The sequence below is a fragment of the Solanum verrucosum genome, unplaced genomic scaffold, assembly GCF_900185275.1.
Source record: "Solanum verrucosum unplaced genomic scaffold, falcon-dt-bn FXZP01000009.1, whole genome shotgun sequence".
Lineage (NCBI taxonomy): Eukaryota > Viridiplantae > Streptophyta > Magnoliopsida > Solanales > Solanaceae > Solanum > Solanum verrucosum.
In genome coordinates, this window is record NW_026020231.1 from 4,151,624 (window position 1) to 4,368,911 (window position 217,288).

General features: G+C 33.2%; 23 protein-coding genes across 30 annotated transcripts; 14 read left to right on the top strand and 9 right to left on the bottom strand.

The window, feature by feature from the left end:
• The first annotated feature begins 7,286 nt into the window (after window positions 1-7,286).
• On the top strand, window positions 7,287-30,116 carry LOC125832041 (uncharacterized). The gene is made up of 42 exons (XM_049511168.1): window positions 7,287-7,414; window positions 8,329-8,404; window positions 9,363-9,443; window positions 9,549-9,629; window positions 10,218-10,294; window positions 10,413-10,467; window positions 10,623-10,671; window positions 10,871-11,008; window positions 13,853-13,934; window positions 14,624-14,702; window positions 14,792-14,841; window positions 14,925-15,119; window positions 16,016-16,091; window positions 16,589-16,669; window positions 16,735-16,815; window positions 17,726-17,802; window positions 17,930-17,984; window positions 18,099-18,147; window positions 18,325-18,462; window positions 20,154-20,235; window positions 20,328-20,406; window positions 21,441-21,487; window positions 21,693-21,904; window positions 22,565-22,652; window positions 22,790-22,909; window positions 23,039-23,157; window positions 23,232-23,304; window positions 23,405-23,524; window positions 24,341-24,409; window positions 24,500-24,670; window positions 24,745-24,792; window positions 24,869-25,010; window positions 25,111-25,208; window positions 25,961-26,105; window positions 26,185-26,270; window positions 26,342-26,452; window positions 27,156-27,230; window positions 27,961-28,026; window positions 28,157-28,345; window positions 28,446-28,556; window positions 29,109-29,189; window positions 29,632-30,116. Exons 1-42 carry the CDS (start codon window positions 7,313-7,315, stop codon window positions 29,815-29,817), a joined length of 4,140 nt encoding a protein of 1,379 aa, XP_049367125.1. The 5' UTR covers window positions 7,287-7,312; the 3' UTR covers window positions 29,818-30,116.
• Window positions 30,117-30,633: 517 nt separating this feature from the next.
• On the top strand, window positions 30,634-32,895 carry LOC125832470 (uncharacterized). Its single transcript, XM_049511621.1, has 5 exons — window positions 30,634-30,790; window positions 30,914-30,963; window positions 31,080-31,206; window positions 31,891-31,995; window positions 32,075-32,895. The coding sequence occupies exons 1-5, from the start codon at window positions 30,688-30,690 to the stop codon at window positions 32,695-32,697; spliced, it is 1,008 nt and encodes a 335-aa protein (XP_049367578.1). The 5' UTR covers window positions 30,634-30,687; the 3' UTR covers window positions 32,698-32,895.
• Window positions 32,896-33,212: 317 nt separating this feature from the next.
• Window positions 33,213-38,415, bottom strand: LOC125832572 (uncharacterized). 3 transcript variants are annotated; one of them, XM_049511755.1, is made up of 12 exons: window positions 38,235-38,415; window positions 38,025-38,117; window positions 37,848-37,912; window positions 37,344-37,398; window positions 36,370-36,459; window positions 36,196-36,280; window positions 35,997-36,092; window positions 34,963-35,147; window positions 34,753-34,841; window positions 34,104-34,203; window positions 33,975-34,033; window positions 33,213-33,855 (listed from the first exon to the last, which is right to left on the bottom strand). In XM_049511755.1, exons 1-11 carry the CDS (start codon window positions 38,283-38,285, stop codon window positions 33,989-33,991), a joined length of 954 nt encoding a protein of 317 aa, XP_049367712.1. In that variant the 5' UTR covers window positions 38,286-38,415; the 3' UTR covers window positions 33,213-33,855; window positions 33,975-33,988. The 3 variants fall into 3 exon arrangements, 2 of the variants coding, with proteins under 2 accessions (XP_049367712.1, XP_049367710.1); XM_049511753.1 differs by having other exon boundaries at window positions 33,665-33,855; window positions 36,190-36,280; XR_007443231.1 differs by lacking the exon at window positions 34,753-34,841 and having other exon boundaries at window positions 33,844-33,855; window positions 36,190-36,280.
• Window positions 38,416-39,672: 1,257 nt separating this feature from the next.
• Window positions 39,673-46,545, top strand: LOC125832158 (ERAD-associated E3 ubiquitin-protein ligase component HRD3A). The gene is made up of 6 exons (XM_049511306.1): window positions 39,673-40,335; window positions 40,814-41,302; window positions 41,643-41,858; window positions 43,910-44,233; window positions 44,443-44,685; window positions 46,162-46,545. Exons 1-6 carry the CDS (start codon window positions 39,796-39,798, stop codon window positions 46,381-46,383), a joined length of 2,034 nt encoding a protein of 677 aa, XP_049367263.1. The 5' UTR covers window positions 39,673-39,795; the 3' UTR covers window positions 46,384-46,545.
• Window positions 46,546-47,207: 662 nt separating this feature from the next.
• On the bottom strand, window positions 47,208-51,600 carry LOC125832561 (zinc finger protein VAR3, chloroplastic). The gene is made up of 7 exons (XM_049511742.1): window positions 51,144-51,600; window positions 50,470-50,587; window positions 49,982-50,325; window positions 49,188-49,244; window positions 48,334-48,450; window positions 47,711-47,809; window positions 47,208-47,635 (listed from the first exon to the last, which is right to left on the bottom strand). The coding sequence occupies exons 1-7, from the start codon at window positions 51,512-51,514 to the stop codon at window positions 47,518-47,520; spliced, it is 1,224 nt and encodes a 407-aa protein (XP_049367699.1). The 5' UTR covers window positions 51,515-51,600; the 3' UTR covers window positions 47,208-47,517.
• Window positions 51,601-53,073: 1,473 nt separating this feature from the next.
• On the top strand, window positions 53,074-61,631 carry LOC125832063 (outer envelope protein 64, chloroplastic). Its single transcript, XM_049511195.1, has 13 exons — window positions 53,074-53,469; window positions 54,048-54,200; window positions 54,381-54,505; window positions 55,091-55,216; window positions 56,545-56,727; window positions 56,801-56,945; window positions 57,329-57,497; window positions 58,459-58,593; window positions 58,716-58,916; window positions 59,729-59,856; window positions 59,940-59,991; window positions 60,715-60,784; window positions 61,100-61,631. Exons 1-13 carry the CDS (start codon window positions 53,267-53,269, stop codon window positions 61,180-61,182), a joined length of 1,773 nt encoding a protein of 590 aa, XP_049367152.1. The 5' UTR covers window positions 53,074-53,266; the 3' UTR covers window positions 61,183-61,631.
• A 293-nt stretch (window positions 61,632-61,924) lies between these two features.
• Window positions 61,925-64,972, bottom strand: LOC125832065 (uncharacterized). Its single transcript, XM_049511200.1, has 7 exons — window positions 64,525-64,972; window positions 64,352-64,428; window positions 64,110-64,172; window positions 63,926-64,027; window positions 63,591-63,656; window positions 62,653-62,731; window positions 61,925-62,509 (listed from the first exon to the last, which is right to left on the bottom strand). The coding sequence occupies exons 1-7, from the start codon at window positions 64,925-64,927 to the stop codon at window positions 62,016-62,018; spliced, it is 1,284 nt and encodes a 427-aa protein (XP_049367157.1). The 5' UTR covers window positions 64,928-64,972; the 3' UTR covers window positions 61,925-62,015.
• Window positions 64,973-67,750: 2,778 nt separating this feature from the next.
• Window positions 67,751-78,527, top strand: LOC125832064 (protein C2-DOMAIN ABA-RELATED 4-like). 4 transcript variants are annotated; one of them, XM_049511197.1, is made up of 4 exons: window positions 67,751-67,883; window positions 69,270-69,365; window positions 69,549-69,740; window positions 78,176-78,281. In XM_049511197.1, the coding sequence occupies exons 1-4, from the start codon at window positions 67,773-67,775 to the stop codon at window positions 78,272-78,274; spliced, it is 498 nt and encodes a 165-aa protein (XP_049367154.1). In that variant the 5' UTR covers window positions 67,751-67,772; the 3' UTR covers window positions 78,275-78,281. The 4 variants fall into 4 exon arrangements, with proteins under 4 accessions (XP_049367154.1, XP_049367156.1, XP_049367153.1 ...); XM_049511199.1 differs by having other exon boundaries at window positions 69,549-69,626; window positions 78,062-78,281; XM_049511196.1 differs by lacking the exon at window positions 78,176-78,281 and having other exon boundaries at window positions 69,549-70,097.
• A 2,989-nt stretch (window positions 78,528-81,516) lies between these two features.
• On the top strand, window positions 81,517-85,553 carry LOC125832446 (probable auxin efflux carrier component 1c). Its single transcript, XM_049511599.1, has 6 exons — window positions 81,517-83,123; window positions 83,232-83,481; window positions 83,582-83,667; window positions 84,452-84,609; window positions 85,002-85,078; window positions 85,175-85,553. Exons 1-6 carry the CDS (start codon window positions 81,911-81,913, stop codon window positions 85,239-85,241), a joined length of 1,851 nt encoding a protein of 616 aa, XP_049367556.1. The 5' UTR covers window positions 81,517-81,910; the 3' UTR covers window positions 85,242-85,553.
• A 10,209-nt stretch (window positions 85,554-95,762) lies between these two features.
• On the top strand, window positions 95,763-101,566 carry LOC125832492 (phosphoethanolamine N-methyltransferase-like). The gene is made up of 12 exons (XM_049511644.1): window positions 95,763-96,110; window positions 96,195-96,310; window positions 97,218-97,355; window positions 97,563-97,700; window positions 98,476-98,619; window positions 99,190-99,300; window positions 99,392-99,533; window positions 100,059-100,339; window positions 100,705-100,866; window positions 100,964-101,017; window positions 101,105-101,179; window positions 101,283-101,566. Exons 1-12 carry the CDS (start codon window positions 96,095-96,097, stop codon window positions 101,379-101,381), a joined length of 1,476 nt encoding a protein of 491 aa, XP_049367601.1. The 5' UTR covers window positions 95,763-96,094; the 3' UTR covers window positions 101,382-101,566.
• A 562-nt stretch (window positions 101,567-102,128) lies between these two features.
• LOC125832614 (tubulin beta chain-like) lies at window positions 102,129-104,035 on the bottom strand. Its single transcript, XM_049511807.1, has 3 exons — window positions 103,627-104,035; window positions 103,154-103,423; window positions 102,129-102,859 (listed from the first exon to the last, which is right to left on the bottom strand). The coding sequence occupies exons 1-3, from the start codon at window positions 104,018-104,020 to the stop codon at window positions 102,192-102,194; spliced, it is 1,332 nt and encodes a 443-aa protein (XP_049367764.1). The 5' UTR covers window positions 104,021-104,035; the 3' UTR covers window positions 102,129-102,191.
• Window positions 104,036-111,520: 7,485 nt separating this feature from the next.
• Window positions 111,521-114,146, bottom strand: LOC125832423 (WUSCHEL-related homeobox 1). Its single transcript, XM_049511570.1, has 4 exons — window positions 113,689-114,146; window positions 113,155-113,496; window positions 112,580-112,656; window positions 111,521-112,075 (listed from the first exon to the last, which is right to left on the bottom strand). The coding sequence occupies exons 1-4, from the start codon at window positions 113,870-113,872 to the stop codon at window positions 111,521-111,523; spliced, it is 1,158 nt and encodes a 385-aa protein (XP_049367527.1). The 5' UTR covers window positions 113,873-114,146.
• An 11,791-nt stretch (window positions 114,147-125,937) lies between these two features.
• LOC125832297 (thaumatin-like protein) lies at window positions 125,938-127,450 on the top strand. Of its 2 annotated transcripts, none has more exons than XM_049511434.1 (3): window positions 125,938-126,093; window positions 126,171-126,542; window positions 126,961-127,450. In XM_049511434.1, exons 1-3 carry the CDS (start codon window positions 126,024-126,026, stop codon window positions 127,260-127,262), a joined length of 744 nt encoding a protein of 247 aa, XP_049367391.1. In that variant the 5' UTR covers window positions 125,938-126,023; the 3' UTR covers window positions 127,263-127,450. The 2 variants fall into 2 exon arrangements, with proteins under 2 accessions (XP_049367391.1, XP_049367392.1); XM_049511435.1 differs by having other exon boundaries at window positions 126,010-126,093; window positions 126,177-126,542.
• Window positions 127,451-129,688: 2,238 nt separating this feature from the next.
• On the top strand, window positions 129,689-131,826 carry LOC125832682 (pentatricopeptide repeat-containing protein At3g18020). Its single transcript, XM_049511884.1, has one exon. It carries the CDS (start codon window positions 129,751-129,753, stop codon window positions 131,791-131,793), a length of 2,043 nt encoding a protein of 680 aa, XP_049367841.1. The 5' UTR covers window positions 129,689-129,750; the 3' UTR covers window positions 131,794-131,826.
• A 1,139-nt stretch (window positions 131,827-132,965) lies between these two features.
• Window positions 132,966-137,228, top strand: LOC125832352 (uncharacterized). The gene is made up of 9 exons (XM_049511497.1): window positions 132,966-133,115; window positions 133,585-133,633; window positions 133,828-133,916; window positions 134,047-134,103; window positions 134,188-134,250; window positions 134,417-134,482; window positions 135,188-135,274; window positions 136,102-136,195; window positions 136,546-137,228. The coding sequence occupies exons 1-9, from the start codon at window positions 133,011-133,013 to the stop codon at window positions 137,028-137,030; spliced, it is 1,095 nt and encodes a 364-aa protein (XP_049367454.1). The 5' UTR covers window positions 132,966-133,010; the 3' UTR covers window positions 137,031-137,228.
• A 2,160-nt stretch (window positions 137,229-139,388) lies between these two features.
• On the top strand, window positions 139,389-140,179 carry LOC125832556 (calcium-binding allergen Ole e 8). Its single transcript, XM_049511737.1, has one exon. It carries the CDS (start codon window positions 139,445-139,447, stop codon window positions 139,937-139,939), a length of 495 nt encoding a protein of 164 aa, XP_049367694.1. The 5' UTR covers window positions 139,389-139,444; the 3' UTR covers window positions 139,940-140,179.
• A 6,355-nt stretch (window positions 140,180-146,534) lies between these two features.
• LOC125832283 (ras-related protein RABA6a-like) lies at window positions 146,535-148,894 on the top strand. Its single transcript, XM_049511422.1, has 2 exons — window positions 146,535-146,968; window positions 148,412-148,894. Exons 1-2 carry the CDS (start codon window positions 146,745-146,747, stop codon window positions 148,863-148,865), a joined length of 678 nt encoding a protein of 225 aa, XP_049367379.1. The 5' UTR covers window positions 146,535-146,744; the 3' UTR covers window positions 148,866-148,894.
• Window positions 148,895-151,735: 2,841 nt separating this feature from the next.
• On the top strand, window positions 151,736-158,075 carry LOC125832684 (golgin candidate 2). The gene is made up of 10 exons (XM_049511887.1): window positions 151,736-151,963; window positions 152,124-153,251; window positions 154,455-154,565; window positions 154,712-154,771; window positions 155,389-155,446; window positions 155,928-155,971; window positions 156,086-156,178; window positions 156,899-157,024; window positions 157,334-157,381; window positions 157,477-158,075. The coding sequence occupies exons 1-10, from the start codon at window positions 151,910-151,912 to the stop codon at window positions 157,837-157,839; spliced, it is 2,085 nt and encodes a 694-aa protein (XP_049367844.1). The 5' UTR covers window positions 151,736-151,909; the 3' UTR covers window positions 157,840-158,075.
• A 410-nt stretch (window positions 158,076-158,485) lies between these two features.
• LOC125832236 (uncharacterized) lies at window positions 158,486-163,495 on the bottom strand. Its single transcript, XM_049511383.1, has 10 exons — window positions 163,421-163,495; window positions 163,248-163,317; window positions 162,202-162,269; window positions 161,696-161,757; window positions 161,387-161,468; window positions 160,981-161,214; window positions 159,498-159,626; window positions 159,363-159,424; window positions 159,170-159,286; window positions 158,486-158,774 (listed from the first exon to the last, which is right to left on the bottom strand). The coding sequence occupies exons 1-10, from the start codon at window positions 163,457-163,459 to the stop codon at window positions 158,723-158,725; spliced, it is 915 nt and encodes a 304-aa protein (XP_049367340.1). The 5' UTR covers window positions 163,460-163,495; the 3' UTR covers window positions 158,486-158,722.
• Window positions 163,496-168,811: 5,316 nt separating this feature from the next.
• Window positions 168,812-172,228, top strand: LOC125832421 (uncharacterized). Its single transcript, XM_049511569.1, is given in 6 exon segments — window positions 168,812-169,623; window positions 170,333-170,488; window positions 171,389-171,484; window positions 171,567-171,656; window positions 171,659-171,718; window positions 171,815-172,228. Coding segments are annotated over 6 exon segments (1,155 nt in total). The 5' UTR covers window positions 168,812-169,005; the 3' UTR covers window positions 171,950-172,228.
• Window positions 172,229-173,032: 804 nt separating this feature from the next.
• On the bottom strand, window positions 173,033-178,444 carry LOC125832675 (uncharacterized). 2 transcript variants are annotated; one of them, XR_007443240.1, is made up of 11 exons: window positions 178,170-178,444; window positions 177,973-178,050; window positions 176,908-177,013; window positions 176,752-176,799; window positions 176,400-176,623; window positions 176,156-176,258; window positions 175,586-175,686; window positions 175,298-175,472; window positions 173,854-174,019; window positions 173,636-173,736; window positions 173,033-173,549 (listed from the first exon to the last, which is right to left on the bottom strand). XR_007443240.1 is itself a non-coding variant. In XM_049511876.1 (11 exons), the coding sequence occupies exons 1-11, from the start codon at window positions 178,407-178,409 to the stop codon at window positions 173,490-173,492; spliced, it is 1,407 nt and encodes a 468-aa protein (XP_049367833.1). In that variant the 5' UTR covers window positions 178,410-178,444; the 3' UTR covers window positions 173,033-173,489. The 2 variants fall into 2 exon arrangements, 1 of the variants encoding a protein (XP_049367833.1); XM_049511876.1 differs by having other exon boundaries at window positions 173,849-174,019.
• A 453-nt stretch (window positions 178,445-178,897) lies between these two features.
• Window positions 178,898-182,658, bottom strand: LOC125832676 (uncharacterized). The gene is made up of 5 exons (XM_049511877.1): window positions 182,329-182,658; window positions 181,400-182,257; window positions 181,100-181,208; window positions 180,417-180,552; window positions 178,898-179,229 (listed from the first exon to the last, which is right to left on the bottom strand). The coding sequence occupies exons 1-5, from the start codon at window positions 182,436-182,438 to the stop codon at window positions 179,111-179,113; spliced, it is 1,332 nt and encodes a 443-aa protein (XP_049367834.1). The 5' UTR covers window positions 182,439-182,658; the 3' UTR covers window positions 178,898-179,110.
• Window positions 182,659-184,299: 1,641 nt separating this feature from the next.
• LOC125832673 (transcriptional regulator DEF1-like) lies at window positions 184,300-187,183 on the bottom strand. Its single transcript, XM_049511873.1, has 2 exons — window positions 185,857-187,183; window positions 184,300-185,512 (listed from the first exon to the last, which is right to left on the bottom strand). The coding sequence occupies exons 1-2, from the start codon at window positions 187,074-187,076 to the stop codon at window positions 184,675-184,677; spliced, it is 2,058 nt and encodes a 685-aa protein (XP_049367830.1). The 5' UTR covers window positions 187,077-187,183; the 3' UTR covers window positions 184,300-184,674.
• Window positions 187,184-217,288: the final 30,105 nt, after the last annotated feature.

Genomic DNA, 217,288 nt, shown 5'->3' on the forward strand with positions numbered 1-217,288 from the left:
ATGATATGACAATGGTTTGAACAATATTGAAGTTTGTTTGACATTTTTTAAAATTGTGTTAATTTGAATCCTTCCATCATAAAAGAAAAAAGATGTATAATTTGATGCTATCTTGACAAGTAAATAACTTGAATTTTATTTGTCATTAAATAAAATATTTTATTTTTCTTGACAAATTTTGTGAATATTCTATTTTAATAAGTGCTTTTCATTTTATTTTTTTACGAGAAATGATTTGTGTTTGACTAATTTTGAGATAATTAATCTTTGATCAAGGCTTTTAATTATGTATTTACTTAAAATACATTTCATTCTTGGGAAAAAAATTATTTCTTATTTTGAATATAGCTAATTAATTTATATTCTTATACTATTGTTTAAAGATGATAATTGATATAATTAATCTAAAAGTTGAGTTTATTGACTTGGAGAAAATAAAACATGTCGCGTTATTTAATTGAATATTTTTCATCTTTTTAATGTTTGTCACACACGCTGAATATTTATATTGAATTAAATTGTTTATGTTTAATTGGTACATGAAAAATAGAGTAAAGAGTTAATTAAAACGAAATAAGACTAAGTTGAAATGTCATGATAAAATTCATTGATAAGTTAAAGAGATTGTGTATGTGTTTGACCATACAATAATATATGTAAAAGTAAAATCAGGTTTTGGACGATATGTGTTTGATTGTGTGCTGTAAATATGTTGCATTTTATATCTTTATGAATGTACTTTTTTATTGTTACCATTTACCAATCATTATTTTAAATGCTAAATGTTGCATCTTTCTTATGGGGCCCATCCCTTAATGTTGCTAACAGCTTTACGTATACAAATTTTGTTAGATTTTCCCATTTTTATACACGTTACATAAATTGAAGCAAAATAATAATAATTGTACACGTCACATAAATTGAAACAAAAAAATAATATATATCAGGTCCGTGCTGATACAAGATCCTATATCTAGTAATAATATTGAAATGTAATACATCCCTTCTTTTTTTATAACCATGGATAGAGAAATTTAAAGTCACCAGGTGAAGGATTAGAACCAAGAGCTAAGTAAATACCAGAATCCTTCATCAACCATGTGCAATAACCATTCTCGAAAGGCTTAACACTGCTACAAAAGCTATGCCATGGCTTAAAGACATCAAAATTATTATGCTTTAAACCCCATAAAAAGCTACAATGATAAAGAGTACTTCCAACAAAATTCATATGGAATGAGAACTCAAATTGGTCACCCGGGTTTAATATACGGTTTCCAATATCATCATCTTTTGATTGACAATGAACTTGGACTAAATGTGTATACTGAGGAAGGTCACTCACAAAACGAAGGGTATATTTTGGATTTAAAGTGATAGCATTTGTTATTTGCATAACATTGACGAGTGATAAAATAAATAATGAAAGTAGAATTTTTGAGTAAGAGTTATAAGCCATTTTGAGAGACATAATGTTTCGTGAATGCAAATGAAAAATGGGTTGCTCTATTTATAAGATGATATCATAATGATTTGAACAATATTGAAGTTTGTTTGACTTTGAATTTTGATATTTTTGGAAATTGAGTTAATTAATTTGGATCTTTCCAATTATTATTTTTAAAAGTGTAATTAAGCTACCTTGACTAGTTAAATTATTTGAATTTGACTTTATCATCAACGAAGGAATATTTTTCTTGATAAATTTCTGTGGAAATTTTATTTTAATACCAACTTCTTTTATTTTCATTTTTTAAAAAATTTATGAGAAATAATCTATGTTTCACTGGTCATTTTAAAAAGTACTATCGAAGAAGGAATATTTTTCTTGATAAATTTTTAAAAAGTGCTTTTGATTTTCATTTTTATTTTTTTATGAGAAATAATTTATAATTGACTAATCATTTTAAAAATTACTTATGAGATGATTAGACCAAAGCTTTTAATAAATGCTGTATTTGCTCAAAAATAGTTTCTATTTTAGGAAAAAATAAATTTTTAGCTTCAGACAAATAGCTTTCCCTACTTTTCAAAAACACATATTTTCTTCTAAAAATTAGTCAAACATCTCACTTTTTTAAATATAAACATCTTTAAAAATTTACAAAATGAAAAGAAAAAATGTCTTTGATCTCACAAAAGATTGAACAAATATACTATAATAATAAATTACTTTTTACTTATTTGACCAAATATGCTATCTTTAAATAAATGAATTTTGAAATAGATTAAGACCTCTCAACATAGTCATTTTTGAAATTGATAAAGTATTTTGTATTCGCTTTTATTTATTCATTTTATATTTGAAAAGACTTTAAAAAATTATTAACTAATATAAATATGTTATCACAATAATCATATTAATTGATATGTAATATTACGTCTATAGTAAAATACAATTTTTTAATATATTAAAAATAAAATAAAGAATTAAAATAATAAACGAGTAAAAATAAATTAGGACTATTCACATGCAAGTAGTACTCTATACATTTTTAAAAACTGAAATAATTTAAATAAGTTTGTAATCCTTTACTTTTGAAAAATATTTTTCTTTTCATTTATAACAGCTAAACAAAAAAAATCATGAAAAATGATTTGTGTTTAACTAATTTTGAGATAATTAATCTTTGACCAAAGCTTTTAATAAGTACAATGTATTTGCATAAAATACTTTTCATTTTTGGGGAAAATATTATTTCTTATATTGAATATAGCTAATTAATTTATATTCTTATATTGCTTAAGGATGATAATTGATATCATTAATGTAAACGTTGAGTTCATGTATCTGAAAACAAAATATGTGGTGTTGTTTAGTTGAATATTTTTCATCTTTTTAATGTTTATCTAACATATGTTGAATAATTCTAATGAGCCAAATTTTTCGTATTTAAATGGTATATGAAAAATAGAGTAAAAGAGTTAAAATGGAATAAGATTAAAAACAAGATTGAGTTGAATGATTTAATTGATAAAACATGTAAGTTGTGTGATTTTTATTGATATAAAAATAAGTTCAATGACTTTGCTAGATAAATTCTCAAAGTTGAGTGATCTTCTGAGATATTAGCCGACATGCCTGCTTTTCGACTAAGGGCAATATAGTCTTTCATGTTTGATTGTGTGCTTTAAATATGTTGCATTTTTTAATTGTTGGACTAAAATACCAATCATTATTTTAATGCTAAATGTTGCTAATAGCTTTCCTGTGCCCTCATTTACTGTTCAATCTTTATTTATTTTTAATTAGTAGCAGTGTACATTTTATTTATATTATACTTCCACTCTTCCCTTTTAAAGATTATTTATACAAGTGATTTTCTAATTCAGATGAGTTTGGTAATTCATTTTGCCTATGAAAATTACATAAAAAAATACTATAAACTACATTAACTAATAGCTTAATATTTTTATTATCTATCTAATAAGAGGCAACAAGCACAGAACTCTTAAAAGTACCTTTTGCATTTGAAAATTCCATAAAAGCAACTTAAAATATTTAAAGTATATAAAGACCACATGAAAATAAACAAATGGAATACCATATTTACTTGAAAATTACGTAAAATGTACTATAAATCACAATAATTAACAATTGAAAATATTTTAAAAGCATGTAAGAAATTTGGTTGATTCCTCTAATTCCATCTGAGCCGCATAAATTAAAACAAAATGAGTAACATATATTATTTGAAAATAAAGTAAAAGTACTATTAAATGTATACAAATCTTGTTGATTCTCCAATTTTCGTACACATCACATAAATTAAAAGAGAAAAAGTAATATATATTAGGCTTGTGCCGACACAAGATCCTATATTTAGTAATTATATAGAAATGTAATACATCCCTTTCTTTTTTATAACCAAGGATAGAGAAGTTTGAAGTCACCAGGTGAAGGATTAGAACCAAGAGCAAAGTAAATACCAGAATCTGCCATTAACCATATGCAATAGCCATTCTGGAAAAGCTTTTCACTTCCACAAAAGCTATCATTTGGTCTAAAGACATCAAAATTTTGATGCTTTAAACCCCATAAAAAGCTACAATGATAAAGAGTAGTTCCAAAGAAATTCATATGAAATGAAAACTCAAATTTGTCACCCTATTCTAGTATCCGATCTCCAAGATCATCGTCTTTTGATTGACAATGAATTTTGACTGAATTTGTATTTGGAGGGAGACCACTCACAAAACGAAGGGTATATTCTGGATTTAAAGTGAAAGCCTTTGTTATTTGCATAACGTTGATGAGTGATAAAATAAATAATGAAAGTAAAATTTTTGAGTAAGAGTTATAAGCCATTTTGATAGACATAATGTTTCATGAATGCAAACGAAAATTGGTTTGCTCTATTTATAAGATGATATCATAATGATTCGAACAATATTGAAGTTTGTTTGATTTTGAGTTTCGATATTTTTGGAAATTGAGTTAATTTGGATCTTTCTAATTATTTTTTTAAAAAGCAGTGTAAGCTTCCTTGACTAGTAAAATCATTTGAATTTGAATTTGACATCAAATAATGAATATTTTTCTTGATAAATTATGTGGAGACTCTAGTCTCTACTATAATATTAAGTGCTTTTTTATTCTTTTTTTTTTTTTTAATATAATCATTTTAAAAAAATTATAAAAGGAAAAGAACAATGTCTTTGATATCACAAAAAATTGACCAAATATGCTATAATAATAAATTATTCTTTCTTTATTTGAGATTGTATTTAGGGTACTTATATATATAGAGGGAGTGTCTATAAGACTTCAAAACTACCTTCAAATAAATAAATTATGAAATAGATGAAGACTTCACAACGTAATCATTTTGAAATTGATAAAGTGTTTTTTATTCACTTTTATTTATTCATTTTATATTTTGAACCAGTCTTTTAAAAAATAATAATTAATATAAATATTTTATCACAATATTCATATTAATTAATGTTTAATATTACATCTTTAACAAAATTTAATTTTTAATATGTTAAAATAATAAATAAAAATATTTTTAAAATAATAAATAAGTAAAAATAAATCAGGACTATTCACATGCAGGTAATACTCTAATATACATTTAAGCTTATCATATTCAACAATTAATTATGGAATAGCACTTTCCACGTCATTGCCACCTTACCATGATTCAGCACACCTATAAATGAGTTAGATAAATATGAATTTAATACATTTCTCATTTTATCGTTATTTTTAAATGCATCCTTATAATACACTCCCTCTGTCCCTTTTTGTTTATTACTTTTTATATGTTCCGTTTTTCTTGTTATTTTTGACAAATTAAGAAAAAAATAATATTGTTTTACTTATTACATCTTCAATTTAATTGGAGAGTTAATATTTTTGAAAAAGATAGAAACAAGTAAATTAATTTTGAAATTTTATCATTAATCGGAATAAAATGATAAATTCATCATATCAATTATTATTTTCTTAACTGGTGTGCTAAACAAAAAATAAATAAGTAAATAGGAACACAGGCGTTAATTAATGAAGTATGTTTTAGGGATAGCTGCATAAACAAAGCTTCTCCATATATAATTAAATTATTGGGTTCTTACAATAATATTCCCTTCGTTTCATTTATTTATTTGATCTTGTATTGATATTAAATTTCAAAGTCTTAAAACAAAGATGGATAAAATATTTTTTTTAATCTTATGATCTTAAATATGTCAAATGAAAAAGTAAAATTAAAGAATTTTCAAAAAAATAAATATATTTTTAAAGAACAAACTAAAGAAGAGTAAGATAAATATGTTTAAACATAATAATAATAATAATAATAATAATAATAATAATAATAATAAGTACTAAATTATTTCTATAACTAGACAACGAATTATTTTAGAAATCTATAAGAAGTAACATAGTAATATCCAACAGCATGGATATCTTTTAAAAATGAGTTAAATGATTAAAAATATATTTAAATTATCTCATTTTATTGAGATTATATTTGAAATTATTAAGAGCTCGTTTGGTTTGAAGAAAAGTTATGATATAATATGTTGGAGTAAGTTATGATGAGATTAGTTAAGTTGAGATTATTTTTTATTGGTTGTTTGGTTTGTTATATTTAAATAATATGCATAACATAATTTCTAAGAATAAGTTATTTATTTACAAAAATACACTTTAAGAATTAGTTGTTTGTTTATAAAGGAGGGTTTAAGTGTTACTTTTGTTATTTTACATATTTATCTCGAGATAAATTATCTCGGATTAGTGTTCCATCCACAAATAGAGATAACGTATCCTAGTTATAATTATTAATTATGGGATAAGTTATCCCACACTTTGTAACCAAACAATTAATTGAGAGGTACTAGAAACTTATCCTGTGATTATTTTTTCTTATCCATCACACCATACGATCCCTAAGAGTATTACTTTTCTTATTTGGTCTATCACCCAATAGTAAAAACACCAACATGTTGAATAAACCAAATATTTGTCTAGAAATACTTCTAGACGTGTTTGTCTATAATATATTCATTCATCTGACATATATAACAACTCTATTTGCTAACACATTATTTTAAAAAAATATATTTTTGATTAACTTTCTTAAAATTCTAAACTCTTCCTTTCAAATCGGAGATACCGATGACACAACATATGTGATCACTGATAAGAAAAATGAATATCACGATTAAAATAAATTAATTTATACGATGATAGTTTGAATCTTTAATCTTATATTTATTTATTTAAATTTGCCATAAAAAGAAATTTTACTCATGGAGTGCCTCGTGACAGAATCTTGAGAGTAATTAATCTTTGACCAAAACATTTAACAAATATTATGTATTTACTTAAAAATACTTTTCATTTTTGGGAAAAAAGTTATTTCTTATCTTGAATATAGCTAATTTAATTAAAATTTACCATGAAAAGATAATTTTAATCATGAAGTGCCACATGAAAGAATAAAAAAGAAAGTACATACATCATTATATTGTAATTCAAATAAAAAACATACACTCTAAATAATATAGGTATAAAATTTAAAAAACTGAAATAATTTAAATATTTTTTGAAATTCAATTTTTTTAAAAATATTATTTTATAATTTTTTTATTTATAACAACTAAATAAAATTTAAACGTTGAACTGTTTCTACTTTCTATAATGGACAGGGACATATGAAATAAAAAATAAAGAAGCGGGTCAACTTAAAGACGTTCTTTATATAAGTTACCAACCCAAACACATTCGAGGCTTGCTCTTTTCTTCTTTTTTTTTTCCAATAAACAAACGCCATTGGTTCTGTTTCTCTCTGCTTCACTGATGGCTACTGGCAGTGTAGTTGGGTTCGTCGGTTTGGATGATATCAGCTTGGAATTGGCTACTTCGCTTCTTCGTTCGGGTTATTCTCTTCAGGCATTCGAGGTTGTTGATAAATTCATGTTATGTTTCTGATCATATGATTCTAATTTCTTGATTTTCGATCAGTCTTGTACTTATCAGTTGTTTTTCTTCTGATTTTTCATCAAGATTGATGAAGATCAGTGGTTTTTAATCAAGATTATTATCAAGATTGATGAAGATTTTAAATTTAATTTAAAGAAAATTAAAAATTTAGTCTAATGCTTTATAGATCACTTCACCCTTTTTTTTTGGGTGTTGGTGTGGGTAGGCGGGGGATGACATGTACATTATGCAGTGCCTTGAGGTTTCTAATAATCAAAATGATTATCAAGATTTAGTCAATGATTGATGAAGATCTTGAATTAAAATTTCAAGAAACTTAAAAGATTTAGTTGAATGCTTTAGTTTTGTCAATTTTTTTGGGTGGGTACATTATGCAGTGCCTTGAGGTTTCTAATAGTAAGTTCTCATGGGTGGGAAAAGATTTGATTTGAATGGGCTTACTATTTATGACTATGTTCCATCAAGAAAGTAGGTTTCAAGAAAAACACTTCAAGTTTTCAATGCCTGATATTGGTCAGTGTCAGTGAAGAGTTGCTTTGAAATTTTTCCATTTACTATTAGCTTATATGAACATTTGCTTCGGTCTGTTTCAGAATTGTTGATAATTTTGTTTACATAATTATAGAATATCAAAGATGTTAAATCTTCTTTCTACTGATAAAAAAATACGTGAAGTTATATTTCTTTGATCTCTAGCATTGGGGCTAGAATGCTTTTCTTGGTTCATCACCTGACATAAAGTTTCTATGTGGTTGAAAGAAAGTGGACATCTATGTTCTGTCTTCACTCGTCTGCTTCTTTTTCTCAATGTCATCTGTTTAAGATTGGTAATGCCCTTTGTGGTTGGTGGTTTTGATATGTGGTGTCAACAGGCAGGAAGTCCTTTGGTTGATAAGTTCTTAAAGCTAGGTGGTAAAGTATGTGCCAACCCTACTGAGGCAAGGAAAGGTGAGATCTGGGTTCACTTTCTTTATGTTTCCTATCCCACAGCCTTCTCTTACAGATTTTCCTTGTAATGTTTGGCTATATGTCCCAGTTTAAACTATGTACAGACAATTGATGAGCACCTCAAAACCTAGTGTAAATCAAACCTTGTTCTTACATTTGAAGAATACCCCTCCTCTTGTTTCATTCTTCCTTCACAGTTTACTTTCCCACTGTTTAACTGCCATCATCACCATGTGCTTAAGTCTCACCTTTTTGCTGACCTTATATATTGAATTTTATTTTTTTCTCAATCATACTTAAATTTGAATAGATTTTTTTATCATGATTCAGTTCCATCTTAAGATACTGAAAATTGGACAGAAAATCCCATTTTCAGCTCCCTCGTGCGGGAAATGATCTCGACATTTCAAACTTTTAGCTTTTGTCTCTCTGTATTGAGTTTGGCCGTTCTTGTCTGTTTTGTCTTTATGCGGCAGGTCTTTATTTCCTTTTTTCTGATCGAAAGATATTTTTGGACGTCCTATTGCTAATTTACTAGAACACTATGATTTTGAAGGTGCAAAAAAGATGTTGGGATGTATAATGGAATAGTATATTGTGGTGATCTGGAACATTAGATGTAATCTATTAGTAGCCCAAAAGAAGATTTTCGGCCAATATAATCTAGAATATTTTTTCGTGATTACCGGAAGACTTAAAAGAAGGTGATTTCTGCAAGGTTCTTGCTCTCTGATTTATACAGAAAATAGATCTATCCTTCTGTCTGATATTGCCTTTAGAAGTGGATGGCTTGAGGTCATCATTTAACCATTCTGCTGTCTCCAGTAAATACGATGGAGAGAAGCAACAATCTTTATAGCCTACCTTGCTTGACATTGTATGGTGAAAGTTCTTCACAGTTTCTCCAGGTGTCTTGTTACGTACCAAAATAGTTTCTGATCCACTTCACCATTTTCAGGTGTAGCTGCATTGGTCATATTGTTATCTCATGCTGATCAAATAAATGATTTAATTCTGGGCGACAAGGGTGTTTTAAACGGTAAATGTCTATACATATTCTAGGTTTCTGTCTGATCAGTTTGATGAAGGCGCAATGCCATTGCCTTTTCTTTCCTTTCTATTGATGTTTTTTCTTGCTTTACAGGATTAAGCAAAGATACGGTCATCATTTTCCATTCAAATGTATTACCTTCACAGATTCAGAAGCTGGAGTTGGCTCTAAGAGGCAACATCTTGATCTGGCTAATTTTCATATTTTATTGCCATATTTAGAAGTAATAAATGTTGCATATTTGTGAGAGTAAATTTGTCTCTTTCTTATCGTGCCCCTTGTATAATTGAGTTTTCTTGTGATGTTTGAAGTCTAATTGATGAATGACTACGGAAAATATCTATCTTGTGGGTTTTAAGCTTCTTGCACTATACTGCCATTTTACTGCTGAATCTTAGCAAGTTTGATGATTTGTTAAGACATATGAGATAAAACTGAGTAGGCCTTAGTATTTTTTTGTTGTTGAATGTAACTCTATAAGATGAGCTAGCATTTGTGATAAGAATTTAATTTGGATATCATAGTCCACTAGAGCATAAGCTAAGACTTGTAGGGCATTAGCGTTCGTGATTTTTTATCATTTATTCTTTGTGGCGGGTGAATTATCAAGGTGAACTGGGCATATGCCTGGGATGGACATTTTCACTATGAAGATAAAATAGAGGAAGATGGAAATATAAGGATTTACACTTGTGTAACTGCCATTGAAAATTTAACAGACATCTGCTAATCTTCAAACTGTTCTTCTTTTGACTAATGCAGATTGTTATGGCACAAACTTCATTGTTGATATATATGTCTCAAAAGCAGTATCAGAGGTTCTGAATGATAAAACTATGGTAAGACATAAAATTCCCCATGAGAACCATTTCTGAGGAGTTAGCTAGAAATGTATCTTCTACTTTTTGTCCTTTGCTGATGCCAGGAATATTTGTTCTTTCTTTTCAATGATGACAGATTATTTCCTCTGGAAGTTCGGAGTCCATTGCTAGAGCACAGCCCATTCTTTCTGGTGCAGTAACTTGTCTTGCTATTCTGGATTTATTTTTGCAGAAATTCACTATTGAAATCATTGTTCTTAAAATTTTTACCGACTGTTAGAGCCAGAGAAAATTGGTTACTCTCATGTTTCTTTGCTTTTCTGAGTCGGCTTTTTCCTGTGGACAGCCATGTGCGCAAAGCTATACACCTTTGAGGGTGAACTTGGTGCTGGAAGGTACATTATGTATATCTGTCATGTCTACCAATTTTTGCTGTTTTTCATGTCATTATTGAGAAAAATCGAGCAATTATGATTTGCTCAGTTTAGATTATAGTGGTATCTTTAGTTTGACTATCACAAATTTAATCTGCGTAGTTATGTTAGTATAATGATTTTGTGACAATCTATTTATCTGTTACAATTATGCTTGCAGCAAAGCTAAAATGGTGATTGAGCTCCTTGAAGGAATTCATTCTGTTGCTTCGGTGGAGGCCATTGGTCTTGGTGCTCAAGCTGGAATTCATCCATGGATACTTTATGACATAATATCCAATGCTGCTGGAAATTCTTGGTGACTGCATTTACATTTTCATTTCATTTTAGGCTCATTTGATAGATAGCCACCTCAAGGTTTTTATGAAGATGTTTAGTGTAATATCTTAAATTAGATAGTTTATTGTTCCGAAAAGAGTATGGTATTAGTGCATCACTGTTATTTCTCAATCTTCTATTCAGTTGCTAAAGTTTATCTTGCACTTGATCACTTAGTTTCCTAGTACTATTACTGCTGGAAAATGTCAGCTAAAAAATGTCCTATCCTACCTTCTTCATGAGTGCAAGAATTAGTTCTGAAAGAAAAAGATGCTTGAAAGCAAAGGGGGTTGAGGCAGGGAGATCCGCTTTCACCTTTCTTGTTCATTCTAGCAATGGAGGGGATGAGTAGCCTGATTAACACAACAAAAGCCAAAGACTGGATCAGAGGGTTCCAAGTGCAAAACAGGGCAAGTAACAACCTAGAAATCACTCACCTACAGTATGCAGATGATACCTTAGTTTTTTGTGAAGCAGTGAGGAACCATTTTCTGATTTTGAGGACCATTTTCATTATTTTTGAAGCTGTGTCAGGCCTTCATATAAACTGGGGGAAAAGCTACATCTATCCAATTAATGAAGTGGTGCAAATTGAGGAGCTAGCCAATACGCTAGGGGGGCAAATAGGGGAGCTACCCACCATCTACTTGGGCATGCCATTAGGTGCAAAAAGTAAGTCAATAAGCATTTGGAGTGGAGTGATAGAGAAGTGTGAGAGAAAATTAGCAAACTGGAAAAGTCAATACTTATCCCGAGGGGGAAGACTTACTATGATCAACAGTGTGCTGGATGCCTTACCAACTTACATGATGTCTTTTTTCCCAGCACCAGCTGGTGTAATCGACAGAATAAAGGTACTCAGAAGAACTTTCTTTTGGCAAGGAAATGAAGATAAAAGGAAGTATCATCTTGTCAAATGGGAAGAAATGAGCATAAGCAAGAAGATAGGGGGTGTGGGCATCAGAAACATGAAGTTTCAGAACCAAAGCCTTATGATGAAGTGGTTATGGAAGTTTGCATCTGCTGAGAACTCATTGTGGAAGGAAGTGATTGCTGCAAAATATGGAATGAGGGATAAGTGGATGACAACAAAGGTGACCTCTCCCTATGGGTCTACTGTATGGAGATCTATCAGTGATCTATGGGATTTGGTGCTAGAAAGATCATATTGTAAGGTGGGAAATGGCAGAAAGGTGGCGTTCTGGATGGACAAATGGTGTGGTCAGGTCCCATTAAGCCAAAGGTTCCCTGACCTCTACGACCTATGTCAAATGCAACAAGCAACTGTAGCCGAATTATGGAATGATCAGGGGTGGAATTTGCACTTCAGGAGGAATTTAAATGATTGGGAGATGTGCAGAATAACTGAGTTTTTGGTTACCCTAGCACAATTTAGTAACCTGTCTGAGGAAGAGGATTCACTGGTGTGGAATGTGGGGAGCAAAGGGTGTTTCACAGTAAATTCAGCATATGAAGATCTCAACACAGTTGGCTTTGAGGAAGTAGATTGGTTGGCCTTGGAAGATGATATGGAAAACCAAGATACCCTAGAAAGTAAATTGTTTTACTTGGTTGTTAGCTAAGGAGACAGTTTTGACACATGAGAACCTGAACAAAACAGGCGTTCACCTGTGTTCCAGGTGCTTTTTGTGTGAAGAGCAAGGAGAGACAGTCAACCATCTCTTCTTACACTGCAAGTGGACAACCCAGCTGTGGCAAATGTTCACCAATATGAGAGAGATTAAATGGGTGAAACCAGGAAGGATCAAAGAGGTTTTGAAGTGCTGGAATAGAGATGGAAATGCAGGAAGAAAGGAGGAGAGATGGAAGATGGTCCCATCATGTATATGGTGGACAGTATGGCTAGAGAGGAACCAGAGATGTCATGAAGGAAAGCAGAGCAACATATAAAGATTTAAGCTTAAATGTTTAGCTCTGTATTATTTTTGGTGTAAACAAGTAGTCTTAGATAGCTCAGAAGTAATCAGCACAACTATAGACTGGCTGTAACTTGGTAGGTATAGGATCCTATGTAACTTACAACACTTTTGGAGGGGAACTACACTTTTGAGGTAGTATACCTGTGGATAAATATAGACTAACTGTTACTTTTATCAAAAAAAAAAAGCAGCTGTGCTGATTTAAAGGGATAGTTAGTTAAGAAGTCTTAGATTCCAAGTTTTATGTTCAAGTTCAAAATCATTGCTGAATACTCGTGTATGATTCTGATCTTAAGTACATAGTTGGGTGCTTGATTAGGTATCGTTGATTCGACCAGTTCAATGTGTTATCTTATGCCGAAAGCTATATAAACTAGGTGTGCACATGGGCATGTCTTTGGGGTCAGTTTATGTTGTCATTGAGCCACGAGAAGTTAATTTTTTTTTAAAGATGTATTACTCCTCTGTTTCAAAAAGAATGATCTACTTTCCTTTTTAGTTTGTTTAAAAAAAATGACTTCTTTCCTTTTTTGGTAACATTTTAATTTCAGCTTTCCACGTGGCATGTTTAAGGCCACAAGATTAAAGGGCAATTTTGTACATTTGACATAACTTTAATTTAGGACCACAAGATTCAAAAGTCTTCTTTATTTTCTTGAATTCCGTGCCAAGTCAAACTAGGCCACTCTTTTTGAAACGAAGGGAGTATTAATCATTTGTAGAAGTCTTCATATGTTATTATGTATAGTTGTAAGTTGAATTAGCTCTGATACCATGTTCTTCCTTTCTGTCTTCTGTTTGCTTTGCATTACTTCTCTATGTAATGATTAATTATTTTTGCATGCTGTCATTCTCAATTTTTTCTTAATATTTAAATTTTGCAGGGTTTTCAAGAATTCTCTTCCCCAGCTTTTGAGGGGTAATCAGACAAAACATCTCTTTCTCAACCTTTTCATTCAAAATTTGGTAAGACTCTCGTGTTAAGTTTCCATAGTTCTTTTCTTTTGAGAGCTAACATTACTATTTAGATTCTTTTGTAAGATGAAATGCTCTTTCTTAATCCTCTGTCCATAATATGTTTATTGCTTATAACAGGTTAGAGCATATAATGCCTTCTTCAGAAAGAGAAACCATAAGTTTAAAATGCACATTCTTTCTGAAAGGCACCTTTCAGTGTTTCTTTTCTATTTTTAATCCTGGGTTTTCCCTTAATTATATATTACCTTTGAGATAGACTCATTTTGAGCTGGTGTGAATTTCAAGAATAGGATGTTTGAAAAGATTTTACATTAATTTGATAACAAATGCTTAAAATGATATTGGAATGTTAGAAAAGCAAAATGGATAGTTAAAAGGATGTCACGCCAAGTTTGAAATATTATGAAGTGATTAATTGATTATAATTCATATTAGTTTGAAGAGTTTAGAGGGGATAAAACTTTCCCTCAAAGGAAATGGGTCAAGTTTTTCAAAATCAGCCCAAAAGTAAACATCTAATTTATTGGGGCACAGGGAAGAACTTGAAAAATTCTTCATGGTTTTTCGCTTTCATGGTGTTGCGTCTGGCTACCGCTAGAAAATTCTTATAATAATTTCTGTCGTCTCTTTACTACTGTAGAGTTCCTATTTCCTGATTCTTTTTTGGTGCACTTCAGGGTAATGTACTAGACATGGCGAAATCACATAAATTCCCCGTTCCACTTCTAACGGTTGCTCATCAGCAACTCATAGCAGGCATAGTACCCATTCCTTCTTATTTTGTTTTGCGGAAGACAAAAGTAACATTTGGACGTGATCTCAGTTGCTTTGCATTTCATCTACAGGATCTTCACATCCCCAACAACAGAAAGATGACGATTCTACATTGCTCAAGGTCAGGTTTGAGTACACAAGGTTTTCCTACAGTAATGTAGCTTGAGCTTCTTTATCTGCTACTAACAGCAGGATGCGCTACAGGTTTGGGAAAGTTTACTTGGGGTAAATTTAGCTGATGCGGTCAATTCTAAAAGTTACAACCCTGAGGAACTGGCCAGTCAAATTACTTCCCAATCTGATACTGTGAAGCGAATTGGTTTCATTGGCCTTGGTGCAATGGGATTTGGCATGGCAACTCATCTGCTGAAATCAAATTTCTGCGTCCTTGGTTATGATGTAATGCCTTACATCTTTTTTATATTTGGTGCTGGACTAGTTCCATTTCAATATGTAGTTTTGGATGACTAGGTAATAGATATCCTACCTAAGTCAATGATAACTGTTTTCCCAATGACTCAAGGAAAATAATACATTTTCCATTTTCTAGAAATTTTTAAATGTTTTAAAAGAGTGGTGGGAAATTTAAAATTTTAATTTGAAATGCACACTACTCAGTCTAAGGCTGAATATCAGGAAGTGCATCAGAATCACTGTAGATTTAAATTTGGGGTAAAAATAAAGTATCTGCACATAAAGCAATGTCAAAGTATAGGATAATGTCTTTCGAGCAACATCTTTTTTCCCTTTGAAAAAGTAGAGAAGGTGATTCACTTTTAGGGTGTGTTTTGATCATTCAAAGTTAGGAAGTGGTGGGAAAAACTTGGTCATCTTTTCGTCCACCTACTGAAAAGGGAAAATCTTATCTTTTGATATTCTTTCCTTCCCTTGTCTGCCGTTACACCAAAGAGATACTTTGAAAAATTAAACTGCAAGTAACTGTAGGAACAAATCCTTCTATTTCGTACATTATCTGAGATTATGTCTGCACTTGTGGCTTTTGTCTTTGATTCGTCAAAGAAATTTCTACAAGAAAAAGAAGCTGGAAATGACTTGCAAGACTGATTTTTGTTGACCTAATGAAAATTGGGTTCCTTAATTTATTCCGATCACTAACATCATTTTGTGCATATCTACATCGATAAACATCTCTCCTTACAAGGTACCTTGAAGTGTATCCACATGCTTTATGTTGTGTATTGTCCTCTATTTACTGAATTCAGATGTTTGTTGTGATTTATTTAAAGCTAATAACTAAGTGAAAGTAATGGCTGCCTTTTCTTATGAAATTGTAGGTATATCCACCGTCACTATCTCGATTTGCAGATGCAGGTGGCTTGACTGGGAGTACTCCTGCAGAAGTATCTCAGGGTAAATTAAGATGCTTTTTGATGTGTGCATCATATATTAAGAAACTGATGACAATCTTCAGGTCTTGTGTTGTCTGAAAATCTTGTCTGTTTGGCAAAGAGCTTTAAGTTCTAGGGGTCTGCTATTCTGTTTATTTCTTAATTGTATGATTTACTTTCTGGACGAGACTAAGCTAGAACAAGGTTGACTAACAAACTTATAGAAGTCAAGTTCATCCGTCTCCCTACAGTCAAGAAGAAAATGAGAAGGATCTTGAGCTTCCGCTTCCATCATTCTTGGATCTGGACAGCATAACTTAGAATAAGTATCTGTCAGATAATACTTTGTTTTCTGCTCAACAAGTCCAATGTAAAGTAGTTTAGCTATAAGATCAATTCCCTAATCTGTAATTAAAAGTTGCTTCTTTACTTTTTGATGAGCACTATGGCAAAAGTTTGACGCTACTTGCCATTTGCTGATCCTTTTAAATGTTTGTTTTGCCACCTTAATTGTTTCAGATGTAGACGTACTTGTAGTAATGGTCACAAACGAACTGCAAGCTGAAAGTGTTCTTTATGGTGATCAAGGCGCTGTGTCAGGTAAATACTGTGCTCTCACTTTTACATCTTTGGGCAGGACTAACCATCTCTCCTGGTTTTTATAGCCCTTCCATCTGGAGCATCTATTATCCTCTCATCAACAGTTTCTCCATCATTTGTTAGCCAGCTTGAGAAGCGCTTGCAGAGTAAGTCTTTCCTCTCAAATTCCGTTGAAGTTTGCTCTCCTTCTTGTAATACATTTCCTGGCATTTTCTTGTTCATTCTTTTCGAGGCAAGTCCATTCCTGAATATACCAGTTCAAGGAGTAGATATATACAACAATGATTAAACCTCAATTCCAACCAAGTTTATAAAATGAAGTTGAAGTTTTGTATATTCTCTACTGGTAGAAATCTCTGACAAGACTAAAAGACTACCAGAAAGCAGGATCTGAAGTAATCATACTAACATGACTAACACGTATTCTTAACTAATTGTTATCGCCTTTTAAAATATTTTTCTGAATTGTGCCCTATTTTTCACTAAGTCTACATGGATTCAATGAGTTTATAAACCTTTCCAAAAATCTTTCTTTCCTGTGATTTTAGGTATGCATCGCCCCTTTTTAACACCTTACCATGGTTTCACACCTGTAAACTGGTGTATCTGGAGGTCGACGTAGGGCATGACCAAACCATGTCAAGGATATGAACTACTTGCACCTTCAAGCAAAAATGACGTACTTGTGTGCTTGCGTGTGCAAGACTGCAAGCACATTGTTTTGTTTTTAAATTTATATTGGGGGATGATATCCTTGTCCGATGATATGATACAGCTTCCTGATTTAGATAGATGAAGTATTGGCCCTATGATTGAATATACTGCCTCTTCCAACATGTGACAGTTCCAATCTCAAGAGAACTAAATGGAGTTTAATGATCTCTTGACGCTTCATCACTTTCCAAACTGTGATCAGAGATAATGAAATCTTGAGTTTTCTCCAATTTTATGATAGTAATGGCTCTTTCTTTTCCAAAAATTAAGGACATAATTCTCATATCATCCACCTTTTATCATTCTTTGACTCACATATGCTTCACCTTTATCATCTGATAGGTGACCCGAAGAAATTAAAATTAGTGGATGCTCCTGTTTCTGGTGGGGTCAAGAAGGCTGCTAATGGAACCCTTACGGTGCGAATATGAAAAAATTAGCTTTCAAATCCTTGATTTTGGTGATTGCTTTTCATATTTCAAAAATGTTTTTTGTTTGGATGAACCTTGTCTGGTGACTTACTGGAAGTTATAACACCAATGCTAGATAATGGCATCAGGTACAGATGAGGCTCTCAAACACAGTGGTTCAGTTCTTGCTGGTAAGAAGTGGACTCTTTTATTTTGTCTCAAAATATCCTTTAGATATCTCTGTGTGATTTTCCCTTTCAAATGTTACTATTAAGGTACTGATCATTGTGTGCTTGCCTAAACAGCATTAAGTGAGAAGCTTTATATAATAAGAGGAAGTTGTGGAGCTGGCAGGTACCTTTAGTCTGAGTATTATCTTCTCTGACCTCACTGGATCACTTGATTTCATAGTACTTAGCTTATTTGGGCATGCAAATACTTCTCCAATCACTTCACCTTGCTGTTTCTTCAATGAGTTTGTCCTGGAAATAGTACATCGGTTTTTGACTTCTGTATATGTGGATCTACCAGTGCTGTTAAGATGGTCAATCAACTTCTTGCTGGAGTTCATATTGCATCAGCTGCTGAGGCAATGGCATTTGGTGCTCGATTGGGTCTTAATACAAGACTTTTGTTTGATGTCATCACAAATAGTGGGGGAACATCTTGGTAGGTAACCCATACCGTTATTGAAGAAAATAATTTCCTTCTTTTCATTCAAATATAGGTAAAAGAAGCTGTGCAGTGCTCAGTTTTTAATTTTGTTTGCAACAGTGCATGGCATGATATTAGTTTTTAGATGTTACCCTGAGCCTGATATTTCCGATATGTAGTCATGAATATTATAATGCTTTAGTGCTGAATGCAGAATGTGGTCCTATAATTAGTGAGACAGGAATCATAGAATCATCTATGATTGAGAGTGCGTCCAAGCTATATATATATTTTGAATTTGTGTTTGGAAGAAAAGTCAGTTTTTTTTTTATTAGTTAGATATTTCTGTGTAATGTGGTCTTTATGATTGTGAGTATTATTTTTCGAGAAGCTCACTCATGATTGACTTTAAGCAGGAAACCTTCAAAAACTTTTATTCTTTAAGGAATCATCTCACTGTGTTGTGCATGAGTTTTCGGTTGGTTCTTTGGTCATCGTAGAAATAGTTGTTGAATTGTATGTACTGCCTCATCTGAAAGTATAAATTAGTAAAAAAAGGATACTTATATTTATTTAGTTGTATCTTCAACCGTTGCAAGACTCAAATTAAGATTTCCTTGTATTATACTGTTTTGAATTGTGTATATATAAAAAATATTGCTAGAGAGTGGATGTTTTTATTTGTTTAATTATTTGTTCATCAATATTGATTGATGCCTTCAACAATAGTCATTTTCAGAGATATGCTTGGAAAAACTTTGCCTTTTTCATCTTATTGTAACCTATTTTACAAGCAAAGTCGTAATTTCATAAGACATGGTAAAAACATGTCTTGGCATTTCTTTCTCTTTCCGGGGTGAGGTTGGTGTCTTCTGTGCATGAGTTGTCAGAGAGTTTACAGATGTATTTGTTTGTCTCGTGGTAAGCAGGAAATCATGTTGTTTAATTCATCGGTTGGTGGAACTGAGACGATGTTTTTTTTGATAAAAGTAACAGTTAGTCTATATTTATCCACAGGTATACTACCTCAAAAGTGTAGTTCCCCTCCAAAAGTGTTGTAGTTACATAGGATCCTATACCTACCAAGTTACAGCCAGTCTATAGTTGTGTTGATTACTTCTGAGCTATCTAAGACTACTTGTTTACACCAAAAATAATACAGAGCTAAACATTTAAGCTTAAATCTTTGTATGTTGCTCTGCTTTCCTTCATGACATCTCTGGTTCCTCTCTAGCCATACTGTCCACCATATACATGATGGGACCATCTTCCATCTCTCCTCCTTTCTTCCTGCATTTCCATCTCTATTCCAGCACTTCAAAACCTCTTTGATCCTTCCTGGTTTCACCCATTTAATCTCTCTCATATTGGTGAACATTTGCCACAGCTGGGTTGTCCACTTGCAGTGTAAGAAGAGATGGTTGACGATGTTAGAATGATTAACCTTGGCTTATTTGGTCCAATACCAGCATAGTAGCTTAACTTTTATGGTGTCTTCTAATTATCACCCTGTAGGAAAATGAGGCTCTGAGCTCCTCACAACTCTAAGATGTTAACTGATGCCTGAGAATTTCTGGTTCTCCACCTGCTTTGCCTGCTTTCATTATGGAGCTATTTACTTCTTTCTAGAAATTGTGCTTATCTGTGGCATGAGATTTGTGTTAATGTGTGAACAGTAGGATTTATTTGGATTTGTATTTTTGCAGGATGTTTGAGAATCGTGGGCCGCACATGATAGAAAATGATTATACGCCGCTGTCGGCACTTGATATCTTCGTGAAGGATCTGGTGAGGCTGATAAACATTGAACACATTTCATATTGCAGCTGTGTTAACTTTGATTTTTAATTTCGTTAAGGCTATTCTTATGGTTTTAACAGGGCATTGTTTCTCGTGAAGGCTCATCGCGCAGAGTGCCGCTTCATATTGCAAACATTGCACACCAATTATTCCTGTCAGGTGCGGTTAAGAGATCTGTTACTTTCTATTTTAATTCTGTGTATCCTTTACTGCAAGCACTCTAGCAAATGAGATTTTCCATTTTCATCCCCCACTTTTCTCAATGATATCCAAATGCGGTTTCATTTATTACAGCAAAATTGACAGTTTCTAAGTTTTGTTTGACCTAAAAGTATTACAACGATAAGATACTGGTACTGTCTAGGATTGCTCATTACTATTTTAACTAACATTTGGTTTCTTTGTCGAGTCACTCTTCTGGAAAGAAGAAAACTCTTGATGCATATTATTGTCATATAGTGCAACTTCAATAATTTATATTCAAAAGACTGTGCAAGTCTACTGTTGCTAACTAATTAAAAAGAAGAAACTTTTAAGTACAACAAGTTGGGTTTCCCATTGTTTGCTTTTGGTCTATGGACATTTGATTTCAGCTTATTCACCATTTTATTGCCCAAATATATTTGGAAATTGTCCCTGAATATCATGCTGTAAAGATATTTTTATCGATGTTCCTTTTTTCTTTGTTTGAAAAATTGGATGAAATAGACATTCTCCCAAAGCATATTTTCCTCTTTTCTTTTCAATCATGAGATGTAGAAGATTGTGAGGCCTAATGTTTGTATGAATTCGCGATCAAGAAAATGTGGTTAAACTGGGGAGGGGTGGGTAAAGTGGTGACTGGAAGAGAGATATTTTTCTCTTAGTAGGAGGAATTGCTGACAAACAGCTGAATAGGTGGTCCCCTTATGCAAGCCAGTATTAACTATGGCTTCCAATAAAGTATTAACTAGCGCTAAATGTCTTAGATTTGTCAGTTCTGTGCCGTCTCAGCCATGGGTTTAACCAGATAAAATTGTGGTCTGTCCTCCTCATAACCCTTTTTTAACCAGCACAGATTACTCTTTTTTCTAATTAACCTTTGTTTAACTTAATGGTGTTTGAGCATGTAAATTGAACTGCTGTACTGCAAAAGCGCTCTCTTTCATGTTGTGTAACCTGTCTTCATACTGTTTATATGTCTCATGGATTAGGTTCTGCTGCTGGATGGGGCAGATTGGATGATGCTGCTGTAGTAAAGGTATGACCAGCTGTATGTAATAAGAGATGCCATGTTAATTAATGTTTGAATTTATGAAAATATGCTCAATTATCATTCAGTTTATTCCAAAGACAATGTAGTTTTCCTCTGTTAATTATACTGCAGCATGAATTTGATAGGCATAAATTGTAATGAGAATGGTTCAGCTAATTGTTACCATCTACTCTATCTCAAACTTCTGCAGGTTTATGAGACGCTGAGTGGAGTCAAAGTTGAAGGCAAACTTCCTGTTCTCAATAAAGAATCTGCATTGCAGTCCCTTCCTCCTGAGTGGCCAGTGGATCCGATCAATGAAATACGTACACTAACAGAGAATAGTTTGAGGACTTTAATTGTTCTGGATGATGATCCAACTGGGACTCAAACTGTTCACGATATTGAGGTCCTGACAGAATGGTAAAATGCTTCTATAAATTTCAAGAGACAGTTTAGTTACATTTTCCAAAAAATTGTCTTCTGGATTCACAAACAGAGACTCTAGCTAGTGTTACCAATTCAAAATGGTATGGCAGGAAGACTGAGTTTCAGAGTGTAATTTCTTCATTTCTTTATATGTGTTGCGTATTATGCATGTTATTTGAGGTGCGGAAGTGGGAAAACTGGAAATAATTAACCAAAATCCCCATTCGTTAAGTGTAGTCTATAGGCCAAGCACTTGTATGACAGGTGTGAGCGACCAAACAAAAGAAATTAGTGTCCAGCTATTTGTGGAACTAGATACTTGTAATGTTTAACTTAAATAAACTAGCAATAGATACATGTTGCTCAGTTCTTTATCTATTTCCTTCATTCTCTTCTTCGTACGAGGAAAGAGAGTTGAGATCTATTTTGTTTAATACATTTATCATGTAGAAGATGATAACAATATAATTTCCCTTCTTTGTTAGCTTCAATCTCCATTACTCTCTCCTCTCCATCTAACTTTATAAGTGCTCTTGGTTAACATACTTCTTATCTCCAACATAGGTGAAACTTTGTTATTTGATCCTTTTAGAGATAAAAACTTCAAAATACTTTTGTTACTTTTACCAGTCATGAACTTGCTAATTTTTGCAGGAGCATTGAGTCACTCATTGAAGAGTTCAAAAAGAGGCCTAAATGTTTTTTCATTTTGACTAATTCCAGAGCATTGACTTCTGAGAAGGTAAAAAGACTTACATTGAAGAAAAGTTTCTATATCGAACCCCTTCAAAGAATTTTTGTATTTGAAGTCTAACAGCTGCTGGCTAAGTTACTTATCTCATTGATTGTGACATCATTAACTGACGCTTCTCACTGCAGGCTAGTGCATTGATAGCAGATATCTGCAGGAACATTGATTCTGCTGCCAAGTCAGTGGAAAAAGCAGACTACACAGTGGTTCTGAGGGGTGATTCAACCTTACGAGGTCATTTCCCTGAGGTGAGGATAGAGATAAGCTGACAGAAATCAAACCTCGTGTGGCCTTTCTTTCCCCAACTTGTTTGGGATTGTGTTGTGGTTGTCGTCCTTTCTTGACACACTATTAAGATATCGTTTTATGCTACCTAGGAAGCAGATGCAGCTGTTTCTGTACTGGGTGAGATGGACGCATGGATTATCTGCCCCTTTTTCTTACAAGGAGGCCGTTATACCATTGGAGATACACATTATGTTGCAGATTCTGATAGGTACCTCTCTAATCTAACTTATATTAGTTGTTTGGACTTGCCGGAAAAAACTAATTATGTCTTCTTGTCTTTAGGCTTGTTCCCGCAGGTGAAACAGAATTTGCTAAAGATGCTGCATTTGGATACAAATCTTCCAACCTCCGAGAGGTCAAGCCTCGTCTGTTTCTGAGGAAAACATGTTTTCTGCTTCACACTAAACTGATGTAGTTGTTATTCTTTTTTTTTTTTTCTCCATTTGATATTTTAGTGGGTAGAAGAAAAAACAAAGGGCCAGAGACCTGCTAGCAGTGTTTCATCAATCTCCATCCAGCTTTTAAGAAATGGTGGACCAGATGCTGTTTGTGAACATCTCTGTAATTTGCAGAAGGTACATAAGCGTCATCGCCATCTTACTCTTACTCTTACATAATTGCTCTTTCTTTATTACCTCCATTGACTCATTAGTATCCATCATCTGACTGTGTTTGTCAACATGGCTAGCTTATGCTTGGCACCTATTTTCTTTTTTGGCGATGTACTTTTTTTTCGTACAGCTCTTATCATGATCTCAAAGTTCCTTAGAGAATGGACTTCATGTTAGAAGTTTGCTGTTTGTGTGTCTTTTGGGTGATGGTATTCTACATATGGAGATTTGTGTGTGAGCTTTGGTTCATACACATAAAACTTGGATTTGACTTAAAGTGCAAATATGAGATTACAAAGTCATAGATGCTTACCTTCTCAAACCCCTCATTACAGCCGAAAGCTTTGCTCTTTTAGAATCCTGCATACTGAACCCTTAAACTCCTCTTAGTTTTCTTCCATAACATTACTGTCATGTGCAGAGAGTCTAATAGAGAAGTTTACTGATAGTTGCTGATGTTTAGGGAAACCATAAGACCCTTGAGGCCGTAAATGTTTTAAAATTGCAAGTGAATGCCAGAGTTGTAGATGGTAGTGAGCAATCTATGTTCACAACTTCCAGCTTAGTGCTACACAATTTACTGCATAAGCAAACTTACCAGATTTCCTTCTGAAGAGCTTCACAGAAGCTTTTGATGCCAGTCCCTGAACTACTGGATAGTGAAAAGGAACCTTCCACTCTGCTGTGGGCTTGGAAAATTTCTTGCTGGGTTGATTTTCCCTTCCTTACAAAAATTCAACCTTAATTATTTGTTGCTCCTGATCGCATTTCCTGTAACAGGGTTCAACATGTATAGTCAATGCAGCTAGTGAAAGAGACATGACTGTATTTGCCGCTGGAATGATAAAGGTTTTATAGAATTCCCATTACATTTGATATTAGTTCTTTTTCATGTGGTGAGATGTAAGTTGATCTTCATTTTCTTTGCTCTATATGCAGGCAGAACTAAAAGGAAAACACTTTTTGTGCCGTACTGCTGCCAGTTTTGTTTCTACTCGAGTTGGAATCATCCAAAAATCTCCAATTTTGCCAAATGATATTGGAATAAGTAGAGAAAGAAATGGTGGACTTATTGTTGTGGGTTCATATGTTCCAAAAACAACAAAGCAGGTCAAATATAACAAGTTTCGTATGCTTAATTTCTATTGGCATTCCGTCACACTTATATTTCAAGTTCACTGCAGGTTGAAGAACTAAAACTACAATATGGTCATGTTTTGAAGACTATAGAGGTAAAACTGAATACTGTATGTTATACTTTTGCTGAAAATATGGAGCTAAGTTTTAATTTCCTTTCCTGAAAAGTAGATTTCAGTAAATAAAGTTGCCATGGAGTCATCAGAAACGAGGGAGGAAGAAATCAATCGAGCTGCTGAAATGGCAGACGTTTACCTTAGAAATCATAAAGATACTTTCATAATGACCAGTAGGGAGCTGATCACAGGCAAAAGTGAGTCTTCATATTATCTAATGACGAATACTAATTCCTTGCCATCCTGATTTTGTTTTATTCACTTTTTTGTGCTTTTAACATACTGTACTATACCCAGCTCCTTCTGAAAGTTTAGAGATCAATTTCAAGGTAAGCTCAGCACTGGTGGAGATAGTTAGGAGGATAACCACAAGGCCTCGTTATATTCTTGCAAAGGTACTTCTTTTATCTCTGCATGCTTGTATCACTTTCTTCTATATTATGTGCATGTGTAGTGGAAGGGACATTCATCATGCTCATTACTTTTTTACAGTTCTTTCTTTCCTCACATAGCTTTCTGTTGAAAGGTGTCAATTTAAGGGGACAGAGTTCGAAGGATTTGTTAGTTTAATGATTGACTGACTAAAGTCAAAACCTGGGTCTAGGTTGCAATTGTAAATTAATATTATCCTTCTTATTTAAGAGTCTTAAAACACGTGTATGCTTGCTTAAATCAAAAAGGGGGGCAGGGGATTATTCATGCTCATCGATTTATGTGGATGGAAGCAAAAAGCAGGATGAATATGACGAATCAGTGTGAATCTCAAGACACAAAAAGCAACAGCTCTAGAACTTGAAATTTACTCCAGTATGTAACTCTTTTGAAGACTTGAGAACTAAGGAAGCCTTTGGGGTAAATATCTGAAGATAATGAAGTAACATATGAAAACTAAGGACACTGTTTTATGCCCGACTTTTCTGATCTGGGTTTTTGTTCTCCCTGTTTTCCTAGTTGCACTTGTTTAAGGGGAACCTAAACTTCTTGTACAAAGTCTTTTCCCTCACAGCATGTGCCGTCAATCTTTTAGGTTTCACAACAGCTATATGTTACTTCATTATCTTGGTATATTCTCTGAACATGTCTGGAGAACTTAATAAACAGAAATTATTGAAGTGTTGGACCAATTGCTTGAGTTCTTCTTTCATAGGGAGGAATTACCTCATCAGATCTTGCCACAAAAGCTTTAGAAGCAAAACGTGCTAAAGTAGTGGGACAAGCTCTTGCTGGTATTCCAGTGTGGCAGCTAGGTCCTGAAAGCAGACATCCAAAGGTTCCTTATATCGTCTTCCCAGGTAATTTTTGGCAATTTCTTATTGCCGTTGAATACCTGTACTTTGGTCCCTAATATTTAGCTATCAATGTGAATATCAGGTAATGTTGGTGACAGTAATGCTCTGGCAGAGGTGGTGAAACGTTGGGCTCATCCTGGCAGATTATCAACTAAGGAACTCCTACTGGTAGAATGGCTTTGCTTTAATGATTTCCCTTCTTTTTACATATGGATTTACACTATCTGTTCTGTTAATAGGAAGCTGAGAGGGGAAGCTATGCTGTTGGTGCTTTTAACGTCTACAATTTGGAAGGAGTTGAGGCAGTTGTTGCTGCAGCAGAGGAGGAAAATAGTCCTGCTATCTTACAGGTTTAAGCAGATCATTGTTAGCTCTAATTGCCCTGATAAGTTTACTTCAGAAAAGCTGACATATTTGCAACACTTCTGCGTGCACTGTTAAAAGATAACGTTTTTTTCTTAAATTTGTGGTAATGCTAAAAAAATCACGAAAGAATCGTGTTCTTTTTTGTTTTGATTTGTTATTTTCTTATTACTAATATGTTTGAATTTTCAGTTCTTATATTTTACTTCAGAGACCTATATTTTACTTCAGAAGAACTGATGTCATTACTCATTAGTACTATTTAAGGGTTATTTGGTATGGGGCATTGGTGACAAAGTTATCCCATTCGATAGTTGTCCCACTTTATATATGGGATAACTTATCCCATCATTACAGTAAAATGGTGGGATAAATAATCCTGGGACTAACTAACAACCCCTAACCAAATGTAAGATAAAATAATCCTACATTTTATGCCGGGACTATTATACCTTATCCCTCGTACCACATTCTTTTTGTGGTCCTTTTATTGAGAGCTCTATCCTAGTATTAATTTATTATCTTTTAATTTGAAGTTCTTGACTTTCCCATCTCGTTTTCCATCTTCATATATGTTCTTCTGAATGCTTAATCTGTTGATGGGGGAAAAGAAGGGAAGTCATTTCTATTTGAACATAATGTCTGTTTCATTTGCTACAATAAGAATCTATGCCACTTCTTATTCTCCAGATCCATCCTAGTGCACTAAAGGAAGGAGGAGTTCCACTCATTGCATGTTGCATATCAGCTGCAGAACAAGCATCTGTAAGTGATATTCTAGATAATGAGTCAACTTGTAGCAACTCTGGAATAATGAAAAATAGATGGATAAAAATTGAACTATATTTAATCATGCATACTGCTGCAGTGCTGCTCCTACCAGACAATAAACATGGATTTGCACTACAGTGACTAAGGGAACCTGTTTTCTGCTGCAATTTGTGGATAAGTGAAAAAATCAATATAGGCAGTGATCAACAACTGCAACAACATACCCAGTGTAGTCCCACAATATAAGTTGTGATCCATCAAAAGGAAATATGTTTCTTTGCTAATTATAGGGATTCTTTAAATCTTTCAATAAGATAGAAGAGCATAAAAAAAGAAGAATTATTTACTTAGTAATGATCCAATAGCTCCAGATTTTTTTGGCATACTTGCACAGGCTTTTGAAGCGGTAAAACATCTAATGTCTGATATATTATGGATTGGATCGGGTGTCAAATCTGTGATCCAGAAAAGGTTTTCCTCTCTTAATATCTATGCTCTTTGATTAAAAATTGAGTGTTGGAAATTATGACCAGATGTAGGGTTTTGGGAGTAATTAGTTTCTGTTATGTCATAATCTGAAGTTCTATCATAAGTATGTATAAACAGCTTCCTTTTGATGAATGAGAAATTAACTTGGAAAATCTGAGTAGTGATCATTGTGCCTCTGTACGTTCTTTATCTTTCTTGATCTCCGTAAAAGCATTAACCATATTCATAATGACAGGTTCCTATAACAGTTCACTTTGACCATGGAAATTCCAAGCAAGAGTTGTTGGAAGTTCTTGAGATGGTTAGTTTCATTTGTTAGTAGTGATCATATTTATTATGCTCTCCACGTCAATTAAACTTTTTTCCCAACCAAATAGAGCTCAAAGATTCTTATGTCAGTGTGCTAACTCATAACTTCAACCACACCACAGGGATTTGACTCACTCATGGTAGATGGCTCACACCTTCCTTTCAAGGATAATGTTTCCTATACGAAGTACATTTCTTCCTTGGCGCACTCGAAAAAGATGTTGGTAGAAGCTGAATTGGGAAGATTGTCAGGTACTGAAGATGATTTGACTGTAGCAGACTATGAAGCAAAGCTGACTGATATTAATCAGGTCCCTTTCCCTCACTCTCTCTCTCTCTCCCGAGCCCTCCACCCCCAGGTTAATATCAACTTTTTTCAATTTCTGAACTTGCTTTCATATGACGTTTCAGGCACATGAATTCATTGATGCGACGGCCATAGATGCTTTGGCAGTGTGCATCGGAAATGTTCATGGAAAATATCCTCCAAGCGGTCCAAATCTTAGACTTGATTTGCTGAAGGTCTAATGCATATATTCTTGCCCTCTTTTTGTTTCCTTTTCATCCTTTTGATTTAGGATCAGAGTTTACTGACCTGGGAATTTTTAATATGGCAATCAATATAAACCATGAGGGAGGTCAATTACACTTCATATATCAGACTCCTGCTTTTTCTATGAAAAACCACTTGCGACGATTTGTGATGCTAAACATTTTGTAACCTATTCATGTCACATTATATACTTGAAACTAAGAGTAGCAATTCTCCAACTTGTAGTACATTGATATTGATTTATAAAATTAGTCTGCTTTACTGATGCATGCTCTGAAGAAAATCAAACATTCCTTTTTTAAAGGTAGATATCTGTTGTACGTGTTGATTCCAAAATCACTCTAATTGTGATTATTTTTTTAATCACGCATCAGTTGGAAACAAAACAATATCGATGAGTTCCTTGTGAATTAGCATCTCTCGAAAAATTGTTTTGGATCTGTATTTATGTGCCAAGTAAAGCTGCATCTGCTCCTAATTTAACTTGAACTCACTCGTTTCTCCTCTTTTTATGAGTACAGGACCTCTATGGCTTGTGTTCAAAGAAAGGAGTTCATGTTGTTCTTCATGGAGCTTCTGGGCTGTCAAAGGAAATAATAGAGGTATACTGAATTCTAACAATCTTTGTATTGATTCATTTTAGTGAAATAGATAAAGGGCAAGAGGGAAGTTGAACATGCTGAGTACAATATAAGAATGGAGTTTAAAAGGGGTAATGGTGGAAAATCTCTCGGTGTTGAAGGTCCTATCTCTATCATTAATGTCTTTATAGAAGTACAGTCTTAGGTGGAAATTAGGGGTCGTGATGGACCTTTGATGATTTGAGAACAACTACGCTTCAGTCACAAACTAGTTTAGATGGACATATAAATCCTAAAACATCCACCTATGCTCTTTCATTTCAAGATTTAATTCAGTTAATCAATTCTTTTGAAGATTTCTCTTTGGTAGACAACTTGTCAAAATGTTTTCCTTTTTACTGCTAGGATTAGATGATAGATAATCCGAGATTAATGTTCAGTTTACTCTCACTGTAATGAACAGGAATGCATAAAGCTTGGTGTCAGAAAGTTCAATGTTAATACTGAAGTGCGCAAGGCATATATGGATGCACTGAGTCGCCCCAATAAGAAGGATCTCATCAATGTCATGGCTTTTGCAAAAGAAGCCATGAAAACAGTGATTGCTGAAAAGATGCGTCTGTTTGGCTCAGCAGGGAAAGCTTGCTAACATTCTAGTCCATGAAAATGCCCGGTAGATTATTATCTGATATATCCGCCCTCGTTATCTCAAATTAAATATCTTGTTGATGCATCAGCCCTAGCCCGTAAGAATAATAAAGGTGCAAGTTGTAACACTTGATGGCTATGTTTACTTTTTTTTTTTTTTTTTTTTTGGTTTTCCTGTGTCTGATACCTGTATTGGGGTCAGCTTAAATTCGAATTTGCACTGGGACATCCCTGTCTTTGATTGATTCAATGTAATGACACTAATTATCTTGTACTATAATGAAGGAGATAATAATCTTTCGTGTTGATTTCTTGCTAGACAAACAATTTTTTGACTTCTTAGGCATGGTTCTCTCAAGTGGCTGTATAAAGTATAAACCATGACTAATTGATGCATAATTTTACTACTTTAAATTGCTTAACTAAAGTAAATTGAGTTGATTTGATGTAAAATATCCTAAACGAATACATTATTCTAACCCTTAACCTTGTGAAATCTTTCTTAAATAAAAAGTATGACATATCCAGTTAAAATGTTGTCTTAAATATTACTCCTAGTATTTCTTTTCAAAAGGATTAATGTAGTTGACTCTGCAAAAGGTAACAAAAATAGAGAAATTGTGTATTACACGTTATTGTTATTTAGAGTAAATTACGGAGAACTCCGCCATAATCCATGAAACATTATTATAAATAATTAATCTACTTGATTTAAATGGATAAATACTGACGTATTAATATTCACTGAAATTACCAGTTTGTCCTCGTGTCACTTCTGTTTCTCTTTATCTTGTCATCACTTATTTATACACACCATTCTGTCAGTGTTTTTAGTGGTCAGCAAAACTGAAAATCCTTAATTTTTACAGTAATGGCGGAACCCAAAATTATCGAGCTCAACAATGGAAGCATGCAAGTCAAAGTTTCCAATTTGGGTTGCACTATTCTCTCCTTATCTGTCCCAGATAAAGATGGTACCTTTTTCTTTAGAAAAATCCCCTTCTTGATATATACTACATCATAAAAATTGGATCTTTCTTGTTTTCAATATTTTTATACTGATGTTTGATTATCTATTTGATTGAATTTTATTGAAGGGAATTTGGGTGATGTGGTTCTTGGATTTGATACCCTCGAGCCATACCAGGCGAGTAAAATTTTATGTCAATTTTTATTTTTTCATCGAAACCCATTTGTTTTACGGCTTGATCTTTGAACTGAATTTGCTGATCTTTTGATTTTTTTTTTCTTTTAATTGATCAGAAAGGTTTAGCCCCATACTTTGGCAGCATTGTGGGTCGTGTGGCAAATAGGATTAAAGATGGAAAGTTTTCTCTGAATGGAGTTGATTACACTCTACCCATCAATAAGCCCCCAAACAGCCTCCATGGTAAGATATTGTATACTTTTCTCATCTCTGTGAGCAAATTTTATCCATTGGTAAGTCAATTGTGTTTAAATTACTGCAATTGTGTATCCAAAATTTGATCTTTATATGCTAGATCATCACTGATGATTACCCATAACAAGGGTTGGGATGGAGGTTTTACTATATCTCTGACCATTGTATAGAATTTACTTGTTTCACTCGATTTTTGGCTGTATGATCTGCTTATGGGAAATCATACCCCATTGAGAAAAAATATTTTCTGTCAGAATTTTATAGTTCATTATTAGTGATTGACCTGAAAATTGACTTACATTGCGTTCCATAATAAGAACATTTTTTAGTTGTTGATGAATATTTGTGAGCTTTACCAATTTCAGGAAGTTGAATACCTTCATGAATAATGAACTTTTGTGAGCTTCTAAATGTCTGGTGATTCTGGCAAGAATCTTTATCATTGAGTATGATGTTTCGGAATAGTGAATTGCTTTTATATTGCACTGGTAATTTCAGTAAGTAATGCACTAATAAGAAAGGGAATTTTCTGTGTACTGGAGACTTCTTGCTAAACAAAAAGCTATGCTATTTCCCAGTTATTATTGTCGTTGGATGGAAGTCTTTTGTAATTCAATGGCTTTTATTCTCTTTTGTCTGTACTCTTAATGCTACTATTTCTTCTCTTCAAAGGAGGGCATAAGGGTTTTGACAAGGCAGTGTGGGAGGTTGCTGAACATAAGGAAGGTGAACATCCATCAGTTTCCTTTAAGTATCATAGTCGTGATGGCGAGGAAGGTATTTTTCTCTCTTCTCTCTTGCCATTCATCCTCGACTAATGTAACGGGACTTACTTTCTGATTTGCCTTGTATACAGGTTACCCGGGAGATCTTTCTGTTACTGCAACGTACACGCTTACCTCTAAGACGACACTCAGACTTGACATGGAAGCTGTGCCTGCAAATAAGGCTACTCCTGTTAGTTTAGCCCAGCACACTTATTGGAACCTTGGTGGCCATAATTCAGGAGATATTCTCAACAACACAGCCCAAATATGGGCAAATCATATCACTCCTGTTGATCAGTACACGGTCCCAACTGGAGAAATAATGCCTGTTAAAGGCACTCCATTTGATTTCACCTCTGAAAAGCAGATTGGCCGTGATATCCAGCAGGTTGGCTTAGGGTATGATCATAATTATGTGCTTGACTGTGGAGACGAGAAAGATGGCTTGAAGCATGCTGCAAAAATCAAGGATCCTAAGAGTTCCAGAGTACTCGATTTATGGACCAATGCTCCTGGCATGCAGTTTTACACTGCAAACTATGTCAATGGAGTTGTTGGCAAAGGTGGAGCTGTTTATAACAAGCATGCTGGAGTCTGTTTAGAGACTCAAGGATTTCCAAATGCTATCAACACACCAAATTTCCCCTCTGTTGTCGTTCAGCCTGGTGACAAGTACATACACAATATGGTGTATGAATTTTCAGTTGAATAGATTGTTTTAGGATTTCTTCAAGAGCAAATGAACTAATAACGGTACTTCTTTTTAGCTTGTTAGTTCTGTGTCTTATTTGCAACCAATAAAGGTACACTTCTTCAAGATGAAAAACCTTAGTAGTATGAGTTGTGAGTATCAGTAGATTGTTTTAGGCTTTGTTTTAGTGAGTGACTTGTCAGTTCATTTGCTTCTTTCGACTTTTTTTTTTCTTTTTTTTGCAAGCAATTGTTTGGTTACATGGTAGACAATTTCTACTCCAACTTGAAGTTGAGTTTTTCTATTACCCTTTAAACTTAACTTCAAATACCTTTTTAGTTCAAAATCAAGAATCAACTCATGTTCAAATATTTGACTTAATGGTCGGCACCTCTCAAGCTTCTAAGTTTTTAATTAAGCAGTGGCTGAAGTTGAATCTTGTCTAAATGGCGTAGTATGTGTTTCCCCATTTAGCTGTAGCATCAAAACTTGTAAGTGGGATGGGAAGGATTTTGATGTAGAAAACCATAAGTATAGAGATTTTAAGATGTAAACAGGTCTTTGCCACGAGATTTTCTGGCCATTCGCTAACAAAATGCCCATCTTCATTTGTTTAAGTACACTATTGCTCACGCAATTTCAGTATGTTTATATTGATCAATATCTTGTATAATCGAATTAGCTCGAAGAGGAAACAGTAACCGATTATCTTATGATTATCATACCTTAGATGAAGATCCACAGTTATTTTTATACTAACATGGAAGACACATAACAGATAGTTTTTTGACATGTAAGACAGATTTTCCGCCTCTTGCATGAGACCAGTTTGGCAAACTTGCGCTTGAATGTACTATCTTTTCTACAGTGTAAGAGTCAAAACAGCTAGTCGCTAGAGTTCTTACTGAAAAACAAACTCATCTTCACACTCCATAATCTACACCTCCGCACCTTACTTGTCCATCTAGATGTGCAATTCTCCTTTGCATGATCACATGGAAAATTTCCACATGTAGAACAAGAATATTGTTTCACGGCCATAAGGTCAAACAAATGAACTTGATGATACTCATCTTTCAGGTGAAAGATTCACATAAGAAGTCTATCCTCAAGGTGCCAAATCCAGTATCAGTAAGTGGGTCTTCACCCCTTGACATATGCAATGACACTTCAGTATCCCTAAAAAAATATTTCACAACACATATTATGAACAAAAGAGCAACATAACACTAAAATGTACAGGACTAACGCAAGTTGCATTAAGAAATCCAGTTTCTTATTCAATCTTAGACAATTACCTGACTTAAGCATCTCACTTCGTCCGAATTAGTTCAAGGGGAATACTTTCCGCTGCATGCTACAGAAGAGGATGACAACTTTAGACACAGTACTTTTGTGCAACTATTGACACAGATGGAGATGCTCACCCATGATTTAAGAGTTTTGAAATTGGATTTTGAATGCACCTTCGATTGCTCTGACTGAAAGGTTATTACGAGAGTGACTTTGAACTCTATGGAAAAGGGACTACACAGATGATTATATCAGTCACTATGCTACTAGTATAATAGCAAAAGAAGAAAAAAGGATTCAAATGTAAACATAAGGCAAGCACGTTAAAACAAATCAAACAGACTAATTACTACCCCTGGGTCATGATTCTATTGGAAGTTTCACCAATATCTCAGAAAAATAAAGGAGCAACTTCTATGGATTGAAATACATTGGTTAACTCTCTTTTAGTTGATATCTAATTATCAGAAAGTTTCCAGTAGATCTGCTTTGGGAACCCATGAGATAGAGGCCTGAACTCAGAAATACGAGCTGGGAAACTATCCAACTCATCCGCGGTGCATAAACATATAAATGCACTCTTTCCTATGTATGGTCTAGCAGAGCAATTATAGATCTGGATTGACTCAATTGCAAGCATAATTTGGAATCCACAATTCTCTCTGCATTACATTTATGTACAACGTACAAACGAGATGAAACTCTTGAGAGGCCACAACGGCGCTAGCAGATAAAATCTTGGGAATTTGCAAAGAACAAACATTAATTGGATCAAGCGCATACCCAGCAAAAATTGACGGACAAGTCAAAAGACGGGGAAGAATAATGTAGATTGGGAGAGTCATGCCTCGACATACATCTCCATCTGCTATCTAATAAACAGATAAGTTTTGCACAATATCAGTAAGAGGCGTATGGTATAAAAGTTTTGCACAATATCAGTAAGAGGAGTATGGTATAAAACTTTTCATGGTTACACGTGCAGTTACAAACCTGAGTTGTCTGTATCAGAGAGGATTCAGTTGCTATCTTTTCTCCAACCAAAATTGACTCCAGTCGGAGCAAGTGAATCTCAATGGATTGGATAGGAACAGCAGATGATTCAATAGTGAGCTCACCTTCAATAGGATCCGACAAAGAACATAGCGTGCACACTTTACCGCTTACCCTAAATCCCCCTATTCAGGATAAAAGTTGCAACCATCCAACTGTTATATTCTCGTCCAAGACATAATTCTGGATGCAAAGCATAAAATTAAAAACACAGCTTCTTCCAGGGTTGATTTTAAAGTATCTTGGGATTTGAATATTACCCGTGTACTAAGAGTAAGAATGAACAGAAATTCCTAATGCTGCTTATAATTCTTATTCTTGAAAATCCACATTTTTCAAATTTCAAAAAGCACACAGTTTTCAAGGATTTTTTACTGCAAATACTTTTTGATGCATCATTTATCCTCCTCCTATGTATTGACTTATACAATTGGTAGAAAATGGAGAATAACCTGGACAGTGCGGCCATCCCATTTGGAATCAAATTCCCAACATTTTCTTGTCCAGCAACAGACACTCATTAAATATGATTTTAAATGGGAAATAAAACATCTTGATATGTGTTTATCTCTATCATAATCCACCACGTTCCTTATTGGTTTGGGAACTACGACAACCTTACATAGAAGAGGTCTTCTTTCCTGATGTTTCTACCTACTTGTGGTAGGAACACAATCTCTGTGTCTACTCATTACTATCACTCCTCTCCTCCTGTTTTATTTCTCTCCCATTCCCCCTCTTTACTCTTCTTTGCCCTTCTTTCAACTCACAATACAAAAAGAAGAAGCTGGTACTCAATAATAAGGGTTACAAACCTTCTCTCCTAATTGTATCTAAGTTTAGATACAAACACAAAATCTGATTTCCTATTGATAGATGATTTTTTTTAAAAACTCCTATTGATAGATGAATTTTCTAATCTATAACAAGTGAGCCTGATTATTTACCAGGAAAAAGAAAAAACAAGTATGAACCTGATTTTAGCTCTGGAAGTAGTGAATGCCTCTGTGTGTCGTGGGTCATATAAAAGATGACCATTTCAGGAGAAATGGGTTTCTCTGGAAGATTCTCTGAATTAGGCATTTATGGAAGGCAGATTTAGAGCTCTTCATGTACTGATACATTAGATGACCCATAAAAAAGAGAAGGAAGAAAGAGAGATTAGGCCCAGACCCTTTTCGCTTTCAATTATGAACTCCACTGTGGCAGATAGAGACTTGTGTAAGTATCCTCTTGAAATGTCTACAGATGCCAGATACTACATTGAAATGGAATAGACATCAAAAACAAGAAAACTGAAACAGATTGATAACATATAGGACACAGCAAATTCTTGTCGGAATGTACCTGAATGCTAATATCCCCACCATGATATGTTTCGTAAAAATTTTCCAAAGGTTTTTCTCCTGGATCTTTCAACCAGAAGGAAAACGGGATCTAGGCAACAAGAAGAAGAATCAAGAACTGACAATGAATAAACAAAATAAAAAACAGCCACTCTGAGTGGCGCAAGAAAAGTAGTTTATAAGTAAACTAGAGCCATGTAGAATATAGGAGAATGAAAGAGTTGCATTCCACTCTTCAAGTGTAATATTCTGAAGAGTCCTTCCCTTTCACAGATTCCTTTGAAGCAATATTTCACTCTCAGAACCCAAATCTCCCCAAGATAGTAAGCTGATACAATCAACAATGATATAAAATACTATTGCCCTGCATAGCTGGTAGGGGAGGAGTTGATATGATTTCTCCTGATTCCAGGAACATTTTTGTTTTCTGCGACTGTTTATAAGAACTTCTCCTAATAATTTAACATAACTAAGGATGATACAATTTCTTTGAGTAAAAGGTTTAACATGAAATCCCAACAACTGAACTCTAAATATTCAACTACAGGAACAAGTAAAGGGGTTCTATTTTCTTTTTTTTGGATGGGATGCTGGGGCAAAGGAACGGATGGAGGGATCTTTCATTTGTCATCCAGCTCACCCAAATATCAGTAGTCTATTCTTAAAAAGTGTAGAACATGAGAAAAGAAAAGCCATGATAGATTGGATCATATCATAACCAAGTACCACAATAATTTTCATACACTCTTGTACCAATACTGACTTCTCTTTTCTCTTTGTCATAATTCCTCTCCTCCACTGGTTCTCATATAAGCAATTTGCAGGAAGTCAAGGAAGATTTTACTTTGAGGGGGAAACTCAAACCTTGGCATGTGCTACCAAATAGGAAGTCTTTTAGCAAAAAAGTAAATAAATCATGAATTGAAGAAGCATAAAACAACAAAATTTCACCATAACTTAATTCTAAGAACATACCTCTGTAGTACCTGAGCTGATCCTACCAGATTTTAGGACCTCAACAGTCTTATTCCTACATCGCCCCAGAAAAATCAGGTGAGTATCAACAAATTACAAAAATCAAAATGCTTTTACAACAAAATGTTAACAACAGAATCATTTAAAGTGAACAAAAACATGTCTCCTAGAAAATTGTCCACGATTGCATTCTTGTACAACAAACAATACGGACAAGATGAAGTAAAGAGAAAAGTTTTGATTTTTTGAGTGGCATATATAAGTAGACTAAAAATAATGCATGAATTGTTGAAGCATCTTTTTTTCCTAGTCACGACGGATAAAAAGAGAGAGGGTTCAAAATTTACATAATTAACTTATTTGAGTATGTTGTATAGGTCCAGTGCAAATTGAATGTTCTTCCTAAGCCAAAATTGCTTGACAACCTCCCACAAATATACAGGCGATCCGGAGCATGGATTAAACAAGCAGTTAAAACTTAAAGTGAATTTGAAGCATGCTTACAGAATTTTTATAGGCTTGATAACACCATAAAAAGATTCAATAACACCAGCTGATCCTCCTCGAACCTGAATGCCGACTTTAAACATACGCGTAAGCTAAAGCATAGGACTGGACTACTTCAAATTTTACACCTATTTTAAATGGAAAGATCAAACTAAAAATATGAGAAATAAGTACCTGCAAGTTGACTGAAGCGTTGACATTGAGTCGAATGCCTTCATGGGAAATGGAAGAAGAGAGCTTCGTTACGATTTTCCCTTCCACTAGTTCCTACAATTGCAGTTTATTCATTACGAATACGTGAGTAACAGTAGAATACTTCCTCTTTATGATAATTTGCATAATATGAACGAACATAGAGATACAATCAGTTCAGATTTCAAGTACATTAGGCCGATAAATGCGGTTGGATCGCGAAAGTTTGATCTCTACTGACATGACGATGAAGACGACAACAAGGAACAAAGCTGCTAAGAGCTATAACCCCGGGAGTCTTCGCCGGATTTCTCGACGGAATTTATTTGCAGCGGACGGTTCAGCCGAAACCCGATACCCCCACGAATATTACTCTCAGCTAGGAAGAGTATCAAACTTGAAATTTCTTTTTCTTTTTCTTTTTCTTTTTCTTTTTATTCAAGTCAATATCAAAGCTTGAGTTACAATTCAAATTGAAATTGATAATTAAAAAATGGGATAAGATTGAATTTGTTGTTGCGATACTAAACTTTCATGAGAACCTATTACCTCCCTAAACTATTTAATACCGTATTTTAAACATATATATTTGCCCATATGGACATAAAAAATTATAAATAGTAATGTGTTCACGTGGACATATATATACCTTTAAAATACACTATTAAATAGTTCAGGGGTAAAAAATACGGTATTAAATAGTCTAGGGAGGTAATAGGTCCTCATGAAAGTTTAGTATCACAACATCAAATTCGACCAAAGTTAGGATATTTTTCAAACCCTTATCCCTTAAAAAATTGATTCGAGGTAAATCAACAACTAAACATGTTAATTTGTGAATTAATAGGTTAAAAGTTTATTTAATCAGGAAATATATATCAATATATTTTAGTAATAAACTAATACAGTAATAGTTACTTCGTGTAATTCATTTCCACTTATTAATTTGTTAAAAGTTAATCGAGTTATTTGTAAATGTGAAATTGTATACCATTAGTTCATACATCGGCTACACACATTTACTTGACAGATTTTTACATTAACTAATATTATATTAGCGTTCTGTCAATAGAGGCCTGAGATTCGTAAGTAAAATGTTAATCGAAGTCAGTGAAATTTTAAAATTTCTAACTTAACCAACGTTGCACCTGCGGAAAATGCGAGACAACAACAATGGTTAATCGGCAATGCTTCACAATGACCTTATTAATTTATAGTAATAGTTATATTCCTTGCAATTCATTTGTACTTACAAATTTGAATAATACTGTTGTTTTCAATGTCGCTAACATTAGTACTTCAATGATGTTACTATAATTATATCCAAATTAACTATTCTCGAGCCTCGAATATTATAACTCAAACAACTCTATTTCCACATCAATAGCATGATTTAAAACAATTTTTAAATATATAAAAATTAGCTCCAAAAATCATATGCAATAATATTTGTGACCAAAATAAAATTATGTAATCATATTCAAACACTATAATTTTCAAATAAATAAAAGCTTCGAAAAAGTGAACAATGTTATAGTATTTGGTTGAAGACTTTGTTTTCTCTTTATTTTTTCAAGATCATAATGACGTGGCATGTTCTTAATGGTTCAGGTGATGACCACTGACGTGGCAATTGAAACACACGATAAGAGCTCTACATTCCCGTCTTCTTCGACTCCTACACCAGAATTTACCTAACGACCGCTGACGAACATCTCCGACCTCCATTAAAGGATCAAAATTCAGTAAGGAGATGAGAAATCGAAACTCCCGAAGGATAACATTTGTTCTCCTATGCCTCGCTCTTCTTCCAATTTCTACACTCGGCCGCCAATTGGTGCTTGTCCTCTCTCAGGAAGACCTCAAAGAAGCAGCCGCTGATTCTACAAACCTCGTCGATGACCCGTCGGATACTGGATTCGATGATTTTATTGACTCCGAAGCCAAGCCGGATTATGTGCTTGATCCGGGTTCATGGAGCCCGATTTTCGAGCCCGCTACTGCGCCGCAAGTTCACCTTGAACATGAAGGCGCATACTACTCTTCGGTTAGTAAGATAGTTAAGGCATATAGTAGAGGAGATGAAAGGGCGATGGAGGAGGCGGCGTCTGAGATCGAGGCGGCTGCCTCGGCTGGCCACCCCCACGCGCAGTCTATTTTGGGCTTTCTGTATGGAATGGGGATTGGAAGAGAGAGGAGCAAAGCTAAGTCTTTTCTGTACCACCATTTTGCTGCTGAAGGCGGTAATATGCAATCCAAAATGGCACTTGCTTATACTTATTCTCGCCAAGAGGTGAGTTTTTGTTCCTCAATTTTTATCAATCTGAGAATGGGAAGCGTTTAGGAATGCTCACATTGTCTGTAATATGCAAAAACCCTGCTTTTGCGTTCGTGAAACATTTTATGTTACTGGTTCATAGTGAGCTATGGAGCTCTAATTAGTTTTTGGTTCTTGGTTATCAATATAAAAAAAAACGTGGTATTTTCCTCAGGGGGATTGTGAATTTTGTGTTGAGGGATCTTAAATTGGATTTGGTTTCTCGTTTATAAGGTGATGTGTAAAAAAGAAAGAAAAAGAGATGTTAGCAGAGCACAAGCAAGTTTTTTAGGTGGTAGTTCTGGTGAGTTTGGAGCTCTACTGTTGGAGACATGAAATTGCATTTATATACTAACATTCTTATGATTTGAGTCTGGGTTGTTCTATTTTTTTTGTTGCAGTTAATAGAAAAGATTATATTTTCTCATCTATGCGATTGTTTGTTTGATCGCAGATGCATGATAAAGCTGTGAAATTGTATGCCGAATTGGCAGAGGTAGCCATTAACAGTTTCCTGATATCAAAGGACTCACCTGTGATTGAACCAGTGAGGATACACAGCGGAGCAGAGGAAAATAAGGAAGCCTTGAGGAAGTCGCGAGGTGAGGAGGATGAGGACTTCCAGATTTTGGAATACCAGGCACAAAAAGGGAATGCTGGTGCAATGTATAAAATTGGGATATTCTACTACTTTGGATTAAGGGGAGTACGACGTGATCACACCAAGGCGTTAACATGGTTTCTGAAGGCAGTGGAGAAGGGTGAGGCGAGATCTATGGAACTTCTTGGGGAAATATATGCAAGAGGAGCTGGAGTTGAAAGGAACTTTACTAAGGCATTGGAGTGGCTTACTCTTGCATCCAAGCAGCAACTTTTTTCTGCTTACAATGGTTTGGGCTATCTCTATGTCAAAGGATATGGAGTGGAAAAGAACTACACTAAGGTAAAATTCTGTTCTTTCATTGCTGTTTCTGGACAAGGTAAATGCACAGAGATTTTTTCATCTTTTATTCCCCAATAAATAATAGCGCAAACTTGGATCTCCTTTTCTCTATCCATGTGCTTACCTTTAGCTTTTAACACTATATTGTTCTTAGTTCACTAGTTTGTTCATTTTCATGTGCTTGCTGCGTGCATCAAATCACCTTTTTAGATCACTGACTTTTCTCATAAAAAGAGGATTATTCTTTTAGTTTAAGCTTTAGTAGTTAGATTCTTGGTATAGACTCTATTGAAAAAGTTATCTAGGATTCAATTGACATACTGGTTGCTCTCTGTTGCAGGCAAAAGAGTATTTTGAGAAGGCTGCAGACAATGGAGAGGCTGGTGGATTCTACAACCTCGGAGTAATGTATCTTAAAGGAATTGGGGTGAAGAGGGATGTGAAAATAGCGTCCAAAAACTTCATAACAGCTTTTGATGCTGGTCAACCAAAAGCATTTTATCAACTGGCAAAAATGTTCCATACTGGTGTAGGTCTTAAGAAGAATGTTCCACTGGTGAGTCAAATGTAGTTGGTCATCTACTCGTACATTTACTGGGATTATTGACCTTATATTAGTTTCTTATATTTTACTTTCTCATGAATGAACATGGTTGTTGGTTGATCTTTCCTATATGCTGCCTGAGTTGCAACACCATACAAGACTTGTTTGCTTTATGGCACTTGTCCAAAAGAAACAACAACACGGGTGTGCCTTACGTTTGGTGACTAATTGTACTAAATGACCTTATTTAGAAACTGGCTTCAAATCCCGAAGTAGAATCTCTTAGCCCATGTATTTATCATGGCCATTTTGACGAGAATTGCTTGATAGAGTGGAGTGGAAATATATCGTCTCCAATCCAATTTATATGTTACTTCTCATTTTTAGACCTTCCAAAATTGTTGATATCAGTATATTAATAATGTTTTGGTACAACTATGACAACTTCCTAGAATCTTATTTCATTCAACTCTCAATTATCTAAAACTTTGATGTGAGGCTTTCTATATGAAACTAAGGGGTCGTTTGGTAGAGTGTATTAGAAAAAATAACACATGCAAGGTGTATTAGTAGTACCTTATTTGGTACACTTTTTCAGCCTATGTATAACTAATGCTTACATTAGTTATACACTCAATTGTGTATTAAAGCATGTATTACTAATACTAATACATGGATTTCCACGGTATTAGTAATGCAAGGTTTTTAATGCACGCATTAGCATGGTTAAAGACACAATTGTCCCTCAAAACCCTTTCTATATCTTTTCCACCATATTTGTGGAGGGTATTTTTGTAAATAAATGTCTTTTTAGAAATTATGCAATGCATGTTATTTTTAATACACCAAATCAAACAATGCATAAGAAATAATCTAAGTATTTTTTTTGAAATAATCTATGTATGACCAAGCAAGCATAACTAATACCAACATTACTAATACACTCTATTCAATATTATTCTTATACACCCTATCAAACGACACCTAACTATTTATCATTTATGTTAATATTTTCTTCTACTACTAATAATAATGATAATAATATAATGAACAATTAAAGTAAATTCTTAAAATCTATGTCCTATCAAAACAGTCATATAAAATGGAAGGTACTGAGTAATTGTACTCTACTGGGATATATCCCGTCATATCTTTTCTACCTTTTTTTTGTAAAGAGGAGAATGGAGATAGCCTTGTATAGAGTCGTCGATAGATTTTGTAAAGGTGCAAACTCATATAACTTTCAAGGCTATTCTCCTTCATCTAATATTAATTAAAATGTATGGAGGTTCTTTAGAAATGTTGATTGAACTTTTTGCGCTTTATTAAAAATTCTACATAGATAAAATTGTCATTTACTATTTTCCTCAAATAATTGTCATTAAATTATTATCCTAATATTTAGGACTTTGAAATTAATTAAAGGTATAGCTATTAATCTTTACTTATTTGTAATAGGTAAGAACTCTTTATATTTAGTACTTTAAAGTTGACTAAAATTTTGCTTCTTATTTGAACTATATCAAAAATCCTAACATTTAAGACTTTTTCTTTTTTTTTTAAAATTGGGGTAGGGGAAGGGAAAATGAGGAGGGGATTACCATGTGGGGAATTGAACCCTCACCAACAAGGTGGGAGTTTAGGTAACCAACCAACTGTGCTAAGATTCTCCCCAACATTTACGATATCAAAATCAATATGTTTACCATATATAAATCTTAATTAAATTTTGGTAAACAAAATGAATAAATAATTAAAGGAATTACAAATATTAAAAAAGAGGTTCGCGTCAATGTCTATTTTTTAATAATTTCATACTTCTTGTTTATAGTTTTATTGTTTGACGCGAGATACTCATGCAAAGCGCACACACTAACTAAACTGAGAAATAGGAGAGAAGCATGATATAATAATTGCTGAAGCTTTTATGTTCACAGTGATAAATTCTAAGTGCTTTTATCTTCAAGTTGCATAAAATTATCTTGAAGGATGATGTATTTTTATTTTTTCCCTTTTGTGGTCCTTCCTCCTTTTCACATGCCGTCCGTTATTTCAATTTTCAGGCATCTTCCTTGTACAAACTAGTTGCAGAACGTGGACCATGGAGTTCTTTGTCTAGATGGGCACTAGAGTCGTATTTGAGAGGAGATGTGGGCAGGGCTTTCCTTCTATATTCGAGAATGGCAGAGTTAGGCTATGAGATTGCGCAAAGTAATGCTGCATGGATCCTTGACAAATATGGAGAAAGGAGCATGTGTTTGGGAGAATCTGGAATTTGCAGTGATGAAGAGAGGCATCAACGCTCGCATGCCTTGTGGTGGCAAGCTTCAGAGCAGGGTAATGAACATGCTGCGTTGCTTATTGGAGATGCATATTACTATGGTCGGGTATGTTATTTTACATTCAGTAGAAGTAGCCTCAAGTTGTTTATCTTATTCTAATAATAATTTCTTCACATATTAGTATGGGGTATGTTAGTTTGCATCCAGTAGTAGTAGTAGCCTTAAGTTTGTTTATCTTTATTGTGATATCTTCTTTCCTTGGCTTGAATTGCATATTAATGAAGTGATGGAATACTATTCATCTGCTTTTGTAGGGTACTGAGCGGGACTATGACCGTGCAGCTGAGGCATATATGCATGCAAAATCACAATCTAATGCCCAAGCTATGTTTAATCTGGGTTACATGCATGAGCATGGCCAGGGACTACCATTTGATCTTCATCTTGCTAAGCGTTATTACGATCAAGCATTAGAAGTTGATCATGCTGCAAAGTTGCCTGTAACATTGGCCCTTGGAAGCTTGTGGATAAGGAAAAACTACGCCAATGGTATCCTGGTAAATGTTTACTCCATTTCTCTCACTGCATACAAATACATGCACACACATACTTGATTGTTCATTTTGTGTTTCAGTACCTCTAGCCACTTCGCACTCATAAATTCGTTGGATTATCCCTTATTTCCCCAAAACTGTGACAAAGAGAAGACTAATCAGTTAATGTCCTAAAAGGAAACTGGGGGTCTTTTGAAGGGATAGAAATGAGTTTTGGACAGTTGAGGAGTAGTAGTCTTCAATCCCCTGTCATAAAAAAAAGGAGTAGTCTTCAATCCCTTATTTATTTTTGGTACACCTATGTAGTTCCGGGTTGTATAGAGGATTGGATGTCTTTCATAGAGAGCCATATATGGTTGTAGGTTCTTTGCTTTTTGGTATACTTGTATACAGCCGATTTTGGCCTTGTGATAAGTGAAACCATTTACCTGATAAAAACAGAAGTCTTAAAGGGGTCATCAGTACTTGGGCATTGAAATATGAGGCCTCTCTGATTGTCAGAGGGACCTTGCTTTTGGCATTTGTAGAATGTGATTGGATTCCCTAGGCGTATAAAAGAACCTTGAGTCGTATTGTACCAGAGTTTGTTACCTTCCTCAAAAAAAAGAAATTGAACCAGAGTTTGCAGGAGCTATCAGATGCAGTCCATTTACCATATTAGCTTACTGGGGAATGGTGGTCCTAATAATCTTCCTAAATGGGCTCTGCATGTCTATGAGTGTGGATGAACTGCATGTAATACAGTAGACGATTTAGAGTGGAAAGAAGACAAAACACAATCCAAATCCTAAACAACTGTAGGGTAAGAAGAACTCATACTTATATTGAAGTTTAGAAGCACATGAGTTCGAGGAGTGATAGTGTTAGCTTTGTGAAAACATGGTTCAATACTCTGGTTTGATGTATTTGAGGCTGCCATGGGACTCTTAAGATTCTTCAAACAGAGTGTTGTTGCCATGTCAAAGATCCAAAGTTATCATAATTGGCAGCAAGGGTAAAATCTAGATCGTGGAAGTTGTGGGAGATTGTGAGCAGAGGAATAACAATGTGGAAAGAAATCCTCAAGGTCATGGTGTTACAAAGAGCCATGATGTGCAACTGGACAGGTTTGTAAATTTGGCTAGGATTAGGGACTTGGGATATTTAGAAGACTCATAGAAACCCCCGAGAGTACAAAGACATTGCCGAAAGAAGTAGTTGAGATCAGATGAATCAGACGAGCTGAATATAGTCCAACATCAGCGGAGCCTGACTTCTGTGCTCTACTAGTATATGTAATAAGAGTCTGTCAAAAGAGTACTATTTGAACTATTTTCATTGCAAACACCCTTTTATTGCCCCCTTACTTGCATAATGGAGGGGCTGTAGTAACTGGTCCTCAAGTGGACAGAAAAAAATAGTAGAAATATTATATTTTCTCTTTTTAAATTGATATTTTGATTGATATGGGCCCTTTTTTGGTTATTTTCTTTTTTATAGGTTAACGTAATTGATTCCTTACCAGAAGTTTACCCCAAAGTGGAAGCATGGGTGGAGGATGTCCTAATGGAAGAAGGAAATGCAACAATTCTCACCCTCTTTGTATGCCTTCTAACGGTACTTTACCTACGCGAGCGGCAGCGTAGACATGTTGCTGCTGCTGCTGGAGAGGTCGCCTTCCCTCATCAACTTGGGGAGCAAGGTGTGCCTGTAATCCATTAATATGTTTCCAGATAGCGGAAGAGTAAGATTCTTTTGCAGAAAAAAATATGTAGAAATTTTTTCTTGTTTTGGTCATAGAGAGATGCCCTTTTGTTTTGGGCAATGTTATATATTTGTCATACACACTGACTAAATAGAATGGAGTGGAGTATTGTCACAACATGATTTCGCTTTCACTCATTTTTAGTATAGATTTCGATACTTCTACTATATCCTTGTTGTAGCTTATTCAAGTATTGCTCCTTCAAACTTACAGTACCAAAAAAATAAAATAAATTTGACTCACTCCCAATTTAATTAAGAGCATGATTGGCCAAACGGTTGGGAATTTCCTTCATTGTTCTTATTTTGTCATGGGAAATTATTTTCAGAATAGTAATTATGGTGACAAATTTGAATAATCCGCTCTGCCAATTTTCGAGCTATCTAACGCAACAGACAGTGAAATAATCGAGTTTCACGCAAGTTTGATCCAGGCATCTTTCTTACTTCTGAATGAAATCATTAGGTGATAGATTGTGTACAACACTTGAGGCAGTTAAATTTCCTAATTAAAGTTCATAAGTTCTGGTTCATGTATAGCATGTTTAAGCCTTGTCCGTTTTCTTTTTAGATTGTCCCTGAGATGTTGCTCAGTTCTATTCAATCAAAAGCTTTAAGACGTTTTGGATGACACAGTATTTGTATGATTCTCTTTTTATTACTATTATCAATTGTATCTGCCTCTGTTCTTAATTCATCACGCGGAAGACAAAGTGAACAAACTGAAACAGAGGAAAGTAAAAAGTTAAAAACTCTAGGAAACTCTGGATATGCTCCCACATACAACAAATTTCCAGAAGAACAGATTAACCCATAAATCAATATATTCTTACACTTAAAAAAAACAAAAAAGTGGCCATGAAACACTGTTTATTAGATTCTACAGTATGTTATAATTACAAACTATTTTCACGAAAAAATAAATTAAAACTTCACAAACATCTCTTAATTGCTAAAGTAACATCGAGAGGAAGAAATATGTTATTCCCATTGCCATATCCACTCACCTGAAGCACCAAAAAGCTGTGTCTAACTATTTTTTGTTGTGATGATATCCTCAACCGACTGTATGAGCTGTGATCTTTAGCTACATTAGTAAGGCTTTGTCCAAAGTTGCTGCTCATATTTTGACTGTGTCTTTGCATCTTTGGGACGTTCACAAGTGCACTTCTTGCAGGCCATGTTGCTTCTGAAGTTCAAGAAGTCACATCTGTACAAGAATCCAGAAGTATGATGAGTAGAATCCACAAAACAGAGACATGCAGAATCAACAAAAGTTACTCACGAGGGGCACTCCCATTCTCCAGGATTCAGCTGTCTCTTGGGACGCTGCTCTTGGCAGCGTAAACACTTGGTATTGCTAGCAAAATTCATGAAGGTACATCTACAGAGACCAAAAAAAAAATGACGAGAACTGAGAACTAACACCACTGAAAAGGAGAAGGGAAAACAAGTTGGAAGGCCATAAAGACAACGTGTGCAGGACAATAAGATCTTTTATTGTTCTCAGATTATAAAAGAGTAAGTTTTTCCTAATCATAAGCGTACAATGTGATATTGCAGTAGGTATACGTGCATGTATAAAGCAAACTAACATTAGTTTATCAAGAGAAAAGATGAGTATATTTATTTATTTTTGAGAATTCAAAAAAAAGATAAGTATATTTCAAAGTCACTTTTTAAGCTGTTAGTGCTCGGTTATATTTATAGTAGGCCAGTGAATTCAATAGCTCAGACTAGAGTTATAAAAGGAAGAAGGCACTCTTGATATCCATAGTGGAGTCATCATCTTTGAAACTATATAATCTGACAAGTGGGGTTTTAATGCTTCATAACTGTAGGATTTATTTTTTTTTGGATAAACTGAGATTTTTATAAACAGCTAGTAAATCATATGATGCAACATACTGTGGGCAATTCCAATCTCCCTTTTTCATTTCTTTAACCACAGGAGCATCTCGACTAGGTCCTTTTGATTTGCATCTCAGGCACTGTGCATTGCGTGCGAAGTTCATGAAAGTGCACCTGCAGCAAGTCAATATCAGTACATGCCAGGAACATGAGCACAAGGAAGTAACACTAGAGAAAGGAAGAAAAAAAGAGGACGAGGGAGAGTTGCTCTAATGGTAGAGCTCCTCAACTTTAGCCATTAGGTAGGGCGTTCAAGTCACCAATGGGGGTGGGAAGGTGGAAAACCCACTGTTGCCCAGAGAATGGCAGTGGCTGGAGGTTTTGGTGGTGGGCCTAAAAGAAGGTTACCAAATCAAATTAAAAAGGGAAACGGAAAATGGGGACTATGATAATTCAATCAGTGAAAAGACTTAACACAATTTGTTTGTTATAAGCACAGTTAGCAAATCAAAAATGCCTTTTCTATTTCCAAATCCATTTACTAGCATCAGAAAAGTCCACAGGATAAGAAAAAAACAAACACGTAGAGAAGTCAACTCAGTGAGCCCTTTCTGATATATCAACTGAAATTTTTGTCATTCACAAAAGGAAAGAGAATTTAGTTGCCTGAAGCTCTAAGAAGATATATAGATATATTTGGTGGGAAAACAGCAAAAAGGTGGAGAGCTTACTAAATGCCCCCAAAAATTAAAAGTGGGGGTCCTTTAGACCATTCATTCAATGGAAAGCTTGATTTTGAAGTCCCTAATAATACTTGATAGAATTATAGAGTACATATCAAATATACAGGTAAAACACAAATAAACATGCAGACAATGTATCAAGAATCCCAAAGGTAAATGAGAACTTACTGCGGACAGACCCAATCTCCTTGCTTCATTTCAACATTTCTTTTAGACATTTCACCCCTACAGAGAAGCATGGTGCATTTCCAGTGAGCATCAAAATATTCATCTTAGAATATAACAATGTATCCCATCCCAATGCATTTTTTAGCTTATAAGCAACAAGAAAAATCATAAAATAGGAAACATGAAATCTTCAAATCAAAACTCAAAACATCTTACAGGTGCATTTTTTTATGAGGTAGAAGTGTGATTATTCACTTGAATAAATCAGTATGAGCAGCCACTGAACACAATAGTAGCAGTAACCACCATATCTGCACTCCACACCAGTATGGTACTAATTTTCTAAACTTACAACACCTTATCCTTGGCCGCTTAAAGTTTAAGCTGAATTGCGCAATTTGCATGTATTAGTTAACAGTTATACAACAAACGTTCGAATTTGATATAGTAGAACATAAAAGCCCACACATCTTTAAATAGCTGGATGAAATTGGAGCTTCTGGATGAAGGGAAAAATTACAGGAAAAGCATAAAATCCCACACATTTTTAACAATGGGTGTGTCCTATGGTTAATCAAGTTAGATAAAATTAATGCTGTCCTGCCTACATCTTTGTAGTCCAGAATAAGAGACGTACAAGTTATATTATATCAAAAGGACTCTTAAAATATTGATATAAAGGCATATAAGTTACACTATTAAAATCAATGTGTATAAGTTCCATTATACCTTGCAAGAAGTCCAGTATTTTCTTTTTAAGAAAAAGAATCATTATAAACTCCAAGAAAACTTACTCAAGACCAGTTAAATCTCTTCGTTTCATTTCAACATCTTCCAGACCATCTGTCCTTGAGTCAACAGACTGTTTCTTTCTTGGAGAAGCCTTGGGGGCAGGTGTTGGATGATCAGGATCAATAGGTGTCTCACTTAATTCAACCAACTCTGAGAGCAATTGTCTTGCAGATACCTCGATAAGCTCGCTACCAGGAGGCATTGCTCCACCTGATATAACCGCAGAATCGAATGCATAAACAAGCAAGACTCGCACAATATCTACAGTACGTGCGACACCCTCAGACTCCTTTAATATCAAGTAAGCCCTATCACATGATCCACGGAAATTGCAAGCACCACATACCTGCAAGTAAGCTCCTTACATAAAACCTCAAAGAATACATTCACAGAGAGAAGTCAAATGACCCTTGAACTGCAATCAATCTAACTTGACCATGAAAAAGAAATTCAAAAGCAAGGACATCTAATAATTTAAAAGGCAACTCACCTCTCCTTCATCGAGGTTTAGATGAATCCTTAACCTTTTCGCAGAGTTAACAACCTTCCTGAATAGATTAGGACAGCCCTTTTCCACAACTTTCTGCATATCTTGGGTGGACAGCTTTCTGCAAAGTATAACAAATCCCTTCATAATCTCAGGCAAGGTGGGAATTGTAAAACATAGTCTCAACAGATATTAAGGTCTATGATTTTCCTCGAGAAGCTAACACTTAGAAAAGTTTCTGACAACCAATATAGACAACTTCCCAGCAAAATGGGTTATTTCATGGGCCTTTATTATCATCATTATCCACTTTTTTCCTTTTTTGTTCTAGCCTCTTCAAATTTAGAAAACTAAGCTAGCATTTGGCTCTGAAACTTAACTTCCACTCACAACACTTCAAATTTTCTTCAATTAAAATGTATGTCCTAACACAACTTCAAAAACTCAAAATTTCATGTTTCTACCAGCAAACTTAGCCAAATGGGAGACAACAAATATATTAGTACCATTTAATCGTTCAAAGGAAGTTCCATTTTTTGGAGCCTATAAGTTTCTTAATTTGCATCTTTCAAAACTGTAACACATTTATTCCTTACCCTTTTACTTAATTTCATTGACGAACAAGGTATACTATAACTGCTACAATGTTTTTTTTAAAAAAGCAGTAGCTTTCTCACTTGAAAATGTCTGAACGGTCGCGAGAGAAGTTAAGGCATGCATCTTTCAACAAATTCATATCCGTATAAATACTCCCGTCACCGTCTTCACCCGTGCTCGAACTTTTTTCTGTAATGTATCCTTTGCTTTTCAAACGGTCCACGAAAGCAACCCATTCTGGCCATGGATGATTTTTAGGACTGACCAATGGTTCGATTGTATTGGTCTCGATTGTAGCTGAGATACAATTGTAACTGCGGAACCGTACAACAGGGGATAGCAATGGCTTTGTGAAGCGAAATGGAGAGAATGGAGAGGAGATATTCGCAGGCTTGTTACAGTTACGAACAGTAGAGGCTCCAAGGAGAAAGAACAATCTAGAAGCTGACATTTTAAGCTTTTTTTTTCAGAAAACCATGGCAGCTGAGGTTGAAGAAAGTAGAGGGTTTTTGATAGGGTTTTGGAGTTCAAATGAGATCAGCAATTGAAAAAATATAAGGGGGTGAAAAGAAAAAACAGAAAAGAAAAGGTATTTGCACCTTCGTCCCTCTTGAAAAAATTCTGTATGAGCTTCATTATTTTTACAAGTAATAATGTCTTGATATTGATGGAAATAAATAGTATGGTATTAAAAGTTAACATAGTCATAAAAAACTTAGTTTATATATTCATCTAATATAACATAAATTACAAAAAAAAGTTACGTGCAACATAAATATTGTAATATTATAAAGTCTAGCTAAATCAAAATTTAAAAATATACCAGAAATTGGCCTAACACAATTATTAGTAGTAGTACATGCTATAGTAGAAGCCAAGTGGGCAGCAGGAGCATGTGTTCCAAAATGTGATTTCATTAGTATCTCTCGGAAAATTAGGAAATCATTAAAAATAAATCTGCTAATGAAGGTTACAGATTAAATTATGACATTATTGATTGTTTCTTATGTGGCTTGTATACTTGTTTAAGCTATTTATTTTTTGAAATAGTTAAAGAAAGAAGATTCTAAAAATCTGTATTATATTTGATGTTAATATTTTTACGTAGTCATATATGCTAGTTTATCTATCAAGATTATTTTGCTCTATATAAATATAGAACAATGACAGATCACCCAACAATTAAATAAGATACTTACAATCATTAAGAACAGTCGGAGGTGGTTTGGGCTTGGGACTTCCATGTTGGAGGTCTCAAGTTTGAAACCCCTTGCCAGCGAAAGCAAGGGGTTTGCCTTCTGGGTCGAGCTCGTCGCATCGAGCTTGCCTAGTGCGGGTTACCTCTTCTATGTGGTTTGCGAGCTATTGCATAGGAGCGGAGGTTTTACCCTGTGCGCACCCAAAGGGTAGCGGCTGCGGGTTTCCCTTGTCATAAAAAAAAAAGGACAGTCGCATATAAATTAGTAGAATCATAAAGCAATGTAATTATCTTTTTAGCATTTTGATATTAATATGCAAAGGTGTAATTGTGAACCCATACATTACCTCTTCATCATAAAAAGAAAATAGAAAGTTATTTTTCATTTTTTTGATGAAAAATATCTTCATAAAATATTTTCTTTATATACATTATTCGTGTGTATTCAAATAGCTTTAATATTGATTAAAATATTGATCGAGTAGCGAAATAATGATTGAAAAATAAAAAAATAATTAATTAGTCAATTATCCATTTCTCTTGCTATTTTTGTAATGCACAAAGATCGAAATAATTAATATAAAATATAATTACTTACTATATGTTCTGTCATAAATAAAAGGTGGTAGTTGATTTCAGTTGAACCAAGATTACACAGTCTACCTATTAATAATTTACAAATATTTTCCAAAGAAACGGGGCTTATCTAAATATAGGCGAAACTTAGTGGGTCATCCTGTAACATTTGCGAAAATTTCATACCTTTTATGCTAATATACATAAAAGATAAAAGATTCACAATTCCCTTCAACTTCTTGAATCCCATTCCCAGCTGAATGTTACCTTCTTTTTAGGTTTCCACTGCTCTATCCTCACCCCCACTCCCCTGTACGAAAGAACAATCCAAGAAAGTATTATAAACAAACCCCCAAACTGAGCGTCGCTACAAAAAATTCAATCTTTGAGCAAATACAGTAATCCAATAGAGAGTTCATTGGTGAAAAAATGGCGTCACAGTCAGCAAATTTATGGGTTTTGTTGGGATTAGGATTGGCTGGAATACTCATAATGACCAGAAAGCTAAAAAAAGCTGTTAAAGCTGACTTTGGAGCCTTTGTTGAACGTCTAAAGCTTCTGCCACCGCCTCAGCCTCCTCCACCTAAAGCTCCTCATCCTCTGACTGGTCTTTCTTTTGCCATATCCGATGTGTAAGCTTCTTATTTCCAGAGAATTGGGAGCTCTAGTTTTTGTTCTTGTTATTGTTTCTTTTGTAGTACGTAAATTTTTCTTCTAACTATTAGACTTATTGTAAAACTCGACCCACCAACCAAAAAAGATTTAATTTTTATACTCAAATACAGAAAAATCAAATAAAGAGGATTTGATATGAAAATAGAGGATTTTGATTACCAAAGTCCACTGTTTAATAATTTGAGATTGAGGTGCAGTTGATGTTTGGTTTTGTAAGTTGTAACTGTATAACCAGTCTTCCTTGAGTGTGAGGTTTGGATTCTGCCCTTGATGGCTGAAATGAATAGTCTTGTTTCAACTAGATTCTGGAAATTACATAGTTCTGTATGCTGACAATTTTGTCTTCATCATTTTTGAGTTACTATTGCTGATTTATACGCTAGGATGGAGAGTATAATATAGGCCTTCTCAATTTTGTCTTTTATCATTTTTGAGTTACTATTTCTCATGTTTCATTTACTTGTCTCGTTCTCTACTCGAAATTCATTTACTTATTTTAGAACTACTGAAGTCATATCGAATTTTGATTGTCCAGATTCGATGTCAATGGATTTGTGACAGGGTTTGGGAACCCAGACTGGTCAAGGACTCACGAACCTGCTAGTCAGACGTCCACCGTGGTCACCACACTTGTTGAAGGAGGAGCCACATGTACTGGAAGAACTGTTGTAGATGACATGGCATTTGGGTTTGTTTCTGAACTTTCCACTGGTTAAAATTAGAACTCTTTTCTAAAATTGGTAGGATCCTGGATTTCTTGATCCTTTGGCAACGGATGATTTCCATTTGTGTCATGTTACACATATTTATGCTGCAATTTAGAATCCTTCTCGTGATGTTGATCATTCTTGTCATCTTCACTTTGCAGTATTAGTGGTGAACAGATACATTTTGATACTCCAACAAATCCAGCCGCTCCTGCACAGATTCCTGGAGGGTCATCTAGTGGGGCTGCTGTTGCTGTGGCTGCAAATTTTGTTGATTTTTCTTTGGGTGAGTTCTTTTGCGTCTCAAAATCACTTTGTCCATCGGTTATCATTTTGTGGTTTGAGTATGCATTGCCATTTAGGTAAATTTTGAGTCACAATATAAAGAACGAGCCCCTTGGACTTTGGCTGGTGTACATCCTCCTGAACATTTGAAATCTGCAACATCTTTTAGTTGTTGTTAGAAACTTAGAAGTATCACTTTCTATGTAAGTGGACAGGCTATCTAATGAAGCTTCTAACTCGATCTCGATTCAGATGGTCTAACTTCTATTTTGACCAAGTATAGCAGCAACTGATTGATTTAGGTAATAAAGTGATTAAGACAAGTTACCATGAGTTTGGACTTCAATGATGGTAAGGTAACGTTCAAGAGAAGCACAAACTTCCTTGACCTCATTTAATATTTATTTTTTTTGCCGCAAAATTTAAAAGAAACAATCAAGAAGAAAAGCATGCTTGTTGAATATAGATATATTATGCTGGTTTTATTGACAGGTTCTTTTTTCACTTTAGCTCATCAGGTTTATACGAAATGAATACAGGGTAATAACTGATAAGCTCTTCTAAGACAGTACCATCTGTGATCCAGGTACTGATGCTGTTGGAGGTGTGAGAGTACCTGCCGCATACTGTGGAGTTTTAGGGTTTCGGCCATCTCATGGGACAGTTTCTCACACCGGCATAATTCCTGTTTCAGCTAGTCTTGACACAGTTGGTATGTATGTCCATGCCATCTTCAGTTCAACTTAACATCTTTCACCTTCACTTAATCCTTTTTTTTTGCGGAGTCTTTTTGAGCCTGACATGTTGGTATTATGTCACTGTACTAAGAGTCATATCCTTTTGATATGAAAAAAAGTTGTCTTTTTGTTTGGGGTTTGAATTATCTGCTCGTCTTTTGGTTTTATATATTCCTCTTGGTTCTTCTAGTGCTACTTGCTGAGTAAATATTATATATAAGCTACCAGTGAATGACATGAAAGCAGTGTTATCAAAGGCGCGCTTAAGCCCTGAAGCGAGGCTCAAATCATGTTGAGCGCTTCGCCTTGCTTTATGTGCGCTTTAGTGTTGTCATCAAGGTTCTAAGGCAAACATTTCCTTGCCAATGAGCCTCCTAGGAAGAAGTGACATTAAATAATTGATATTTCACTTTATCATAAAAAAAGTTCAATTTCTTTGGTCGTATATTTGTCATTCATATTTATAATTATTAGTCTTGGACTAAACATATATATATATATATATATATATATTTGTGGTCTTTTCTCCGTTTGCGCCTTTTTTCATTAAAGCCCATACTCTATTTGCGCTTTGCGCTTAAAGCCCTCTCAGACCTTAAGAGTTTTTTGCGCTTTTCGCCTTCGATAACACTGCATGAAAGTTATGAGTTCTCGAGTCATTTTGGTTGAAACAATGAGATTGACTGTTAATGGTTTAATTTAAATGTTCACTTCATTTTAAAAAAGAATCGAGAACGCGATGGGGATGGGGATGACTTAAACTAAAAGTCCATTAGGTTTTATATCTTGTCTTTTTGTGGCCTTTGGATGTGTTGGTAACTCGGTATCTATGTTAATTGGATCCTTCATCCCCGGAATACTGGTGTCAGCAATCTGACATGATACTGGTCAGTACAGGATTTGTATTGGATATCCTCGAGTAAAAGTCACTCTCCACCTCCAACCCAAGGGAGCAGTATGGGAAGGACCATTGACTTCTGGGGATAGGGTTGAAGGTGGGAGAGATGTAGGTCACCATGTCGGAATCTCTTGATGAACATTTTATATTGCTATTGTTAAGTCTGGAATATAATCTAGGTATATATGGATTTTATAAAATAATTAAGTTGAATGCCATATGTTGTTTTATCCTAAGTTGCGCGGACTCTTCACTTTCGATGCCGCACCCGTGTCAATTTTTCCAAAAATACACTACTTTTGGAGAATCGGACACGCACCCGTTGACATTTTTGAAGAGTCCGAGCAACATAAGTTTTATCTGGTGTTCTATGTTTAGCTTTTAGTGAATTTGGACCAACTGCAGGATGGTTTGCAAGAGATCCCAGCATATTGCGCCGTGTCGGGCATGTGCTGCTGCAGGTTCCATTTGCTGCTCAACGTAATCCAAGGAATGTTGTGATAGCTGATGATTGCTTTCAGTTACTAAAGTCTCCTGGTGATCGCGTCAGTCAAGCAGTGACCAAAGCTGTCGAAAAGCTGTTTGGAAGTATGTGTTTGTAGTCTGTGCATCTGATGAGATTTTTCTTTTTTACACCCCTTCTGAAAATCACCTCTTGCAGGACAAATCCTAAGACATGAGAATCTGGAAGCCTATTTAAACTCAAAAGTTCCAAGCTTAAAACTGTTTGCTGACAAAAAGTTCAATGGTGAAAGAAAATCTTCATCAACAAATTTGCTAGCATATGCTATGCATATGCTTAGGAGGTGAGATGTAGGTTGATGCCACAGAGATCACTAGGCACAATTATTACTGGTTTGAAGCTTGGAGTACGTTCTCTGATGGAAGCTTGCAAAAGTAGTCATGACATTATCTTGTTTGTGTTCGTTTTGGCCACATTTTAAATTATATATATTTGGTCACCTACTTGCTTGAGAGGGTTGGGGTTCTATACATGTTATGAGCTTTTGACCAAGAAAATTCTATTGTATTTCTATCTTACTCTGTCTCATCTATTTTTGGTGCTTCTAATGTACACATAAGTGATCTTCCTGGTATCTCTGTTAAGTGGTAATTTACCTTCTAAATTTAATTTTTTTGAGTGTGGTAATTCACATATCTAAATTTAGTTTTTATTGTTTGTTCACAGACACGAGTTCAAACAAAATCATCTGGAGTGGATCAATGCTGCAAAGCCCAATCTGGACCCTGTTATTTCTTCCCAAATGCAAGGTGCGCTTGAAATCACAGATACAAATATTGATAGCTGCCATGCAATTAGGAACGAAATGCGCTCAGCTCTAAATGATCTTTTGAAAGTAAGTAGTACTGGGTTCATTTAGTTGGTGTTGTTTTTTTATAATGGGTTGCTTGATTTCTTTCCAACCTATCCCTTGAATAAGTATTACTCCCTCCGTTTCAAAAAGAATGACCTCCTTTCTTTTTTAGTCTGTTTAAAAAAGAATGACCTCTTTCTTTTTTTGGTAACGTTTTAATTTCAGTTTACCACGTGGCATGTTTAAGGCCACAAGATTAAAGGGCAATTTTGTACATTTGACATAACTTTAATTTAGGACCACAAGATTCAAAGTCTTCTTTATTTTTTGAAACTTCGTACCAAGTCAAACTAGATCATTCTTTGTGAAACGGAGGGAGTAGTAGTATATGTTAAGTTGATGTTCTTATGATGGGACTGCCCGTTTTCTTTCCAACCTACCCCTTGATTTGGTGGAAAACCCTTCACAGAAATGCTTGTCTATAAGGATTTATGACTTTCAGTTAGTACTTCATCATATCATACTGTAAAGGTTAGTTGGTAACATTTAAGACCCCTTTTGACCATTAATTGGCAAACATTTCTTTGTTATTTACAATATCAAATGGAGTATATTAATGAGGCTGAATATCTGTTAAACACGATAGGATCACTACATTAATAGGTGACATTTATAGCAAACCTACCAGAATGATGCTTTTCTTGCCTTTTGATGCTGAACCTGATGTAAATTTCATAACCCTCTTAGGGAAAAAACTGTTTCATGTTTAACGAAATGTTATCTGAGAATATAACATTGAGCCATGCATGATCTATATACATATTTTTAATGGCAGAGCCTAGTATCTACCTGACTAAATATCTCAATCTCAGCTAATTTAATGAAGTTGCTGCTGTTGTTTCCCTGCTATTATTATGTTAAAGTAATCATACTGGAGTAGTATCTTGATATCTTCTGTCTTATGCTGTCATCTTAATCTTTCTAAAATTAACTATTTCAATAGGATGATGGAATTTTGGTCATCCCCACAGTTGCTGAGCCTCCTCCAAAGACTGGTGCAAAGGAGATTCAATCTGAGGACTATCAGATTAGGTCATGCTCATTTTCAAGCATAGCTAGCATGTCAGGTGGCTGTCAGGTGAATGACTCTCTCTGGTGCTTCTGGACCCCAAGCACACAGAAATTTAAATTGGCCTCAAGTAGTTGATCAACCCAGCATTGAATCAGACTTCTCTAATCCTATATGCTTCCCTACTGTAGGTCTGCGTGCCAGTGGGATTTCATGATAAATGCCCAATTTCTGTGTCCTTTGTAGCAAGGCAGGGAGGTGACAGATTTTTGCTCGACACCATACAGACCATGTATGCAGATCTCCAGGAACAGGCAGAATTAGCCACAAAATCATCAGCATCTGGTAATGCCTTGAGCAAGGAAACATCTGCCGAAATGGCTAAAGAAAAGGTACACAAAGGATAATCTGCTGTGGATTTTTTTGCGTGACATTGCTGTCTATTTCTTGAATGTTGAGATCGCCATATTCATCAGTCAACTTTATCTGCTATAGTCTATGCATACTAAATGTACCTGGGATCAAGTTTCTGTGCTTGTTTGCTTGATGTTTTTTTCTTGAGCCTGTCACTGCTCACTTGTATTCCTAAACTACCTCACTTTTCGGCATCAAGCCTTTCTCTTTTGATGCACAGTACCCTGGTGCTTACACAAGAGATTAGCATTTGCATGATGCCCATTATTTTATTTTTTCCAGTGCTGAAAGCCTGAAACTGTTTGTCAGGGCAAGGATTTGTAGATGAATCCTTAGCATACCAAAATAAAAGAATTTAGGCAGACTGAAGATCCCCTTAGCACACTATATCAGTTATGTGGGTTCATCCTCAATTAGGGAACATTAGCAAATAAGTGTTGTATATCCTATCTGACAGAATTCTGGAAAGGAATAAGTTGATGTGACCAGGTTTCTTCAGTCATTTAGCTGGGTGTGAAAGAATTATAGTATGGAGTCATAAGCCTAAGGGCAGGAACTCAGTGATGTTAAGCTTGGAGCAATGCCGAGCCCAGTAGTCAGCTTGATTGACAAATTTGAAATAACATTAGAGCTCAGGAGTTAGAAACTTATAATTATCTAGTGAAAGTGACAAGCTGGCTATTCTGCTAATGCACCTTCACTATTGCTTTGTTCTGTCATTTTTTTGGTTTATTTTGGAGCTCCTTTAATATTCACAGCTTTGGTTCTTATACGATATGATTTTTCACAGGGTAATCAAGCCTTTAAAGAGAAACAGTGGCAGAAAGCCATTGGCTTCTACACAGAGGCTATCAAACTCAATGGTAACAGTGCAACATACTTTAGCAACAGGGCTGCAGCTCATTTGGAGATGGCAAAGTAATTTGTTTCTCCATTTTCCCCCATTTCTGTTACCGTGTTTGTGAAATTCGTATATTCTAATTTTTAGTTTTCTTTTCCAGTTTCCTCCAAGCCGAAGCTGATAGCAGTAAAGCCATTGATCTTGATAAGAAGGTGGGCCCTCCTAGCTATCTTAGTTTGTTCTTTTTCGTTTGGTGTAGATGGAATGTGTGTGTGGTGGGGGGAAGGAGGGAATAGGAGACCTGGTAGGTGTATTAGGCAATGTATAAGATTGAAGGTTTTTGGAAAAAGATGGATATACTCTTTTGGGATTTGTAAAGTTCTGTTCTTAATACCTTTACTGGTGGTAAGTTTTTCTTTTAATACAACTGTTTCCTTACTCAAAAAAATTAATGGTGTGGTCTCCTACCTCACCAGCTCCCGTGTGTTTTGCTAGTTTATGTTTCAGTGTCATTCATTGTGACCTGTTCACATTACAGAAAATAGCTCAAATTGTTTTCTTATTCCCCGGCGTTTATTAGTGTGTCGTGTGATTGAGTTTCTAGTCTCTTCAGAAATTCTATTGCTTTGGTGATCCTGGAAAAGGTTTATGTGAGATAGAAACAGAGTTAATTATTGGTCGACTTTATCTTTTGGGGGTTTGGGAGATCTGGGAAGAAGGTTTTGGGTACTGTGCTTGACTTTGAGGAATGAGGTTTATTTGTGGACTTGAGTATTCTGCATTTCATGGTAAAAAGTGATGACTGGTAGAAGCTAGTAATGCTATACAAATGTCTCCTTTTTGAAGCTTGTGATTCTCAATTGCTAGTATCTTGGTCTTGCTACGATTCATATGCTTTTCTGAGGTGAAACATTCTTGCTGTTTCTTCTCCACAGAATGTCAAGGCTTACTTAAGAAGGGGCACGGCACGAGAAATGCTGGGCTACTACAAAGAGGCAATTGAAGGTGAGTCTCAACAACTTCAGCTGTTAATTCCTATTTCCTTAATGAGCAAACTTTACGGCTGAATCACATCACCTGAGGGACATTTGTGGAAAAAAGTAGTCTAGGATGGTCTGTGAAGGTCTAATTCAACTAGGACTACTTTAGTTGGATTCTTAATAAGAAAACATGTGCGAAAGGTTTGGTTGTGCTCGAAGAAAATTGTACCTAGTCATTGGAACAAACGTGTTCTAGGGAACTCATAGATGACCTGTCCATCCTAAAACTACTGTTTGCAGTGTTCTTTAACACTCTAGTTTTCCTTATTATCTTTTGCAGATTTCAGATACGCACTAGTTCTTGAGCCAACAAACAAAAGAGCATCTCTGTCTGCTGACAGGCTGAAGAAGTGGTTTCCATAGTTCCTTTAGAAGGTAAACATGTTTAGAATGATTGCTGTTGCTGGACCCTTTCTGTGTCGAAGCAGGTCATCTCAGCAGAAATATGATAAATGGAAGATTGAAAATACGAGGAATGAAGGCAAGCGTCAAAATTCTTTCTTTCACGTGGTACTTTGAAGATGAAGAGCGACCCCTTAGATATCGGCTACAGCTTAAAAATATACTAGAGCTTTGATGTCTAGTGCAATTTTGTTAGTAGATATTGCATTCAAATTGTAACTTTTCGAGCTATTACTTCATCGTTCTACATAACCAATTTAATTATTTTTGGAACAAACATTATTTGGAGTACTGAAACCTAAACGTTACAAGGCTTTTGATGTCAGCACTACTCCCTCTGTACCAATTTTGGCGTAGTATTTGACAGGACGTGGTGTTTGAATAAAAATGGTTTACTGGCCAAGTTAATAGATATTTGTGCTGAAGGGTAAAACAAAAGGTTTAACATGTGAAATTATTTTTAAAATGGGTGATATTTTCCGGGATAAATTTAAAAGTGTGTACTTATGATACATGAATAGGCACATCTGGTGTATTATATAGGATACTGCACAATTCTTGAAACCAAAATTGACTCTGCGACTTTAGCTGGTTATCATTGCAGTCTCACCACTCACCCAGCAATCAGTACATCAAAATATAGTATAAAGCTCTTCATTATACTTTCCATCTGATGATAATGTCGAAACGGAAGGGACTAGATCACACTTTACAGGAATCTTGAGTACTACTGTTAGAGTTAATTGGAAGTAACATCAACCTAAACAAAAAGCGACCAAACTTTTTTGTATAGTTCATTCATCATCATCCTCACAAGCAAACAGTTCATCAAGTTGATCATCTGTCCATTGAGGCAGTGCCACTTTCGGAGCAATTGGCTGTCTATGATTGTTGATTTCATCAGTAATTGGAATTACTGGATCAATGTGGTTCTTTGTTGGACTCTCTCTTTTGTTCCTCGGAGTGAGAATTCCCTGAGGATTCTCTCCCATTTGCTGATTATTATCTTTATTAAAAGTGCCTCTGTTTCTGACTGTTCCTTCAAATCCTTTGACACTACTCTGTATCTGCTGGAGACATTCTTTTTCATCAACTGAGGTCTTCTTAAGGCCACTGCTGTTGTTGCATATGTAGCTATCTGGAACTTGATTTTCCTTCTCCATTTGAATCTCACTACGGAAATTTCCACCTGCAGAACACTCTATGGTCCTATCATCTAGGATATCTTCAATTGAAACGTTGTCCGTGATCTGCAGTGCACTAGATTTTCCAGCAGAGGCAAATGCTGCTAAATTTTATGAATAGTTAGCCAGAATACTAGAAACCTTTCTTATAAAATATAAACCAATGATAGTGCAACTGTCTAAGGAAAATCCTCCTAGTATAATGACTTTCCATAGTACATGATAGAAAAGAAAAATCAACCCTCACCACTTTCAGGATCACTGTAGTTGACTTCATATGCTGTTAGGCTGTTCACTAATGGAGGTCCACTTTCCTTGCAGAAAACCTGCAGGTAAGGCACTTAAAGATCTTAGGAGGATATTCAACGCTTTATCAATTATGATACACGATTGACAAGTTTTTATAGCATTCTTATAGAATTTTGAAGCTTATGTGGTACCTAGTGGAAGTGCATATGACGCTAAGTGCTCACTGTAGAACATCAAATTAGAGGGAACAAGACAAAGAACACCAACTTCCAGTAGTTTTCATCTAATAGCCTTATGGGTAAGTGAAGATCTAAAACTCTTGCATATAATTCCTTTGCCAATTGCAGATATTTTATATTGAGCTATTGTAGTATCCAAGAGGAAAGAAGAGAGAGGGAGAGAGTACTAGAGAATGGTAACTCAGGATGAAGGAAGATATACCCATACATATTGTCAGAACCATGTCTCAGGCAACTATAAATCCATTACATGGACAAAGTAGCATAACCACATAAGCAGAGAATTCAGGCACACAGATGTATGGAGATTAGAAACAAATATATGGTGATAATATCATTGATCTGATAGTCCTCAGAACAGACTTCCGCCAAATCCATTTCTATATCTACTGTCTCCAATTATGCGAGTTGCACTAAGAAGAAATGAGGTTAATTGACATTGATGACATACAGTTTTTCAGTGTTTGTTTAATTGGTGCTTCTAATTGAAGCTTCATGATCAAATGCAAAAGCATTCCTAATGGAATCATGTTTTTCATCTGTAGAACACAACTTTTGACTTAGAACTAAAGTAATCTCAGTTTTGCAGTTAGCACAAAATTACGTAAAGGGGAAGAAGTGTATGGTGTAATGATTTCTGTTCCATATAGTAAGCTAAGCATGTGACTTATCAAAAATAATAGGCTAGCATCCGCACCTTTGTCAGGTTCGCGAGTGTTATGTTAAGATAATATGCTGAGCTTGAAGGGCAAAACACTGCAACCTGGATTCCAAAATTAGGTCAGCTGTTTTTAAGTAATGTGAAAATATTACACATCAATTATGTTTCGGAGATCTCTGAAGATATAACAGGGAGAAGACAAGTGAGATATCATAATGTGGGAAGGACCCTCCACCTTCAACCAAGAGATTGAGGCTTCGTTCCAAAGGGATCCAAGTAGGAAAAGGGCCACTGTTGACTCCTGGGAAGAGGAGTTGAGAGGATGGTTTGAACTTATCAAAGAAAGAAAGAAAAATTGTAACAGGAAGAACCTTTTGCAGTATCAAAACGGCGCCAATGCAAATGTCCTTTCCATGCTGACTTTCACCAAGTACTTTGTGATGAATGCTAGCACCAATTGAGCCTGTAGGATCCTAAATTAGGAACTAATCAAATCAGTTGCAACTTGCAAACTTGTTTTCACTGATATCAACATTATACTCAAAAGAACTATACCTTCAAAGTCACCATCAGACCACCAAGACCATTCTGTGTGCAAGACTTAACAACTGCCACAACCTATGAAAACAATAATTGCCAGGAGTAAGGCTATTGCAGAAATTTTCGTAGTGATACAGTCCAGGCCTCTAGGGCCTACTAATTCAACTATTGTCCTATTTCTTTCTGGAAAATAGCATTGCTGTATTCACTTTTCCAATCCTTGTTCCATAAACCCAGTAGGAAAAATGTGAAAATACCTGATCGACCCTAGCAGCTTCTAGGCATTTATTGACAGAGCTCAATGGCGTACATGGAATTTTCCCCTTCTCCACACCTGAATAAACATACATGTATACCTAATCCATAAATAACAATAATACGAAATGATAGTACTACCTCCAAGTAAAGACTAAAACCCTAAATTACATACCAACAAACTCAAGAGCGCAAAGCCATGGATTGGATTGGAAATCGTAGTCGAACTCCGTAGAGTTTTCGACGGCTCTCCTAATATACTCTTGCGTAGGTATCGGATTGTCTCTTTGAGATGAAATGGAACTATGAAATTGACGATCGTGAGTTCGTTGGAGCATGGCAGCTTGTACGGCACCTGCCGGCCCGGGAATGAGGCGTTGAGGCGGCGATTGTAACTGATTATGAGAACTTTCTAGTTGTGAGGATTCTGGAGTTCGAGAAGGCGGCGTGAGAAGCGCCGGAGAAGATGAAGTGGAAGTAGATGTGGAGGGATTAGGGTTTTGGTGGAGCCGCTTACAAGGGCGAAGAAGAGAGTGGAGATCGGAATCGTCTACATCCAGTGCTTCCCATTGCTCCATCTTTGCAGCGTGATCTTTTTGGAGGGAAAATCTGTAGAGGCCTGCGGGATGGGTTTTCTTGAATTTGGATTTGGACTTGGGCCCATTGAACTGAAATAATCTAATAGGCTATAGCTGTTGCAAGTCAATCCATGAAAAACTTTATTTTACGAAATGATCAAAGATGCCCTTAGATTATATAAAATGAATAAAAATATCCTTTGTTTGTAGTTTGGTCTATAAATGCCCTTGACGTTAATATTTTGATTCAAAAATGCTCTTGCTATTAATAGTTTGGTCCAGAAATATCGTTATTCTTCCTAAATGGGTCCAAAATGCCATTTTTCTAATAAATATATTATTTCTTTTCTTTTGAAACACATCTTGTTCGTGATAAAATATTGCTTTTAAAGAACCATATTATTGTTTTCATTCTTTTAAAATCACTTTAACTAATAAAAATGTAGGATATAGTTTTTTCTTCTTCTTAATCTCATTTTATCAATTAAAATAGAATAACTTCATGTACAATTTAACGGATAATATATGTCATATATAGATGAGATTATAGTAAATTTATCATTAATTTTTATATTGATGACGATAAAACACAATCTTAATAAAATAAGAAATATTTGTTTTTTTAAAATTTCTTTTCAAATTCAAGTAGGAAAAACATTTGCTAACAAAAAATTATTAGGTAAAGAATGTGTTCAGAAAAAAAAATGTAATTGGAAAAATTACATTTTGAACCATTAAGTAACAACAAAGGTATTTTTGGATCAAAATATTGACGACAGGGGCATTTTTGGACCTATCTATAAATGGAGAAATTTTGTATTCATTTCACATAGTTTAAGAGCATTTTTTGTCCTTTTACGTTATGTGTCTCACACGACTAACACCTAAGTAAGATGTGGGTTCACTTTTTGCGAGATAAAAAAGACGTATCATATAAATAATGTTAGTTATGTGTGACACATAAATCGTAGGAGTAATTATATTGATAAAGAAAACTAGATAATAATATTGTCCGACTGTTTGCCAATCATCTACCTTAATCTTCGATATTCATCCTCATATCTAGTGTCACGTCCTTACAATTGTGCCATATCTTGTGTAATCACCTTCCCCAAATATTATTTTGGTCTACTTCTCCTTAGACCCATCATTGTTTGTACAAAACAGTTTGAAGCACTCGGGGTGGAGAAAGAATTAGATTTGGTTGATTCTAATCCTACGAAAGAGTAAACTTTGGTCCGAGTCGATGTTGATACTAATATGCAATCTCTTAGCATGCCAATCGAAAGATGTAGCATGTGGACCGGAAAAATGGTAATGTTATGACTCCAACATTATATATCTCTAATCCTGAAGTAGCTCAAATTATTCAAGAAAGCAGGCTGCCATGTTGCTTAAATCTAATTTAGCGCATTGAACACCTATGCTCATGAGGTCTCTTCTCAAAATTTGGATTCATTTGATAAAACATCAAGGTACATTTGGGCAACTCTTATCCTCCACATGGAATGATAAAGTTTTGGTGAAAGTATGTGACCACTCTCCCAAGCTAATTTCACAAGTGATTTGATTATTTCAAAAGAAAAAATAGAGGGAGATGAGCACTCCTAGGTAGGCTTTATTTGATTGATAAAGAAGAGCATGTTTCACATGTTAGTTTAAATAGAAAATTAAGTCCACAAGCTCTGAAAGTTGTACCTAAAAGTACAATTACAAAAAGAAAATGAACAAGAGGCCTCAGCATTAGGACTTAGTCCAATTAAGGCTTATGTTATTGATTTGCGATATCTCTTCCAGTTAAAGTCAAGCTCCGAGTTTTGCTCTAGTCAAAGTTCTACTAAGGCATCAAAGAAGTGGAAGGAACAAAAGGAAGACACATGGAAGGAAGCACAGTTGGAATGATAAAGTGACAATAGTTTATCCAAGGCACCTACCGATGCGACTAATAAAGCAGAATCATATAACAATGTCAATAGCTTTAAAAAAAACCAATAAATCCAAGAAAAATGATGAACTATGTTGGACAGGTTTGAAGAAGAAGACAAGAGGAAAATATTTTATGTTTATCATTTTTATTTCACACATTTATAAAAGTAAGTTTGAGGTTGAAACTCAATTTTCTTCTTGGATTTTATATTTGTGCATTATTTAAGCATTTTCATATGTAATATCATCATAGAGTGTATAACAAACTATGTGATTATTATAGAATACCTAGTCCTCTCTAGTTTATGATAATTAGTAGAGGTTCGTTACCTCATTAGGATTGACAAAGTAAGACCTAATCCCCCTTGCTTGTACATAATTCTATTGAGGTTTTTTATTTTAATAAAAAACTACAGGACGCTCTGTCTAATGATATAAATTCACAAATAAAAGAAAAAAAAAAAAAAAAGATCAATTTCTCACACCTCCTCACTGGGCATCTACGCATCTTCTCTTTACATGCTTGATCATCTCAATCTTATCTTTCTTATTTTATCTACCATGAAGATTGTTTTCACCTTATCATAGTTTTCTTTATTTTTAATCTTAAGCTCTCCTAATATGTCCGTAATCCAAGAACACCCGTGACTAGATTTATGAAAATGATTGGCATGTTTTTAATTAAAGAGAATTCCACGTGGTTCGCCATTCAAAATACCAAATTGAAACACCAAACACATTCAAAATATTGTGCAAAGTAGTGGTGGCCAAACAACAGAATAAATACTCGTGGGTCCTATGTGGAAAAGTAAAAAACATTGCGTACTCGTTATGACACGTAGTTATCAAAGAAAAAATCAACTTTAGCAATAATAATTTCGTTTTTTAATCGCATCTTACTGAACATCGGCAAGCAGCAATGGAGAATCTCTTGGGTCTTCTGAGAATTCGAGTCAAGAAAGGTGTAAATCTCGCCGTTCGTGATGTTCGCAGCAGCGATACATATGTTGTTGTCCAGATGGCTAAACAGGTCCCAATTCCACTAATTTTTTAACTGTTCCATACTCTCTTTTTTTATCGGATTTTTGGTCTATTACTTTGATTTTAATGTTTGATCATTTATGGAAGAATTTTCAAATTTCATGTCAAGAAAGTTACATTTAAGTCTATGAGCATTTATTACCCACTGCCTGTAATTTTATTTTCTAGAATTTATGCATCTGGGTTTATAATCAGTTTGCTTGACATCTTGAAGGATGATATATGTGGAAATTATACCAAAAAGCTATCATCTTTTCGTGGAAATTCTGGTTACGATCGTTTTTTTTGGGAAGTATTCTAAGTCAAAATGATTATCTCCTGTAGTTAGTATTTTTTTTCAGATGTCTTTTTAAGTTTGGACTTTCAAAATGGGGATGCGGAAGGAGTGTTGAAGTTTCTTTATTTTAAACAGTTCTATCATATTATTGTGGAAAAAGGAATATCCTTTTAGTAGTATACTAAGGAGGCATTGTAAGGTGTGCTGTGGTAATTCTTGTCTTGCCAAGGTTCCTGAATTTCGGTGTTCTATGTGTTGAGTCTGGAGCTACAAACCTTTTTGGCTGATGCAGATTTGTGAAGTTTACGCCATGATAAGTACTAGCTTCTTGGAGCTTGACCTTCCAGGTTCTGAAAAGTATATTAATAGGGTAGAATGGGTTGTGTGTGTGTGTGTGTTTGAGGCAGGGGCGGAGCCAGGTAGGTCCAACTTCCGAGGGGTTCATCTTTGACAGAAAATAACACTATTTATGCAAAGTTAAAGTTAATTTTAGTTATATATTGTAAATGTTAAGCCCTATTTGGTGAAAATCATTAGCGATAAATATTTAAGATATCTTCTTGTACTCCTCAAAGTTTACAAAAAGAGCAGCATTTTTGTTACCTGTTTCATGTACTAAATTAAGTTAAGTATAAGATAACAATGTTTTTATTACTCTCTTACTTGTAATATCAGTTTTTTTTGCCGTAATGCATGACTCAATTGGTAATTTGAGCCTTAGTTGCGTGGACTCTTCACTTTTGATGCCGCATTCGTCTCGGATTCTCCAAAAATACATTATTTTTGGCGAAACTGACACGCACCCGTTGGCATTTTTGAAGAGTCAAAGCAACATAGCTGAGTTTGAGCTTCCCAAGCCAGGGAGTGAAATGACAATTACTATCTTACTAGCAGAAGAAATAACATAAGGACTCAAATACTTGGCTTTTCTTTACGTTCAATGCTCTGACTACTGTGTTATTTTGTTATTAACTGCATGGAGGATGGGAAGCCACAGATTTGAAATGTGTTGTAAATTCTGAGTTCTTCGTATATCAGTACATTATTAATTGCTCTCAGACAGTTTTTTGACTTGGCTGTTTTTCAACTTGAATGCAGAAATTGAAGACTCGAGTTGTAAAAAAGGATGTTAATCCTGAGTGGAATGAAGATTTAACTCTTTCTGTTGCAGATCCCAATCTTCCTGTTATGCTGGTAAAGTTTCTTGTTTGCTGGTTATCATATAAAGATAAGACCCTATCTGTTTTGCAGAAAACATAACCGTTTCTCGCTAATGATCACTTGCTGGGTGCTTTGATCAAATGTTCCTACATAAAACTATACACTTTCCAGTGTTTGTATTTCTTGTTTATGTTTTCTTCTTTCTGCCTGTTTCAGACTGTCTATGATCACGATTCGTTCAGCAAAGATGACAAAATGGGAGATGCAGAATTTGACATCAAACCATTAATAGAGGTTCTGAAGATGAACTTAAGTGGCCTCCCAGATGGCACCATTATAACAAGAATACAACCTAGCCGATCTAACTGCCTGTCTGAAGAGTCTAATGTTGTATGGAAAGATGGTCAGGTTGTGCAAAATATGTGCCTAAGATTGAGAAATGTGGAATGTGGAGAAGTCGAACTTCAACTTCAGTGGATCAACATTCCTGGTTCGAAGGGTTTATAGAATACAGCGTGTGTGTATATATATCTGGTTGCAGTTAGCTGGCTAGCTGCAGTGTATGAACTGGTTTGTGCTCTCACAACTGATCTCTGGTTGTAATAAATGGAGTTTGTAATATAGAAGTTTAATCAAGAACTACCTATGCACACTGTACCAATCTGTTGGGCAAGGTTTCTAGCTTACCGAATATTTGGTTTGAATAACAGTGTAACTCAAGTGCACACTTTTGTGTGCATATTATGGTACTACTCCTCCGTCTCATTTTATGTGGCAATCATTTGTTTGTATTTCGTCCAAAAAAAATGTCATCCTACTATGATTAGAAATAAATTTACTTTAAAATACTCTTTTTACTCTTAATAAAATGATTTTCAACCACACAAATATTTAATAATTGTTTTAGATCACAAATTTCAAAAGGTTTTCTTTTTTTCTTAAATATCGTGTCAAATTAAATGGTGCTAACTAAAATAAAATAAGACAGGGGGAGAATTCAATATTGGGAAAATTGTATGAAATAACAAATTATTAATTCAAATTAAATGTTATAGTTATAGTTTATTTTATTTGTAATTCGCAGCAAGCATCCCTTTTTTGGCCATCTGATTTGGTATACAATTAGCCATTTTTGGTATACAATTAGTCATTTTATACATTTTAGTATAAAATATATATAATGAGTTTGCGTTTGTATAAAGCGAGAGAAAATTGTATATACAAATAAAAATACATATATTTTTGTCCTATACACTTATAATTATACAAATATGGATCTTATTATACAAATTACAATGTATAAATGAATTTATACAAAACTGAACAATTTGTATAAAATTGGATATATCTAGCGAATTATACAAATTAAAAGCTCCATAGGAAACATAAAATTTGCTATGGAGTGCAATTATGCAAACTATAGCTATAACATACAAATATGATTTTTATGTTTGCTAGATGTGAAAGTTGCTCTCTAGTATTTGCATGTTAACTCACATGCCTATAAATCACTTTTAAGAAAAATTCAATTGTACCATTTTTCGGGTAAACACTTTCCTTACATTTCTTCTATTTATATTGCTTTCAGATTTGAAGTACCATTGATCAGAATTGGATGCTTAATTTGACTTCATTAAAGATAAAGTAATCACTGATAGAGATGTTCAAAATTAAATCGGAATCAATAATTGAAAAATAGTTATTGGCGTATTAGTTTAGCGGATCTGTAATGGTTCTAATTTTTTTGTTTATTAGGTGATTGATTTTTTAACGATTTGAGGCTTTTTTTCTGAATAGATTAATCGATAATTTGATTGTAACTTAATAAATTATATTTATATCATTCGATATATAAAGTTCTCGACTTATGACTTAGTTTATATTTTTATTTCTAATTTTCTCAAAACTCTTGATTATTCTACCAGATGTTAATGTATGTTTTTGAACAAAATACAATCTGTCAACTAATATGCAAGGTTTATTTGGTTTGTCACATTATTTCTAAGTGATTTTCAGTGATTTTTTTTGTATATTAAAATTTTAATGGCTAAAACAATAATCGAACTCAATAATTGACAATCATAACCAATATCAAATCTTAATAATTCTATAACGTATCAATATAAATCGAACCGATATTGGTATGGTTGGCCATTGGTGACAAGCCTCACATTAACCAAATTGAAACACTATACACATCCAACAATGTGCAAAGTAGTGGTATCCATGTGCATTACTAGAATCAATTGGCAAATCCCTTACAATACACTCGAATCTCGATTATTATACCCAACAATAATTTCATTTTAAATTGCATCTTTCTGAAATTGTCTCTTTCATACTTTTGATTAATATTGTAATTATTGGGATTCTTTTTTTATTGATTATCAAACATTTTTGTATTTTTCTCCAATAAATTGACTTGTTATATGATAATTTGTTTTCTTCTTCTCTGATTTTATTTTTTTTGAAAAGATGTTGCCTTTGTAGATTTTGACAAGAAAGAGTTTATTTGACTTGGTGTACGTGGGGAGGTTGTAAGGGAAAATTCAACTGAGTCAGCGTTGCTACCAAAATATATGTCACAACTAAGTGTTGTTATAATATGAACTCTCACCTATCATATTACTTTATTTAAGCTAATCGAAAATTAATACTCCATTATATGAAAAATAAAGAAAGCATAAAATTACAAGTATTGATAAGATTAAAAAATAACTATATTTATCAGAGGCAAGTAGCATATTTTAAGAATAAAATGAGAGAAGTTATTTGATATAATTTGATTATATCTTCCAACAATATATAGACCGTATCAATTTGTGAACGTAAAACTATACCAAGGACTACATTAAAGATAATAAAATAGATATACTTGTAATTACTTTTAATTAATACGGATTTATCTAAAGATAGGTTACAACTCATTTCACAGATTTGATAGGAGTCAAACTTCATTTTGATTCAAAATATACATTACATTACATCAAAAACAGAAACTCAACTTCAAGTGAGAACTCCGTTAAAATAAAATATTTATAATTTTTATTTAACATCATAATAATCAAATGAGTTGAGCTTAAATGAATGTGTGAATTTATATAGTAGGTCTCATCTTGTTATAGATTGAGAAGTAGAGTCGTTTGGTAGCTATTTACAAAGGTAATTGTATTAATTTATGACACAAGTTTATAATGTTTGGTAACTAGTTAGGAAATAAGTTATCCGTATATAAAATCTATAAGCTTGATTAATAATTTTAAAATTCACATAATCTAATACCCACATAATTCTAAATAGTTATCAAACGATCCTAATTTTTTGTGTAGAATTAAAAAGTATCAATAATTATGTATTGAAAGACATTACGATACATTTGATATATGTTTAATTTAACATCGCGAGATTCAAATTTTATTTTTAAAAATTTCGTATTATTAGATTAAAATACAACAAATAAATTAAAACAGATGGAGTAATGTTTTTATTTTTAGTTAAAGGGAGTCAAAAGAAAAATTAGGAGAAATAATGTTGAAAGAGTAGAAGCTTTAATTGCCAACAACTTCAGCAAGCAGCCACCGAAAGTTTCGAATGGAAAATCTTTTGGGTCTTCTCAGAGTACGAGTCAAAAGAGGCATCAATCTCGCTGTTCGTGATGTTCGCAGCAGCGATCCCTACGTTGTCGTCAAGATGGCTAAACAGGTCCCAATTCCACTAATTCATCTTCTTCTTTTTTTACTGTTTATCGGATTTTTGGTTGAGTTTTTCGTCTACTACTGTGATTTTTACGTTTGATAGCTGCTGATATAATCATTTATGGAGGAATTTTCAAATTTCATGTAAGGAAAGTTATTAAGTCTATGAGCATTGATCACCCAATAGCTGTAATTTTCTGTTCTAGAATTTATGCATCTGGGTTTATAATTGTCATGATCCGATTTCTCGAATCATGATGACACCTACTATACCCTACCAGTAGGTAAGCCAACTCGAAACCCAGAACATCAAGCAATGAGTGCAAGGGTAGAAACTAGCGGAAACAATAAACTAAACAAGGACAACAAGGTGGAAGCAAACCCAAAATAAATATATACAGAAATTTCTCTCAAAACCTAGAAGTCACTAATACAGAGCTATCTAACAAAGAGTACAAGTCCCAAAAGTGGACCACAACAGAGCGTGTCTCAAAAGCAACAAGACTAGCTAAACCAAAATGAGGCAGAACAAACCCAAAACGCCAAGTGCTCGCCCTCGTCTCCGAGTCACAACTACAAAAGAAGGCTGGAACTACTCACCGCTGATAACTGATACTGGGACCTGCATCATGAAATAGATGCAGAGCGTATCATGAGTACCAACATAACAAGTACTCAGTAGACATCATAGGCCGACTGAGCAAAAAGAGTAAAAACAATATGAAAGGATAGAATCTAGACACAGAGAGGTCAAAACGGATATGAAAAGAAAGCACACGAGCATACCAGAAATAAACTAAGTACAACTAAACTAAACATAACTGGACCCCCATAAGCCCAGAAGGTACACTCGTGCGCAAGTTCAAATAAAACCTGAACGGACCCCCATAAGCCCGACAAGTACACAAAAAAGCTAAGTCTACTGAGAAAGACGAAAACCGGGCTCCTAGCCCAAAGTAACTAAGATAATCCATCAGACTCTACCATGCCAGAAGTGCACTCCCAGCCCAGCTAGAAAGAGTGACTCCAGGGGGCACCCAACCAAACAGTCCACTCTCAGCCCAGCTAGAAAGAGGGACCCGTGAGTAAGGTAGATATCGCGAGTCGTTATACCATGCAGTTAGCTCCCAGCCTAGCTAGAAAGAGCGACTCAGGGACACCCAGCCAACAGCACACTCCCAGCCTAGCTAGAAAGAGAGGCCCGAGGGCAATCGTTGATATCACCGAGTCTACCCAGCTAGCGATACGCTCCCAGCCCAACTAGAAAGAACGACCCCGGAGGTGATGGTATCTCCAATAGGATCCAATCCAACAACAACCACCGTGGAACACCGTCCACTCTAAGAATCACATAAAAGGCTCCAAGCCTATACTATCTCAATCCTGCGCCTCTAGTGATGCACCGAACCTTCGATAATGCGTTGAAACCGCAGAATGAGAGGGATAAGATACATAAGTGCAACAAGCAGCGATAACGCCTAATCTAAGGCTCAAACTATCAGACTTAAGTCTGCTACTCCAGTCTACAAGAAGCTAAGTCATCCGAACGACGTCGGCAGAAAGTTAGGGCTATCCAGCTCACATGGGTCAAAAGTCTAAGACAATGCTAGCCTAACCTAGACTAAGGACATCATGCTTACGGTTAAGGATGAACAAGACATGCAACACATAACATATAAGCATACAATAGCATTTAACACATAAGCATGCAACTCTACTAAACCGGTTAACATAATATTACACCCGAATATGGCCAATCGATCCTAACATGAGGTATCTAATCAAAGTAAGGTAGGAAACAGGTACCCACCCCAATTCACTCTAATCGACATACTTTTACACAATTAAGCTCAATCTAAAAGAAAGGAAGTCGTAGCCTACCTTAAGGCTGACCGCGTGCTCTCCAAATTACTTTATCGGAGTTTTTCCTCCCCGAACGACCCTTGAACGCTGTCACTCTATCAAATATAGGATCACAACGTTAGTACGGTCGTTTAGACACCAAAATCACAACAAAATGGAGACGGGTCAATTTTGGAATCACAACGGAAATAGTGGGACCCGCACTGAACTGTCTGAAATTGACTCCGTCAAGAGACCCTAAACAGCACCCCGAACTTGTGTTCCAAAATGGAACACAATTCAAGGCTCAAAACGCAGCAAAAACCAACAAGCAAGAAAACCATATTTTAATCAACTTAAAAGAAAATAGCAGCAGTCTAAACTTGGAATTAATGAGAATCGAAAAGTTCCCAGCACTCCTTGAACACTTTATGAGGTAGCCACGATAATTCCCAACATGTGGGACTTCGAATCACCCAAAACCGAGCTAAAATGTGTAAGATATGACTAAAACAAGAATGCCAAAAACAAAGGCTCGAAAAAGGGTACAACAGTCAGGTTAATCACGAAATTACCTCGAACTACGTGCACCCGACAACTTCCGAACACTCTACAGCGAAGCCATCGAGAATACGAAGCTCCTGCACTTCGAATCACCTAAATCGGTTGAGAGATGAGAGAGAGATAAGGGTTTTAAGTTTGGAAAAGTTGGCTGATATATCTGCATTTATAGCAGATATTTCTGCAAATTTTTTCCAAAACATAAAAACTCCGACGGGATGCTCCGAACTCATTCGGAACCCCGTGCACGCAAACGAGATATGCAACCATACCAAATTCGATATTCCGAACTCAATGGCGCAATCAAAATTTTCATACGAGGTCATCTTGACAAAAAGTGGGTCACACACCCAAATGTCATTTTAAGTCAAAAACCACAAAATGTTTCGGAAAAATATCGAAAACCTCGGGACACAAAAGAAGGGTCAATCTAGACCAAACTCGACATTTCGGAGCTAACCGCACTGACGGAATTCTCATCCGGGCGCGTTTACTCAGAATGTTGATTAAAATCAAACTTAGGCTTAAATTTAAAGTTAAAATGCCTAATCGCACCAACTCACACTGAAAACCTCCGGAGTCATGCCGACCATGCTACTAGCCTAAAATGACCCTTCCGGAGTTGATGGTATCGTCAGAATTGGATTCTGATGTCATCTTCTTGAACTTTTGATCGAAAATGATCGTTCAAGGTTCATAAGCTCCAAAAAACACTAAAACTCGCACAAAAGTCAAACGAACGACCAGGTGACGGAACTGTCAGTCCCAGCAAGTCATAAATGACTTGGGGTCGCTACAGGAACGCTCTCAACGCAAAACACAGAAATGACCAGAAGGGTCATTACAATAATCAGTTTGCTTGACATATGAAGGATCTGTATAAAATTTTGTGTGGAAATTACAGTAGAAAGATATCATCTTTAGCGTTACCAGTTCATGTTTGACAATGGGTTCCGTTTTATTGGGATTTATTGATGTTGTAATCAGAAGAAAAAAAGTACACCGCCCCTTTTATTTCTTCCCCTTTCTTAACCCAGTTTAGAATTAAAATCACAGGGTTTGATTTTACATTTGGGGGTTGTTCTGGTTACAATCTTTTTTTTGAAAGTCTTTAAGTTCAATTAATTATCTCCTGTTATTAATTTTCTTTGTCAGATGTCCTTTTAAGTCATGAGTTCCAGAACGGGGCTGGGGAAGTTGTGTTGAAGTGTATTTGTTTTAAACAATTCTATCATATTATTAGTCTTCGCTTCTAGAAAGGGGTTGTAGTATTGTGGGAAAAAGGTGTATGCTTTTTGTAGGTTTTGTCTATACTAAGGAGGCTTTGAATGTGTAAGCTGTGCTGTTGTAATTCTTGTCTTGCCAAGGTTTCTGAATTTTGGCGTTCTATGTGTTGAGTCTGGAGCTATAAACCCTTTTGGCTGATGCAGATTTGTGATGTTTATGCCATGATAAGTTATAGGTCCAGAGAGCTTGCTTTCCAGGTTCTGAAAAGTCCATTAATAGGGTAAAATGAGTCGCGTGTGTGTGTTGGGGAGGGTGGAGCCAGGTAGGACCGAGGGGTTCATCCGAAGCCCCTTGTTGTAGAAAATTACACTATTTATACACGGTCAAATTACTTTTTATGTATATATATAATAGATGTTGAACCCACTTCGGTAAAAATCCCGGGAGGGGATGTTATTGCTACTTTTTGACTTGGCTTGACTTTGGTGGACTCGTATGGAGAAATTTACATGCCCCAGATGTTTGTATCACTCAGAAAAGTTTTTGCGGATTTATCTGGGACTTGTCCATGTATTTTTTAGAGGATTTGGAAAGCTTCTGCAAACAGATAGATAAATTCTAAGATATCTGCAATCTTGTTGCCAAATCTTTTGATTTGTTATACTATAATCTTTTTGTACTCCTCAGAGTTTACAAAAAGAGCACCATTTTTTGTATTTCATGTTCTAAATGACGTCATAAGATAACAATGTCTTTAATACTCTGTCACTTGTAAATATTTGTTGTTTTGCCATCATGCATGACTCAGTTGGTACTTTGAGCTTTCCAATACAGTGAGTGAAATGACAACTATTATCGTACTAGCGGAAAATAAAAACATAAGGACTCGAATACTTGGCTCTTCTTTTCATTCAATGCTCTGATTACTGTGTTATTTTGTTATTAACTACATGGAAGCCACAGATTTGAAATGTGGTGTAAATTGTGAATTCTTCCTATTTGATGTATATTGTTGATTGCTATCAGACAGTTTTTTGAGTTGCCTTTTTTTCAACTTGAATGCAGAAACTGAAGACTCGAGTTGTAAAAAAGGATGTTAATCCTGAGTGGAATGAAGATTTAACTCTCTCTGTTGCAGATCCCAATCTTCCTGTTATGCTGGTAAAGTTTCTTGTTTGCTGGTTATCATATCAGATAAGACCCTATCTGTTCCGCAGAAAACATAACCATTTCTCGCTAATGATCACTTGCTTGATGCTTTCAAATGTTCTTACATATAATATACACTTCCCAGTGTTTGTATTTCTTGTTTTTTCTTGTTTCCAGACTGTGTATGATCACGACATGTTCAGCAAAGATGACAAAATGGGAGATGCAGAATTTGACATCAGACCATTTCTAGAGGCTCTCAAGATGAACTTAAGTGGCCTCCCAGGTGGCACCATTATTACTAGAATGCAACCGTGCAGATCTAACTGCCTGTCCGAAGAGTCTAATGTTGTATGGCAAGATGGTCAGGTTGTGCAAGATATGTGCCTAAGATTGAAAAATGTGGAATGTGGAGAGATTGAACTTCAACTTCAGTGGATCAACCTTCCTGGTTCCAGGGGTTTATAGAATACAGCGTGTGTGTGTATATACATCTGGTAGCAGTAAGCTGCAGTCTATGAACTGGTTTGTGAATTGTGCTCTCATAATTGATCTCTGGTTGTGATAAATGGAATTTGTTATATTTGCACAGTGAACCAATCTGTTGTGCAAGGTTTTTCTAGCCTATCGAATATTTGGTTTGAACAAATTTTCTTGTATCACTGTAGTTATATGGTATGTAATCAATATACAGGTTTGCTGAAAAGTTCATACATTTGTGTGCATATGATAGTATTTAATATTTGCATGCTTTCTTTATATGAACAATGGAAGTGAACATTTGAAACAAACTAAAATGGTTCTCCATTCTTTGTTGATTTTAAGACATTCCAATGATTTCTTTTTGTCCTTTTAGAAAACTAACTGATGAACCATTATTTACTCATATTTTTCCTCTTGGGTATTTGCAGTTTTGTCCCTGTTTTGTGTTGACCTTCAATTTTATTTTATTTTACCTCGGAGCAAATAACTTTTTCGTGGGGCTTGAATTTGTATTTTCTCATCATAGTATCTTCTTTACAAGCTATGCTCCTCGCCATTAAAGAACTTATACCCCGCTAGGTATAGGTATGATTTCTAACGGCAAGAATCAAAGACTAGCTTATTTGAAGGACAAATCGTGTAACTAAATATTTTTTCTAGCTAACAATAAATATACATGTCACATTAAACATAGTACAAAAGGGCTTTTTTCATTGCAACGTACAGGCCCAAACAATTACATTGCCACACATAGTTCATTTTTTACCAGTTCCATTAGTAATTTCAAGTTTTTCATTTGATTGCCACACACCATAAGTAAAATAGATGTTATTTATTCCTAAATTTTGGGTTTGAAGTTCTTTTATGCTAATTAATCTGATTACTTTGCAACAAATTAATTTCATTACTTAGTAACCATATACATATGTATGAGCATGTTACAATGAATGTGTGTGAATATATAGGACACATAGATATCAGTAACATGAGAGGAGGAAAGAGAAGAATAGACAGAGTTGTCTACTAGAGGTAGATGACAAAAAAATTGAGAAATTCAAAACTTTCATCTTCACTTAAATTATGTATAAAAAATCCCAAAAGATTGGTCTAAATATTCTATTAAGAGCACGCAATTTCTTGTAAAGTAACAAATCCAAATTTGAACCTAAGCGGACCAAACCTCAGACAAAAGGGTGAGGGCAAAGAATGAAAAGAGACAAAAGCACCTATATTCAGGAGAGCCAAACTATCGATTCTACCGAATTCAATAATTTTGTACGTGCAAATTATATTCAATAAGAAGAGTAATTGAGTTCACAATCAGATATTTACAAAATTTTTGAATAAAAGATTATCGATAAAATTCATAAATTATATCAAAAATACTTCTATAAAGTAGTTGAGATGTACGCAAATTGATGACACTACCCGAGTAGAGAAATGTATTGCCCTTTTGTAGTCCATGGGAAACATAACCATGGGTTATTCCTAAGACCAATATATAGCAGTTTGTGCAAATTAAACATAATGTTTGTTTTTGGGAGTCCAAGAGAGTTATGACACACTAATCCTAATTTGCTCCAATTTGCCACTACTATTCATCATTCATTTCAACGCATGCTTCTGCTTTTATAACTTCTAGGACATTATTTTACCATTAATTATCTCTAACATTTACTATTTCATAGCCGCCAATCACCTTTCACTTCTAAGTTGGTGAACTCTATGGAGTTTCCATCTCAAGAAATGTATGTTTATTATAATTATCTTTTCAACAACTATGAAAAATAATATATTTACATAGTGGTATATGTTAAGTAATAGATTAAGATTGTTGCGTTTTTGCCACCTCTTGACAAAGTAGGTTGATTATCAAACCCTCTCCTATCAAGGGTATGTAGGCCTTGGCCAACTCGAAGGGGCAAAAATTTGACACTGAGTTTTTCGATTGTCAAGTTATAGCAGGAGTGTAGGAATATATCTAACAACTACGTACCATTCGTGTGGTTTGCACTAAAATAAATTAAGCAATCATCAAAGCGTCTTTTAATACCTCCAACCAAACAGTCCCTTAACCTTTTGATCATATATAGAGAGCACATCCATGAGAATAATGGCATTGATCATATATAGAGAGCACATCCATGAGAATAATGGCTTATAATAAATTTAAATTCAATAGTAAATTAATAAATTATATTTATACCATTTGATGTATAGAGTTTTTGACTTAAAGACTTAGTTTTTATATTTTTATTTCTGATTGTCTCAAACTCTCGATTATTTTATAGGTTGTCTGTGTATGATTTTGACCTAAATACAATCTGTCAACTAATGTGTATGGTTCATTTAGTTTTTTACGTTATTTCTAAGTGATTTTTTAAACCGTTAATACCTTCAACCAAACACTCCCTTAATCTTTTGATCATATAGAGCATATCCATTAGAATAATGGGTTAAACTAGGAATGGACAAACCAAACAGGTCCACCACAAAAATGCACCTTTAATTTCACCATAGCCTTGTTGTTCCTTAGCTCATGTTCTTGTCACAATGCCCCATCAAGGCCCCAAAGATTCACCATTTTCAGAACCTAAATACATGATTTTATTTTTTACATTAATATAGAACTTATTATTAGTGAGGGGCAAAGCAATACAGTACTGCCTTTGCCTTTGCCTTTGCCTTTGCCTTGTATCATTTTCACATGCATCAGAATGTTGCATGCCTTGACAAAAGGGCAAAAGGCAAAAATAAATAAAGTAAAATCTCTTTATAACAATAAAGTTTATTCATATTATTTTATTGTTATAATGAAATATTGTTATAGAGAATGACAATTATAGAGAGGTTTGAATATACTTTTGACTCTATACAAACTATATTACTCTCTCCGTTTCAATATGTTTATCTTGCTTTCTTTTTTAGTCAGTTTCAAAAAGAGTATTTCTTTCCTTTTTGGATAACTCTTTACTTTTAACTTTCCACATGACAAATCTAATATCACAAATATTATGGTAGATTCAATATATCTTTAATTTAAGATACAAAAATTTCTAAAATTTTATACTCTTTCTTAAACTTCGTATTAGGTCAAATAATCAAACAAACAAATTGAAACCGAGAAATTTATTTAGAGAAAAAAGGTAGCCCATGAACAAGCCACGAGCCAAAAAGCCAAAAACAAGAAGAAAATGACTTGAAAAAGAATGCTCCGGCAAACAAGTACTTATAGGGACACCACCTCCAACCAAAATGCTTTTTCTCTACACAACTCTGTGAACCATTGAAGATAGAGCCATTTAGCAAATTACTAACACACCATTTTTCTTTCTTTTCAAATCCAAACACACCTCAAAACAAACAAGAAAACAACAAAGGGCAAAAAATATTGATTAGAAAAATCCCCCCCTTTGCTTTGGAGACTGCAAGCTTGCTCCCAATTCTCAAAGCTGTATATTAATTCTTTCTATATTCCTTCTTTCTGCAAAATCCCCACAACCCCATAAACCAAAACACATGCTCTTTGCTTATATTTACCAACCCCATTTCCTCCTTTTCTTTTTCTTACTACTTGCAAACCTGTTTTCTTGATTTGGGTATTTCAAGAACTTAGCAAAGATGATAACTTTATCTGATTTCTACCATGTTATGACTGCTGTTGTGCCACTTTATGTAGCTATGATACTAGCTTATGGCTCTGTTAAGTGGTGGAAGATTTTCTCACCAGATCAGTGTTCTGGAATCAACAGATTTGTTGCACTTTTTGCAGTTCCACTTCTATCTTTTCACTTTATAGCTGCTAATAATCCTTACACTATGAACATAAGATTCATTGCTGCAGATACTCTGCAGAAACTTATTGTTCTTGGGGTTCTTGCTGTTTGGGCTAATGTAAGCAAAAGGGGTAGTTTGGAATGGAGTATAACACTTTTTTCACTATCAACTCTTCCAAATACTTTAGTTATGGGTATTCCTTTGTTAAAAGGAATGTATGGTGAATTCTCTGGGAGTTTAATGGTGCAAATTGTTGTATTACAGTGTATCATTTGGTACACTTTGATGCTTTTTATGTTTGAGTTTAGAGGTGCAAGATTGCTAATTTCTGAGCAATTTCCTGATACTGCTGGTTCAATTGTATCTATTCATGTTGATTCTGATGTCATGTCATTAGATGGTAGACAAGTTTTAGAGACTGAAGCAGAGTTAAAAGAAGATGGAAAGCTTCATGTTACTGTTAGAAAATCAAATGCCTCAAGGTCTGACATATTTTCAAGAAGGTCAGGAGGATTTTCTTCTACTACACCAAGACCATCCAATTTAACAAATGCAGAGATTTACTCTCTCCAGTCATCAAGAAATCCAACACCAAGAGGGTCTAGTTTTAATCATACTGATTTTTACTCAATGGTGGCTGGTACTGCTGGGAGAAACTCAAACTTTGGTGCTAATGATGTTTATGGTATGTCTAATAATTCAAGAGGGCCAACTCCAAGACCTTCAAATTATGAAGAAGAAAGTGGGAAGTCAAGATTCAATAATTATCTTGGTGGAGCAGCAGCACCAGTACCAGCAGCAACACAGAGTAATAGTAACACTCATTATCCAGCACCAAATCCTGGAATGTTTTCACCTAGTAATAATGGTACCAAAGCACACAAGAATACAGCTAAAAAAGGAGATCAAGAAGGTGGCAAGGATCTTCATATGTTTGTTTGGAGTTCAAGTAACTCTCCTGTTTCTGATGTTTTTGGAGGACATGATTATACAGCTAATTTAGACCAGCCTGCAGCACCTAATAAGGATGTGAGAGTGCCTATCTCCCCTGGAAAAGGTAAATTTTTTTCGTACCTAGTAACTCTGTCCAGTAAGACTATAAATAGTTTCGAGATTTGAACCTCACGGTTAGTAACATTTTCTAATTCTTTTTATGCTTAATTAGTTGAGGGGCAAAGGAACAATAATCAAGAAAACTACATGGAGAGAGATGATTTCAGCTTTGCAAATAGAGATGGAGGTGATCAAATGAACAATCAAGATGGTGAAAAAGCTGGAGAAAACAAAGCAAAAGTAATGCCACCAACAAGTGTAATGACTAGGCTCATACTCATCATGGTTTGGAGGAAACTTATTAGGAATCCAAACACTTATTCAAGCTTGTTTGGCCTCACTTGGTCTCTAGTTTCATTCAGGTTAGTTTCCCAATTTCTATTCATTAAAAAAAAATAGAGCTTTTTTTAAAATTTTATTTTTTGTGTTGGTATATATATTCTGATTATTAAAAAAATGTAGATGGAATTTGAAGATGCCTGCTATAATTGCACAGTCCATATCTATACTGTCAGATGCAGGACTTGGCATGGCAATGTTCAGTCTTGGTGAGTACTTTTTCATTATTTGATCACAAGGAGGTCATTAGTATTAAATTACTTGTTTAGAAGGGGGAGCGTGCAAAAAAGCACAACAGTATGGTCATCATAACATGTTTCTCTCTCTTTCTTTTATTAATAAATCTTCTTTACCCCATCTCAATGCTTCTCATTTCTCTCAAATGGCTACAATCATGATAACTACTACTATTAGTAGTAACACCCCCACTAGTGGATGTGATGATGCCATGCACTTGCTTTTTTTAATAGTGTGATTTTCGAGTCCGTTTGTGTGCATTTCGACAAAGTTTATAAACATCTTTTTACGTCTCACTAGCATATTTATTGAATAATTTTATCCATCAAAACTTGACAATTTGAGTGTAGTTCGACGGATTTTATGAATATTTGTTATGTCCCATAAACATAGATATTGAGTAGTTTTGTCTATCAAGAGTTATTAATTTGTGTGCATTTCAATGGATTTTAATGAATATTTGTTACGTCCCATTAATAACATATATATATCGAATAATTTTGTCAATTCAAATTTGAACGGATAGAAAGAAATCATCAAATGTTATTGCTTTCCGCTAAAATTAGAAGTAAAATATGATGGTCCCCTTAGTGCATGATGCCATGCACTTAAAAGAGCTATGTATAGCCACTTTTTCATTTTTCCAAATTTGATATATTTCATATATATTTGTTTATAGTATATAGTTGGAATTAGAAATAGTTATAGTATATATTTTGCATGTTAGAAAAATGAAACATTTTTGATGGATGACAGGTCTGTTCATGGCTTTGCAACCAAGGATCATAGCATGTGGAAATTCTGTTGCATCTTTTGCTATGGCTGTGAGATTCCTTACAGGTCCAGCTGTTATGGCAGCTGCTTCCATTGCTGTTGGTCTTCGTGGAACTCTATTACACGTGGCAATTGTACAGGTCATCATCAAATCTTAATTCTTGTTTCTTTTCTTTCTTTATAATAAAACATATATATATATATGGCTATGTTAATTATTTTATTTCAAACTCTCCACTATGACCTACCACTAAATTATAAATTAATTAACCAAAATAAAAAGGCTGCTTCGAGCCCATACAGTTTCAAAACTCATTAATTTAATTACTAGTTGTGCTTGAACGGGTAAATTCTTTTAATAAAATAAAAAGATTTAGGCTGCGCGACAATTATTTCTAAAGGGAATGTTTTCTAATTTAATCGAAGGTTTATCAGAAACACCTTCTCTACCTCATAGAGGTAGGTGTAATGTTTATGAAATTACGTATACTGAATATATTATTGTTGCTCAATCGATTTTTACTCTTAACAGGCAGCTCTACCACAAGGAATTGTTCCTTTTGTCTTCGCTAAGGAATACAACGTTCATCCTGACATTCTTAGCACAGGGTAAGTATAAATTAATTAACATCTTTTTATAGTGTTTAATTTTTTTTAATTAGTTTTGCGATTGATAATTTTGTGTTATTTTATTTGTGTTCACAGTGTCATTTTTGGGATGTTGATTGCGTTGCCGATTACATTGGTGTATTACATATTTATGGGACTTTGAAGAGGGACTTATAATTCCATGCAAATTAATATTAATGCATGCAGCCATTGGCGTGGAGAGAGAAAAAAGCTCACAGCTTCTTTTTTTTGTTTTGTTAATGAAAAGATTTAGTTTGTAACAAAGTGATGGAAGAAGAAGAAAAAGAGATTTGTGCTTAATTAGCTGAAACGTAATTATAACTTTCCCTAGTTCATTCAAATGTCTTTTAATGGATTATCTCTTTGGTACGTAAGTAGTTATGTTGTAAAATCATGTTTAATTTAATTTGTAGTCTATTGATTAGCGGGAAAAAAATGAAAATTTTAATTCCTAGTTTATGGAATTTATTATTGCTGTTGTTATTATTTTATGACATTGTACCCGACTACCCGTATAGAATAATTTGTCCTTTTTCTTCTAATTCTTTCTTTTTTCGGATAACTTATAGAAATCTTATATATTGGGGTTAATTACATCTTATTCCAAAAGTGTTCTTAATTACAAAAAATTTGAATTTTTTATTGCTCTCGGATATATTTTTTGGTTGTCCACATTGCAAATAATATACTTAATGGGAGGGACGTATTCGAGAGGGATAGGGATGAATCCGAGAAGATAGGAATGTACTCGAGAGGGTATTTATGTGATTTCTTAAAATAATAGGAAATTTTAGAATTATGATATTTTAAGTTGTGTATTTATATAATTTTTCTTCTTTTCCGGGGTGGTATAAGGGTTTTGTTTGTTGGGCCTGAGGCGGAATCACGATTTGAGAGTCAATAAAGCGGATCAAGAGGCTAAGTTATGAGTTTACATATAAAAATTCATAAACTTAAAATTCTAGATATGACGAAGAAGGGAATCTAAGTTTGGGTGGTTTATAAAAGTTTTGGAAAGTTCGGAAGAAGCATATTCTTCATAAATGACTTGTGAGGGCTTTGGCTAAAGGAAGACGAAAGCAATATATAGACGGCTGCAAAATTCTCCCTTTACACCATATTGATATTATTCTTTTGCTAAAACTAATAGATGCTATATTAAGGATAGAAAAAAATGAAAAAATAGATGCTGTTTGGAGAAAAAAGAAAAGAAAACCCTCTTTTATATTTATATATAAAAAAAATTATCTTTTCAACAAAAATAAAACATAAAAAATGTGAAATGATATTAAAGAAAAAAAAATGAATAAGACGTACTATGTAGACAAAGAAATATATGGGGTCTACATCAAATCGAGCACCTAGCTAGGTTACGTACTACTGGAGGGACCTTAAAAATAGCATTATATATAGATTAACACATACTATCTCCGTCTACTTTTAATTGTTATAGTTTTCTTTTTAGAGTCAAATTATAAAAAAATTGACTAATATTTTACGATATACTTTTTCATCATATTGATATGCGAAAAATTGCAATTTATAGTACTTTTTATATAATTTTCGAAGATCTAATTTTTTTATTTAAAATATCAAATTCATGTAATCTAATTTAACTTTAAAAATTAGTCAAATTGACTCTCAAAAAATGAAACATGACAAATAAAAGTGGACGGAGAGACTACTCTACTACATAAGAAATTAAATCGGAATAATTAATGCACTCGTGTAATTTAATTCTTCAATTAGAATTTAATATAGGGATTGGGCAATACTTTGGTTTTAAATAACTAAGTAGGCATTTGATCATGCAATATCATATCACGTTATGAAATCGGGAGATGGAATCAGCATTTGGATATGCGATTTCACGCTGATTCTATCTCATGATTTCATATCATAAGATGGAATATCATATTCCGCAAAATCATAGTAATATGGAAATTCCACATCATGATTTGAGATTTTTTAAATATAAAAGTTGACCACAAATTTATATTTTGTTAAAACAATCCCACATTATATCTACTGCACATTTATTTCATATGTAAATAAAATTAATAACCACATCATTACTTTTTAAATTTCATTATTCTCACCAACATAAAATTTATTATTACTTTCAATTTGGTGAATATAAATGATAAAATAAGAATTGATTTGGTGAATATAAATGATAAAATAAGAATTGATTTGGTGAATATAAATACAAACGGAGGGAGTAATACATTTTGATTTTTTAATAATAAAAAAACTTCTTTTTCGGCTACATATGAAAATGTTTAAAGCAATTTAATATGAAAGAAAGACAAAATTGGTCATGTATGTTTGATAATCACTACTTCAATATGTTTGATTTTAGCACGAAATTAATGCACTGAAAATGTGCAATTCCACACAAGTGAAACAAGACATGAACTATATGATATTGACACACAAGTGAAAATTGTCATAACTTGTACAGTGTTACATAATTATTTGCGATAATACCAAAGGGGTGATGAAATATTTATGGTCTATGAGCATGAAAATATAGTTGCGAGTGATAGTGACTAACAAATGGCTCAAAGTAACAATGTTGGTTCGTCTTCTCGGTCATATGATAGAGAAATGCAAGTTTAACGTGAGAAGATTGTCTGTACCATGTGGGAGGATTATATAAAAGACTAGTACACTACAATTTATGTTCAATTTTTTTTATTAAATTAAAGTGTGATCATTAAAGTTAGATGAAACAATTAATTAAGTGGAGAACAAATAGCGTTGTAATAATTTATTATGCGATTTTATAAATTTTGATTTATTTGATAAGATTGAATAAACAATTGGAGTTATTTTAATAGTTTTACAACTTATGAGATTCTTATATTTATGAGAAAATATACAACACAAAATTTTTATATCACATGTCCAAACAAAACTTTAACTTCATCTTATGATTTCATATCACATGGCCAAACGGACCCTAAATTAGTAATCTCAGTAGTAACATTTTACTAAGATTATTATGTCCAATCCCAGACAAAAGTAACGCGATGATAATATCTAAGTATTACTGTATTGATTTGGTTCTCTAATTTAGATTCGTATCAAGAAATATTATTTTAAATTATAGTACTTTCTTATTAATATTCTTATGATTCAAATTTGAGATTTTTCATTAAAAATAAATTAGTAGTATCACAAACGGTTGGTTGCAGATGGAAAGAGAGGTCTTGTCTTTCTTTATTCAAGTAGGAAAAAAATAAAACTCTTGTTTGCTCTGTTTCTTACGGTCAAGTGTCATGTCATTTGTTTCTTTTTACTTTTTTTTTTATATATATATTTGACAGTCATTTCGTGGCTAAACTTATTTAGACTTGTATCAGAAAGATTGATTTTGAAGTATAACTTTCCTTATTACTAACGACTTTATCTCTAGAGTTCGAATTCGAGATTGTTAATTAAACATGTTTGCATCAATGTTTTATCGTACTATCATAAATTTTTTGTATATATATTATCAAAGAAAATGTACACATGTTATGTGAAAAATTAAAAAGAAAAAAAAGTTATTTCTATTTCTTGTCTTATTTCAATTTCTTCTCAATGTTATTTAACTCTCGTTCCTTTTTTTTCCTGTCTTTTTCTAAAAGCTAATAATGTGGTGGATAAGCCTGAATTTGACCACCATGATTAAGATAGTAATTAACAAACCATACGTAACTTAGAACACAAAATTCTGTAGTTAAATGATTTTAAAATATTATCACAAACACATATCACTGTTAATAAAGGAAAAGGTAAAATTAAATCATAATTAAGAAAGTCAGGCTGGCCTGGCACCTACCACTAATTAAAGTTATCATATTTAATTTATTACTAGTAAAATAATGATTATTAATGGGAAGACGACGTTTTTACCAACCCATTAGCCTTGATTTGCTGACAGCATCTATAATCTCTAACCTAGTTAAATTACCTTTTCAAACACAAAAATAAAGTTTAATTAAACATTGCACGTGATGATCATCCCAAATCCTAAAATTAATTTGTCCTTTGGAACATTAATCTAATATTTAATTAACAACTTCAGTGCCTTCTTAACAGCCAACGATATGTTTTCAATTAGCCAATTATCACTAATTCTTGAAATGAAAGGAGTAATGTGCCATTTTACCTAACTGATGATTATTTTAGTCGAGATTAAAGTTGCATACATAGTGTATATTATTTGGTCCCATGAAAAATAAGTGGATTTTTGTAATTGTTTTTTTGTGCTCGCTAAAAATATTTGTATATATATAATATTTAAATACTATGGGAGTTGGGGTGGGCGTTGAGGTGGAGGGGATGGGGCTACGAGGTTTATCAAGATGAGGTGTGTTGGAGCGTGGGGTTGGAGGACACAAGTAATCAAAGTTAAATGTCACTCATGGCCATGGGACACAGTCATTTTCCTCATTTAATAAAAAAAAAATCTAGAAAATATTTTCTAATTTTTTAACCAATAAAACATAAAAATAATGAAAAATATTTTCCTTCCTAAAATCAACTTCTTATTTGTAAGGATCATAAACCTTGGAATGTGATTATCAAGAAAAATTCAAGGAATTGATTGAGCTAGACTAGCCAGTTTATACTATAATAATAATTATAAATTAAGTTCAAAATTATATATTTATAAATATTAAATGAAGTATATAGTAATATTAATTAATTATTGAGTTTACGTGAACTCAAAATAGGCCCTAGCGGATCCTTCCCTGCTTACACCTTAGCAAACCATAATATATAGCCCATGGACGAACTCATTGTTTCCTGTAATTAATTTTCGAAAAGGTGAAGGTGTTCAAAATTCAGACAATTTATTTTTAATCATATACTTTTCACGTATCTTTTAAAATCTTGAGTTCTGAATTATTGGACTTAAACATATTTTCTTACTATATATAAATTTTATTTCAAAAACTCCGTCGAATTCACATTCAAGATTAAATCATTCCATCCTTGAAATGTGAATTATATATGCCACAGAGACATTATGAATATCAATAAGATAAATGGGAGTGATCATGAGAATATTAGATTTATGGTGAGTGATAGAATGAGTGAGCAAGCAATGAGGAAATATTCTTGTGGCCCTATATATATATATATAATATAAATAAAATCGTCAGCATGCAATATTAATGCTTTTTTTTGTCATAGAATTGGGTACTTTGCCTACTTTCCGTTTTATCATACTAGTTTCTATGAAAAAAAAAAAACTAAGGATGTCAATCATTTCTACATTTGATGAATCCCTTTTCTCTGCGGACAAAATTTGATTAGAATAGTAAATAAATGTAATCATATTATTTATGTATAGTTATTTAACTTTATTCTTTCATATATGAATGTATGTATAGTTTGTAGTAAAAAAATAAATAATAAGTTTAGTTAGTTAAACTCGCAAAATTTATTATATTTCAAATTTGCCTCTAGTGATAGTGGTGTTGTAAACTTGTACTAGTGCATTTCTAGCGAAGGAATAGTCAGTTTGTTTATCTATATGTTTATAGTATCTATATCTATATGATTGATTAATATGTACCTCTTTGAAACATGTGAGTCGGCAAATGCGTCTAGAATAGATTTTTTAATGGGTTCTGATTTTTTTTAATGTTACATATGAATCATTAATTAGCTCCTTTTTCGAAGAATAGATTTTTGTGATTCAATTGATTTAATTCTCATTCTCTCATACATGATTAGGACATCCAATACAATTCTTTCTAATCCTCTACCGATTATATATCTTCTCTTTAGTATCAAGTGACTTTCAACTCTTCTCAAGTTTCATTTTTCATAGACTATAGGTGGGGTGAATTCTAAAATTCCTTATTCTGATTCTAAAATAAGTGGCACCATTTCTTTAGAATCAAGTCCATCAATTAAGTTGCCTAATCTAATGACTCTGGTTACAACACGTAATAGGTGAATGACATAATTCAAGGAGTTAAAACTAATTAGAGAAATTTGAAAGTCAAATGTTAACGTAAATGATTACTATGATTCCTATAAATTAAAATTAGTGGAGTACATATGAAAAAGTGAAAACATAAACATCAAGTAAACAGGTTTGCTTTGTTTGTCTAATCAAGCATTTATATATGAGCGTGCTATTTGGAGAAGAAATTGAAAGAGATATATCGATCGATAAACATAAATTCCTAAAATGTATTTAGTGTTTTCAGTCTTTCTCTCCATGATTGTTATTCTTAAATATAAAAAGCTAATCTAACGTACATATTTTAGCATGCTTATTATTATGAATATAGTGACATGTTATATTTCAACTTTCAACACAAAAATTATGAGAATATATGATGTGTGCCCTTGTCTGTCCACCTATTTGTAATTTTTTCTAATGTTGATGGGATTGCTTTTCCACTTTCTGCCTTATTGGTAGGATACCAAACGCTATGCTTCTCAAAAACTTAATGTTTTTGGCTGTTTCTTCATAATTATATCATTATACTTACGTGCTCATTTGGTTTAACTCATAGTCAATTTATACTACTCTATTACGATCTCCTCTCCTCACGAAATGGAGAAGAAAATATACGCCAATCACTCTTGTTGTGATAGCTAACGGCAACAAACTAAGGTTTGTATTGATCATAATGAAAAGAACTTACAAGCTGATCAAAGATCAAAAGGAAAATAGAAAAGGGAGATTCCTGATATGACAAAAGAAAATGACATAACTCATAGCATAACCTTAATGAGATAATTCAAACTCTACCATTATATGTGAATAATGATTCGCAAATAATAACTACTAGCAAAAATCAAAAGGCTAACTCTTTAAACGAAAGCTTGAGATATACGTGCAATATTCTAGGAAAATTTCGTTCCAACTTCCAATTAATTTCCTTTTTATTTTATTTAAATTTTCTGCCGTTTAATGTGACTGCCAACGTGGAAAATTCTTGCTTATTGGAATTTAATAACCTCGTACTTGTTGATTTCCTTTATGCCCTTCGAAAAATATCGACTAATGCAAGTGTGCAATTATGGTGTAAAGTTGGTCTACTAATTGGGGTTTTGGTCTATATTTGCTGCTATATATACTCCTTTCTTTTCGTGTTAAATATCTTTCTGGTATTTGAGATAAATATTTAAATTGCGAGTATGTCTCAAAAATATAAAAGTAGGGAGCTTACCACGTGAGCTAACAAGTTCACACTCATGATGACTCAACCCTTAAGATTGCAACCTTGCATTAAGTGTCTACAACTTCTTCTTTTTTACTTTAATCACGAAAACGTGAGAATGGGACCTACTAGCTATTTGCCAAGTTGCTCATAAATTATTCTTATTGAAGTCCAGATTATGTATTATAATTCTCTCCGACACTTATTTTGAGAAGAATATAGATATTTTTTGCTTTAAACGTATTTCTGTAAATTAGGTAACGTAACTAGCATAACTCAATACTATGCGTTAAACGTTAAAAATTTTGACAGATAATAATTCATTGCATAATTTTTTTATGATTATAAATTACTCTAATGTATAAATCATTACTAATTAATATCACTTGACAATCAATCTTCATTATCATAATTAGGAGTATTAGCATAACTTGAGTTATGGTGAGATGGTTTTAATCTCATAAATGGCTCCAAAATAAGTGAATTTAAATTTAATCGATTTTAATGTAAGTATCGAATATCAAATAGGAAAAAAAAACGGAGAGGTGAAGTGCATCAGTGCAAGATTTTTGTAAAAAAGAATGTAAGGTGATGGCTAGAAAACAAATGCTAACTGATTAAAAAGAGTGGTGCTATATGATGGCTGCCATGCATTATATACATGGAATTATTAAGAACGAATTATGGTCGAATGAACTACGGAAAGTGAATTTAGGCACGCACTTGTATGCACCATATTTCTTTTTCATTTTTTTTTGTCTTTTAAGAAATAAAAAATAAAAAATACCCCCAAGTGAGAAATTATTATCTATAAATTATCGATAAAATTTATAGCTAATTTTATTTTTTTTGCCTGTGTTTTAGAGCATAGAAATGGCAACGACGTAAGCCTTGTCCTTATCGCATTGGTTCCATCAGAAATTTCAGAAAGGGAGATTTCATAAGCAAACAAATTAAAACTTGTGGAATTGAACAAAGTGGTAACGCTAATATTTGAGATCCATTTATTTTTAATTAAAATTCAATCAAAAGAGCCAACTTCCTCAAGCTTTAAAAAAATGTTCATTTATGTTATCCATTAAAAATTTAGCTCTTCTATATCATTTTTTATGATAAAAGGCTCAATTATGATTTATGCAATAATCTTTTTTTACATGTCATTGATTATGATCCAGCCACCTCCCTAATTAAATTATTTTTCAAAAGAGAAAAGATTCAAACATGTCATCGAATTTTGATAAAAGACTCATTTATGTCATATGTTAATAATTTGTCACATGTATATTATTTCGATTAACAAATAGTAATAATAACATGAATGGACCTTTTTCTCAAATAAAAATGATTTATGAATCAAACTATTAACATATAAGAGTAGTACTATAATGAACTTTTTTTTCAAAGTTCAATGATATATTCAATTTTTTCTCTTAATTATAATTAAATTTCAATACAAATATCGAATACAAAAATCAAAAGAGCAAAGAGATAATAGTGAAAGAAATTAAAGGACTTTTTCCTTCCATGTCTCCCACCATCTTTTGTTGGGTCGGCCTTTCCCTAGACAAGCCTTTGTGGGTTTGTCCTGTCGATATGTACCAAATTAAATGTTTTTTTTATATAAATAATATTGCGTGCATGCGTGTTTTTGTTTTCTACCTTCTTTTTTTATTTATTTTTAGTCTTTGATTCCCATCGAACACTCTTTTTGAAAAATATGCTCTTGATAAAAAGAAGAAGAAAAAAAAGATTAAAAATATCCTTCTTCCTTGTGGTTCATTTTGCAGCCTTTTTTTCTCTTCTGGGATTCTTTAAAGTTCCTTGTACTCTTGCTTCTTGACTCTTTTCACCAATTAATATAGAATTTTTAAAAAGAAAAGTGCTTGCACGTGAGGAGTCAAATTAAATATTGCAAGTAATAATTGGATTTTATATCCAAATACATAGAGTGTTTATTATACAATTATTATTTATTTATTTAAATATTTCCTTAAGATAACAATATACCTCATGAGAGGACCTTATCATTTGATCAAATTTCAAAATCATTGATCATTATTTGGTAACCATTTGGCAAATGCATTTGTCCCGTTAAATATTATTTAGGTTTGAGGTGTGTTAAAGATGTTGTTCTTGAAATACTTCTTTCACTTAGTGTATAATATAATCTAACGTATTTATAAGAATTCTAAAAACTAGCGTGTGCAATTATACAATTAGTAAAAATAACAACTACAAGTACAATTCTTTATAAAGTGAAAAATGACTTCTTCCTAATAATGATAGACAGTTTTCAGATGTACACTAGTTTTTTCCTAACAAATTCTAGGGTAAAAACCATATGATATTTGCATATGATAATAATATATATAATCCAATTATAAGAAAATTGAAATAGTGTAATTGAGATATTTCGTATAGAAAAGATGTAATTTAACATAAAATGTACTAGTTATAACAGGTGCAGCTCTCAACCCTTTTTCCATTATGTTGTTATTGAAACATCGAGTGTAAATAAATATTTTCACGTAATATACATAATATTTGCCAACTGCATGTATATCATAAATCACAGCTTTAGAAATGGATTTGTGCCTGTAATAGCCCAATGGCCCAGTAAGTTCCGATCTTGGGCCTGATTAACAGTTATTGGGCTACTTTTGCCCCTTCCTGAGTTCTGTGCTTACAAATAGGTATAACACCAGCTTGTTGGGCCAATTTTTCCTCTTTAGTCTCCTTTACAAACTCCGACTTGTAGGCCCGTTGTTATTTTTTATACGGAAAATTATTCCAAGAGCATTTATATGTAATTTAGTAAAATAGTATGTGGTAGGGAGTGAGGGCTTGGGGATGGCATGGGTTGGGTTGGTTAATGGGTGGGATTGGAAGGCATTTGGTGATTGGGGATGATGAGACAATGTACATGAAATATCATTTATGAAATTAGCCTTCCGTAGGAAAATCAACTTTCTTATTTTTTAAGAAAGTTTTTTTTCCGTAGAAAATGTTTTTGAAAATATTTTTCATCACAACTTTAAGATTGTCATCTTATCATAATCATTCGTGTTATTCAAATACACTTTTTTTTATGTAATTAATAATATAAGGTACACAAAATAATTTATTTTACAAATATATATTTATTATTATTTAAAATAATTATAATACATACATACAAAACACGTTCAATTAGCTACTAGTATATAGAAAATTATAGTAACAATTTCTGTATGATATAAATTAACTTTTATGCATACATATTAAGTTTTAAACATGTGAAATAAAATTTGTAACTATCAACATGGCTTTTTGATGGAGTAATAAACTGCTCCAGCACACCCCAAAAATGATTTGCGATTCAAATTTATTTAATAATAGACGACATAAATTTAGTAGGAGTTATGCAACCTCGAATGAAAAAAAATAAAAATAATTAGTAATTTGTGATTATATCATCATATCCACCTTCCCCTTCACGGCTTCAGCAGCCACCCCTAATTCACGTCTCTCCGATTCTCTCTTTCTTTCTTTCTGTAATATCAACGAATACATAGTCCCCTGTTTTCCCATTCTCAATGCCATTTCGTTTCTATTGCATTTCTTCACAAAAAAAAAAAACTATTTCACGTCTAACTGATTGATGCAGCAGAAAGGTAGAAACAATAACCGTAGATCCAGGAGCTTCTCTAGATCTCGTCTTGCCATTGAGGGTTTTTAGCAATTTAGTTCTCTACCATATACTAATTCCCAATCCACATTGTCTTCTTCAACCATTCCAAATATTCACATCAGATTCCTCTATCATCAACCAACCATGGCTGCTGCTTCAGGTATGTTAGACTGTCAGTCATCTCTTATCTTACGTATTTTGTTTGAATTGGACGGTTTTGATTGTGAAATCATGTGGTGTGTAGGACAAGAGCGTGAGGTTCAAAAGAGTTATTGGATTGAACACACTGCGGAACTCACTGTCGAGGCCATGATGCTCGACTCTAAAGCAGCGGATCTCGACAAAGAAGAGAGACCTGAGGTATATGATTCACAATAGATCCATATTAGCTTAATCTCTCTTGGATATATAAATTAGTTAGAAGATCGTATTGATTAAGAATTACTCACTATTGTGCAAGTCATTTTCATTGATATTCCATTTTGGAGTATAGCCTTTTCTTTTGCCAGAAGCAAAAAAGGTAGCACAGTGCTTAATTTTGTTTCCAAGTGTTATTGGTATCAAGGTCCTACGACATATCCGTTAATATGGAATTAATGTTTGATAACCAAATACTTGTTTACTTACGGAGTTAAAATCCACACACATCTGATTCAAATTTAAAATGGTTCCATCCCACTTCAATAAGATTCAGACACAAGGGATTCTAGTTGGTGAAGACTGATAGGAAAAAAACACCAGCTCTTTTTTGGGATTTACTACAATATAGAATAATCACGGACAGTAATCTCATCGGTCCCTAGTGACTGATGGAGCTGGGACTGACAATATATACTAAATAATTAAATATTTACTATAATTGCCCCTTTAGTTATCTTCAACTCGTAATTTTCTGGGCATTTCCCAGGCGTTGTTCTATGTATATATTGTCTTTGTTGAATGCTAATGTGAAGCTGTATTGCTGATCCAGCGTTCGGTATGTAAATTAATTGGTTGTGAAATTCAGTAACTAGGGTTGAGATTCTAGTGTATAGGAGTTTTGGTCATTATTTAGACTGATGCACTACAGCCTCTCCTCTTTGGAGGTCCAAACTCCTTGTGTTCATTGAATCTGTTTCCTGCTTTGAGAAGAAATTAGCACCTTTTTGTTCTTAATTTTGTTGCAGAACCACACGTTCTAACTGGTTTGTTTTGTGAGTTGGCATGATTACATGTAAGACAATTTACCTATCTCCCCATAATTTGAAACTTTTGGATGGTCATATAGGTGCTCTCTCTGCTTCCGCCGTATGAAGGGAAAACTGTGTTGGAACTGGGTGCTGGTATTGGCCGATTCACTGGTGAATTAGCCAATAAAGCTGGTCAGCTTATAGCATTGGACTTTATTGAAGGCGCAATTAAGAAGGTTTTCAGTTGTTTTACCCTTCAGATATTTGCATTTTCTGTCTCCATCCAACATGTGCTGTCAATAAGGAGGGTTACTAGGATTAAGAAGAAAAGAAAAGAACTAGTTTAGAAGATTCATTTGTCATTTCTTCATAATTGATAAGTAATGATAAACTCATAGAATATGTTTGTGCATATCCTTATCTGTTAATGTGCTTCCTTGCAGAATGAAAACATAAACGGGTACCATAAGAATGTCAAGTTCATGTGTGCTGATGTGACTTCTCTGAATTTGAATTTTTCACCGGAATCGGTGGACTTGATATTTTCTAACTGGCTACTGATGTATCTTTCTGATGAAGAGGTAAATTCTCTCTTTTATTTGCCTCATCTTCCACATAGAAAAATCACTGTAGTTACATCTATATTCTATACAAAGAACGAATCACCAGTTAAATGTGTCAAATTTGGATATAGATGCATGCAAGACTGGCTATGAGACAGTTACTATATTAGCTAATATTCATCATGTTGGTTGGTTACTTTTGAGTATTTAAAGCATTTTCCTTTAAAAATCTATTTTAGTGGTGGTGTGGAGAGATCACGGTTAGGCAAAGCTTAAAATATACAGGCAAATAGTTAAGCTATGTTACATATACATGTTTAAACTAATTTGATTTTTCACTTAGTGACACACTAAGATCCTCAACAAAATGAAGCATTTTCTTTGCAAGAACATGATTTACAGCAGCATCGTTGAAAATAAAAACTTAATGCCATATGTATTTAACCTTTATTTCCACAATGGCTTTAGGTTGAAAACATTGCTTTCAGCCCTATATGGCAATCTATAATTTGAGCACCTCTTCGACAACTGTAATTTGAATGATATGCTGAGTGCTAAATATCAGCTTTTAATATTGTTTTTCATATGATTTACTTACCTGTAGCTATCAGCGTCCATTATGGGTGTTAGCTTACTGGTGTAACAACTGTTAGAAATATTTCTCACTCTTTATAGCTTGCTGCCAAAATGTCTATATATGAGATCTTCCTCACTCACCATACCTTTGCCTGATTTGAATTACTGTACTTTTTTGTGACTTAAACATTTGAATTTGTTTCTACCCTTGCTGCAGGTTAAGGCTCTTGTTGAGAGAATGGTTAAATGGTTGAAAGTCGGTGGTCACATATTTTTCAGAGAGTCATGCTTCCATCAATCAGGAGACCACAAGCGAAAGAACAACCCAACCCACTATCGAGACCCTAGCTTTTATACAAAGGTCTTAACTTTGCTTTCAACTGTTTTCTTGTCCCACATTATGTTATGAGAGCTGCATTTTAAAAGAAAATTTATTATATCCTTGGAATTCAATTCAACACAGTGCTGAAGTATGTTACTGTGCTTACCAACTATTTGTCTTCATGTAGTAATTTTTTCACACTTCTGTGTGTATATTCCTGTCCTTTTTTCTTTGCCGTTAAGTGGTTCTCTTTGGTAAACCCTAGATAAGGCATTTTCTTTTCTCTGGAGTTTGATTATGTTTTTCTTAAGTGATCGCCGCTCTGTCATAAAGTGCTCTGAAACTCTACCATACCAAAAAGATGAAGTGCTTTGAAACTTTATTGTGCACTCTAAATTACCACTCTTTCTATAAGATAATTTAACCAAAAAACCTTACTTTACACAATGGAAGTATGAATAGTTTGAAGCGATGCATTTGTCAGTTGTCACTTTGGGAATAACTTGAGTTGATGCGTCAATCAGTTGTCACCGGACATATAGCTGGCCCCCATTCTCAATTGTTACTAAGAAAGTATAGTAAGAGCTGAAAAATAACTGTCAAACACAGGTTTTCAGAGAATGTCACGTAAATGCTGGTGATGGAAAATCATTTGAACTTTCTCTTGCTGGTTGCAAGTGCATCGGAGCTTATGTGAAGAACAAAAAGAATCAAAATCAGGTAGAATTATGCTTACCTCATCAACCCTTTAGTTAGTTTGATATTAACCTGGCTATCTAATCACTGTTTTGTTGCTGCTTGCACCTTGCAGATTTGCTGGACATGGCAGAAGGTTGCTTCTAAGGATGACATGGAATTTCAGCGTTTCTTGGATACTGTTCAGTACAAGTGTAGTGGCATACTACGATATGAACGAGTCTTTGGACAAGGTTTTGTTAGCACAGGAGGACTTGGTATGCTTCTCAGATTGCATGTTGTCTTGTTTACTGTAGTGGGATTGTAAATACGTGTTTGACAATCTTGGGACTACCATAGGGAGATAATACAACTTTTTCATTCATCATACTAGAGACTAGATCTATGTCTAGAAACCAATCATGCATTTGGCACAAGACAAAAACGTGTTTCCATAGATGCCTTTGCGATTTAACTTAAATGGGAGAACCCAATCAACCTTTGAGTGTCCAGAGGTTCCATGAATGTCAACCCCTTGGAATTTATTGGTTCTCCAATAATGTCCTTAGACCTTAGACCTTAGACCTTAAGCCCTTACCTTATTAAAAAAATGGCCCTTAGACTCTCAAGGTTATGCTTACTAAGTTTCTTTTGTTTCACTGTAATTGTGGTGAGGACTTATGCAGAGTGTGCACTTGGTACTGTGGAGATATCTGCTTGCAAGTGTGTCTTCTCGCTTGATGCAATGTTATTTTGTTCTTTTTCAATCATTTAGTTTCTGAGCAGTACTTGTTATTGAGCAGAAACTACAAAAGAATTTGTAGCCATGTTGGATCTTCAGCCTGGCCAAAAAGTCCTTGATGTTGGCTGTGGCATTGGAGGAGGTAACTTCTACATGGCTGAAAAGTACGATGTTCACGTTGTTGGCATTGACCTGTCTATCAACATGATATCTTTTGCTCTTGAGCGTGCTATTGGTCTCAAGTGTGCTGTTGAATTTGAGGTTGCTGATTGCACCAAGAAAACATATCCTGATTGTACATTTGATGTCATATACAGTCGGGATACTATCCTTCACATCCAGGTAATTCACCTGAGCTTCTAAATCTTTTCTTTATTCTACTTTTCATTCCACTTGGTTCTTTCTTCAATTGCTATACCACGTACTTAATTGCAATTTCTGTGGTAAAAGTTGTCCTTTCTGTATGTATTCTTCTGCAGTCAACGTTGGCACAGTGTCATGTCATCTCATCTTCTTGGTCATCTTACAACTCCTCTGAAATCAATTTATTTTGCTCATTTTGTTTTTATCTTTCGTGATGGAAGGGCTTTGCACCACCCAAATTATCCCTCACTTTTTTCCTTTAACCGTTCACTGTTGAAGTCAATATCTTTATAATGTGTTGTTTCATGGTTTATTTATTTGTTGTTTCAACGGTGTGATGTCAGGACAAACCCACACTGTTCAGATCTTTCTACAAGTGGCTGAGACCAGGAGGCAAAGTTCTTATAAGTGATTACTGCAAAAGAGCTGGACCAGCATCAAAAGAATTCGAAGGTTATATTAAGCAAAGGGGGTATGATTTACATGATGTTGAAGCATATGGGCAGGTATATACTCATTCCATGTAGCAGGCCCTCTCCTCTTTTTTGCCTCGTGTTTATTGTTTGACTGCTTCTTTGAATTTTACTTGTGCCGACCATATAGATGCTCAGAGATGCGGGTTTTCATGAAGTTGTGGCCAAGGATCGTACTGAACAGGTATGTAATTTACAGATCTTGTCTTAAACTGATCTGCAAGGCTAGCAATATATTGATACAGACCTAATTTCTGCACTTGCATTGCAGTTCATTGAGGTTCTGCAAAAGGAGTTAGATACTGTGGAGAAGGAAAGAGAGTCCTTTATCCATGAGTTCTCTGAAGTGAGTGCTTCATTATATGATACACTTTGTAATTTGTATCTTTTAATTTTTCTCATCTTTTGTGGATTGATTTTCTTCTTTTTCTTATTTTAAAATATTACAGCAAGACTATAATGAAATAGTTGGAGGTTGGAAGGCTAAGTTAATCAGGAGTTCATCTGGCGAGCAGAGGTGGGGCTTGTTCATTGCCAAGAAGAAATGATTTATCCAAACGTGTGGTAGATCCATTTCCATTTATGTTCCAGAGTATGAACATTTCTTCCAGTTCTATGTAATAATTGTTTTACCTGCGATTTAGGGATAAAAAATATTACTAGTATACTGCTTCCCTCATCTTGGACGAATTTGTTCTTCATTTGCTATAATTCTGCCTCAGATTTTGATGCATGTCGCATCCTTAATGAGTTTCATATTTCGTGATATGTTGTGCATTTGTTCTGTCACACCATATTTAACTAGTGTAGTGTGAGTTAGGAATTGTCGGCTTTCTGTATGCGTGCCTGTTGATCATTCAACTAATAATTATTATCTTACAAAACCACTTTTCATGTTAGTTTAAAGTTATTGATAGTGTTGCAAACCTCCCCTTCCTTTAACATTAAGAAAGAGAGGATGGAGAAGTAATTATCATGTGACATATCCAATTCATCTAGAAGGAAATTTTTGCAGAAAGTTGTGTACTCACTATTAGTTTTGAATTAAACATTATGCGAGTGAGATTCATGACACACAAACTTAAGAAGTGTCTTCAACATATATTAGGTAAATTTTGCAATTAAATTCTACTAACTAGAGTAGAATCCTTTTAGTATAAAGTCAGGACAAGAATACAATACGTTGTGTTCTTGCCACTGACGCCTTTTAAATGAACAAAAGTAGTAAACAGATAAGAGGTTCACAGTATCAGAAATGCATAAACACAGTACAAATATAGTAGAGAAACATAAATTTAATGGAGTTTCAGGTTCACTGCAGCACGTAACATACGTAATAGCAGATTGGTCGAACACCTTTAATCTTCTCCAGTTTCATCTTCATAATCACTGTTTTCTTCAGCTGTGGCATCTTGATACTGTTGATACTCCGCCACAAGATCATTCATATTACTCTCTGCTTCAGTAAATTCCATTTCATCCATCCCTTCTCCAGTGTACCAATGCAAAAATGCCTTTCTCCTAAACATTGCAGTGAACTGCTCACTTACTCTCCTAAACATTTCTTGAATTGAAGTTGAATTTCCAATAAAAGTTGAAGACATCGAAAGCCCTCTAGGTGGTATGTCACAAACACTGGATTTAACATTGTTCGGAATCCATTCCACAAAATACGAAGAGTTCTTGTTCTGCACATTCATCATTTGCTCATCAACTTCTTTTGTGCTCATTTTGCCTCTAAACAATGCTGAGGCTGTGAGGTAACGACCGTGTCTTGGATCAGCAGCACACATCATGTTCTTGGAATCCCACATTTGTTGTGTCAGTTCAGGGACTGTAAGTGCTCGATATTGCTGAGATCCTCTTGATGTTAGAGGCGCGAATCCAACCATAAAAAAATGAAGCCTTGGGAAAGGGATTAAGTTCACAGCTAGTTTTCGAAGATCAGAATTCAGCTGGCCAGGGAATCGCAGGCAACATGTCACACCACTCATTGTTGCTGAAATCAGATGATTCAGGTCTCCAACTGATCACAACAATAAAACAGATGAATTAGAACAAACTTTTTTCTTCCGTAACAGTAAAGTCACAATATCTTTTTTCATATTAAAATAACTGAACTTTACTCACTATAACCATAAAGAAAGGCAACTCGACCCACTAGAAGTCACCTTGACGGATAGACTTTGTCGTAAAAGTAAAGTTACTTAATTGTGACAAAAAATAGTTTTGTTACTTTACTGTTATATTGGATTAAGTTCAATGACCAGAGATTAATCATGCTGATAAAAGTATTAGTAGATGTTTTGGTTGTTCTTACAACTTGGTGTGGAGAGTTTGAGAGTCCTGAAGCAGATGTCATAGAGAGCTTCATTATCAAGAACCATACACTCATCAGCATTTTCAACCAGTTGATGGACTGAAAGTGTAGCATTGTAAGGCTCAACCACTGTGTCTGAGACTTTTGGTGATGGGAAAACAGAGAAGGTAAGCATCATTCTGTCTGGATATTCTTCTCTGATCTTTGATATCAACAGTGTTCCCATTCCTGATCCTGTCCCTCCTCCAAGTGAGTGACACACCTGAAATCCTGTATTCATATTTTCGCGTTATCATAAAAATAACATATTCCCTCTATGAAACAAGAAGTTGATTTTCTAAGAGAAAAAGTTCAAATTTACTCTTCTACTATCTTGATTTTACTTTCCATACTATTTCGTATGGAAAGTACTAGTATGGGTTATGTGGATCCACGAGTCAAAATAAATTTAAAATACTTGTTTTATTATTAACCTTGTAAGCAATCGGAGTTTTCAGCTTCTTTTCGAACAACATCAAGAACAGAGTCAATAAGTTCAGCACCCTCAGTATAATGTCCTTTAGCCCAATTATTTCCAGCACCAGATTGTCCAAAAACATAGTTATCAGGGCGAAAAATTTGTCCGAAAGGACCTGATTTGATGCTGTCCATAGTACCAGGTTCAAGGTCCATGAGAACTGCCCGTGGCACGTAACGTCCATTTCCAGTTTCATTGTAATAAACATTAACTCTTTCAAGCTGCAATTCTGAATCTCCACAGTATTTTCCAGTTGGATCAATCCCGTGTTCGTCACATACAACTTCCCAGAATTTTGATCCTATTTGATTCCCACATTGTCCTGCTTGAATATGAAGAATCTCACGCATTTTCAAAGTTTCTTTTTTTTTTTTTTTTTTACACAAGTTTTGAATTAATATTGAGGATGTTATATAAGGTAAGGTATATATATATATATATACAAATAATGATTTGTTTGATCCAACGGTTAAGAAGTGTCCGTCCTGTTGAAATATAACAATGGATATTTTGTGGGTGGCCTCTCATGATCAAAGTTTGCCATTTGTGCCTCTTTCTCTTGAGATGTGCCGTCCTTTCCTAATATATATATATATATATATAATTTGGTATTAGAATTTATGTGTTTTAGTTTGATTGAATATATAGTTTAAGAAATATGAAAAGACTTTGTAATGTTTTAAAATTAGGCTAAAACAAATGATTTTTTAAATCAAAGATACCTCTGTAGACACATAGTTTGATTAATCAAAATTCACACCAAATTAAATGTTCCCTGCAAATTGAAAATCTTTAGTTAAAAATAGAAGGATTCTATCTTATTTCTATGATAATGAAAGTTTAATTTATTAGTGGTGCTTTAATAATTATGTCAATAAATAAGTAAGTAGGTATGCCGCTTTACTCTTTTATTATTTATTTAGACCGACTCTTAAACTCTTTTCTTGGAACTGTTTTAGATAATAATTATGCCCAATGAATGAACAAGTTGATCCACGAAGGTAATACTGCAATACCAGAACAAGTTATATAACATTTAAAATTTAAGGAAATTAAGCAAATGACTATTTTTAAATCACAGATTAAAAATAGTTATTTGTTGCTACCAAAGATGGACATGGAAAATTATGATATTCGGGCTCGATGTCATTGAAGGGACAATTTTCCTGGGCCTAGAAATATTTAGGCCCAAATGAAAGAACAGTGCACTCTGCCACTAACTGCCTGATATAGTTGAATTTGGGCCTTAGGTATTCGGTACATTGGACTGGACCACACTTTCATGAGGGTCCATTAAGCTGTTAGGTGGCCCAAATTACTGCTTGTTACACCAAGCTCTTACAAGTGTTAATTAAAGAAAGACTGGTCCTCTAATCTTGGGTTGAGAAAGATTCAAAATTTATATATATACCTGAAAAAGCAAAAAATAAAATAAAATTACCGTTCTTATATACAATGTAATTTTTTGCAGTAGAATTTGGATGAACACCCTCACGCCCCGTAGATCTGCCTTTTTGCTCATAGATGTCAGGGAATTAGTTTTGCAAATATTTCATCGAGACATTTTGAGGAAATAAATTGAGATCAAGTAGAATTGATCAATTCTACATCTTCTCTTAGCATTCAACTAAACCAATGTACGTACCAAGACGACTCCATATTGGTAAAAGGGCATTACATATCGTTTGTTTATTACTTCATCTGTTTCATTTTATATGACTTGCTTTCTTTTTTAGTCTGTCAAAAAAAGAATGACACATTTCTATATTAAGTAATAGTTTAACTTTAAAATGTCCATTTTATCCTTGATGAAATGATTTACAGCGATACAAATTTCTATCATTCATTTTAGACCACAAGTTTTAAAAGTCTTCCTTCCTTTCTTAAACTCCATGTCGAGTCAAACTACCTCATATAAAATGGGACGGAGGAAGTATTATTTTTCCGTCAATTTTCATATATAGTAAGAGTGCTACAAATAAGATGAGTAATAGTATGCGATAATATATACGTAGAGTCTAAATAGGATAATATGTACGTGATTTTACCATTATCTCGTGAAAAAAATAAAATAGAAGGGTGGGGTGGGGTTGAATGGACCAGGTAGGAATGAGGGTGTGCAGTGGTCTATCGTTTTCATATTATGTGGTGGTGGCATTCTTTCATTTAACATTCTTACAGCTATATATTAGCTAGGGTTTTGTAGAGAGAGAAAGTGAGACAGAATGAGTACTCACATGATGATCTCATGATATATAAGGACCCCCAAATTCAGTAGAGAGAGAAAGAAAGAAAGACAAGACGTGATCACTTATTTAAACTACAATAGAGAAACTTCTGCATCCTTTTGCCTGCCTTATTTATGCCTTTGACAGTTGCCCCCTTTGTATTGTCCCTCTCCCAATCAGTTTTGTATCTTTCCTCCATTTATTATTTAATTCACCCACATCAGTCGTTTTATATGAGGTATAACATTACCGTAAAATGCAGGACTATTTCATCCTACATTTTTCAGATATTAGACAGTCATGAGAACATGGTGAAATAGATTATAATTTTCTTTTATATATTGATAGTGTACACGATAAGGCCGGTGGTGGAGTGGGAGAATTATGGTCTTTCCACTCGGCCCTTGACTAATTAAGAGACTTGGGGTTTGAGCCTAGGGTATAGGGAAACAAAAATAATACACAAACGTGTATTTAAATTAGTTGAAGTTCGAATACAGACATCAAAAACTTACTTGAACCAAAAATTGCATTGTTAATGTAATGAATGAATTTTCAAGTAGGCCCAAAAAAATTTGCAATATATAGGTTAAATAATTAATATAATTGTCAAGTTTGACTCAACCCAGGACGAATGTTGACTTCAAATTACGTGTTCAATAGTACTCAGTAGCTAGTTTTTGATTCAAACCCTAATAATATTGCATGTTATGAAATTTACTTAGAGAATGTACAAAAAGTAAATTTAGTACAATGTTGTTGTGCTTAAGTGAACATGAAATTTAGGGTTGTAGAAAGTACCTAGGAAAATGAACAATCCGCGTGGCTAAGGAAATTATTTATAGAAAAAACTTAGGATTAGCACAAATATATTCAAACAAAGCAAAAGAAGATTATGATACAATAGAATAAAAAATATTACTATGTAAAAACTATATAGTAATATGATTTGTGGACAAAAAAGATTTGGAAGTCACTTTTTGAAGAAAAGATAGAGCACTTTTTTATCCAAGTCAAGGTAAAAAGTTAAGAGTAAGAAGAAGGCAAAAAGTACAATTTGGCATGGACAAGATTCTCCTGCAACACTCTTTTTATTTGTTAGTTTATATTTTTGCAGTTGTAAATGTATATCTTCTGTAACAGCTTCCATATAGACAGATTTGTGTCCTTTGCCTGAAATATGATTAGCATGAACATACATAGATATATGATGAATCAAAGTCTTCTATACAATTTATTTAGTACTAAAAAAAGTTATCAGAGAAAAAGGAATCAAATCTCTATAAGTTTACGAAACTGATTGCATCTTTCAAAAATAATTCAGTTACTATTCATACATTTTACATCTTTGAAATAAGCTTTCGTTTGAACAAAGATTTTGAAATTCATTTTTTACAAAAAAATAAATTGAAATAAATATTTGGCTGTAGATTTCATTTAATTTTTGGGAGATTTTGAAAACGTTGAGAGAATATAAATGGTAGCTAATATCAAGTTAAAAGACACAATTATTTGTTTTGATGCGTTTTTCTCCAATACTATAATTACAAGTTTACAACTACATTATGAAATAGAAAATTCAAAGATTATTCATTTGTTGATTAGTGATCTTATCCTAAAATAGTGTTGATCATTCAACATTAATTTTATCTTCTTTTAATTATAACTAGTAAGGGAAAATCATGCGGTACAAGGACCCAATATTTATTCATAATTTTTATTCTAAAGAAAAATTATATATATTTGTATGGTAAATTGTGAATCATCTCATCAAGTGTAAAATTATAACCTGATAAATATTATTAATATTGGTAAATTTTAAATTGTATTAATTCATTGATTTTAATTTTTTGTTCAACAATAAATTATATACATTTGTGTAGTATTAAAATATTTCATTCTTTTTTTCTCGAAAACCTATAGTGAGGGGGCTCATTGGGATATCCATAACTGAAGTATTTTTCTTCATCGATCGTACTTTTTTATTCTAAGAAATTGCAGATTAAAAATTTACACTAATAGCAACAAAACATTCAAAATAATAAAACTATAATTTTAAAAAATGAATTTAAAAATTAAAAATACAACTAATTAAAAGGGATCCCAAAATTTCAAAGAAACTATACACTAATTAATTTATTTATTAAAAACTTTCCTTCTTCAAAAAAAGAGTTGTGGCTGAAGTACACACATCGACAAAAACGTACCTGCTTCAACTCAACAAAATTTCCCCCTTGTGGAGGTTGGGTATGATACTGAAATAAAAGGTTAAAAATTTCTGATTAAAAAGCATATAGGACTCCTCATATTTAAGTAACCAATGAATTTGAAAGTACTCAAGTATATGTATTCTTATTGTTTGACTAATTTTCCTTAAATTAGACATTTAAAACTTAATTCACAGATCCTTTGCTTCTCTACAAATTCATTGAAAATGTTAAGCAACATGCATGAATAATTATCATGGTTATGAGTTTCATCCCACGTTAATTAATAGGGTGGAAAATTACATTGATGTATGAAAATACAAAAGACGTTTATGGGGAGTATTAAATCCAATTAAACCCAAATACTGCTTTTTATCGAAGCAAATTTAGATTAATCGAAGAAAAATTATTTTGGTACAAATCATAGGATGATCGGAACCCACCGACTTGTCTTGTACGAGTTCATGCCCTACTGTAGGGTAATTATAATTGGGCTTGCTTCCTCTTGACTAGTCTCTCTCACCTAATATTTTATCTTTGTGTTAAAAAAAAATATATACCTAGTTTATGATTATTTCATTAACTAAAATTTGTTTATGCATTACCCTAAATTTCCAAGCTAAAAATTTCACTTAATATAAAGGTCGTATGCAAATTGCAATTAGGATATAGCTCAGTTGACGAACTGTCTATAGACTCTACACCTCCACCTCCAAAAAAGCAAAGTCGCACACATTTCCTTACTTGCAGATCATAGTCCTCCCTTAATTAGGCCTTACTTTGCCCCAGCTAGGTGAATAGCATCATCCTCACGCAACAAATTGCATTAACAATTCCCTTCTATTAATTATCTTCTTATTATTTTTTGTTGCATATTGAGATATGTTCGGTGTTCAATATACTTCATCATGTCGATCAATAAATCTTTCCTATGGCCAAAAGATCACTATTGAACATGTTGGTAGTCAACTCAAAAAATTCTATGATATTGCAATTAATTCATCGGACTGCTTGTTATATCATGATCGGACAGACTTTCCCTTAGAAATGTTTATCATGAAAGCGAGTTTGGCTAATGCATCCGTGAACTTCTTTTTTTATTTTCTTGTATACAAGAAAGAGGAAATGCACGTGTGAGACTTTTTAAATGAAATTTTATCTTTTGTTAAAATTTAGACTCTCATCAAAATTATCAAGTACACAATGAACTAGAGATAAAACAGATTACCACTACCCATATTCACATCCCACCAACCCACAAAAAGGAATAAAAAAAAGAAGAAGAGGAAATTAAAACAGTAGTACTGATGATATGCTGATCAACTCAAATAATTGAAAAAGAGTACATATGCATAGTATATATGAAAGCATGGTATTGTGTGAATACATGATGGTACAAAGAGTTCATAAGCTACAAACACACTCACAAAACCACACTACGTAGTACTATATTATCCGTCATGCCTCATCGATTCTAATAATGTATGGTCCACGTATGTAGAAAAAGTCAAAAAAGTTATTTTACCAAACATAAAAATAAAAAAAAATAAAAAAGTGAGCAATAATTCAGTGTAGGCAATAAAATCCAGAGTGTTGTCTCCTTTAATTTCCAAGGAAATTCACGAATTGTCTTAGACAACAAAAAGGTACTAACCACTGCTGCCAAACAAGAATTATAAATACAACCAAAGAAAATAGGACCACAATCAAAGATGTGGTGCGATTGATGAAGTTATTCCTATCAGAGATCTCGAGTTTAATTTTTAGGTATAAAAAAATTCTTAGCAGAAAATGCTTTCTTCGATGAGTTCCTATGTGATGCGAATCCAAATTAAGTAGACTCCAATGTAAGCATCGGATATGAGGGAACCCCAACAAAAAATAGGACTTAAAAAACAAAAACCCTAGCCTGGAACAAACCTTACAGGCTTTAAATTTTGCCTTTTTTCTTTCTCTTCATTGTTATCAGTTTGAGTTTAATTCAAAATTTATCCCTCTCATTCATTCTGATTGTATAATTGATAGTAATTCTTTTTGTCAAAGTGTACATGTAATTGCCCTTCTGATTTCTTTTTAATAGTACTGTGAATCTGCATGTACGTGTCAACTTCTTCTTAATTAACTGTTATTTCTAACTTTGTCTAGAAAGCAATTACACCTATTTATTGGAAAACATGGCGCTACCTCTTAAAAGGTACGTGGAAATTAGAAAATGTAATTGAGAAAATTGAACTCCTATTTAACTCGACTTCAAAAGTTAACTTATGGTGTAAGAAACAATAATTTATAATTATATATTTATAATCTACGCTCCCACCTCGTTTAAATTAAGTCATCGATCATATCATGTAAAAGTTTAAGCCGTTAAAAAGTACACATTTTTTTACATGTAAGCATGGACTAACATCCCTTCTATAAAGTGAATTGCATAATTTTTGAGCTAATATTCGGTAGATTATTAAAGAATAAGATGTGTCTAGTAATTTTATCATTTTAAGAAAACGAAAGTTTAGCCAACTCAACAAAGCTATCTTTAAGTACGACTAGGGTCTTCAAAAATCATATAAGGATATTGTAGTATACGTTCATATTAATAATAATTGATACTGACCTAATTAACTTGAGATAAATGTGTTAATTGGTCTCCCAGATCCCACCCCCCAATTAAGTTAAGAAAAGACAAGTTCACATATTCACATTTCTTAATAAACTGAAGCATAAAGTAAAGTGTTTCTTTATAATTAATCAGTAGATGTAGACACAACATATCCTATTCTATATATGTCAACTTGAGAGGACTGTAAAATTATTACTATTAATGTCCGAATCATGACTTCAAAATCCTAATCTCTCATCCATATTTTAATTTTCAACATCTTTGAGTTATCAGACTCAAGATCAACAGAGAGATTAAATTTATAAGAGTACGTAAAATAATTTTATGGATAAACAAGAGAAATATAAGAAGTTCCAAGATCTTGTCTTGATCCAATGTGTGATCTTTATCACCCACCTCTCACATCCGGACTGAATCGTGCATAATCATAAGCTGGGAATATATAGAGACTGCACCGTCCAGGGGGGTCCACATCAAACCCAATAATTCTGACTTTGATATCATGTAAAATTTCGTATTTGAATTTAAATCACACCATGCTATATTTCAAATAGGGAGGATTCCCAAGCCTAAGGAGTCCGGAGATCTTGTCCTTGTCCAATGCCAGTAAAAATATTTGACGGATGCAACAACATGGTCCAAATGCATTTTAAGGCAAACTTTGATTTCAATAAACGTTACATCGCATTGAACAACATCATTGCTATAGATAATAATAATAATAGGGGGTGGAAATCCCATCATAAATTTCAAGTTACATAAATAGTCAACATCTAATTACTCATGTCTAGGTATCCTTCAGTTTTTGAGTGGAAGGAACTCAAAAAACTGATAATGACTACCGCTAAAATTATTATTCAAGTTCGCAGCGGCCCCAATTTCATCCTTGTCTGAAAAATTATTTTCATCATTGTTGTCATTGCTGCTGCGGAGGGGAAATAATTCAAGGGTCTGTGCTTCATGACCATGGCCTTCTTCATCGTCTCCGATGATGTTTTCGTGTTTTTGATCACATCTGAAAGGTGCAATAAAGATGTTTAGATGATCTTTGGGCTTGAAAAGTTGTTTTGTCTGATGGTCAATTGTTCTTGGCGTTGATGGACAACTCCTTATAATTGGAGTACAAATTGTTCCAAAATTGGTGTTGTTGTTGTTGTTGTTGGTGGTGGGTGGTGAACAAGACAAATGCATCATCTGCCACGTGGCATTCCTTTCTGCTAATAGGCTCCTTCTTTGGTCTCCTTCATCGAATGGTATCCATCTTTCTGCTGCTGCTACTCTACATGATTCTGCCACTCCTGCTGCTGTTGCTCCTGCCACTGTTGCTGCTGCCTTTGTTTTTGCTGCAGTTTTCTGCATCAATATTTATTGCAATATTTCAAAAAGATTATCAACTATTCCATGCAACTAGATATGAAAAAAGTAACAACCCTATTTTGACCATTGTTCATCATAGCTAGGCACATAGTATACAAATTTGATTTGATAGAGCATATACCTAAGCCTAAATGGAAAGTCAAATTTCACGGAAGAGGTTATGCAAACGTCTTTTCGTGATATGACTACAGAAATCGGATCATGGGTGCCCATATCCATCACTTTTTTTTAATGAAATCCAAATTAGCACAAAATCCCAAAACCCTATTTCTCATAGACTCAGTACAGCTTTTAAACAACTTTTATATTTTCCAAGAAATAATGTTTTGATTACTCTATTTTATTTTTACAAATCATAACAACATAATGACATGTTTAGAGAATGTTAATTTGCTTTTTGGTTATGAAAAAGAGAATGGAAGAGTCTAAGGAAAGAGAAAAGTGAAAAAAAATAGAGGAAGGAATGAGGGGAGGGAGGACCTCTGCAAGAGTACTGCAGTTTGTTGGGGATGGCCAGTGCTTGGTCTGTTCAATTTCAAAAACTGTCCTATTTGCCCCTGCGAGGACAAACACAAAAACAAAAAATAAGAGTAAAGAAACTTTTTCATCTCTAATAAGCAACAATCGGAATGGAAGAAAAAGCATATCTCAAATCCTAACACAGAATGCAACTTTACAATACATCTTTGAATAACAACAAAAAATACAAAGTGGTCATAGCAAGAGAAAAAATATAAGAAAGAGAATATTTAGTGTATCATCACACACTATCAAACAAATTTCTCTCTTTCATGTATCATTCTCATCGCATGTCGCCTTTTGTTAACTTGCATGCTCATGTACTTCTCACGCTACAATTCTGATGAATTCCCTCAGAAAAAAAAAATATAATTCAAAGCATAATATTCCCTTCGTCACAATTTATGTGATAAAAATTATCACACAGAAATATAATTAAAATAATTTTTTTTTGAGTTCAATCCATGTTTACGGACAGTTCCAAACTGAACCCCTTTCAACGGAAAATTACAAGTAGAAATTGTTGAAAACTGTACCTGATTCTTTTCTTTCGGTATTTTCAGCGTTACAAATACTCTGAGACTGATCATCACCACCACCACCATTACCGTTACCATTAGCAGAAGATTCAAGTTGACGGCGTCGTTTTTGGCGTTCCCTAGCCTTATGATTTTGAAACCAGTAGAAAACATTTTTCCCTTCAATTTTCCCATAACGTCGAAGTTGAGCAGTGATGTGCTGAATCTGTTCAGCTGACGGAGTTCTCGTGCCGCGTCGATACAACTCTTCCAGCGTTTGCAGTTGTTCTGGAGTTGGATTCCAACGTGAGCTCACTACTAATTGCGTATTGAAATCTCTCTTATTTTGCTCACTCATAGCTGCGTCCAAAAAAATAAAAAAATCACAGACCAATAAATTAAAAATGCATGGATAGTCGTTAGATCTGTCGATAAATTGAGTTTTGTGTGTACGAAGTATCAGTGTCACGCATGCAGTAAAGGAAAGGAAAGGCAAAAAAGAGAAAAAGTAGAAAGACATCTCTATATACAAAGAGGAAAAAAAAAAATTACCAAGCTGATGATGATTAAGTGCAATAAAGTTTTCTCCATGAAAATTTCTTAAGCAATTACTTGGATTAGTAGCAGTAGCCGTAGGAGCATGAGGTACTCTTGGCATTAATGGACGAAGCTTTCTTCCATTAAACGAATCCGGCATGTTAAAATCTCCTCCGTCGTTGTAACCCATCATCCACATTTCTTTTGCGTCTAGAGAAATATTTGATTACCTAAAAAGGAAACAACTGAGATGATTTTTGTTTTTGAGTAAGATCAAGGCAATTAGTTGTTCCTTCAAGGTTAAAAGTAAGAAAAGGGCATAATGTTTGGTAATGGTTTTAATAATAAAAAAAAAGAAAGTAAAAGAGAGGGGAATAAGGAAGAGAATGAAATGGGGTGACTTTTAAGGGAGCTGAACACAAGGAATTTGGCAAGTTTCAGGAGAAAGAGATGGAACAATAGAGACAGAAAGAGAGAGAGAAGGGAATTAAGACAGAGAAAAAAGAAAAAGAAATAGTGTTGGTTTATATTAAAACAAAAGTCATGAGCAAAACATGAGGTTGACTGGCTTAATAAATTAATATTTAGGAATAGGTTAGTAGGATAGAGTATAGGGAGGATATAATATGTATCAATTGTGTAGGAGACAAATTAGACAGAGAGGAAAGAGAGAATTGAAGAAAAGCAAAATGGATGGAAGAGAAAAGGGAAAAAGGGGAATAGAGAATTTAGAGAATGAAACAAAAAGAAAGAAAGAGAATTGTAGAAGAAGGCGTGGAATTCTGGGAGAAGAAGAAGATCGAGGAGGAGGAGGAGGAAGAGAGATTATCGATAAATGTGAATGAAAAACGACGTGACGATGATGAGGGTTATGATAAGCTCCTCATCACTTACCCCTCATTTATTGTTCTTCTTTTGTCCTCTCCCTTTCACACTTATTCTCAATCCGAACTGCCTCCTTCCCCCCTCCCCCTCCCCCAAAACATTAATCAACACTTTTTTACTCAACTTAATTTGTTATAACCATGTTTCTTTACAATACGTAATGGATTATTGGTTATCGATATTGAATTATTCGTTTTTAATGATTGAGGTAATACATTAAAAAAATTCTTTAATTTGGCACGAAAACTTACTTTAGTACTTAAATTATACGGGTCTTCAAATACCCCTTATTTATTTGAAGTGAATTATTTTCAACCCTCCAAACAACAGCGCGTTATTTACCTGTTAACTTTTAAAAAAAATTAAATTTACCCCTCCAAAGGTAATATCCGACCCATGACCCATTTGAAGAAGAATCTTCAAATTCAAAGAACCCTAATTTCCTCTTCTCACTCACCAATTTAATCATCCAAAAATGGGGACCTAATTTATTATCTTTTTCTTGATTCATCTCAAATCTTAGCTCTTCAAACCTAAAAGTTGAATCTTTGAAGGAATAATTGTTCTTCGAAAGGTAAAATTCAAACTTATTCTTCTTCATCTATTATTTTGAAAAGATTAAAAAAAATTAAACTTGACGAAAACCCTAAACTCAATCAAATGCTACAACCATCCAAACGAAGATTACTAACCTGGTAACTTTATTTTCGCCGAGAAACACCACAAATTCGAAAAGCAAATCCTTCAAAGAATGAGAATGGGGGTTGGAGATTTAGGGATATTTGTTTAGAAATGGGTCGGGTTCTTTTTTGGGAACGAGTGAATTATATAAAACTGGTAAGATATTTATAAAAACTTTGCGACGTGGACAAATGAAAACGGGCGAGCATAACAATGCCCCAGCCTTCAACTCGGCAGGTGTTTGGAGGGTTGAAAATAATTCACTTCAAATATGTTAAGGAGGTATTTAAACACTCGTGTAGTTTTAAGTACTAAAGTAAGTTCTCGTGCCAAGTTCAGGCGGGTTTTTATGTGTTTTCTCTTAATGGTTTGACGTTTTTTTCTATAAATAGATAGTAAATTGATAAATTATATTTATATCATTTGGTATATCTAAAGTTCTTGACTTAGTATTTAGTTTCATACTTTATTTTTCACTGTCTCAAATTTTCGATTATTCTACAAACTGTTAGTATTTAATTATGAGCAAGATGTGTAATAGTCAACTTATTTCATTTGGTTTGTCACCTTGTTTTCTAAGTGATTTTTCAATGACTTTTATGTGAAATCTTAATGGTTATATTAATAACCAAGTCGATAACGATTAACAAATGATAATCGATAAAATGATATCTTAATAATTCTATAACAATTTAACATGTCTACAAATCAAAAAAACTAATCTATGAAAGGTTTTAATTCTATAGCAGTTTAGCATGTCTATAAATCGATAAACCGATACTTAATAATTCCATAGCAGTTTAGCCTGTCTACAAATCGATAATCGATAAACTTCATCAAAATAAAACTGAGCCGTCCAATAGACAATCTTACTTATCATAACATCCAAATTATCATGTGATAATATATATTTATTGCTCCCTCTCTCCCGATTTATATTCTACATTTGACTTGATAAACTTTTGAAACTTTTATAAAGCATTTTATTAAGAGTAAAAAGAAATCTTTAAGTTAAATTATTTCTAATTATAGAAATGTGACATTCCTTCGAGGACAAACTTAAAAAAATTTATTAAAAAAACAGTGTCGCATAAATTCTTCTTTAAATTTATCATAAAATAAAATTTTATTTAGATACTTAAATTATACTATTGTATTTTTAATTGACCCAGGGATTGCCTCAGGGAAGAGGTTAGTCCCTGGAAAAGCCATCTCGATTGATATCATTCAAATTTGAATATAGACCCGATTGAAGCATAAAAATGAATAATAATAATGAAAGGCTTTTGTCCGTTGATGGTCATCTTATATGTGTCTCCTACACTACGCTCTCAATTGAAACAATCGCTTTGTCCTGATTTATTGAAGAGGTGCCCTTTAGAACACATGATAATCAGAATATTTTATTAGATATTTTTATTTCAATTTTTTTTAAAAACTTTTGCTTTTATTCTTAAAAAGCTCATTTTTTTTTTATTATTATTATTATATGCCTTTGTCTTGTCTGAGTGAGGAGCCATGAAGCCTCGGTCTTGTTTCAATTAAATCTGATGTGAAACTACACCGCCGGTAACAGGGAGCAATTAATAGAGTGGTATGTTAACTTGCAAGGAAAATGACTGTTTTGTACTGATCCTTAATTGAGACTGTGTCATTAATTAAATATTCCGTGAATCTGATTCCTCTTCATTTCTCTCTTTTTTTATTTTCTCCAAGTTCTTGTTTGGATTGAAGACGCATTACATGGGTGAAAATTAATGGCTAAAATTTAATTGATTAAAATGAAATTCTAATTACAATTTATAACATTTCACGAAAGTCCCACATGTCCCAATTTATTTGTTTTGGCTTTTTCATTTGATATTAGTATCGAAGTCGGATTAAATTTGAATTCGCGCCAGAAAATGCTCAAAAAGAGCTTCTTCATGATATGCGGGAACTCAAATCTAAAACTTCTCATTAAGAATAAAGAAGTATTTATCATTCTATCACAACCTTCATCGGTGTCAATGTTCCAATTGGAATTCAACTTCATGCATTTCTCTTGTAATAATAAAATAGTATTAGCTAGCCGGCCACATGATTCCAAATTTCCAATGTTGTTCAGTACAACTCCTTCCCCACCCTGTATCCACCTGCATGGCCATTATTATGAAATGATATGAGCATATCCATATACAATATATATATATTTTTATATATAAAGTTCTATTTAATAACTACTATTAAATGGAGTGTGAGCAGTAAGTATTCTGTATCGTCATGAAAAATCAGTATCGAGCAAACTGTTTGCAGAATTTGTAATTTATTAAAATAACCACTGATTTTTTGCATGCCCAAAAAGAGTCAACCTCTATAGCTCTGAATATTTCATGTTTACTAACATAGCTTGTACAGTCCTAGGCTATACATAAACATGTCTCTAGCTACTACTCACTTTTTTTTTTCTTCCCCTTTCCCAAAGCACAAACTAAATTTTCATTCCCCATAGGCTAGCTAGTAAAAAATATATATTATACTATAATTTTCTTCTTCTTTTATTTGTTAAAAGGGGTTCAGAAATGGTTTGATTGTCCTTGGACTAGCCACAACAAAAGAAAAGAGGAAAGAGATTGGATAGTTGATAACAAATTCTGGTGGAGTTGTAAATATTCTTTCATTCTTAATTAGTAATGGTAAATTTAACGTTGTGTTTGAATCTAACGGTCTTTCTTCACTCTCTTCTTCATTTCAAATAATTTTTTTACCAAATACAAGAAAATATTGAATACTTGCTACTCAATTTGATAATATTCTTATATTTTTTTATTTTTTTATTTATTTTTTTCGAATTAATACCGTTAAACTCTAGATGGGGTGTCTAGCGGCCTTTCTTTAAAAATAAAGGACAAATATCTACTACTAATTAATATTATTACTATTGTATCATATCGTTACTATACCTCTAATGTTTGTTTTGATTGTTACTTAAAATATATTGTATTGTACGGTTAAATTTCGTTGTTACATAATAATGAAAATCTCTATTTTATGGAACAACCGATTTGGTGTGTTCCCATTGTTACTTAATTTCTTTTTTCAATTATACCTTTACATAATATTTCAAAATACTATTTTACCCTTTACCTTATATTATTTCATTCTAATCAAACCTCCTACCCTAGAATAATTAAGGATATTTTAGTAAATTTATAAATTACAATATAGTACGATACAATCAAACCAAACAATTAAAATGTTATTAAACAATAACAAACAATACAATCTAGCCAAACATTGTATCTACCATACAATACATTACAATAGAGTACAATACAATACAATACATTATGAAACAATAGGTAACAATGATCCAAAGGACTGTTATGGTAATATATACTTTATTTGTACTTTTTTTTTTATATGACGTTATGATATTTTATTTCCTTATTTTCATTTTAAAATGTGACACAGCTACTAAAAGTTTCAAAGCACATCATTATTAATTAGAGATCTCAAGTTTGAATTCCCCTTGAATACAGAGTGGCATTTTACATGCAATATGAGACTTCAAGGCACAAATTTAAAATTAGTCGAACTGAAATTCTTTTTTGATATAACCAAGACAAAGGAGGGATATTGGAGACACTGTATGAAGACTATTCCAGCCTTTGCCCAGCTATATGTATATATAAAATATGGTCCCAGATAAAAATTCGATGGTGATTGAAGCTACTGTTTTCCGATGCCATTCTAATCTATGAATCGAAAAACAGACAGCTCTTGACGTATTGAAAATGATTTGAATTGCGATCGTCCTTAATAATAAATTTTGGGTTAAAAATATTCCTCCTTCCAACTAATTTATCCAGTAACCCAAAACAATTAGAAATCATATGAACTCTGTGCGAAACAATCTTTAATTGATTTTAGATCTAGTTGAGCTTCTTCATCCTTAATCCGAAGAAATAAATACGGATGTATCGAATTATTTACGGATTGGTTTAATATTACGTAAATTAGTATAATCTATATAACTAAAGCCCACATGTGACATTCGAATTCGCTATCGGATATATATACATACAAAATTGTACATATAATCAATCACCTAAGACCGGACAGGGAAAATCAAGATTCGGATTCCGGAGGTACGACAATTATTTCACGATACAAAAATCCAAAATAAATATTTGTTTTTAGTCCCAATTTATTTAGTTTACTTCTCATTTTAATTTGCTTGGGGAAAAAATATCTTTGTACCTTTTTTATAACAATTTAATTTTAACTTTAGACATGACGTGTTTAAATTACATTCCACATATCTTTTGTTTAAAATCACAAAATTCAAAAATATTTTTTATTTTATTTTTAAATTTTATGCTAAGTCAAAAATAAATAATTAAATTACAACGGAGGGAATACTAAGAAAAAAGATGTTGACATTTCTATAACAATTCTTTTTAAAAAATAATTATCAACGAAAAAGTAATATAGAATTTTCCAATCTAAACAATTCAAAAATTATTTTTGGATATATGTAGCAATAACATACATAATTGCACCACCAAAAAATTGAGAAGTACCCCCTCAAACTTTAATAAGACGTTTCAAGTTTGAGCTAAAGAAATAAAATTGGGCAAATTACAAAAATCATATACTTTAAAGACAAAATTACAATTTATCCCTTAAAAGTTTATAATTATAGAAATCTCTCATTTTCGCGCAACAAATTAGTGTATCAACGCTTATATTATTACATCTCGCGCATCAGATTAATGTATCAGCGCTTATATTATTGTATCTCGCGCATCAGATTAATGTATCAACACTTATATTATTGTATCTCGCGCATGTATCAACACTTATATAGCTCTGATACATTAATCTGATGTGCGAGATACAATAATATAAGTGTTGATACATTAATCTGATGCGCGAGATACAATAATATAAGCGCTGATACATTAATCTGATGCGCGAAAATGAAGGATTTTGAAAATTTGTAAAACTTATAGGAGATAATGGTAATAAGTAAACTAAAAGGTGAGATTCCTGTAATTTTTCCAATAAAATTAGATAAATCCGGCAACCTTTTGGGCCACCTCACAGCTTAATGGACTCTTGTCGAATCAGAAAGGCGGCCCATTCTAATGTGCAGAATCCCCACGTCACCCATATCAGCTGGTCCGGCAAAACTTGTTAACAATTGAACAACACAAATAAATCTTTATCAATTCACGAGTTTTGTAAACTATTTAAAATTGGATGAACTAAAATTGTACTGAAGTATTCATGTGCTTCATGCATAAGCGTGTGAACAAGTCAAGTCGTGCGCCAATTCGCACGACTTGTGAACAAAAATGATAGGTAGAATGAAGATTATGAATGATGAAAGTGATAATTTTCAATCAATCAGGTGTATAGTGTGGGAGTTACTTTTGCACATATTTCTTAAACATGAGAAAAATAGCGAGATTTGTGTTGTTTTCCCAAAAGTTAAATAGGACGGTCTTAAATGACTCTATTTGCACAAATCTAGCTCTTTTTGGTTTATAGGCCCAAACAGATTTTCATAGCTTGGACAGAGAAAAATCGTTCTTGGGCCCAGCTTTTTATAGGCTATCTGAGCCTATATAGCCAGGTTATGCAATGAGTTCTCAGTATGGCAGAGGAAAAGGTAAGATCTTGGGCCTTGTGTTTCAGCCCAAAATTGGGCCCAAATCAGTGATTTATGAAAATGTCATTTAATTAATGATTTATTAATATTTTCTTTCTAAATTTTCAAAAAGTAATTAAAAGAATAAGAAGCCAACATGCTCTTAGCTCTACTAATTTGCATCATATTAGTAAATTTGGGGAATGAACTACGTTTACATGTTTTATTGTGACCTTCAAAGGCGGATCCACGAGGTAAAGTCGAAGGGACCTTCTTTACCGACTTTTAAATTGTCAAGCTTTTAAAAGAAGTCTTACATTAAAATGAACGAAAATGGGTAGAGTTATATTTTATTTTTTTTAAATATAGGGTAATGCTAAATGGTCAGAAAATTTGGCCAGAAATTTAAAAAGTGTATAATATATTTTTTATTTTAAAATAAACTAATCTTTTTTTCATTTTTTAATTAAAAGATATTAAATTTAAAAAAGTAAAAATATTCAAAAAGGTAAAATAGCATAGATAAAATATCATTTTGATCATATTTTAATTAAATTTTCTAGCCAAAAAGATTTTTCCAAAGCAAACAACACGTGTCAAAAACTTGTCTAGTAATTAATATTGTCAAATAGTAATTCCTTAACTAGTATAATAAACTCTCTTTAAAAAGGTGTCTCATACCTCTAAAATTTATTTATTTTGGAGTATATTATTATTTAATATTGCCCAAAAATACTCCTTTTAACTTGCGTTTTTTTCAACCATAAAAAACAGCTAAATCAACCATGGACTAATATCGGGCAGTGCAGCATTTATTTTCCCTATAAATTAGAATAGGTCGGAGACAGAGATCTATGTCAAACATATTTTAATTAATAACACTAGTCTTATTATAAATCTTTGTTCTTGACATAATTAATAATTGAAAGTAGTCCATTATTTAAACAAGTTAGTAGATCTTTGATACAAAAGACAACAATACCTATAAAGAATCTCTGAGAAGTTCAGAGCACATAAATTAGAAAATAAAGCCATGACATGCAATATTTTATAGTGCAGTGCTCGACATATCAAGTGGTCCATTCTCACCGTCATTTTGAGCTTCCTAATGTCGAAACTCGAAAGGTTAGAATATCTCCGTAATTCAAGACGTATTTCTCGAATTAAAATAATTTGTATTTTATCTCCATAAAAAATTGTGAATCTTTTTGAAGTATTGAATTATCAAGAAAAGTATATCATATTTGATTATTTTTTTTATGAATATTCCAAGAAGTTATACAATATTCAAAATTATATATTTATATTTCATTTAAAAACTTAAATACTAATTAAAAAGTACTTTGTATATATTTTTAAAATTACGTGCTTTATCAAATTAAAACAAATTACAGTATGTACCAATATCTCGGAAATAGAGTCGAACAAAGTATAGTATTGTACATTTGAGTTTTGTGAAGAAGACAAATTAAAGTTGGAAAGAGCAGACACTCACCTTTAATGGAGACAAAAAAATAAAAAAAGATGGACTCTTTTTTTTTAAAGAAAAGATGGACTCTATTTCGGTGATACTCCCTCTGTCCACTTTTATTTGTCATATTGCGCTTTTCGAAAGTCAATTTGACTAATTTTTAAAGTTAAATTAGATTACGTTAATTCGATATTTTAAAAAAAATAATTAGATATTCAAAAACTATACGAAAAGTACTATAAGTTGCAATTTTTTGCATATCAATATGATGAAAATATACATCGTTAACATTTTTATTTGTTCTCGTACTATAAAAAGGGTAGAGTTGAACATTAATATAGACACTTTTGAATCATAAACACTAGAGAGATCGTTTGGTAGAATGTATTAATAAAAATAATGTTTGAATTATCTTTGTTTATTAATAATATTTTATTTGGTATCTTTTTTCATGTTATGTATAGCTAATATTTTAACTAATGCAAGCCTTAGTTATACAATCTGAGGAGTGTATAATTAATGCTATGGCTTTCCAGGTATTAGTAATGCAAAAAAAAATTAATAAATGTATTAACATGATTAAAAACTCAATTACCCCTCAAACGTACTTTTACATCTTTTCAACCATAGTTATGAAGGATATTTTTTAGATAAATGTCTTTATATAATGCATATTTTTATTAATATATCAAACCAGTAATTATCTCTGACTTAAACAAGCAAGTAAAGTAAAGAGTACAGTGTAGAGCACATTCAATATGTTATCATGAGTAGATTTTATTTAGAGTAGGTATTGGATTTGATTTGCCAAATTAATGGATGGTTGTGGTTGTGGTTGTGGTTGTGACTTGTGAGTGTGCAACATTCTATAGTACATATACCTTATATGTATAGCAAAAGAAACTGATTTTTTTTTGTTGTTGAAATAAAAGTGGGAAGCAACAGAAGAAGATGATTCCTTGAAGCATGTGAACTTTTTTTAAGGGTGCGGACAACTCTGACGCCTCCCTCGATTCATGTGCACCTTTCTCATCCCATTCCCCACTTGCTCTTCATTATACTTCCATAATTACTTGTCCATTTTTGAATTGACGCACATATTAAAAAAATAATTAATAATATAGTGAGTTTATCATTTTATTCCTATTGATTATGAAGTGGATGAAAAGTTTTATATTTTTCAAAATAATTAGTCATTTAATTGAGGGTATAACAGGTAAAAAAAGATTGTCTTTAATTAATTTATCAAAATGGACAAGTAACTAGGGACAACTATAAAAGGAAAAGAGGATAAGTAATTAGGGATAGAGGGAGTAGTACTTACTCTCCGGTCGAGATAGTTTAACTCGGCATGGAATTTTTAAAAAAAGATTTTAAAAAAAAATTTGTGATCCAAAATAAATGTTAGAAATTTGTGTGGCAGTAAATTATTTCATTAAGGGTAAAATAAATTTTTTATAATAAATTGTTACTTATATAAAAATGCGTTTTTTTTTTTTGAACTACTAAAAAGAAAAGTTAATCACATAAATAGTGGACAAGGAGAGTACTATTTTTTTGATCAATTCTCTTTACTTGTTCAAGTAGGTTATTCTTATAATTATCTTTAGTACTCGTATATTTTAATAATTTATATACTTAATATAAAATAGAATAGTAATGAAAATTTTAGTAGCTCATTTGATTGACTGTCGCCACAACTCTATTTTATTGTGAAAGTTTGATTTTTCACATTTAAAAAAGGAAAAAAGAAAGGGGAATTATTTTTGTAGCATAGTTGGTTGATTACCTTAACTCTCATCTTGTTTGTGAAGGTTTAATTCCCCATATTATAATCTCCTAAAGTTGGGAAAAAAAAATTATGACAAGGGAAACACAATCTCCTAAAGTTAGAATTTTTTTTTATAACAAGGAAAACCCACAGTCGTTATCCATTCTATGAATGCGCACGGGATAAAACCTGTGTTCCTATGCAATAGCTCGCAAACCACATAGGAGAGGTAACTCGTATTAAGCAAACCTAGTGCGACAAGCTCAACCTAGAAGACAAACCTTTTGCTTTTGCTGGTAAGGAGTTTCGAACTTGAGACCTCTAACATGGAAATCTCAAGGAACTTGAGACCTCCAATATGGAAATTATATATAATAGAATTTTTAAACGAATAATATTTCATTGACCACTGTTTTTTATTTATATCTACGTCACTAGACTAGAGTGTGTATTAAATAACTATATTAATAATAGTTTATTATAAAATTTTAAAATATAATTACTAAAATTAGTTTAATAAAATACATTTGTCGTAAAAAAATTCTTAGAAGATGTTATCAAGTCACTGTACACCCAATAATAAGAAAACGGAAGTAATACTCTAATAATTACTCCCTCCGTCCCATTTTATGTGGCAATATTTGACCAGGCACGGAGTTTAAGAAATAAATGAAGATTTTGAAATGTTTACCAAATTGCCCTTTAAAAAGTAGATTCACTTTTCTCTCTTCTCATAAATGTATTGGAGTATTATTTTAAGATTAAGTTGGACCAACAAGAATAAAAAAAGAATTGTACCTTTAAATACTTACCATATAAGAAAATGTGACATTCTTTTTGGAACTGACCAAAAAGGAAATGGTGTCACATAAAATGGGACGGAAGGAGTACATTGTTTTATTCTTTTATCCAGTACAATTATTATGTCAAGATTCCATCTTTGCATTTGTTATGTGCTAACAAGTAACAACTGACATTACATGCAAGTATCTACTACTCCATCTCTATCATTGATCTCCCCTTGTTGGGTCTCCTCTCTAGTCTCTACCCAACATTTGGGATTAATTTTAGGCTAGAAATTTGAGAAGTAGAGGAAACAAATCTTTAATGATCAAATTGCTAATGCAATCTGAATTAATCGAAGTTAAGGTATACATAGCTTAAAGATAACGGGTCGAATGCATGTTTAAGCGAAGGGGTGTCAAAAAACATGGTTTTATTAGAATGTTATCAAGTTGGATTTTTAGAATATTCAAAAGACATGTACAAAATTCACAATCAAAGAAAAAGAAAAGCTTATTAAACTCTCGAAGTCTGAATACACATAATTTGAGTTATTCATTTTAAAATTATTGTCGTAATAAATAATATTTTCACTATTCCTATTTAAATGTTATCATTATTAAAAATAAATGTCTCTTAATATTTGTCAGTTGTCACTTCACAAAATCAATACATAGTGACACTCTTTTTCTATTTTATTTTTAATAGTTTTTAGTTTATAATTAATTCATGTTCATTTATTAAAAACTTAACTTAGAAAACATTAGATAGGATATAATGGTAAAATTTAAGTAAATAAGAATGAAGGAAGTAGAAAAAGAAACTAAAGAGAACTCTTTTGATATTTTTCTGTTTTTTTAACTTTTACAGCTAGCAACTTTCATTTATTCACAAAAGGCCCACCTAATTACCGTTCACCATCTTTTTGCTATATCACTCTCCCAATCTTGTTCATTCTCAGTATCCAAAGTAACCCTACATTTTAGTATATCTCCATTTTTCTCTGTTTCTTACTTATTGCTTTTTCTATAAAAAGCCCATTTCTATTTGCCATTACCTAACTGGTGTACACACTTCTTACTAGCATTTTGTTGCATCCAGCTTTCTCCATAATTTTAGCCATGGCAGATCGATTTCTCACACTCTTTCTAGTTTTGGCCTTTTTCACCATCTTTGCTTCCCACATTTCAGGTACGCACTCATTTCCTGCACGAATAGCTATTTGTCTGCTTTAATTTTTCTTACTAATGCTAGTGTTTTTGGTTCAGTTTCAGCTACAACAATGACATTGTTGAACAAATGTAGCCACCCGGTGTGGCCAGGGATCCAGCCAAGTGCAGGTAAGCCGATTCTGGCTCGTGGAGGGTTTAAGCTTCCGCCGAATAAGGCATACAGACTTAGTATGCCGGTTGGATGGTCCGGTAGAGTTTGGGGACGTCATGGATGCGCTTTTGATGCTACTGGCCGTGGACGCTGTGCAACTGGGGACTGTGGTGGTTCACTTTTTTGTAATGGAATTGGTGGGACCCCTCCGGCTACACTGGCTGAGATTACTCTGGGCAATGAACAAGATTTCTACGATGTGAGTCTCGTAGATGGTTACAATCTCGCCATTTCTGTAACTCCAGTCAGAGGCAAAGGTGAGAATCATGCCTAAAAATATTTAAATGACTTGTTTGTCCTTGATTAGTTCTTCGATACTTCTTTTTTTTCTTCAAGTTCTCAGTTTCGTAGCAGGGTTTATTTCGTCATTATGTAGATTATTACCCCTTTCTCTTTTCTTTTCTCGAGTATTAGGTTGATAGTTTTAGATCAAACAATAATAATAGCTCCGTTAGTTGATTATATGAATTTTCACCTAATCAGTGGGAGTTCGTAGTTCTAGATCTACACTTGTATGACTGGATCGGTGGGGTTTTTGATTTTGCCTTTACAGTAGCAAAAATCCACTTTAGATTAGCCTTTTACCCCAATGCGAATACCGAATATCGAGCGGGAAGAAATCAAATTTGCCCTTTAAAATTGCTTGATAGTTTTTTTTTCCGTCTGTTTTGACAGGGAAATGCAGCTATGCTGGATGTGTGAGTGACTTGAATACAATGTGTCCAGCAGGTCTACAAGTTCGTTCTCATGACAAGAGTGAAGTGGTGGCTTGCAAGAGTGCATGTTCAGCTTTCAATTCACCAAGATATTGTTGCACAGGAACTTTTGGTAACCCACAAACTTGCAAGCCAACAGCTTACTCAAGGATATTCAAAACTGCTTGCCCCAAAGCTTACTCATATGCTTACGATGATCCCACTAGTATTTCCACTTGCACTGGTAGCAGCTACGTCCTCACTTTCTGTCCTCATCATTAATCTTGTCTTCTTCTTTTTCACTGTCATCAGATCAAATCAAATATATAGTACTCCTGATTTTTGTCTTTCATCTTAGATTTCTAGCTGCGTTTATCTTAATTACTTCTGGTATTTTGTATTATAATGATCACCATTAGTATTATTGTCACTAGTGGTGGACCTTTTTAATTAATCAGATTTAGTTATTATGTCTAAGTTGTGCTGCAATTATTCTAGACAATTTTAGTCTTGGTAGTTGCACAATAATTTTACTCACAATTATTTTTGAGATTTAAACGATTAAGCCTTTGACCAACACTTTTCGATCGTAGAGCAACAGTGGTATAAAATTATCTATTAACAATAATTAAATTTGAAAATAAGCAACTTGAAAGATTGTTGAAAATTTACCTAAATGCACATCTTATTTTATCATAATCTCTAAAATTTCTTATCATTTGACAAAATTTCAAAATTTTACTCTCACATACGTCATTCTATTTTCTTGGATACATCTCTATCCCCTTCTTGGATACCTCTCTCCCTTCTTGGATATATCCATCTCTTTTCGGATACATCCTTCACCCATGTATCCATATTTCTATCGATGTATTTGGAAGTCTAGTGATGTATTCGAATATCCTATCCCCTCTCTGATATGGCCCTCTCCTCTTGGATACATCTGTCACCTAGATATTCGATTGTCAGTTGATGTATTAGAAAGTTTAATGATGTATACAAAATTCATAAATTTTAAGTAATTATGAAAAATATAAGAAAATGATATAATTAACTCTTACGCTATGAAATTTACGCAAGTTATATGATTAATTACTACATTGGATTTAGTACTCCTATTGATGAACGGTGGAAAAAGTAAGTCGTATTTTGCAGAGGAATCTTTGTAACGTGTCATGTTGGACAAAGGAGGTAAAAGACAGAAAAATGTTTCAAATTGAGTTATTTCATTTTAAAAAATCAACATGTCTCTGCTTTCGCTTTTTTTTTTTTTTTTTTTCATTTTAAACAACTTTTTCTTTTTCTAAAAACTTTATCACTCAAAAACTTTTCTATCTATTTCTTGTTCGAAAATTGTATTTCATTGGACTCACATCATGCACGGATTCAATTTTGGTCTTACGAAATCATTCTAACTGCATGCGTCGTTTTGCTAATTTTTTATTTTTGCTTCTCACGCTATGATTGACACTAATTTTGGGTCTCGATTAATTTGAATTCTCTCATAATGTTTAACTTTGAGGGATAAGATATTTTCAACCATGTGACTTCATATTCAAAATTCAAACTCAATATTTTTAATAAGAATAAAAGAATATTTGTTACTCCACCCTGACCTTGTATAATTTTGCCAAAAGTGTTACACCAATGATAGAAATTAGAATCATTTTGTTGCTTTCTTTATTGGTTTAGATCACGATCTGAAATTTATCATAAATAATGTGAGAAAACATTAGATCACGATCTAAAATGTATAAAGTTAAACGATACATAAGCAAATATTAGACCCGAAGGTCTGAAAATATAATCGTTTAAGGGCTATATTTATATAACTTTTAAAAATAAGGAAAAAATCTCAATAATTACATAGAGACATTGGTTAAAATCTAAATCAGCCATATTGTGGCATGAAAAGTGATGGATACGCGTTTCGAATAAAAGGTGAATCCTGTGCCTTTAGTAGAAAAATACTGTTATCCATCATTTTTAAAGCTTTTCCCTTCCTATTGCTTGACATAAAATCTCTTTCATAATTCATTTCGTTCATTTTTAGTTGTCATAATTTCTTTTCTTAAAGTCAAATGATAATAACTTTGATTAATATTTTATGGTATATATTTTTTTTTAATCATATTGATACACTTACAATTTATAGTTTTTTTCCGTCTGAGCATGGGCCGACCTCATTGCCCAAACTATGAACCAACAAGGTTCATTTATATCTGAAGTAACTCTGTTGGGCTGCCAGTATGCATAACACTTCATATTTGTAGCCATAACCAATTGAGGCTTTTCAACATTACCTTAGCCTTAAATTACCATAAATGCAAATTTGAGGACGTTGGTCTACATTTTTCAATACAAAAAGTGAGTAATGTAGATTATTGTTGGATTTTTTTTTCATTTTTGTAAAACATATTATCAATGCCTTTGATATTTCACAATTAAATAAGAAAGATATTTGAAAGACAAGAGATGCTTGATATAACTTCACACAAAATGTTGGAAGTTAGACTTTGACAAGCTAAACTTTAAACGGATACCTAAGTTGTTTTAATGGCTAAAACTTATAAAATTTTACAAAGTTCATCATTCGACTATCTTTGCATTTCCCCCTTTATTTTCTTAAAATCATTTGAACAACTACTGAAAATTCACTTTTTTTTTTCTTCCCACCATAAGCGATGTATCGATCAATTGAGCAATTCGCTCATTTCTTTTCTCCAATTCAAATTCACAACAATCCAATCAATGCATTTCTACTGTAATAATGCATTTTTGCAAATTTCCGTTTCTGATACCTCTGCAAAACTCTGCTAAAACTTTCACTTCATCTCTTTCCCTCTTCTCTACCTTTGAGTTCCATTTAACCAATCAACAAAGCTTTGAAGGACAAGAATTTGACAGAGCTTACTGGACCAGGCGAATTCATAAGCTTTGTGCTATTGACGGAAATGTAGATGAAGCTCTTCGACTCCTTGATGAGCTTCGACTTCAGGGTTATCATCCCGACTCTCTCAATCTCAGCAGCATTATTCATGCTCTCTGTGATTCCCATCGATTTTCCGAAGCCCACCAGCGATTTCTTCTCGCCGTTTCTTCCCAGTCAACTGTCCCTGACGAGCGAACCTGCAATGTCCTTATTGCTCGCTTGCTTTACGCTGCTACTCCGCAAGAATCTGTGCGTGTTATTTCCGCTTTGTTCTACCAGAAGCCCCAGTTTGTACCTTCGTTAATGAATTACAACCGTCTCATCCATCAGCTTTGTACTTTAGAAAGAAATAGAGATGCCCATCAGCTGTTTGTTGATATGAGAAAGAGAGGGCATTCTCCTAATGCTGTTTCGTATACTACTTTGATCGATGGGTATTGCGGGGTTGGCGAGGTTCGGGAAGCTGAGAAGCTGCTTGATGAAATGTCTGAGTGCGGAGTGATACCTAATGCGCTCACTTATAGCGCTTTGATTCGGGGGATTCTTCGAAAGAGGGACATTGACCATGGAAAACAACTGATTGGGAAGCTTTGGAGCGTGATGCGCACTGAAGAGGATATGCATGCAAACAATGCAGCATTCTGCAACGTGATCAATTGCTTGTGTAGGGAAGGGTTCTTCCATGAAGTGTTTAATATTGTTGAAGATATGCCTCAGGGTAAAAGTGTGGTTCAGGATTTTGTATATGCACAAATGATAGATTCTCTTTGTAGATTTGGGAGGTATAATGGGGCTGCTAGGATAGTTTATATAATGAGAAAACGAGGATTTGATCCAAGCTTAGTGTCATATAATACAATTGTACATGGTCTCGTCAAGGAAGGCGATTGTTTCAGGGCATATCAGTTGTTGGAGGAAGGGATTCAATTTGGCTACTTGCCGTCAGAATTCACTTACAAATTATTGGTAGAAGGTTTGTGTCATGTAAATGATCTTGTTAAGGCCAAGGAAATTGTCAATATGATGTTAAATAAGAAAAACAATGACAAAACAAGGATTTATAATATATATCTCAGAGCTCTTTGTGTTGTTGACAACCCAACTGAGCTTTTAAATGTCCTTGTCACCATGCTTCAAACTCAATGTCAACCAGATGTGATCACCCTGAATACTGTTATTAATGGCTTCTGCAAAATGGGAAGAATTGAAGAGGCTCAAAAGGTTTTCAAAGATATGATGATGGAGAAGTTTTGTCCCCCTGATGGTGTGACGTTCACAACTGTTATTAGTGGGTTTTTAAAACTCGGGAGGGTTGAAGAAGCTCTTGAGTTATTGCATAGAGTTATGCCTGAAAAAGGTTTAAAGCCCAATGTTGTAACATATAATGCAGTTATCCAGGGGTTATTTAAGTTACATCGGATAGATGAAGCTATGGAGGTCTTCCATAGCATGTTAAGTGGTGGCATTGTTGCTGATTGCACGACGTATACTGTTATTATCGATGGGTTGTTTGAATCCAACAAAGTTGATGAAGCCAAAAGTTTCTGGAACGATGTTGTTTGGCCCTCAAAAGTTCATGACAGTTACATATATGCAGCCATTCTCAAGGGGCTTTGTCGCTCTGGTAAACTGCATGATGCTTGTGATTTCTTATATGAATTAGTAGATTGTGGGGTTACTCTTTGTGTCATCAATTACAACATTGTTATTAATGGTGCTTGCACATTGGGCTGGAAGAGAGAAGCTTATCAGATTCTTGGTGAAATGAGAAAGAATGGACTAGAACCTGATTCTGTAACATGGAGAATTCTGGATAAATTGCATGGCAATGTGGAAAAACAGTTCTGCGAGGATTTGACATGTAATCAAGTGGGGGTTTAAGATAAGCCGGTCGTTGAAAAAATTTGGTCTTAAATGAAGAGTGAAGTGACAAAGTTAAAAAACGTGAGGGCAACAGTTCTCTCAGTTGTTATAGAATGAATCCTATGTATGTTTTCATGATAGTTGGATGTCTTTGATGGTAAAAACAGTAGGTGATATTGCTTCTGCTACATATCTAACTTTGGAAATACGGATGGAGGAAGCATTGGACTCCGACCAGTTATACAAAATCATATTTGGTTAACAGGAGATTGAACATTTACAGGTAGCCAGGTAAAAAGAAAAGAAACTGCAACATAACTATGAATAAGTTTTCAGAAGGTGGTTCATCATATTAGATGAATGCACTTTCTTCTGTAATATCTCTTCTATTTATTACTCATAGCTTCCGTGATTTTTAAAAAATTTAGATACTCATCTCATTTAACTCAATAATGAGATTTATTCCCTTCTGTCTGAATGTACTATTTCTGTAATGGTCAAGCAAACTTTTGATGCTTCATTATCTGAGAATTACTTCGTTCACTTTTTAGTTTCTTACTGCCTTGCTGAATGCATCACCCCGCCTTCAATATTTTATTTATTGATATTCAATTGAATAGAGAGCTATTATTCTTCTCACATCGAATTTGCAAATTTGTCATGTCAATACTTTTGACGTTTTACGTTGAAGAACTTATGCTCCAAGTTGATCTAAGCACCCAGCATTCCTATACCTTGAAGCTTCCGTCACTTTCCTCAGCTAAATAGAGAGGTATGCATTGAGACCAAGACCGTTCATCATTTATATTAAAGTTGCTTCTTTTATAAAAGCCGTAACTAGCTGTTTTGAGGTGCTGAACATGAACAAGTAGCTTTACGATGCATCACTGAGTTAGTGCAGTTTTATAGTAGCAGGTACGTTGGTGGAGATCCTGGATTTCCCCCCCTTAAGTTTCCTCTTTGACATCAAGATAGTTTATCATCCCTTTTTAAAATTTTGCAGTAGATTGTTAAATTTAACCGAAAATATGAAATCCTTTTTCCTCTATAGACAACATTTTTGTGATTCAGAAACTCCACAAACACAAAGAAAAAAAGAAAAGGAGAATCTGTCTATAAGGGTCATTTTTGTCATTTTGTCGCCGTTTTTCTTTCTTTCTTGGTCTTCTTTAATTCTCCTAGTTATGTAGAAGCAAGTTGCTAAGCGAAGCAGCGTGAGAGAGACAGAGCGGAGTATGACGACACGAATAGCTCCGGGGGTCGGAGCAAACCTTCTCGGCCAACACGCGGCGGAGCGCAACCAAGACGCCACCGCCTATGTCGGCAATCTCGACCCTCAGGTATCTCTCTTTCCTTCTAATCCTAGGGTTTTTCTTCTTTGTTGACGCTTCTGGTGCAGTTTCACAATGTCTGTAATAGGAATAGTTACGAAATTATTATACTAATAGAAAAGAACAGCTGATTCAAACGCAACACAGAGACTCGGTATCACTTGGGAAATTGTAAAATCTTTTCCCTCTACACAAAAACTTCTCAAAAGTCTTGCCCGTAAACATCTAACAAATAAGAAAGACCAGAGTCAAATGGTTCAGTTCATTTTATAACTCGCTGAAATGTAACTCCTTGAAATATGAGCTGGTGGGGTTTGATTTATAGTTATTTTTTTTATACTGTTGTCCTCTGCCACAAGCTCCTCACTGATTGTTTTTTCCTATTTCTTTGTTGCTTTCAGGATAGAAGTAACTCAGAAAATTGAGATTTTTTTTCTAGATTCAGGTTACTAAATGTTTTTCTTTGGTTGATTGGTAGATTACTGAAGAGTTGTTATGGGAGCTGTTTGTTCAAGCAGGTCCAGTAGGTATGTCTATTTTAACTGAATAGATGGCCTCTTTAAAAGGGGAATAAATCAGTGGAGATTCTTGATAAAGTTATTTTAACACTCTTTTTTTAAAAAAATTCATCAGCATCCTCCTAGCCTTTTTTTAATTTTTGGAGATTTTTAGATTCTTTTATATCTCACTTGTTTGCTATATAAATCAATATGTGTTGCAGTAAATGTTTATGTCCCCAAGGACAGAGTTACGAATGCTCATCAGGGATACGGTTTTGTGGAATTCCGAAGTGAAGAAGATGCTGACTATGTAAGTGTATTGGTTGTTTTTCTTGTCACAGTACTTTTACTTGCTGAAGTTGTTATCTATTATATGTTTGTCCCCATGGATTTGTTTTTGGTATTTGTTGCTTTCTCTATCTAATGCACTACCAATGCAGGCAATAAAGGTACTGAATATGATAAAACTTTATGGGAAACCAATACGTGTAAATAAGGTAATGCTATGCCATTGATGCATTTACCCTTATTTTAATGAATATTTCACATTTTATTTAATCTAATAATGTATCCTGGTACAGGCATCACAAGATAAAAAGAGTGTTGATGTTGGTGCCAACTTGTTTGTTGGGAACCTTGATCCTGTAAGCAATTCATATCCTTGATAGTATCTTACGAACTCTTGTGTTCTTCTCAAATCAGATGCATCTGGTTGTGGACATTGGATAACAACATAATCTGCATATTATATCACCTTGCTCATGCTAGCACTTTTATTAACTTATAAACCCATTTCTGTTCTATATGCAGGATGTAGATGAGAAGCTTCTTTACGACACTTTTAGTGCTTTTGGAGTTGTTGTCTCAAATCCAAAGGTTAACGTTATTTTTCTTATGATTCATGATTCTTCATTTTGCTGCTTTTGAAGATGCTGTCTGGACTTCCTACTTAGTAAAGAAAAAGAACAGCTCAATCTGTGTTTGATTAATTCTCGCCTATTTTGTAGCCATGCTATAGTTTGTGTTTTTAACTCCTAACAATCTTATCGTGCTTGTTTGATTTTGGTTTAGTTTATTGTTGTTGCATCTAGAATCACATCACCAGGCAAAATAGGAAAAAGTTCATCCTCCTCCTGCATGGATGGAAGCTCATTTTTTCCTCTTCCGCCACCACAACTCTTTATCTTTTTGTGTGTGACAATTCATTCAGCCAACTGTAACTAATTTAGGGCTGAGGTGTAGTTGATTGGTCGATTGATTGTATCTTCTTCCCATAACGGCAGATCTGACCAGATATGTACTACTCCATCTTTGCCGACAGGCAAAGCAACATTGCACTTGTTGGATTTTTTACAAGATTAAATGAATCTCTATGGATACTGGAAATATGTAGGGGAAAGTGCTGTCATGTTACATAGACAGCAAGTCATTTCAACATGCTAAACCAGCTTGAATGACAAACTATGCATGTATTGGTTTTTTTAATAAGTAACAATGCATACATTTTACTAGGACCACATAGTTTACTTGCCATTTATAGGTGGTCTTTGTTATATTCTGATGTAGTATCTTTTCTTCCAGATTATGCGAGACCCCGAGACAGGGAATTCCCGGGGTTTTGGTTTCATTAGTTACGATTCATTTGATGCCTCTGATGCAGCAATTGAGGTAACTCTCCTTTTACCTCCTTGCTTACAAAACCATAAATTCAGATACATGATATATTGAGACTTACTAGTCCAAAAAAGTTCAAATCTAAATGTTATCTACTGTTTGACTTGGAGCCTGTGCTATGTGTGGACTCCTGTCTTCTTTTAATGTCTGGATTATAAATTAGGATACATTTCTGATCAGACTTTAGAGGATAAGCTATTTGCATGCTATGGAGGTTGTAATGTGTTGAAAATGGAGTATTTTCTGGTTTGGTTTGTACTATTATTTTATCTGGTTTAGTCATAATGCCATCACATTGTTGGAGCTTTCATTTAATTTCTGAAAAACAGGTCGAGTGGCTGTATATGAATGTGAGCAGTTGATGGATTTCCTAGATTCCTTACATTTTTTAAGGATTGGGATCACCCTCTGGTTGCTGTGATGATAGGCTGATAGCGATAAAATCTTACTTACAAATAAATAAATAGTGTGCAGGATACATCTTCCAAGCATTGAATATCTTATCTCAGACACGTTTAAGTGACCAATATGATGATTTAGAACTGTCTATTGTTTCAGTGCCTAATTTGTAATTTAATCTACTTGGCACTGCTGAACCAGCTTCCTGAAATCCTGTTAAATTATAAAGACCCTGTTGTTAGTAAAGATATGGTTAACTTGAGTGCAAATTTTGCATCTTCATCTGACATTACTAGTTTACATGTTTGGAGAACACTGGATTTTTAATGTATTGTTGCTTTTGAGGTTTCAAATCCTCTGTTCATGCCAGATGCTTTCTAGCATGCATCTGGACATTGACTTCCAACTTGGCGTTTCTGCAGGCTATGAATGGTCAATATCTTTGCAATCGCCAAATCACAGTGTCCTATGCCTACAAGAAAGATACAAAGGGGGAACGTCATGGAACCCCTGCTGGTAAGAATGAATTTGTGTTTAAGAAAAATGAAATTGAGAATGCTAGGATGTGGATACTTGTCTTCGATCAAGATTCTTGAATGTTTTGCTTGTTGCGAATATATCAGTTGAATTTATTCTTTAGTTATTTGGACCATAAGTTTGTAGAAGACTGAGCTATTATTTTGATTACTCCAAAGTGTGTAACAAGGGGTAAGAGTGGGGTGATTCAATAAAATGCACAAGTTGCTAATTGTGCATTTTCTCTGCAATTTGAATTTCATTTACTTTTATTATCTTTTTGAATTATGTAGTCATTACTTTTTCATTACATTTTGGGGTAATTCTGATCTGTTGTGGATGATATGCAGAGAGGGTTTTAGCTTCGAGTAATCCAGGTACCCAGAAAAACAGGCCTCACACCATGTTTGCAAGTGGACCCCCAACACTTCCCGGTGTTCCTCAAGCCAATGGTGCGGTTGGTGCTCCTGTTCCCCCACGTCCATTTGCAAATGGTCCTCTGCCTCCAGCTCCTGTTCCAGCTATTCGGCCACCACCTATGCAGCCTAATATCTACCCACCAATGCAGATGCCTCCACCACAAGCTTGGCAGGGACAGCCTATGCCACCACCAGCTGCAGGTGGCATTCCGCACCAGCAAATGCAATTCAGAGGAATGCCACCTCCGCCGCCCCCACAGTTAGCTCCACCTCTAAATAGGCCCCCTCCACCACCAGCTGCAATGGGTGGTAATGTTTGGCGTCCGCCACCACCTCCTCAGCACTTTAATGGTGGTCACCATGCTATGCCCCATATGTCGATGCAGCAACCCCCTCCACCTCCTGCACCAGGTTGAAAATTGGAGACGCCTAATTTTGTACTACTTTGAATGTTTTTCCTTTCTGGGATATAACATATTTTTAAAGTAGTGCTTACACTGTGAAAACGTGTTGATGTTGGTATTTCAAACTTTTTGTTGAGGATTTTTCGATTGGGATGTAACTTTTGTTTTTGACCTTTATTATCGGAGACATAGAAGATGATTGTTAATTTTTGTTGAAAGGCTATATGCAATCTCTGAGGCGTATCGTAACAATCCGGACACATTACAAAATTAGATAGACCATCATCCGTACAAAGATCTACTAAACATTATTCCTGCATTGAAGGAAGTTTTGACAATAATGTTTGATGTTAAACATCACGGTTAGAGCCAACACTGCTTGTTTTCCTTGCTCTTTTACTTGACAATTGAATGAATGAACAGTACTCTCTCCGTTCATTTTTACTTGTCACTGTTTGACTTACAGCGACAAGTAAAAGTGAACGGAGGGAGTCGTAAAACTTAGAAAACATATTTATATTTTATGCACTAACAATGTAGAATTATTACACCATGTGTCACGTAAAAAGGTAGTGATTGCAACCAACTCTATTAAATAGATGACCTATATATAATATTACAAGAAGTTAAATTACATTGCTAGCTGATGGTGGACTCAACTTTTCAGGTTCTCAAAAAAGTATATTTTATGGACTATGGTAAAAGCCCTCAATTACGTTGCTGGTAAGATAATGTTCGTTGCCAAATATTGAACTTTGATCATACATCAAATTGTGAATATTGAATCGCCTAAAATTAGATTTCTAAACAGTGATTTCTCCAATTTGGCATATTCGGTCACTAATTTTTTCTCCTCTTGGGTACAGCTGACTTTGTTTGAATTGTAGAATCCGTCCCTTGGAGCACAGCATTTGAACATAAAAATTGATTCTAATCATATAAAGTATGATATTTCTATCAATTATCATCTATAATAATATTTTACTATATCAATCAAATTTTTCTCTTTGGAACGTTATATTATATGTTCTTTATAACTGTATTTTGCTACACCAATCAATTCCTTTTTAGATAAACCACGTCGGATTATAGTTCCTGTGTTGATTAAAATTGTATTGCGTGAACTTTAGGAATGATAGAATCCAAGTGTCGATGAGTAGCTGAATTATAATAGGATTGCCAAGAGACAAGTGTTGAGGAACGAAGTAGTTGCCGAATTCCAATATTGAACTACATAGTGAATAATACTATTTCCGTTCACTTTTAATTGTCATAGTTTCCTCTTTTAGAGTCAAATTATAGATTGACTAACATTTTACGATATATTTTTTCATCATATTAATATGCAAAAAATATCAGTTTATAGTGCTTTTCATTTAGTTTTTGAATGTCTAAATTTTTTTGTTTAAAATATAAAATTAATATAATTTAATTTAATTTGAAAATTAGTCAAACTGACTTTCGGAAAACGTAACATAAAAAATAAAAATAAAAAAAGTGAACGGAGGGAGTAGATAAGGTCGATTTTCAGATTAGGACCCAAAACACGTCTTACACACGCCTAAATCTCACGTGGTCCTCCTTTCCCTATCCTCTTGAAATTTCCTGGTAGTTCCCTAAAAATGCCTTTATAATCATTAAATATTTATTTATGGCTAACTAATCAAACCTTGAAAATAAAAATATTCCATCTCTTTATTTTTTGGTTTAATAATATTGTGTTGTTTCATTTACTAGTCAATCAAATAATTAAAAGTCATAAAGTCTCTCGTTCAAATCTCAATGAAAACAAAAACACTAGATAGTTCTTTCCATATGATATATTGCTAGTGGCAGCCTTGCAGATATTCCTTGGCACCACCATCATAGAAAATATGATAATTGAAGATACAAAAAAGTTCAACATTAACTTACCATGGGAATTTTTTTTAAAAAAAAATATTAATTTGAAACTAAATATGTCGAAATATAAAGGAATCATATTCTTTACCAACAACGCAAAAAGTTAAAAATACAATTTCTGTCCATTTTTATTTATCATATCGCATTTTTTAAAAGTCAATTTGACTTATTTACAAAGTTAAATTAAATTACATTACATTAATTTAATATTTTAAACAAAATATTTAGATATTCAAATAATATACAAAAAGTACTATAGATTGGATATTTTTTTTTTTTTGCATAGCAATATGATGAAAAATACATCATAAAATATTAATCAAATATCTTATAAAAAAATTATGACAATTAAAAATGAGAGGTACATTAATTCCCCACACGGCGGCCAGAATCTTTTTTTTTTCTCGTGGGGTTCCTTTTTACGCTTCCAACATTTCCCTCCTATATATAGACGTATTTCCGCCATTATAACCACCATTACAAGTCTTCCTCTTTCTCATACTATTACTTCCAAATCAGCGGGAATGGCTGCTACCGACAATGTCAACAATAACTCTGTTTCCAAGCCTTCTCTTTACCTTCAGAACATGGATGAGGTGCAGAAAGTGTTTCAACGGTTCGACACGAACGGCGACGGCATGATCTCCGGCGACGAGCTCTCCGGCGTCATCAGTGCTCTTGGATCTGGTACATCTCCCGAAGAAGTCGCTCGTATGATGGATGAAATTGATGCAGACAGAGACGGTTTCATTAGCCTCAAGGAATTTGCTGAGTTCTGTAAAGGCGACATTAACAGCGTCGGTGACGGTGGCGTTAAGGAGCTTCGTGAAGCCTTTGATCTATACGATCAGGACAGTAACGGATTGATCTCCGCCGCTGAGCTTCACCAGATCCTGACTCGTTTAGGCGAAAGCTGCTCCGTTCAGGACTGTACCAAAATGATCACGTCCGTTGATTCCGACGGCGACGGTTACGTTAGCTTTGAAGAGTTTAAGAAGATGATGACTACTAGCAAGTAGGCTCTCTAGGTTTTTCTTATTGTTAGTCTTTGTTTTACTATCCTTTTTAGCGGCTGATAAAGGTGAGGCGCATGGGATTATAGTGCGTCCCCTTATAGGATATAGTTTCTACCTCTAACTGATGATAGACGGAGAAACCGTAAGGATAAACTTTAAGATGAATTTGTTAGGTTAACGCCGTTAACAGTAAATGTGGATTCTGAATTTAATGTTATATGAAATTTTAGTTTATTTTTCTGACATTCGTTTCTTCGTTTCCTGTGAAGAGTAAAATAAGCTTGCCATTTTTTAGTTTAGGAGAAAATATCTTTCTTCTCAAAAGAAGACATGATAAAACAAAGATAAAAAAGAAAATAATAACAAGGGGAAAAAAATATTTGAAATATATCCAAACTTTCACCGAAGTTGTTGTAAGAATACATAACTTTGGAAAGGATCTTTTATCCCTTGCACTATTTAATACTTTCTTCGTTTCACAAAGAACGATTTAGTTTGACTTGACACGGAGTTTTAAGAAAATAAAAAAGATTTTTGAATCATGTGGCCCTAAATTAAAGTTATATCAAATGTACAAAATTGCACTTTAATTTTGTGGTCTTAAACATACCACGTGAAAAACTGAAATTAAAATGTTACCAAAAAAAAAAGGTCATTCTTTTTTAAACAAACTAAAAAGGAAAAGAGGTCATTCTTTTTTAAACGGAGGGAATAGTGTACTTTAAAGATATATATGTGCCCATGTGGTCATTCTTTTTTAAACGGAGGGAGTAGTGTATTTTAAAGATATATATGTGTCCACGTGGACATCATAAATATTGCATCGTTATAAATAGTAACGTGTCTACGTGGACACATATATATACCTTTAAAATACACTATTAAATAATGCAGTGGGGTAAAAAGTCCTCCATAAAATTTGATATCATAACAACAGTTTTGGTCAAAGTTAAAATATTTTTCAGACTTTTTTCTCTAATAACAATAAAATAGCAAAATAAATAGAGCAAACAAACCAGTAAGTGATAATGATTAATGAGAACTGAAAAATAAGATACTACTATTATTGATGAATACAAGATATTAGAGATTGACACTATCTTAATTCTCGACCTTTTTATCTAGTATCTTATCAAAAGTTCGACCTTAATTTTGGACCTTCCTGTCTTTCTATTTGTAATAAGTCTTTAGTCAAGTCCAATCTAATCACAGTTCTTTTTCAATCTACCTCTCGTTATGTAATAAAATTGCTAGCATTTCCGTTATGAAGTTGCGTTACTTATAATTTAATGATTTAATATTATCGATAATTCAAAGTTGCACCAATTATTCGCCACTTTCCAGATGTTGGGAAAGTGTCTTTTTACTCGTTTACACGGGAGAAACGGTATTGGCCGGTAGCACGCTGTTTCGCTGTCAATCGGGGCGGAAGAAGACTTATTTTAACTTTTGAGAAATGTATCATTTGAAACACTGTTTTTGCCATTAATATACATCGTTTGGTATAAGAGATAAAAATAAATAGTGGTGAAATAAGAAAATAGTGATGGATAAAATTTTTATATCTTGTTTCATTGTCATGTTGGGATAACTTATCCCACAATTTATATCATAGTGATAAGATCCCTAAGTTATGGAAAAACTACTTTAACTACACATACATCACTATCATATATACACTATTTATCTCTAGTTTAAAACAATTACACATACTACCACTTTTAATATCTATATCATATATTTTAAAAGATTTAATCAGATACAAAAATCCTTTAAATATGATATTGAATAATTATCTTAAATTTAAACTCCTTAATTAATGACCCATTAACAAGTCAAGGTCTTATACTCACATCTACCGTCTCCCCCATTCCCACATCCATCAACCCTCTTTCATTCCTAATTGACATCTATTGCCTCTTGACTTCATTCTCAACCCAATCTGCCGAATTGCTGCATAAATACTGCTCTTCAATTAGGCATATGCAACCCTTTCCCAAAGCTAAATGTCACAAGGACTAATCCAGCGGTTGGAGTAATATCATGGATTCAACAAACTTTTGGATCCATGATGTCGGAGGAATGTCACATGCAAGCATCATTGGATTCAAAATGCTTTGTTGCCGGAAGAATTTTGAATTTTCTTACTCTTTTTTTTTAGATTAATGATAAAAATCGATATTCTATCGTCCTGATTTGTTCCTAAATTAGTGTGTTTCAGTTATATTATATATTTTGATACACATAATTATTATAATAATATATATATATTATTATTATTATGTATCCAAGATGCATATCTTGTAGAAGGAATGTCAGATGCAAGCATAATCGGTTTCAAAATGTTTTGTTGCCGGAAGAATTTTGAATTTTCTTACTTTTTTGGATTAATGATAAAACAAACACACTACCGTCGTGATTTGTTCCTAAATTAGTGTGTTTCAATTATATTCTATATTTTGATATACATGATTATATATATATATATATGTTATTAATTATTATGTATCCGAGTTACATGTTTTTGAATATAATGTATAAATTAATACTAGATACATATAAAAGATACATGAAATTAAAATTAGATCATATAAATAAATACATGAAATTAATATTCAATTATATAAATAGATACATGAAATTAATACTAGACCCCTATAACAAATGCACGAAATTAATACTAGATACTTCTATGATACATATGAATATATTTGTTTGATACTCATGTATCTAAGTGTTTAGTTTGTTGGATACATTATATATTGATAATAGATACATCAAATTAATGATTTATTAATTTAAGAATAATAAAATGAAATTAATCAAATTACATAACCAAAATATACATGTTTTTGTCTTTTATTAATAATATTAATGAATTTATTATTTCAAATAACAATAAAATGAAATTTATTAAACATAGATATACTTCTTGATTTCTACCTTAGATTTAAAGGATTTGATTAATTTAATTCCAAAATTAATCGTCCCTCAATTACTCCACTAATTAAAGAAATCAGTTACAATCAATTAATTTAAATAAATAAAATACGTATCTCAGTTTTAAAATTCGACAGATAAATGTATCTCACATATTCAAACTCGTGTATCCTAATCATGAAATATGGTAGAGGAAGTAATATTTAAAACTACTGGGAATCTTAGTAATTAAGACCTAAACTAGTGAGATTTATGTAGTCTTCCCATAAGTTATCTCATATACATGGTGGAATAAGTTGTCCTAGCATAACACAGTACCCCAAGATAACTAATCCTGAGATAACTTGTTTACGACCAAACGACCCCGTCTACCATGTGATTACACATTTTCCAATTTGATCTATAATAGACTTTGCGAATGTTAGCTCATCATCGAGCTTAAAAATGTGCATCACGTAAACATGTGATATTATAAAATCCTTCATTTTTGCTTTCAAATTTTGATGTGGAATTTGACTACTCCCTCCATTTCATATTAATTGAATTTTTGAGGTGTTTCACACCTTTTAAGAAAAGTAGATTAAGACATAAATTGAACATAGTTTTCCATTTTCACCCTTATTAATATTGTCAAATTTATTGAAGTCATCACATTGAAAATCCAAATGAAGGGTAAAATTGGAAGACTATTTTAAAAATAGTCTTGAAGATTGATCAATTAAGTTAATTTGAAAAATGAAAAATGCCTCGAAAATTCAATTAATATGAAATGGAAGGAGTAAAATTTTATGTGCGTCCTCCTTGCTCATAAGTTAATCTAGATATCTATCTGTCATTTTCTTTGACAAGTTCGGTCCATCATTTGTCATGAACGTCATACATAACGCATTTTATAAGAAGTTATGAACTTACGTTATGAATTATAGATATCTTTACTTTTCTCTCCCAATTCTGATTTAAATTTGTCTTAATTAAGTGTAACACACACCTTATTTAATATAGAAAGAGAAAGCCCAGCAAGTAATGACATATCAGTAGGTGTGATAATTAAGACATTTAAAAGGGTGTCAATTAAATTAAAAGTACTAGTGGACTGGTCAAATTAAGTAAAATAAAAGAATATAAACTATGATGCAGATTAGGTGAGTACACATCTTGCCATCGTATCTACGTGCAGATTATATCAGTTCAGATTCAAAAGATTGAGCTATAAATTAAAATTAAGTGTATAATATATATTCGAGCGTATAATTACTTTTTTTAATATTATCTGCGCATCACACAAATACGTCTACTAGTAAAAATTAATAAGAGAGAAACTGAAAAAAAAAAGAAAAAGAGCTGAACGAATGTATATGATGTGTCTATAGAGGGATCAACAACATGATATTATTTATTTAAAGACGACAATTATTAATCAATGCCAATTGGTGGTAAAGATGAAGATACATGGTCAAATTAAAGAATCTTCTCGAAGGCGGAAGCTGATGCTTAATTGACTTCAATTTCTAGATAACTATCTACGTTCAACCGCGTTATCAACTAAGTTAGTTATTTCTAAAATTTTCTCGAAATAATAGTTGTAAAAATTAAGCAAATCACATAGTATAAGAAAGAAATTACTTCCTATCCCTACTCTTTCATTAATTATCAAAAATTTCTCTTTTTAGTGTCTTTCAGATACATAACATTGCAGGCGGATACTTTAATTAATAAAGGGCAGATACTTAAATTATTAAGTTGTTGTTATCAGTTTAATGTGTGAAATAATGGATTAAAACGGAAATTATAATTGACTCCCACAAATCACGCGTACGTTTCTTCCTTCAACCAATCAGTCATTCATAAACCTCTAACTGAATTATAATTTTTAAATTTCAAATTGTGAAACCTTCTCCCTGTAATGTTGTGTACTTGGTAATTTGTCCATAATAATTCTACTTCTCAACGATGGAACGAGTTGTATGGATTTAGTCTATCTTTAATGGGCTTTAGGAGCCCAAATCCATACTTATCAATGATCCAATATCTCTTTTTTACTTCTAAACAAAAAAAATCTACAATTATTTTTCCATATTTCTATATGTAGCTTTCAGTCTTGCTCAACTTTGTACATGACCCTCATCCGTGACTTAACTTTTCAATAATTTCTTTTCCTTTTTTTGTGACGCCATTTCTTCTATAAGTCCTTAATGGTCAAAAATAGGTTAATTTTGAGGTAGAAACAAAGTTTAGAAAATGATTGTGTTGGTCACATGTATACAGTGACTATTTTTTTTTTTGTCCACCTCAAATATATTTTTTATACTTTTTATTATATGCAAACATTTGTAAAGATTAAAAAAATTATATGAGCGAACTATTATTTTAGCAAGTCCATAAAAAAATGAACATTGTCAATAAAGCGATTCTATTTGTAACACATAAATCTTACCTCTTACTTTTTCTCTTTTGTTTATTAGAATTTAGATACTGGTTTCCTCTAATGACTTGATTTGATACCAAACACATTGATATTATGGTTGAATGTCGGAGTATTTCAATTTCATAATTACCAACAATTAGGTGAAAATCTTTTTAATTTTCTAAAATAAAATGGATTAGGAATGATTATTCATTTTATTACTTTATTCTTAAGATGCCTCTAACTATATAGGAGGATAATCACTTAACTAACTTTTAGCCCCACCTGTCCCATTGCTATTTTGACAGTTGGGTGAGGAACCCTCAATCATGAAGCATGGGAACAAGCAATTATTCCATATTTAAAAATTGGGAAAAAATATAAAGGGCATTACATATGGATCAATTTATTTGGACATAGGGAAAATTAAATTAGTAGCCAACATTCTGGTTACCACTACAAATTAAGTGGATGTCACCTAATAACTATAAGTACTTATAATTAATAGTGTAAGAAGTTTATACACTCTAACTCAATACTATATTTTAACTTATTATAGTAAGTTAGTTTTCCTTTAATGAGCAGTATAGCAGGTAAGCTTCCCTTTAATGAGCAATTTTTTTGGAGTTTTTACGGGGACACAAATTCAAATTTCAATTATGATCCTAAAATAGATATCAGATATCGGATAAATAAATAAATAAAAAATCTTATATTGATCAACTTTTTAAAAGCGGTTATGTAACTAGCTTCGATGTGATCTGATAATGCAAAAAATATGTGAAATAATAACAATAATATATTTAGAATAAGATATGAAAAGGATAGGGTGTACGCAGTCTCACAGGTGTATAGAAATTAAACTCCATGGGGTTGTTTGGTTGAGAACAAGTTATTTCAGGATTAATTATGCCGAAATATATTATCCTCATCAAATAAGTTATTCCAACATATATATATATGAGATAACTTATTTTATCACTATGATATAAATGATGACATAAATAATCCAATGACTATCTAATACCTCCAATCAAACGTAGGATAAAACAGTTTTACATTTTATCTTAAGATTATTATACCTTATATATATCTCACACCAAACGACTCTCAAATTTTAATGAGATCTTTCTATATCTTTGCTTGACAAAAATATAATTGGATAATGAAAAATAATTAATAGACTTGGAAGAACATAATTAATAAACAAAGAACCTCAATAATGTCATTATCAAAAGGGTATCACATGGTATACACTCATTGCCTCTCTTTTTTTCTTTCCCCTTAGCCATTTCAAAGAAGTCCTCATGGCTTTGGTTTCACATTTATGTTTGTGTGATTATGACTTGAACTCATTACCTGCCTTCTTCTTATTCTTCAACAACAATTTTCCTCTTTCTTTCTTTTTGGTCTTTTGTATTTTATAAATATTTTTAGTGTTCCTATACTAATTACTAATTCTTGATGAGTATGGATGATTCATTTGATGAAGAGTGTGATTATTTATTCAAGTCAGTTCTTGTTGGAGACTCAGCTGTGGGGAAATCAAACCTTTTATCAAGATTTGCAAGAAATCAATTTCAGCTTGATTCTAAGCCAACTATAGGTGTGGAATTTGCTTATAGAAATATTAGAGTTGGTGATAAACTCATCAAGGCTCAAATATGGGACACTGCTGGACAAGAAAGGTACCCAGCTTTTTCCTTTTTATATTCTCTACTCTTCAACAATCTTCTTTCATTGTTTAACATGGATTGTCGTGGGATGATTGAGATCCTTCTATCCTTAATCAGATGTCTCGAGTTCAAATCTTTAAGAATGAAAAAGATCATATTTAAAACGTTTCCCCAAAAAATGGATCATACATTGCACGAATTCAAATATAACCAATATTAATACAAATACCGAACATAGAAAGAAAAAAATATATTCTTAACACATATTTTGTGTGTCTCTATTATGATCATAGTTATTGAATTAGTGCAAGTTTTGGTTTACTGTTGGGATTCTCCCTTTGAAACTCTTAGAACTCTATATAATAATCATCCTCTGTAATAACAAATCATTGTGATAATCAAGTTTTCATTTGGAATAATTGTTTTTCATGGTATATAGTTAGGTTTATTACTATTATAATATCTCAAAAAAAATTGAATAAAAAAGTATTAACAAAATATTTATGGATGAATAGTATAACCTTATTGTAAGACATGCAAAGAGGAAATTGAGAGAAAAGATGTGAAAATTGCAAGAAAGTTAAAATTAATTTCAACATCAGTCCAAACCGGCCAATTGATCTATGAACCTTATCTACACGCCTCTAAAAAGTCTATTGTTTTTTTTTCTAAAACATCTAAAAAAAGTCTATTAAAGTTAAGATACCAGCTCACTTGACATAAATGATAAATTTGACTAAAAAACATACATTTAAAATTTAATTAAATCGATTTACGTTCACTTTGTTTTTTCTTTTGTCGTGTCCGCTATCCGTTACACCAATTCAAATAATTGCTTTAAATTTCAATATATATCTATATCCAATTACCAAAAGTAAAACATAATGCAAATACGACGTCGTCAATACTTTGCATTATTATTATTTTTAATATTTTAATTTCATGGTGGGCTATAATTTTGAACTGTTACAAGGAGTGTGGATGTGTAGTTTTTGACAATAGTACTATCACTATAGTATAACTTTTAGCAGCAATAAATATACATATTTTTAAAAAGAGTCAAAAAATTTATCAGCATTAGTTAATTAACATTGAATCTAATGTCGATGTAGGTTTTCGGGACAGTTAAAAAGAGTGTTAATTGTCTCTAAAAATATATATTTAATTGTAATTAAGCTATTATCGTTAATTAATTGTCGTTATAGTGTACTTGAATCAAAACTTTTAGATGGATGTTATTTTCTTTTTCGGGTAAATTTAACACGTAGAAGACAATGTTGTATTTACTTAACTATATGAATGTTCCTTGGCGTACGATTTTAAAATATACGATCCTTTGTCTAGGATTACAATTATATAGGAGTGCAAGTGTTTGATTATAAAATATATGATGTGTATTTACGATTGAATATATCATATTACATATATAGTGTTTCGAATATTTATGTCCTCCAGGTTTAGAGCAATTACAAGTTCATATTATCGCGGAGCCCTTGGTGCTTTACTTGTCTACGACATAACAAGAAGGACAACATTCGAAAATTTAAGAAAATGGCTACATGAACTTAGGGAATATGGAAGTTCAGACATGGTAATTGTTCTTGTTGGTAACAAATCTGATTTATCCAATTCTTCAAGACAAGTAAATATTGAAGATGGACAAAGCCTTGCACAATTAGAAGGATTATCTTTTTTGGAAACATCAGCTATGGAAAATTTAAATGTTGAAGAAGCATTTCTACAAATGATTAACAAAATTCATGAAATTGTAAGCCAAAAGAGCTTAGAAGCAAAGTTAAATGAAGTGACTACACCAAAGTCACTTCAAGAAGGGAAAAAATTAGAAATTATTAACATGATGGATAATGAAGTAACAGCCACTAAACAAAATGTTAATTGTTGTTACTGAATTTACTAATTGTTTGTAATTTCTTTTGACATATTATATAGTTGGAGGGAAAAAAAGAAAAAGAGGATCACACTTTAATTACTTTTGGTTGTTGCTTTTCTCTTGTTAACCAATCTCTTTGTTTCTTTTGTGAACTTATATATACTACCAGAAAATGTAGAATTAGTTATGAAGTTTATTGGTAATTTCTAGCTAATCCGATGTTAAATAGCTCTTAGCTAATTGATTTTTCATATAATTTATTCTATAGTTAAATGAAATTAGTATAAGATTATTATTATTTAGCTACAAAATTTTATCTGATTCTAATTTTTTGTTTTCTTGTAGATATACACATAAAAAATTGATTATTGTATATAATACGATTCTTTGAAGAAGGTGATTCAAATTAACTCCTTCATCCCCTAACTTCACCATATGGCAAGTGGAGCGTTCTCTTTTTGATCAACTGAAATAAATATTGTTTTAGTATTGATGAAATAATATTATAATGATAAAGTGATTACGAAAATTAATTAGTGGAAGTTAATTATACAGGAACAAGAGAGATTAGAATAAAATTATTATTATTTAGCTAAAAAAAATTCTATCACTAATTCTTTGTTTTCTAGTAAATATATATACACATAAAAATATTGACGATATGTATAGTATGAAATATATATACACATAAAAATATTGACAATATATATAATATAATTCTTTGAAGAAGATGATCCGAATAAACTCCTTCCATCCCCTTATTCCACTGTAGCAAGTGGATCGATCTCTTTTTGATCAAGTAAAAAAATATTATACTATAGTAAATTTTAGTACTAACGAAACAACACTATAATGATAAAGTGATTATGAATATTGGTGAAAGTTAATTATTCAGAAACAAAGAGATCTAAAATTTCTCTTAGTCCTTTTATTTTAAAGAATGAATCAATTCTCCCTGAATTCTACACGACGAAGTAATTTTGAACTATTCAAGGCTCTAATATGTATATCGGACTGAATAAAAAAAAAAGCATGAATCAATAAATTGTTTTAAATTTTCTTATATGATTGCTCAATGGCATCGATTGATTTTTATCTAATATAAATTGTTTATGTAGTGAGGAATATTTGGTACCAAATACATTTTAAAAGAAAAACTTATGTAGAAAAATTACAATACCAAAAATTCTAGAGCAACTTTCACATATAACAAACACAAAATTCATATTTGTATGTTATAGCAAACTTTGCATAATTGCGCTTCATAGCAAACATAAATATGTATATTTCGCTATATATATACAAAAGAAAGCAGTTGTATAATCTGCTTTGGTATACATATACAAAAAGATCAATTGTATAAAGTGAGAGAGACGAGTGTGCGAGCGAGATCTGGGAGAGTGGCGAGTGAGATCTGGGAGAGTGGTGAGCGAGATCTGGGAGAGGGGAGAGAGGAGAACGAAAATATATGTATATATACAATTTTCACGCATTTTATACATTTGCGTTTTTGTATAAAGTGAGAGAGGGAAGTGAGAGGGCGAGATCTGGGAGAGTGGCGAGCGAGATCTAGGAGAGGGGAGAGAGAGGAATGAAAATATATGTATATATACAATTTTCTCTCGCTTTATACAAACACAAACGCATTTTATACAATTTGCGATTTTTGTATAAAGTGAGAGAGACGAGTGAGAGAGCGAGATCTGGGAGAGTGGCGAGCGAGATCTGGAAGAGGGGAGAGAGGGGAACGAAAATATATGTATATATACAATTTTCTCTCGCTTTATACAAACACAAACACACTTTATACACTTGTGTTTGTATAAAAAACGAGAGAGGCGAGGGAGAGAACGAGAGTGGCGAGCGAGATTCACGAGGAGAGAGGTTAAATAGCAATAGTTTGCTATGGGGTTCAATTAAATCAAACTATATTTATAGCATTTAATTTGAATTAATAGTTTGCTATTATATACAATTTTCCCAAAATTATATGCAATAGAATATACAACACGACTATTGATGAAACTAAAAAAATTATATGCACAAAAGAAAAATCAATTGCTGGATAGATTGTACAAAATTAAGAGGAAAAATAATCATATTTATTTGATTTCAATTCTTGGAGATTCAATAGATGGGTTGTGTATATATAATTTCAAAATTTAATCAAAAAGAATATAAATATCATGAAATATAAATATTTTACTAGTGTTGTCTAATTTGTTGAATGATGTATCTCGTGAAGACTTTGGTTAATTAGTTTCTTTAATCTGTACAATATTTACGTCTTTTTCATGAATTAGACCCAAGACTACTATAACTTCTCTAAACAAATTCTAAATATTTTATGATTAAACCATATGACCCCACAAAAAAAAAAATCGAGAATGAACAAGCTTAAATCTATAAAACCTATCAAAACTTGAAAGTTTAATAAATAATGTAATATATCTCATTTACTTCTGATATGACTATTAGGTATTAAACAAATGCATTACAGTATATTTTTGATAAAATATATGTTAATGCCTAATAGTATTAAATTTTTCTTGGAAAATGCAAATAAACATCTATTTATTTATTTAAGCAAAGCAAACATAAAATTAGGATTATTTAAAGTAAACAAAAGAAGAAGAAAAAAAAGTAGGATAACTAATTGTGATCAGATGGATTGAACGATTAATAAAAATTAAACTATTCTAAAGTTCAATTTCCAAATTCTGAAATATGCACAAAGAAGAACTGAAATTTCTTACAAAGGAAAAAAATAGAGAAATTGATCCCTTAAAAATCAAGTGTTCCCTAAATAATAAATCCACAAAATATTATTCCCTTATCTCTCATTCGAAATCTTCAAGTTCTTTTTGCAGTAATATTTGCCCCTGAGTTCGGACCGGGAAGAATTCGATTCATGAAGAAGAGGTTACCAAACGGCCCGGACCACTCCGACTCGGCCTTTCTCTCTCAGTTTTTCTTCACTGAAATCAAATTCGCAGCAGCATTTCGCTAACAATGCTTCAATTCTGATCTACACCGACAAGGCAATATACTAATTGACAGCCATGGCTCACTGGATCTCTTCCAAGCTCAAAGTCGCCGAAAATCTCCTTCATCAGGTTCATGTTTTATCTCATGCGAATTGCCTATAATTTTTATTAGGAATTTAGTGGAATTAATTTTGATAATTTTTGGTTGATTTTACGAGTATAATTTTGTACTTTGTACTCCTAGTAGTAATCTAATTGATTTTCCCTAATATTTATTCGAGTGGTTCAGATAGATCAACAAGCAGCTGATTCACTCCGTAAGAGTGAGAAGCAGCGATCTGATGATATAGATCGTGAAAACATAGCCAAAACTAATGAAAACAAGCCACTTAAGGATCAATTCAAAAAGAAAAGTCTTGAAACAAATGATATAATTCAGAAAGCCAAAACTGATCGCAATTCTTCTTCTATTAGCCTGGATAAGAATAATAGCTTTGGCAGCAATAGTAATTATAAGATACATAAGGAAGCGGTGACGCCAGTAGATTCGAGTCCCAAGTCCAGTCCCAATGCTCTGACTGATAATGATTGGACTGAATTACTAAGTGCACCGTGCTCAAATGCCACTGCTGGGGGGACTACTAGTAGTAATGGAGTTGGAAGTGCCCGTAGCGGTCGGAATGATGGTAGAAAGCAAAGAAGTTTGGGGTCTGGGTCAAATTTACCAGCTTTGGATGGGAAAAGGAGCCAGAAACCTCAAAAGGTTGTTAAGAGTGTTAAAGGACCAAATATCCATTCAGAAAATGAGGCAGACGGTAGAAGGATAGACAGAAGAGCTAGCAATGTGGACTATACAATGCCGGTAACTTCAAATGTTGAACTCAAAATTGATGGGGAAGGTTTGGGTGAAAATGTGAAGTCCTTGCATGGAAATAAGGATGTACAAAATGAAGTAAAGAATGAAGGTTTGGACGTTGTTAAGGGTGTAGATCTGTCTCCGGTGAATAATCGTTCTGGAGATAAGAGCCTTGGCATTGTACCGGGGTCTTCCACTCTTAATAAGGAAGTGGACATGAAGAATAAACTGGATGACAATCAGAGGAATAGGCCTGCAAAGGCTATGGTTGACAGACCAAAATTGGACTCTCGGAGTTCCACTTCTCTGAAGATGAGCTCTTCTTCACCTAGTAATGCAGAGTCTGATTCTGAGACAGATTCAACATCTTCATCAGACTCGGAAAGTGAACGTGAAAGAGAAGAAAGGAGAAGAAGAAGGCAACAGATCCTGGCTGAAAAAGCAGCCGCAAAAGCAATGGAAGCTATTAAAGAACGTGAGAACAAGGTTGCTAAATTGGAAGGGGAGAAACAGAGCTTAGAAAAAATACTTGAAGAGCGGGCCAAACAACAAGTTCAAGAGGTAAATATTTGATCTTTCTGTTTACTGTTGTTATTTAGAATAGTTTACTTTCCTGGTTTTAAGTTGTGGTGGAAATCATAGTTTTATTTCATAAAATTGGCTTGCTACCTTAGGGAATGATTTGACCTTCCCCAACCACATGACTGAGCAGCTTCTGACTCAAGATCGTATGGACTTGGTGGAAATAACAAATCTTTTTATAAGTAACGGCAGTAATCTGTTTGCTGTTTGGAGTTAAAGATAAAATGTGCATTTGGCACGTGAAAGCCTTCAGAAGAAGCGTCAACCACTATGATTCTAGTTACATAATTTTGACTGGAAGTTTGTCAATTTTTGGTAGGTTGCTTTTAACTTCTTCTGGGAGGGATTCTAAGGTCGCTCGTATTGAAGTAAAATTTGAACAATTTCAATCAAACCCCATAGGCATGTTACCTTGATAGACTTAGACACTTGGTTGTATTCTTGACTATTTCCTAGTTTCTGATTTTACTTTTTAAAATTGTATACCTGATTGATGTTCTGATCAAGTCATTTTATGTTGTGATGATCTGATCTTACCTTTTCCTTGGTCTCCTGAGAACATGTTTCGCCAACTTTTTGGTTATTTTTTGTTAAATAGAAGTTGGAAAAGAAGAACATTAAAAAAATAATGCATGTTTTGCTAATTCCATGCCGTCTTAGGTTGTAAAGGTTTTCCAAGAGTTCCTCTTGCTTTATTTCTTCTGATTGGATTACATTTTGGTTCTCCTGCGTTCTCAGTTTTCTCAGAGAACTCCACTCTTTAAAAAGAAAAAGAAATAAATAGATGGAGGGGATTTTCCTTCATTTTCTTGTTATGTGGACTGCATGGACTAGAATCTGCAAACCAAGGTGTACGTTGTTAAACATTTGCCTTGCAATAGAACAACTTGACTCCAAATGAAACTGTATCTGGTTTGATACTTAACGAACAGAATCATTTGGGGAAGATCAGGGAATGAGAATACTGCTTCTTTAATCCCTAATTTGCACTTCCCGTTCATAAATTAATTTCCTTTGTAATGTCCTTAGAAAAGCTGACGTTTCTCAGCCTTGCTTGTTCTTCTCCCTAGTACGTCCACCTAAATTTTTCACCATTGATAAGTCAACAAAAAAGGAGAGGAATTAAAAGGCATTTCAAACTTATGACCAACTACCTTGCCTATGACTACTACTTTGTTATAGGCTTCTGAGTTACAGACGAAAATGATGGAAACAATGGAAGCTGTTGAGTTGGAGAAACAGAAACATAATAGTACTAGAATGGAAACTCTTGGCCGATTGGCAAAGCTTGAGGTACTTCACAATCTGCCTAATCATTCTTCTTGTACATATTTTACGTTCAGTTGTTGGGTTTGGATAACTGTCATGGTTAAAGCATTCGTCCAGAGAATCATACATATTTGAAAGTGCAGATTTAATGCAGTAGCTATTTCTTGCAGACTGTCAATGCTGAACTTGCAAGGTCTCTCGCTTCTGTTCAATGGAATCTTGAAGTAGAGGTATATGAAATATTAACCGTTGTTTCAGCAGAATTTGAAATTCTATTGTACTCTACTTCTTCTACAACTAGAAAACAGTTACACAGCACATTTTCTGTTGCACTTTCTGGGTGTTAATTGCATTTGCCCTGCGATGCGGTTTCATAAATGAAGAATATTTATAACTTTTTATTCATAGCTGATTCATTTTGCATCACTCCACCTTGGTCCTGTGGAGTATTGATGTTCTCTTTTTTATTTCCTTTTGGGAGAAAGGGGGGAAGCAGGAGTGCCACTTCAGGTTGTTGCCAATACATTTTGTCCCACCTCCCCACAATACACACAAACACACACCAAACAAAAGGATACATAAATGAAGAAACTATTAAGTGGGTTCTTGCTTCACCTAGAAAGACATTATGTTGCTTTGAGCATAACAGCATTTAATATGAACTCAATTATTTTTAATATGACAGCTTAAAGAAAGTATCACTGACTTGGTTTTTAATATGAACTCAATTATTTTTTCAACTTCAGACATTACTATTTCTTCTGATTGAATATGCTTAAGAATCAAAACTTTCGAAAAAATGTTAATAAAAGCATGTTATTAATTAGTGTTTAATGTAATGCTTCAGGTTAGTCAGGTTGCTGAACTACGCCAACAAATTGAGTTAAAAGAAGCGGCTCATGAAGGTCTGCGTTTGGTATCTTGACCGAGTCAGAAGTTGTTATCTTGTCACGCTTTTTTCTTCTCACTAATCAGAAAAAGCTGTTACCAATACCTGTATGGCGAATGTGCATTCATAAACTAAACACATCTTTGGTTATGTGTGATAATATGAATTTCAGATAACTTGTGTTGTCAAAGTCTGCAAGCTACAGTACGTCATTATGTGGCATTCCCTGCTTGAGACATCAACATAGTATAAATTGCATTGCAATATAGGTGGCTGGTTGATTTAATGATTTACAGGACAGGAGGCCAGTTTTCTAGTCAGCTTCTGTAGATCAGTTCATCTATTTATTGAATAAGATCCATTGAATAAAAAAATGAGAACAGAAAAGATTGAAATTGACAAAATGTTTTGTAAAAATGATTTTTCTTTTTGTGAAGATAGTTTTCTTCACAAGAAAGAGATCACTAAAGCTTTTTAACATCCTTCTTGTCTTGCAGAATTAAGAAGGAAGATATCTAGGATACAGGGAAGTGGTGAAAAAGTAAGTAATGCCTACTTTATTTTTTTTGGTCTTTAAGGAGATTACTTTCTCTAAGATGAGTTTTCCTTTCCCTATCTTCTAACTTTTTTTCATTTTGATGAAAATTACTTGTAGTTGGTGGCTTCAAAAGGGATTGAAGTGGAGAGGGAGATGCTTGAAGCAGAGCACTCTTTCTTAACAGATAAAGTGGGATTGTTGCAAGAAAAGGTAACCCGACTTTTGGCACCGTCAGAATTTACTTTTCTGCTGGACCTTTTTGAATTAATATAGGAGCCCAATAGTACAATATTCTTTGGAAACATTAGATCTGAGTGGATCATGTATTCCAATTTTATTTCATGCACTTCTGCTAGCGCCATTAATTGTTGGAACAACAGTACTATTTGGGTTTCGGCCCAGAAAATGTCATGTGAATAGCCTAGGAAAAATCAGCTAGTTATAGTTCATTTGACATGGCATTGTGTGGCATAATTCAGAGTATGTAAATGAGTTATAAGACACATAATTCGGAGAGTGCTGCATTGGTTTTGCTCTGGAATTGCATATGGATCATGATAATTTGCTTACCCGCTTTCAATCTGAAGAAAATCAAAATGTTAGGTTACACTGACAAATTTATGGTGCCCCTCTCGTTTCATCAGTATCTGCATCTTATGGTTACTGCTGCAATATGAACCCTTGAGTTAGTACGTCAATGTTTTGTTATTTTACAGCTATAAGAAAATGACCATATTGTAGGGTACTTGTCTTGCATATGAGGGATCCTGCATAACTAGTATGTTTGAAATGTTATTGGACATTGTTTTAAGAAATTGGTGTTAGAGTGTAAAAGCAATGATTGGCTTGGATTATGGCTAGTGGTGCTTTGCTTGCTTTATTATCTGTTTAACTCATCTTGTTCGATCGATGTGACCACTGGATCTCTAGGCAAAGACACTAGAAAGAAGCATTGCCACAACACGGCATGAACTGGAAAACCCAACTGCAGTGGAGATTGAGCTCAGGCGGAGGCTTGGTCAATTTACCGATCATCTGATTCAAAAACAAGCTCAGGTTCTTCCTCCTAATTAACTGTGACTCAACATGGAATGAATTTTATTGGGAAGAAATCTTGCTCTCAATTTTCTAGCTGTTCAAGCTGTCTATTATGTATTATATTTGCTGATAAACATAACACATGAATCTGTCTATGTTCAATATGCCAAAATGGAAAAGTTCATATTAATGGATCCTCGAATCCACCGTCTAATTCTGTAAATGATACCAAGCATGCTAACTACCAATAGGGAGTCATTCATCTGGTTTTCTGCAGATAGTTGTACATGGACAGTAGACGGTTTCTGAACTTTGCTTGTATTTTAGGTTGAGGCGCTGTCTTCTGAGAAGGCTACAATGACATTTAAAATCGAGGTACATTTCTATTGTTGAATAAGATATTTCCATTACAATTTGAATAGCAGGTAGTTCACAGAGTGCTTCAATCCAATTTTTCCTATCATATTTAGGCGGTTTCAAGGTCGTTAGAAGAAAACAAGTCTATGTTAACTGATTTTCCCAGTACCTCATCAATGGGTGATTTGGAGTCTGGATTGTGGATCTCCAACTCAAAGTTGAGGCCTATGTTTGAAGAAAGAATGCGATCAGGCCAGCAACATTTAGGATCTCTGATTCGGCAGTTGGACTCCATCTTCTGCACCGGAATGGTGTTTCTTAGAAGGAACTCAAATGCAAAAATATTTTCTCTGGTTTACCTCGTCTTCCTTCATCTTTGGGTCATATACATTTTAATGTCTCATGCTCCTGTCTATGAGGACACCACTGGTGCCGTTATTTCCTTGGAGAATATCAACAAAACAGGAGGCATATGATATCATTTATTGATGTGTATCATCATTTTTTTTGTTTTGAGGTCCTTTCAGCATCCCCACCCCCCTCAGCCAAAAACACAGATGTATAGAAATGCACCATTTGTTAAAACAAACCTCAGATGGTTATGACATATATGAATGATCCTTCTTGTATATCTAGGTCAAGGAATGTATAAGTTTTAAAGGTTGATATGCATTTCACGGCAAATAGAAATTTCATTGATCTAGTTATGGTTATAAATCTTACTTCAACTCATTATTATGACCTCCACGTTTATGCATTTCTCTCCTTATATATGACTGTCCCCGTTCCCCCAAGCTGCAAAATATTGATGGAAAATACTTATACCAAATCAAACAATTTAACCTTAAGACTCACAAACTTAAGTGAAATTACACATCATAGTGTTAAGGGTTTATGTTGAAGACGTGTTTTGCATCCATTTGTTAATTGTTTAACATAAATTTCTGTCGATGACATACTTTTGGTCTTTGCATGTGTAAAATATACTAAAAACATGCCACTACAAAGGTTGTGCTGAGGCGGACAAAGAAAACAATATTCTTGTTGTTTAATTCTTGGTGAAAGATTTCGAGTTGCCATGACAAAGAAGCAAGAAGCTTACTCAACTATGTGAATGCAAGATTTGATCCAAGATACAATTGCAGAACAAAGCAAAAGAAGTTTGAAAACACTGCCCAAAACAACCAAATAGATGGAGTTTATTAAAAACATTTACACTATTGAACAGAGTAAGGGAGATGTCAAATTAGGACTTTGAGCAGCCAAAGGAAGATGTGGGTATAATTAAGCAAAACAAGTCTATGAATCGAGCAGCTGGCAAATTACTTGGACTAGTATGGAATCCCAAAAATTAAGCTGTCAACTCATCTTCGGGTCTGTTCTACTGCTTCCTTGCTGGTTTTGCCTATTCCTTGCAAACAACAGAAATTTCTTATCAATTCCACAACAATGTCTACTAGGTAGAAGTTGATTCTTGCAAATAACTAACAAAATCACAGATGGTGCTTGTGGCCCCAAGTAAAACCTATTGTAGGTTCCTCAGTCATACTTGAAAGTTAGCACCAGTTAAGGTTAAATCTTAAGAACTACAGAACTTTAAATTTGAACAGCACCAAAAAAATAGTTATGATATACATACATATCAACAAAATGTAAAAGATTGAATTAAGTTTGACCCTTTCTGAAGTTCAGAGAGAGTGCTTCCGCATAATTGAAGAAAAGAACCACCTACAGCTAACATGTCATATACATAATTGGAAAAAGAAATTGTGAAGGACAAACTTTGAGCGAAGGATTAAATTTTACCAGCTTAACTCTTCTTGAGGAAGATTGCGACTGTACAAAGGAAACTCAAAAAGGAGTATGGTTTTGAACCATTGAGGAAGACTCCCATACAATCCAGGAGGCAGCAGAATAAGAGGGCTGAAACAAGTATCAAATCAATTTTACCATTTTACACTTAAATCAGAGGAAATAAGAGTGAAAACTATAAACCAACCTAGTTTTTCTCTTGTATGATCTGTACGCAGCAACATTTCCAAATTTCTTGTCTCCTGGTGCCTGTTTAATTAGCACGTAACAGCATAAGTTCATGTTTAGAGGCAAATGTAGAAAGACAGAGGAACGATTGTACCTCAAGCAAGGGTATGCCACTAACAAAAAGGAGCAGCAAGGTTATGAATACTGGTCCAAACACAACTAGCCATTCAGCACCCACTAGCACCGGTGTGGAAGCCAGGAAAACTCCCCACCAAAGTAAAATCTGAAGAGCAGCATCAAATGTTTAGCTAGTCCATTTAAAGATGAAAAGAAGATTTTTAAGATTGCACTTGACGCGGTTTTCAGTAACATGTAGTCTTTTAGTTGAATTAAAAAACACTATGTTCATAGCCTTAATTGAGAAATAAACTCTTCTGCCTTGGCCACCTCAATTATTTGTAACAAAGGGTGTCAAAATATAAAATTGCCGGCCCTTGCTTATAAAAGAATTACGAATTCTGTGCACTGACATCTCAGGAGGAAGAAATTCAAATTCATCAAGATGCTCTGGAACCAATTCTGGTTCCAAGTCCAAACAGACTCTCAACTAAGATATCATACTGTAGCTTGGGTCACAACATAGACTTAGCACGAGGAAACTCTTTATTGTACTAAATGTATGCCATCCATTCAAATAAGCTCAGTCAACTTATCTATCAAAAATACTACTTATTCTTTCTGTTGCAGGTTAAGGGGACAAAGTTCAATGATCTTGGGTATTTCTCATACTAAGCTTGCACACTTGACTCCCCCAAGGTTATAATGTCCCTAGGGTGAAAGATACTCCCAGATGAATATATTTTTTACAATCAACAGCATCACCATTGATTCATTAAAATAAGCTCTATGTGTCATTACAAGTCACAAGATTCTAAGTGCAGTATCTAGCTATCCACATATGGTAGGTAGATACACAGCATATCCCTGAACTGGCATCATATTGTAAATCCAAATATCCCGAGCTTACAGTGTATGTTACTATCTTTAAATGCAATTCATAAAACAAAACTAAATAGATAATCAAGTGTATGTAACATGTACCCTATGACTTCCACAGAAGAACACCTTTTTTGCATGAACTCGCAGCATTACTCTCATAGACCAATTTTATAGTCCTACATTGGTTGGGTTCACTTATTAAGAGAAAAGCTAAAATTAGAGTACTGTAAAGAGAAGTGAATCATATATAGAGCAAAAACATACTTCATACGAGTTAAACAATTTATCTTTGCAGGAGTACGTCCCATATATATTTTGAAGTCATCCAAAATGTTAAAAACAATGAATAGCGAAGGGGAAAAGGTTCCCATAGAAGGAAATTGGCACTTCAAGCAAACGGATGGACAAAAACAAAAAGTTGTTACCATCTTTTTAGTCTGGATAGAGTATCTTGCAAGAAGATAACTAAGTTAAAACCTCCTACGGGTCACAACATTGTTTGCGCAGGCATGCGATATTTGTTCTCGTGGAACAAGCAACTCATCAGTAGCTCCATCAGGTTGAACCTTACGGCATCAAAACTCACAATAACTTCCACAAACTACAACACAAAAGAAGAGACATTTAAAAGGACTAACCTCACCAAAATAGTTCGGATGACGAGAATATTTCCAAAGGCCAACACTGCACCATTTTCCTCTGTTCTCCGGGGAGTTTTTGAATGCCAATTTTTGTTGGTCAGCTGTAATCTCAACCAAAATCCCAATAATCCACATAATCCAACCAATGATGTCTTGAGCCTGAACAGAAGGCTGCTTGTCACTTGCATTAACAACTGTCACTGGTAAACTAACAGTCCATACCCAGATTGCCTGCAATAAAAATTAAGTCGTCATTCACAAAGCAAGTGTATTCATTCTTCTGTTGCCTGCATGAAGAAAAGGTTGTCATTCACAAAAGTGGAAGTATCTATTTCTGCTGAGAGCGTAAAACCAATATAAAGCAAGACAATTTACGAGATGGTTGGATAGAAGCAAACAAAACCTGAAGTATCCAAAATATTGCCAGTTTTCCAAGATTGTCACGCTTGTCATCAAAACGTCTGTCCTCCCCCCATTGTAATATCCTGATAAGAATAATGGTAAAGATAAAGCTAATGTAAGTCAGCCATGCAAACAAATATAATTTATCATTTGGGGGAGTGAGCCTTGTAATTAGTACCAATAGATAGCTTCTTATATCTTTGCAAAGGATGACACTTCATCCCTTTTCGATTGAATCTTCGCAAAGGATGACAATAAGCAAATAAGAAAAGAATATACACAAGTTTAGTATAACTAGTGCTGGTCTTACCTCATTAATAAGAAAAGCCCCAATCGAAGTCCCCATATAACTACAAATGATGACAAAACCACCTGAAAAACCAAACGATCAAACAGAATAAAATGTTATCCAACAATTTCGTGAGCACTTCAATTACATTTTCGAGCAAATGCAGATTAATAAACATAAAATGACTCCACGTGGTGCAAGATAAAAACAGAACAGCTGAGAAATTAAATTCTCTAGCACAACACCCTATATTCTAAAGCTAATACTGTCCGATTTCAATTTACAATGAAATCATGGATCCCATTTAAAACAACAGAAGTGGTTGATACAGCAAAGCTCCTGGAAACTGATGAAATGTACATGGGCATTAGGAGAGAGGGAATGAGTTCGGGGAGGAGGGTACCAGAGGAAAAGTGACTACTAGCAAAGCCCTTGTTGGGATTAACAACAACTTTCTAAAGTAGTTTTAACAAAGATAAGCAAACATCTAAATGATTGTCAAATCAGAGATTGATGCAAAATCTTACCTGTCGAAAGTGCCATGAACCCTTTAGCACCAAGGTCAAAATAGCAAGTATAATGAAGTTCGTACCTCCTGTAACAAAAAAGATTGACAGACAACTAGTAAGAAAGTATCCCACCAAACCCGGGACACTATTTAAGTTAAAAGAGATTGGTATTCATAACAAGCTTCTCCACGGTAAATACTACTACAATGAATGGATAGTTAAGAGATGTAAAGTAGCAGGGAACATGATTCGTTTAGCATAGGTATCTAGAATATGGTACCCAATTATTTAGTCTACATTAGTCCAATCATTGGTGAATATGCACCAGCAAGCTAATGGCTAGATATATGCACCACAAAGCAGCATTGAATGTCACATTAAGCAAGAATATGATTATAAAAAGGTTAAACAATGATGAGCAAACAAGAAATTGCATATTGGTGTAAAGTTGTAGTAGTATCTTCGAAGCACAGTCTAAAAGAATTGATTGATAGCTACAAGAAAGAATGTCAAATAAAAAAAAGTTTGTGCCACACTGTTCCAGTAATTGAACAAAGATTTACTATAAACAAGAGATCGTATAGCACGCCCTCTATAAAAATGGATTTCAGGGAACATAGTCAATCAGAAATCATTATATTCGCGATTCTTCATCCACCAATGGAAAAAATGTTCGAGTTTTCCATTCTCATATGAAGCCGAAAAGTGGATTGGCAACAGGTCGCCAAAAAGTGATTCATCATGCTCAAACATAAGGCGAACAAGAGGGTTTATAGATAATCAAATTCCCACATATGGAATGAAAGTCATGTATGATAAAGAGTGTCAGATTAATAACATTGTGATTATCGTTAAAAGAGCACCTATAACTTACCTCCCCTCAACCAAAACAAAGGAGAAAACAAGAAGCAACAAAGCAAACCAACAACACAAAGTTGTACAAGAATGAAACCACATTTTTAACAAGCAATTAAAGTCTAAAATCTGGCTAAACCTCTTGCTGAATTTCAAGATTTTAGAAAAGAAAATTCAAAGAAACAAAAAGATGAAGTTACTAATCTTACCCGCAAAGTCAGTAACTTTATCAAACCTGAAGAGTGCTGTGATAATGAAAAATGTTAACTGATAACCCAACTGCAAAAAAAAAAAAAAAACAGAAAAGAAAAAACAGCGGATCATAACCCAAAGCTCCATCAAGGAATATAACAAGAAAACAGGGGGAAAAGTAAGTGCTAACGGTAACAATGGCAGTGAGGCCCAAGAAATGGGAATCCATAACTTTCCCTGTTCGTCTTTGGAAGCTCCAAAGGCAACCCAACTAATGACTAATTTCTCTTTTGTTCATTGAAGCCATGGCGGGTTAAATATGTGTGGTTCAGATTTCTTAGGTTGTTAAATCCTACTTCCTAATTTATTTCATAACTAGCTTCCTAAATGTAGATCATTATTAGTCATGCCCAATCCATAAAATTGCACGTTTCTCTTTTCCACACCGATGGTTCTACTGTAGTAATATAATGTTTGTTTTAATTGTTACTTAAAGTTTATCGTAACATATTGTTTAAATTGATGAGATTGCGTTATTACGTTAATATTTTTTCAATTTATTATTTAATAATTATATTTTATCTTTTCATACAACTTTATCTCATATCCTACTTTTCTTGTAGGTTTAGCATTCAAAATAGCCAATATGTAACGAGAAAGAACGATTCAATATATCCAAAACATTATATTTATTAAAACAATATAGTATAACACGATATATTATGAAACAGTACTTAACAACCATCCAAACAAAGTGGGAATGGTTTGCTCTTTAATTTTTATCATTCAAACTGATTATAAAAATATAAATTTATGACTCGATGTATCACACCTATGTCTCATATATATAAGTGTAATACACTGAAATACAAAAGAAAATTACATAGATTTGGGTCGTCTTCTTCTTCCTCGGCTGTGTATTATAAGTATCTTCAATAGCGGATGACTATATGTAGTATGTATATATTTGTATATTCAATATATCGTCAATGTCGAATGAGTGTATGTCTATAAAAATTATTTGCGCGACTGTATGTGCTGATATAGGGAACACACATATAATCTAGGGAAAATTATACATAATGGCAAACTATTAATTCAAATTAAATGGTATAACCATACTTCGATTTAATTGTGCCCTGTAGCAAACTGTTTGTCAGTCGCCTCTCTCCCTCAAACTCTCGCTCGCCACTCTCCCTCTGTCGCTCGCTCTCTCTGTCGCTCGCCTCTCTCGCTTTATACAAACAGAAATGTATAAATTGTATTTCTATTTGTATAAAGTGAGAGAAAATTGTATATACACATGCAAATACATATATCTTCGTCCTATACACTTATAATTATATAATACAAATATTCCCCTGTCCAGTTCTCTTTTGTCTTTCTCTCTTTCTTGCTTTATACAAACATAGATTATCCAAAATACAATGTATAATTTATGTTTGTATAAAGCGAGAGAGAACGATATTTGATATACAAACATTTTATTTCGATTCAATTGTATACAAATTCAAATTTTATACATATATACAAACACATAAAATTAAATTGAGAGACTCTCAACGATTTATACAAACGAGAGGCTAACAACAATTTATACAAATGGTCTGCCAGTGAAATTATACAAATCTGAAGAGGAGCCAGTGAATTATACAATTGTTTCTTTTGTATATATGTATAGCGAAATAGCCTAGTCATAGCATGTTTGCTATGGAGCGCAATTATGCAAATTTTGCTATAGCATACAAATATGAATTTTGTGTTTGCTATATGTAAAAATTGCTCTATAATCTATCGTGATTATCTGCGTTGATACAACAAAATTGAGCGAACACATACGATCTATCTTGATGGTATCCTACGGGACCGTATGCACTGATACGATAAATTTGATCTATACATACAAGAAGGTTACTTAACCAAAAAAAAAAAGCTAATATCCACGAACAAAGCGAGCCCATCATGTATGTGGGCCTAACCCGGAAATATAAAATAGCCCATCACATTCCAAACTATAAAGCCCAAATTAGTATATATTCTAACTGCATTCAACCACTTTACCTTAAAAATATATTATAGCATATTTAAAATTATGAATTTCAAAAATACTAATATAACATGTTTACAATAACAATTTAATTTTTTTTTCATTTTTTCTTATATTGTTACCAAATCAAATTATATCATTTATGAGATTTACCTTAGAATGGAAGCAAGAAAGTCAAAAAGGGATGTAGTGATGTCAGAAAATGTTGTACCAAAAAAGAAAAGAAGCAATAAACTTCTTTTTCTCTTTATAATAATGTCACACTTATCAATCTCCTTTCACTTTCAACTCCCAACTTTACTCCTCTGTTTTCTAAACTTTTCAAACAATATTTGCCGCTCTATAAATTTTCTCAACTTAAATTTTATTATTTTATTATAATTATTTTGTTAGCAAATTAGCTGTAAAAAATAATACCAATAGAGTGTATAGAAAACAAGTCTACTTTGTAGAGTCTATTCTGTTGTCGGAGGAACCAAAAAAGAAAGATGTCAACGGCACCATGTCTGTAAGCCATACAACACTATAACAAAGACAAAATTCACGGAATGGGGCGGGCCATCATCTCACCTACGGATCTAAAAGCTCGATTACAGATTCGCGTAAATTAAATATAATTTTTATTTCTTTTTATAACTTAAATTCACAATTTTAACAATTTTTATTTTTATTATAACAATTCATAAATTTTAAATTCATGATCCGCACCATCTCCCGTAATATTTTTCATCCTTTATATTAAAGGCACATTTTTAGGTCAAACAAATACTAGAGTATACTTTTTTGTTATCACATGATGATGATTTATAGGAAGTTAGTGTATTTGTTTACCCACTTGAAGAAGTGTAAACGTGAAGCCGGGAATTAGATATTATGCTGCTATACCGCAAATTGTTGACTTTCTCATTCTCGATTTCTGGACCGTCTAAAGAATTTACTTATTTTTTTTGTTTTAATTTAGGTGACAATATTTAATTATCTAAAAAGAAATTTTAAGTCCACGATCTTAAAATTATAATGTGTTAAAAAATTTTGACGTGTAAGATTGGTTACCTATCGTTAGGAAACAAGTCTAATTAGTCTCACCTTTTTCTCATAAAAAGATGACATTTTAATTTTCACTTTGATTCAAAATTAAGCACGCCATTTTGGATCCTATACACTTAAACTAGATCAGTGTAATATGAAAGGATAATGTAGTTTGTTTTTTTTTTTTGCTTAGTTATAGAAACATAGGGTAAGTATATCTAAATTGGGGTAGTTAAAACAAAAATTAGATAACTGTTAGTGTCAAAATAAATGACTATTTAAACCTTGATTAGGATTTAAGTCAAATTCTAAATTCGTTAAATGTTCCTTTCTGACTAAAAGCGCACTAGTAAAATGGCAAAAACAAGTTGTTCCTTTTTCTTTTAATTTTTTTGCTTTTGGTTGGCACTATAAATTGTTTTGAAAAAGCCTTTATTTCACTTTAATCAATAAAAATAAAGTAAAGCAAAAGGAAATTTTGAGGACTCAAAACATTTTTATTGCAACTCTGCTAATTAGTCAGCCACGCAGCTAACATAGAAGACAAATTGATGCATCTTCACCAAACCAAAATGATGCTAATCATTTGCACCAAACTTAAATCAATAACACATTCACAACAACCCTATGTGAATAGAGTTTTTGGGAAGAGGGAGTGTACGCACATCTTTTCAGCAAAGAAATATTGTTTCTGATATATCTTCGATTCAAGAAAAGTAATTTACATAATAAGTTAAAGAAATATAAGAGTAAAAAAATATGATGAAAACAAATGAAAGATAGTAGTGACAACATAATGGGTGAAAATAGCCGAGTGAGAAAAAAATAATAATAATAAAATTGAAGAATAAGATAGTGATAGAACAAAATAATAATAATAATAATAATATCGGTAAGGAGAAGAGGAAGTGGATAAGGTGCTCTAAACTAGAACCATGTCCCCCTCCTCACTAAAAAAAGATAGAAATTCACTCAACTACCTACTAACTTTCTATCACAATTCTCGATCAACATTCTCTCATATCTAGGATCATGTCCTCGATGAACTGAAAATATGTCATATAATGTCTAATCACCTCTCTTCAATTCTAATCGGCACTACCTTTTCCTCTCGTACCTCCTCACCGAAGTATTTATGCTTCTGCTCTTCACATGTCCGAATCATCTCACTCACATTGTCTCATATATTCTCAAGTTATAATCCACTTTATATACCCACACATTAATTTAACCATCTTTATTTATGCTACTTTCATCTAATTTTAACGTGAGATAAAATAATATAATATTGTATTTGAATTGCACATTTCAATATTCATGTTGTGTAATTAAAGTTAATCAAGTTTTTGTCGTAATTCCACTATGCTCAACTTCTAAGAAAGGCAAAAGAGACTAAAAAGGTGGATAATAGGAAATTAGGAATATTATAAGGAAAAATTACCAATATACATTTTTTTGCTAAAATTCCTCCACCCATCTTTTTCATATTCCTCCCCCTTAAACCCCACTTTATTTTCTGGTTCACCTTTTCCCTCAGAAAACACTAACAAATATAAATTGGCATCTAGCACAGTAGCATTTCATTTTTGTGGTAGTATTACAAATTAATTGTCATTACAATTCTTTTTGTATTAAAGTAAAGATTAGCAAACTATCAGATAAGATAGAATCTTAGTAATGAATTAAGTTATCTACTTCCATATTATATAATTGCAAAAACATATTTTTAAAGAGTTTCTTTTCATAGAATGATATTTTAAATGAGAAAAGGTTAATAATGCTCTTAATATATTGTAAATATAACCTAATTCGATCCTAATTCCTTTAAACATTAATTTTCTGGGTTTAGAATACTTATTCATTTGATAGAATTATAAGATGATATACGTAAGGTTTTAATTAAATGAACGTTGATGATATATTTAAATCCACATAGATACTAAATCAATTTATAAATAATAACTTAGTCTATCAAAGTTTAATTTTTTCGATAATTGCTGGATTTGAATTTCTAAGAAGTCATAATTGTTAAAGGACAAAGAAGGTTGAGTTGAATCTAAATATGAAATCGATTGATGCTTGTTTCAACTCATTTTAAACCATAAATTGCAGCTTTATTTTTATTTTAAATATATAAAATTTTATATATATCATCTATAATTTTGTTAAAGTGAGATTTTTAATATTAAGCTATTAATTTTTTTCTCATATTTTAACGATAGTATCATCAAAGATGTGGTGTAGTGAATTAATTGCTCCTTCTTTGATCATAAATCTTAGATTTAATTTAGTATGAAAAAATTCTTAGAAAGAACATTCCCCGAGTGAGAACATACATAGTGTGAATTGAAAATAATCCCACTTGAGAGAGCATTTTCTTAAGTGAGATCTTATATAGCGGAAATTTAAAATAGTCGGACTCTAATTGGGGAGGGGGGAGTGGAGTAGAGTATATTCTTTTTCAGTTTTTTTCCTCACCTCTCACTTCATCATTCTTGTGTTTCTCTCCTTCTTAAAATGTTTCTTCTCTGGCTCTGACACCCCCTTATTCTCTCCCTCTCAATTTCACCCTTTTTATCTTCAATATCTTCTCTTTAGTGCTTCTCTCTCTCTACAAAAATCAACATCAATTTTCTTTACAAACCCAAATCTTGAATTCTCCATTGTTGTCTTCTTCACCTTTACTGTGCAGAGCAACTATGCCTGTAGTGTTTTCAGAAAGCTCCACAGTTTCAGAACAGATTAGATACAGAAAACCCAGAACGCAAAACCAACAAGAAACCCAAGATATGGATCCAATTTCTTCTTCTCGCTCCACTAAACCCACCATTTCATCTCTACTTTTAGCACCATTTTCACCTACAAGTCCTACCCATGAAAACTCAACTACCCCCAGTGCCTCTACAGTTTTTTCCACTAAAAAGAAGAACTTTGCTACATTTAGGGGACTGGGTTGTACAGCATCACCGCAAGTGTCGGTTCCTGCTGTGATTAGGACTTCGGCTGACTGGGATCCCAAAAGGGTCAAGAAGAAAAAGCAGAACAGCAACAAGAACAAATCCCTTAATTCTGCTGTTAATGTTGGTGGAGGAGTATCCATTGGCTGCAGTAACTCAGTCCAGAATAATAACCCTTCATCGTCGTCGTCTTCATCAGCACCGTTATCGTTATCATCGAGCTGTGTGGCGGTTCCTGACGTTTGGTGTGGTCCTGGAATTGGATTAACTACTGATGCTGCTTCTGTTGATTGCGTTGTTTCAAGAAGACCCGTGTCTGGGAGGGGAAGAATTGAAAGTGACAAAGTTACGCCTAGAGAGGTACTATTTACTTACTGTTTTCTTAAGCATTTGAATTGCTATGCCAAGTTTGTTGCTTGTTTGTACCCAATTCTGTTTCATTTAGCTAACTATTTGAATTTACTTGTTGATCTTGGTTTCATATGTTCCAAATACCTTTTGAGTTTTAAGCTTTGGATCTGCCTTGGGCTTCTCAGTGGCTTGTTGCTTTTCAGCCTGAAGTAAAGTTTCAATAGTAATATTGTCCTCTAAATAATCCATTAGAGCTTAGTAGATAGCTGATGACAAAAAGTGGGGAAGGTGCCCTCAATGAATTAGGATGTCATCTATTTTAGCTTATGCTCTTTAGGTTTGTCATTTGCGGATATGTCTAATCTTGCATACTACATCTTTCTCTCAAAGAATTGAAGTTGTTGATTATCAAAGTTATTTGGTAAGTCAGACTTGGTCATTCTACAAATAAAAAAAGTCTTGCTTGGTGATCCTTCCACTCCATGTCTCATTGTTGGTTCTGCTTGTTTATCTCGCTCTTGTCCTTGTTTACTTCATTTTCTCACCATTCTCACTTTTGAATCTACCGTATGAATATTTTAAGCTGTAACCTCAGTCAAATAGATCTGTAGGTGAATGTACATGATTTACATTTTATTCTTGATAAAGCTGATTGCAAGGTTCACATGTAAGTTAATTCTAGCAAATCTAACAGTTGTTTCCTTTCCTTTCTGTACAGCGATCTGCATGTCCTATACGAAGAATGGTGAGCCCAGAAGACAACCCTTTTCTGGATATAGAAAGTAGCCTTAGTATACCACGCTCCCAAATAGAGTTATTTGCATCTAGGCATCATCGACATTCTCGCCATGGTTATTCAGAAGGACTTGCAGAGGTGAGTATATACATACTTTACTGCCAAATAGATTAGTTATATCGTGCTGCTTCGCTGCCGTTTATCATGTGAATTGTGTATTGTCGTTCCTATGTGACTGTCCAAGTAAAAGTAAGTTCTCTGGTGCTCACAAGCATCTAGCCCATGATACCACATTGTCTGTCATGTCAATGGTTTTGAGAATATCTATTTTATTGTCAATTGTCATTTTCTTTAGAAGGAACCAGTGTTAGGGCGATGGGTTTTTGCACCAGTTTTTGTCCAGTTTATTACTGGAAAACAGCAACTTGGGCAGTATTACATGCTGATACGTCCTGCTTATCATTTTTGCCTTAGTGTTTCAAATATGTCTGGTTAGATAGGAAGATGGCCCAGCAGATCTTATTTACTTATTTATGTTGGTTTGCTAGGAAGATGCCCAGCATATTGTTTAATGACTTATTTATGTTGGTTAGCTAGGAAAATGCCCAAAATATTGTTTATTGACTTATTATGTTGGTTAGCTAGGAAGATACAACAGTTTCTTGTGATCGTACCATTTAGTTTTGAGTGCCAAATCAAATTAAATGAGACGTCATGCTTAGTCCAAGGAATTGCTCTAGCACCTCAAATCACATGACTTAGTTGATACTCTTGAGCATCATTGACTCAATGCTGTCAAAGTTTGACGTTGGCATTATTTAAAGTGTTTAGAATCAATATGCCTTTGTTCTTATAGAAATCGTCGAATTACTTAATTTGATTTCTGTCTAACTAGTTTCATTAAAGATTCCGAAAATCTGGTAATTGCTTGCCATATTTCATCACTGTTATCTCCTGAATTGTGGGCGGCTGCCATGGAACAACGGGAACCAAATTTAAGGACATAATATACATGATCTTTTTGGGGTGTGATTGCAGATTGTGATGCTTCAAAATAGTCTTATGGGAGGAAGAACAGATGGTCTTGATCGATACCGGAACTGGAGACTAGATGTGGATAACATGTCCTATGAGGCAAGTCATTCCCTTGTCAATCTAGACATCCTTGTTTCTATTTCATATTCTCATAATTAACGACCACCCTTGAAACAAACAGGAATTGCTGGAACTTGGTGACAAAATTGGATATGTCAACACAGGATTGAGAGAAGACGAGATAGCTCGATGTGTTAGAAGAACCAAACCCTTCTTTTGAGTAATTTATCTCTTATCCGCACAGAATTGGAAAGGCAGTGCACTATCTGTCAGGTTTATTTCTAATAATTTGTTAGACATCATTTTTGTTACTTCTTGAAAACATTTTTTGGTTCTAACAGTTGACACATTGTACCTTTCTGAATACAGGAGGAATATGAGGCTGAGGATGAGATGGGGAAGCTGGATTGTGGACATTTCTATCACATTCGTTGCATAAAGCAGTGGCTGAGTCAAAAAAATAGTTGCCCAGTTTGTAAATCTGCAGCTCTGTCTAATAGCTAGACATCAAAAAACAATTCCACCCCTCATGAACCTGTTGGTCTTTTGTATAGCTTCTTCTGTTATCATTACAAGCAAGAAAATTCTTTGCAGGGTGTTTCTATCTGATAGTGATGGTTCTGTTGTTTGAGTGGCAATCCTATGTGGATGGATTGAAACGAGTGGTACACAAAGTATTAGGCTTCTGGTTTGAGTACAGTGATTGAATGGTACAAATTTTATATGTATTGCAAGATAAGTTTCTGCCATCCTATGTCAAGGTTGATTTCGTGCTTCATACTATAATTTGCCTCTTTTTTTTTCTCGTGCCAGTTTAGTTCCTTTGTTTATATTTGCACACTAACCCCTAAATTTGTTACTGGAGGGAAATTTTTTGGGTGATGTCACATATTTTGGTATGTTACATACATATTTCACAAGATCTAGTTTAAGAGGTAATATAAATTTTCAGATTCGAAAAATATTATAAATTGTAATCTTTCTCATATTACAACAATAATATACCCAGTCTTTTCCCTTACCTTGATGAAGTAGAGAGGTTATTTTTGGAAGACCTTTGGCTCCAGTGTTGCATAGAAAAACAGTAAAAGTAAATATATAGAAATAAAGAACAATTCTTCTCATATTAATATGATCGAAAAAATATCATGAAAGAAAGAAGGAGGTCCACTACTCCATATCCATAAAAGGCCAAAACTTCATCTACTGTTCCCTAACCTTTTATCCTCTTTACTTAAATTTTCTATTTTCTACTTGTTTTTCTCGTGTACACTACTGGCCCTACTAGAATAGATGTTAGGTTCAAATTGACAAGTGCTGCACCTGGTATATGTATCTTTATAGAGACGGGTATTTTGGTCAAAACACTTTAAAACTTGACACCATCATATGTTAACATTTAAAGAGTGGACCTTCTTATCATTTTTAGTGCCAATAGCTTTCCAAGTGGGTCACTACAATCCAATAAATGGACCTTGATTCCTTCAATCTCTGATCAATATTGAGGAATAGAAGTAGGCAGGATGTCAAATCAAATGAGAAAAAGATTTAAACAAATACAGGCAAACTCCTCCATAACCTATACCACAAACCAAAAAATCCTCAATGGCCCTCAATACAACTGTTTTACGAGTGAATTGAACTTCTGATGCTTCACAACTACACATTTCTTACCAACCATTTAATGACAGAGGGTTCACAATTAAATATTTATACACATTAAATGAATTTATTAATATAAATACAGGGTAAAGCTGATGAATACGTCCGAACCCATACCTAGTATTGTAGCTCCTCCGCTCTTGCCCACAATGGTTCATAATTACTCATCTTTGAAACTCAATGGACGTATACTTCCTACTAAGATGGTTTGCATGGTCTCCTGGCCTTTTACACCCATCTCATGATCCCACACACTGGGTGTATAACTAACGGTTCAGCTTCTCCCACTGTCGCATGACACTTGCACTGTGGTAGAGGTGGTCAAGTTCTGCCACACCTTCACATGGAACTGGATGCAGAGGATGCTACACTCCGGTGTAGATCAACAGATATCATGTCGACTGAGGAATTCAATTATACGTGGATATACTTGATAGTATGCCTGCATTTACATTGCATCATATTTATAACTAACTTGTACTAGTGGGGTGGCAACTTTTTTGAAATGACTATTTCAATATCACATACCATTCGTCCACCGACTAGATCATAATGGGCATAGTGTGGACCTCGAGGTTCACCAAAAACTTTATAAGTAGCCAAGTTCTCAGGAATCAGCTTGACAGTTTCTAGTACATGAACATGACAGTAAAAAGTTACCAGTCAGCTAATTAAAGAAATGATCGGAAGAAGGTAAATATGTGAGTAAGCATGATAACAAATCACAAATTGACATTCTACCATACACAGCTTCAGGAGGACAAATAAGGTCTTTGTCTCCTGCGAGAGCTAAAACAGGTACATTGGTTTTGTGAAGATGGTCCTTGTAAAAGAAAGTCCCACTTCTATTCCGTAGTCCACCCTTTCCGAAGGCTGTTGATAGCTGTGACAGAAGTTTAGCAGGAATAGTGCCTGCATAAAATGTGGCCATGTGATACTCCATGAATAAAAGCAGTAAAAGCACTCAAAAGTTTTTCTTATTTTCTTTTTAAGTGGGGAGTGTTGGGAGTTTGGGGGATGCAATATTTTAATCTATTGAAGGCTTTGAGAGAGAAGTTAGGTGTGCAAAGTATCATGTTAGCAGTGGTCTAATGATCTCAAAGACAGTTGATGCAACACAATATGACAAAGACACACAATTTATTCATCTAATACTGCTTGGTCAGGGATCTACTTGACAGAGTTTGCTTGAGAAACTAAAGGAATTTCAGAAATAAAAACTACAAAGTCATTTTTCCCACAATAAATGTGAGTATTTCCAAGATAAAGGTTGTTAAAAGTTTGAATGGGAGTACAATACAGAGTAACAAAAACAGAACTTTACAAACTATCTGAGTTCAACTGTGGTAACGCCCTCAGATATAAAACATGCGATGAGACCCACTATTGGAGAAGCAAAAGGTTAGATTCAATTGTGCAATGACATGATAATCGACAACCGTGGATATCTAAGTAAATTAAATAAGATTTCTCGTATAATGACATCTCTCTCAGGAAAATTCTCATATATTAGCTTGAACTGTATGCAAAAACTTGACTGCCTATTGGATATTGATGTTCTAGTGTAATGCCATATGATGATACCAATCTTGTTTAGGATTTCATGCACTTGTTATCCCCTTCCATCAAGTCAACAATTCACCTAAGGTGGAACCAATTATATCAATTCTCTTTAAGACGTTTACTATCAGGATGCAACTAACCGTAAAAAGAAAACATTATGGGTGTGTTCGGTATGGAGGAATTTCCAATTTTCTCATGTTCGGTTGATCAAAATTTTTGAAAAACATGTTCTCTAGGAAAATAAGTTTCTAAAAGTTGAGTAAAATGACTTCCCTAATGCAAGTATGGAAAACAAGTTACACAAGTGACATTCCACATTGATAGTGTCCTCCCACCTTCAATACACCTCATCTTCATTCACACCCCCTGTAGCTCCCATCCCACCACCCCATAACTACTACCCTCTAACTTCTCCTCCTTTAGTATTTGTCTAGATTATATACAAATGCTTTTAGGATAACATATTTTGCTTGTGTATCAAACACAAGAAAATAAGTAAGAAACCCACTTATTTTCCACGGAAAACATTTTCCATCATATCGAACACAGCCTACAAGTCAATCATGTTTTGCATCTCTTTTCAGTGATGACTACGATCTTTTACTAAGAAAACCAGCTCATACTTACAAAAGTTTTTCAAGACAAGCCTCTCAAACAATTCTGGATGCATCATATTTTGTGCAGATATCTGAGGATTTAACCATGACAAGAGATACGGAGGATAGGATGCAAGAGGATAGATGGCTGCGAGTAATGCTCTGACTGGAACAACTGGAAGATTTACAGCTTTTGCAGGATCTACCTGTGCATCCACTAACAATTAAAACCCTCTTCTCATCACATCAGAGATAAAAAATAGGTACGGTCTTTATGAAACCGTAAAGTGCAGTATGTGAAGTGTTTCATTTCACTTACGAAGGGTATAAGCATTTTCATGGATGACCTTGAAGTAGTGTAGTCCAGTGATGAACCCAAAGTGATGACTGAAGCCAACTCAGTGTTCTTTCCTCTGTAACCTGGTAAATCCATACACATTTACAAACATGTATATGTATACTACATGAAGATTACAGATGTAGAGGGGCGGGCCCCAGACGGATTTCTCGGTTTAAAAAAAAGAAAAAAAATTACAGATGTAGTCCCTCTTTCCCCAAATGTGTGGCACTTTTCGCTTATCAAGAGCAGACAAAGTGAGCTTTGACCTAATATCATCATTTAGATATGAGGAGAAGTGCAACTTATAGTGCTTTTTGTTCAGTTTTTAAATATCTGAATTTGTAGATGAATTTATCTACTCCGACTTTAACTATGAGATTTAGTCATTTTGACTCTCGAGGAGTTTTTTTGTTTTTAACAATAAATGAATCCTAGTAGGAATCATTATGAAATTAATCCAAAGATTATTTGACTAACTTTGGCAACCATTTTCTCCCATAATTAAGACTAGGAAGTACAGAAGTCGTAATAGATGAGAAGGCGTTATACCATCTTGTGAGAGCATTGCATACAGCAAGATACCTCCCATGGAATGTCCAATAGCAAGCAACTTTCCATCCTTTGGTTTGCTTTGGTTCCTTATGTAGTCCATCTACATAAGAAAAAACACAAAGGCTAACTAATGCACATCGAGTGCATAAATATGATAATCCTAGGAAAGCTCCTACAATATGATCCACCAGGAGATAAAGAACAATCTGTTCAAAAACTATGCCACGAGATGTCACCTCACCGCTATAGGCACATCTTCTTCCAAGTAATGATCGAAGTCCCAGTTATACTTCCCAATCAGATGAAGCTGTTTCCAGAAATCTCCCAGTGTAATAGAAAAGCGGTTTTGCAAACCAGTAAACTGAGTGATTGGTTGTTGACTTTCATTAATAATCTCTCCAAGTCTGTTACAGAAGTCCCTTAGTTGGCTAGTGATGGAAGAAACTTGTGCTGCATCTCGTAAACCTGAATTTTTTTATCCAAATATGAATGTGATGACCATGCATTCTCCTTTTCAAAAGGGTTTTACAGTTTCACCATTTCTTCCTGATTGATTTTGTATGCTAAGCAATAAGTTATCCATTGTTACTGACCTTCATCAGTTGAGCTAAGTTGCTCTTCAGATATACCCTCAAATTTTCCTGCCAAATTTGTCAAAATTTGCAAGTCATCAGATTGGACAGTATTCCCATTGATAGAAGCATTATTTGCCTCATGAGTCACAGTTAAACCATTTGAATCTGTAGTACCTTGGCGAGGATCCTTTAGACTATTTTTTGCACTCAAGCCTGCTCCTCGAACTTCAAGAATCCAAGTATCAAATCCTTGCCCAGACATATGTCGTGCAAAAGATGACTGCAGAGTAACCAAAATTCTTGATTGAAAGTTAACTGTTGTCTATCTAAAAGTCAAAGACAAACCAGAGGAAAATCAGAAAAAAGTTTTTCAATGAACAAATTTGTTCACACAGATATTTTTTGCTTGTATCTTGAAATACAGAGAGATGAAAGCGGTAAGATCAATCTAAGAAAGCCAACGGAAACAAACCATCGCACCCTCAAGGTTAATGCATTTTGCAATTAGACAGGCACAAAGTGTACAATATTGTGTTTATATACAATAATCAAGTGTGCGAAACTATCTCCACAATCATAGATGGTATGTTAATTTTCACACAGCTGTTAGACATTTAAATAAGTAGATCTTAATCATGGAACATCCATCATATTATTCAATGTAAAAGAACAGTGGTGCCACCTTTAAGGTCTTCTGCACTAATTTGAGACACCAATTGAGAAAATGATGTTATAAGGATGTCCTAGAGATACCAAGACTACAAGAGGTGGAAGTTAGCATATTTCGTAAAGTGGATAGGTTCAAGCCAAAATTATAGTAACAAGGTAATATTCTACGATTACTCTACCCAATCAAAAGCTTTAAATATGTTAGACCAACTTCATTACATGGTGCTTATTGAAGAAACACGTCTGGAAGTTGGTTCAAAAGACTGAGGATTTGAATATGTTCAAAGCTTGAACTGCACCACAAGAACTAAAACAACTTAGATGAATCTACAACCTTTGCTTGCCCAATAATTAACAATAACATTGGAAACATCAGGCCTCCAATCGTCTATTGGTTGTTATGAACCAATAACTTCTACATAAATTCTTATGATAATACAAATTACAATTAAGGCTTAAGAAGACTAGAACCAATATATATATATATATATATATATATATATATACGAACTCAATCAGCAAGAGGCATGTTGATAGCTGGATGGAAAGGAAGAAAAAACAGAGACTTACACCAGGAGCAAGATCATAGCCAATGGCATTAGTGCCCACTCCAGACAATAATAACAGAGGATGATTCCTGCGGCTCCGCTGCACACACATTTTCATAATTATATATGCATAATTTCTTTTCTGAATTTCTATATACAGAGAGAGAGAGAGAGAGAGTGTGTGTGTGTGTGTGTGTGTTTGATTCCAATGTAGAGAACCTGCGATGAAGGCAAGTAGCGCCATAGGGCGAGATTCCATTCATTGTTGGGAAGGGGAACGTAATGAAGCTCATCTGCCGTACAAACAGAGGGCTTAGGGGTCGTTCTACCATCACCGGCGCTAGCACTGATGCAGAGTCGTCTCAGCCGCTGCGGCGGACTACCGGCGGCGGAGAAAGAAAGAAGTGCAGCCGCCGAATGAATCGCCCAACGGAGATCCGATTGAGGAAACGCAATCATTTTAATTGGAATTAAACAGTATAATCATTAATACCTAAGTTCTGAATTTCCAAATACCAAGTTCCCTTTCATTGCCTTCATTTATTCTTGCTTTCAATTTTCAACGAGGGGTATTATATGCATGCAACATATGTTACGTGTCCGGTTGAACTTTTTTAATCATATTAGTTTTTTTAATAAATCAGTAGAAAATATAGAATTTTTTTAGTACTTTATTTTTGAATAATTTGAGATAACTTTAAATTAAAAAAATACGATTCAATGAATTATATAACAGATTTTTTATTTACTTGTGATTAAGAAATAGCTATCTTAGATGATGCGTGAAAGAGAGAAGTGGCTTATGGCGTACACAAATATTTGAATTCTTATCGAATTAGTGAATGAAAAAGAGACGCAATGGAGTAACATCAATCATCAACACAAAAATCTTCTCACTAGTGTGAGAAACACTGTCCAATTAGAAATTAAGTGGAGGACATAGATACAAAATTGCAAATCCAGAACTGGTGTCATATTCTAAAAAATTATGTCCATTCATGTTCAGTAAAATATCTAATTTGTATACAAAAATAATTGAGATTTTTCTTATAAGAGTGTAGTTGTGATTGATAAGCAAGGAGGGGAAGAAATTAATAAATATCCCAAATGAAGTTCGCAGCTAAGATTTTAATCTTTGAATGTAAAAATGCAAGCATGATTCAGAATTTCATCGAAGAGTTTACAAGAGAAAGAAGGTGTTTAGCAATTTCAATAGATGCATTCGGCTTCGCAGTCTTGAGAGCTCTCTCAGACATCTCCGTCATCAATCTCTCATTATCTGCAAGAAACACCGTTACATAATGGAGGTTGCATCAGGAGAATCGATGCAATAATTTTTACATAATTAGCACAACTGACCAGAAGAATAACATGATTTAGGGAACAAGTTAAACATGCATCTAGAGCAGCCAAAATAGAGGATGCTAAAGTGCAAAATTGATTGGCAACTCCACTCCATACACAAAAAATTTTAAGAAGTAGGAAGCCATTAAACTAGACCATGGTAAAAGAGTTATCCATTTGAAGAAAATACAACTAGAACGAGTAGAACACATCTACTCTACAACAAGACTCCTGGTTCTTTTTTGAAATTTTGGTGTTTGGTATAACACCTCCTATATGCCATTCTATGCAAGGGGTTGTTATATGTCTATTTATGCAATCTAAACATATGTTGGCCATTTACAGAAAAAGCTATGTACTATTGACATTGTTATCCAATCTAGTAGGATGTAGGTATGACATGGATATGTGAATTCCATAAGGAGATGATGAGCACAATATAATTTGTGAAGCACTCGTATCCCTTATCTTCAGCAACTTAAAGGAACTAAGCAATGTGTATCAATGATCTCTTATTCGTTTATAGTGACAATTGTGAGACTGGCTATTGTTTATTTCACCTTTCTGTGAATTCTTGTTTATATGGAGATATACTAAAGATAGGAATGTATAAAGACTTAAAAATCTACATATATGACAACCAATAATGGCAACCTCCCCCTCCCTCTCTGTCTCTCTTTATGTCTCAGGTGTGTCAAAGATTCTGTGATTACTGATATGAGAGCGAGCAGTCTGGTAAATGTAACTGCATTCTCTTTCAGCAGATTTCTAATATGTGAGGATAGCTTTAGAGATATTTCAGGTTACAAGACTAAAATTACCATATCTCTTGTACTAAGTTCAATGAATATGAACTTAGCTGCAGTCGAACCAATTACTAACACCAGGTATATTTATAGCCATGATACTATGCTCTAACTCCAGCCTCGCTAGTTTTAAATATTATAAGTGACATCATGGACATACAGAGTTTCACATTCCGAATCAAAATCATTGATATTTAGATCAAGACAAAACGAAAGGTAACAAAACCATGAAAGCAAAATGATGATTGGATTGTTTTTCTGACTAACTGCAAATATAATGAGAATAATTCCTCACATACAAGACAGATTACCATACCTAAAATTTCTTCAATAGAACTTTTAAGAGTAAGAGAGTCAAGTTCATCTTCAGTTATAACCGTTGAACCAACCAAATCAGCCATTAGACAAGCATTGTGAAATTGATGTCCTTCAGTCACATTCGGCGAAGGTATCTGCAAGAATTTCAAGGAAAAGTTATAAAGAAGTGTTTTGCCAAGATTAGTATACTAATATTTCAAGGAATCTGAAGTAACAGAGTTATAAAAACAAGGAGGAAAAATAGGTGTGTGTGTCTACATATAGGTTCTTTTCAATAACCAGTAGAAAGAAGAAGCTACACTTCCACGATGATCAGCTAAAACATGAATCAATTCGGTTAGGTGATGCAAATCCTAAGGAAAGGAATATCAGCTGATCAAGTTAACAGTTACTTCCATATACTAGGCCATAATGAGCAGAAACATGCAAAAATGTTAGACAAAAGATATCAGAACAAGGCCAAAATAAGTTTTGGACAGGCCCAAAGCTAGTCAAATTAAATGTCTATAAATAGAATTGAAGTTGTACATCGTAGACAACGATCATCATCTACATTTTTCCTACATTCCAGTATCACTTTCTTTAATAGTTTGTACATTCATAAGTTTTCATTTAGTTCATTCCAATCATCCAATATTTTCTTTGGCAACACTTAGTACCCTATAGAATGTGTTTACTTACCAGAATACTAGGTTTCCCAGCAGTTAAGATCTCAGTACAGATCATTGCTCCAGCTCTAGATACAACAAGGTCTGCAGCTGCATATGCTAAATCCATGGAGTGCAAGAACCTTCACCAAGTTAGGATCAAATCAGATTAAAACGGAGAAAAGGATATCTCTTTCTTAACGAAAACTTAGAAGCCTGAAATGCAAAATTTGCCATAAAGTAATACACAATTGTCTAGTCTAAATCAGGATATAAAACATTTGCAGCTCTAATGACAAAAGGCATTGAGCTGTTAAAACGAAACAACACTCACGGGGTAATGTATAATCGGGGATGAAATTTCACGAGGCTCTCCATCTCATCATATGCTAAGACCCCGGTTTGCCATATCAAAAACAAGTCTTTCCGTTCTTTTAACATCTCAGAATACAAATGCAAAATAGCAACATTAAGTGCATTAGCACCCAATGAGCCTCCAAGAATCAATACCACCTTACCATCCCCCTTCCCTACAACTGCATTTGAAAAGAAATGACGCCTTCCCACGGCCTTAGACGCATATTGCCTCAAAGACAATCTCACTGGATTTCCGCACACCACGCATTTGTTCTTTTGCCAAAAACAATCAACACTAGAATTAAATGCAACAAACACATTATATGCAAATAAAGAAAGCACCCGATTAGCGATTCCGGGTACTGAATTTTGTTCTTGAATTGCAAGTTTAATGCCTTTGAGACTTGCAGCTAAGCAAATTGGAAATGAAACAAACCCCCCAGTTCCAATTACTATATGGGGTTTGAATTCTTTAAATATTTGGAAACTTTTAATTAGGGATTTGACGAGAACAAAAGGGAGGACGAATAAGTTGTAGAGAGAGAAAAAGGGCCGGCCTAATGGTGCAGCAGGAATCGGTTCAAAGGAGTATCCTGCTGTTGGCACTGCGGTGCTTTCCATTCCAGTTTGAAGTCCAACAAAGAGAATTTGGGCATTTGGGTCAAGGACTTTAAGGTCGTCAGCAATGGCAATCGCCGGATAAATATGGCCTCCGGTGCCCCCTGCAGCCAATATGATTCGAAGGGTATCAGTTGTAGCAGGTGCTTCTCCGGATGCATTGGTGCTTTGATTGTTGGGTTTGTTGAGAGAGAGACAGTTACTGATCTTGAGATTCCTGAAAGAATTTATACATATTAGATACAAAACAAAAGTTGTAGTTTATACATAAGAGAAATAGAGCCTTGCCTAGATTGAAGTTGAATGGAGAGGGCAAAAGTTAAGGATTTGGGAACGGAGAATTGGGTTTTAAAGTACCGGCAGCTCGGGGAAGAGGGTGAATTAATGGCTGTTAACATGATTAACAAATAAATATGAAGAAAACAGAATCAAGACACATTTGTCTGCTCAAAGATTGGAGCTTTACTAGATTCTGAATCTACAGTAATGTTTTAAATTAGGTTGGTAGATGAATATAATCTTGAGTTCTTGTTTTATGTCCAATAATTAATGTTTTCACAACTCCCAACCTACTGTGCAAAAGGTCCCATGCAGGTCTCTTTCAAATTATTTATCTTAATCAGTGTGTTCTTTAAGTTTATCTAACTTCTTTGTCATTTGATTGAAGAGGTGAACAATCTCCGTTGTTCGTTCATGGATCTGTCTTAGTAATCATCATTCAACGAGGATTCGAAGTCTGTAAGACAGACAATACGAATAAGGCACACAGGTAAGTGTAAATCTCCATTTTAACTTATGTGGTGATATCTTCCAGTGGTACATGAATTTCTATAGGTGTTTGAACATGAATTGGTTGATATTGATGACATATGGTAATAAATTACATTAAGTAACTGTAGCCAAATGTACTACATGTTACATATTACACACCATATATATGTCATATGTTAAGGGGTTAAATTTATGACCAAAAAAAATTAGAGCTTGATTCAAAAAAATTATGTAAATTTGTGGAAATAACTGAACTACGTGGGTATTTGCCAATGACAAACCTAGAAATTTCTTTAACAATGACATTGTGACAGTGCAGCTGCCTTATTAACTAATGGTTTTTATGGTCATTCCATTTGAGATTTTACATACAGCAAATTTTCTTCAGCCATACTTAAATTTGAACTTGTCTTGACTGATAGAGAATTTCGTCGCCATCTGTTTATGATACTAAAGACACTCATCTGTTGGAAATCATTTTATTTTATATTTCTTGATGACTGGTTAATGAATTTGCACATGCTCTTTGTTTTGACGGCATGTGAGTTTTAAGTAGAAAACTATGTGCTTGCAAAGCAGTATGCAGCATGTAAACATTGAGCAATTAGTAAATATCATAATTATAATTCCATTTGATTATTATTCATATGAGTTTAATTTCTGACAATTCTGTTCTTATTTAAGTGACAAAAATCAGAGGGTTTTCCCTTTTTCAAGGAAGGGGTGTCAGGCAGCCCATGTTACATGGAATAGCAACTATAGTCTGTAGTTGTATCATGTATGAGATATAATAAGCCAGATAGCTGCATTTGTAAGTGGCACACCTATTTTACAACTCTCAATCTGATAGCCAATTCGAAGTCAAAATTATTTTATTGATTGAACATCCTATGGGGACTCCACATTCAGAGAACATGATTCGGTTGACTTACCTGGTAGTGTTGGTGCTGCAGTATGTTAGATCTGCTAGCCAATTGAGCTAATCATGATTATTTATCTGATAAGCTGAAACATAAAGATAACTGGATGTAAAAGGAAAAAGATGATGATCTGTTTAAAAATTTTGTTTGGTTCATCTGATTCGTGTAGCTAGAACTGAATCATGAAAGAAGGATTAGTTTTAATGGAAGGCAAGAGGCAATTCAGCTTGTTTTTGTATTAACTATTTCTCTCGTCTTTTGCTTGTTAAGGATTTATGATTTGTGTTGCTAGCTATAGAAATCATCCTATTCCTTTTTTCTTACGCTTGTTAATAACACTTCACTTGAATTTTGAATTGAAGTGCCTATAGGCTATAGCAATTCTTTTGGTCTCTATAAGTTCAGGAAGTGTTGTATTCTGACTTGATTGAACTAGAGTTTGTTATGTCGTCCCATTGGACTGAGCTCATGGTTTTCTTAACCATAAATGACACATTTCTGAATAACGCACCATCAAACAACTTCAGTAGGCTTCAACATATTATATTGAGCTCAACATGATGCAGATATCAAGAGCATGTTACCTGAGGAAACCAATTCTTCTCCTTTTTTATATAATCCAGAGAAGCATAAATGAAATGAATGTTGTTGACCAAAGAATTAGTCTATAGGTTTTTTATTATCCAATACCAGTTATTTTAAGACAATATATGACCAAAGGTGGAGCAATAACTACATGGAAAGCAATTACAACATTGTTCTTCATTTCACCTTATGACACCACATGCAAGTATGTTCTTAGCCCTATCATAGCAGCAGCATGTTGTAGGATGAAGAATACCATGATACCCTTATTCTCTGCCATAATATACTTCATACTGTAAAAAAAATAAAATTACACTTGATATCAAATCTTTGAACGGCTTGGTTTTATTTATAGAGGCTATGAAGTTCTGTTCTGAGTTGTGGTATTCTCCGCAGCTAGCTGTGCTGTAGCCTGTGATAGTAAAACTGCAGTGTTAGGGGTCATAGTTTGGTAATGAGAAGGAAGTGTTGGAGCTGTTTGTTGGGCATAGAACACCTGGTCATGCACAGGATGAGAATATTCATAGCCGTAATTAGCAGCGCCATTAGGAACAGTAGCCATTTGCTGTGATGGAGGAGGAACCTGGGATAGGCCGTAATACTGTTGATGATATTGACTTGAAGGAACTTGAACTACTGTTTGATTTGCTGGGGTAGCTGTTATGTATACATTGGCAGGCATTTCAGGCTTAGAGGACTGGATTGTCCTTGCTGGATAAATAGGTGGGAGAGCTTCTTTAAACGCTGCTGAGGATGAAACCGTTGTTGGATTTGGTGGTGTTAGCTGCTGGTTAGAAGCTACAGCACTAGCATCAGCTATATTAGATTGCACTGTCAAATTATACTGTTGAGTCTGAGGTACTGGCACATAATACATTTGATACTGCTGATCCATTTGTTGATGAAGTGGTTGCTGGGTTGGGGGTGCATACATTTGATAGTAAGACGGGACTGCCACTGGACCTGTTGCAGTATGTTGGATGTAATGCGCATTGGCAGGAACGAACTGCTGCTGCTGCTGCTGATTTTGCTGTGGAACTTGCATAACTACAGAATCTTGAACTTGCTGCATCTGAATTTGAGAGTTATAGTCCATAACAGCTGGATGCATTCTGGTCTCGCGACCTGTTGCTGGAGATGCATCTTGGTAAACCGTGTGTTTCGAGAAGGATGTACCTGATGCGATGCTGCTATCACTGGAAAACATCCAAAATATTTTAGTTGATGAAAGTATAAAGTTCTCAATGATTTTAATCTCTAGTATGATAAAACATGCTAAAAGTGAAGACTGAAGAGCAATAATTACCTTCAAGTCCTGTTATCTCTTTGTGGTTACTAGTTCTTTTTGTTGTTTAGATCTAAATAATATGTCTAAAGCTATTATTTTAGATGCCAAAACTCTTAAATAAGAGCATAGGTCCTACGATGGAATCTTGAGTATAAAATTTTGAAGAGCTGTATGATAATTACTGAGATGAGGTTTGTGTTTCTTAGATGTCATGCTATTTTTGATTGATCTTGGACATAGTGATAATTATACCTTGCTACAGAATCAGGTGATTGCAAGTTGTAACCTCCAGCATGCTTTGAATCAGGTGATGGCAAGCTATAACCATCTCCAACTTTCCGCTGAATAGGCTGTAAAGGCAATGGAGGCTTTCGGCGTCCAGAGGGTGCACCATGATCTGATTTCTCATCATCAGAGATAACCCGGCCATGATGTTCCCCTGTAGCTGGTGCAGCGTTCACCAAGGTAGCTGATGACATAACGGCTGCACCACCAATTACAGTAGGAAGAGGTGGCGTTGCAGCTTGTGCAGCCAAATGAAGGTAACCATCATCCAGATTTTGTGTATTTGAAGCTACATTCATGTGTGAAAACTGCTCATCTAACCCGAGCATCTGATCATGGAATCTTGCATTCATTTGACCATCTTCTGCTCTAACCTTAATTTGAGGCAAATTTGGCATAGATGGGGATGAAACACTTGATTCAAATGATGAGGTTGTTTCAACCATTGGTGAATCAGGCATAGTGGATTGCACTTCTTGGATTACATTCTTTGCCATTTGCCTATTGTTTACAGCCATTGACTCATTCTGAGCATGATCCAAGTTTACACCAGAATCACTTTTGGGAATCCTTTCAAGCTCCAGAAAATTACCCTCTGCAGCTGAATCAGAAAGTCCTCTAGAAAGCAAGCTAGCATTGTTAAGAGCATCAACAAACCACGTTTCAGATTTAGAATCAGCAAGGAGGCAACCCATAGAGGCTGCAGTTTCAGGTTTGGCAAGAAAAAGGAACAAACGAAGACGAGACGGTTTCAAAGGGGAAGCTGACATTGCACGATCATATTCTTCGATCATGTTATCCAAGTCTTCATCAGTTGTGACAGATACAAGGGAGTCAAGTTCTTCATTAGGGAGCTGATACTTGAGGGAAAATCCGCGCCCATTGAGGAGAGTATGGGAAAGGCGAGATTGAAGATCAGCAAGGGAGGACTGACGCTCAGCAACCACAATGCGCGTGTCACCACCAACATAGCAGAGGGACTTATCATGGGGACGAGGAATAATGTGACCACCATAGCTGCATATGAGGCGGAGTTTGGCACCAGGTACTAGTGCCAACGACTCCTGATCCCATGTATCATTTTGCCGGGAGCGCGGTGAAGAGCTGGCAGAATCTGAATAGTTTTGTTGGGCAATGGTAACTATTGGAGTGGCAGGGATATGGGATGGAATAGGTGGAGGATCCATTGACTTCAGATGGAAAATGGCCTAATGAGAACTCTACTGCTGAAGGCTTATTTTGGGGAGAATAGTGTATAACAATAGGAGTAATTTAAAATAGTTGTAGTATTTATTATATATATATATCATCAAAGGTTACAGCTAGCATATTAACAGAGAGAGGGAAACAGAGTTCAAAAACTTACTGGCAACAGCTAATATAAGTGAATGGGGAGATGCATTTATCTATGGAACTTTATTTGGTGTCCATGATAAGTAGTATAGTAATATAATAGTATTTGACACTATTATTTTAATGAGTAAGTTTACCACAATGGTGGTTGAGAGAATGAACTGTTTATATAATTCTCTAACTCACCGACATGGGTTGTGCCGCAGTGGTGAGACTGTTTCACCCTTAACCAAAGGTTTCGAGTTCGAGCCTTGGGTATGAAGAAAATCTTGTTGGGAGGAGCACCACCCCCGAATGGGCCCTGCAGAGCGCGATTCGAATTTAGTTGGAGTTTCAATGTGGACTCTGGACACCGGCTGGGAAACCAAAAAATAAATTAAAAAATCTCTAACTCGTGAACTAGTTTTTAAAAATGAGTTGGCGATTAAAGTCTATTTTTTCATATGATATCAAAGTAAAATTGATTTATGTTACGAGCATATTTCTGATGGAATTCGTTGAAAATATGTGTTTTTAATGTATAATTATATGGAGTATTATAATTTGACCCATATATTGTGGTTGTCAAACACTCCATAAGTCCGCTATTGCCTCAGTTATCACTTTAATGAACTTTTTTTTTTTTATGAGGAATAAAATCCAAGTTAAGATTCATTTTCTATACAAACCATTTTATAAGAATTTGAATTTTTAAAGTACAACAAATTGTTACTTCTAAAACATTTAATGAACTAATTTTTTTTTTTATGAGGAATAAAATCCAAGTTAAGATTCATTTTCTTTACAAACCATTTTATAAGAATTTGAATTTTTAAAGTATAACAAATTGTTACTTATAATACATATAATGCATGTTAATACAATTTCAAAAGATTCAAGAATTTAATATTTCAATTCACTCTAAAAATTAAAGAATTGATCTTTATACTGCAAGACCCATTATTCTCTTCAGTATCAAAATCATATTTTAATATATATATATTTGCCAGAATGGATTCTTTGTAGTACAAAGGGGGGGTTGAAGGATCACATGGGGGATTTTATCGAAGAAACCAAAAGTGAGTTAAGACTTGGGAAATGGTAGGACAACATTCAGGCTATTTGCCACATGAGATGTTACGCGGATGGGATTTTGAGGCTCGATTAATTTAAATTTATTTGTTTTTAGAATCGAAGTTCTACTCCAAAAGGTGAAATGTTTATCAAAGACAATATTATTCTCCGACTCAAAATTTTAAATTCGAGATCTCTTTTACAGATGGAGAAATATTTTATAGAGTCAAACTTGTGATTTGAAGTTAATGAGTTTCTGCAACATACCCCTTTCAATGGAATGAGTGACATGAGCGTAAAGAGTTCACACGTACCCCTTTCAATGGAAAATTACACTATTTTCTTATTTCTTTAAATGTCCTTACTTCTTCATATTTTGAACCGTCTTACCCACCGATCTCTTTTTTTATTTTTTGGTGGCGCAATGCATGCATGAGAAGTAGCGAGGGTAGTGGCGGATATTAAAAGCAATCCAAGTTTCCATAAAAACTTTAGCTTAAGATTTGCGAAGTTTGTACTCTCCGTGTGGAAACCCAATGGCATTGGAATGGAGATCCAAAAGACACCAAAAATAGTTTGTTTGTTTTTTCAAAAACATAAATAATTTTTATCACATTTTTCATCATTGAGTTTAATGAAGTTTGAATAGTCGCAGATTCAATCATAAACTCATAGGTTAAAAGGAAATATTTTGCGAGCAAATCTTTATATATACTATATATATTTAAATTTAGATATACATTTTAAAATTTGAATTTATCTGAATTTGAAATAAAAAACACTCGAGAATAAAATAAAAATAAAGGAGTGATATATTATAGCGTGGGCCGTGGGTTGGACTTTGGACTTAGATGATGTTGAAATATGATAAGAGCAATTCAAACTTGATACATAGTTAAATTATGTTATGTGCATGATTCATGAATCTTCCCTAATAAGTACTTTCACTATCTTTAATTACTTGTTCGCTTTTAAATTGGCACACCTATTAAGAAAATAATTATTGACATAGTAAATTTACCATTTTACCTCTATTAATTATGAAGTGGATGAATTAAAAACTTAAGATTTTCAAGAAGTTCTACATTACAAAGTAATTAATTGAAAGTATAATAGGTAAAATAAAATTGTCCTTTCTTGATTTATCAAAGAACAAGTAATTAGGAATAACTAAAAAATAAAAAATGGACAAGTAATTAAGAATAGAGAGAATAATAACTAATAAGGAACCCATTTAATATGGGATACTTGATGGGTACTAAAAGACACAACTTAAATGTTACACACCCAAAAGAAAAAGAAAAAGTATTATTTATTGAACTTAATTAAGTCAAAAAATATTTTTATAAATGTCAAATTCATGTGCATGTCGACTTGATCAACCAAAAGCGTAGTGAACTATGTCACATCTACGTTACCTAAAGTTAAAACTAAGTTCATGCATAATCAGCAATGGATAATATTTTTAAAAATGAAATTATTATAGTTCATAAAGTAATAACTTATTGAGAGACAATTTGATTAATATTCGGAGTTAAATTAGATTATATTAATTTAATACCAAAATTTAGATATCTAAATACTACATGAGAAACACTATAAGTTAAATATTTTTTTTCTTATATCAATATGATGAAATTAATAAATACATCTTAAAATATTAATTAAAATTTATATAGTTTGACTCTAAGAAAATGTGAAAAATAATTTGGGAAGGAGGGAGTAGTTTCGGACAAATAATTAAGAAATATAGTTCACCTACTAGATCGGAATTAACTTCAATCCTTTTCCTCGCAAATTTCCACATTTTTTTCCTTTTCCTATTGGAGCACAATCAAGATTAAATAGAGCGATATAATCAATTATTCATATAGCTAATCTCAATTTGTTTAAGATTGAAGCGTTGTTACATATTTCGAGACTCTTAGCTCAACTGTTTGAGAGGTTTCTGATTTATTTCAACAAAATTGACAAAAAAAATTGTGGATTAATTTTTTTTTATAAAAAATCTAATTCTTTTAGTTACTTTTACAACACTCATATAACTTAACCAATTTAGGAATTGACTAAAATATTACTCAAGCAAGGCGTAAATCCTGGCTTAGAGAAAAGAAACTTTACTTTTTATTTATTTAACAGAAGTATGTATTATGGCACATAATCCTAACAAATAACTTTTAGTTTTATTTTCGTGTTTTTTCTACACATCTTCAAATCTATATATATAAAATAATATAAAGGAGAAACATAGAAAATGTGATGTGTCACATCTCAATGACTTCCAATAAATTCCTCCATTCATATAGTATATATTTTTCTCTTCTTTTTTTTTGAGATTTTTTCTTTATTCTTTTCATTAAATATTTCAATTTATTAAATAAAAAATTCAATCATATTTACTATTCTAATTATATCTAATGAGTTACAAAAAAACTATCTATTTATATTCTCTACTTAAATAGCATGACTATTCAACTCCTTTCTAACTATTTTTCTCTCCTTTTTTTGAGATTTTTTCTTAATTATTTTCATTAAATATTTTCTTTATTAAATAAAAAATTCAATCATATTTACTATTCTAATTCTATCCAACGAGTCACAAAAAAACCACCATCTATTCATATTCTCTACTTAAATAAATGACTATTCAACTCCTTTCTAACTATTCTTATGAATTATCAAATCTATAAATAACAATCACCCAGGGACATGTTGAATATTCATTTTTCATTTTCTCATTATTAGTGTAGTTTTTTTTTCTCTTTTTTATTTTTTTTGTTCTTCATATTTTCCATAAGAAATCATAGAAACGATAGTGACATGATATGTGCTTCACTTTGATGAAGATCAAAGATATATTCTTCAAAGATTCATTACAAAGAGATATTCACATTAGTTTAGTATATGTTCATCGAAATGAAGAAGGAAACTTAATTATGTTGAAAGATTCATCAAGAGAGATGATCATAGAAGTATAAAGTTTGAATGTTTCCAATATTTTAAAGATTCATTCATGTATTATTTTTATTTCAATATTCTAAATTTTTGTCATTGCTGAAAGGTATATTATTTATGGTACATTTCTCATAGCTATTGGATATTATTGTGCTTAAAAATCTATATATAATATAAGCTAAATGTTAGAAAATTCAAGTTGCACCTCTCTATGGCCAATGATTCTATTTATTCTGTTCCTCAATTTTTTGACAATTTTTTCAATTATTGTCGTATTTTTATTTCAATATTCTAAAATTTTGCCATGGTTGAACCGTATATTATCGATAGTACATTTCTCATAGCTATTAGATATTGTTGTGCTTAAAAATTTATATATAATATAAGCTAGATGTTAGAAAAGTGAAGTTACACCTCTCTTTGGCCAAGGATTCTATCAATTTTTTTTGACAATTTTTCATATTTTTCTACTTACTTATTATTGTATATTTAATAAATATATCAATTACTACTACTTTATTTATTGTTATACTTAAATGTCTCAAAAATTATTTACACTCATTATTATTCTTTATTACAAAAAATTAAAAGTCTCAATATTTACTACGTCAATCATTCAAGATATTTGTCTCTTTTTTTATTGCATTTTTTCTCCTCTTTCAATTTTATTAAACACAATGAAGTAATACAAAAAAAAGGAGAAGTTGATTTACTTTCTTTCCTAATAAAACTTAGACATCCAAGAAATGTTGGATAGTTCATGAGTTTTTTTGTCTTTATTATTTTATTTTCCTTCTTTTATTTATATTAAAAAATTTATCTCCATAACTTGTACCGATTGAACTTTAAATTTAATTAATATTATTAACTCATTTTCTTTAAATTTTCATATTCATAACCCCCAATTATTTAATTTCAAAATTTAAGATACCTTATGATATTACTTTAATTTTGTCAATATATAAAATTCATATTTTTTATTTCACAAGATTCCTACTCAAGATTATTATTTTTATTTCATATTTGAAATAGTGATATTTCATATTATTATTGTAATATCAAATTTATACTTTAGTTTGACTCCATAAAAAGTTTCTTGGATTTGGATAGAAGGGGAGCCGGATAAAAACTCAAAAATATGTGTATTGATTATGTAACTTTTTTTCATCTTTGTTTTTGTGATTACAAACTTAACAAAAATATGCTATCTCTATAATTTTTTAAAATTTAGGTTCTTATAAAAATTTTAATTGTAGTAGATTACATTTTCACTTAGGCTCAAATTAGTTATTTGTAACTTTGTCAGAAATAGCTAACTACGCTAACAAACGTTCAAATTTTACTACTCATAGCTCAAAAGAAATGTATATTAAAAATTGAAATACACAGTTCTTTGGTGTTTCTTATGGTGAAAAACCATTTACATTTTCTTGAAATTTGTTCATTTAAAAGAACTACTTTAAAAGAATTACCAAGAGAATAATATAAGATATACACAAAAATTAGCAATAGAGGTTTATTTAGATGATGATGAAAAATAAGAGAAAAATATTTATTTAGACGATAATGAAAAATAAGAGAAAAAACAAGGAAAGTGAAAGGATTAAGTATCAAAGAAGAAATTAAATTGAATACTTATTTCTTTTTCCTCCTATTTTAGTTTCATCATTTTTTTTCAAATAAAAAGAAGATTCATCGGATAGTAAATTTAACATTAGATAAAAATAAATAAAAAAATCAAATCCTTAAATATGTTTATTGAATTATATGTATTAACATCATAATATATGAATTTTTTCTTAATAAATTAGCCTTTTAATCTTGAAAAATATTTTATGATAAAATGTAATTCACTTAAGCTCTAATCCTACAATTTTTTTTTTGTATTTTGATTTTATCATTTTCTTATTTATATAATTAATTTTTTATTTCTTGTATCATAATTAAATTTTAAAATAAATTTACCAATATTTTTTATAACTGCGCAAAGCGCGACCAAATTCCCTAGTTGAAGCTATATATGCACACTTAAGAGGTTTTAAAAAAAAAAAAAATTGTCAACTTTGATGAGTGGATGCATTTACATAAATAACTCAAAATATTTACAAAAATAAAAAAAATAGATTCCTTGCGCCTAGTGGGAAAACCACTCAAGAATAACATTCTTGGAATTTTTTCCTTGATTTGTGAGATTTTTTTCGAAATTATCGTGTCTAGCATTAATTAAATTTAGAGTTATATTTGATAGTCACACTAGATATACAAATCATAATCTGGATAACTACTTAAACTATAACTACATTATGTAATTAATCAAATTTTAGGTAAGGAGCCTTATTATGTTTCTAATCTAAACTATTTATGAAATTTTCCATAATATATATATTGAAGAGAAAATTTCAGAAATAGAAAAGATAATAGACATAATATGGTTCTATAATTATAATTTTGGTAATTGCGCTTCATAACTATAGTTCTATTTGCTATGGAGGCTGCCGTTTGTATATTTCGTTTACTCGTGTATATATTTGGCTTGCAAATATACAATCAGGGTAATTATATACAAATAGTTGCAGTTGTATATATCGCTTGTCCTCGTATATTTCGTTTGCACGTTTGTATAATTCGCTTGCGAATATACAAACAGGTTAAGCATATACAAATCTTGTATTTATACATTTAGGAGTTTTTCAAAACTCCGTTTGTATATTTCGCTTGTCAATATACAAACATGGTAATTTATTATGAAATTTTCATAAATCATATACAAATAGCTAGGGTAAGTGTATACAAATTTTGGATTTATACAATCAAGAACCAAATTATACAAATTCTGAATTTATACAATTAGAAAACTAAATAGCGAAATTTCGTAAAACTATAGTCATGATTTAAAAATAATCGAAACTATAAGTATATTACATAATATACTCTAGAGATTTGTCATTTTGCATAATTTTTTCTAGGAGATGGGCCTCCAAGTGTTGCAAGTCCATAATATCTCTTGTGGGCCGTGGATCTGGTTCTCATAACCCAATTAATTACTTTTGGGTTTGGATCAGAATACGGTTTTGGGACCTACTTTTGTAAGATTTACTTTGTGATTATTGTGATTTGTGTGTCATTCACACAAGTATCCCTATCTTGGAGTAGTTTTTATTTTCAAAAAATTACCTAAATACACATCTTATTTTATCATAATCTCTAAAATTTCTTACTATTTAAATTTTTTTCAAAAATCCCCTCTCGGATACATCACTCTCCTCTCGCGGATACATTTTTGTCCTCCTCTCGAATACATCTCTCTCATCTCTGATACATTCCTCACCTATGTATCCGGAAGTCCAATGATGTATTTGGATGTCCTATTCCCTCTTTGATACATTCCTCCCCTCTCAGATACATCCCTCACCTATGTATCCGGATGTCCAGCGATATATCCGGAAGTTCAGTGATGCATGTATCCGGAAGTCCAGTGATGTATCCGAAATTCATAAATTTTAAGTGATTTTTGTAATTTGAAAAAGAGTAGGGAAATAGTGTAATTGACTCTTAACACTATGAGGTTTATGTAAATTATACTTTTATTTTTCATCTTTAAATTTGATGGTCTTTAATTTTTGTCATTCAACATTTTAAGTAAAAAATGTCACTGAATATACTTGCTCCAAAATAACAAAAGAATCTTGTTCCACTTCAACATAAGTTTATTTTTTTCGTATCATAATATAACACAAGTTATGACTTAAAATGCATAACTTGTACCGCTTAATTTCTACATTACTTATGCCGATAAAGGCAAAAAGTTCAGCTTAGAGCCCACAAGTTATGACAACGTAGAAGGCACAATTTAGTTTCCATAGAACTTATATTGAGCAAGACAACATTTCAGTTTTAAAACCCACAAGTTATGTTGTAATAAGAATAACTTACTCCTCCAAAACTAACACCGAGCGCGAGGAAAGTTCTCTCAACTTATGTCGAATACATAACTTTTGCCGGATATCTTAAATCTTATAAAATTTAGGGGGAAGGACAAATATACCCCAAACTATCGAAAATGGTATATATATATCCTTCATTATACTATTGAGACACCGGAGTCCTTGCCGTCTAAAAATTGGAGCACTTGTATCCTTCACACTAACAGACGGACACGTATCCTAATCATGTGCATCATTATGCCCTAATGTGGCATAAATTCTTTAGAAATTAAAGTCATGCCAAAACATTACTTCAGAATATAATTATGATACGAAAATTCATATTTATAACACATATTTTTCTAATTATGACCCCAGTTTTGGTGGTGTGAGAGTTAATGACATGCAAGTGTTATCATTGTTAGGTCATTTATCTCTCTAGCAAGTAGCAACTTTTTTTTTTTTTGCAAAGAAGTGGAGACTAACTTGAAATGTGGCAACCCCTATTTCAGAATAGAAACCAATCCTTTTAGAACATAAAAATAAAATGTACCAAAATAAAAAGAAACTATAAGCCAACATTCGATTCCATTGAAAAAATAAGTGGGGATTGTTCCCCCAACAAACTATTTACGTGTTATAAATCAAATCACAAGAAAATATATAAATAAATATAAAAAGAGGAAGGAAGAAAGAATTGTAGTTGCAAGTGATTTTTCTTGTGGGTCCTATAAAGTAGCGTAGCGAGAAATTTCATAAAGGATGTCAGGATGTCCGAATTATAAGTAATTTTTTTTAAAAAAATGAATGAATGCAATATTAGTAATTGACTTTGTCGTAACTTGTAAGGGTAACCAAATTCTAATATATAACTGTATCAAATAGCGCATCTATATATATATATATATTATAATTTTCTGACAAAAATATCTCTAGGAATAAAACTACATGTTTCAGACCACATAATTAGACATGTCGATATAAAAAGTGAAGTGAAATCAATGATCAGAGCGTAGTTTTGATGCAAATGTGGAATCGAATAAAAATAGTATAATAAGACTGGTCAAATTTATGTGATTGGACAACACAAATATAATATGCTTGGATAAGTTACTACTAATAAATTCCATTTTGAAGACGTAGCTTATTCCTATAATCGTCAAAAATCAAAATCATGCTATACCAATTCAAAAAAGAAAAAAATATCTCAATTTCTTCAAAAGGATTTTTAATTTGTTTGTTTTGATTTAGTCATTTTCAATCCTTTCTTTTTCTTTTTGACGACTTTTTATTTCAAACTTCCACATTAAAGAACGTCCAAAAAAAATATTCTAAATTTTTAATTTAATATTCTAAATTTTTAAAAAATAAATTATTTTCTTAATTTCGTATCAAATAAAAAACCAAACAAATAATTAAAACGAAAAGAGTATCTTGTTTCAAGAAGTTTGTTGTCCTATACATCACGTTGAGAAAGACTATTTCATTAGCTCTACTTTTTTTGGTAATATGCTATGCACTACGTTGAGTATTAATAATGGTGAAACCAAAAGAAAAAAAATATCAAATCATAATGTAATATGAATTTAATTAGTTTAAAAAATTGTCATGTCAATAAAGATTTATATATAGTTTATTCCAAAAAAGGCAAATGGTATCAAACGGCAGAATATTTCCTCCACAAAAAACTACATTAGGGGTGTGTTTGGTATGGACGAAAACATTTTCCAAAAAATATTTTTCAATTTTCTCATGTTTGATTGGGTAAAATATTTTGAAAAATGTTTTCCAAATCAACTCATTTTCCTCAAATTTAAGGAAAATGACTTCCCTTCAAAACTTAAGGAAAACATTTTCCAAAACTCCCTTCCAAGTTAAAAAATCAATTTATTTTGTCCTTACCCTCAAACCAGCCCCCAACCACCCCGCCCCATTAAAAAAAATCATTTTTTTTACCCCACCCTCACCCCAGCCCCCTACCACCCCTCCCCCAAAAAAATATTAAAAGTTGTTTTTAAAAGATATTTCTAATTTCAATTTTTTTATTTTTTTGCCCCCCCTACCCTTGCCCCCGCCTTCAAAAAAAATTTAAGCTAGTTTTTTAAAAATATTTTCTACTTCAAATTTTTATTTTTTCACTCCTACCCTCGACTCTCCCTCCCCCCCCCCCACTCCTCAAATAAAAAAAAAATTCAACTTCAAAATTTTATTTTTCACTCCGATCCTCGACCCCACCCCCACCCCCTTGGCTAGCCCCTCTGCCAGCCCCCCAACCCCAAAAAAAAGTTTGAGTTTGTTTTTAAAAAATATTTTCAATTTCAAAATTTCAATTTTTTCACCTCTACCTTCGACCCCCCACTCACCCACCCCCCTACCAGCCTCCTCACCCTCCAAAAATGAATTTAAGTTTATTTTTAAAATATATTTTCAGCTTCAAAATTTCATTTTTCACCCTACCCTTGACCTTGATTCGAGAAGAACGATTAGGCGCATATTCTATCCTTTCTACAATGCCTATAGACGAAGTGCTTCGTTTCAGATGAATTCTTCGCTGCAATCGCTTCGATCCACCCCCTCGGTGAAAAACCGCAGGAAAGAATGCCCCAGCCTGGTATTTTATTTTGACTGGCAGAAGCCGAACCAAACCCTAAGCAAGGATGTGCCTTATTTCAGTCTCGAGGATGGGATAATAGGGGCGTAGCATCGAATATGTAGGAGTAGTCTCACCCAGCAGATGGACAAGCCAGTAGTACCAAGCCTTGAACTCTAGAGCTTTCTTTCCTGATGGGGACTAAGAAAAGGAGACGAATATAGCTAAACAGCTGCAACAGAAAGAACGAAAAGCCAAAGGTTCCCACCCCAACCACCCCCCTCCCCCAACCCCACAAAAAAAAATTTAAGTTTGTTTTTACAAAACATTTTCAACTTCAAAATTTCATTTTTTTCACCCCTACCTTCGACCCCTCCACCCACCCCCTACTAGCCCCCCAGCCCAAACAAAAATTTTAAGTTTGATTTTAAAAAATATTTTCAACTTCAAAATTTTATTTTCACCCCTACCCTCGACCTCCCCCCCATCCCCCACGCAAAAAAAGAAGAAGTTGTTTTTAAAAAATATTTTCAAATTCAAAAATTATTTTCTACTCTAGTAAAAATAAAAGATATTTCTCAAAAACATTTTTCATTCATAAATCAAACACTAAAAATCTTTTCCGGAAAATATTTTCTACTCACCAACCAAACATGAGAAAATAAGTAAAAAATCTACTTGTTTTCCAGGAAAACATTTTCCACGAACGCAGATTACTCCAATTATTTTGGTTTCTTAGAATCTAAAATGAATGATTGTACGAAAATATTTTAAAAAAAGAGTAGACATTAGGAACCAAGATTTTCAAACATACAAACTAGTTGAAAAGGTTCAACATCTACTACATATATCTAAAAATAATTTTAACCGTATAATAATATTTTCCGCCGAAAAAAATCCGAATGAACCCCCTAACAGGCTGACTCCACCATGTAGACAGTTGAACGGAATATATTGGGATATTATTGTTATGATAATGGACATTTCTATGTTTTAAAAGATTAGATTTAGTATGAAAACTTCGATTTGAATTATTGATTTTTTTATACTCAAGTAATCAATATAAGTAAGTCCGGCTAATTAATTTTTTTTGAAGTTTTTTTAAAGTGTGATTTTAGATTAATCGATTTAATTAGTTATTTTGGATTTTTGGTTTTGAGGTTATAAGTCAAGTTTTTTCTTCTTATAAAACTGACATATTAATAAAGACTAAAGTCTTCATGTCGAATTATCTTTAATAATTCCCCATTCTCACTACAAATATCCAGATAAAATATTTACAAACAATATTGAAACCATTGTTAGGGAACATTCCTAATCTATTTTTTTTTAAGGGAAAAGGGTCTATATACCCCTCAACTTTACCATTTGGAGTTGATATGTCTCTTGTTAAGAAAGTGGCTCATATATATCCTTACCGTTATACAAACGGCTCACATATACCCTTACCGTTACAAAATAAGCTCACATTTACCCTTCATTTAACGAAAGTGAAAAAAATAGTTTTAAATTTATATTTTTTACTTTTGATTTTTTTAAAAATCATTTAGGGGTATATATGATTTTTCTAGCAAATTTCAAGGTATATTTTAATTTTTTTCGGACATAAATTATTTTTTGACTTCTTGATTATCATTATTTGAGTTCTTATTCTTATTTTATTTTTTTCTTTCATTCCTTTGTAAAGAAGAAAATTTAACCTATTTTTTTGTTGCTATATTATAATTTAAAAGATACATTGTAATTTAGTTTTTGTATTTGAAGAAAAAAATTGGGTCATCTATAATAAATTTTACAAAAATACTAAAGAAACTTAAATAAATTTGACTTATCAAAATAATAAATCTAAATTAGTCATTGAAACCAAAAAAAAAAGTTAAAAACAAATAGATATGTTTGAGGAGGATTAATATGCCCATATTGGATTATATTTTTTTAAAAAAAAATTAAACTAAAATTAAATTTTTCACTTTCGTTAGAGGAAAAGGGTATATGTGAGTCATTTGTATAACAGTAGGTGTATATATAAGCCACTTTCATAACGAGAGTATATCAACTCTAAATAACAAAATTGAGGGGTATATCAGACTCTTTTTCTTTTTTATTCTCATAGATCATACATACTAATAATAGGTCCTTAAGGAGATCCAGTTTCACAACTCCTCGAACTACAGTAAAATAATAAGATCACACATAATAATCGACACCATTCCTTAGCCTAGTAGAACATATCAACTAATTTATTAGTAGGATATATTGAACTTAATATTGGATATGTCATATATGAATGTATATTTTTAATTGATATGAATAAATACAAGATATCATTTTTAAAAATAATTCAAACTCTCAAATTTGAAATCCAATCCAAAATTTCAAACATCAACTTTTTAGACTTCTAAAAATAATTTCAACGTACTACTATATTACTCAGAAACACTTATAACTTATTTAGTTTTTTTAAAAGCTTGATCAAATAGTATCTAATTTTGACTGAACAAAATATAAATCCCCGCACACCACCAACGAAACATTAATCTATACCACCAAAAAAGAAAAAAACTAAAATTTTCATGTGGATCCTAATATTAATTAGATCTTCTAAAACCAAGAGCAAGCGACTCCTTAGTGATTAATAATTAGACTGCAACAAAACAGTCCATGTCTTTTCCATAGGGACTAGGCATTCAGTAATTTGATTCAATTTTTTATTTTTTTGATTTCGGTTCTTGAAATAGTTATATACCGAACACCAATTTTTTGTTAATTCAATTTGGTTTTTGTTAATTTGATTCGATTTTTGTTAGTTTAATTTTTTGTCATGGGCCTGCTTAATATTTAATATTAATAATTAATATAATATTAATATATATTATAATATAATATAATTCGATTAAGCCGAAATACCGAAAAATACAGAACACATACCGAAAAACAAATCAAAATACGAAAAATATATACCGAAAACCAAAATACCAAAATCAAAATCCTTTCAATTTTTTTATATTTATACCCCGCACTACAATTTTCCATTGTTTATTAGGATTAATATGTGTGACGTGATGTGTAAAAGTAAGAATTAACATGATTGTCATTCGTAAATTCTATTAAGCAATCATTACTTCCTCCATTTTAATTTATATATCTTAATTAGACCGAACACTTGAAGGTAATTTCACTAACTCGGTAGTTCTTACTAAATATTTATAAGTCAGCCCTTTGAATCTTGTAATTTTAATCTTGTTATACATTATGCTACTATTAAATATAGCAAGTACTTCTTTTTAGAACAGCATGAAAAAGATATATAACAAATAAAATAAACCGGAGAAGAATTTATTACCCCCTTCCCCCTCCTATTTTTAATTATCATAGTTTTCTTTTATGAATTTTGACTAACATTTTAAGAGAATTCGGAGCTAAAAGGATAACTTTTTTCTTTTAAAAAAAAAAACAAAAACGGCAAATTAAAAATCTTTTTAACCATAAAGGCAATATCGACAAAAATTGACGTCGTTCCGTTAAAAAAAATAAAAAATCACTGCATTTGCTGCATTTTGATCAATTTTTTTTATTTTTTAAAAGTTAAATTGATGATATAGGTCAAATAAATTATTTATTATAATATAGTTATAATATAAAGGGAAAAAAGATAAATATACCCCTATCTATCGTAAATGGTATGCAGATACCCTCCGTCATACTTTTGGGACATTGGTGCCCCTGCCATCCAAAAACTAGAGCATATATGCCCTTCACTTTAACGGAAAACTAAGTAAGGACACGTGACACAATCTTTTCCGTTGATCCAATATTTAATAAATGTTGATCGTACTACTAAAAAAACAGTGAATATCGACCTAAAAATTACCTACCTCAAATGGAGGTCGGAAATTCCAGAGGTCGGTATTGTTAAAAAGAATAAAAAATTTAAAAAAACTTTCGAAAACCGACTACAAGTAGTCGATTTTTATGTAAAATAAAGAGGGAAAACCAAATTCCGACCTCTGATTTCCCAAAAAAATGAATTACAATAAAAACCGACCTCTTGATGTCGGTATTAAACAAATAAATAAATAACAATATTTTATTTTTTTCAATTAAATATAAAAAAACAAAATTGAGAAATATTTTAGATTTTGTGTAAAATAAAAAACAAAAAAATTATAATACCGACTTCCGAATGTCGGTAAAATTAAATAGTATGTAAAAAGAAATTAATATAAAATACCGACCACATGAGATCGGTATTTTTATTTCATCTAATTACTATTAATTAAAGCGACATCCGGAGGTCGGTATTTTTATTTCATCTAATTATTTTTAATTAAAGCGACATCCGGAGGTCGATTTGTTTAAAATGTTCTTATTAATCATAATTTTGCTAGCATAAAACTAAATTTTCATTTTACACCTATAATTAATTGTTTAAAAAAGTGTAACAATTTTGTATACTTTTATAAATAAAAAGTTAGATCAATAATCCACATTTAGAGTATAAAATTACGTTGATATGAAAACCGACAACAAGTAGTCGATTTTTATGCAAAATAAAGCGGAAAAACCAAATTCCAACCTCAAGAGGTCGAAATTTTTCCCAGAAAAATGAATTACAATAAAAACCGACCTCTTGATGTCGGTATTATTTTCTCAATTAAATATAAAAAACAAAATTGAGAAATATTTTGATTTAATTTTATTTAAATCGTCTTACGGAGAACGATTTTGTGTAGAATAAAAATAAAATAAAATATAACACCGACTTTCCAAAGTCGGTAAAATTAAATAGTATGTAATAAATTAATATTTTCAATTAACTTTAAATAAATCGTCCTCTGAATGACGGTTTTATACAAGTTAAAAGATAATTTAATATAAAATACCGACCTCCCGATGTCAACATTATTTTAATTAATATGATTACTTTTATTTATCTTAAAATTTAATGTGATACCGACCTCATGAGGTCGGTATTTTTTATTAAATCTAATTACTTTTAAAAAAGCGACATTTGGAGGTTGATTTGTTTAAAATATTCCTATTAATCATAATTTTGCTATTGTGCATAATACTAAAATTTCATTTTACACCTACAATTAATTGTTCAAAAAGTGTAATAATTTTGTATACTTTTATAAATAAAAAGTGAAAATTCGTGAAATAAATAAAAAAATATCTATAATCCATATTTAGAGTATGAAACTACGTTGATATGAATTAGGAGATAATTATACTTATATTTCTAGAGTAATGTACAAATTCTTTCAGTCTGTCGTCTAATCATGAACTTAATATCTCATGTCATGATGTAGAGGTGAAGAGCTAACATATAATCCATTTGAGTATGAAATGTGAGATAGTATTATTGTATACGTTCGATCTTGAATGGATGTCAAGTGAAGTGATCACCTCCTAATTATGATGACATGTAAAGGATACTTCATCGGAGTATGAAATACGTTGATTAATTATATACTCCTCGAGTAGTTTAACAAATCAAGTCTTATATACTAGTGGTTTAGATATGAAATACATTATCAATTAAAGAAATATCGATCATCAATTCAACGAGATTTATATATTAAATTTGATATTGAGAAACTTTTGTTGATCAATAAAATTAAATATATAATTAGGAGTTATATAATTTAAATTTATAAAATTAACTTAATCGATAAATTAAACTTATGTGTAATTAATTTTTTTTTATATATATATATATGTGTGTGTGTGTGTGTAATTTTAATTAATAAAATCAACCTCAAGAGGTGAGTTTATATTAAAGTAAATTAATAAATACCGACCTAAAGAGGTCGGTATATTTGAATTATTATTTTATTTAAATAATATCGACTTCACTACGTCGATATTTATTAAATATTTTTAAATATAGATAATTATTTTAAAAAATACCGACATCCCGTGGTCGGTAAATTAAACAATTCTCTTAGAAAAAGAATGATAATATCAAGTCTCACTCCTAAGTCAAGTCTCAAAACCTAAGTCAAGTCTCACTCCCCACCCCCGACCCACCCCCATCGGCTCCCATCCCCACCCATCCCCGACCGGCGCCACGCCACCATCGCAGCAGCAGAGGCAGGTCGCGCGCAACAACAGATCGAGGTCGCGTGCAACAACAGAGGCAGGTCGCACCAGCAACAGGAGGTCGCGCCGCCTCCATCCCGACCGGCCCCGCCTCCATATCAACTTTCTCAGTTCGCGCCACCATCCCCGACTTTCTTTCTCAAGGTGAATTTTTAGAACCTCCATAACAGATCACTTTTGTTTCCATTTAGTTGAAGTATCTCAAAATTAGAGTACTAATATACTTAGTTCAATTTATATTTCACCATCTAAGGTTCCTATGTTTGTCCAAAATTTGCTTCCGCTATTATTAGTCTTAATGTTAGCCGAACACACACACATACCGAACAAGCAACACTCACCAAGAAAACAAATTTTTACTCCAAGAAATTTAGGGGTGAAGGTAGAATTTAATAAGTTTGACAGCTTATAGTGAACTACTTAGATGATAAGATGAAAAGGGGTTGATTGAATGGTCAATGGAGAGCTTCATAAAGAATATGCAGCAAACCTCATACACCTTTTAAATAATACGATAAAAGTCTAGTAGAGAACCTGCAAGAAAGTAAAGTTTCAATGAGCTAATTAACATTTGTTTCTTTTCGTGCTAGACAATTGAGGAAGCTTAACATCTAAAAAAGTTTATACAAGACTATACTGCTTCTTTGATCAAAGTAGGAGATAAGGTTTGGTGCTTCAAAATTTCTAAAGTTCAAGTACAATTGTTTTCTATAATGTGTTTGTGTCCATCTAGTATTGATACTTAGTTTTTATTTTGTGATAATTTTTTTGTGTCCATCTAGTGTTTGTTAAGCATAAGTATCAACACTAGTTGATCCTATTGATAACAAAATTGATTTTCTTGCAAGATCGATTTGTCTCCATCTAGTGTTGATATTAAGCTTTAATTTAGGAATAATGTGCTTGTTAAGCATAAGCACCAACACTAGTTGATCCTATTGATGACAAAATTGATTTTCTTGCAAGATCGATTTGTGTCTATCTAGTGTTGACACTTAACTTTAAATTTAGAAATAATATATTTGTTAAGCATAAACACAAATACTAGTTGATCCTATTGATTACAAAATTGATTTTCTGTCAAGTTCGATTTATGTCCATCTAGTGTAGCTATTAAGCTTTAATTTAGGAATAATGTGTTTGTTAAGCATAAGTACCAACATTAGTTGATCCTATTGATGACAAAATTGATTTTCTTACAAGATCGATTTGTGTCCATCTAGTGTTGACACTTGTCTGTAAATTTAGAAATAATATATTTGTTAAGCATAAGTACCAACACTAGTTGATCCTATTGATGACAAAATATGACACTTAGCTCAATTAATGACAAGTAGCTCATGAGTCATGGCAAAGAATTCTTAGAATTGCAAAGTTCGATACATAGAAAAGAGTTCAATCTCACAAGTTACAGTTCAATGTAAGCCTCTTACATTGATTTTTAAGTAATATAGGTAGATATTCTAAAACATGTGAACACATTTATTGATCATTGAATTTGCAGAAACTGAGTGATGTGACTGAAAATGGAGAAAAAGAGTTTAGGGACAAATATTACCACTTCTCTGAAATATAACTTGTAAATTGAACAACATTGCAACAGTTTTCAAAAGCAATTTCAAAAGCCAAAAAAGTTAAACATAAGCTAAAGAGAAATGCCCTAGGTGAAAGATAAATAACAATATGTATGTTTAGTTGGTGGATTTTTAGCTATTCATATTTGAGTATACTTTATATTTTAGTAGTTTTAACGTTTGTTAAACATGGTGAAAGACTACTTGGATTAAGCCTTATGTCATGATAACTTTGTTTGATATATTTGTTCGACATTGTGACATTATTTTGTACTACTTTGTTTTAATTTTTATATTTAATTGATATAGATGGTAGATAAAGACAAGGGTAAATAAAAAAAAATCCGCTAATCCAAAAAAGAAATTTAAGGCCAATGCTTTGAGAAGGCCCACTGGGGTCGTGATATCTGATGAGCCCTCTCGAGTTAATATTTCAAAACGAGCCTCAGTTTCAACTACTCACTCAGCACACTAGTCACATAATGCCTCTACTCATGTGGCTCTACAATCTGGTTATACTATATCTACACCCACTGTGGTACCTAGTTCGGATTACCAAACATTGCAGGCTATTCACATTTTGGTCGTGGGTCTACCATACCATCAGCTAATTCTAGTCAGTACAATAGTTTGAATACTAATAGTGGATCAATTGGACTTTACAATCTTCATCTTGAATCCAATGGCTCAGAGTCTAATACTCCCACCACCCAGCACTAAGATACACATGGTCCTCAGCCAGACGATAGAGACAATTTCCGGAGACTCGTCATTGAGCCATTAGGATACAAGTATGATTTAATTATGTTTCATCTTTCATTTATCTATTTATATTTTAATTGATTGATTATTTTTTGTTTACTATACTTTGTCAATGAACTCGTATTTTAGCTTACGTCCGGATGTGGGTATGGCAAAGATTATTTTAAAGTGCATCGAAATTCACTATAATGGTGTGTACCAGAATTGGAGTTCGATTCCACTTAACACCCAAGGGAAGATGTTCAACGAATTTAAGGTAAGAATGTATATCAATTAAATTCATATCATATACATTTAAATTCGCTATTCATTTGAACAATAAATATTTAGTTATTTTTTATTACAGAAATATTATGTATGGGCTCCCGAACATGAGGAAGACGTTCAAGTGAACTTCAAGCTTAAAGCTTCAAAGTTGCTTTCTAGCACATTTTGTGACTGTCGGAGAGAAAACAGAATTCCTAAGTTTATGTTACCGGATCGATGGGCTCTGGAGTACTAATGAAAAATTTAAAAAGAGGAGTGAGATTGGGAAGATGGCTCGCGCATCAGAAAAAGAGAGGCTTTTTGCACACTGGTGGAGCTATTAGCCAGGTTACTAGGAAGGAAAGAATGGTATATTTTCTTAATTTAGTAAAATATTTTTTTTCTTTTCTGATAAGTAGCTTTTGGAGATTAATGAGATCAAATTCTATATATGTTATTTGCAGGAAAAAGAGTTGGGTAGGTTGGTAGCTGTAGAAGAGATGTTTAAGGTTACTCACGTCAAGAAGAGTACGAACCCACAGAAGAAGAAATATGGATTGAGCCACGTGCTCAAGAGACATATGTAAGAACTCCATTAAAACTATTTTTTTTCTTTTCCTTGTATATATTACATTCTTATTCATAGAGTTTTTTGTTTAAATTACAGGATAGGTATATACGAATATCTCAGGAATATCGTAGTACTCTACCTCTTGAGAGTCAGGACAAACCATCTACACAAGAAGAAAACGAGAATCTTTGAAAATAGATTGTTGGTGAACCGATGAGAGGTTCAATATACGACTATCAAGAAAATGCGTATCAGAAGAAGAAGTCTTGGTATTGTGGGTCATCATCCTCCAGATTTGATGGCAGGGATAGAGAGACAATATCTGCAATGGAGAGTAAGATAACTTATCTCAATGCCGAGTTTGTTGTTGTTGCCGAAAGAGAGAAGAAAGAGAGAGGAAAAAAGATAAGAAGATTGCGGCAGCAAAGGAGGTAGAGAACAAGAGGTATGCAGCGCTTCAGGCCCAACTAACTTTTCTTTTTGAATCAGGAAATATTCTTCCTCCATGTCCGGCCAGCAGTGATGGATTTGATCAGGAGGGTGTAGTGTTGGTGGATAAGATTATGACACGTGTATGTCCGTTAGTATAAAGAGTATATATGCTTTAATTTTTGGACGACAGGGGCACCAATGTCCCAAAAGTATGACGGAGGATATATACATATCAATTATGATAGTTCGGAGATATATTTATCCCTATTCCCTAATATAAATGCAGTGCTTACAGATTTATTTTAATTTTTAATTTATAAAATACTAAACTATGTTTTTACTTTTTAACTCACTTGAATAGCAGCGATTAAACTTCATTTTTTTTATTAAAACGCTCAATTTATTTTTCTGGTATTCAAGCAGATTGGAATATGTATTATCATAATAATGGTTAATCACTGCCAAGGCATCGATTTATGTATAAAAAAAATTAATCCCTTAAAAAAAATCACGAAAAAATGGCCAAAAGAGCCCCCAACTTATAGCCGGATTCCCAACTACACACTTATAGTTTACGGGAGTCCTATACCCCCTTGGACTATTTTAAAGTGTAGTTATTTGCTCCCTAAATGTTGATGTGGCAAAAAAGTGTAGTTCACTCTCTTTGGGAGAGTGAGAGATAAAAAGATGATTAAAATATTAACTTTATAAATATTTAATTTATTTTATATTAATATTCTATTTATATAAAAAAAAAAATTATGTTTCCTTTTATTTCTTTTACCTTCTTTATCTTTTCCCTTCAATGTTCATAAGATCCATAGACACTGGCGGGCTCACTTCGACCACCAGGGTCGTTGCCATATTCACTTTCATTTCCAATTTCACCTCCACTGCCACCGTCGCTGTAAATCCGGTGAAATCGTATATCTCCGGCGAACTAACAATCACTTTCGGCTCAATTTTAACGGACGACTTTAGCACTATTGTAACAGAGGAATCCCAATCTTTAAGTAAATGTTGCCTAATCGATTCAAGAAGTTCAAAATCATTCATAAATTCGTTGTTCATCAACTTTTAATCACTAAGCCAATTCATATCTTCAAATCACATACTTTTCATCATATCTCCACTTTTCATCACTTTGAAAATTTGTTGGTAGGTCAAAATCAAAATCAAAATTGAAAGTTAGAAGAATCGAACTTTAGACTAGTCATTAATGGAGGAGTTCACTAAGTAATATATTCAATTAATGGAGAAGAATTCATCATTTGGTGACAGACCCTTTAATGAAGAAGACCCATTTATTGAAATTGTTGTTAACATTAATTAATGATAAAGTTTTTCGTCTGTCTCTAGCTTTAGAGAACAAGATCGAAGATGCGGTAGTCATGGCATCCTTGTCGTCAAATCTGCAGAAGCTTCAAAGAAAAAGAAATGGAAGAATGGAAAAGAAAGAGAAAAGGAGAAGATGAAAATATATATATATATAAAAAAGTAAAATATAAAAGAATAATTAATTTTTTTGTATAAAAAAAGGGTAATATTACGTGGCATCGCGTGTTGATTACTACCTAATACGAATCCGAGCGTGAGTTTGTAGGGAGCTAGATATTTCACTTTTAAAAGGTTCAAGGGGGTGATAGAACTCCCGTGAAGAATAAGTGTGCTTGGGGGGGCTTTTGGCCATTTTCTCAAAAAATCAAAAAATCGCTGCTATAGCAGCGATTTTACTTTTAATTTTTTTTATTTATAAAAACGTTGCTATAGCAGTGATTTTAAAGAGAGAATTTTTATTTTTTTTTAGAAAACCGCTATTTTTTTTAACGGAGTCAATTTTTGTTAGAAGAAAATCGGCTCCGTTAGAAGCGATTTTGCCATTTTGGTTAAAAAAAATTGATATACCATTTTTATTTTTGAAGGAAAAAAAATTACCCTTTTAACTTCGAACTCCATTTTAAGATGTATTTTTTATCATGAAAGAAGTTACAATTTATACTCCATACTTTTTGATATAGTTTTTGAATATCTAAAATTTAACTTTGAAAATTAATCAAATTAACTTTCAAAAAGCACCATAAGAACGAAAGGGTATTTGTTGCACGCAGTGGCAGACCTAGGATTTTCGTTCGGTTCGAAAAATAAAAGTATAAACGTGTATATATAAGCCAACAAAACAAATTTTCAAGAAAGTAATAGTATTTAGTTTTAGTAGCGGACCCTTGAATTTTTTTGGGTTTAAAACCACACTTTTAGCATGTTTTATAAAAAAAAAAAGTGAAAACGGAACTGAAACCTTAAAAAAAAAAAAACTGAAACTGAAAAAGAAATAAATAAAACGCTAATGCAGGGATTTGAACCCTTGACATAAGGCTTAATTTTCAAAGAACCTGCCGCTGGGCTATCTCTCTGTCCTTATCATTAATGGGGTTCAAAATATATATATCCACATAAATACAGAAAATTACCTTATATATACCGTATAATTTTTTGTCGAGGGGATTCGGGTGAACCCCCGTAACCAACGTGGGTCCGCCCCTGGTTGCACGGTCCATATCCCAACACGACTTACGTACGTACATAGTTACGTTAAAATTAAAATTAAAAATGAATCAGATTCTTATGTATCCATTGTTTTTCTATAATCTATACTGGAACATTTCATTATAATAATATATCCATATCAGACCGCCATTCCATATATCTACTAGAACATCAACTTTCCTTATTTTTATCGTGAATCAATCTAAAGATGACCAAACGTACAGACACATAACCAACTTTTATCATATTCCAATATTCTTGACCCACACTAAATTAAAGCTATAAATATCCTAGGCCATACCTAGTCTGAATCAACAACATATATAGTCCCCACAGTTGGATCAAAAGATGATTAATGAATTAAGCTGAGGAGTTTTGACTAGTATTTATCACTGCTGTGAAAAATGTTCAGGTTGGATGGAGAAAGGCATGTGCTCATAGAATTCTTCTCTTCTTCTTTTCAAAAATTTTCACTAAAGGGGTTCGAACAATAAAAATATTTTACCTAAAATTTGAGTGAGAACCCTTGCCCCTCCTAGGTCCGCCACTGGCTCCATTAAAATGTCAACAATTCTTTATCATATAAAAAAAAAAAAAGGGGGAGGGGGGGGGCGGGATTTTTGACAATTAGTTTATGATGGGAGTTCAGATATTTATCTCAACAAAATGTGTCTATATTCATCCATCTGAACACTAGGACCATATCTAGGACAGGCAATGAGACCAAGATAACTATTTATACTTGCTATTTATCAGATTACTTTATTACCCTTTCTTTAATGAATATAATCAAACACAACGAAGGTTATTTTAAACTTTACAAAGTAGGAATTAATATCGCAATTTTACCAGGTATAAAGAACGATATATAAAGTAGTTTTATATCTTTTTGATAATTTATTCATGCATTTTTAGTCACAAGTGGATTAGTCATTCTATATGTTGGTGGTATTAAATAATATATTAATTGGTATATGTTGAGTTATATGAGGATTAAATTACAAATCAAATATCAAACAAAATTATATACTATTGACTATTTTTCTTATACATCATAATAAGTGACCCCATATAGTATGATTGTGGGGAATACACTTGTACCATCCCCAATAATAATGTATGCGACATCTCTCCAACAAAGGGTAGACCGATGAAAATAATTAATTAATCAAGGTGAAATATTGACGGTATAAATATATGACACTTGGGTCTAACTCAACCCCAAAAACTAGCTCATGCAGAAAAGCTTATCCAAATCCATATAAGGAGACCAATTTTCCTTCCCCTACCAATGTGAGCTTCTTAACTAATATTCTTTCGAAAAAGGATACTTATGATACCTTGAACAATACTTGCATCAAAATATAGAGAGAAAAAATATGTGTTATATGACGAAACAAAAAAAATTCATATGCTACACACACTTTTTACGAACTCTATAATTTTGTACTCAACAAACTAATTTGTTTGATCGATCTGTTGGGACAAAGAAAACAACTTATGAGAAATGATTGCAACTATCCAGACATATACTTGTCCGGAGAAACTTGTGAGTTTTGACCAAAAAATATTTTAAATAAACAGATTTTGAAAATTTAATTAGACAAGTTATTATAATGACTGCGGAAATGATTTTAACTTAAATTTTACAACCATCAATATGCCATAATATTTGTGATTTATAAAACTTTTGAAACTAGTTATCTTAAAAATATCATAACAGTTATGTGATTATAAGAACTTATTATTAAAAGCAATATTAAAAATTTATTCTATTTTATTTTTCAAATTTAAAAAGAAATTATTCCTTATTAAATCAACTTAAACGAAAATAAGTTCTCATGTAATTGACTCCGCAGGAAAATGAGGAAACGAATCTTATGTATTCAGACTTCACTACTTTGGAAATCATTCTAGAAAATATTTTTCAATTTTTTCCTATGTTCGACCGATCAAAATTTTAGAAAACTATTTTCTCAAAGGAAAATAAAACAAGTTCCTCACAAAGCAGAAAAATAACGTCTCTAGCCAAGTGGAAAAAAAAAAAGTTAAAATGACATTCCATTGATTCTTACCCTTCCCATCCTATCTTCACCCACACTCCACTAGCCACATCCCACCACCCCCGCACCTTCTACACCGACTTCTATCTCTCATAGTATTTTATCCCAAAAAAAAAAGTAAGAAATCATTTATATTTTAAAAAAATATTTGCCAAGAAAATATTTTCCACTATTTTTTAAAAAAAAAATATTATACTACGCCCTTAATTGTTCTTGTTTCTTCTGGAATTCTTTTTCTTAGACTGTGTTGCTTTTTTCACTTTTTTTTTTTAAAAAAAATAATTGGATGTGAATCAGTCAGTAAATATGCCTGGTTTCAAAATAAGATAATTTGATAACCCGTTGTTAATCCGCCCTAATTCACTGTAATTCCTGACGGATTTTTGTAAGGTTTTTAGTAAGCACAATGTGGGGAAATCAAATTCTTATAAAAAAAATTCAACTAAGCCACCAAGAAAGAAACAGAATTTAGGGTTATTCAGTGACGGTGCATTTACCGTGAAAAACATCTTTATAATAGGAGAGAGTACAAGTGACAGGTACTGGCAGGGGTACCCACCCACCCACCCACCCACCCTAAATAAATCACTATTACTCTTTATTTGGTCTCATATTTTCTTTCTATAAATAGGCCCCTCCACAAATTATACTTATAAAATAATCTCCTCAGCTAAAATTAAAACCTGCCCTACCACTTGCCCTCTTTCTGCATTAAACACCAACCACTCTTTCTTCTTCACTTCCAAATTTTTGCTGTATTAACTAACATTGTTTATAGGGTTATTGAATGTGTGAAACGGCAGAGGAGGAGAAAGAAGAGGGAAAAATGGAGTGGGTGATATTGTTGACAGAAGATAGAGAGCACATATGATGAAATGCTGCTGCTGCTAAATCTGTCTGGAGAGTCCAACAATAAAAGCATTTCACTTCATTTGTGCTCTCTATGCTTCCGTCATCCCTTTCATCCACTTTTCCTTCTATTTTTCTCTTCCTCTTCCTAAATCTATACAAATAACTTGTTCAATTTTAGGTTTTCTTATTGGTGAATTTTCTATTAAAGGAAAGATGGGGTACCTACCATCATTCACCCATAATTATCCTCTCTTTCTATTTTCTTTTGTTGTGCAGGTTTTGTCACAAGGAACAAACATCTGTACACTGTATTATTTTATGTATTCGCTCTGATTATGGTCAACCATACTATTGGATGAGTTACTGCTCAACTTCCATTGACAAATTGTCGGTGGTTTGAACATACTTTTGAATTTCTATATATGCTTGCTTAATTAATGTTGTAAATCTTAATTTTGTGCCTTTGCAGCTATACTTGAAACACATAATTTGGATCTCTCTCGACCTCTACAATTACATGTAATATCTCCTCCTCTCTCTCTTCATTATCTGAACTTACTACTTTCTATGACGAACATAAAAAATTACGAATAAAATAACAACTAGCGAGTCTGAATTCATAATACTAAAAAAATCCTAAAGGTTGAACTCATAGAACTTAAATTTGAGATTTGCATATTTATATTAACTCATGTAATTGAAGTACAAGAACAATCACCGTATACATTTATTAATCTGATAATCCATGGGAAGAAGATGGGTTTAGGCTAACAGTTAACATAAAAGAGGCTTAATTATAAGCATGAAAATCATCTTCATTGTCTTTTTCCTAATGAATTAGTTGGATCTATGGTTCTGAACTCCCAATTTCGGTGTCTTACTTTCCTTTTTGATTTGTCCCCAAAAGAGTCTCTTTTTAACTTCAAATAAGTTTTTCAATTCCATCCAACAATAATGATCACAAAATTTAAAAGACTACACAAATCTTTGACCACAAAATTCAAAAAACTCCATTTATTTCTTAAATTCAATGTTCTTCTAGTATATATGTCTTAAATTAGAACTAGAATAGTTCGACCAATAAGCAAAATACTTCTCATCAAAAGTTGGCTATGATATAATTTTAGGGCCGCCAAAATTTGACCACTAGGAGGAATATATGGAAGAACCAAAAGCAACCATATTAGATTATTAGGCTTTAACAAAACTTAAGAGATAAGATGGTACCTTGTGTATTCTGGAGAAACTGGAGGAATCAACATCCAAGAATGATTGGACTAATTAGGTACTTCATTTGTTCTTCTCATATTATCAAGAAGAATCTTCCATTTATGTTGTCATTGCAATATATAGTTTGATCCTGTTGAAAGTAGTGATCCAGTGTTCACTCGATCATCATGGTCCACAATCGAGTCGATCCTTCAAAATGTAGCAAATTGAATTTTAGTATATACATTATATAAAAGATATGTTTATCAAAAACAACCTCGATCTCTTAAGATCTATGTACATCATAACCTCCCCAGATTATACTACAATGAATAAGATGGGAAGCACATTACACTATGAAATGCCATGAAAAAAAAACCATGCGTGTTATTGTTGCTCATACTAGGAATGATTTTCACTTCAAACAATCATAAATTTGAAATTTGTACTTCATAATGATCATAAGTATCTAACATTAGTTCGTGGGAAGATTCCCTACCTACATGTTTTTATGCAGTAAGATGTAGGTAGGGATCGTTTGGTAATAAGTGAAGGAAAAATTATTTTGAGGATAAAATTTAGTAATGATTATTTTAATTCATGTTTGGGAATTTTTCATTCTGGTGTGAGCAATTTTTTTATCCGCATTCTAGGTGGAATAACAATTCTGAAATTACTAATCTCGACATGTTTATCCTTTTTCCAAAATCCTTCTCTCAAGATCTCAGTCTTTTAAGAAAAAAATGTTAAATAAAAGAGAAGGGGTCAAATTTGCTCCTTAACAATTTTATTTGATGACAAGGGAAACTCGCAATTGTTACCCTCTGAGTGCGCACCAGGTAAAATTGGGGTCAAATGTGTCTTTGCTATTAGTACTAAAATGGGTGACATTTGTTATATTAGCATCCAGTGATAGCACATGTCCCGTAATTAAGGATTAATTTTCTTTATTAGACAAATTTATACTTTCTGTTAAGATATGACACTTGGGTCTAACTCAACCCCAAAAGCTAGTTCATGAGGGGAGATTTGTCCAAGTCCATATAAGGAGATCAAAATCTCATCCCTCTACAGATGTGGGACATCTTAACACTCCCCCGCACGCCCAAACCTCAATTGGAGCGTGAACACTTCTAAATGGGGGGGCCATCATCAGTGAACAACAAATTGGGACGGGCCTCACTCTGATACCATGATGAAATTCCTTCAATCTTAACAATAGAGTAATTGGAGAACTAAGAGCATACAAACAAGAGGGAGAAATATCTTCTTTCTATTATCTGAAAAAATTGAATACCATTACAATGAATTGGATATATATTCATAGAGAAAAATCAAAAGCTAATCTAAGCTAATATTTATAGCTCATTAACAACGGGTAGTTAATCTGCATTAATTTATCTTAACAGTATAACTAACTCCTAACTAATTTGCTGATTCCTTAACTAACTATTCTATTCTTCAACACTTTCACATAACTTTGAAGGCAATTTGACCCTTCTCTCTATTTTTGAATTTTAAACTTTTCTTATTCCTCTTCTTTTTTTTCCGTTGAAGGCAATTTGACCCTTCTCTCTATTTTTGAATTTTAAACTTTTCTTATTCCTCTTTTTTTTTTTCGTGTCACTACCTCTGTCGCCAATCACTCTCCACCTTAACAACAACTTCGGCTAAAACCATATCTACTACATATTAGCTATTCGAGTCAAATCATACAATTGAAAGCCAATTGCTACTTTCTTGCCTTGAGACATGCACACTCCTTAATATTCATCTGGCCGCCAATCACTCTTTCTTCCTTGGACTTCAATACCGTTATATATTTGCATTGAAATAGTGTTTTACATTGCATGTGCAAGTCATTTAGCACATTTTCCTCCTTGTGGTGAGGGTAGGGGTGGGGGTGGAGGGGACAGAGAGAAAGAAAACGGGAAGTGATGGTGACACTGGTGGTAGGGAGAGAAGAGGAGGAAGAAAGGGTGATTGGTGATAGAGGTAGTGACGGGGAAAGAGAGAAGAGGAACCAAAAAAAATTAAAATTAGGGAGAGGGTCGGATTTGACCTGAACTATATATGTGAAAGGTTTAAACTTGCTTCTCATCAACTATACGAAAGGTTCAAATTTGCTCTCCACTTTAAAAAAATTAATCCTTAATTGGAGTATACGTGACATCACTAGGTGATGAATCAGGGTAAATTAGTTGTTCTTAATTACTTGTCCATTTTTTTCTTTTTTAGTTGTCCCTAATGATTTGTCAATTTTGGCAAATCAAGAAAAAACATTTTTTTTACCTAATATATCCTCAATTAATTACTTTGAAAAATGTAGAGCTTCTTGAAACTCTTGAGTATTTGATTTATCCACATCATAATTAAGAGGGGTAAAATGATAAACTCTATGTCAATTATTATTTTCTTAATAGGTGTGTCAATTTAAAAGTTGATAAATAATTAGGGACAAAGTATGTATTAACCTCAATTATTAATGAGAAGCAAAGTTGTCCCATATCACATAATTCTGGGGCCAATTTGACCCTTAATAAAAGACTATTGAAGATTATTATCTAGTCTAGTGTAAAAAACAGAACATATGTTTTGTACTCTTCTCCATCCATTTTTAATTGTTATATTGCACTTTTCGAGTTGAATAGTTTTTAAAGTTAAATTATATCACATTCATTCGATATTTTAAATAAAAAATATAGATATTCAATACATGTATGAAAAGTACTATAAATTGCAATTTATTGATATATGAAAAAATACATCATAAAATATTAGTCAAAGTTTTTATCTTTTAACTCTAAAAAAAAGAAACCATGACAATTAAGACCAACTTTCACATATAGCAAAGATAAAAATCATATTTGTATGTTATAGCTATAGTTTGCATTATTGCACTCCATAACAAATTTTATGTTTGTTATAGAGCTTTTGATTTGTATAATCTGCTAGATACATCCAATTTTATACAAATTGTTCAATTTTGTATAAATTCATTTATACATTGTAATTGATATAGTAAGATCTGTATTTGTATGATTATAAGTGTATATGACGAAAATATATGTATTTGTATATATATACTTTTCTCTCGCTTTATACAAACACAAATGCATTTTATACCGAAATGTATAAAATGTCTAATTGTATACTGAATCAGATGA

Bases quoted from the DNA above. Each gene is read 5' to 3' on its own strand.
- LOC125832684 (XM_049511887.1), top strand. From the start codon at position 151,910: ATGGCTCACTGGATCTCTTCCAAGCTCAAAGTCGCCGAAAATCTCCTT. The intron at 153,252-154,454 runs GTAAATATTTGA...ACTTTGTTATAG, and splicing joins CCAAACAACAAGTTCAAGAG to GCTTCTGAGTTACAGACGAA. The intron at 155,447-155,927 runs GTCTGCGTTTGG...CTTGTCTTGCAG, and splicing joins AAAAGAAGCGGCTCATGAAG to AATTAAGAAGGAAGATATCT.
- LOC125832470 (XM_049511621.1), top strand. From the start codon at position 30,688: ATGGCGGAACCCAAAATTATCGAGCTCAACAATGGAAGCATGCAAGTC. The intron at 30,964-31,079 runs GCGAGTAAAATT...TTAATTGATCAG, and splicing joins ATACCCTCGAGCCATACCAG to AAAGGTTTAGCCCCATACTT. The intron at 31,207-31,890 runs GTAAGATATTGT...TTCTCTTCAAAG, and splicing joins GCCCCCAAACAGCCTCCATG to GAGGGCATAAGGGTTTTGAC.
- LOC125832041 (XM_049511168.1), top strand. From the start codon at position 7,313: ATGGCTACTGGCAGTGTAGTTGGGTTCGTCGGTTTGGATGATATCAGC. The intron at 21,905-22,564 runs GTAAAATGCTTC...TAATTTTTGCAG, and splicing joins ATTGAGGTCCTGACAGAATG to GAGCATTGAGTCACTCATTG. The intron at 28,027-28,156 runs GTTAGTTTCATT...ACCACACCACAG, and splicing joins TGTTGGAAGTTCTTGAGATG to GGATTTGACTCACTCATGGT.
- LOC125832352 (XM_049511497.1), top strand. From the start codon at position 133,011: ATGACGACACGAATAGCTCCGGGGGTCGGAGCAAACCTTCTCGGCCAA. The intron at 133,634-133,827 runs GTATGTCTATTT...TATGTGTTGCAG, and splicing joins TGTTCAAGCAGGTCCAGTAG to TAAATGTTTATGTCCCCAAG. The intron at 135,275-136,101 runs GTAACTCTCCTT...GCGTTTCTGCAG, and splicing joins CCTCTGATGCAGCAATTGAG to GCTATGAATGGTCAATATCT.
- LOC125832673 (XM_049511873.1), bottom strand. From the start codon at position 187,076: ATGGATCCTCCACCTATTCCATCCCATATCCCTGCCACTCCAATAGTT. The intron at 185,513-185,856 runs GTATAATTATCA...GATGTTTTCCAG, and splicing joins TCACCTGATTCTGTAGCAAG to TGATAGCAGCATCGCATCAG.
- LOC125832446 (XM_049511599.1), top strand. From the start codon at position 81,911: ATGATAACTTTATCTGATTTCTACCATGTTATGACTGCTGTTGTGCCA. The intron at 83,482-83,581 runs GTTAGTTTCCCA...AAAAAAATGTAG, and splicing joins TGGTCTCTAGTTTCATTCAG to ATGGAATTTGAAGATGCCTG. The intron at 85,079-85,174 runs GTAAGTATAAAT...TTGTGTTCACAG, and splicing joins CCTGACATTCTTAGCACAGG to TGTCATTTTTGGGATGTTGA.
- LOC125832561 (XM_049511742.1), bottom strand. From the start codon at position 51,514: ATGTCAGCTTCTAGATTGTTCTTTCTCCTTGGAGCCTCTACTGTTCGT. The intron at 47,810-48,333 runs GTATGTTGCATC...TGGTCTCTGTAG, and splicing joins GGAGATTGGAATTGCCCACA to ATGTACCTTCATGAATTTTG. The intron at 47,636-47,710 runs GTGAGTAACTTT...ATTCTTGTACAG, and splicing joins GGAGAATGGGAGTGCCCCTC to ATGTGACTTCTTGAACTTCA.
- LOC125832675 (XM_049511876.1), bottom strand. From the start codon at position 178,409: ATGATTGCGTTTCCTCAATCGGATCTCCGTTGGGCGATTCATTCGGCG. The intron at 177,014-177,972 runs GTAAGTCTCTGT...GTTACTCTGCAG, and splicing joins GCTATGATCTTGCTCCTGGT to TCATCTTTTGCACGACATAT. The intron at 173,550-173,635 runs GTATGTGATATT...ATGTAAATGCAG, and splicing joins ATCTAGTCGGTGGACGAATG to GCATACTATCAAGTATATCC.
- LOC125832283 (XM_049511422.1), top strand. From the start codon at position 146,745: ATGAGTATGGATGATTCATTTGATGAAGAGTGTGATTATTTATTCAAG. The intron at 146,969-148,411 runs GTACCCAGCTTT...TATGTCCTCCAG, and splicing joins GACACTGCTGGACAAGAAAG to GTTTAGAGCAATTACAAGTT.
- LOC125832158 (XM_049511306.1), top strand. From the start codon at position 39,796: ATGAGAAATCGAAACTCCCGAAGGATAACATTTGTTCTCCTATGCCTC. The intron at 40,336-40,813 runs GTGAGTTTTTGT...GTTTGATCGCAG, and splicing joins ATACTTATTCTCGCCAAGAG to ATGCATGATAAAGCTGTGAA. The intron at 44,686-46,161 runs GTAAATGTTTAC...TCTTTTTTATAG, and splicing joins ACTACGCCAATGGTATCCTG to GTTAACGTAATTGATTCCTT.
- LOC125832297 (XM_049511434.1), top strand. From the start codon at position 126,024: ATGGCAGATCGATTTCTCACACTCTTTCTAGTTTTGGCCTTTTTCACC. The intron at 126,094-126,170 runs GTACGCACTCAT...TTTTTGGTTCAG, and splicing joins CTTTGCTTCCCACATTTCAG to TTTCAGCTACAACAATGACA. The intron at 126,543-126,960 runs GTGAGAATCATG...CTGTTTTGACAG, and splicing joins AACTCCAGTCAGAGGCAAAG to GGAAATGCAGCTATGCTGGA.
- LOC125832423 (XM_049511570.1), bottom strand. From the start codon at position 113,872: ATGTGGATGATGGGTTACAACGACGGAGGAGATTTTAACATGCCGGAT. The intron at 113,497-113,688 runs GTAATTTTTTTT...TTTTGGACGCAG, and splicing joins ACTTAATCATCATCAGCTTG to CTATGAGTGAGCAAAATAAG. The intron at 112,076-112,579 runs GTCCTCCCTCCC...ATATTGATGCAG, and splicing joins ACTGCAGTACTCTTGCAGAG to AAAACTGCAGCAAAAACAAA.
- LOC125832236 (XM_049511383.1), bottom strand. From the start codon at position 163,459: ATGGATTCCCATTTCTTGGGCCTCACTGCCATTGTTACC. The intron at 161,758-162,201 runs GTAAGATTTTGC...TTGGTTTTTCAG, and splicing joins GTTCATGGCACTTTCGACAG to GTGGTTTTGTCATCATTTGT. The intron at 159,425-159,497 runs GTACAATCGTTC...CTAATTAAACAG, and splicing joins GTGGCATACCCTTGCTTGAG to GCACCAGGAGACAAGAAATT.
- LOC125832556 (XM_049511737.1), top strand. From the start codon at position 139,445: ATGGCTGCTACCGACAATGTCAACAATAACTCTGTTTCCAAGCCTTCT.
- LOC125832572 (XM_049511753.1), bottom strand. From the start codon at position 38,285: ATGTCAGTAGAGATCAAACTTTCGCGATCCAACCGCATTTATCGGCCT. The intron at 38,118-38,234 runs GTACTTGAAATC...CTGCAATTGTAG, and splicing joins ACCGCATTTATCGGCCTAAT to GAACTAGTGGAAGGGAAAAT. The intron at 36,460-37,343 runs GTATGTTCTTAG...CTTGTTGCCTAG, and splicing joins TCAGCTCAGGTACTACAGAG to ATCCCGTTTTCCTTCTGGTT.
- LOC125832063 (XM_049511195.1), top strand. From the start codon at position 53,267: ATGGCGTCACAGTCAGCAAATTTATGGGTTTTGTTGGGATTAGGATTG. The intron at 57,498-58,458 runs GTAAGTAGTACT...CTATTTCAATAG, and splicing joins CTCTAAATGATCTTTTGAAA to GATGATGGAATTTTGGTCAT. The intron at 58,594-58,715 runs GTGAATGACTCT...TCCCTACTGTAG, and splicing joins GCATGTCAGGTGGCTGTCAG to GTCTGCGTGCCAGTGGGATT.
- LOC125832492 (XM_049511644.1), top strand. The intron at 97,701-98,475 runs GTAAATTCTCTC...CCCTTGCTGCAG, and splicing joins TGTATCTTTCTGATGAAGAG to GTTAAGGCTCTTGTTGAGAG. The intron at 100,867-100,963 runs GTATATACTCAT...CCGACCATATAG, and splicing joins ATGTTGAAGCATATGGGCAG to ATGCTCAGAGATGCGGGTTT.
- LOC125832682 (XM_049511884.1), top strand. From the start codon at position 129,751: ATGCATTTTTGCAAATTTCCGTTTCTGATACCTCTGCAAAACTCTGCT.
- LOC125832064 (XM_049511197.1), top strand. From the start codon at position 67,773: ATGGAGAATCTCTTGGGTCTTCTGAGAATTCGAGTCAAGAAAGGTGTA. The intron at 67,884-69,269 runs GTCCCAATTCCA...ACTTGAATGCAG, and splicing joins TTGTCCAGATGGCTAAACAG to AAATTGAAGACTCGAGTTGT. The intron at 69,741-78,175 runs GTTGTGCAAAAT...CAAGATGGTCAG, and splicing joins TTGTATGGAAAGATGGTCAG to GTTGTGCAAGATATGTGCCT.
- LOC125832614 (XM_049511807.1), bottom strand. From the start codon at position 104,020: ATGCGTGAGATTCTTCATATTCAAGCAGGACAATGTGGGAATCAAATA. The intron at 103,424-103,626 runs GTTAATAATAAA...ATATGAATACAG, and splicing joins AAACTCCGATTGCTTACAAG to GATTTCAGGTGTGTCACTCA. The intron at 102,860-103,153 runs GTAAGAACAACC...TGTTGTGATCAG, and splicing joins CAAACTCTCCACACCAAGTT to TTGGAGACCTGAATCATCTG.
- LOC125832676 (XM_049511877.1), bottom strand. From the start codon at position 182,438: ATGTTAACAGCCATTAATTCACCCTCTTCCCCGAGCTGCCGGTACTTT. The intron at 182,258-182,328 runs GCAAGGCTCTAT...AAATTCTTTCAG, and splicing joins TCCATTCAACTTCAATCTAG to GAATCTCAAGATCAGTAACT. The intron at 180,553-181,099 runs GTAAGTAAACAC...AAATTCTTGCAG, and splicing joins CTGGGAAACCTAGTATTCTG to ATACCTTCGCCGAATGTGAC.
- LOC125832065 (XM_049511200.1), bottom strand. From the start codon at position 64,927: ATGGAGCAATGGGAAGCACTGGATGTAGACGATTCCGATCTCCACTCT. The intron at 63,657-63,925 runs GTTCTTCCTGTT...TTTGGAATCCAG, and splicing joins CCGTTTTGATACTGCAAAAG to GTTGCAGTGTTTTGCCCTTC. The intron at 62,510-62,652 runs GTGAGGGTTGAT...CATAAAATTTAG, and splicing joins CTACAGTGATCCTGAAAGTG to CAGCATTTGCCTCTGCTGGA.